Below are 242,235 nucleotides of genomic sequence, written 5' to 3'. Positions count from 1 at the left end.
AAAGAATGAATCGCATCCCTCCACACCCTCTCTCTCGTTTGCCATCTTTAAATAGTTTGGTATTTGAGTGGTAGAAACAGGTGCAAGAGGAAAACCTGCATGTGTAATAGAAAGCTAGACAGAGAGAGTTTCAGATACACCATCTGCCTCTTTGTACCTTTTCCTCTCATTCCTTTCCACTGAGAAAGAGGTCCTAGCAGTCTAGTTTGGCTCTGTGTGTGATTCTGTTTAAATGAAGGGAATAATTAGCCTTTGTTGGATTATATTCTGTGTTTGAATGAGCGTCAGGTTTCCAGTGTCCTAGATACTGCTCAAAAGTAAACTCTGTTTCCCATCACAAAGTCCAAGAACTCAGGTGGGCAGGGTACAGGCAACACAGTGAAATTAAATGGACAATTCCTGTTGGCCTTCTAGCTGTTGGTGTTACGGATTCTAGGAGCTCACTGTCTCCAGTTCTGAGGGTTTGAGGCAGCCATATCATTAAGAAATTAAATGACTGAGTTGCCACTGCATTGCAGCAGCCTGTGGGGAACTGTGTTTATATCAAGCAGAATCTGCTCCTTTTTGATTTTAGGGCTGGCACTTTTCCTTCTGTGTATTTGCCAACAGCAGCACAGTAAGCATAGCTGTCAACAACAACTGCCCTACTTTCTTACTATCCAAAGCCTAAATCTTTCCTAGGACATGCTCAGGTGGATGTGATAAACAACATGAGAACCCTGGTGGGTACTTCCATGATCAATGCTAATTCATGGCATAGCAAAGGAATCCAGTGTGTTACTGGGATTTTAATATCCAGTTGGCATGTTGGAATTACAGATTTTTAATGCATATCTGTATCATCTGAACACTCCAGTGGTTACAGGCTGTTCTCAGGGCTGCTGCTTTGTTTCCATCTGCCAGAACAGCTTCCAAAGGATGCAGAGAGACCATGCACTGAAGTCCCTGGCTTCTCTGAGGGACTGCCGAAGGCTAACCGAGCAGGACTGGCACTTGGTGGAACAAAGCCAGGAGGAGCTTGCAGCTCTCACTGGGTGGAAAGATGGGCTCAGCGAGCTGCGGTGCCTGGCACTGCTTGAAGCCGGAGGAATGCAGGGTGTTCAGCAGCCTCAACAGAGCCCGGCTGGTGCTGGGAAGCGCTCCCGAGGGAGGTGGGGGTGGCTAGAGCTGGAGCCTCGCCTGCTGCGGCAGGGTTTGGTGAGTGGAAGTGCTTCTGGACAGTGGTTTTGTCAGAGGGAACCACTGTACAGGGTCATGTGTGTCTCTGACCTAGAGTTGTGAAGGGGCTAAAGTGTAATTATGGAACCTGGAAAAGTCAAAAAAACCTCCCTTACCCTGCTGTCCCTTAGGATACATCAGGAAGACGCCGTCAGGCAGATCTGGGGGATGCTGAGTAGCCAGCTCAGTCATTACAAAACCGACACAATGTTTCATTTCCTTTTTTTGCTACAGAGTAGTGTTTCTTGTGATTTACGCCTCAGTTTATCTTGGGCACTGAGTGGGGAGGTTGTACAAACCAGTCAGATGATTTATTTTTCACTTGTTACAGTTCTGGGACCGTAGAAGGGTAGGATGTAACAGTGGAGTAGAAGAAAGGGTGCTTCGCAGGGAATCTGAGTGAAGGAAGGAGTGTAGAGCCCATACAAAATAACTGCAGCGAATGAACTCTCTAAGTGTTTGTAACTGGCAGCAGTAAGCTCAACATCAGTGTGACGGTTTGGTGTTCCTCAGTTGAAGGTGAAAAGAATGCAAAGCCCAATAAAGTAGCCTTTAAGAGTGTGCTTCCCCCGCTTGTCGAACCATGCACAGCAGCTCTCGTGACAACCCATCGCCTCGGCGCTCTGGTTCCTGAGATTGTATCGCACCCTTCCTCCGCTTCTTCCAGGGCTTCCTGTGAAGCGCTGCCTGTGACTCCAAGTGTCTTGATCTTCAAAGCTCCCCTTGGCCCTGAGCCTGCCCTGGGAGCCACCTACGTCCCAGATGTACTCCACTGCCAGGGCTTCTGCCCCTAGGACTGCTGAGAGCTGCCTCTGCCTGGAGCAGCCTCTGTCCAAGGCTGAGAGGGATCCAGAGCTCAGCGTGCCGGCTGGTTTTCAATCTAGCCCAGTTTAAACTGCACTCAGGCCCAGCTCTCTCCCCGGGGTGGCAGAGGGTGCTGTCCCGGGAGGCGCCGAGCCCGGGGCCCGGGCGCTTCCGCGGCGTGTGGGGCCCGCCCCCCGACCCCGCCCCGGGAGGCCCCGCCCGGCCCGGGCTGGCGGCGGCGGCGGCGCTGGGAGCGGCCGCCCCGATGTCGGGTCCGCGGGGCGCCCTGCAAGCCTGGTGCCGCCGGCAGTGCGAGGGCTACCGCGGCGTGGAGATCCGCGACCTCAGCACCTCCTTCCGCGACGGGCTGGCCTTCTGCGCCATCCTGCACCGCCACCGGCCCGACCTCCTGTGAGTGAGTGCAGGCCGCGCCGTGCGCGCCGCTCGCACCGGGCAACGCGCGGCCCCGCTGCCGCCCGCGGGCGCTGCTGGCTCGGGGAGCGGGGCCGCGGGGCTTCGGGACCGCTGGGACCCCCTTCCTGCAGGGGCTGGGCTGCCGGTGCCCGGCAGCGGTCACGGGGAGCCCGCAGGGGTTTGGGGGGTTGGAGGCGCCGTGGGCTGGCAGGGAAGCTCCCTGAGCATGGGCATGAGGGGCTCAGACATCGTGTCTCCGTTGTCTCCGGATGTGTCCCGGTTATGCTGATGTGCTGGTAGGGGATGCGCTGAAGAAGATGCTGTCGAGAGGTAGTTGGGTACTGGGAATGATGGATTCCGTAATTCCCAGGCAGTGCTCAAAGCCAGGTTGTATGGGGCTCTGAGCAACTTGGTCTAGTGGAAGGTGTCCCTGCTCATGGCAGCAGGGTTGGAACCAGATGATCTTTCAGGTCCCTTCCAAGCCAAAACACTATCACTCTGTGTTTCAGCAAATGACCTCCTGACCTGGTCCTGCAGACCTGTCAAGGTCAGGTTTAGCAGAAGTCCTGTGATTAAAGGCTGCTGAGAGCATGGAGGTGGACTAGGTCCATTCATCCAAATGAGAGCAGTGCCTACCAGAGAAGAGAAATGGTGTTGGTGTCTGGGTGCGGGGGTGTTTTGCCTCAGGAAGAAGTGAGCTTTCACACTTCAGGAGGCCTGTCCTGTACAGGGACATTCCCAGCTGCCAGAGGCAGACACTCTGAAATGTGTAGAGGCCTGGTTGCTGCATTTGCTTCTAGCTTGTTTTCTATGGATGCACAGTGAAAGCAAATGCCAGTAGGGATATTGATCCTCTCTAGTCTCCCCCCACTTGGGTGTCTCTGAGGGGGAGTGTGAGTTTCAGGAGGCAGACAGTGAATTTGGGATTGCTTGGGGGCACCGTGTCAGGCAGGAGAAACTGGCTGAGCCGCTGGAAGGAATCTGCCCCGACCTGCTGCTGTAACGCTGTGTGCCCCAGCAGTGCTGGGAATCCGGCGCCCATCTGCTCTAACCCTCGGCAGCCCTTGCAGGGCAGGTAGGCATGGCCCCACCCCGCTGTGCCTCCGGCGGCACGGCCCCTCTGCCTGCCGCTGGAGCCGGCAGAGGCGATGCGTCCCCTGTCACCTTCTGCTCTGGGACTGCTGATTCTTCCTCTGAGCTTGCCCATTTTGACCAAGTTATCTTGCCTGAGCTGGTCCTAGGAAAATCTTTTGCCTTGACAGCAACCTCTGTCAAGCGGAGGGTTGACTGTGACACCATTGTGGAGCTGTGGTGTCCATGAGAGGGCAAAACAAGTCCATGTCCTTACAAGACGAAGCTGAGCAGGTAGGCTGGAAACTGAACACCTGCTGTGTTTCAGGTGACTGCCCAAAACCCTCAGGATGGTGTTCTGGGATGACTGAGAGCAAGACATATTGTGTCTTTCCATCACTCTGGGTCTTGAAGGAGTTGTGTGGTCTTGTGTCCTGCTGTTCTGGGATAGTATGGGTCTCTCTGATTAGCTAGAATGGAGCCTCTGAAAGTGCTACCAGTTACAAGGCTGTTGGGTGGGAAGAGGCAAATAAAGGATAGAAACACTTGCAATTATTAATTTTTTTGTAAATGGCACAGTAACTGGGAACTGAAAAGCAGAGGTTCAGTAAAAGCTTGTGATAAACACCACTAAAACCACCTGATGGTTTCCCATTAACCGTATTTACCATCCCATTAAAGCAGAGGCTGCTGCTCTTAAGTTGTCAGTGGGCTTAAATCTGCCCCTGGCAGATGTCCTAACTACATGGTTCACAGGTCCAGTGTACGAGCTGCATTGTAGAGACAAAGCCCAGGCCTTACAAGGACATGGCATGTTGTAGAAGGATTTTCAGACTGCCGTCAGGAGAGTAGCATCATTTCATCTGATTCCAGCTTCTTCAGCCTGTCCCGATTTGGAAGTGGGAAGATTGGATCAGAGGCAGTAAATCTCCTGACGGCAGAGGAAAAGTGGTTGCCCTTCCTTTCTTCTAAAGTGCTTTCAGTCAGCCCAGTAATGGGAGTTGGCAGGGATCTGCCAGTGCTTTTCTGACCTTGAGTGGTCTTTCTTTGTGCGGGGCTCCCCTGGCCTGCAGGAGACAGCTGCACTGCTCCCCAAAGGCTGGAGTTCCTCTGCATGCAGCTGCTCCTCTGCTTCCTGCTGGCTTCCCCTGGGATTGCAGAGGAGAGGAATGGGCACATCCACAGGAGAGATGAACTAAAGCTCTTCTCTACCTGTGTGACATCTCTGCCACCCTGATCCCCTGGGCAATGCTGGTGTGGTGGCTGTCAGATTGTCCAGGTTTACTGACCTTGCCTTGATGCACCCCTGTTGTGCTACTGTGCTGGGGGGACACACTGAGGAAGAGGCTGTCATGAAAGACCAAGTGAGTAAGTGAGACTGAGGACAGTTTTCCAGATGACCCCTGATTTGAACACAACCACCATGGAATAAGGCAAATGGCATTAGAGGGACGCTGCCCTGGAGAGCTTTGGAGCAGCTCCTGCAGAGCTCTTGGAAACACTATGGTTTTGGGCTTTTTGAAAGAAGTAGACTGGGATTCCTCAGTGTTTCCTGAATCCAGCTAAAGGTGTCTTGAAGTGACCAGCAAAAATGAGGTGCATACCTGTAGGACCTGTGTGTTGAACCATGCAGATGAAAATCCCTGACTCTCCTGTTGTAGGCACTTTACTTGGCTTTGTTGCCTTGCTGTCCCAGTCAGGGGAATGGGAAACTTGGATTTAGCCTCTGAATGTGCTGCTGGCTGTGTGATCTGGTGATGAGACATTTAATCTCTTCTCTTCCCTTCTCAGTTAAGCTGGCAACATCCAGACCAACTTGACAGTGGACTGTGAGGATTAATGGGTTTGTTTGCTCAGTGTTCTAGAAATCTGAAGCATGAAATTAGTGTTTACAAGGCATTTGCTACAGCTTAGTGAAGCAAAGAGCATCTTTCAGCATCCCAAGCTGTACAGCCTCCCTGGCGCTCAGGGGAGGATCTTGGCATTCAGGGGTGAGAGAAGAATAAAGGAGTATGGCACATGCCTTTGAAGTGCTGGGAGAAATGGAGGCTTGAGTAAAACAGGAGATGAGAGCTGTTTTAGAAACGCTGTTTTGTGTCCCTGGAGCCGTGGGTTTGGTTACAGGCAGGATCACAAATCTTGTTTGTTCCTTCCCATGTACAGCCTGCATTTCCCTGACAAGACCTGGAAAGCTGAATGGCTTATTATGTGGCACTGCCTTAAAGGGCTCATGATTTATATTTGAGGAATCCAGGAATTTGCTCTGGTTTTAGCTGTACGGCACACCCTTCCCCCTTCCCTGGATCTGCTCTGCTCCCTGGCAGCTGCCCTAAACCCTGGAGTGCTTAGTGGCTGTGCATGTATCTAATTAGGTAAGTGCTTGGGGTGTTATTTGCATAGAAATATTACTCCAGGATATGGTACAACACTGGGGTTTGCTGAGTCAAGACAGTTGTTCAGCTGGGATAGCCAGAGTCTTGCTTGTTCTTACACCCAATCCCTTGAATGGTATTTTGGCAGGAGAGGAGGCTGAGCAGGGCTGGATGAAAGACTGCTGAGATCAGGGCAAGGAAATAATGTGACATGCAGCCACATGTCACAGAATTGTGAGATTGCAAGTTCTAGGCTCTCAGCAGAGGAGACAGTTTATAAAAGGGAAAGGGGTGTGTCTGGAGTGGCTTTTCCCCACGCCTGAGAGGCCATGCTCCTTGCACATTGGCACTGGGAGCTTGCCTGGAGCCACAGGGATGCCACGTGACCAAATGGAATATGGGAGTGCTTGTGTCAGGAGCAATACAGGTCAGTGTGGTCCTGCTTGGCTTATCAGACAGGGAGCTGGAAAATGCAGTGGAGAGGAACTGAATAAACTGATCCCTGGGGCCTTGTACTGATGGACTTCAACGTCTTGGGTAAAGCTGAGACTGCAATCCTACATTAGTGGAAAAGAATATTCTATTCCCTTGCTGCTTGGTAACCCCTTGATGCCTCTTGAGCTTCACATCCTCTCTGCTGGCATCTGCTGTTCCTAATGGAGTTGCCTTGGTTTATTAAAACAGCTTTGGTTTGCTGGGGCAGAGTGGAATGGGCATGATGTTTCGTCTGTCAGAAAATTCTCTCCCAGCCCAGCCCAGCAAGAAGTCTTTGAGCTTCCAGCTACACCACTCCCATATCCTGAAAGTGAAGGCATTCAAAATGAAGGTCGTTAATGTTTAGAGGGCAGTTGATATATAACTTTGCTGTCATTACTTCTCCTGTGTTCCAAGTTGGCATTTTCTTTAAAAGGGAAAAAAAGATACTGCAAGGTTAAAGGACTTCTCTTGGCAAAAACAAAACAAAACTTAGGGAAAAAATATCTCCCAGTGGAGACTAGTTATAATTACAAAAATGGCAGTGGTTCTGACATTAAAGCATAGGCTGCAGCTGAAGCCTTTGCTCACCAGCATGTAGAGAACGAGAAGTTGTATTTTGAGCAGTCTGAGCTCTGTGCATGTATTCCCATGAGCTTTCAGGAAGGTACCAGAGCTGCACATCCAGCCCACCTTTCTGTGTGTCTGCTGCATTTGCTCCCGCAGCAGCGAGCGGCTGCAGCCTGGTTCTGTGAGGAAACAGCACCGGCAGCCTCTTGCTTTTGAACGGAGGAAGTGTGATTTTATGGTGGTGTAGGCAGCTGGGAAAACCTTCCTGAGCTCATCACAGACTTCCTCTGCAGCTTTGGGAAATGATGGGGGATGGAGGAAGGAGGTTTCTGTACCCCTCTCTGGTGCCACCTCTGCTGGATCCTGCACACCACCTTCAGGGTAGGGAATGCATTCCCCCCTCTAGTCGGAATTGTCCTTCTGTGTTGATCTCCCAAGCTTTGGCACCTCTCTGTGATCCATTGGGGTGGTTTGTTGACCCTAAACCTCTGTGGACTGCATCCTCCCATGAATCCAGCTGGCAGGTACAGCAGGCTGCTGCATGAGGGGTGTTTTTGATTACAAAGCTGAGATCTTGGCAGGAAGGAGCTGTAAAAGCAGTGCAGCGTGTTGCTGTTTTCACACATTATACCCACGCAAAAGGCATAACTAACTCCCCCCTGCATTTCCCCCCTCTTTTGAAAGCCTGCAGAGTGCTTTAGCTTTCTGCCCTCTGCTTCCCTGATGAAGGTAGCTAATCAGTCCCTGTGGCCAGGTTGAACCTCCAAAGGACTCCAGGGGAACAAGTGAAATGGTTTGGAACAAATGAATTCCCTGGTTGGAGACTGCTGGGATTCCATGAGCACCTTGCATTCAACTCCAAGGGCTGCATCTGAGGATGGTTTGCTGTACACTGTGAATGTTTGGGAAAATAAAAGGACAGAAGTACAGTTTAAGATCTTCTGTGTCATCCCAAATTTCTTTGAGGTTTGTCCAAGGACCCTCCTAGAGCCACCTGTATCTGTCCCTTCTTTCTCTTGAAGTGAGGGATCTGTATCCCCATCCTTCACTGTTGTGCCAGTGGCCTTGGAAAAGCAAGTTTGGGATCATGTTGTGCACTCTTTGGTGCAGCCATATGCGGTGCTAATTGAAACATGGCCCTGGTATTTCTGCAGCCTTTAATCTCAAGGGCAGAAGTGGGTAACAAGAGACAAGAATTACATTTTAATTTCCTGGTCACCACCCATTTGGGACTCGCTTTCTTTTTTTAATTGCAATTTCCCTTTGGTTTCCTTGTCCTGTTACAACCTGAAATCTGCTTTGCCAAGGTTTTGTTTATTTAGGATCTTATGTGTTGAGTTGCTGTAAGATTGGCTGTCCTGGGAACCTGCATGTGATGGCATAGGGGCATTGTTTTCTCTGCACTTCATGTAGCTATTTTTTGTTTCTCATTTCAGAGACTTTGATTCTCTCTCCAAGGATGACATCTATGAGAATAATCGCTTGGTAAGTCCCAGTTCTGCAGTGCACAGAAGGAAAAAGTGATGTGAGAATGTATTAATGGAGGTCATGTAGTGTGTGAGGAATTTGTGACACTGCTGAAGGTGTAAGAAAAATCTGTGTTTGTAAGTAACAGGCAGGAGCTCCTCTGGAAACAAGGGAATCTGAAACATCAGCTTCCAGCCTGTTTATCCTAATAGTTGCCAGGACAACATCTCAGGTGAAGATTTAAGTGGTGCAACATTTTCTTGACTTCAGTTTTTCCGGATTTTCAGGCAATGGAAGCAGGAAGCTGATTTTACTTCAGGCATCAGCAGGGAGGAAGGTCATGCTAGACCCTGGTCTGCAAATGTTCCCTTCCTGCTTGGGACAGCTGGAGCCATTAGCAGAAACAGGCAGTGTGGAATGGGGAGGTGCCCAACCCCAGGGGCTAGTGATAGGACAGAGCAGCAATAGCCCTGGTTTTTTTAAGTTAGAGAAAGACATAATTGCTGCAGGCTCCCTCTGATAGTCTGTGGAAAGGCACAGCCCATCACCTTCCCGAGATAAGTTTTGCTACATACAAGTATCTCAAGGCTGAGTGTTGAGGATGAGGCCAAGTCTTCAGTGGTGCCCAGCAACAGGAGAAGGGGCAACAGGTACAAACTGAATTACAGGAATTCTTCAGCTGAATATGAGGAAAAACATTTCTTAGTGTGAGGGTGTCAGAGTACTGTCCAGAGAGGAAGTCTCTTGCTTTGGGGATACTTAAATCCCAACTGGATGTGATTTTGTGTCAACTGCTTTAGATGAACCTGCTTTAGCAAAGGTTTGGACTTGATGATGTCTGAGGTTTCTTTCAACCCCAGCCATTCTGTAATTCTGTGATTTGGGATTTAGAGGATTAGGTCTGTCCAGCTGTGTCCTACACCAGTTGGCCTCTTTCAGTCATTAGCAGCTTTTTCCATTCAAGACCCACACAATGGGTATCTTGTCCTAATAGAGACTTCTCAGGTGGGGTCTTTCTTCACTCCTTGCTGCTTGCAGCCTTGTGTTCAGTAAGACTCAGTCCAGACAACTTGAAGCCAGGTTGAGCAGATTAGGATGTCCATGGGGGGCATTTTTACACTGCTAGTTACTGCAAATATCCATTTTCTTTTGTTTCTCCATTCCTTTCCATTATATCTCACACCCTGCACAGCACCTCATGTCCCAGACACTGGGCACCTTCAGTCTTTACCCACACTCAGTATCTTTACCTGTGCACCTGTATCTCACCATTCAGTGCCCAAACCACTCTTATCTCCTCCTGGCTTACTTCTCTTCAGGCCTTGCCATAATCTTGCACCTGTCCCTGGCAGATCAATGTGGCTATGCTGCCCTTGGCTCAGCAGAGGGATGGCCAGTGTAGAGACAGTAGCCCACACACACTGCTAAGTGGGAAACTCTCCAACAGCTTTTTTTCCTCCTGCATTCCTTCCTTTTGGGTAGCCATGTATGCAGTTGGAGGAGATGGGTGCTTCTTGTCACAGTGTCCTTGTTTCTGTGTCTGCTGAGACACAGAAAAGTACTGAAAGTACTGGCATGTGCATGGCAGGGTGCTGGATGTTGAGCCAGGATGGCTCTTTGATTGTGGGAGGGGAAAGTGTGGCACCCTAGAGCATGAAAGGATGGGCAGTCAGTGTTTCTGTGGGGTGAGCATTTGGGGTGGCTGGAGACATTGCCCAGTAGAGCTCAGTGTCACTGACAGTATCTGCCAGCCAAGGCTCTGCCAGGCTCTTGAGTGAGGGCACTGCTGGCTGAGCTGGAAAAACACTGTGTTTGTTTTTTTTTTCAGTGAAAACTGGAAGGGAACCTTGCTTCTGTTGCTACCTTTTTTAGTCAAGCAGCATGTCTGGAAGCTTCTGTCCATAAGGGATGCCACAGGCTCACTATTTAACCTTCCCTGGTGTTCCTCTCAATTTGATATTTCTGTTATTTTTTGTGAAGCATAAATTTTCTTTCCTTAATGCCTGTGTGGTGTTCCTGCAGGCCTTTGAGTTGGCAGAGCGGGAGCTGGGCATCCCAGCCCTGCTGGATCCCAATGATATGGTCTCCATGAAAGTCCCTGACTGCCTCAGCATCATGACCTACGTGTCTCAGTACTACAACCATTTCAACAACCCGAGCCAAGGTGAGTGTCCTCCCACCCCTCAGGCTTCCAGTTTGCCCCTGTTTGAGTACAAGAAAACACAGCAGCACCTTGTGCTTCCTCCTTCTTGTGGCAACTGGGAGCTGTTTGTGGGGAAGAGGAGAGGAGCAGGTGGTACCTGCCTCTCTTGCATCTTGCTGGTGCCCCTGAGGAAGGCCTGGAAGAGAGAGTGCATTGGGGTGAGGTTTCACAAGAGGTGTGAGGTGATGTAACAGCTCAGGCTGTGGAAAAAGAAACGCCTATCTCCTCCCTCTGCAGCTGCATTCCTGCCAACTTGGGTTGGGCCACCACCCCTGGTGCTCACCAGAACCCTTTGTGATCTGCCCTAACCCACTGAAATAGGAGAAATCTAGATAGGACCCCATCTACCACAGCTAATTTTTATCACACAGGAATTTGTAAAGTGACTGGAGGACAGAGAGAGTAGAGCCAGGGTAGAATGCTTCAAATCAGCTCATCTGCCCCTGCAACTGCAGCCTGAGTTGAGTGCTCTGAGACAGGTCTCCTCTGTTTCAGTCTGTAGCCACAACATCAGATAAATCTCTTCCACTTGTATATGCTTCTCCAGGGATGCTGGTCTCCCAGACAAGGAAATCCTGCTGGGGCCTGGTGTGTGAATTCCAGCCCTGACAGCAAGAGATGCTTCACAGACCTGCTGACAGCCTGGAAGCCCTGGGGCCCAGTGGGTCACAACAATACCTCAGCAGCTACCCCAGCTGCCCTGGGCTTTGAGCATTGCTGAGGCAGTCAATTACAAGGGAGCCAAGTAGCATGTGATGAGCAAATAAAATCGCAGTGGGAGGCTGGTATCCCTGGGCCACAGAAGGGGATCCACAGCAGGCCAGGCTCTCTGGCAGCTCACAGCTGACCCATTATTAGACTGTGTTTGTCTCTTCCACCTAAAATAAGCACTGAAGTTTTGGGAGCGGCAGGTCTCATCCTATGTCACAAGGCTGGATGACTTTATTTTTTTTCCCCTCCCCTTCCCGCACATGGGTGGTGTGAGTCACCACTGCTCTCCATGCCTGATCCTCCTTCCCTCTTGCCTCCAGCCAGCGTCCCTCCGCCCATGAAGAGACCAACTGCTGCCTCCTCTCCTCCTCTGCTGTCCCACAAGACGCCCGTGGCTGCAGTTGAGAGTCCTTCAGCACCACAGGTACCAAATTTCTTGATTCAAAGACAGCCTGAGGAAATGTGGGTGAGGAGATGGGAAAAAGCCTGTCACAGAGCCATGGACCTCTGCAGAGGCCTGCCTGCGTATTTTGGGAGTGAGGGGTGTTTGGGATTTTGTTTCTTCGTGGGATCCTGCTGAGAGTCATTCTTTTCTATGAGTCTGTTGACTGTAATTTGTCCATGGCAGGCAAGAAGTTGGGAAGATTGGTGCTGGGTGGTTCCTTGAACCACTCAGGGTGTAGACACCCTCCTTCCTATGTGGGGATAACCCTGTAGATGAGGAAAAAGCAGGAATTTAGGACTAGAAGGGCAGAAAATACATCTTTTATTTCAGATTATAGCAGTTGTATGGGATAGGACTTTTTTTAATATTTTGCAGGACCCTGGTACATGGGGGTATAGATTAGTCCCTTCCACAGCCCTTCAGCTGTAGATAGGACCAAGGCACCTTTTGGAGTGGCCCCTTCTAATTTGGGAAGAGGCAGCCTGCTGTGCTGGGCTCGAGGGCAGCTGTTGCGTGCATTGTCAGCCCCTGAGGTCAGCCCCTGGGCTGTGCCACGAGCCCTCAGTACAGACCTTGCACGGGGAGCAGCTGCTCTGGCGAATCCGTGGTTTGGGGAGCAGCTTGGCCCTCGCTGAGCTGGCTGTGTGCTGTGTCCCAGGAGGATGTCCCCTCGGAGCGCTGGCAGCTCAGCAGCACCTGCGCAGCCTGCCAGCAGCACGTCCACCTGGTGCAGCGCTACCTGGCCGAGGGCAGGCTCTACCACCGCCAGTGCTTCAGGTACGTCAGGCCAGGCTGCTGGGGCACTCTGGGGCCTGCTGCACCCCACCTGCGTCCCTGGGCAGCGTGGAACGTGAGCAGCAGTGCTTGGAGTGACAGTGAAGGGGTTCCATTTGCCTGCCAGCCCCCTGTCCCAGGGATCTGACTAGCTCCTTGTGTTCCTGTGCTCCATTCCTATGCTGCTCCTTGCCTCCCTTTCTGACTTGTGCTTTCCCACTTCACTTCCTTGGAATTCATAGAAAAGGATGCTGTGCTTCTCTACCACCTGCCTACCCAGGACCACCCCCCTTCACCTTCCACTGAGGTCTGAGCCATGACATCATCCTACAGACCTCCTTCCACCTACACTCCACATTTTCAACTGGATATACAGGCTTCCATGCTGCCTGGGTGGTGCTGAGCTCCCAGGGAGCATGTGGAGAGCTGCAGACTGTTAACAAACTGAGGAGTGAGGCTTTACATGTCAGCAGCTCTGTGGTTACTCCCTGAGTGCAGGTCCTTACCTGCAGCACCTGTGAAATCATTTCACTTTGCTTTCCCTGCTGTGATGATGAGGAAATGAGATCTTTCCCATGGGCCACAGGACAAAAGTTGGCATCTGAGAACAGAAAAATCGAGCCACTGGGAAGATGTGGGAGGCCTCATTCACCTGCCTAAGCCAGTTGGGGATGTGCTATAGAAACAGTGTCACAGGAGGGGAGCTGAGCTGGGGCCCATCAGGCTTCCCATCTGCAGCTGGGACAAAAGCAGGAGTTTTGGGATGCAGGTGCAACATTCTCACTGTCCTCATGGGCCAGGAATAGGAGAGGTGCCATGTCTGCCATGGCACAGCTCATGGCCCTTCAGACTGAGCAGGGAGGTCCCTGTAATTGTATCCCAAATGTTTTGTCTCCTGATTCTTTTCTTGTCTATTTTCTGTTTTGTTTTTTTTTTCCCTGTGCTGATTCACAGACAGAAATGTCCTGTGGCAGTGGTTACCGTGAGCTGATGGAGATAAACCCAAAGCAAACCACTTTCTCACCTTGTCTGAGTTTTCCACCTCATTTCATCATACCCCTTCTCTCCAGAGTCCCTATGTCCTCACACTTCTGCTGTCCATTTCAAAGGAAATCCCAGTCAACTGGATGTCCAGAGCAGAATTCCTTGCCAAAATTATCTGCTGGCAGCATAGGGCAGCCAGCTGGTGCAAGCACCAGGTATTCAGACAAGAAGAAACAAGCTTGATTTTCATGGGAGTGCTCCATCAGCCCCTTGCCTTTGGCTGTCTTTCACATATTCTATCCACCTCCCTTCCCAGGTGGAGAAGGACTGACTGGGTTGCCAGTGCTTTGTATCAGGTTTGTGCCTGGAGGGCTTCATTAGGAAGCTTCAGAGGCTCAGTGGGGGAAGAGTGGATGATCCAAGGAGATGTGGCAGACAGCAAAGGACAGGGAAGCTCAACCCAATTTCAACAGGCAAGGCAGAGTGTAAGGATGGCCCTGCTGCATAATGCTCTTATCTTTCCAGCCAAATGCTGTGGCCCAGCTGGATGCCATGGTCAGCATGACTGAGGCTGAGCATGAGACCAGGCCAGGCCTGTATGTTTCTTCTCCTGAATACTCTGGAAGCCTCCAATGCAGTAATTTCCCAAGTTGAAATTAATGTAATGTTATTATTTATTTTTACAAACAAATCTATCTGACAGTTCTTTAACATGCCATGACCCTTGGCCCCCACAAAGCAGCCTGTAGCCTCCCTGTGCCAGTTCTGAACCAGTTGCTCCCTAATTCGAGTTGATATTCACTGTTTCATGTCTGTGAATGGTTGATCCTTCTCCCCATTCCAAGTGTGGAGACCACATCATGTCCCAATACCAATTGTCACCCTTCCACATCTATTGAATCCTTTCTGAGATGAAGGAAGAACTCAAATGCATGCAGTATTTGAGTTGTGAACTTGCCATGGGTTCCTACAGTGGCCCAGTTACATTTCTCTACTTCTTTCCCAAATGACTGCCCCAAGGGCACTCTGGGATTTAATAGCAGGGGTAAGAACTAACTCTGTGTCCCTACAAGGGTCTTCCAGGTGTGTTGCCTTCTGTGAAGGACAGGATAGCATTCCCCATCTCATGGTGCTCTCTCTTTTCATTGGCAGGTGTAAGGAGTGCTCCAGCACACTGCTCCCAGGGTCATACAAGCCTGGGGCAGAGGCAGGGACTTTTGTCTGCACACAGCACCGTGGTAAATTGGCCGTGAGTGGGAAGGCAGAGAGGAGGCACAGCCCAGAGCGACAGTCAGCAGAGCCAAGAACTGAGACTGGGGCTGAGAGCATGGGAGAGAATGCCCTCCAGGCAGCAGCAGAGGTGGGGAAGGATGATGGTGACTCCCAGGACAGTGTGGCAGAGACCCCTGCACCGACAGAGCCCCCTGCACCTGCAGAGAGCCCTGCTGGCCCAGCAGAGAAGGACAGCACAGCCAGCAAAGCAGAGACACCCACAGCCCCTGCTCACGCTGGCAGTGGGGCACCTGTCTCCCAAACTCCCCCCAGGCCTCCACTCCCCAGCAAGCCTGCAGGGCTCGCCCAGGACAAAGGCAGCACGCTGGATGGACGGCTCAGAGACTCACGCCCCACCCCAGCTCCAAGGAGGGCCACCGATGTGTCTGCCCTCTCCCCTCCTCCCTCCCACCCTGTCCCCCGGCCCAGGTCCACGCTGCAGGGCGAGGGCAGCGAGTGTGGGCCCGGCATGGTGAACGGTAAGAGGGCTTGTGGTGGCTGGGGTTACCCTCTACATCCTCAGTGCCCAAGGTGGTTGGCTGAGTTCCCTTCCTTCTCTGCAGCCTGACAGTTCTGCCTCCAGATAAATCTTGGGCTCAGACACCAGGTCTTTGATTGCCAGCAGTTGCCAGCCTTCCCCATAGAAAGGAGAGCAATACTAGTTTTCCTGCCTGTCTGCTCACTCGTTTTTCTCTAGAGCTCTCCAAAGGCAGCAAGCCAGTGTGCAGGGAAAATGGTACAGCTGGAGGAGTTTGCAGGTGTGGGAACAGAGGGGCATGTCAGTTCTCCAGGTGCAGCTCCCGGGGTAAACTGGGGAGAAAAAGAGAAAGGGATGTTTGGGGTTGGCTGGCTCCATCGACTGTGGGAGAAATGCCATGAGGTCTTCAGTGAATGGGAATAGCCAACTTCCTGTGGGAAGATATCTAAGAGGTGCCTCATGTTGATTTAACCTCTTTCTTCATGCCCTTTTGGTGTTGTGACAGTCTGACTCTGTCTTTCTAGGTCGAGCAGCTGAACCCAGCCCCCCAGTCCCAAAACCTCGAGGGAGACCCTGCTCCTCTGATCGGTACGTCCGTCTGTTTGCAGATCACCTGAAAACTCCATAGCTAGGTGGGGCTACGGAGACAGGACAGCTGTGGTCTTCTCTCCCACCTCCATCAGCTCGTGCCCTTAGGAGGATATAGGCTTTGGCCAGGTTTCTTGTCTAATAGGTGCTAGCCCAGCATGGTCAAGCTGTGCTCATCCATACCTCTCGGGGCATTTGTCTCTTGTTTGGAGCTTCAGAAAGGTGTTTCTGTGGCAGATTGCCAAATGCCTTCTGAAATGGCCTTGTTTGTGGGTGCTGAGAAGGGGACATTTGTTTGCCTTGTGGAGGGTTTGTCAGGGAAAAGTGGAAAGACTAGCTATGCCCATAAAGCTGAGCCTTTACCACTGCTTAGCAGGTGGAGGCTGTAATATTCAGACACCAAAAGACTGGGCCCAGCAGGCAAGTCAGGCAGGCTGTGTTTCCCTAGGGCCCATAGGTTTGCCCACAGAGAGTGAGACGTGTCTGGGGAAGCCTGGGGCAAACCTTGGGTGGGAAAGTTGCTTCTGCATGGGAGACATCCTGCTTCATCCTTTCTTTCCTCCAAGAGCTAAGTCCCTCTCCAATGCCTTGCCACCCCATCTTGTCTCTGCTATCTCAATTTCTCTTTCTCTTCTACCAGTGGTGGAGCTGCTGCAAGAGCCAAGGACCCACCTTGGATGGCCTTAGTGCAAGCAGAGCCGAAGAAGAAGCCAGCTCCCCCTCCTCCCCCAGGCAACAATCATGAGACTCCAAGCAGGACTTCAGAGGAGGAGGATGGGGAGGAGCTGGGGAAAGCCAGAAGTGAGGAGAGCAGGTCTGATACAACAGAGCCCAAACCATACAACCCCTTTGAGGAAGAGGATGAGGAGGAAGTGGAAAGTGCTGACACCCAAAAGAGCACACCTGAGCAGGAGCAGAGCGAGACTGCTGCCAAACCTCTCCACCCCTGGTATGGCATCACTCCTACCAGCAGTCCAAAGGCAAAGAAGCGGCCAGCTCCACGAGCCCCCAATGCTTCCCCGCTAGGTGAGCTTCCTCCCATTCCTTTATCCCTCCTCTGCAGCCCCTGTGCATCCCCTTGAAGTCCCCCTTTCCCAGGTGCCTCTGTATCACCCTGGCAGGCCAGGCTTTTATGCACTGATGGTTGCATTAGCTTGCATTAGCCATGTCCTCTCTACCCACTGGAGCACAGCATTTGCAGGCAAGATTTTACGCTGACCCTTGCCTCCAGTGTATGCCACCCTCCCTTTCTGTCCTGGCTGTCCCTTCATTCCTCCCTGAGCTCTCCCTTTGCTTTGCAGTCCACCACCCCGTCTCCAGGCTGTCACACTCTGAGCCATCATCCTCCACCCCGTCTCCAGCCCTCAGCCTCGAGAGCATCAACTCTGAGAGTTCAGCCAAGGTGCTGGGAGACGCCGATGAGGCCTCAGTGCCCAAAAGCTCCTCCGAGCCCACTGTGCACATGCCAACAGCTGCCAAGACTTCCAGCGCGGATGCACCGCTGGCCAGCGTCTCCTCCAGTGAGAGCCCAGCTGTCCCAGCCAGCCTCTCCACCAACTCCTCCTTCTCCTCCTCCAGCGAGCTGGCCAGCCTCAGTGGGGAGACACAGCCCAGCACCCTGCACACCAGCAGGAGCATCTCCACTAGCAGCCTAAAGACCAGCCCCAGCCGGCTGGCCCCCAAGCCTCCAGCTGGGGCTAGCCCTACACCCATCCTCTTGGCTTCAGATGGGGGTGCTGGGAGCCCCAAGACATCTTCCTCACCCAAACCACAGCTGAAGGTGAGATGATGACCTTCTCCCCATACAGATCACAGGGCTCTTCTTCTCCATCCATCATTCTGTCACGGGGGATCTGTGAGTCCAGGCTTGCCCCTTTGATAGGCTTGGTGTGTGACCCCCTGAAAGCAAGCTTCAGGCCTGTGTTAAATGGTGGTTCTGCCTGTACTCTGCCTACCCCATGTGCTAGAGAAGAGGCAGGATATCATGTAGTCTGAGCAATTAGGAAGGAAACCATGAAGGGAAATCTTTCAGCATGCTTGTGAGAGAGAAGCTGGGAAACTGATGTCAAACAGGAGCAGTTATTTTTTTGACTAGGTGCTTGTGGAGATGTGTGTTGTGTTCCTCCTTTAGGAGGCTGTGGGGCAGGACAAACCCTAGCACTACCCTGTCTGCTCATTCCCACCTGTTGGGATCCCTTCCCTTCCCTGGATGCTCATGCTTTTGTCTACCCTTTCCAGTCTTCCTGCAAAGAGAACCCCTTCAATCGGAAACCGTCCCCTGCTGCTTCCCCCTCGGCAAAGAAACCTCCCAAGGGCTCCAAGCCTGTGCGTCCTCCTGCACCAGGCCATGGCTTCCCACTGATCAAACGCAAGGTAAAAGGGCCCTGGGGAGCAAGGAGGGAAAAGCTGGCTCTGTGCTATCCCCCAGGGCTGTAGCAGTCTGCAGGCACCCTGCTGATGCATGTGTGGGCAGGGATTGCAGCAGCTGGCTGTGGCTGGGGGGGAGGGTGTGTAGGATACACCTTCTTCATGAAAGCACCATGATCTTCCTTTGCTACAAGTGGGGTGGAGAGTTTAGATCCACACTCTGGTGGAATATATTGTTGTCCCCCTGCACTTGTTAGTGTTGACCAGCTTCTGAATTACCCTTGGAAACTGGAGTCTGTTGGTAATGAAAGTGTCTGATTTATGGTTTGGCAGGTGCAGACAGATCAGTACATCCCTGAGGAAGATATCTATGGGGAGATGGATGCCATTGAGCATCAACTGGATGAGCTGGAGCACCGTGGGGTGGCCTTGGAGGAAAAACTGCGCAGTGCTGAGAATGGTATGTGGGTTGGGCTGTCTGTGGGTGTGGGGCAGGACAGACCCTAGGGCTGCCCTCTCTCCAGCCTCCAGTGACTTCCTCCCTGCTGATGCTGGGGTTGGAAGAGCACAAGAGGCTGTGCTGGCCTCCAAGATTGTTCACATGGAGATGTCCCTAGAATGGAAACAGGTGGAGAAGAGAAAGGGTCTCTCTGGGCCTCAGAAATAGGCTGAGGTTGGGTTGGCTCTAGCCCAGTGTCCCTCCTCTGGCTTAGCAGAGCCCAGCCTGTTGCAGGGGAATGGGATCCACCAGGGCTGGGAATGGCTCTGAATTGTCCCTTTGCTTGGCAGACAACCCTGAGGACAGCCTGCTTGTGGATTGGTTCAAACTCATCCATGAGAAGCACATGCTGGTGCGCCACGAGTCGGAGCTCATCTACATGTAAGTGAGTGTGCAGGTGTGTGGAGAGGCACTGACTCTCCAGGGGAACCCTTTCTCAGCCCTCCTGAAATGGTGCTTCCAGGGGAGATCCTGATTGAGCCTCCTTGCCTAGGAAAGGGAGGGAGTAAGGGCAAGCACGTCTGTCCAGATGCACTGAGAACTGACCCACAGCATCACTGACCAGAGCCTCTGCAGCATCCACTCCAGGAAGGCTTTGAGCAGCCAGGGCTGGCCCTTACTGGTCCTTGGCTCCCTGGCTATACAGGACAAGATCAGCATCCTGTTTCTTTCCAAGATCACCCTGTACTTTGGGATGATGTTCTGCCTCTCTGGAGCCTTGCAGTGCTCCCCAACATTTCCCCCTTCCTTTGCAGCTTCAAGCAGCAGAACCTGGAGCAGCGACAGTCAGACGTGGAGTATGAACTGCGGTGCCTCCTCAACAAGCCAGGTAAAGCACCACTCTGATGTGCTTACCCCTTGTTTCATAGAATCATAGAATATATTCAGTTGGAAGGGACCCACAAGGATCATTTTTCCCCTGGGCATCATCTCCTCTCTCTCTAGACGGATCTCAGGTGAAGAGAGGCAGATCTGTAGGGATGCCAATGCAATCAGCTGGCTCTAGAGGCTCTGTCCCATCTCAGCATATGTCCCAGCCTTGTGCAAGGACTTGCTCCTCTTGTCCCCAGGGAATGCCACATGCAGGGCTCTGTCCCCACAGCACTGCTAGCCCAACTGGCCCTGCAACATGGCAGGGTAGAAGGGATTGTGTTGGAGATCTCTGCCCTGAAGCTCTGAATTTCAGTGCTCCTTCAGCCATGTAATTGCCTGTCCTTCCCTGGGGTTTGGCTGGGTAGAGAAGGACTGGACCGATGATGACCGAGGGAGGGAGAAGGTGCTGATGCAGGAGCTGGTGACCATCATTGAGCAGAGGAATGCCATTGTGAACTGCCTGGATGAGGACCGGCAGAGGTGAGTGAGGAATGGGGTGGGCTGGGGGAGAAGGGAAAAGCACACCCTGTATGACTCAGTGCCACATGAGTGCCTTGTGGGAGTGTCCCAAGATGTCCATGCTGCTGATGTCTTTCCCAGGCTTTGCAATCCTTGTCTCTTTGATTTGTGTGGGAAAGACAGGACAGCACGTGCAGCATGTGGGATTTGTCCTGCTGGTTGCAAATGCTCACAAGACAGTGATGGATCTGCCCCTCTATGGCTTCTAAGTAGGAGGCTCTCCAGCCTTAAACAATACAGCAGCTGTTTTCATGGTTGAATTCCTGACCTCTTTCCCATTCTTTCTTTCAGAGAAGAGGAGGAGGATAAAATGTTGGAAGCCATGATTAAAAGGAAAGGTAAGAAACAAATGGGAAGCTTTTTGGAGTGATGTTTCACTGCTGACCCCAGTAAGGGGCAGCATGAGCCATTTGTGAAATTGTGTGCAGGAGAGATTGAATCTATTCTGTGTAGAATGGGCAGACTTTCATGTAGGGCCAACAGAGTTAGAGGCACAGTTGTGCTGCACACCCCTGTTATCTGAGGAAGTGTGCATACAGTGGAGGGCTCTGATTCATGACTCTCACCGTTGCCCATTGTCTGTACAACTATTGACATCCCACAGTAACAACCTCCCTTTGCAACCCCAGAGTTTCACAAGGAGACGGAGACCGAGAGCAAGAAGAAAGGCAAATTCAAGCCCATGAAGGTGCTTAAGCTGCTGGGGAACAAGCATGACTCCAAGAGCAAATCACCCAAGGAGAAAAGCTAGAGCAGGGGAAGACCAGCAGTGTGAGGGAACCCTGACTCACCTCTCCCTGGCCCTGGCTCGCCTCTCCCCCTGCTCCCTCCCCAGGCACCAGAGCTGCCACCCCAGGGAGTGGGTAAGAATGACCAAAGCCCTCCCCTTCCTGAGGCTGTGGGGGAGCATGACCATACCCTCCGTGAAGCCTTGTTAACAAGGTGGGGAGAAGATGGATTTGCTTTTCAGATATGTTACCCAATTGTAACATATCTGAATATGTTACATATCTCTTGTCATTAACAGAGAACAAGCAAAGAGTTTCGTGTTTGTGGGAAAACTTGCACTAACTGCACCCCGTCCCTTCTCCCGCTCTAACTGTGACAGTTCCACGTGCCTCTGACTTCTGCCAGGAAGGGACTGGGCCTCCCTGTCCCTCCTTGTCCCTCCCTGTCCCTCCCTGCCTGCCCACTCTTGTCCCTTTTCTGTCCCATTTTTAACTTCAGGAGAAAACTGACATTAGAATCAGGATCCTTTGGGTTTTACTTGCCTAAACTAAAAGGTTAAGAAAATACTTCTGCATCACAAGGCTCTAGAGCCATAGCCAAAAAAACAACTGGTGCCCTATTTATTTTGAGCTGTCCCCTCCCTCGAGTGCCAGGGGTGGGTGGGCTCCGTCCCAAGGCTGAGAGGACCCAAGGGGAGGCACACAGCTGCTAGGATGTAGCTCACGTGCCCTACTCAGGAACCCCACTGCTGCTAAACACTGCTGACTCTGCTGCCTTCCTGGGGAGGGAGGACCTGTTCCTTTCCCAGGCAAAGGCAGAAAAGCTCAAGATTGACTGAGTGCGTGTGAGGGGCACTAAGCTTGTGTCCCTGCTCACCAGTGCCACCCTTGAGCGGCAGGGGAGAGAGGCGTGGTCACAACTGACCTTTACCCAGCTTCATCTGTGTATACTTTAAAAGTGTGCAGATGTGGCTGGTTATTTTTTACACATCCTTTACTAGATGAATTCAAACCTATCCTAAAACTTTAAACCCCTTATTTTATTTGTCATGTGTGTGCGTGTGTGTACATCAGAGGAGGGAATGGGGGGGCAGTGTTCTTCCAACCATCCCTTCTTCCTTACATTTTTGTTTCCTGCCTTCACTTCCAAGATGATGAGTTATTTATTGAATTATTGGATCAGTCTGAATTAGAGTTTCATGGGTGTTTGGTTGGTCAGCTATTCATGCCTCCTCATTAGCAAATTAGACATAACCAGCCCTGAGCCATCTGCTGCAGTCTCTTCTACAAACCCAACAGGCTTTAGCCAAAATGCTCTCAGAGCAGTGCCTTGCAAGGTGGCTGGTGTAGCATTCTGGAGAGGGATCCTCATTTCCCAAAACCAGAGGGACCCAAGCCCCTCCTCAATCCCAGCGTGGCCCCCATGGCTGGGAGCTGGCCAGCTCAGCCCTGCGCTGGTAATGCCATCTCACCCTTGCCATACCCAGCAGGCTGATGAGGAGCAGTGGTAGGGGAGGGGAGATCCCAAAGCACAACTCTTCTCCGAGGAGAAACAAATCTGCTTTAGAGCCTGCTCTCGCATCACTGTTGCCAAAGGCCATTGGGATTGCTGCAGCTGACACCCCTTGGCTGTGTGCCCGGTCAGAAGTTCGATTTGTAAACTATACTGTACTAACTCCATGACTTCCATTCACCTGAACAGAAATAAAAGAAACATTGGATTTAAAAAATTATTGTGGATTAGGTTTCTGATTCCTTTATGCACTCATGCTGTCCCAGGGCCAGGGCATGCTGCCTGGCTTTGGAAAATGGCTGGGTATTGCTAAGAAGCCGAGGATGAGATCTTCAGGAAATTGGAAACTGGACGTTATACTGGGATTTGCACAAGAAAAGCAGGGCATCATGCTTCAGTCTGTTGGAGGACAGAGGTGCAAGTATTTATGAGGACAGCAAACAGCCATTTCCAGTTTGTGGGAAGAGAGTGGCTAGTCTGCATACCATGTTTTCAGGAACCAAAAAATCACAGCAAACCCACAGCAAAGAGTAGCAGGCACTGGGGTGAAATCTCAAATCTCCTGTCCCTGTTGGCACAGATATGTTCCTGAGCCTCTGCCCAGTGTGCTGCCACCAGAGGTTTGCTGATGCTGCAGGTCACAGCCACAGTGACCTGAAGCAATGCCAAGGGCTTGTGATTGTACAAGGCTGTGCAGCTGCATCTTCCTCCAGAGACATTCCTGGAGCCACAGGGCCAGGAGCGAGCAGGTTACAGCTGTGGTGGCAGCGTGTTCTCGTGCTATCACCAGAAACCTCCACTTCTGGGTAGATGGGAAGGAATGACATTTCTGTGGATGGATTGCTGTATTTTGAGGCACTGCACAGGCAAAAGAAGGCTCTGCTTTGTCATGTTTTGGTAGCTGTTGCTATATGTTTTCAGGTCTTTAATATTATTGAGCAAGAAGGGATCCTGTGTGTGGGAAGGATTTTACAACTTCTCTCACTGTTTATGTACAAACTGGTCCTGCCTTCTAGTTTCAGGCAACAGATGGTGCTGCCCCCTCTTTGGAAACAGACACAGATCAGCCTCCAATTCTGAGAGTCTCGGAAGAATAGGTGGGAACAAATTGCACTTGTGTTTTGCCCTTGGCCTAGTCTTGGAGATTGGATCTGTTCCCAATAGGGAAGGCTTTTGTCATGATGTTTCTCATTTCCTCACTTCTCTTCTTGTCAATGGTCTCCATCTCATGCAACTTCTGCAAAGTACAAAGAGGGGAGAGCTGAGCAGGGAGAAAGCTAGCAGCTTTTTTTCCCTTCTTTTGCCAATCTCAAGAACAAAAACTCTATTTCCATGATTAAGTTACATGCAGAGATGGAAAGCAAGCCAAGTTCATGCCTGAGCTGTGCCATGAAGGGAAGCAGCTCTCCGCCCCCTTCCCTGCTCAGGTATGAGAGAAGACTCTGCTTTATGATGTCTGACACATGGGATTCCCTCCATGCACTGTTCAGCCATGGCCCTTGCATACCTGTGAGATTTCACTGAGAATGATCCCTTGATACTTCTTGCCCTGTCCTAGAGCTTCCATCTGTGCCAAGAATTCCCTCCTCTCTTGAATTTCATTCATCACTGGTGAATAAGAGAAAGAACTGTGGAAACAGCATGGAGCTAAAAGGCAAGAAAACAGTTTTCTGTCTAATCTGAACCCCCAATTTCCTAGTTCTGCTTGAGCAGCAGTCCCATCAAGGCAGGGTGATATCTGCTGTAACACTCACCTTGCTGAATATGTCATCACAGTACCTCAGTAGTCCATTACATAATGGGAAATGTCCCCTCTGCCCAACTTCTTACCACTCCCTGACTTCCAGGAACAGTAATTTTCTAGTTTTCTTTATGCAGACAATTCTCTTTTGCTTGTGGGAAATTTAACCAGTCTGGATAGAGACAGAACCTGCTGTTGAGGCTTATTAGTTGACATGCATCACCCAGTGACTGCAATGATCCAAAACCAGGCATGGATCATCAGCTGCTGCTTTGCAGCACAGTCCTGCACCCAGCAGATGCAAATCCTGTCACAGATGTGTCAAGGACAACATTCAGCTTGTGACAAGTGTTGAAGGCTACCAAGCAGGTGTGAAACCAGCTGCACTGGCTCCTTGCAGCAGGGACCAAAGCACCCCTTCTGTACACGTTATTCTAGCATTGCCCATCTTTGTGCTGTCCTGGCTGGCAAAGGGCTTGCAGGGCAGTACACACACTGAAGGTTCAAGCACAGAGAGGTATTAAACAGGGTTTTGCTATCCCAGTGTACTCTGCAGCCCAAGGTCTTTCACTGCTTCAAATTTTGCTCAATATTAAAGCTTTGCTAGTATAACTGCTGTGGTACTGGAATGAAATGGCCCAAATGTGGTCAGGCTGTCAAGTGACCTGGTCTATGTTGAGTCATGCTTGCTGGGAAAAGGACCAACAGAACTTGCTTCCCTGCACATCCCATGGCTATTCCCCTGCCAGCAGGATGCATTGTGTGTGGGCAGCTCAGAGAGCTATCTGCCAGCAAACCTCGGCAGTATAAGCTCTGTGAGGATGACTGGATCTGAGTGTCACAGCAGTGAGTCCTTTCTCTTGGAAACAGGGTTTTGTGGCTCCTCCTGTAATGGGCTTCAGGTTACTGGCAACACAGCCTGCCACCCTAGTCCTAAGAGGGAGCTGGCTTCCCAGGCTTCCTGCCTGCCTCCCTCCTGGGGACACAAAGACGTACATTCCTCAAACCGGTCCGGCTCAGCTATCTCCTCTTCCTTTTTCCAAACAAACACCTTTGCTACCTCATCCTCCACCTCATCCTTCCCTGTTGCTAAGATGTTTTGAAGTCTTCTCTTCTCCTTTTCCAAATCTCCTGTGAATGCCAAAGGACAAAAAAACCCATTATTATCAGCATGCCTCCTCATGGAGAAGCCTGACCATAATGCTTTCCTGCTAACTGTGCCAGAGGAAGGGTTTCATTAACATCAGTCCATCCCTGGACTGTGTGCAAGCACCACACAGGTGTAAAGGGCCCACCAAACCAAAATCAGAGGTGTGGTTCACATTTATGTGCTAGAAAAATGTGTAGTGCTCAGTTCTTACTCAAGGACTGTGCAGGTCCCTATCACCTGTCACGCCCCCCAGCTAGCAGGCACAAGTCAGTGAGCACTTACAGCAGGTGTTCCCTCAGAGATCCATTTCTGAAGCATCTTTGAAGACTGAGAGTGTGAGGACATGGAGTAGTTCAGATACACAATCTCAGCCACTGCTGAGGCAGGGGATGGACAGAAGGGGAAGAGAGGCTCCAGGCATCACTGTGTATTTATTTTTGCTGACTTACGTGTGGGCTGTGGCTTGAATTTCTCTCGGGTGTAAGCATCTCCTGCCCGGCAGACCTTGGCAGGCCGGAGGAGTGGTCTAGCTGGAAGCCTGCGTGGCTGACAGGCTGCTGGGTTGGAAACAGGCACCGGCTCTTTGCTGGACGGGGGGAATCTCTGAAGGGGCAGGGCATCTCCCCCTGGGGGACGAACCAAAAATAACAGCAAATCAGGCAGAGGATGGATGCCTCTGGGCCATTGCCAGCAGGTCTACCTGTTGATCCATAGTAGTATCACAAACAAAGACCTCAGAGCCCCACGTCTCACCCTGGCCATTGGACACGACAGACTGCGGTTCAAGTCACAGCTTTGTTTCCTGGCTGAACCGTGGGGACGGCTCGCCCCGTTTGTCCCCATGTGTCAGCAGCCGCTGTGTTGCTGTTTTAAAGCACTTGCCCGTCCGAGCAGGCTGTGGGCAAATGCCCCGTCTCAAGCCGAGATGCAAAAGCTCCTCACCACAGCACAGCAGCGGGCAGGAGAGCCAGAGGGTCTCACTCACGTTTCACATAGTCCATCAGGTATCGCTTGTGGGAATGCGTCAGGTGCATCTCCTCCATCATCGCTGAAAAACACAACGCGTCCATGAAGAGCAGCAGAGCCGGGCTGGGGAACCCGCCCTGGGGCCACCGCCCCTGACAACTCCAACCCGAGGGGGAAGATGAGGGTTTGGGGCGGCCACACCAGCTACGGGCCCGCCCGGTTTGCCGGCCCGCGGTGGGACGCTCTGCTTTGGGGGCGAGGCACGGTGGGCTCCGCCGTTACCTCTCACTAGCTCCCGCGTGCCCGTGCTGTACCGGGCCGGCCTGCCCGCCGCCGAGCCCCCGCCGCGGCCCGGGGTTCCCGCCGTCTCCATGGCGAAGGGCGGCGACCGGGCGGGACGGGGGGCGCAGGGGCGGGGGAAGCGGCGCTTGTCGCCATGGCAACGGCGCAGCGTGACTTCCGGTAGCGTCACGGCAACGCGCGGAAGCGGCTCCCGGAAGTGCGGATCAGGCGGCGCCGGGCGGGCAACATGTCCGACAACGAGGACAAGTGAGAGCGGGGCGGCCGAGGGCAGCGCGGGGAGGCGGCGCGGGTCGGGCGGGGCGGCCCGGCCCGGCCGCGAGTGCGATACGTGTGTCTCTCCTGCAGCTTTGACGGGGATGACTTCGACGATGTGGAGGAGGATGAGGGCCTGGAGGACCTGGAGAACGCGGAGGAGGTGGGTGCCCCTGGGCCGCAGGCTCTGTGCTTAGGGAGGCCTCAGGGCCTCGGCGGCCGCTGAGGCTGAGGCTGAGCAGCGGCGCGGGTCTGTTTCCACCAGGAGGGACAGGAGAACGTGGAGATTCTGCCCTCGGGAGAGCGGCAGCAGGCAAACCAGAAGCGGATCACCACCCCCTACATGACCAAGTACGAGCGAGCCAGAGTGCTGGGCACTCGTGCTCTCCAGATAGCGTAAGTACTGCTCACTGTGTCCCCAGCATTGCTGCAGCTGTGCCTCCCTTTACACTAATAAATGCTTTTCTCTTCCCTTAAAAAATCCCGGATCTTCTAAATCCTTTGCATGACTGCTGAACTTGTGTGTCACCCTCTGGCCAACAGTGATGCACAGAGCTATGGGGCTCTTAGTTGCACCTGAAGCCTCTCCTTGCCTGAAACTGTGCATAAAGAGGGAGCATTTAGTAGCCACAATGAGTTTTCCTAGGTCACAAACAGAATTACTAAGTAATGGGACAAGACAGTTCTGGTTTCTATCTTTCCTAAGAGAGCCAACATGGACTGGAAAGTTCATAACTGCTTTGTAAGAGGTAATGATGGAGGGAGAGATGCTTCAAAAGAGCTTCAGTTGATAGCACAGAGGTGTTGGAGTTGGAAGTGAAGAAACCAACCTGAAATCCATTTTAAGTGCAACTGCATTGTTGGAAGCTATAAGTTTTTTACAGTATTTGCTATAATAAGGTCTTGCTTATATAACAGACAATAATATTTAGAACTTACTTTAAGTGCTGTCAAGGTTGGCTGTTCTTAATCTGTTTGCCTTTTTAGACATGTTTTACTAATAGATATTAAAAAGTGTTGTGCTTTTTGAAAAACTACCTTTTGAGTGAGATGGTTAGACAGTGGCAAGGGTTTCCTCTTTGGTTATAACCACTTTGAAAATGAGGCTTCTCCTGTCCATGATTTAGAGGCAGCCAAGCTGTTCTTTGCTCAGCCTGTGAAGCTGTTTGGTGCACATTCTTGAAGTTGGTGAAAGGGAAGAAAAATGGGGGGAGATGAGCCTATGCCAGGCCTTTAATCTAAATCTTGGTTTGCTTCACCTGCATCTTCTGCCTTCAGTGCTGAACCCAGACCACCCCCCATGGCCTTACCCACACATAATATGAGCTTTCTGTGCCACCACTGCCCAGTGGATGGGTGTAGTCACAATCCTTTGCAGAACCATTAATTTTTCATCCAAGAGGTTAAAATGTGCTGTAAATCCAGCCCCTCTCTTTCCCTGATCAAGAGCTGGAAGCTGTGAGCAAGTCAGAATAGAAGTGTTGAAGTTGTAGGAGGCTTGCTCATTTTACAGCAATTCCACCTTTTTCATTGGATTAAATTTAGAACCAATCTTTTCTGTTTAAATACAGCAGAGGGTGGCTAGGAGAGTGTGGATTTGACCAGTCCTTGAGCACGAGCTGGTTAGCAGAGCCCTTGGCATGGGACAGGAAGAATATTGAAGTAGAAGTTTGGTTTGTAACCATCTATGGAATTTTCTTCTTGAAGTTCACAGCAGAGCAAATCAGTTTTGCCATGATGGTGTCCCACCCTCCTACTTTATTGGCTGCTGTAAGGGTGACACAGGCAGGTGTTTAGCTGTCCCTCTTCCCTCTCTGTGTTTTTGCTCAAGTGGTTGTTGATGTTCTTCCTAGGATGTGTGCCCCTGTGATGGTGGAGCTGGAAGGAGAGACAGACCCCTTGCTCATTGCCATGAAAGAACTCAAGTAAGTCACGGATTTTGTACTGATTTCTGTAAAGTCAGCTGTGCTCTCCTCATTCCAGCATTTAGCAGTTTGTTCTAAGACAACCTTGTCTTCCCTCAAAAACAGTGAGCACTATAGTTGCCTTTTCCTTTTTTCACCTTGGAGTTTCTCCACAGCTGCTCTCTCCCATCCTAGTTGCTCCTACAAATACTGATGATTAGGAGTGCTCTGGATCTGTTCTATTTCACAGTCCCAGTGTTCTTTATTTCTATGATGGGATCCCAAGGTCCTCATCTTTTGGGAATCAATTCCCCAAATGGAATTGTTTTGAAGAAGCCATGTGAACAGACCTGTGTTCAAATGGAGTGCTGACAAAAATTAAAGTCAGGGTCAGGCTGGTGAGAATGTTTGTTTCCTGCACCCTTGCATACTTGGCTTCTTGTGCTTTCCCCTGCTTACAGAAAGGTAAATAAATCCTTTCTGACTGCAGCAGAGGCAGCTTTTGGATGACCACTTGCAGGCCCACCTTTCCACAGCAGAGCTCCCTGCTGTCCCACAGATTTCCTGCACGATCTAGATCACATGCAGATATCCTTCAAACAGCTGGACTCTGTTACTGAGTAGGGCCCTGTCCTTGAATGAAATTGTCCCCCTGCTTCCCCAGTTTCTCAGTGCACTGAGGCTGCTCTTGCAGATTTTAACTATTGCAGCTCCCTTTACCACTGCTAGAAGCTCATTAGATTATTATACATTATTCCTGTCAGGTCTCCAGGCTCTGACTGAGTTGCTTCTGGTCACTGCCTGTGTGTGAACTCAGGAAAGTAAGTCAGGGTGGTGCATTCTGTTCTGTGCCAAAATTCAGTTGTAATTCTTAGCAGCAGGGAGTTACTTTACTTCTGGAAAAGCAACCTCCCTGGATGTAAAAAAGTTGTGTTACTTTTCAAGCCTGATACAGTTGAAACCTGATGCCCTGACTAGATTCCAGACTGTCTGATTATGCTTTGCAGACTTGAAGTTGTATTTAGCATTTTCTTGCTCTCTGATCGGAAGCACTGTTAGCATGTGCTGTGCTCCACCCCAGCTGTAACAGGTTTTGGTACTTGAATAGTCACTGTTACATGTATCCCTAAAATGTAACTGATGCTCTCAGGATGTAAATTTCTCTGTAAATACCAGTTTTTACTGGAAGTTCTCAGAATTCTGCCACCTTTTTGGTGTCGTGTGAGGAAAAACCTTCCATCAAACAAAAACTGGATTTGTTCTTCAAGTCCCTTGATTTATGTTTTCTCTCTATGTCAGGATATTGTCTCTTAGTGGGTTCAGACTGCAAGGCTCAATTCCTGCAGTATCAGCAGAGGTCTGAAGGTCTTTGGTGTTCATAGTCTGAGAGTGCTGAGTGCTTTGCATCTACAAATGACAGAAGGTTGTTGAGACTTTGCTATATGATATCAAATCACTGGTGCTGCACAGCTCTCAGTTAAATCTGATGAGCTTATTGAAGCTACCAAGCACCTCACTTCTGTTGCCTGCTGAAGTGATACAGTGGAGATTCTGACATTCCTGTTCATCTCTCTCTTCCCTTCAGAGCGCGCAAGATCCCCATAATCATCCGTCGTTACCTTCCAGATGGCAGCTATGAAGACTGGGGTGTGGATGAGTTAATTATCACAGACTGATCAGATTCCAGCCATTGTTTTTGGTTTTGCATTTCCAAGGATGTTTCTAATTTTGGTTAGTGTTTGTGTAAATAAATTCTAAATCTCCCTATTTTAAATTAAATGTATTTGGGAATTTTTGCCCTCTGACTTTCTCTTTTATTTCAGCCCTGAATGTCTGAGAGTTGACTTTCTCAGCTGTCTCTGAAGTTGGGTATTACTTTTTTTCTCTGTGTGTCATGTACTGTATTAAGATTAGATTAGGGGGCCAAGTGCAATGCTGGTTTTTTAGCTTTCTTGCACTGTTGAAGGCCTTTTAGCTAGGCTGAAGTCTGCAGTAACTCCCTCCTCTGCTCCTCCCTGGTTACAGGACTGCTACCCAATTAAACTGCTGTACAGAAATGCTCTAGCAGGTACTTTGGCTTCGGAAAGACTCCAGCCTTCCACCACTGTCCCTTCTTAAAATGGGAGTGCTGAGACACCTCCATTGCTTCCCCCTAGACAGTTGGGCCTTTGTGCCCTGAACAGGTTGCTGTGGAAACCCCCAATTTCCTCTTTGGCCAGTGCTGACTGTGGGGCTTCTCAGGAGTATCGTAGAGCAGCTCTCATCAAGCCACCTATTGTTTCCCTGCTCCCTTGCTGCTTATCAGAAGTGGGGATCCCCTTTCAGTGGCACTGCCCCAGCCGGAAGCGCGGCCGCCACTCGCCGTCCCAGCAGCTCGGCAGGTGTGGGTTGTTGTGGCACTTGCTCCTGGTGCAGCCCTTCTCTGACACACGGTGGAACTGAGGGCCTGGGGATGGAGCAGCCATCTCAGTTGAGCATTCCCTGGTGGTTCTTACAGTGGCACAACTGCAGCTAAATCCTAGAGTTCCTTTGATCTGTGTTCTGGTGAAAGATCAGTCATCTGTCCCCTTCGGGTGCCTGCACTCTCGCCTCTGATGTGCCGGGAGGTAACATGCTTGAGTCAAGACTTGGGTGGATGCCTTACAGTCTGCAAGGGCTTCCAGCCAGCTGCAGATTTTCATTAGTTCACCAAGTTTTTGTTTCTTGGTCTGTGTATTTCAAGGTTCTTTCTCTGCATGTGGAAGATCTGAGCTTGGGCAGAACACAAGAAACCTTTCTCCATTATTTTACTAAAAAGAGATCTCAGCGGTTTTGTTTTCTATTTTTAAAGAGAAAAAGGACTAAGGTGCACCTCACCTATGGTTTCTGCCTTATATTTTTCCTTGCTCTGGTCCAGAAAGAATATTTTTGACTAGTTTGTGTTAAAGCTTGCACTTATATATAAGTGATCATTCTCCATGCTGTATGTGTGGTCGGTGCCTGCATGTGAGTTTATACCCACATCCCTGGGAACTTGGCTCATGTAAACCAGCCATGAATGTCATTCTCATCCTGCTCCCTATAAAGGCACCAGTCTATCCTTCCTCTCTTGGTGTGCACAGGAAGGGCTGGTTTTGGAGGCAATAATGCAAGAGCTGAATGGGTCCCTGGGTGAAACGACAGGTCAAAGGGGATGTGGAGATGTTTGCAGGTGCATGGAAGGCATTGACTGTGAAGAATGCAAATGCTTCCTGGTCCAGGCCATCCTTACCAAGAAAAGGTTAATTTGCAGCACTGTGGCCTTCAGCTTTCTCCCCCCACCCTCCATGGAATCCTTTAATCATGTTGGTGCGGTGAAATTTCAGCCCTGAAATGGTGCCTTTGTGCAATCGTTTTGGCGTCTGCCATGGAGCGCGGGGTCGTTTTCTTGTCCTTTTTTTTATTTTTTTTTAAATGGCTTCTTTGTTCCCTACCGGACTCCCCTCCCCAGCCTTGCATCTGTATCAGATACAATTAAAGGGATGGGGAAGGATGCCGGGCCAGCTCCTGCTAGGCTGCAGGAGGAGTGATTAACCCCTCTGTTACCAGCGGTGTTCTCAGTACTGTCTTACTTGCAACAACACTCCTGTATGAGAAGAGGCATCCCCTTCCACTGGAGAATGGTTGAGGCAGAGCCCATTCACTTTCCTAACTTGCTTCTTGAAGAGCTGGAGAAGAGTGCTTATGTGAGATTAAGAACTTTCTTTTCCCATTCATCCATGCTGTATCACTTCTCTCCCACCCTGTGATCAACTGTCATACCTTGAATTCCACCATGGCTTCCCTTCCTCCCTACCCATGCTCCTGACTCGCTCAGCAGTGCCCTTCTGGGCTCTTCCCACAGTTTTTGATTTGGGGCAGAGGTTTCTCCTCCTCTCCATGAATGGTCAGACCTATTTTGCATGGAACTCTTTAGCTGGCATCACTATTATTAGATTAATTAAGGCATCCTGCTGCGGGTGCTCTTGGCCAGAGCATCCAAACTTCATCCAAATAGTGCTGTGCTTTTTAAAAAGCTTTGAACATGTTCCACGGTTCCTAGATATTGTGCTTATTCTACTCACCCATAAAGTGTTTAGTGAATAGGAACTCACTGCATCTGCCAACATGCACCAGCACTGAAACCCTTTGGAATCAACTTGCAATTATTGTGAGTGTCTGGTAGTTGAGCTCCTACCATTCTGCCATTGAGAGATGTTCTTAAGCAGACTGATACCTGCTATGCATTTTTCTTTCCAGGCAAGTTCAGATACCCTCCCAGAACCTGACTATATACGGAATGTCTTCTTCAGTAAGTAAGGAAGTGTATACATGTGTTCTGGAATATACTCTGTGTGTATGAGTGTTTGTGTTTAGGTTCTTGCTCGTGGAAGGCAAGGGGGTGGGGGGGTTTGAGTTTTTACAGAGAAATTAATGGCTGCTTCCAAAATGCACAATTTTTTCTGTATATGGGAAAGTTGGTTGTTTTTTTTTTTTTTGAAGGTATGCCACCTGCTACCTGGTCATGAGGAACCAAGATGAGAAACCCCACCCTTCTATCCTAGAGAGCATTAGCAATCACCCTAGGAAATTTTTGGATGAAGCACGTGCAAAATAGTACTCTTGATTGCGTGTGCTGTGTCTCAGATGAAGAACAGAAATAAGTGTTAGTCATTTTCTTATGGAAGAAATGACTGGAGGTGAGGTGTAAACAGAAGATGAGCTTCATCTCCACGAAGGAGTCTGGACAGCCAGTCAGAATTGTGCCTGTGTCCCCTTCCTGAGAGGCAGAGGAAGGCTGTGCACAGGATCTGTGTGGTGGTATGTGTGACCTGTCATACATGTACTGGGGGAAAAACAAGAGGGAAGCAGGGAAGAGGTTGAAAAAACCCAGACATGTGAAAATGAAACTTTTTAAGTTTATTATTCCATATGTTTAATGCAGAGTTAATGGTGCTAGGATGGCACAGAGACTGTGGAAAGGGAGGTGGGGGAGGAAGGTGCTACTTGCATAAATAAGGGGACAGGGCTGGAAGAGGTTACATGCTTACAGGGAGCAAACATTCTACATGATCTTTTCAGACACCACAAGGATAAGTCATCTGTAGCTAAGGGAGGCAGGAAGGGCATCTGACAGTCATATCAGCAGAGGGATACAGCAGCACCCATCACAGTCCACATTTGGTTAAAGTCTCTTTCTAGACTGGACTATACATTGGAAAGTCCCACAACATGTCTCTGCAATCAGCTGCCAGGAATCTTTTCCTGTGGCAATTTTTGTGCCAGTTCATTCCCTGGCATGGCAAACCACCCCAGTCCTGGAGGTGACAAAGCAGAAGCAAGCAGACTGTCCTCAGATGCTGGACTGAAAAAAGAGGTTGATCTCTAAGAGTTGGTTGCTTCTAGTTTGAAACACAAAGGCAAAGAAGATTACTTTGCACCTAAACAGGCTTCTTGTCTTTCATCCAAGATGGGGTCTGTATCTACCTTGCTTAAAGCCACAGGAGTATCTTTCCATTCTCAGCATAGGTGGGAGGGAGGTGTTGGCTGACTGGGAGACATGATGAACGAATGAGTTCAGCCTGGGTTTGAGTGGGAGCTCAAAGAGTACTGAAATCAACTCTGGGTGTTGGCAAGTGCATTGCAGCTTTCTTGGTACCTCTTCATTTCATGCAGGCACCGTCAGACACAGAAGAGCAAGGACCAAGTTTGCTCAGAGGTTGTTTGGGGTTCTGAAGAGATTAGAAGAGACTGAGAGGCCAGAAATGCCAGACATAAATGAATGATACAGAGTAATTTAAAAAAGGAGGATTCACCCATAGCACCGTAATGATTCATTGGTCCTTCCCCACCTCTCCTCCACCTTCATACATGAGCACGTGCATCCACACAGGATATGATATGAGTAATGCCAAGACTGACCGTGCTGTTCCCAAATCCCATGTACTGTTCAGGCAAGCCTTCAAATCTCCATGCTGGGAAGAGTGTGGGATTAAACAGACAGGATGGAGGGAGGAGGTGGGGAGAAAAGCTAGGGTGCAGCTGTGGAAATCGGCAGGGAAGCAAGCGTAGGTTGGTCTTCCAAGGGGTTCAAGACTCATGCATGTGTGAATCTCAGGCAGGACTGGTGCATGACGCTGATTGCAAGGAAGCTGCCATGCCATCCTCCCTACTGCTCCTCCCATGGCACATCTGCCAGGCTGAGGGGCCACCCTGCACCCACAGCAGGTGACAAAGCGTTGGCCATTGTGAAGCACTTACAAACTCCCTGGAGCGGTGTGGGAGGGGAAGGAAAGGACAGTCTCTCTCATTGTACAGTCCAGGGTGCACACAACAAAACCCACCACAGACCAGTCACTCCGTGTCTAGAATCCTCCTCATCTAGAAGGCCAATAAGGCATGGCAAGCCAGCCACGTGGCTTGTGTGAAATGGTAAAGGGCGAAAGGACGATAAACCTTCCTCTAGGTGGGTGTGCCAGCGAGAGCTGGGATCAAGAAAGGCACTTCTGTATGCTTGGTGGGTTCTGGTGGCTGGATGGCACTGAGTGACCTTGGAGTTCGGAGGCTCTTCTGCCTGTGCTGATTCTTCGGAGCCTTTCCGTCGCCGCTTCGGTCACTGTTCCCCATTCCCTATGGTCTGGAGAGAGTTGTGTACACGGGCTGTTCCCAATGTGTGGGGCTGTGGGACTGTGGCACGGAGGGTGCAGGGTCAGAGATGGCAGTGTAAAGGGGACGTTGGGAAGGTCCCATATAGGAGAAGGCAGAGTAGAGGCCAGAGGCTTGGGTGGAATGGCTGTAGTAGGGTCCCGAAGGCTGGTGGTCCGGGTAGTCAAACTGTGGCCTGGAGATGGAGGGGAAGGCCGAGCCGTAGTGGGGCAGACTCAGGGATGTGTAAGCAATCTGGGAGGTGGAGGGCTGGTCAGTGTAATGGCCTCCAGGGGCCGACCCCTCCGTTTTCACCTGGGCCTTTGAGTCCACCACCGCTGAGGTGGCGGTGGACAAGGAGACTCCGTGCTGCTTGGAGATCCAGGCAGAGTGTCCGCTGGCCGCAGCCAGGGCGCTCCCCAGGCCGTAGCCAGCAGCGGCTGCTGCCGCGTAGCCCCCGACATGGCCCGGGTGGCCGGCATGTCCGTTGGGCGGCAGGTATTGGTCGAATTCATTGACGTCGAAGGTCTCCATGTTGGACATCACCTCATGGCTGATCTCCCCGATGTCCACATTGCCAAAGTCAATGTGTGGCTTTCCCCCTTCCCCCAGGGAACGCCCTTCTCGCTTGGAATCGGCTTTGCCTGCCTGCATCTCGGTCTTAGGGGTGGTAGGAGGTGTGGGGGGCCCATGGCTCTGACCTGCAATGTGGAGAATATTTTGAGGAGGAAAAAGAGAGGTGAGTTGCAGCTTTATGATTGGCTCTATATACAACCCAGCTCTGTTCTTCCCAGTATGCCAGCAGCTGTCTAGCTGGAGGCTTTGGTGGAGGCAGAAAAAAATAGCCGAAACCAAATCTCTTTATCTCATCTTGTGGAAAAAAGGGGAGATGCAACAATACCTTGCCTGACTAGAGGAACACAAGTGCCTCTGAAACCCTGTGCTGATGACACCAGCAGTCTGCTGGGTCACGAGTAAGGTGTGAGCCCCATCGCTAAGGCTTTCACCATGATGACATCTTTTTTGAGCCTCTGACTTGGCTGTGGTCTGTCAAGAGATTCACTGAGACCCAAGACTCACCTGAAGAGTGTTCTGGATGACCGTCGGACATGGGCGACCCTTCGCCGGGATGCCTGTGATCCAGGTGGGCATTCTTGTAGTGGGCCTGGATGGCAGCAGCCCCACCAGCCTCCCCCTCTACCTGGCCTTCGCCCTCGCCCTGCGTGGCCTTGCCATTTTTCCGCCGGCGGGGCTGGTACTTGTAATCGGGATGGTCCTTCTTGTGCTGCATCCTCAGCCGCTCCGCCTCTTCGATAAAGGGCCGCTTGTCGCTTTCGTTCAACAGCCTGCAGAGACCAAGGCGGTAAAGAAGGGAAGAGGGAAAGCAGTGGGGCAGGTCCATCAGAACAAAACACCCACGCTCAGTATTGTGGGGCAGGGTGCGTAAATCCAACTGCTGGGATGTGCCCCATGGAGGGTACTTCCCAAAACAACAGGAAGAACTTGGAGTGTTTCCATGGAGACAGCAATGCTTTTCCTCTTCTCCTTAGTCATTAAGCCCTGCCACTGTTTGGTGCCAGTGCTGGCTCCCCCTTCTCCACCTGTGTGAAGCTTCTCACCTCAGTAAGTTCAAGTTACCCTCTCTCTTCCATCGCCAAAGGATGAAGCACAGCCTTTTGTTGCTGTGTTAAATAAGATTGGATGAGCTGCTTTAAAAAACTTTGGGCAAATTAAGGGCAGTTGAAATTGTCCTTTGGACAAATGTAGTGTACTGTCTGTAGTGCTGCCTGCCCCATGTCTCTTGCTCTTCCCCAGACTGTATTTGTTCCAGGTTGGCCTCCCCATTTCTATAGGCTCTGCTCCTAGTCTGAGGCTGTATTGAGCACCAATAGAAACAACTGATATTGGCTCCACAGTAACCATGTAAAGCAACCTTTAGTCATCTTGCAGTATTCTGAAAGGGAATTAAATAAAATTTGGAAGGGGCAGAAACAGTGTATTGTACTGTTCCTAGAGCTCCTGCTCACCTCAGACATGGATAATGCAAAAGGCTGAAGCACGAAGGACCAGCCTTCCTTGAAGCTGGTCAAGCAGTTGCAAAAAAATTAGCTGCTATTTTTCTGGGTTTGCAGAAGTAGATGAGCCTTGGTCTCTGGATGAAAGGCACTGCAGAAATGTAAGCTCCCTGTCTGTATTCCTGCCAGATCATGGGCTGCTCTAGTTAAGGCTCTCTGAGGAAATGGTGAAATGCACAGGTAGGGTGCCTCAGAGCACTTGAAGATAAGATCAAACCCATTGCTCAAGCCTTTTGCAGCATTTCAGCTGGAAGCACTTCAATTTCATGTTATGATTTTCCTCCTCATATTCTTGTGACTCAAGGTCATCCTGCCTCCAACCAAAAACCAGTGCCCTCAGAAGGGACCAAGTCTTCTCATGACTGGGAACTGAACTCAAAACAAGTCATTACAAATGGCAGGGCTCACAAACAGAAAAAAAAAAATCCATTTATGTTACATCCCCATCTTTTTCTCCCCAGCAACAGAACTACAGGGGGATGGGACCATGCCAGCACCTTGGCACCCCCAAGGCCCTTAGCACTAAAATGTGACCAATTCTGTTTAGAATGATAGGCCGTAGGCTCTGGGGAAGATACAGAGGCCTGAACTGACTTGAAAAATGGAAGATGAAGAGGACATGGCTCAAGGAATACACAGGTAGATCTGGTGGGTAATCAGATGGGTCACCAGCAAGTAATGGATTGGTTCCCTAAGCTTCCCCCCACTCCTGTGCATCCCCTCTGCTGGTGGACAGAAGGTGTGTGGCACGGTGCTGACCTGGGTTCACTCCAGTCAGCCTGAGCGGGTTGTGGCCACACACCACATTCCTCCACTGCCTTAATCCTGGAGATTAAAGCAACTGAGCCACCATGAATCCAACACCAGCTTTCCTGTCTCCCTCCCGCCACTGTATACCATGCTCACAAGTCCCAGAGGGCTCTAATCCCTCAGCCTGTGCTGCTCCAGACGGCCTCCAAGGGTCAACACTCATAGGCCTTGGAAGCAACCTTGGGATATGGAGAATAGAGGCAAATAGAGGCAAAACCTGCAAAGCTCAGGGTCCAAGATCTGTCTTGTGGATGGTGTGAAAACATCCATTGGAGGCTGGGCGGGTGTCAGATCCCTGCCCTCTGAGCTGTGCTCAAGTGCTTCACCTCCTCTCCCCCTGACAGCAGCCCATGGCTAGTGCCACCAGCAGGACAGAGGCAAGTCCACTGCCCACATCTTTTCATTCTCTCCAAGGCTGCCTGCTCCCTCCTCCCTCCCACTGGGATCAGAATTCAAATCGGCTTTAGCAAAGTGAAACTGGTGCGAGCAGGCAAAGGCCAGGAGATTTGGGGGGATTTGGATTTCACTTGCTTCCTGCCCTCCCCCTCCTGCCCCCCACACTCTCCAGGCCATAATGCAAAGGAATCTCGCACGGGCAGAGAAGTTACGGATCACAGAGCAAAGCCCTTCGTGGGGCTTATCCAAGCCTGACACCAAATGCTCCCCCCCCGAGCCGAGGGGAGAGGGGCAGCATCCAGCGCCGCGCTCTGGGAAGAGAAAGAAGGGCTAAAACCTTCCTGCTCGCCTCCCACAGCCTGGAATTGCACTGCTCATGTGCCAGGCGCCTGGCTCAGCAGCCAGAGGCTGACCCCGGCAGGGGCTCAGCTGCCAGTGAGTCAGTGCGGTGATGGGCTTGGGCACTGGTTCTGATGCAAGGCAAGGGCTGGCTGGGAGCAGAAAGCAGCCCTCCTACATGTCCATGGCCCTAGATTTTGTGGGCATGAACCAATTCCCTGGGTGTTGCCACCCTCGGGCGAAGATCCCTCCATTGGGGCCCCTTGCTCCTCCCTACCAAGCCTTCCTCCCCTTCTTCCCATGCCTCCCTTGTTTTCAGCCCTGGAGGTGGTGCTGGCTGGCATTTTGGCTGGGAGTCATGCCGACATTTTCAGCAGCCAGCCTCCATTTGAAAGCTGCTCCCTGTCCCACCCTAGGAAAGGAAGGCATTCAAGGACAGATTTTGTGACCGTCAAGTACAAAAACCTCTCCCTTCTTTTTTAGTATGTCCCATTTGTTGTCTGCACCCATCACACTCCCTAAGTGGGTGCAGACTAGGGAAGGTGGATGGGGCCATAAGCCCCCTGGCACCGTGTTTGGGGTCAGACAGGTAACATGGCCATCAGGGCATACCCTGCAGCCCCTTCCAGTGAGGGCTGGTGCCTGTGGAGGACATGGTGGTGCAAATTCTAGGCTTAAAAAAAATCCTGAGCTGTTGCATTCTGTTTTGCAGGTGCCTCTCAATATTTCCTAGCCTCTTCCATCCCCACCCAGTGCTGATTGTTGGGGACGTGCTTGGTTTAATGGTGGTGTGCAGGGAGTCCCTGTGGTCACCAGCCTTCACCTCTAACCTGCCCTTTATCTGTATAAGCTCAGAACAGCCAACATTTTCCAAAGCAACAAGCCATGGCAGTAGGGTATTGGTGGCCACCTTTGCAAGGACATTCATCAAAAGTTTGAAGGTAAGTCATCCAGAAAAATCCTGTCTGCTTGCAGCTGTACCCATGTGTAGGAGCTCTACCTGGGGGACAGTGTAGATAAGGCAGTGGCAACCTCAGCAGAGGAAGCCCAGACATACCACGGCTGGAAGGCAAGGCTTTGGGCTACTATCCTGGTAACTTTTGGGCCACCTCCCCTGGAGTTTTGTGGTTATTTCCCCCCAGCTTTACAGAAAGACACAGGCATGTGTCCAGACACGGACTGTACCCATAACCCAGCTTGCTGCGTTGTGTGATCTCCATAGGGGCTGGCACGGCTCGGAGAGGAGATATTCAAGAGAAGCACCCAGGTGGCAAAATCAGCAGCTTACAACCCCAGGTCTGATCCCACATCAGGCTTCTCATCTGAGCCTCCCTCCTGGCTGTATTGTGCCCTAAGAAACACACGGGGACCTTGACCATTGTCTGGCAGCAGTGTCCCACTGCTCTGAGTCCCATGTGGCCAGCAGCGGGAGCCACGTCCAGGAGCAGGGAGGCATTTGGGTGTGTGACTGTGGCCATGGGCTGGGGGCTGTGTCTCCCTGTGCTCTGAATGCAATATTGTGGAGGTTTCACTGCTCTGCTGTATTTTCAAGGAAAATGAAGTGCTTGGAGGGAGACACCATTGCTCTAAAACCTGGTAAAGTTTTGCAGTAAAGGAATGATATCTTGAAATCAACATTTTGGGAACAAAAAGGGTGTGTGTCCCCCCCACACACACCCCTTCTTTTCAACACAGCTTCACAGTCCATAGGTTGGCAGCAGAGTCCCAGGTGAAAGCAAACACTGTGGTAAAGGGAAGGCATAGGGAACCCAGGCAGGAAAGAAGATCAGATGAGACATTTACAATCAATGCTCTGCCTTTGACTCCCAAAGAAATCCCTTTGCTGAGGTTACATTAAACACTCAGGAGTCAGGGTAAACAGGCTGACAGAGCAGAGGGAGAATCTAATGCCCAAGGGGTTGGTTCCTTGTGAGCTAGGTGGTTTGAAGTCAGGAAGGAATAGCTGCTACAGAGAGTGTGTTTTGAAGTTTCTGCTTCAAAAAATATGTTGTGGCTCACCCAAAACTGAAGTCTTCCTCTATGAAATGCTGTCAGAGTGAGAGAATGAGAGGGTTGTTTGCATGAGCCTTGGTTTGTGTTGGTTGGAGTGAGGCAGGGGACAGTGCTGGGGACTTGTGGCAGAAAGTAACAGGTTGATGGGGTTATCAGCAGAGAGTGTCCGATGGGATGGATGCAGGATAGCCAGCCTGACACCTCTGGCTTTGACACAATGGTTCTCTGCACACTCCTGGGCTGGCTGCACTCGATGAGGGCAGCCTATGGATCTGCTGGAGGAAGGAGGGGAGGCTACACAAAGGACCCAGAAACTGCACAAAGTGAAAATAGGCTCACAAACTGGTAGTGCCAAAGGACAAGTGTAGGTTTGGTAGTAAGAAAGGAGGGTGTCACTCTGGGTGCAAAGGAATATGGGGTTCATTTGAGCCAGCATAATCCAAGACAGCCTGCTAAGGCTGGGTCTCTTGCCAGTCTCTTCCTCTCCGCTAAGCCTCAGCCCCATTTCTACCCATGTCTTTCCTCACTACATCTGCATGGCCTGCCAAAACTGGGGCCATCCTGGAAAGGATGGGTGTTGGGCTCTGACTGCTTGTGTCCTTCCCCCTGACTTCCCTCCTCAGCTGTAAATTGGTTTCCCTCTTGCTTTGTGGCATTGCCTGGAAAAGAAACCCCTGTTAGTGCTTGGATCTGAATTCAGACAGGCTTGAGGCAGCCACCTGTGACTTAGCTCTTAAGTCTTAAGCTCAGCCAGTTTACTGCTAGTGCACAACTGAGCCCAACAGGGAGGGTGAGCCAAGAAAACAAGATCTCCCCAGGCAGTCAGGCAGGGAGAACCAGAATGAAAATGTCCTCATGAGGAACAACAGGGAAACATAGTAGGAAACACATGGAAAGGGACGCTGCCCAGGACGGAGGTAAGCTCTGCTGAGGGAGCCTTTGCCACATCCAACCACCACTCTTGTTCCAGTCAACTGTGCCTCCTGTGAGGGGCTCACCCTACAGAAATCCCCTCAAGGGACACCTCTTCCATCCCCTGAGTCTCCATCCTTCCACATGACCCTGCAGTCCTGTAGAGGACACGGCCCTCACACCCCAGGCTCCACCGCTCTCTCTTACCTCCAGAGCTTCCCCAAGGTCTTGCTGAGCTCGGCGTTGTGCAGGTGCGGGTACTGGTCAGCCAATTTCCTCCGGGCAGCCTGTGCCCAGACCATGAAGGCATTCATGGGCCTCTTGACATGGGGCTTGCTCTTGTTACTTCCATTGACCCGGACGGGCATGGGAACCAGGGTCCAGTCGTAGCCGCTCAGCACCTGGCTGACTGCCTCACGGATGCACACCGGGAACTTGTCATCATCCGCCTCCGAGTCTTGCTGCTCCTTCTTCACCTTCCCCATCTCCCCGTTCCCAGAGCCAGTGAGGTGTGGGGAGTTGTCTGATGCCATGGAGGGTCCTGGGGAGAGGCAGTGGTGGTCTTCAGAGCCCACTGGGCTCATCTCCACCTCCGAAAGGTCTTGGTCGTCAGCCATCGTTGCTCTCAAGCCTTCCCTCTTCCTTCTCGCTGTCCTTCTTCTCACTGGGGAGGGAAGGGAGGAAGACAAAAACAAAGGAAAGGAAGGAAAAAAGGGGGGAAAGAGAGAAAAGGAGAAGCAACCACCAAATCTGAAAGGGAATAGAAGGTCTCTGAAGAACTGACCACGAGTCAGGGGCTGCTCAATTAAAGTGCAAGGAACGCAATTGCTGTGCACACCGCAGAACCCGTGATCGATGGGGGTGGGGATGGGTCGGGGCCCCTGATTTATTAGGATATTGCTCCCTATCTCTGCAATTGCGTGGAGCTGATATGTGTGGAAGGGCCTGCAGCAAGAGGGATAAGGAAGGCTGGAGACCTGAAAGGAGAGAGACAAGTACCATTCTGCCTGGGCACAGCACCCCACAGAGGAGCGGAATGTGGAGGAGAGCCACCAAATTTGTGTGGGGAAGTGCCCCTTTACCTTAAAGATGAGCAGTGAAATGTCTGGGGGGAGGCATGGGAGGGGAAGCACCAGCACCATATCTATAAGCCAGAAGAGACTGATCCCCCAGGTACCATGGAACCTGAGCGGGTGGCACCAGCATGCAGGGAGCCAGCCCAGGCCCAGATCCACACCCAGAGACCCTGATCCCAGCTGTGAGAAAGTGCTTCTGTGGGGACTTCTCATCCCTCACTTTCCTCTCATAGCTGATAAACCAAAGGCTTAAAATACATCTACACTATCCACACAAACACTCCAGTATAAGTGCGTGTATACATATGCATACTCACATTTATGTATCTACATCCATATCTTTATCTATATATGTCCAGACAAAAACCAAGTTTAACTTTGAGACAAGCCACAGCTTTGGGTTGCCTGTCCCACACACTCCGCCTTTCTCCTTCTGTCTGCAGTCACCTCTAAAAGTCCCTGCTGCTGTGCAGCAGTTCCCCCCTAAGAGAAAGAAACACACTAAAAATAAAGGCCTCTCTATCCTCCCCATCTAGAAATTAAAAAAAAAAAAAAAAAAAAAAAAAAAAAAAAAAAAAAAAAAAAGTAGTAGAAGAAAAAAAAAAACAGTGATGGAAAAGAGTGCCTCTGGCTTAACTGGGGAAAAAAAAAAAACCAGTGCATAGCAAGAGCTGCTGTCCCTCTAGTTTCAGATGGCAACATAGACTCTGGTTAGGGAAAATGAAAAAAGAGCAGTAGAGGGAAAAAAGCAAAGGAAAGTGCGCGTGTGCAAGTGAGCTCAGGTAGGAAAACTTACATTTGTGGCCGGTGTGCCGGGCAAATCCTGCGAGGGCTGTGATTTGTATCCCAATAGCCCAATAGCCCCCCTGCTCTCTCTGCCAGCCCCGGCGGTGTCGGGGCGCGCAGCACGGGAGGCTCTCAAGCGAGTGCCATTCCTGGAGGGAGGCTTGGTTTTTACTAATACCCCGGCTGGATGTCTCTAGCTGGCTTTGCTGCTTAGCACCGGGGGAGGGAAGGGCGGAAGGTGGAGCCAAGCACTCCTCAGAGCCAGAATACGGTCGGCCAGGGATGGCGGGGAGGGGACACAGGCAGCCCCCCACCCCGTCTCGGCCACCAGTGTGTTCCCTGTTTTCCATGGTGCCAGCTTGTTCGTGAGAATTGCTGGCATTGCTGCTCTCGGTGGCATGGCCACCCCAGAGGTGGTGCTGGAGGATTCAACCCTGCCAGGCTGGGGTGGTGGGTGGTTTGGGGAGAAGGCAGTGCATCCTCAGGGTGGGGGTCGCCTCCTTCCCCCTGATAACATGGTTGTTCCTGAAGGGTTTAGCACTCCCCATGTGCTAAATGAGTCCCTAGTCCTCGTCACAGAGTTGCATGAGGATTCCTCTGTGCTGAAACAAGTTGATCTGGGACCCTGGGGTCAAGGCTCTGTGAAAAGGGCATCATTCAGAACCACATCTGCAAGGTAGGGAAGGGCACGCAGGGGATCAGAGGTGTTCTGATGGTGGAGAATATTGAGTCCAGGGAAAAGGCCATGCTGCTGGACACTTTGAGCCTTCTTAAGATTTTTGCACTCTAGGGATGAGCTCTGTGAGATCTTAAGACAAGCAGGCTCTGCTTCCTCCAGCATACTAAGCTGCTCCTAAAGGCAAACGTGGTCTCACAAGGAAAGTGGGGTTTCCTGATCAGGACTCTCACACTCACTCACCCTCATTCTTGCTGCTGGTGCACTGGGACACGTAATAGATCTCAGCTCTCAATGGTTTAGAATGTTCTCCCTCACATCTTCTGTTTTCCAGCTCACTTTCCTTCCCACATGCCTCTGGAAGTTGGTTTCTTCAATTTCCTTTGTTACCCAGGCTGGTACAGACCAACACCAGCTCTGTAACCATGAGAAGTCACCCACAAAAATTCTGATGATCTCCTCTGGTAGCAATGAGATAAACCGAGCTCTTACCCCAGCTCCCTGCTGGAGACCCAACCTGAAGACATTTCAGTGCTAAGTCAGAAAACACAAAGAGATTAATGCATATGACTCAGGCAAACAGTTTGGAGGGATTTCAAGAACATTTTCAACTCCTATAGCAGATATTCACTCTCCAGAAGCTTTGTGTTAAAGACCCAGAAAACCACTGGCTGGCACCACATGGGCAGTGAGAGAACCAGTCCCAAGGATGGTGCTGAACACCTGAGCTAAAGCCCTCAGAGCAAACCTGTGGGGCTGGATGACAGCTTAGGGTCATTTCCCTGCATGCCTGGTGTTGTCTGGAGTAAATAAAGCTCTGAAACCATAGGGTGACTGCAGGGAAATCTTACTAAAGCCCAGTGAGAAACCCTGACTGATCAGAGCTGGGAGGGGGAAATGCCATTGGGATCAAGTTCTGCTTAAACAGGCTTCTTCCATTCCACAGAAAAAAATAACTGTCAAGGAATCATCTACCTTTCTTCTCTTCAGTATTACCTACTCTGAAAAAAAAAAAAAAAGATGGGTTCAAATACTTTTCTTTACATGATGCCTTTTTCTGTTTGGAAGAGAGGAATGTGAGTGTCCTTTGAATGATAAGAAAACCCAATGGAGAGCCTTGCAAAGCAGCATCGAGGCCCTGCTTCCTTGGCCAAAGCAGCAGCTGGTCAACCTTGAGTCTTGCCATTTGGGATGAGTTCTCTCACCAGGAGACACCCTAGTTGTAGCTGGCACGGGAAAAGGACTCACAGCACATGGGGGCAATTTGTCAGCTCACCCTCTGTCTGGCATGCACCAGCAAAAACAAGTAAGGCAAGGTCAGTTCACACACAGGTGTCTGTGGATGCAGAGGCAGTGATACTGCAGAGCTCATGGCACCTTCCCCCAGCCAGTAAGGGTTATCCTCATTCTACAGGGGCCCTGCATAGGAGTGTGGGATAACTGGAAGTTTGGTCTCCTGCCCCTCAAGAAGGCAGCTTCTGTTGAGAAACACTGCTCTGCTTGTTCCCCTGGCTGCAGCCAACCTCCAACCTGGGGCAGGGAGGGAGAACAACACAGAAAATGGCCAGAAAATGTTTTTTATTTGCTCTTCCTTAAGGTGACTAGTTCCTGTGATTCTACAGGAAAGGGGCAGTGTGGCAGAGATTTCTTGTTTTCCTCTGGAGTAGGGGTACAGGGTGCAGGGCTTGGAGTGGTAGGGAACAAGAGGCCAGGGGTCCTCTAGTGCTTTGCTGGAAAGGATCCCCAGTCATGAGACAAAAAAACAGAGCCCCACAAGGGGCTGAGTGAAGTTTACATCCTGTTCAGCTCATGCCCGGAGTGCAACAGGAAAACTCTGCAGGGAGAACAACTCCCAACTGGGCAAGAAAGGAATCAGGCCCAGAAGGAATTTCAGTAACCCCCAGAGCACTGGACCAGTGTTTTTCCCATTGCTCACCATCCCTGTCAGAGCCTGCTGCCACCAGCCAGCCAGGAGCCAAGTCCAATTTGTGCCTCGTTGCAGACCCATGGGTGGCTCTGCTGCACAGAGGGATGTCCTCAAAGAAGTTTGTGCCAGCCACACAGGCTCTGCAATCTCAGTGTCTCCTTGTATTTAAATGTTGAGGAAGGAGTTTTTCTCCTCCATTCTGCCTTTCTTCAGTTCTTGTATTTTGTCTCCTTTGATCCTGCCTCCACTGTTTGAATTCTCTTTACTTTGCAGTCCGTTTACCTCTTTTATCTACTCCCTCTCAGAGCACTGTTTGTATATCCTTGTCCAAATCTCTTCTGTCCACGTGTCCTGTGTCCATACCACTCCCAAGGATGACAGGAAACCCTGCTCCAGGCTGGCTCAGTGAGCAAGGAGCATCATTGCAGCAGCACCTGCTTGGCAGGGTTTCAGCAAGGGGACCACACTGGTGGGACACCTCCTCCACCAAGGTGGCACCACGGAGGTTTCAGGGGAGGGGTTTTGCTAGATGACACCTATTCCCTGCACCTGTGGCAAGGGAGGAGTCGAAGGGGAGAGCCTGTCCAGAGCAGAGGAGCAGCAGGATCCCAGCAGGAGAGCCAGCTTTTGTCCCCTGCCCAGCTCGGGGGCACAGCACTGGTATTGTCCCAGGACTGCCTGGGAAAATGGGAGGGGTTCCCTGTGAAATCTTTCCATACACTAAACCAGCGTCAGAGCTGGGGAGCAAGGAGGGGACTATACAGACATTTGAAAAAATACACATACACACCCCCCAGGCAAACAATACCCACAGTGTGCTGAGGGAAAGGGAGACCCATGAATTGGGAGTTTGATAAGGATTTTCTCCGGCGCGCGCCTGCTCTCTCAACAGCCCCTTCAGTTTTCCCAACAACCCCCCCCTTCCCTTTCTGGCTTTCTTGTTTGGGCCTTAAACAGTGCACGGTCTTTGTTCGGGATACAGGTGAATGACAATCATGTGATTAACACACACTCGAACACACACACGCACGCACATAAAAAGCTTTTTAAGAGCGTCCAGCTTGCTCCAGACCCAAAGACAGGAGAGGAAGCCCGGGCTAGGAGGAGCTGAGGCGGCGGCAGTGGCCAGGATGGGGACAGCCACTGAGATGGACGAGCAGGCACCACCTCCTCTTTGCAAAATCCCCTTCGTGTGGAGGTGGGCACGTGAGACAATGAGGGGCAGGTGGTTGGGGAGGGGAGGGTGGGGGGTAAGGTCTGGGATTTGTGGGTGCCTTCTTGCCTGTGCCAGGCAGGTTGTTGTGGATTTGCTGTGGCTGTATTCCCCCTGTGATGCTGTGGGAAGGACAGGGAATGGCCATACCAACATCATGTTAGGGATGGAAACTGGATTTCTCACACCAAAGCCAAACCCTTGACCCGCCCTGTCTCCAAAGTGGGATTTGCATCTTTGTTGGTATGAAGCCTGCTGCTGCTGCCTGACATGGCTGGTGGGCATGGCTTGGTGAGGAAGAGGAGGGGGACAGCCCTCCTGCTGGAAAGGGGATCTGTCTTCTTGCCCATGAGGGAGAAAGAGGGAGGCAGAGGACCAGGCAACCTGGACAGTCGTGGGAGCTGACCCACGCTGGAAGTCCTGCTGTGCCAGTCAGAAATAGTATATCCTACATCCTCAGTGAGGGCTGCATGTCCCCTTCGGTGTGAAGATGCCACTGGGCCTTATCACACCTCATCATCATAGCCATGGAGTAGCTGAGAAGCTTGTAATTAGTCCTGGGGGCAAGTGGAAGTTAGTGGCCAGGTGATCATTTGACCCCTCCAGGGAGGAAGTCATGAGAAAATGGGAAAAACTATAAAGGTTTCAAAGCATTACCCTCTTTATTTGATGATTGCATAAGTGTGATGCTCTGAGATAAAGCAGGGAGGAGCAAAGGGAAGACCACTATAATGTGTGGATCTGTGAGTCTGCAGATGGTCTGACTCGTGAGACATCATGGGACATGACTGATAACAGCCTGAGAGAGGTTCGGACCGGGTCGTACCCTTTGTTGGGGCACCCAAGCCCAGCCCCGTCTCCACCACTTCCTCGTGCCCTTCTCCCCACATTCCTCTCCCGTCCAATATCATGACTGCTCTCCCAGGCTCCTAGGGTGAGGGTCATTTTCAAGGCTTGTCCATGAACGAGAGAAGCAGAGGGTCCCCTGAAGGCCACGTTTGTGTCACCCTCCTCAGTTCTGTGTCTGCCACAGTCTCCAAAGAGCCTTTGATTTGCCTTGTGCCATAGGCAGCCTCCCAACAGAGAGCTGGGCACAGAAACCACTGCTGGGGTCTGATCTTCACCACCCCTCACTGTTCTTGGCTGAAGCTTCTGTTGTATATCCTAGACCTCCCAGGTGCTCTGAGCTTCCAGTTGTGGCACTGATGAACTGGTTGTTTGTGATGCGACCTGAGGAGAAGAAGTGGTGTGGGTCAATCAGGAAACGCAAAGAGCTGCCTGCAGCCCTACCTGGGTTTTGGCAGCACCACAGTGTCCATGTGGTTACAGGACATTTGCAGGGACTGTACAGAAAGTTTTGCCATGGAATATCAGGGGAAACATAAGGCAGGCAGTGCCTGGAGTTATTTACTGGTGGTCTGGGCTGTTTGACAACCCAGTGTCCTGTGCAGGCAGCTAAAGAAATGTCACAGTGGCTGCCCTCCTATGAGGATTATCATTCACATGGGCAGCAAAGCCTGGGTGGTGCTGCATTCCCATCACCTCAGGAGAGGGTGGGGATCCTCAGGAACTGGGTCTGGGATGTGGTTGCAGAGTCCTGCCTGGTTCCAGAGCAGGAGTAAAACCTATTCTCTCTCCAAGGGATGGTGTGGGATGCCACAGGTGCAGGATACCACAATGTTGCTTCCACTGTATGGCCTTGATGTGGCCGAGTAGACTTTGCTCAGCTGCATTTTTTTGTTCTAAAGCAGTGGATTATAGTGCCAGCTGCTCCAGAGAGGAGGTGTAGGGAAAACCTTGTGGAAAGTAGCGAGGAAAATCATCTCTGAATGTTGCAAAGACCCCAGGCAGCTTCTGGCCTGTCATCTTGGCCAGTTTCGTGGGCATGGTCAGGACCTGTGATGGCTAAACGGGACAATTTTCCTGCATTACTCAGGTCTGGGAAGATCAAAGAGGAATGGGGCAAGCATGTCTGTCTGCTACCTGCTTTGATAGATGGCACAGAGCCTGCTTGGCTGTTAACCCCTGCATCTCCCACTGGAGAGGACAGGTGTACTTCCAAAAGGCTAACCCCAAAAAGCACGCACTGAAGGGGCAGAGCTGGGGAGAAAGACCAGCTTGCCTGTTCTTGGATGGGGTCTGGCATATCCAGTGTTATGTAAAGGAGGGAGCTGGATGCTCTCAGTCTGCATACCAGATGAGAGATGCCTAGAGGGGAAAAGAAGGCAACTGTACAGGATTGGGCAGAACAAACAGAAAAGGGGATCCTACCAATGGGACCTCTGTCTGTAGCAGTGCTGAGTGACCCCAGTGGGCTCATTCTGTGGTGGCCAAGGTGGCTCCAGGGTGATCTTCACCTCTGCTAGCCCGCTGGATGCAGGGAGGCTCCTGGGGAGCCGGGGGAAGGGTTAAGTCAGGAAGGCTTCAGCCTGCTGCCTTGGCCCCTGTAATTCCTCCAGAGAGTAGGACTGGGAGAACAAGGAGCCCTTTCTGTTCACAGGAATTAATAGCAAAGAGTCATCTGGGGTGTCATTCAAGCCCTGATCAGCTCCCAGAGGAATGTGAGGGAGAGTGAGTGAGGGAGCACGGCCTCAAGGCACCAGAGCTAGGGCAGGAGCAGTTTGGCTGGTAACCAGAGTTACCAGCCAGCATTTGGGCAGTGGGACCATCTTCCTCTTCACCCCAGCCTCCATCTCCCCTCTGCCCCGTGCAGGGGCTCACCCTGACACCCATATTCATATTAGAAGGGCTCCCAAGCTTGTCCCGTGTCACCCATCCCTTCATTCTGGGGAGGGGTGAGATATCCCAGCCCATCAACACAGCCTCCCCTCTGCTGAACCTGGAGGGATGAGCCAGGCAACCAGGGGCCAACACAGCCCCTCTGCTCTCACAGTGGAATTGAACTCCAGCAGGCATATCCTTTCCAGGGCTGTCTCACCACCCCCAGCCTGTGATGGGATTGTTGTCCTCCCAAGCAAGCTTGCCCATGGAGAGGGTCTCCAGGGAACCTTCAAGCACAGCTGGGGATATGGGGCTGTACCTCAGGATTCAAAGTTCAGTGCTGAAGCCTTTGCTGCTGCAATGGCTCAATCAAACTCACCTGGTCACTGTAATTTCAGGAGAAAAAGATCAGTCCAAGGATTTGTTATGCTGCTGTTTCACAGTGTTTCATGGCTATGTAGGCAAGGCTTAAAAATATTGCCTGGTGACACTGCAGTTTTGCCTGTAATGACAACCAGCCCGAGTGAGCTAAGGAGAGATTTTGGGCACATCTCTATTTTCCTGAGAAGGAGGTCTTGGAGTGATCCATCTTCTTCCATGACTTCCTGCCTCCTCTCTGCCTAGCTCCATTGTGGGCAGTCCATGTGACAACACCTGAGTAGCACAGGGTGACTTAAAGCTCTGGTGATGCAAAGTGGTCAACTGTACCATGTGAAGTACAGAGCCTTCAGGTCAGCTCTCAGTGTGTGCATGGCCACAGCATGGACAGCATGGACAGCAGCCTGAGCTCACCACCCTGGCAGCAAGTGTGGGTCGGGCACACGGTGACCTGCACGCTGGTCAAACAGCTTAAACAGAGCTGTGCTGGAGTCATGAGTTGCTTTTGCTGGCCAAAACATACCTCACCAAAACCTCCCTTCCTGCCCCCAGCACCAGGTCAGTGTAAAACCAGGCTCAAGCACCAGGCTGCATTTCAGCATCCTCTGGGAGATGCATGGTGCCACTGGGATGGACTCTGCCCGTGCCTCACTCCCTGTGCCACCGCCACTGCCACAATGAGTGCGCCTTGTCACAGAGGGGTTAATAAATGATGCAAAAAAGAAGCTCTTTAATGCACAGTGACCTTTGGCCTTTCATAAATCACAGTGTTGGGCTGCAAGTACAGGGGGGGCACGAGGCATTGGAGGGAGAAGATGGGAGGGGGTCCATGCAGCTGCGCCACGGAGTTGACATTGTTCCCACCACCACTAAAGTGCAACAAATCCCTCTATTGTGTTCCTGGTTTATCTGGTTCCTCTTGTTTATTAGCAGAGGTTGTTTGGCACTGGCTCCAGCCCTGGGCGGGTGGAAAGAGTGTTGGCACGCACCAGAGAAGGGGAGGGAGGGAGTGGGGGGGGGGGGGATCGGGACTGGAGGACGAGAGCAGTTCATCAATGGCTGTATTGTCCCATCTTTTTTGTTGCTCCTGTAATGATATGTTCGAAAAAAGGGGATTAAAAAAAAAAAAAAAAAAAAAAAAGGCGGGGGTGGTGGTGGGGGGGGGGGGAGATGAGAGAGGGAGAGAAAGACAAACTGCACAGAAGGACTGGATAAGAATGGCAGGTCTGGGCCCACAGCGGATGCTGTTGCAGCTGGGGAGGATGGTCGGACGGAGCCGCGACGGGGCTGCTCTGTGCCTTTATGCTGCTTATTCAGGTCGGGAGTCGGGAGCCTCAGTGGCTCAGGCTGGACCCACCCGTGCCAACTCTATTCATGGCCAGCCCGCACCACGTGCGCGTGGCAGGGAGGAGGGGGCACTGCCAGTGAGGAGCTGGGGAGGAAGGCTCATCCTCACGTCCCTTGAGACTGAACCTTTGTACAGAAGAGGCACTTGGGGGGCACAGCATCTGCCCAAAACACTGTCAGCGTCCTTCATCCTGCTTGGTTGTTGTCCCCACCATTTATAAGAAGTAGTAGGGCCACTTCTCAAATTAGCAGGGATTTTCTTGCACCCAGACTTTGCTTATGCTTGCATTTTTTTTCCCTGGAGCTGGCTATGGGCACATGCCCATGAAGAGCTCCACTGGTTTTCATGGAGATCGGTGGGACAATGCTTCCAGGGATTGATGGAAAATTATAACATTTTTACTTTGCTTGAATGTAATTGCCAACAGAGTAAAGCAGCCATAGGCACAGGGGCTCTGCTTGTCATTACTCTTCCTGTTGCTACCAATGGAGCTGAAGGGATGCAAACATGCCTAAGAGATGGAGGGATGCACATCCCTCCATAAAGAGCCCCATTGAGATCAAAGTGAAATTTATCGATAGAAGAGTGAAATTCTGTCTGGGATGCATAAGGGCATTTTTTAGTTCATTTCTGGTTGGTTTTATCCCAATCACACTGTTTCTGCTCCAGTGCTCCACCACTTCAGAGGTGTCAGGTAGGGCCATGTTGATCTGAACATGCGTAGGAGTTCTAGGGTGACTTTTAATTTTTGTTTCAAATGGCATAACTCAGAGGTTGAAACATTATTCTGAACTTTAAATAGCAAGTTTTATTTCATTGTTTTAGGGTCTTGTGACAGATCTCTCATCTTTAAGCCTGGGTCAAGTTTTAAATGCAAAATGCTGGCTTGAAATAAAATGTCAGAAATTCACTTTGAAAATGTCTATTCACAGCATTTTGGCATTTAGAAAAGAATAATTCAGGACGATTGCCTTGAAATGAAATGTTTTGATATTTTAAAAATCCGTCTCCCACTCTTGCTTTCCAGTCAAAAGAAACTGTTGAATTATGTCTGAATTTGCAACTTCATTCCTTTGACGTCCCATTTCTCAGCAAATTATTTACCAATAAATGCTTCCCTGGTACCAGTCATTCCCACCCAATGATGCCACATCCTTGCCATAAGTGGGAGATCTCAGGGTCTCCACAAAGTGGTGGAGCGTGCTTGGATTCCTGGTTTCCCTGAGTCCCACCTTGGCACAAGTGATCTCAGAACTCACAGCAGCCTGCCTCCAGTCTGTGTCACCCACTCCCTGAAGGTCAGGCATGAAGCCCAGCACTGGCACTGCTGTAGCTTTGTGGCCTTCAAAACTAAGGTTAAGTTCATGGAACATGGTTGCAGAAGTTGGTGTGGTGGCAGCTCAGGGTGTTTCTAGATGAAATATATGAGGAGTGGGAGGGATATGAAGGTCTGAGAGGAGAGAAAAGGACAGATCCCCCTCTCCACAGGGATATATGCCAGAGTATGCAGTAGAACCTCTTTCACCTGAGTGGAAAATGAAGTGTGTCAAAGCCAAGAAGTATTGCTGACTTGATTAAATTGACATTTTTCATCCTCCCTTCTCCCATGTAAACATAAAATGAGAGATTGAATTGGCCACAAAGAAATGTGTAAGGTAGTGCTGACAGGATTATACTAGCTGCCAGCAGCTTCCCAGCACTTCATTCAAAGAGTGGTTCAACTCCCCACCGCCTCCTCTGCTCATCATATCTCTTCAAGAAAAGTTTGATGAGCTCCTCCACTATAGAAAATTCTCAGATTGTATTTTGGCTTCCCTCAGTCAGATCCTGCTCTGTATCCAGCAGTTACTTCCATACCCAGTGTTAAGTAAAGCATCTTCATGAAACCTCTGAAAAGAAAAAGCGAATAGGCAAGATTTAAAGCATGAATAGGCAATTGTCCAAGCAGCTGAACAAGAGGGAATGGGCAGAAACTGATGCACAGGAAGTTCCTCCTGAATATGAGGAAGAATTTCTTTACTGTGCAGGTGACCGTGCACTGGAACTGGCTGCCAAGGGAGCTTGTGGAGTTTCCCTCACATTCCAGATCCACCTGGACACAATCCTGTGCCATGTGCTCTGGGATGACCCTGCTTGAGCAGGGAGGTTGGTCCACATGACCCACTGTGGTCCCTTCCAACCTGACCCGTTCTGTGATTCTATGAATAATTCTCAGCAGCAGTCGATATCACTTCTTGTTCAGATGAATCATCCAGGTCCACTTGTCCTTCCCATCCTCCAGTCCAGTGAGAGGGGACTTTATAGGACTTCTAGATTACAAACCCAAAGAGTTGCAGGGTTTTCCTTAAAAACATTTGGTCATATGATGAGTATAACAGCAACCTGGAAACAGAGTATAGTTTTTCTGGACCAACTTGAACTGGTGGCAACATCAATCCTACATCCGAGCTGGACAGTCATGGAAATGTATTGAAACCAAATCCCATCTGACATTCTCATGTCTCTCTGTTTTCTCATGGGCAGTCTAAGCTTGGCTTAACCTAAGGCTACCTCCCAATCTCACCAGCCCTAATAGCATGTGGCACTGGTGACTTTGAAGGAGAAGTTAGTGTCTGCCCAAAATAGGCCATGACACGTGGCAGAAAACACAGAGCACTGGGACCTGGATTTATGCAGGCAAGTGCACCCCTGAGTGTCCTCAAAGCCTAGCCTGAGCTGCCTCCTCTGCAGGCAGGATCTCAATCACCCTGCAGCATTCAATCAGCAGGAGTGAGGACCAGTGAGGTTAGCTTAAGGCTGTGCCTGCCAAGTGCCATAGTTTGCAGCAGGGACCACTTCTCTTTCCACGTCAGCAGGTAATGAAAGTTAAATAACTACAAGCACATGAAGAGGATGTCTCATCCCAGACTGTGTGGGAGACACTCCCTGGACTCTAAAATCTCATCTGTGCTCAGGGTAGGCCTGACTGCTTTCAGTGGCATCCCTTGGGGCAGGGACAAGACTGTGGCACTCGCCATAAACTTCACAGTCCAAGCGGTCATCAAGAATCTTATCACTAGGTTTTGTTTCCCAAACTCCAGGGAAGTTCAAAGAATCACTTTTCTACCAGGAACGGTCTGGAAGTTTTTTAATGGGTATCAGCATTAAGCTGGAAATTCTTAACAAGCCCAGATCGACTTCCTAATCAAGAGGTACATTTGGGATGTTTCAAACCCAAGTGCCTCCTCTCGGGAAGAGCACAGCGCTGCTCCTCGAAGACAGTCGAACGCTGTGTGCTCTGCTCAGGAGCAGGAGAGGGCTCTCGGCCCCCGGGTGACACGGTGACTAGAGGAGCATGGCACTGCTGGCAGAGCATCCCAGATGGCCCAGCTGAACCTGCGGGGTGGCAGGGCTCCCGGCACCGCCGGCTGCACCGCTGCCTGCTCCCACGCTGCCCACAGCCCAGCTGCCTGTGGCCCCTCTTCTCCCTGCCCCCCAGGAGATGTCGTGGTCCCCTGACCACCAACGTGGCCCCTCTGTCAGGAGTCGCCTGGCTCACTGGTCAGCTCTGTTTGAATGGTGGCATGAGAATCTCTCCCTCAATCGCACAATCATCTCGCCTTGCCCCCCGCCCCCCCAGCCATCAATATCCTCCTTCCCTGCCTCCCTCCTCCTTCCCCGCCGCCTCCCCCTTCTCTCCCTGGAACTTCCCTGCAGCTGCAGAGCTGGCCAGACAATCGGGTGTTTTAGAGAAATACATTTTTGGGCTAATTTGCCATGCATAAGTGTTTCTCTTACCCTTTAAAGGCAGGGAACAAAGAGCACATTCTCTGGGAGCTCTGCCCTGTTGTGAGCAGCCCTGCAGCTGTACAGCACTGTGCTACCCTCCTCTCTCCTGCTCCACTCCCTGCTAGCTGTGTAAGGAGATGGAGCTCTGCTTCTCCCTGGGACCACAACATCTCCTACCCGTCACCACACATTTCTTTCTGCCTTGTTTTTTTAAAAGCAGAGACAGAACAAGTGCAAAGGGAAAGGATTTGGCAGCACTGTGACCTAGACTGACTTGCCAGATCCTCCAGGTAGAATCCTTTATGTTGAGACATCATTTATTTGGAAACAGTCTTAATTTTCCTTTATTTGGGGTTTAATCCTGTGTCAAATATTTTATTCCCTTGATAAGTAACATTGCGGCAATGTCTTACACACAGTATATAAGACTGGATGAACTTTTGTTCTATCAAGGAAACCTAGTCAAAATATAAATCCTGTGAGGGGTTTTCAGATCCTGTTTTTTCACTTCAAACACTGGTTGCCGTCCCTGCCCACCCCTGGAACTCTTTATGGTCAGGTTAAGTGGACTTTGAGCAATTTGGTCTAGTGCATTGCATCCCTGCCCATGGCAGTGGGGTGGAACTAGATGATCTTTAATGTCTCTTCCATACCACACCATTCTGTAATTCCATGATTCTATGCATCCTGGCTAAGGAATTTCTCAGACAGGATGATTTTCCTTTCCAGGGCTAGGAGTGATGAACAGATTTGCCCTGGTGGATCAAACTGGAAGAAGATGCAGATGTTCTGCTATGAATCACTCACAGGTTGTGGAGAAGGAGATAGTCTAGAGCAGCTGGACACTGAGGAACTAAAGATTTTTGTTAGCTTTTTGGGAATCCCATTTTAGCATTTGCTGAATAATCTTTTTCCTATCAATGGAAAATTGGTCCAGCAAACAGCTTGCCAAGTGGGATTACAGGTTCTGGTATAAGAGAAACAGGACTTTTAAACCAGGCATAGTGAAATTACTCACACCAGTTCAGCAGCACTGTATCAAGGCAAACTTTTGCCATTAAGCCCACATCCATCTGCTGTAAATATTAATTCAGCCCAAACCAGTCCCATTTTCAGATCCAGATTCAACACAGCCTAAGGCAGCTAACAGGGAGAAAAAAAAGAGAAGAGAAGAGAAGAGAAGAGAAGAGAAGAGAAGAGAAGAGAAGAGAAGAGAAGAGAAGAGAAGAGAAGAGAAGAGAAGAGAAGAGAAGAGAAGAGAAGAGAAGAGAGAAAGAGAGAAGAGAGAAGAGAGAAGAGAGAAGAGAGAAGAGAGAAGAGAGAAGAGAGAAGAGAGAAGAGAGAAGAGAGAGAAGAGAAGAGAGAGAGAGAAGAGAATAGTAGAGAAGAGAGAAGAGAGAAGAGAGAAGAGAGAAGAGAGAAGAGAGAAGATAGAGAGAGAAAGAGAGAAAGAGAAGAGAGAATAGAGAAGAGAGAAGAGAGAAGAGAGAAGAGAGAAGAGAGAAGAGAAGAGAAGAGAAGAGAAGAGAAAGAGAAAGAAGAGAAGAGAATAGAAGAGAAGAGAAGAGAAGAGAAGAGAAGAGAAGAGAAGAGAAGAGAAGAGAAGAGAAGAGAAGAGAAGAGAAGAGAAGAGAAGAGAGAAGAGAAGAGGCAGAGAGTGCAGCCAGCAGAGGTGCAGTGGGAGGAATGCATAATGCAAGAAAAGGTAAAGGTCTTATGAACTGTGAGCTCAGATCCTGAGCTTCTAAGCTAGGAGAAGCCAGCTTAGAGGAAATGATAGCTAGAGAAACCTATGATAGAAGAAAGTGTAATCAACAACAGCACCCAAGTGCTAGGACAATGGGACAGGTTCAGCCTCACCTGGCACAGCCCAATAAATCCCTCAGTTCCTTCCTGGCTCTGAGTTCCTTGCATTCAGCAAGGTTGGTTGGCATATCCACCTAAGACCTCAGTTACAACGGGAGGCCGTAAGTGGACCCAAGGCTCAAAGACCTGCAGTCATTTACAATGTAGTAGCATTTTTTATTCACAGAACATTGCCAGCTTTTAGCTCAGCTGATGTCTCAATGTTCTGAAACTCCTGCTTTGCTGTGCTACTGTGAATGAATTGTATGAGGCAGCAGTGAAGAACTTCAAGTTTTTTTAGTTTGCAACCTCCAGAATTCTCTTTTCTGACCTTAAAAGTAATTCCAGTAAGTGCCCATCAGGTGTTAAAATCGTACTGCCAAGAAAAAGACAATTTCTGCCAGACTCACCTGCAATAGTAGAAATCCCATTGAGCAATGGATTTAATCATATTTAACATCCCCTCTGGGAAAATGTCCTTCAATCCCTTTAGGAGACTGAATTTGCACATTTCCCTGGCAGGCTTGTAGGGGACATCCCACAGCACAGGTGGTCTGAGTAGCACAGGTAGGTTGAATGCCAACACCATGTGCCAACACAAATACCCCAAAGCCCTGGATGAGGTTAGTGGGAGCAGAATCCAACTCCAGCTTTTGAGGTTACCATCTTAGTAAGACAGAGAGAGAAAGAAAAGGGAGCAAGAAGGTTAGGGAGTGGGGGAGGGCTGGGAGCCTGCAGACTTCTGTTGCCACATGATTTTCCTGGTTTTCAAATTGCTCTAACAGACACGCACGAGTCCCATGTGATGGCTTATTTACGAAAGCACAGTTGTAATGCTGTTTGCATCTCACATCCGCTCGGCAGCCCACCTGACCACGGGCTCCAGGGGCACCCACGGCACCCTCCCCATCTGGGCCGTCAGGGGGATGGGTGACCCATGGCAGGACACTGCTCCTGAGTTGGAGAGATGGTGAAGCAGAGAGGAGAAACGTCTCTCCACTGCTCTTTGCACCCCTTTGCCTGGTGTTGTTGTGTTAGGAGGCTCCAGAGGCAGGGTGCTGTCCCTCCTGCACTGTTCTGAGGAGAAGAAGCTTTCTTTGAGATCTGGCTCACTCCTTTAGAGCACCAGAAGCAAGCTACAGTCAAACTGACGCAGCATATGCCGATATCCCATATTTATCTACAAATAGGTGCAGATTCTCTTACCTTGAGTAGACCTTTTTCTGGTACCATCAGCCCATAGCCTCCTTTCACCCAAAAGTCCACTCAACTAAAGAGGAAAATTACTTATAAATAATGTGGAGGAGACTAAGGAAGAGAGTTCACAATGAATTAAAGATGGTTGTTTCTTTAGAAATGGATGATTTGGCATACTTTCAATTAGTTTAAATTGTTCTTCTCAGTCAAAGAAAGGACGGAGACATGAGCAAGATAGGCACAGTGTGTGAGGAGAGTTTCTGAAGGCCAGCAATAGAACCTGAATTCACAGTGGCTGTGATGGGACAAGATTATGCTGCAGTAAGCCATACATTTTAGAGGTGGTGTCTTCCTTACTCCATATCATCCCTTGGAAAAACATCAATAGAAAAGTCATGACCTCATATGCTGCAAAAACCCCTTCTGGTGATCTCTTCCAAAACAAAAGCTCCAATGAAGAAAGGATATCTGACATTTAAAAACTTCAATATGGTCAAACCACCAACATCATCCCTAGCTCCTCTTCTTGGACAACCAATCGTTGTTTTAAATTGCCCAAGAGCCAAGACCACTATCTTGCTACACAGATTATATCTCCCGTGGCCATGCCTCTTTCCTTCACAATCAGGAAATCGCCTCCATGAAGGGTTAATTCAACCAGGGCCTTTTACTCCAAGTTGTTTTCCAAGTAGCTGAGAGAATAGGTCTCTTGTTACAAACATGGCTTCTGGGCATTTGGTGATGCTTTCCCTTTTCTCTCTCTCAGTACCACAAAAGAATCTTTTGTTCTCGTCTCTCTGTCTCATTACTCTCCCCCACCCTGCTCTCGCCTCTTCCCTCCATTGGCTGCCAAGTGACTAAGGAATGGCAAAAAATGACCATAGCTTGGTCATGGCAAATATTTCTTCACCTATTATCTGATAGAGACCTTGAGCATCTATGTGAAGGCTCCTCTGCTTCCACTGGGCTTCTTAAAGAGATGGGGAAGAATGAGTCAGACACAACAGGGCAGGATGTAAGTTGAATCAGCCCAACATGCTAATGGAAATATCTTGTGAATTGAGTCACGTTGCCTGTTTCAGGAAAATCAGATGATAGGGACCCAGAACTGCCTGGAGTCAAGGGGCAGGTACGATGGATCTAAACTTTTATGGGAACTCAGCATTTTTTAAAAAACACACGGGAGACACAAAAAAAGTCTCTTTCTTCCTCCAAATTTACTGATTCAGTTGGTTGTAAGCTGGAGCTGACACTCTCTGTTGGATGGGTTGTAGCATTGCATAGGTTCCCTGTACTGTTGCTGTAAATCTTCTTGTGCATGATCTCCCACCACAGAAAAGTTGTGGCAAATCCCCATGAGCATCACGTCTTCCCACACCCCATTGAATTATGCTTCAGGCATTCCCACATGCATGCTTCCAGCTATAGTCTCTTTGCACACACTGCTTCACTGAGTCACCTTACACATACGCAGATATGTAAAAGATCACATGATGTCTAAGTCACTGCAACTTCTACAATGACCTTTCTGCAACAGAAACAATTCCTACCTCTCTTCCTTTCATAGCATTTAGGTATATACTTCACTGATACTGTGTTCTGCAACGAAATGAAATTCTTCAGTCTCACCTGATGCCAATCCTTCTGCCTTTCTGCTCACCTTCTTCTCTACTGAACCTCTTCATCCTCTGACCACCCTTTGTCCTGAGTCAATCTCAGTCTGTGTCATGCTTTAGATGAACATGGCATATGCTGCCTGCATCCATCTGCCAAGCTTTCTGCACTCTTCTCCCACTTAGTGCCTTAACTATTTTGGAAGGTCCTGGAAACAATCCTAAATTTCGGCCTTAATCACATCCTGCACACACACATACAAAGCTGTGGATGTAAGGCGTTATGCAGAGCATTTTTACTCCTGTAGAGAGGGGAATGGACTACAGATAAAAGGGCCATTATATTCCCATATTAGAAGGACTTCTTGTCTGGTGGATTTTAACCAAGCTGGTTAAAACATCATGAAAACACTGCACTGACCAACTCTTTATATTCATATGGCTCTGCCCACAATAAGGATTTTTGCTTAGTCAACCATAATGTTTTGAAGCAGCATGCAGGGCAGCTTTCACTGGAAAGCCTTTAACTCATCCAATATGCAACAACAAAGGAATATATAATAATCCTTTTTCCTGACTCCTGGCTTGATAGCTTCTAAATGAATCCCAACAAAGACACAGAGATTCTTCCTGCAACCTCAGCTGTGCTCCACCATGTAGAGGGTGCTTGCTGGGACACTGATCATCTCCATCACAAAAGACAACCAAAGCACCCTGACATGAAGAATTTTGCCCCTGTCAAAAAACAAGTCCCTGGAAGATCCAGAAACTCATTAATTCAAATGTTGTGAATCTAACGCTGCAAATTCAAACCTTCCCACCAAGCATTGCTGGATACTCTTGGAATTCTCCACTAAACAATGGTGAAACTTTAAGGAAAAGGCTGTGCTTCTCCCTGCTTCAATTCTCCATCACATGGTGGGATAGCACACTCCTGATGTGAAGTCTACTGTAATTGAAGGCATTTGACTGTCTAGAGAGCCCCATCAGGGTCATCTTTGCACCCTGTGGAGACCAAGAGGTCAGCTGTTGGAGTCTCTTTGGAAAAAAGAATCTATCACCATCTCTTTCACAAATGAGAAGCCTAAGGATGGATTATGGATTCTTACTTAGATAATTTTGGATGAATCAAGAAAAGAGAGGAGGGATAGCTGGATATCTAAATAAAGCCAATGAGATCACATGTTCCGCCTTTTTATCTGCTTTTTCTGCTTTTGGACAACAAAGCTTCCTTTGATACAGAAGAAGAGGGGGGTAGGGATGGTGGAGAGAGGGGGTGCCAGAGTCACCCCAATGGCCCCCGGTCACTTATCCATGCTCCTTAATGTGATGTTCCCACTGACAGCGACAGAAAAAAACAGTGATCTCATGATTCCAGAAACTATTCATGCAAACAACCCTGGGAGATCAGGGTGAAGGGGACAGGAAAGAGGGATAAAGGATGAGTGAGGAAAAGCAAGAATGGGAGAGGAAAGGGTAGGAGTGATAGGGAGAGTGAACATGGGAAGCAGGACCTTTTGGGGGACAACTGTGAATGGAGGTAGAAACTGAAGGTCAGATTCCAAAAGAGGATGTGTAATAAGAATTGTAGAGAAAAGAAGAAGAAAGAGGAGTCTTGAGACCAAGGGTGACAGGACAGGTGGAAGAAGATTGTGTGTGAGGTGTGACACTGTATGGCAGGACTTCAGAGCAGGGTCAGGGATATGAGTTGGCTGAGTTGTCTATATGTGGAAAAGGGAGGCTGAGCTCAGAGACAGAATGGTGGGATGAGGAACAAGGGCTTGATATGAGGGTGAGAAGGAAAGGAGGCAGAATTACCTATGGGATTAGGAGCAGAAGAGTTAAGACTAGCTGAAACTTGCTTCTTCTGCATATTACTATACAAAACCAGGTCACCAAATCTGCCAAGAGGATAAAACTGGTCTCTCTCAGTCCCAACAGATGCCAGACAGATTTACTACCTGAGGCATCCAGCCATATCCAAAGGAGACAGTGGTTAAGCAGTGGGGCTGAAAACAAGCAGCCTGGTTTGCACTTTTGCTGGGCTGATCTCACTGAAGGAAAACTTCACTCCTGCACAGAGGAGCTCTATCTGTGTATTACACCTCACTTGCCAGCAGCCATTTCATTCAGCCTTCTTTTCCTTCCTTCATGTACTTTCATTAGTCCTTCCCTTCTCCCCTCCCTTCATCCTACCTTGCCACCTTGCCACAGGGAGACAAGAGATTATCACACTTGACAGGAGATATCCCCTCTTCTTCATCCCCCCAGGGGACCTGCCACCCCAACAGCAACTTGTCCTTGGCCACTGAAGCAGCCACAGCCCAGCTGGAGACTTTTTAGCCCACAGGACTCCTGATGGAGCTGGGACAAATAGAGGGATAAAGAACTGGGGAAACAACTAAAAGAAAAAGTGTCTCTCACATCAAGCTGCCATCTCCATGTCTCCCAGCTCTCCCCAACACTGGCCTGTCCCAGGGGCTCATCACATTTCCCCCCTCCTCTGTCTGCTCCATGGCAGCTAATCAGTGACCCACTGACAGTCTCTGTCCATCACTCGTCTCTGCACGCAGTGGGGTAATTAAACCCTGACCCTGGGCTCCTTTTATCCATTTCCTCTGCACAGTCACTCCCCGAAATGGCAGAGGGGAGGGCCTGCTGTGAAGGCAACTGCCCCAGTCTCCAGCTCTAATGAAGATGTGAAGCACAGGAAGGACTCATTGTGAAAAGAAAAATGCTGAGGGGGCAGCCAAGAAGGTATTGACTGGTACAAGGCTTCTTACATGATTGTGCTGAGCTCTGCTGACCTACCTCCACCAGGCAAGGCTTTCTAAACCTTCAGTTCTTAATCATCACACCTACAGGTTGTCCAGCATCCTTCACCTGCCCAAGCATACCTACAGAAAACTCACCGCTCCTCTGCATGTCTTCAGGGCAGTGCCAAGTATAGTGTACAGCTCCAATCTAGCAAAAAAAAACCCCAAAAACACCCCAAAAAAACCCCAAACCTTTCCAGAAGTCTCAATATATCCAGCAGCCCTGAGCTTGTACACCCACAAGATCAACACGAAGTTTCTGCCCTCCCTGGTGTGAACTCATTGCCTCCACTTGAACTAAGCCAAATGCCTCAGGCCTGACACAGGACTTTCCTCATTAAACACCTGCAGAAGGGCAGAGGGAGGTTTCAGTGATGGGGTGAATCCCATGGAGCACAGTGGATGGATGCAGGAGCTGGCTGGGACAAGGTGATGTTGCCGTTGTCTGCACAGAAGGATAATGGAGGATACACCCAGTGACAAACAGGAGTCACAAAATGCCAGGAAGCCTTTTTTTTTAAACTTTCTCTTTCAGCTTCCTGGACTGTGTTGTATTTTTTCTGCAAAATTTATGACACAGATTGATAAAGAGCCAGAAATGATCCTGAGCAATCCAGACTGTGCTTCCTCCTCCTTACCCTGAGTGGGGAAGCTGCCTCCCTCCCACGCATGAGCAAGAAGGGCTGGGGCCACCCGGGGAAGGGCCTGACGGGTAAAGCAGTGCCCCCAAACAATTAAGCACTGTCCCAGGCACTGCACACCCTTGTCCTGGGAACAAAAGAGTCACACACAAGAGACCTGACTGTGAAGCCTCCATCCGCTTTCATCACTGACCCCCAGGGCAGTCAGGGCACAAGGTCAGCCCACTTAAACTCCAAACTGGCCAGAAATAGAGCTGGGAAGTGGGCAAGGGTGGCCAACTGCAGGGGTCCCCAACCATTTGAGGGGTTCTTTGACTGAACCATTTCATTTCATCAAAGACACTTTTTTTTTTTCTGGAAGGAAAATGGAGAGCAGTGGGTGTGAAAGGAGTAAGGGGGAAGTAGGGTGTTCACCATGAATTATGACCACTCTCAACAAGAGTCTTTTACATTGCAGAGGTGAGGAAAGGATGGAATAATTGGGCATGCTAGACCCATGCATAATGAGGGCAAGTATCTGCCTGTTTCCCACCCCTCACTCTGCTACTGCTCATGAGATGTGGTCCCCCACATGCCCTGTCGCTATTCCACTGTGGAACTCAACATCCCAAGGGCCCATCCCAATGTCCACAAGCTTTCATAGTGCCTCTCCAGACCAGTAGTGCCCCTGGGCTGTGCAATAGATTGTAGTCATGCCCCTGGAATGGAAAGGCTGGAAGTTGCCTTACAAATAAAAATGATCAGCCAAGCCAGAGCTCATGCTTTTCACCTGCAGGGTCTCAGAAAATCCATTAGGCTTTAAGTTGCCTTTAAGGATTTTCAAGTTGCAAGTAAAGCTTTCATAGAGGTAACAGCTGCACCAGATGCCCCTGAGACCTATCTCCTTGTCTGGCAGAAGAAATCTGCAGGGACAAAGTCCAGGGGCACTGAAACATGTTTGGTGCACGTGAAAATACAATGCATCTGCCACAGAGCATTGTCCATTTCCACCAGTTTCCCTCTGGATAAACCTCAGAGAATTCTGAATGCAGGAAATTTCAGAGGAAGGACAATGAAAACACCCAGTGAAACGGCCCCCTATTCCACCCCAACAGGGCCATGTCACCCCTGCCCCATATAGAGACTGCTGCAAGTGTTTGCAGCACCCAGCAGAAGTGGGATAGGGACAGGGCAGGCAGGCTGTGCAGTGATGGGCAGGGAATATAATGCCCACACTTGCTCACTGAAAGTTCCCCCAAAAACAGACAGCATGGCTCAAGGGACAGCAGTCAAGGAGGATGTTGGTCCAGAGTTAGTTGTGTTGACACTGAAAACAGTAGCAGAAAAGCAGCCAGAAACATGAGATTCAGCACAGCCCCAGTACACAGAAATACATCTGCGTGCCAAGAAGCTAACCAGTCATGCAACGTGTGATCTGCTAGCAGACTCCTCATTACACGTGATGAAAGACAAGCAGAAAGGAGTTTTGACTCTCAGAGTAAAACTTTTCACAGATTGTGTAGTTGGGGATAGAAAAATCTCTGTATGTGCAAACTAAGCCCTCTTGATTGAAGCCATATTAGCAGACTGTAAGCAGTGAGCCCAATTTTCTAGAGAAAGCTTCATTTCACATTTTTGATACAGTTAATCAGACCTATTCTTGAAAATTAATAGCTTCCTGGGATTTTTAAAAATGCTGGCTAACCGTACTTTTTTGGATTTTAGGCAACCATTTTCATCAGCAATTCACTACTTTTCCCCTTGGGAGGAGGCGATCAGCTGGATTCCTACTATTGAGACAGACATGGCTTTAGGGCACATGCAGATTCATTCTCCATCTCACACAGAGAGAATCCAATCGATCTTGGACGCTTTGGGGCAGCTGTACACAAAAGGCAGGGTCAGTCAGCACACGTGTACAAAGGGAGATGCTTCGGGGATGTACTGAGGAACATGCACAACTTGCACACTTCACTGGAGCAGCACAAAACAAGACTCATCAGACCTACAGGTTTTGGCCTTGCCAGTGTCAGCAGGTCTAGATTTTCACCTCGGGCAGGTTCTGCTTAATGTCGTTCTTTTGAATGGCAGGAGCTGCTAGCAAAGGGAACATTCACTGCTTGTTCATCTCCCTCGCAGTTCTAGTAGCAGAAGTGGTCACCAGGAGAAATGAGGTCCTGCAACTTCTTTTAACCAGACTGATACCCAGTGCATTGATCTGAGCAATCCCCTTAGGTGCAAGCAAATGACTCACGTTACGCAGGTGTTCTCCTATGTGTGTGAAAAACCTCTTTTTCCCCTTTTGCAGTAAAATAGGAGAAAAGCCCTGAATCCAGGCCTCCTCCTGCAGCAGCAGTTCCGGGCAGTGGCCACATGCCGGCGCTCCGCCCTTAGAAATGGAGCCCAGCCGGTGGCCGGGGACGACCCAGCTAAATTGTCACTGTCCCTAGGGATGGATACTCCACCACCACTCCGGGCTGATGAACTGTGCTTACCCACCCTCATAGTGATTTTTTTCCCCCCTTTTGTCACACTGTAATTCCATCCAGCAACTTGCAACCTTTTCCTCTTGTCTGTAGCTGTGCAAAAACCCTCAGCAGAGTCTGGATTCATCTTCTCATCACTCACAGCCACAGTCAAGTGCACTTGCAGTGCCGAGCCCCAGCAAACTGTCGTGCAGAGATCAGGGTCTGGCTCATCAGTTCTGGAGCTTCATGGATGTGTAACTCCTGTCAGTGGCCAGGGTCGGGATGTCAGCCTCTTTTCTTCAGAGAGCTCCCACCTGAAGGAGTGCATTTCTCATTCAGCTTCCCCTCATAAATAAATCACATCTTAGACCAGGACTTCAAAACGATTATTAGCATCACACTCTTGCCCTTGTAGCCCAGCATTGTGGGTGGCTTCAGTCAGTGTTTTGATGCATGCAGACAAGAGGCTCACGGGGCTGCATACCACACACACCAACCACCCTCTCAGCCAGCAAGAGAGGTCATCACCACGGGCCAGTCTTTGTTCCTAGTCACAGAGGAGTTTTCAGTTCAAAGATTACAATGTTGGGTTGGGGATTTTTTGTTTTGTTTTTTTTTTTTCCCCCTAATCTGCGTCAGTAAGTCAGGTTTGGCAGCCTGGTAGTTGTTCAGAAGCCAGGAGCAGCTGGAAAAGATGACACACAAGGCAACAAGGCGATCACATTTCTTTGGGAAATCAAAGCGTTCTCCCAGTGCTGGTGCTGTCATGAGGGAGGCAGGAAAACCCTTTGAACACCCAACCAGTGCCCCCAAACCCATCACAGAGGAGGAGAACAGGAGGAGCCTGGTGATGCTGCTGCACGCATGGCGGTGCCGTGGCTTTGCACACAGCTGTGCTGACTGGATTCCACATCCACTTTCACAGAATTACTGAATTGATTAGGTTGGAGATAACCCCTGAGATTGTGGTAATTGATAAAAGATTCGTGTTAATCAGAAAAGTATTGGGGTTTGTATAAACCAGAATATTTAAGTCTGAAATGAAGCATGACACTAAAGATAGGAAAATATATGATTAAATCATTTTGTTTTAAATCCCCCTGTTATGAATATTATGTTTCTAAAGAAGTTGTATCTACTGACAGCTGGCAAAACAAGGCTTTCACACAGCCCAACAGATCCTGCCAAATCAGGTTTCCTGCTCTTGTGTTATCAATTGCAGCCTATCCCTGAGACCAGGCTGCCTGACTTCTGCCATTTCCTTATCTACCAAGAGCAGAGGGTTATCTATGGGACTTGACAAATTGTCTAGCAATCCCACAGACCACCACTGCTTACCTGACAAAATTATGACAACAAAAAGTAACAATTATTGATGACTACAAGGAAACCATGCTACAAAAGGGACCTGCAAACCAAAGTTCAGTGGAGCATGGAGTGGGCAGTGGCCTCCATGTGTCCCCAGCGCTGCTTGCTCTGTCTATATAAAACAAAGCAATCTAAATTTTGCTGAATATCGAGACTTTTGTTTCTCATTTATAACAAGATCTTGGAGTCCAACAGTATCAACTGCACCATGGCACTGTCACGTCCACACCTCCAGGGACGATGACTCCACCACCTCCCTGGGCAGCCCATCCCAATGCCCAACCACCCTTTCCGTGAAGAAATTCCTCCAAATGTCCAACATAAAGCTCCCCTGGTGCAGTTTGTGACTACGTCCTCTTGTTGCCTGGCAGAAGAGGTGGATCCCCACCTGGCTACAGCTGCTTTCAGAGGGTTGCAGAGCGACCAGGTAAGCCCTGAGCCTCCTTTTCCCCGGCCTAACCAGGCCCCGCTCCCTCAGTCCCCATGGCAACGCGACGGGCGCGCGGGGGGCGGGGCTCGGGCGGGCGCTTCCGGGCGACGCCAGCCGTGACGTCACCGGCGGGAGCTGACGGCGCCGCGCGGCCGCTTCCGGTGAGCCTGGGGGCCCCTCAGGGACGCCCCCCCGCGGCTGCCCCCGGGACGGCCCCGGCCGGGCCCCGCCCTCAGCCCCTGCCGGCACCGCCTCGGGGGCTGCGCTCGCCCCCTGCCCTCAGCCCCTGCCCTCAGCCCCTGCCGGCACCGCCTCGGGGGCTGCGCTCAGCCCCTGCCCTCAGCCCCTGCCGGCACCGCCTCGGGGGCTGCCCTCAGCCCCTGCCCTCAGCCCCTGCCCTCAGCCCCTGCCGGCACCGCCCCGGGGGCTGCAGCACGGCGAGCTGCCGATAAAGCCCTGGTCCCTCAAGTTCCGGTGTGGTGGAGGTGACCACCGTCACAGCGTCACCGCGTTGGGTGGGCGGAACCCAAACTAATGCCAGCTAATTGCTGCCCGAAATTAAATGGAAACGGGGTTTGTGCATGGGGGAATAATGAGGCTTTCGGTGCAAAGGTTGCACGCGGCCTGCCGAGACAGGCGGTGAACGTCAAAAAGTGACGCGACTTGCCGTGAAGTCACGAACGTGGAGAGGTGTGATGGATGTCGGGGGTAAAACCGAGTGTCTTTAGCAGCCGTGGGCCGGGTCAAGCTTTGGGCAGGGACCGCGTTTTGTTCTGTGCTTTGGAAACGCTGCAGGTGTGTCAGTCTTGGGTTTGGAACACGCAGCATTCAAACTCGAGGGCTTTATCCTGTCGCATGCAGAGCAGAGAACCAGGGACACTTGACTCGTTTTTCTTTTGATATAAGAGCAGAGACCACCACGTGGCATTCCAAAAAGAAAGAGGAGATTGCTAAGGGTGACAGGTTGGTTCACTGGTTTTTTTCTATTGCAGTAATTCTTTAGTTTGGTTTATTCTGTTCTTTCTTCCCAGAGAGTTTGGAATAAGAAGCTTCAGACAAACGGACTCCATTGAACCAAAACAATGTTTGCAGATTTGGACTATGATATTGAGGAAGATAAACTGTGAGTATTTCACTTGTCTTTTCCTGGTGTTTCTTACAGTAGAAGAAGACTTTGCAGCCAAGGCCTATTGAGAGTTGATAAATTTACCTGTGTGTGACACTGTGTGCTGAACATCAGACTTCCTGTTCAGTGCTGATTTCTCTGGAGACTGGGGATGTGGCATTGCTTTGCTGGTGAGCAGAGGAGAGCATTTGTGTTGCTCTGCTGTGTCTGCCCTGTGTTTAACATAGAGCACTTGATTTGCATCACATTTATGCTGTGCAAGTTTTCCTGTCACTCCAGCACTAAGTACAGGAGAAACTTAGGCATGATAGTGTTTCTTCAGTGCCTAGTGATGGATGAGGGTATCTCTTCCACCTCTAATCCTTGCCTGCAATCCCAAGAAAAAGACAGCACAGGAGGTCTCCCTGCTGGCCCATGCTGGTAATCTCTGTGGCAGAGGTGAAGGAATGAATTTGGATGTGCAGTGCCCGTGATGTTTTCCATTTGTACTTACTCAGATACTGGAGTTGTCTCATATGCAGGCAGCTCTGCTTAAGTGCAGTTATTCCTTTCTCTTTGTAGTGGCATTCCCACTGTACCTGGGACAGTGACCCTGAAGAAGGACTCTCAGAACCTGATTGGGATCAGCATTGGAGGAGGAGCACAGTACTGCCCCTGCCTCTACATTGTCCAGGTAGGCACCTGGGGAGGAAAAATAAGCCATCTTTTTGAAACAGTGTTGACCTGAGAGATGGGAAGTGTGGAGAGAGACTCCTATACTGTTTGTTCTTCTCAAAGTGGGAGATGACATCTCATTTTTCAGTGAAAAGATTTCCTTCCTCTAGTACCTAGTAGGTGTGGAAGAATTAAGTTAAGACTTCTGGAATTATCCTTCTTCTTGGAGAGCTTGTTAGAATTCACAGGGGAACAGTGTGACACTTCCCAGCATCAGGAAATCCTGTGCTCGAGGAGGTGCATCCTAGGGACAGAAACTTCCTGAGGGAACAAGATGATCAGCCCACTTCTTGGTTTGGAAAGGGGAAAAACTGCAGCTTCACCATGGACAAAGTGAATGAAAAAGGAGGAATGCAGCTGGTTTGTGCTCTGTATCTCTGCATTGACCTGTCTCCAGATTACAGGCTGCCTGTGCTCTGTCCCAGGTGTTTGACAACACTCCTGCAGCCTTAGACGGCACCGTAGCAGCCGGGGATGAAATCACAGGAGTCAACGGGAAATCTGTCAAGGGGAAGACCAAGGTGGAGGTGGCCAAGATGATACAGATGGTAAAGGTGAGAGGTAGGAGGGGGCCACTGGAGCTTCTGGGTCATAGTTGGCAGCTTATTGTCCTTGAGTAAAGGAATCCACTGCTGCCTGCTTCCAGCACAGCAGTTTGGGGTTTGCTCTTTCTGCAGGGAGAAGTGACAATACACTACAACAAGCTTCAGGCTGACCCAAAGCAGGGCAAGTCTTTGGATATTGGTAAGATTGGTTTCTTTCTCCCTAGAGTGTTAAAATGGTGTAGAAGGGTGAAAGATTGATCCCAGCTAAAATCAAAGTAAAATTCTATTTCCTTTCTTGCTCTTAACTCAGTCATTTTTAAATGTCAAAGAGTCACTGTCAAAGACAGTTACAGGTTTAAAAAAATCCTTCCCTGACTTTTTGAAATAGGCTTGAAAGTTAAATCAAGACTTCACTTTTGTTGTAGGAGGCTTGTTTTTCTGTGCTGTGTTTAGCATGGATGATGAATCTCAACTGTGTAATAATTTAATTAGTTTATTTTTAATGCTGACCTGGTTTTCAATGTACACAAAAATATGTCAATTGAAAGGCATTGGTGATTATTTCTAAGGTAGGAGAGCAGTGATGAAATACCTATCTACACTGAGTTTTGTACAAACATAGATTTTATGGGAGACAGGAGAGCCTTTATTGCTCAAAGTCTGGATATGAAATAAGCCTACACAGGTGTCTCCTATATATAATCTGCCTTTCTCACTTTCAGCAAAATGTATCCATTCTCTTTACTCTCATTTCTTTTCCTGGTGATTATGGTGCTAATAAATTGACAGGAGTTCTGGAAAATCATGAATAGTGAGATGGATTTCTGGGAAAACAGAAGTGTGATAAGAATATGGTATTTTCCAGAACACTGTGGCTTCAGCTGCGTTCATGGGATCTGCAGGCAAGTCTGCCTGTAAATAAAGGTGGCTGAGACATCTGGTTCCAAGGAGGGAATAGATGTCTCTAGTAATTTGCAGGGTATGACCACCAAAGGCAGAAATTCCATCAAGAGGTGACAAAAGGGTTTAACTAAGATTTAAAAGGCAAAAGTAAGCAAAGAGACAACACTTGAGCATTAAGTCCTGACTGTCTTTCAGCCTGATCTTCCAACTTCAGCTGAAGTAATACAGAAGGTAGCAGAAGCAAAGTTTAGTTCCAAATATCAAGATAAGAGCTTTGAGTAGAGCAAAGTGATTGATTGGGACAGCCTTCCAAAAGAATTGCTGGAGCTGTACTGATTGAAGTGATTAGGGTGTGAGAACAGAACAGGTAGGCAAGTTAGAAGATGTGTTATGCATGGCTGGACCAGAGTGCTGTTTCTGTTCTCTCTCTGCTTGCTGCCTCCATACTGAGTTAAGTGCAGTTTATCCAGTGCCTGCAAAAACAGTGGTGTGTGCTGGTGAGCTTTTTATGCCCATGGAAGTGATCCTGATGCTGGTTTGTAACTTTGTTTTGGCCTTCAGTATTGAAGAAGGTAAAGCACCGACTGGTAGAGAACATGAGCTCGGGGACAGCAGATGCCCTGGGGTTAAGCCGAGCCATACTTTGCAATGGTAAGTATTGTCCAGGAGGACATTTTCCCAATGGAATACTCACTCTCCTGTGTTTTCCTACTCTTTTATTGTTGCTTGCATGGTCCACATTCTTTTCTTTGGCTCTGCCTCGCTGTTGTGATTGTCTCTGCCCTTCCTGAGTGATATAGCCAGTCCTTGTGGCCACTTAAATGTTGTATCAGGTCAGATTAATTTAAAGCAGGGACCAACTTAGTGAATGCCAATAGATGATGACCCACCACTATAAAATAAGTTTGCAGTAATTTTAGAAGCTTCCCATGTTATATCACAGGACAGGCATAAAGGGGTGAGGGAAATTTGAACCAAATACTTGAAACCGGTATTTTTTCATCTGGTCAGTTCTTAGCCATACCCTGAATGTGACTGGTGTAATTCTGTATTCTGATTCTTGCTTGTATTTAGATGGACTAGTGAAGAGATTAGAGGAGCTGGAGAGGACTGCAGAGTTATACAAAGGTAAACTTGGTATTCCATCATACACTGGCTGGGAGAAAAAGATGCCTTCATGGTTCCAGTGGAGTTACTTACATGTTCTTTCTGGCTTCCATCACAGGCTTGACAGAGCACACCAAGAGTCTTCTCAGAGCTTTCTTTGAACTGTCTCAGACACACAGAGGTAAAGAATCTTGTGAGCAAAGGGAGAACAAATCCTTTACCTTCAGTTCCAGGAATTTTTGTCAGTACATGGATGTGTGGTTCTCTCACTCAAAGAAAACTAAGGCTTGCAGAAATGAGCTGGGATTGGCTGCTCTCCAGCATTACTGGTCATGGTGCTAACACAGGCCCTGTCCTTCACATGGAACATTGGGGAAATGCCCTGCCAAACTGTGGTCTTTAGGGAATATGTAGCATCATCCTCCAGCTAATTGTAAGGTTGTGGGAGGGACTTCTAATATTGGAGATGAGATTTTTCTCAGGGTTCACCTTTGTTTTCATCTGTCTGTGTTTATTCTGCTCTTGCAGCATTTGGAGATGTTTTCTCTGTCATTGGTGTACGGGAACCACAGCCAGCTGCCAGTGAAGCCTTTGTGAAATTTGCTGATGCCCATCGCAATATTGAGAAGTTTGGGATTCACCTTCTGAAAACAATTAAGCCGGTACGAATTCAACCATAGGGTAAAGGGTTTGGAGAAGAGGGGAATCCAGAAGGGCAGAAGCCTGTTTTAGAGGTGTGGTCTTAAAAGTTCATTCCTTGTGGGAAGAAGGATCCTTGTCTGCTTTCCGTCAGGGAATTCTCTTCATAATGAAAAGAACCTGAGGTAACATAATGAATATATCAACCTTGACTCTATGACTTCTGGACATGAGTATATTACTTTCCTTTTCTTCTGGGGATGAGAGAGTAGTCTGATCACTGTAGTACTTGATATTGGTGCCCATAACTGCATTGTATCACTAAAAGAGTTCAGAGGAGCAACCTAGGAACAATGTAAAAATTTCAATTGATATATTTGAGTGAGAGTCTCCAGGGGATCTGTGCACTTAGTTTAGCAAAGAGAGAATTCAGATGTTGATTTGGACACCACTTTCAGTGCTGTGTTGGATGGACATTGCTGGGTTGTGAAACTTTGAATCAGGGAGAGCTGTTTCCAGGACCAGCTGAAAATAAAACAAGTCAAAAGCAGATGAATACAGGCTAGAAGTGAGGAAAGCATTTCTAACACTGGAACCACTTGCCAGTGACAGTAATGGAGGCTCTAACCATTCTGAGCCATGATCAAACATTTTCTTTCAAATATGCTGTAGCTCAAAAAAGAGTTAACTTGGGCAGCCTCATGACCTGTGCTGGGTAGAAGGTTGCACTTGAATTGTAAACATGTTTTTTAGTCTTAATTCAGCAACAGGGTGTTTCTCTTGCAGATGCTCACTGACTTGAATACCTACCTGAATAAAGCCATTCCTGACACAAGGCTGACTATCAAAAAATACCTGGATGTCAAGTTTGAATATTTGGTGAGCTGCTTGCATTTTGTTTTTTGTTTTTTCTTTTAAGTGCTGGTTGAAATTAAGTTTCACAGAATCATCCTGAAAGTCACATCTAGCCTATATGATCACATATCCATCCTTCCATGACCCGTGAGAGAATGCGCTTGTTTTTTCCAGTTCTTTGTTTACTGCCAGATTACTCAGGTTCAGACACCTGTTTTTGACCTAACACTTCTCACTGGTAAGAAAGATCTTACAGTACCCACATGACTTATTTTCTACATGACCAAAATTATTTCCTGATTTATTTCTAAATAGTACCTCTGCAGATTAGGCTCTTGAACTCCTCTAAAGAGCTTCCCAGCCTATATTTTTAGGTAATTTTGTACACTTTCTTTAGCCAAAGTAAACAACTGTCAAGTCATACTTGCTTTAATTTAGACCTTGCCTTTTTCTTTCCTCTTTCATTCCACTCAATCCTTTTTTTCTGTCTGCAGCTGCAGGAATCTATTTCCTTTTATCTGTTGAGAGAAGTACTTGGAGCTGCAGCTCTAAGGCAAGGGAATATCACAGAATCTCTACAGTTAGTCTTTTCCTCCCCCTCTTTATTTATTCCTGTCTCATAGTTTTCTTCTACTGTTTTTTCCCAAAGAGTACATGAACACAGGATTTTTCCCACTGTGCTTTCTTCAGACTCTGTCCACTGAAGGAAGGTTTGGAATGGTACAACCTCATGGGTATGGGTGATGATGAAGTTGTTTCTTATTTTTAACGGTTACTTCTTGTTTTGCTTTTCTTTTTTCTCATCTTTAATTCTACCAAGTCTTACTGCCTGAAAGTCAAAGAGATGGATGATGAAGAATACAGCTGCATTGTGAGTATCAGTACAATTGCAATAATACTCTTGTGCCTGTCAGCACCCAAACTAGTGAATGCATCCTAAGGAATTATGTACATTTGTTCTTAATGTATTAGAAATAGGGGATCCTTAAATGCTACCTGGGAAGCAGTGCAGCTTGTTTGCTCAGTGGTGGCCTTTCTCAGTGTTTAAGTACTATTAGGTTATGTAAGGAGGATTAAGGTGTTATCTTCACAGATTCCATTTGTGTGTAGTGTACAGCTTATCATTAATTCTGTACTTGTTTCTGAGAAATGGAGATTTAGCTTCTCTCCAGCAAAATGCACGTGAAACTGCATTTAGAAGTGAAGAAAATCGATTAAAGGATCTCAGCAGTAGGGGGGTTATAGTTTAGAGCTTATAGGACTTTAATCCTTATCAGCTTTGTTTAAATTAGCTAAAGGTATCCCATAAATTCCAGTTTCCCTGCATAAAAGTATCATCCTTTTTTTTATCCTAGGTGTCAATCTCAGAGCAGGCATTTGATTTTTTGGAATGCCTGGTTCCCAAGTGCCAGGAAGGAATCAAACTCCTAACACAATCTTTCATTACATGTTTCCTTCTAAACAGGAAGTAAAGAATCCCAGTCTTGCCCCACAGAGCAACATCTTTGGGGTTTGGCATGTGCAGTGTGTGCTGGGGAGCTGTAGTCTGTAGCACAGATTTTTCTGTATGTTGTGTTTACAGGTGCAAGGGAAGGATGCTTCATTGCTGACAGACCTAACCCCTTTCCAGACTTTTGCAGGACCATGTATAGGTCCCTTCCTGTTGGTTTCCAGCATTGTCTGGATGGTTGTAGATATCAGAGGGTTCCCAGTGTAGATATGTAATTCATTATGCAGTCCACACAGGGCAAATCTTATAGAGGAGGGCAGAATTTTTGTGTGCTTGATTCAAACTTGTTTGTTCTTAATGCTTGTCTTACTAGTCCAGGTAGGAAGCCATGCCATCTCTCCATGCTGGGCTGAAAGGTGCCTGTCCTTTTGTATTTGCTTAGTAATGATGCTTTTCTGTACCATGGTTGGTGTGTTTGGCCTTCAGAGTGGCCCCACTGAGTGCCAGGTTTTGACACAGCTCAGTGTTCCTCATGGTTCCTGCTTCCTGACAGCAGTTCCCCTGTGCCTGAGAGGTCTGTAATAACCCAAGGCCATTGTGAGTCCACATTGGTAGGCAGGCTGTGTGTAGAAGCACTGTTGTGAGAGTCTCTAAAGTGGTGCCATGTTTTTGGCAGGCTCTGGGTGAGCCTCTCTACCGGGTCAGCACTGGGAACTACGAGTACCGCCTCATCCTGCGCTGCCGTCAGGAGGCTCGCACGCGCTTTGCCAAGATGAGGAAGGATGTGCTAGAGAAAATAGAGCTCCTGGACCAGAAACATGGTGAGTGCCACTGCTGAGTTCAGCAGACATGACTTTGGCCTTGTGTTCCTCCTTTATCTCACTCAGAAGACAGCCCAGTTCTTCTTTGCTGAAGAGCTCCTTTGTGTCTGTACCCAAGACATCACCCCTGAGGGCCAAAAGGGATTAATGTATAGGAGATGGTATCTAACACTGGTAAGGCAGCCTTCACACTGTTGAGGAAGGGAATTTTCACACTTTTTCCCCCATCATGTCTCCACTGCAGTGCAGGACATTGTGTTCCAGCTCCAGCGTTTTGTCTCCACGATGTCCAAGTACTATGACGACTGCTACGCCGTGCTCCGGGATGCAGATGTCTTTCCCATTGAGGTGGACCTTGCCCGCACCACTCTCAGCTATGGGCAGAAGGACACGTACACAGATGGGGCAGAAGAGGAAGGAGAAAGCGAGAGAGAAGGCAGTGGGAGGGAGGATGCAAATGGAGAGAAGCTCATTGATGATGCCTGAGTGTGTCAGCATGGCCAAGGGAGGACTTTACAGACTTACAAAAACATGTATTTCACGTGGCCATTCATCTTCCATGATTTCTCTGTGTCCAGCCTGAGATTCCTCCTCTGCTTTGGGTGGGGTAGCTGGTTGGATTGGGACCAACCTCTGCTTTCCTCTCTTTTACTTTGCTTGTTTGCCTGGATATTCTTTTTTGCTCCTGGAGACTTCTGCTACCCAGCCTGAGTACAGCAGTGTGGGGAGGAAAAGCTGCTCCCACACTGCCATGTGCCCCTGTGCAGGGAGCACGTGGGCAACACCACTCCCCTCTGGCACATGGAAGTGGTTAAGGGTTTGGAGGTGATTACAAATGGTTAGAACTGCCCCCTTCCATCCTCCCCTTGTGCTATGGGGAAGTGTTAGCATCACTGCTTGTTGTCTTCAAGCTCCTTCTGAGGATCCACCTTAGGACCATGATGGAAATATCCCATCTTTAAACTAGAAAGGAGACATAAAGCCTTGTGGAGAGAGGAGGACATGCTCTTTAGGCAGAGACTTTGAAATTTTTTTAGTATCAAGAATGACTAGTGTGCTCTCCTCTCTCCAATACAACTATTTTGTGCTGCCTCTGGGCTGGCCAGCAGCAGTAGTAGCTATCTTCCCATTCCCTAGCACAAGGAAAGGGGGAAAAGGAAAGCTGAGGTAAGTGAGACTGCATCTTTCTTCTTTCCTTTTCTCTTCCCCTCCCTCCATCCCTATGGGCCAATTCCAGATGCAGATGGCACTTTCTCTGTTAGTGGGCAGCACAACTGTGCTTCCTGGGGCAGGGGTTTTGACTTCTGTCATTACATTCTAGTGGTTGTGGGAGAAGTTACTTAAGGGCATTAATTTATGATCAAGATTTTTTTTCTTGGATTTGTGTTTCTCTGATTGTTTTTGGAGCTTCTTTATCTTTGTGGGTGCCTGGAAAAATGCCATCCATGGTCAAGTTGCTCTGGAGAATTGAAACAGACTGATGTAGTGATTATTGTCTGTAATAAAGAAATATGTGACATTTCATTTCATGTCCTTCATGCCTTTCCTATAAGAGATTTGTTTGCTTATCATCCATTGGTTTTAATCTTAAATTATAATCTTGGGGAAGATGGGTGTCATATGCTGGCCATTTTTTTTTCTCATACTGGTGCATAATCTCAATACCAAGCTGTGGTGGTCAGTGCAGTGCAGATTTCCAGAGAAAGAGAGTTATAAATGCTGTGGCAAGGCCAGTTCTCCAGTAATACCAACTTCTCTGCATTTTAGTTTCCCAGGAGACCAACAGCCTTTTAAAGGCCACCACGTGCCTCAGTTGTGCCAAGGTGGCATCCCTGTGCCCCTCCAGGGCCAGCTTCTCCACACAGCTCAGCTGTTGCATCACAAGCTTCAGCTGATGCTTAAGTCCCTGATCCTCTTTCAGAGTTGTTTGTTGTGCCAAGACACGGAGCAGTTGAGAGGAGCTGAAAATGCTTCAGCAGAGTCTGCCTGAGAGCCATTGAGGCAAAGTGTAAGCAGCATGGCTGAGTTTTTCAGGAAGAGGTCTGGGAATCTTGCAGCACTGTCTGTAGTGAGATCTCATACCCTAAGGGCTTCTATTTGCTTTTGTGAAAAAAAAATTGAGAGCGGGAGGGTTAGTGGGAAATGTTGACTTGTGACAAGGAAACAGAGGAGACCTTGTTCTAGTGACCAGCCTGGCTGACAAGGGCAGTTGTTTTCATGCTGTGGACCTTGGACCTCTGGGAAGTTGTGAGCTCCTTCTTGGAGGGCATAGTAGTGAATAAGGGAAACCCAGCCTGGGGTTACTGGGGAAAGAGCTGCAGAGCAACTTGGTCGAGCAGAAACAGGAATCTTACTTTGTGGGGAGGGAAAACAAGCTTTGAGAGCACTGAATGAAGGCCTGCAGGGCCCCAGCACCCTTGCTACTGCTCTCATTCTCCCAGAGCTTTGCATCTGGGGCTTGTGTATGGGATTTAGTCTCATTTGAGATGTTTCTAAGTGAGTTTGAATATGAAACAGCCTGAAGTCACCACTATGACTGGCTTGAAATTGGATCTAACAGTGGTGTTAGCTATGGTAGGACAGAGTACAGTCTCATGGTTTACTTTCTCCCCTCCAATTTCCTGTTCTTCTGTCTCTTCTTAAACTGATATTCAACAGCTTTATTTTGCTCATTGTTTACTGCTGTTCTTATTTGGGAGCACCTAGATTGCCCCCAACAAATGAATTTCTTCACATCCCTGCTCCTCTGCTGTGTTTAAATATGGATCCCACAGACTCTGCCAACTACCCATAAATTTGTAGTCATTCTGGTCTGGAATGAACACAACTTTTGGTGGCCCCACGATCTGCCTTCCCTGTAGCCCTCTGCTTATTTTTTGATCCCTTGTTACAGTCACAGGTTCCCCCAGGGTCTCTGAGGTGAAGCAGTTCAGGAAACCGGAAGAAAGAGCTTTGGCCAGGGGTGTTTATAAAAGATCCAGTCTTAAAGCAGATTAGAAGTGGTTTAAGCATGCCAGGGAAGGTTGTCCTCTCTGAATCTAGAAATCCACCACTGCAGCAGGGGGTGAGGGGGTCAGGCCTGCCTTACCACGTGCTCCAACACCCTCGTTAGCCGCACTCAGGGACTGGGGCTTGTCCTTCTGCCTTACCTTTGATTCCTTTATGTAAGGAGGTTTTCTCTATTTAAGAGGAAAACACAGGCATGTCTGGTGCCATTCCTTCTCAATGGATAATTGCCTGGGACATGGTAATTTACCTGTAATTTAACCCCCACCCCCACAGGGGCCAAGTTGTTTCCTTCACACGTCAACGGGGCACACTTGAGCCTAGATAAAGCTGGCTTGGTGCTATTCCTGTCAGCGAGGCTCTGTACTGTGGCTGCACACCTAATGGCATTAGCCTTTCTTAGGTGTCTTCTTCTTGTACCTCAGCAGCAGTCTCTCCCAGTGCTTCCCTATTTGGGGAAGAAGCATCAGGTGTCACTGCCCCAGCTTTACTGTCCACAAAAGATGTGCTAGGCAGAGGTGGTTGGAGCTGGTGGCCTCCTGGTTTGGCAGTGCCCGAGGGAGGTGCTGCAGAGAGCCTGGTGTCTACCCCCATGCTGGTGGCCCCTGGAGGTGACTGGGTGGTAGCTGTGAGTTACACCACCTCCTAAACGTGCTGCCAGTGAGACTGACACTATCGGGACCGTGGAAGTGGGGTAAAGGAAACACTGACACCAGAACAGAGCGTACCAGATCTGATTACAAAGAGTCTCTAATTGTTTGTGTTCTGTATTGTGACAATGCAGAAGGAAAAGGAGAGTCCTTGGCAGCCTTTTCAGAAGACTTTCTCCAGGGCTGGTTTGAAAGTGAAGAAAGAAGATTATTATTTTTTTCTTTTTGGTGTGTGGGCTGCTGTGAGCCTGTGTTGTACCAGCATGGGTGCAGGATGCAAGTAGACGTAGCACTGGGTAGGTTATGGACATATGTACATAAGGACCAGCTATTCTTATACTTCTCCCTCTTATTTCTTACACCTACCTTTGTCCCAGCTTTCTGCTCCCCACATCCCATCTGCCCTCCCATGCTGAGGTGCTTGCAAACAAGGCCAGTTTTTTACATCCCTGTTCTCTGCCCTGGCTAAAAACTGTCCCTCTCCACCATCTGGTCAGCGTTGCAGCCGTCTCGTGCCAACACCTCCCCATCCCCTGCAGGACAACCACCTCCCTCCCCTCTCTGCTCCTCTGCCACATGGTTGGCCTCCTCGTTGGCCACCACCACGGCGTTGTCGGTGCTGTGGGCTGGCTGGTGGTTGTCACTGCTGTGCTCCTCGGCTTCCTGCACGTCGGACTCTGCTTCCTCGGTGTCGCTCCCGCCTCCCACAGGGGGGTTGTTCTCCGCGGGAGGCTCCTTCTTCCCTCGGTTCAGGCAGCAGTAGCTGGCAACGCCCAGGAAGAGAGCGGAGAGCACGACCTCTGAGCCCGCCAGGTAGAAGATCACCTCATAGTTCTTGAGGGCATCAACCAGGCGGCCTGATGGTTGGAGAAGACACAAGATGGTTGGAGAAGAAATGAGATGGTTGGAGAAGAAATGAGATGGTTAAATTTGTCCTGTGCACTCCTGCGTGGGCAGCCCAGTGCAGGTGGGCAACACCTGCGTTTGGCTGAGGACCCATTTCTCAAGGGAAGAACAAGAAGCCTGAATATGTAAAAATCACCCTGGGAAAGAGCTGTACTTCCAGGGATGTTTTCCCTTGTCCGGACAAGTTTAAATAATTATGACACCCTCATGTTGGGTCCCACTCCATGGTGGGCCATCTTCTACTTGGCAAGGTGGGAAAAGCCTCTCATGATTTGGATCGGCCAGTCTCAGAAAAGAAAGTTTGAGAGGCATTGCTATTTCTTAAGCTATTATGTCAGGAAAACATTCTGAAGGGAAAAACTATTTTCTCCTTGGCAGAGAAATCCCTTTGGTTGGTCCACACCTGATGATTTCTGTGTCAGTGATATTCTCAATATATTTTATAATCCACTGGGGCTGGCAATGGAGGAAGAGTTCCCAGTCCTTGGTGCTGGGGAGCACGAACAGCTGCCTTGCTGCAGCAAGGATGGACCTGCACTCTTCATCCTGGTCTCTTATGCTCCTAAATGTGCATGTGACCCCCATTTCCTGCTGTTCTACAGGGAAACCAGCCCCAGGACACGCAGGGGTGCCTCCCAGAGCAGTCATGGGGGGCACGTGGTGAATTCCTCCGCAGGTGAATGTGCTCCTGTTCAGCCAAGCCGGATGGCGAGCGAGGAGCCTGCGTGTCCAGCGCGCGTGCGCGTGCGTGTGTGTGTGTGCAGCTTATCCTGTGCCAAAACCCCTCGGCCCCACGGAGTGGGAAGCAGCTCAGGAGGATTACACCAAACAAAGCCACTTTGTTCAACCCCCTTCTCTCGGCCGAGCGCTGTTCTCCCTGAGTCTGAGCCATCAGGACTGTCAGAGCACTCGAGCTTCCTGCACCGGGGGGTCCTACAGCCCCCAGCACTCCCGGGTTGCCCCCAACACGGTTCTTTGGTGACCCTGCACTGTCTGTGTGCCACTGTACATGCACACAGCACCAAGGCACAGCTGAACTGAGGCAGGAGGGCTGAGGGATGTCCTTTGTTAGCACCCCACTGGTGTGCCTTGCTCCTTGGGGCAAGGTTCTGTTAAATCCCCCTCTCCCCCAGTGATCTCTCTGCACATCTCCAAGACATACTTCTTGACTCTCCCTGGCCATGGACTGCTGACAGCCCCACAGGTTATAAAGTGAGACATGAATTATTGTTAGCATTTAAGAGGGTCTTCTCTTGGCTGCCAAATTTCACTTGAGAACTGGTTGGAGTTGCTCATAACAGGTGGTTTGTGCTGAGGAAAAGACCATTCACACCAGAGTCTTCAATGATGAGCTTTAGCCCATGTGTTACAGCTGAAGGAAGGGAGTGCAAGAAAAGAAACAATAGAATGATTCCTGCCTGGGGATTTTCCATAGTCTTGTCCCTGACTCTTCCTTGCAAATCAGGAAACTGTACTTTGTTTGGAAATAAGCCTTGGGCATGATTTGGCTTTCTCACATGATCAGACATTTAACATTAATCTACACCAACCTCCATTCAACAGCCTGTTTTTATGGGCTGTTTGTGGCGCATGGGCCTTACCAGGGACTGTGACCTAGACTAGACTGTCTGAAAAGCTGTGAGTGTCCTAATCCTCTTAGAAAAATTACCAGCAAATGCCTCAGGGGACTGTACAAACTGTTGTGACTTGACTGACAGCAAAACACCTGTGCCTTGGAATTGGGATCAGAACAAATTGAGATCACTTCACAGCGCCAATCAAAAGGCCATGGACACCAAGGGGAAATTGAGAGACACTTGCTTTGTCCTATTAAAGACTCTCAAAGGTTTGCCTTCAGCATGTGCCTGACCCTATCCTTAACATGATTCTATGCAACATTCGTAGTGAAGGCAGAGATCAGCTCTCGGCTTCTAGAGCACATTTAAACTTGGGAAATTGGGCCTTTCTTCAGGTGCTGTCTCCATGCCCAATCCCTGCAATACTGTGGAACAGTGGCAGCCAGACAAATCACCTGCAGCAAGACACCTTACCTGCAGAGGGTGGGCCGATGAGCACGGCAAAAGCCTCGATGAGCAGGACCAGCCCGATGGCGCTGGAGAACTTCTGGGAGCCCACGATGGCCATCAGCACCTCGAACTGCAGGGCACCCACCATGCCGTAGGAGATGCCAAAGAAGACGCAGAAGATCACCAGCCCCGTGTAGTTGCTCGCCCTGGCGCTGCAGATGTCTGTCAAGCCGTTGAAGAGCATGGAGAAGCTGAAGAGATACGCCACGTGAGGGCGGACCCACTTCAGCCCTGCCACCATGCCACAGGCGGGGCGGGCAAAGATGTCTATGAAACCAATGATGGAGAGCAAGAACGCGGCCTCTGTGTCCGGCACGCCCGTGTCCTTGGCGTAGTTGACCAGCAATATGGGGGGCACGAACAGACCCAAGACCAGGATGAACTTGGAAATGGTGTAAATGATAAACCCTCGGTTGGAGAAGATACTAAAATCCAGAAGCTTCTTTCCTTTCTTGGGCTTCTTCTTGGCTTTCTTGCCTTTCTTGGTTCCATCAGTGGTGCTGATTCCCTCCTCTGACTTTCCTCCTATGGGCAGCATCTCCTTGGCTTCGTATTTGTCCTGAGCTTTCCCCATCTTCCTCTTCATGCCCATATCCAAGGGTCTCATGACTGCCCCACAAGTGCAGCAGTTAAGCAGAAGGCCCCCCATGATAAGGAACCCTCCTCGCCACCCAAACTTCTCCAGCAGCACTTGCCCCAGTGGGGAGAGCGAGGAAAGGAAGACAGGGCTCCCAGCAGCAGCCAGTCCATTGGCGAGAGGCCGACGCTTGTCAAAGTAGGTGCCCAGCATGATCAGTGAGGGCTGGAAGTTCAATGCCATACCCAGACCTACATGGAAGTGAGAGCCAGGAGGGAGACACAGAGTGCAAGAACATGAGATGTCTTTTGCAATGAGCTGAAAACTCCCCTCAGACTATCCTAGTCCTGAAGTCCCGTGAAGGGATGAATGTATTCCTCACAAGCCTCTGTGCCTTCATGCTGGTGGATTTGCCCTGCAGAGGATTGGCTAAACCAGCCTGTCCACCTGAAGTGGGTTTGGATCAGGTAACTGTGCTCACACTTAGGCACAATTTGAGCCTTACACAGAATTCTGCCTCTTTCCCCTCCCACTGTGTACTGATGTCGCCTCCCACAGTTACCATGATCACTGAGCACCACTTAGGTTTCTTCTGTCTCTGAACCACAGGCCCTGGCTGTTCAGATCCAGCAGATGCACCCCTCGCATGTGCAACATTCAGGACTAGATGCTTCCCATAGTGTGTGCAAATAGGCAATATTTGATACTAGACACAGCATTGCTAAAGGAAAGTACAAGATGGTCTTGGCTCTTCCCCAGGGAAGCCTGTGTTGTCACCAAATCCTGGGGCTCTCACCTGTCAGCACACCAGCTGTCAGATAAAGCTCAATGATATTGGTGGTGAAAGATGCCAGGATCATCCCAGCAGAAGCTAGCAGCCCACCAATGAGCATCACAGGCCGGCAGCCAAACTGGTTCACCATGATGCTGCATACTGGTCCTAGGAGGAAGCAGAGGAGACAGAGTAGGTGACCAGGAGACAGGACAACTGGGAAGGGGAAGGCAGTCCAAGATGGGCTGTCAGGAAAGATCAAGCTGCAAGATGGAGCTCACTACTTGGCTGCTTAGATACAGATCTGTTGGGCCTGGCCAAGGGAGAGAGGCTGGTGGTGTGGAGACTTCTGTTCTGCCCTGCCTTTGGACACCTATTCCTGGCTCTTGGTGTGACAGGAGCAGCACTTCAGCAGTGGGAGCAAACCCTGTATAAATTATCTGGGATGTAGGTAGGGTCTCCTGGGGCAGAGGAAAGAGGGATATGAGATGCAGCACACTTCCAGAAGAGAAGTGGCAGGACAATTGTATTCTGCATGGTGGTTCATGACCAGGCCAGTGAGCATGAGAAGAGTCCATGGGGACATAGACTGCATGGACCATGGCACGGTCTGTGCCCATGGCAGAGTGGGAAAGGTGTAAGTTGAGGAGGGGGAAGTGTGCCCAAGCATCACCTGTCCCATAGAGCATGGCCAGCATGATGGAAGAGATCCAGGCTGTGTCACTGTAGCCCACGTGGAAATCTTTCATGAGCTCCTTGAAGTAGACACTGACGGCTTTTGGGAAGGCATAGGAGAAGCCAGTGATCACAAAGCAGCCAAGGAGCACGATCCAGCCCCAGCCACCATCTGGGGGCTTCACAGGAGCTGGGAGTTGCCCTTCTTCTGGGTCAGGTCTCCCCATCTTCTAACCTAGGAAGGAAAGGCAGGCTGGGAGGAAGTAGGGCAACAGAGAAAGTCTGCTGGTGCTACAGAAAGAGAAAAGCAGAGCAGCAAATGTTCACTACAAGGTTTCTCTCCATGCCCACCATTGCCAAGCTCTGAGAGGCTCATTGGGGAACCACATCTACTCTTTGTACCCTGATCCTGCCAGGCCAGGTGGGATTGCTTTGGGGTGTAAGGTCATGCCTCAGCTGGGCAGAGGTGGGAAGCTCCCCCTGAGATTGGAGTAGCTCCATAACCCCATGCCAAACACAGCTGAGCAGTGTCACAGCTCCCAGCTGAGCCTGGAGTGCTGCATCTGATGCAGCACCAGGACCTGCAGCACCCCTCTTGCTTCATGTCCAGCCTTGCCTACAGATGGTGTGAGGTGAAGACCAGCAATGTGAATTCTTTTAGCTTCCTAAAATCTGCCTTTGAGCCTCTCCCATGCTGGTCTGCTCCAGTGGGGAGCCCTCCAAGACCTGCCCTCCCACAGAAACCTCCAGCAGCAAGGCAAGGAGATCCATTAAGCCCTCTGTGCTTTCCTCTGGGAGGCCCCAGTGCATGGCACTCTCCTTCTCCCTCCCCTCCCCGCCATCAGGGGCCAGATTTCTGAAATAGGTGAAGGGGGAGAGCACAAAAAACTGGTGGTTATTTGCATGCCAGAGAGATTAGGGCTCTGTACATACACGGAGGGGCCGGAACAAAGCCTAAGTGGGGAGAAGGAGGGAATTAGAGGGGATGTCTTGTGAGTTGCTCTCAGGGCTCTTAAGCTGCCCAGGAATTTTGCTCCAGCTGGCTGCTGTGGGTATGTTTTTCATTTCTCCCTTAGGTACCAGGTCTTTGCCTCTTCCAGCACCATCGGCCACAGTTTCTTGGTCAGCCAGGATTATTTTCACACCTCTATGCAAAGCCATCACTGGATCTAGACTACAGATGCTCCCAAGTAGATTAGACAGGCATTCTCCATCCCTGAGCTGGGCTTTTTTGGTCCAGTTTGTCGCCTATCACTGGCTTGCTGGCAGCACACTCCTAACAAGGGTGCTCTCTCCTGCCCAGCTCTCTTGGCTGAAGGACTGAAGGATGGCAGCAGCATCCTCATCTCTTGGCACCAGCAGTTGTGGGAAGTGCCAGGAGTCCCCCACGGACTAGAGAGTGCCAAGGGGACGGGGACTGTCTTATGGATGTGACACACATAGCTAGAACCTGGGAGTTTTGGATCTGGGTGCATTTCTCAAAGAAGCCCCTGTTCTCAATGTCCTTCAAGCAAAGGGGGTGAGTTGATTTCCATAGTTGCTGTTGCTCTGAATGTCAGAGAAGTGCAAATCCTTTAGACAAAAGTGTGGGTGGCACAGGCTGGGGCAGACCCCAGGCAGAGGGCCTTTTCTTGGCAAGAGTGGTCCTACCCCACAGCCACCCTCAACCATACCCCTTCTTCCCTGCTCCAGGGGGCCTTTGCTCCTGAAAACACAGAGTGCAGCACTCAGATGACTGCCACCACCATGGGTCCCTGCAGCAGAGTTCCCCAAACTTTCAGGATGCTGTGAGCCACAAAAGGGAGCTGGATCTGGCTCTGAGCATGGACTGGGACAACTCTTCTGGATGGCTGTTTCCTAGCAACTCTTGGGCTGAACCACTGGGGCCAGTACAGGCTACTCCAAATCTCTCTCTCCAAGTCCAGGTCTCAGGGACTGTGGCAAGGGACAGAGGCATGAACTGAAAACAGGGGGCTATAAAGATATTTTTAAGGCAAGGAATCACTACAAGGAAGAAAAGAATAATGATACACTACCCATCCCTCCCCCATCTCACCCTTACTGGTGTTTTCTGTGTCACAGGCACCCTGAGAGCCAGACTAAATACCCTGGCTGAGTTTCTGCCATTTTGCCCACTGCTCCTGTCCCAGCTCCAGCTGACTGACAAGCTAGATCCAATTGTACAAAAGGTGACCTGCTGCCAAAGCACAGTGATTTCTCAATCAGTGCTGGTCCTCCACCACTGCACTATCTGCTGCACATAGCTACTTCAAGTAACAGCTGCCACCAAACACAGCCTGAGACTTTTTATCCAAGCCCCTCTCCCAGCCTTGTTTTCTTAAGCTCATCCCACACCACAAATTCAATGAATCAATCAAACCACTGAAATTCATCTTTCCATCAACCCTGTCACTCACTGCCAGCACCCTAGCAAGAAAATATTTGTCTTCTGTGACATGCTCTTCAGAGATTTTGTAGCACTGCCTGTCAATGATGAGCCCATGGCATCTGGAGATATCTCCAAGGCCAAAATGCCATAGCACACCTCTGCTGGAGATTTATCCCAGCTGTCAGCCAGTTATCCCAGTTCAGAGCTGCCTTGTTCCTTATTCCATGACACACATGCTTGTCTGCTCACAGCTGGATCACACCATATATCTTGCACCTGCCTTTGCACATTCTACTGCTCACTATCATTTTGTCCCCAGTCAAGGAGCTTTATTCACAGGTATTTATTCACTTACACCGTGTGTAAGTTCACATGCACACAAAAGCTTGTTAGCATGGGCACCTGCCCTTCCCCATGCATCACAGGAAGGTGGGCCAGAGCAGGCACTGCCACAGAACCTGCTTCAGGTGTCTGCAAGAAGACTTGCACCCATACCAGGAAACACAAGCCCAGGCTGGAAGGGTGAAGACCACAGCAGTTCAGCTGTGGCTGCCAGCCCCTGGAGACACAGAGCACAGTGCAGCCAGTGCTGGATAATGCTCAGAAAATCCCCACTGTGCCAGACAAGCTGCAACCAGGAGGGTCCACATAAATGCTCTTAGTGCCTCCACACAATACAAATGGGGTGAGGGGTCTATTTATTGAGTGCAAGGGCCATGATTCCTGTCACCAGCCTCTCCAGCCCACAGACAACCCCCTGGGAAAGCATTTGTTAGAGAATGAAATGAGTGCAGGCCTGGCAGGAACTGTCCTATCAGCTGCTGGAGCAAGGGTGCAAGCATCCCTCCACACCACTGACCTGTGCAATGAAGCGATGACCTCCTGAGCACTAGCTGAGCCTCCAAGCGTTGAACAGATCAGTCAACAGTGCTTCCTTCTCCCACTGGCTGGCACCTCCAGGCTCTGGGTGAGGGTGCCTTGTTAGATGGTCCTGCTGGATCTTTTCTCCATGGTGGGCACAGAACAATGCCTGCAGGAATCTAGCACCTGTTGAGCAGTCTCCTGGGCTCCTTCCTTCGGAGCAGTTGCGTCCTCACAAGACAGCTAATCCCCCTCTCAGCTTGCTTCCCTCCAGCTCCAGTGATGCCCAGCAAAGCTGTCTGTGGCAGATCTGGGGGGGACACCCTGTGTGGGCACCCCCTTGCCTCCTGTGGGTGCAAGTAGTGTCCCACGGCACTCCCAGTGTGGATGTGGGTCAGGAGCTTCTTATGGTTTCAGGTCGGCAGAGACCAGTGGGTGCTGAGCGGGCAGAAAGCACTTCTCCACTTTTAAGAGGCTTTTCCAGCCAATGGGGACGAGGTGGCTGCCTGCCACAGCCCGAATCCCCTGGTAATCCTGCTGCCCAGGGGCTCCTTGCATTTTCCCCAGCGGAGCAGGGCAGGCTGGCAGGGACAGATTCAGTCAGAGGGACCAGGACAAGAGGAAAGCAGGGTGAGGGCCAGGGGCGTTGGGTGCTGGGGATAGCAGGGGTCTGGGGAGGGAGGCAGTGGAGGAGGAGACCATGTGCCTGTGCTTCAGTAAGGGGCAAAACAGGTGAGGTGGCTGCTTTTGGAGCTTCCTCAACTGCCAGCCACGATGGAGAAGCGATGGCACGGTTTTACAGGGCGTTTGCCCAGCAGAGAAGTGAGACAAGGTGTTGCAGCCAAGGAATCACTGCTAGCCATGGCTCAAATTACCAGATCCTGCCCACCCGGGGCAGCTCAATAACTCCCCTAAAAAACAACCTCTCCAGTGGCTGACTCACAGAAGGAGGTCGGGCAGGGACTAACCAGACTGCGGCCACATGTGGGGGAACCCTTTTACTTCCAGGGAGGGGGCTGGGGCTCAGCTCAGGGGGTGTTTTGGGGAGGAAATGGCCTGGGCTGTAAACCCCTGACACCCCTCAGCAGCAGGGGGGCTGCGGGGGCTTGGCCACACTCACAGCCAGGGTTTAATGTCTATTAATAAGGCTAATCAGCTAAGCCCTGGCCATCGCCAGCGCTCCATCCCTCCCTCACGCTGCCTCTCCCGTGAGGGCTCCCCCAGCACTCATAGAGCATTCCCAGATTGATGAGCTCCCATAGACCCTCAGGGAATGCTATTTCCCTGCACTGAGAAGCCCTGGGGTGCCCAGGGCACACATTCCAACAGTGGTTGGGGAGAGGGGGGCCAAAGATTCTTGATGCCCTCCAGCAACAAGACAGGCAGGGAGACTCAGGGAGGCAGCCCTCCTGGTGCCCTCCACATCCACCCCAGGCCCCTGGGTTGGTGGCTGCCCCATCTGGACTCACTGCAGTATCCAACACCACAAGTGGGCAGCCATCATGCCCCCAGTGCTGATGGGGAGTGCCTGTCCTCCTCTCTCTGTGACTGTGGTGACGTCCCAGACACTGAAATGGACACAGAAGATGCATTCTCCATTTTATTTTAAAAAAACCCGTATATTTTACACAGGACAGTACATGAAGGGACAGGGCAGTGGTGCTGGACACTGTCACCTGCCCCTGCCTTGCCCCAGTACTGCCCAGCAAGGTAAGGGGCTGCACCTGGGGTGAGAAGGGGCAGGTGCTGCTGCAAATGGACACAGCTGTCAAAGAGGCCAAGACCAGACCCTGTCAGCTGGACCACATAACCAACAGCCTTCTTGTAGCCTTCTCTTTTGGGGTTCATTCCTCTGGTGGCAAAGGAAGAGTTTAGTGAAATCTCTCTGCCCACAGCATCCCAACAGCACTGCCCTGGCTGCAGGTGCTCTTAGCCAGCCCAACCTCTACCTCCAGCCCCATCCCTTCTCCCAGGACACCAGCACCAGTAACACCAGACTGGTCCCTCCCACTCAAGTACAGTAACACCACAAGGGCAGGGAAGCAGGGATCAATCCAGAAAGGGCAGCAGAGATCTGCTTCTGCCTAAAGCACACCAGACACCCAGGTGAGATGGGTCCCACTGTCCCAGAGGTATGGGAGGGAGGGGAAAAGAGAGTTCACTCCATGGGTGGCAGCACTAGGTTGCTGCCCAGCTGGAGGTCACAGCAGTGTCACTCCTCCTCCTCCTTCTCAGCCGAAATTCTGCAGTGCCCACAGCCCTGTCTCATCGGATGATGGGTGCCGAGCGGTCGTTGGTGACTGTGGGGCGCAGCTTGACCGTGGCAAAGGGGTTGGTCCCTCTGGAGTGGGAAAGGAAACAGGCAACCGTCAGAAAGTCTGCAAATGCCTTCTGTGACCAAGCAAAGGCTACTCAGTCCTGTTGCAGTCACCTCCATGCCAAGGAGGAGAGCATGGTAAAGCTCATCCCTGTGTTTTCTCCATCCTTAACACACCCTGCTGCACATTCCCATGTGGCTCCCCTTGGGCTCTCCTGAGGGCTTCTCACCCTCCCTCTTCCAAAGGATGCAGAAGGAACACCAGCACATGGCTGTCCTTCATGAGAGCACTCTACACTTGTTGAGTGTACACTGACCCTCCAATCAAGGAGTCAGGGAGCAGAAAAAAGCCACAGCACCACACCAGAATCATGGAGACACCAACCCAGCTGCAGGGGAAAGAGAACCAGGCATTTATGGCAAGACTCATCTCCACAGACCTGACTCATCAGAACTCAAAGCCACGTCCTTTTATGCCTCAGCCCTTTCCAAGCAGGCAGAGATGCACAGTCGTGTAGCTCCACACTCAGGCTGAGAGCTGCTATTGTGACCCTTCCAGGATGGATGGGAAGGAACATGTGGGTCTGAATATGTGTTCAGGTCCTACCTCATTTTATCTGAGCCAGGATAGGACCTTCCCAGTCAGCAGAGGCCAGAATAGACCACCTCTGCCTCCTCTCCTGGAAGGTAGGCTGTGCATTGCTTTTCCCCAGACACTTCCTTGTTCCTCCCACATTTGATAATTCAAAAGATTAAATAATAATAGCATTGTAATAATTCTCCCCTCTGTCAAATGATTCCAGAGTGGATTTCCACAACTTACTCACCGTGGGAAGAGTTCAGGGGGCTGATCTACTCCTGATTTCTGCAGTGAAAAGAAAAGCAGCAGTGAGAAATCTGGAGTGGAGAGGAAAGTGGGGCAGGAGACACTGCACACATGGAGGAAGATTTCACAAAACACTGAGGTGAATTAGGAGCCCAAGTCCCCTTAACAGGGCTCTGACTCCTTATTAATTCAAGCTTTTCAAAAGTCCACAAATTCCCCACTGTAGATAATAGCCTGAATTTTGTTGTGGTGGGTTGTCCCTACACCACAGGTTCCTTACTGCCCTAGGACACCTTCCTTTGTTTTGGGGAAGAGAGGAGATGACTCAGATCCCCGAAATACCTGAAGAGCACAGCAAACAGTGACAGTCTGAGCTACATTTCACCCTCCAGCACAGCCAGAGATGCCCCCTCGTGTTGCTCACACACCCTGCCAAAAAGTCTGTTGTCCAGGCCCTCATGCACTTCCAGCATCCATGGGGAACTCCAGAGCTGTATCCACCTGTCCTACACCACATGCCACTTAAAAGGGGGCACATCTGATGGACAAAGTTGGACCTAGGCCCTGTGGCCTTTATTCTTGGCCAGTAGATAGTAAAGGATCAGTGACAGCTGACCTGCTAAGGTGCTGTGGTGACAAACATTAAAGCCACACGTGGCTATCTGGGATCCAATTGGGAAGTCACACCCATTTGTTTGTGGCTCAGCTGGGGGTGTCTTGGGCATACATTCAAAGCAAGGCTGAGTCTTTCCAAATTAGTCTTTCCCTCCTTTCTAGTGAGGTTCCACACTCTGCCATGCTGCTCCAAATGCTGCACACAAGTCATGACTCAATCCCAGGTCTATCCCAATACCCCAGGTCTAGGACAGAATGAAAACCCAGTGCCCCAGAGGGTCAGAAAGGCTGCAGAGGCTGTTCTCCTGTGTTGTGCAGCCTGATGCTATCTAAAACCACAGAGCAGGATATAAAGAGGAAAAAAAGAGTAATTAAATGTTGCAGTTTTCAGTTCTTTGAGACACCCAATTGCTGGCAGCCTTGCACTGCTCTGGAACCAGTGACATGGAAAAGGTTTTCCAGCTCTCTGTGAGACTGAGTGAGTAGTGCATCATGGGCAGCACTGTTCATTCCTCCCCTGGGTCCTCACCTTTAACTTGGTTCTCCCCAATCAATTCCCTGCTGCTGGAAGCAATGGCAAGTAGAGGACTTCCTCCTCAGTTTGCCATCCATAAGCCATGGGTTGGACACAACTTGTTCTAAGGCTCTCAAAAATAGCTGTACCCTCAGCCTTTACCTCCAGCTTTTCCCTACCCAAGCTGTGACTTTAAGCCAACCCTGGTTTGAATTTAAAAGAGAAACCCTATAAAACTCTTCTCCATTCTCTGAAGGGAGAAGAAGGATGGCATCTCTGTTAGCTGGTCACCCCCTCCCAGACCAGCCTGGTCACTCCATGGTCCTACTATTAGCAGAAAGAAGTGCTGCCCTGGAGCCACCAGAAATCAGGCTGGGAAGTCATGGAGAAAAGGACTGAACTGAAGGGTCCCTGGTGAGCAAAAAAAGAGAGAGAGATGAGAAGGGCAGGGGCAGAAAAGCAATTCCCTGGGGGAGCAAAGCCAGGCACCAAGGATCTGCACACAAGAGGAAAACTGGCAGGGGTCATCAGACAAGGTGGCATGTGAACATGGATGAGAAAGACTGGTGCTAACAAGACTCAGGAAAGCAGCAGGTCCCTTCACCAACATCAGAAAGGTGATTTTCTGTCTCTACTGGCCAAAGCAGAAAAGGTGTGCCTTGGAGGATGAAAGTCAGATGTGGCCCACTTCACACCCCTGCACTCACCTTGGAGCCAGAGCTGACTGGGGCTGCCACCCCACCCTGGTGGCTGCTGGCACCCACTGAGAGGGGAGGTGGGTTGGGCAAGCTGGGCTGGGCAGCAGCTGGCCAGTAATTGCTGGAGGAGGGAGTGCTGGGCCGGTCCAGGATGTCATCCATACTGTGACTGCTGCGCAGCGGGAAGGACCTGAGAGGAGAGCACAGTGAGGTGGGGACAAAGAGCAAGGATCAGGGGGCAGCACAGGTGCTAGCACAACATGGGATGTCTCTGGAGGAAACACACGTGTCACAGAATGGCCCAGCTGCAAGAACCTTTGAGATGACATTGCACATGTTATGGGAGCTGCCTAGGGAAGCCTGTGAGATCCCAGGCCACGATGAGGCTCCTGGCAGGGAGCCCTGCAGCTCTCCAAGGGGCACACTCCAAACAATTACCCCACTGGCTTTCGTGGAGTACCAGAAGCTCCTGCCTGGCCAGTTGCCATCCTGTTACCTGGTGTCTGGCTCCTCCATCTCCCTCGAATTCTCCAAAGGCTTGACATAAGCTTCAGGGAACCAGCCACACCTAGGGCACAGGAACAGAGACAAATGAGGTCCAGGTAACCATGGTTGGTGGTTCTTCAGATCCAATTGCCAAACACTTCTGATCTGCACCCATCCCACACATCAATCAAGCCACATTTGCCACTACCATGTGTGACAGGGTTCCTGCACTTCTTTCACCCATAGGTGGGGCACAGGGGTTATTGTGGGACAGACCTTGAGCTTGGAGCAGACTCGCTTATCTCAGGAGCTGTGCAAAACCTGTGCTCCTGGGAGCAATGCTGGTGCAATCCACAAGAGACACTCCAGCCAACCACAACCACAAGGAAGGTGTGGAAAACTCATCCAGGGATTCCACTCCAGAACAGCCTCCCAAAGAAAGGCGCTGCTTTTGCTCATCTCACATGTGTGAGCATTCCTGCAGACCACATCCCATGTGGAACGGGGCAGGTTTTACACACAGATGCTGGCTGGCAGTGCCACAGGGAGTAATTCAGTAAGTGCTGGGTGCAGCAGTTTCCATGCCCTGCCTGTGCTGGAGGCTGTGGCAGCAGCTGCAGCGTGAGCTAAGAAATGCCAGGCCTCTCAGGTAACTCCAGCAGTTCACGGCCCTGAGCTGGATCCCATGACAGGAGTCAGTCATGCAAGCCAGGAGGGGGTCACTTCCCCCAAAGCCCCTGGACAGCCAGTGTCAGCCCCCCAGCATTGTCCCGCTGAGACGGTGGGTGGGACACAGCGCCCAGGCCACACCAGCCGCCGAGCGGGGTGACAATTTTGGGTTAACCCTTCCGGCTCCAGCCCGCACAAGGCTGCATTGGCCCAGTGAGAGCAGCAAAGTGACGTACGTGGAGGAGCCCTCCAGCTTCCCGTAGAGCCAGCCATTCTGCGCCTCGGGCATCAGCACGGCGATGAGGTCCCCGGGCTGGAAGCGCAGCAGGGTGCGGTTGGCGCCCGTCGTGTGGGGCGCGATGGCCTGGACCCTGGTGGTGCCGCTCCTCTTCCTGCCCTCGCCGCCGGCCTCGCCAAAGGAGCCCGAGCGGGACGTGCGGCCCGTGGGCAGCAGGCCTGTGGGGACACATCCCAAGGTCTGGCATCCCCCTGCAAAGCCCACACCGCTCAAAGGGAGCGGTGCTTCCTACTCAAGTGATTACTCCAGTGGAGGAGCAGATGGCCTTGCATGGGGAGAGCAAAGGGTGGCATGGGGAGAGCAGGGAAGCATCCTGCAGGAGACAATCAGCTCTAGCCAAACCCATTTGTTTTGCACTGTGCCCTCTTTGGCCAAATGCCTAGAGCATGACATTGCATGGCCTGGCTGATGCCCTCCCTGCCTGACAGTCCTCTGCCTGACCTGCTGGAGCTGCTGATTATTTGGGTAATTTCTCTCTCTCCCTGTCCTTTTTTTACTTCGTTTAAAAATGTTACACTGAAATTTCTCAGGTAGCAAAATCAGGTGTGCCATGGGTTAAGTGGCTGTTTTTCATAGGGCGAGCTAATACTTAATCTGATAGTATGAGAGAAGGTGCTTTACTCAAATGGGAATTCTAGCAAGAACCAGTTCTTGTAGTTCAAGAAGCCTTGAAAATTGCACATTTGTATGTTTCCCACCTCACACAGCCTGACCTTGCCTTGGATGGACTCTGCCCTGAAGGCTGAACTCACCTTCTGCTTCAGCCTTGCCCTTTACAGCTCCCCTGGGCACTGTCCTCTCACCATGCCCAGGAATGCAGCTGAGGTCTGGTGGTCTGACAGAGTGGTGGTTTCCTCCCAGACCCAACCCTCTTCCCAGAGAGGCCCAACCCCTGCCTCTCCCCACAGCACTGCTCCCAGATTTGGGTCATACTGGCTGCTGATGGTGTCCTCCGCAGGGGCCGCCTGGGAGACTCTGGCTGAGGAGACATTCTCATTTCTGGAGGGTCCGGGGTGAAGATGCTGGATCTACTCCCAGTCATAGAAGAAGCAAAGTCCCCAAGGGGTCTCTGGGGCTGTTGGAAAGAAAAGGGGCTGAAAACACATCCATGAATGCTGTGTTAGGCAGGAGATGCTCTGAGATATGCAGTCCCTCTTGGAAAGCCAGACTCAGCACATTCCTCCACTGCAGCCACACACAGACTACTCTTCCTCTTGGCCAGCAAAGGCTCCTGGAGCTGGACAAGACAGCAAGTACCATGGCTGGCCAAGGACTGACCTTGCCCTGCAGCCTCACCACCAAAGAGCCCTTGAATATTTTGGTTGGAAGGGACAATTAAAAGCAATCTAGTCCAACTGCCTGCAATGAGCAGGGATGTCTTCAATCAGATCAGGTTGCTCACAGCTCAGTTCAACCTGACCTTAAATGTTTCCAGGGACGGGGCATCCACCCCCTCTTTGGGCAACCTGTTCCAATATTCCACCAAACAAGGCTGAGCTGTCTGTGGGCTCTCACCATCTCGAGGTGGGCGGGTGTGTGCCGTGCTGGAGAATATCCCTGGCCATGGGAGGCTGAGAGCAGCCCCTGTGAGTGGCTGTTTGAGGGGTTACGGGTGGCTTCCAGCTGCTCCTTCCACCGCGGTGCCTTGCTCTGGATCATGCCCCGAGCCTGGGGAGAAAGAGAGAACAGGGGGTGATGGACAGGGCAGACCAGCTACAGAGGAAGCCTAGGGCTTATGTGTGCATTAGAGAGTAGGTCCTCCCACAATTAGGCTTGTGGGAATGGCCAAACAGCTCCCCGTAGGCTGGAATTTCTGGGATGGCACCCTCTAGCAGAGATCCCCTGGTCCCAAAGACCCTGCTATAAACACCTACAGCACCCTTCCCTCCTCCATCACTCAAACATCCAACTAACCACCATCCTCAGCTTCAGACATGTTCTCCCAGCCTAGCACAGCTAGCCTGAACTTCACAGCAACAAACAAAATAGTTTGCTGCCCATCCACGCACAGATTCACCCTTCACCTAAGCGATGGCTCAGCCCTGGCTCCCTCCTGCCTGCACACTCCACCCCCAGCCCTGCTGCCTGCTCCCCCAGCCCTCTCCCCAGCACGTCAGGGCTGTACCCTGCTGTAAAACTGGAGGAGAGTGTTGTAGAGCATCTGGTGCTTTTCAGCCAGGAAGCGGTAGCGGCGCTTCTCCTCCAGCTCAGCCTCCCTCTGGCTCTCAGAGACGAACGCCTGCATCTCCGAGCGCAGTCGGATCACATTCTCCTGTGTCACAGGGAAAAGAGAGGAAGGGATCAGTGAAAATCCAGCTGAGTGGACTCAGGGGATGGGTTGGAGGGGGTCATCATGTCTATCAGCTTCCCAGTCCACTTGTAGTGCTGGTGCAGCAGAGAGGAGTGAGAACAGTGCCAGAGATTAAATCTTTGCTTCCTGAGGCTTTATAAATGAGGAAAGGGCTGGGCAGGAGTGAGTATCACAGGTCAGTATCACCCTGTAGAACAGGAGTTTCCTTCTTTCCAGATAAGCCTGCTGCCTTTTGAACATTGGGGCAACCCCTTGGCTAAGACTACTGAGAAATCAGCCCTGGCTTCCGAGAAATCATTCTGTTCTTATTAGCAACTCCCCTTCCTGCAATCACTGCTTACCTTCATCTCCCGAGCATTTTTGTCACGAGCCCTCTCCATTCTCCACAGCTCTGCCATGCACTTATCCAGGTTGGTGGCTCTTCTCTGGTACTCCAGCTCATACTGCTTCTGGCTCTCCTACCAGGGAGGAAACAGGCTCAGTTAGGAACCAGAGACCCAGCCACACTGTGAGGCAGCAAGGGTCCTGCAATGAGGGGTGGCTGGTCGTCTGAGTCCACCTGCAATCAGGCTTCACCTGGACTTCTTATGAAATGTCTCTCTTTGGCTTTATTTTCATTTTAAATGGCCCAAGAGTGCTGATGAACCTCCAGATCTCAGGAGTCGCAGCTGCCCCTTTCTCTGTGACAACTACCCACCAAGCATGGTCAGCTGGGCCATGGCAGCACAGGACCCACAGACAAGCAGAGCCTGTGCTTTGGGGAAGCTGGGAACTCTGGTTTTGGAATGCTGAGTCTCTCAGCCCCACTGAAGCATTTGGCAAAGCCCACTGCACAAAGACCAGCCACCTGCCCTCTTTAGCTCTCCATCATCAGCTGAACAAGGGGAGTTTGTTCCATGATGGGAGAAGGTAAGACCTCCCTTATCTCCTGCTGAGATGAATCATGGAAACACCTCAAGTGTTGAAGCAAAAACCCTTGGGTGAAGGGGAGAGGGAAACAAGGAGAGCTGAGGAGGAGAAGGGAGTTCATAACTTACACTGATAAACTGCACATCCATTTTGCTGTTCTTCTCCATGTGCTGCAGCAGGTCCACATGGAAGGTCTGAGCCTGAAAGCAGTGAAGGAGCCATCACCCTTATCCCTTCACTGTGTGGGATGTGGCACACACTGTGATAAGGGGTGGCTCATAAAATGTGCTGAGCAAGTGACTTGCAGCCAGGCTCTGGCCATGCCAGCCCTGTAACCCTCCTCTGCCACGTGCAGCAGGGAGGCAGGCACCTGCCTGCAGGCATGCTGATGGGGTGAATATGGCAAATGCTGATAAGCTGTATTTAAGGAAATCACTTTATTATCCGCCTCCACCAGCCCTTGGGAAAACCACTCACCACAACTTCCAAATCAGAGCTCAGTAGTCTCTGCGTGTCAGACATCTGCATCAGAATTTCACCTTCAGGGGGAGAAAGACAGGAGAAGATGAAAAGGTCCTCATGTGCCCAAGCTGCACAGCAGCCTGCAGCTCAGGCTGAATGGTACATGGCTGTGAAAGTCCAGGAGATACCACAAAGCCCTGCTCTCTGCTCCCTGGCAGCCTTCCTTCCCAGGCTCTGCCAATGCAGGGCTCCTCCAGGGTTGCATGGTGGTTGGAGCAGTGCTCTGCTGCAGCCCCAGGTGTCAGCAGGCAGCCTCACCTCTGCCATGGGCTTTGGGTGCTGGGTTTCTGCTCTGCTACAGCCCTGCAGCCCCCATTTCTAACCCCAGTGGCTCCCCAGGTGTGATGCACATTTCTGGCTGTCCTATGGGAAGGCAGCTCCAGCACCTCTGATGCTGTACATGGTCCTGCTCCACCAGTGCTGGCATTTGAAACCAGGAAAGGAAGAGACTGATGACAGGGAGCAGAGCTAGCTGGGAGGTGCAGATGACAAAAAAAGTCTGCAGAAGGGGCACATCTGCTGGAAGCTTTTTGCTAAAATGTTTAGCAGTGGAGCAATTCCCTGACCACATTTTCAGCAGTCACCACCACGCTGCAGAGTTATTTACACTGCTGAGTGTGAGCTGCCATTCCAGCAGCTTGCAGGCTCAGGAGGACAAAACTACATCAAAATTTCATCTCTGAGGGCAGGATGCCTCAACAGGGATTAGTTTCTGTGAGAGATCCATCACTGGACCTGAGATCACTTGCTAATCTCAGAGAGATACAGGGAAGAGTGCTGGGACTGAGAAATATTCAAAGTCACACATTTTTGACTGTCACCACCTGGACAGGCCCTGGTACACAGAGACACTATTTAGAGGATCTTTCTTACCCCCCCTACCTGAGAACAGATTAACTAAGGGAAAAGATCAAAAAAAGGTAACTGTGGCTCACCACAGGAGAGAAGATGATGTGCAGGAGAGCCTTACCCAGCATGTGTGAGGTGGAACTCTGCAGTGCTTGCTCCCCAATCTTCTCAATTGCCTTAAAATACACTTCAGCTGCCTTGGATAATGCTGTGGGGTGAGGAGAGGGGTGGTAAGGGTCCAGCCTGACTCCCCACCTTCATCAGCTCCAGCAAGCAGCACACACAACAGCCACCTCCTGGTACTTTGATGGCACCTCATCTCTCCCCATCAGCAGTGGGTCCTGGAGCTGAAGAGTGCTTAAAAACAGCTCAGGACATGTCAGAGGTGGCAGACCAGCAACCTTGTCCTGGGTGAGGGGATGTGGGATACCAGGCTGGATGCAGCACTGTGGTCTGGAGCCCTGGCTGTGTGGGAGGCACACTCACTCACCATGGAAGGCTCTCAGGTAGTTGTTCCCCAGGTACACCAGGTTCTCCAGTGCAGGGTTGAACTGCTCCAGGATACTCTGTGGCCAGGCAGAAACACATTAATGCCATTCTTCCTCGTGCCCAGAGACCTCAGCAGGTCAAGGCCCTTGTGCTGTGGTTTGGCTGGGTGAGAGCCCCCTCTGGAGCACTGGAACCAAGGCAATGTACAGCCAAGCACAGCCAGCCCCCTGCATCAGGGCTGGATAGCAACTTCAGCTGCCCTCAGCCTTCCCAAGCCAGCCAGGAGAGGAGCTGAGCCAGAGGGCAAGGCAGCCCACTGCAGTGACTGCCTAAGGGAAGATGGCTTTTTAAGGGCCCACACCCACTGCAGGCAGGAGAGTAAATGCCAGGGGATCTGAGCAGCTTTTTCCCTCATCCCAGAGTGCCACTGCTTATTACCCAGGTATAAACACAACCCTTTCCTGGCCAGGATGTGGTGCACTGCCAGACTCAGCAGCTTAGTAAGAGAAGGGATGGACAACCAGCTTCTCTGCTTTTATTTGCATTTATCAAAGGTGTCCATTGACTACAGAGAAGACCAGAGACTGGAACAGGCAATTCCCCACTTTGTCAGCTGTCCCCCCCTTGGTTCAGCACTGATGTGTGTAGGGAAGCATTTATGAGATCAGAGACTCTTTCAAAGGAGGGGCAAAACGGCTGATCAAACTTCTTCCTGCCAGCAACCAGGGTGTATCACCCTTCATGCTCCATATCCAAACCACCCTGGCTTCCCAGGTCCTTCCCAAATCTCCCTTTAGGACCCACACCACCCTCTCTTCCTGCTCCCAAACACAGCCCAGAGCCCACAGGAGCTGCTGCAGTTCAGCCTGGGAATGGATTCAGCCCTCAGCTGTCTACCCAAGGAAGCCTTTAACAGAAAACACTCATCTCCCACCCACACATCTCCCATATGCAGCCAGGAGCAGCCTTCGATGCCAACACTCACCTTATAGATGGAGATGGTGGATCTGTAGGACAGATCCATCTCTGGAGCCTATTCACTCTCCCACAGAGAAGGAGCAAGGGAGAGTACAAAGTGCTTTTCTAGCCCAAAGGACTCTGCTTCTGCACAGCCAGCTGGATGGAAAGAGCCTGCCACCAGCAAGGAAGGACAGCAGGAAGACACAGACGTGGTACAAAGGGAGCACTGATGCAGTTTAATAATTCACCAGCCGAGAGGCTGGAACTTGATCTCTGGAAGTAACCAGACTCTGGAGGGGAGAGAGGAACCCTGTGACAGCCAGCAAGGCCATGTGACTGCCTCCTTGCATTATTGATTGCAGCCTGGTGCCCAGCTCTGCCCGTCCTGACACCTGCGGCGCCGGCTGCCTGCCCGAGCCCGGCTCACTGCTCCGGCACTGCCACGCACAGCCCGGCTGTGCCACCTCCAGGGCTTCCTCACACACCCAGGAGATCCCTACCAGCCTCTGAGCACAGGCAGCAGCAGGCAGGAGGAACTCAAGAAAAGTTCCACACAAATTTTAGGCCTGGACAGCTCCAAGAGGATCCTCACATTGCAGCTGGTCCAAAGCCTCTCTACTCTGGTTGCAGCTGCTGTGGGGTAAGCAGCCACTCACACCATCCAGTGTGCTCCCAGAGCTGGCTGCAGGGCAGCTCATTCACCTCTTCAGCCCATACAAAGGGTATAAATCCTGTGTCTCAAGGAACCCCATTTCTGATTTTCTACCAGTAAGAAATCCAGAGTCTGCAAGCCTAGGACCTCTCTGGGAATTCATAGGATGGAGAGAAAGACAAGACTACCATGGACTGCATGACATTGGAACCAAATGCAAATCCTTCTTTATTTTAGGACGTGTTAGTTTCTCACAGAAACAGGCAGCAGCCAGTCCATTCACTCAAAAGAAAATCATTAAAAAGTCAGTTTTTCAGGTTACTCTTTGAAACATCTCCAAATAGATACATAAATTACTTATAAATACACAAAAAGTACTGCAGAAACAAGTGGTGTAGCAATCACAGCAGAACTTCCAGTTGTAATAAAAAAGTAAATCCAAATTGTCACAGCGCTGGCTTCTTTGGTGGGAACCTCTCTACAAAGCCAAGGCTCTTTTCCCTTCCACTGAGCTTGCTGTGAGTAAAGACAGGCTTTCACAACTCAGCCCCTGAGCAAAGTGAAGCACAACAAATCAGTGGCACAATAAAGTCCTGGGTGGGGGAGGCTGCTCCCTCTCCAGGCACAGTGTTGCCAGCCCATCTCAGAGGGGAAAGAAGCTGTTGCAGAAGACAACTGTCTCAGGAAAGGCTTGCCCTTCTCCCAAGGCCAGCTGCAACTTTCTGCATCGTACCAACTGTAAAAAGTTTCAGTATTTCTTGCTCCCCTCCAAACTGGGTGTGTTGAGGGGAAAACAATCCCTTTTCCCATATTATGCACTCTGAAATACCTTGGGCCCAGTGGGCCAAGCAATCCCTGAAGCTTTATCAGGCCTAGGCCCATTCTGTGACATAGGAAGGTGCACGGTGCTTTGTCAGTAGAGGTACTGCACAGACAGGAGACATTCCAGCTGCTACAGCTCAAGACAAGTAGGTGAGGGCTCTGGATTCTGGGTCAGAGAGCAGGGTAGCAAAACCAAGCACAGCAGCAGAGATGGGGTTACAGCACAAAAATAACTGTCAGCATTTCACAGCTATCATACACGTCATACATTCTGTGTCTGGGAATACATGTGTATGTGCACTGTTGTCTATTCAATATTAACTCCTCCCAACTACCAGAAGTCTCTCCCCCACCTCAACACCTTGGCTTGAGGGCAAATCTGAGCCATTTCAGTGTCTGCAGCTCCCTGCCTCCAGAATGCAGAAAGGGAGCTGCAGGTCAGTCACCGGCAGAGATGCCGCACCAGCTGCTCCAGCTGCTCCCGCTGCTGGTAGATGTAGAGCTGGGTGTCCCAGAGAGCGTTCACCAGCACCGCGTCGTTCACCTCGTCCAGCATCACCTCTGTGTGCAGCTGGGGGCTGAGCCTGCAGCAGACAGACAGCATCATCAGCTGGGCAGACAGGGAGGTGAGCAGGCACCAGCCTGCCCAGCAGGAGACTTCCACCATCAGGGTGCTCGCTGGCCCTTGACCTGTCAGGCTTGTTGAGCAGAAGCCTCCCCCTTTGTTGGGCTGATGTGGCCAGAAATGTGTATTCTATCACCATCTGTTGAAGCCAGGTGGGGCAGTGATTCCTTATCTCTGTGGCACATACTATCTGCTAATGGGCCATCTTTAAGACTAGGTGAAGCATCTTTATCTTTTCCACAACCCATCCTCCCTCCAGGAAGATATCATCTGCCCATTGAGTCCCACTGTTTGACTGATAAAATCACATCATCTCACTGGGAGATGCTCTAGCCAGGGGGAGGAGCCAAGCCTTTCCTACCCAGATAAAATACTGAGATTTTGAAGAGCAAATTATTCCATCTTTCCACTGGATTCCAGAGGAAAGTTGAACCTTTCCACATCATCTGTGGACCTTCAAAGGAAAGCTACATTTTTCTACAGGAGCACTGCTTCAGATGAACCACATCTGTCACTGCAGGAGGACTGTAGCCACCATTTAATGGGACTGCTACCAACACCCTGACTGACAGGGTGTCAGATTGTATTCTGACTCTGTCAGGGTTGGGATTGTTCTTTGTAATACTGTATTTCTATTTTAATTTTCCTAGTAAAGAACTGTTATTCCTATTTCCCCTATCTTTGCTTGAGAGCCCCTTAATTTCAAAATTATAATAATAATTTGGAGGGAGGGGGTTTACATTCTCCATTTCAAAGAGAAGCTTCTGCCTTTATTGGCAGACACCTGTCCTTCAAACCAGGACACCCCTCTTTCAAGGCCCAGCCAGGTCTGAGCTATAGTGAAGCGACTGCAGCACACGAGGGCCAAGTCTAAAACAGGCAGTGCAGGGTGGGACAGGGCATGGGACAGGGCAGGATGCACATCCCAAAGGCCCGTGCAAGATAACAGCTCCCAAACCCCTTAACTAGCCCAGAGCAGGCGTGCTGGGTGCCTCAGCTCGTGGGGAGGGCCAGGGCACGCTCCATCCTGCCATCTGCAGGGGATGCCACTTGGCATGACGTGTGCCACAGCCAGGTCTGAGGCCAGAGGGATAAAAATAGGTCTGTGCAAGAGAGTGGGAAGGAAGCTCCTACCGGAAATACGCGACATCCGTCATCTCACACCAGGCCCTGGCACGATCCACAGCTGGGCCATCTGCGTCAGTGCACTGCGGGAGAAACAGGCTGCACTTACTGACACAGCCTGCCCTGCACCAGCCCCAGCTGCACAGGCACCACAGGGGAAACAAAAACCAGGAGCAAGGGCGTCCTGGATGGCACTCCTCGCCACCAAGAGCTGGGTGGCTTTTCTTTATTTTTAGTGCTCTTGATCCTTGGAACACAAGAGTTGCACTCTACAGACCCTTGACACATCAGCACAGAGTGGATTGCCTCAAGGAAACTCCCAGGATGATCTGAATGACAGTCTCCTTGGGATTTCACCTGTATCCATACTGTCCAAACCCTGCACAGCAGAGCCTGTGTTTACTTCAGGCTTACTGGGCTACCCTGGGACAGCTTCCCTGGGAGCCCTGAGATAAAAGACAGGAGAAGCAAAAGGACTCTGGGCATTTTCCCACTTCAGGAAGCTAAAATGGAGATAAAGCAACAGCAGTAAAATCACAGAACTTCAGTTCGGATCTTTCTGGCTTTCATCCTTTTAGTGTTTTCATGAACAAAATGTAATGATCTTCTTCCTGAAGCACACAAGTGCATATGCCAGCTACACATTCCTAACAACAGCTCTCAACTATTGTTTTAAATTAGTGACTCTCTCACTTCTCTAGTATTTACTAATTTCCCCAGTGGGAAAAATTGAGCTTTTCTAAAGAAAAATGAATTGCTGTTTTCTGAGGCATGATAAATTTTTTTTTTCTCAGGTTGCTCAGATGATAAACAATGCTTCCTGTGATACTTAGTTTCACAAACTCACACCTGCAATGTTCCTAAGAGTCACTGACCACCATCCTGTCCTTAGCTCCTTTCAGCTGCAGGAATATCCCTTGGGGATGAGTGTCCCTTTAGGGTGCTCAAAACCCCAAATAATCAGACATGTTTTCAGGCCTGCAGTGCTCCTGCAATTCATGTTACTCACTACATTCACGGTCGGAACAGTTCCAATGAAACAGAATTTACATCCAAAAGGAGGAAGCTGGAAACTGGAAACCTTTTCTCCCTCCCTGCAAGCAGCCCAGGGGTCTTCCACCATCCCCTCCTCCCAGTACTCACACAATCCACCACCATCTTGCCAAGCTCCCTGGCCCCAAAGACGGTCTTGGCCAGTTCCCAAGGGTTTGAGGGGCGGAAAACATCCACAGAGCTCACTGGGACCTGCGGGGGCTTCCCTGTTCCCAGGGACACCACCAACCCCAGCTTTCTCACCTCCTGCTGCCGACCCTGAGGACAAACAAAAATCTGTTTGCAATGGCCAACAATGAAAGTAAAGCATTTTTTCACAGCAGCTTCCTGGGGAAGCTCTGAAAGCCAAGGCAAAAGGCTCAGCAGCCTACTCTTCCCCCATCATCCCCCTGAGTACAGCCTGGTGAGACAGCTGTAACCCACAGACTTGCAAGAGCTGCACTGCTCTGTCCCTTCTCCCCTGACCACACCCAAACCCATGGGACCACTCTGGAGATGAGTCCTAGGATCAGATGACCATGACACAGTCCAACTCTTCAGCCATTTTGACAACACACCTCCACTTTCAGCTACAGGGAGCAATAGCTGCCACTGGTTATTCAACATTTTGAAGAACTAGCCACAACACAGAAGACATCCACTCTTCAGCCTGGAAGAGTACCTTACCCATGTCTTCCCCATTTATTTTTGGGCAGAAAAAGGCCCTGCAGAGCCATGTCAAAGGCCACGTACAACAATCAACTGAATCAACGTCTTTGAAAGAAGCAAGGAGAGGCTGATGAGACTGTCTCTCACACCCTTGTTAGAAGAGGTATCTCACCTGCCAGCCACTACTCCCAACACATACTCCCCTCCAAACTTTCCCTTTTAGGGTGCTGCACTGCTAACTTGTTTATCCACCAAGATGCATCCACCCTCATACTGCTTCTTCAAGAGAGGCTCAGTGGGGCCAAAACCCTCCAGTTACCAGTCAAGGCTAGGATTTCCCTCACCTTTTTGATCAGTGTCTTGTTGTACTCGTGGATGTCAGCCATGGCATCGAGGGTGGGGTTGTTGGCCAGCAGCCCTCCATCCAGGAACCGGCCAATGGGCCGGAAATAAGTGGGAGCTGCACCGCTGCAGCGGGCAGCACGCCACACCAGCTGCTCTGCAAGGCACAGACAGCAAAAGGCCTCTTGCAGCAACTCTGCTGTGCTGCAAGAAAAGCACCCCAGCTCTACCAGCACGAATCAGAATGGCTTGCAATCCCAGGAAACCCTGCTCTACGTGGTTGTGCCTCTTCATCCCAATAGCAGGGCCTCTGCGTGGATGCACAGGATGACTACAGGGCTTTAAAAGATGCTCTTGCCACTTTCTATGTATCCTGGGACAAATTCACTCTCTATCCATTTCCTGGCTGCTATTTTGATAGTGAACTAGTTTTGTGTGCCAGACAAGGCAGCAAGCTGGAGGGGGTTACATGGCTTCTCTGTGTTTTTCTGTGGGAGCCCAGGGAAAGATGCTGATTGTACACAGGACTCCTCTAGCAGACCCCTTTACTCATGAACCTCGCTAGCCAGACTCTGTTCCTGGCACAAGAGAAACCAAGGGAGGAGGAGAGAGGAGAAATGGGAACCATCACTACAGGATCTAGTTACAAGATAAGAGTGGGGATGAGCAATTGCTGATTTTCAGAGCAAGGAGGAAGAACATGAAATCTGTCTGAGGGATGAAACCTCCCCAACCAACCAGCTGGACTCCTGTGTACCATCATTTACCTTCTGGCTGAGTGAATGGCTGGAAAGATGCACTTGTCTTGTATTCAGTGGAGCGCTTTGTCTCTGGTACAGGGTAATTCCGGAAAAGGTGGAGCTCAGCTGGCTGCCGGTCACACAATGTCCCTGTCACCATAACCCTGAAGAATCAGATATGAGAGAGTAAGAGTAAAATGGGGAAAAAAAAAAACTTATGGTTTCAATAGTCCACACATCACACTCCTCCAGATCTGCTCTAAGGAGAGGCTGAGAGGTCAAGAGCACACATGGGACAGCATAAACCAGCACAGCCTGAGGCAGGACTTACTTGGGTTTTCGGACATCTGTCATTTTGGTGTTTTCCCCAAACTCCTTCTTCAAGAACTCATCCAGGGGCTCCGACTCGTAGGGCCGAGAGCCCCGGAACACCACGTCCTTCATGCGGAAGTACAGGCAGCGCATGTAGTCCATGGACTTCCCTGGGATGGGCAACAGTGTTGGCAGGAGCAGGCAGTGAGAGGAAAGGCAGGCAGAACATACAGCACATCAGAGCAAGGGTCTCCCAGGACAAGTGGGAGATGGGAAGCATCGCTCCCAATCCAATCCCCATCCCAAGCTGCTTGGTTCTCATCAGCATGACTGGGAAGGATTACAGAAGAGCAAGCTCAGAGCAGCCTCCCGTTACCAGAATGTATCAATCACTCTGCTCTAAGGTGCCTGTGGAGAGCACAGGAAGCACAGAACATTGAACTCTGCCACCATGCACTCCCCAAAACCCAGAAAGCTGCTCAAAGCCAGCTGACGTGAGAAGCAAGCATGAAGCCAGATAGAGGCTTTCCTTCATTAGGGAACATCCCTTCCCTCCTCTGGCAGGCAGAAAAGATCTGTTGTGACTAGAGAGGCAGCTCCCACCACACATCTGCTCCCCTGAGAGAACACTCAGGCTCACCAGAGTGAGAAGGGACCCATTATGTCCTTACCATGTACAATAGCCAAGGCCAAGATCCCTCCAGTGCTGGTCCCTGCAATCCAGTCAAAAATCTCACGAATGGGACGGCCTGCAGCCTTCTCAATAGCCAGGAGAAGCTGGATGAGCACAAGGCCACGGATGCCCCCTCCATCCAAGCACAGCAGCCGGTCCTGACTGGAGAGAGACAGACACAGATGACTGGGAGTTGTGGGACAGATTACAAATCACAGAACACTCCGTGGGAACATGGCCCTGGGGACAGGAAGCTATGCCAGTAAGAGGATTGCTGCACACAGTGTAATTGGTGAATAAATAAATCCAGCAGTGCCTTCTCAGGTGCAAATAAGATATCCAATAAGCCTTGTCAGTGCTGGTGGAACATCCTTTGCTCTTGCATAGCCATCTCTAACCTTTACACCAGAGAGAAAGTCACCAGTGAAAAACACATCCAAGTCCCTTACTACACAGTAATGGGTATTGTGTCATAAATAAAAAAAGCAGACCGACCTACATCCTACCAGCAGCACTTCAGTGCCAACTCCTCCTCCACTCCACATGTGGCAAGGTGCAAGCACTACCAAGACAGTGCAGAGGAGCTGAGCGAACATCAGGGCAGTGTGTTGAGATGGGGAAACCACAAAGCCAAAACATTCTTGGGTGCCCAATAGAACGGGGCAGGGACAGAGCAGGGTTTCACCTCCTGAGCTCAGGCTCCATTGCAGCTCCAGGCAGGACAGACAGGGGTCATTTATGGAAACAGACATTTCTCAAAAGATGCTGGAAAAACTGCAATGTTGATAGACACAAAATAATGCCAGCTCTAAGGATGCCATCTCCACGAATGCAGAAGGAGAGAATTCACACTCAGATTTCACCTTCAAGTTGCATAGGAGCAGCAGCTGCTCCTCACTTACTTTCTTCTAGCCTCACTGGGCATGTCCACAACATCTGGTGCCTTCAACAACTGCCCGAGTGTTGTGGAAACATACAGAAGGTCCTGGTACCCTAGAGGGCCATGAACATGCAAAAGGAAAAAAATAAATTAGAGATCACCAGTGTGGTAACTGATTTCCACCAGAAACAAAGAGAGAATATCCAGCTCCCTTCCCCATCAAATACAGATCTCTGCAGGAGACACAAGCCATCTTACCCACAGCAAACAGGTACCCCCCCAAATTTAACTCCTCACCAAAGGAGAGTAACACCACCCTTTATAACAGGCAGCTGTAGATGCACTGGAAAAGACAGGACTTGGAGCAGCAGATGATGTGCACGGTGGGTGAGAGAAGGCAGAGGCCAGCAGTGTGCTCACTATGCAGTTTATTGCAAGCTGTTAAGGTAAAACCTACATCTACTCTTCAAAGTAACCTAGGCAGGAGGACTGTGGGGACAGGGTGACTTGCCATTACCCCTCAGCTGATGTTCACCCAGGCCACCCTGGGTGTGGGCACCAATCCAGGCTAGGTGAGAAGCCAGCCTGTGAAACCAAAAGAAGAAAGAACAGGGGGAGAGAAGTTACATACTCCTGCCAGCACCCAGGCCAGAAGGTGGCTATGGACGACAAGGAATTGCAGTGAGGAGTTTCTTCGAGGGCTGCAGTCCATGATAGAAAAAGGTTTTGCTCTGTCACTGCATCAGACCTGAAACTGGACATGGGTTGCCTTCACCAGGCTGTGGTGAGAAGAAAGTCCTGGTGTCAGCAGCCACTGCAATTTTGGTGACACAGACACATTCCAGGATTGTCTTCTAGCCGAAGAGCCTTTGCAAAGAAAATCTCCAGCCTGAGATGGGAAGTGCTCTGCAAGCAGAAGTTAGCTGCTCGCATGCTCTTCTCATGACCCTCCAAGTCAACTCCCCTGCTGCCTAGGCCATAAGCTCTCTTGTTGCCTCTTCCTGAGCTCTGGGGCTCTCTGAAGGCAGAAAGCCTGTCACTTAGAATAAACCCACGGCCTTATTCACACAGTCTGGGCTTCATAGACCACAAGATTCAACACAACCATATGTCCCAAGGTAGACTTTTCCTATAACAAGCCCAATGATCAAGGTTGCTTATCCTCAGGCTTCACCCTTCCTCTCTCCCAGCCGCTGGCCTCCAGAATCTGAGTAAGTAACACTTCTAAATCTCCTTGTGCCCAGCACAGCACTGGGAGGTGCTCAAGGCAGACAAGCAAGCACCTTCCCCTCTACACATGACCCAGTGGATAAAGTACCTGCAGGCTAAGTGACCCCTCTTCCAGGGATATGAGGATATCAGTCTTTCTTTTTACAGAACTACATTGTGTCAGGTCTATAAAACAAATGTTTTGAGTACAAGAGTTTAGAATACACACTGAGGAAAAGAAGAGAAAAGAGATGGGATCCTGCAACAGATGAATGAGGACAGTCACCACAGAGTCACCAGATAGTGAGAGTTTTGACAGTTCCCAGAGCACGGCCCATCTGAAGAAGAGGTCTGAGACAGCACTGTGAAGCAAGAAGAGAGAAGAGCGAGGGAGGGCCAGGGAAGGCTTTACCTAAGCTGTTGAGGTTGCTCCGTGAGGAAGGTTGGCCTTCCAGGAAGGAGGCAGCAGATGGTGCCAGGCCTGGGGAGTCAGGGTTGGGTGGTGGGTGGCAGCGTTCGGTCCCTACAGTTTGCAGCAGGTCTAAGAGCACTTTCCGGTTCGCACCTTAGGTGACCAAGGGGGAGTTACAGATCAGAGAGAGAATCCGTGCACGTGCACACCATGGGGGAACGTGCTCTGCCCAACTCACAGCAGGCCTGACCCTCACAAAGCCTGGGGAGGACCTGGGGAAGGGCAAAACACGTCCCAGGTATCTCTCCCCAAACATCAGGCAGTGCTCTTGTGCACAGCAGGAGAATCCACTGCTGTGCAGCTTCAAGGGTGTGTGCCACACACTTCTTGCCCCTGAAGAATTGCTCGTCTGCCTGTGCCTGGGTGGTTCAGCAGTGCTACATCATCCTGTTGTGAGCCTGCAGTGCCTGACATGGGGACCCAAAAGAAGGGGAGTGCGTGCCAGCTTTTCCTCTTGCATCTCTGTGTCACAGAAGAGAAATTCATCAAGGGCTATTAATACAAAGTGTGTGCTAGGCTAAGCAAAGTAGGTGCCTACTATGCAAGCAACTAGAAGCTGGGAAAGCATGTTGGAGAAGCATCGCCCATGTACGGCTTGTTTTCACTTGTCCCCACGACACTGTTTTGGCCACCAAGGGGAGACAGGATGCTGGGCTCACCCTGTAAGGCTGCTGACATGCTCCCTCACCTTTGCTGCTCCTGGCTGCCAACAATCCCGGTGTCTCCCCAAAATCATTGGGGATCTCAACATCTCCTCCAAAGACGATGATTGCTTTGATCATATCCAGGTGGTCATGCTAGGGGACGAGAGAAAGCTCAGTCAAGAGCGGCTACATGATTTCCCAAATTTTCCCTTTACCAAAGCCATCTCCTCCCAGCAGGCTGTGCAGGGCGCTCACCTTCATGGCCAGGTGCAGCGGCGTGTTGCCGTGGCGGCCGCGGGCGTTGGTGTGGGCGCCGTGGGTCAGCAGCAGCATGGCGCAGTCCAGGCGGCCCCTCTGCACCGCGATGTGCAGCGCCATGTCGGCCGTGCCGCTGCTCGCGTTCACCTCGCTGCCGTACTCCAGCAGCAGCCGCGTCATCTGCGGGCAGCGCCAACAACAGACACGGCAGGCGTGAGGACAACCAGCTGGGCACTCCAACCATCCAGGGCTTATGGCAAGCAAAGCAGAGGAAGAGGAGGGAGCCTGGATACAGTGGCTGGCAGATGCCAGCTGAATTGTGCCAAGCACTGGGGTTTCTCTGTTGTTTTGGGTTGATGTGGCCAAAAATGTGTATTCTATCACCATCTGTTGAAGCTGGGTGGGGCAGAGATTCCTTATCTCTGTGGCACATACTATCTGCTAATGGACCATCTTTAAGACAAGGTGAAGCAATCATCTTTATCTTTTCCACAACCCATCCTCCTTCCAGGAAGATATCATCTCCTGCTGGCCCATCAAGTTCCACTCTAGGATTGATAAAATTACACATCCCACTGGGAGATGCTCCAGCCAAGAGGAAGAGCCAAGCCTTTCCTACTTAGATAAAAGGCTGAGATCTTGAACAGCAAGTTATCCATCTTGCCACTGGATTCCAGAGGAAAGCTGAACCTTTCCACATTATCTGTGGACCTTCAAAGGAAAGCTACACTTTTCTACAGGAGCACTGCTTCAGCTGAACCACATCTGCCACTGCAGGGGGACTGTAGCCACCATTTAATGGGACTGCGACCAACACCCTGTCTGACAGAGTGTCAGGTTGTATTCTGACTCTGTCAGGGTTGGGATTGTTCTTTGTAATACTGTATTTCTATGCCCAAGAGCCATTTAATTTCAAAATTATTATAATTTGGAGGAGGGGGGTTTACATTCTCCATTTCAAAGAGAAGCTTCTGCCTTTATTGGCAGACACCTGTCTTTTACCACAGAACTAGTGGGTGACTGCAGCCTCTGGATCCTTTGGGACTGATACACAACTATAATGAATGGCTGAGATTAATGGAGAAAAAATCAGTTCCTACTCAGGCCAGCATCCTTGCAGACTGAAAGGAAAAGTTTTGCCTTCTGAGCTTTTCTTTATAAGCCAAGCAAATTCGAGTCTGCTCTGAAACTCCACAGGATATTCCAAGAGGAATGGAATACTGCAAAAGGGAAAAGATCCCTGCAATAGCAATGCCCTCTGCCTGCAACAAGTGTAATTCAGTTGCTCCAGCATGGCATATCACTATCCTGCCCAGCCCTGGCAGGACATGGACTTTCCCCCACGTGCCACCACTCTGTGCCTACATCACACTTCCCCTGTAGTTTCTAAGGCATCCATCTGTGTGCTCCCTGGAAACTGGCAGGTAATGAGAAGAGAGCTCCCTCCAGGGGCAACTGTACTTCAGGGACAGTGCTGCAGTTTCTCCAACAAAAGGGAAAAGGGACAAGCTGGCAGATTCACAGCCATGGATGAAATACTAGGGATGAGCCCACCAGTTTATTTCACTGCAAGGCTCTGCTGCTCTATTCCCTGTGATAAACAGCACTGACTTGCACAGTGCAAAGAGAATCAAACACTGGGCTGCCAGCTGTGCTCTGACACTCCCAGGGCTCTGCACATGCACTTGGGAAGGGACAAGCTAGCCACAGAAGGAATTAACTGGGTGCTGAGTATCAGCACAGGCCCTCTTCATCTATTTACCTCTGCCTTCTTTGCCCAGTGCAGTGGAGTGGCATCATAGCGTGGGTCCTTGGAGCAAACCTGGCTGGCATCTGCCTCGAGAATGGCCTGAGCACACCTGGGAAAGACAGTGAAATTACAAGATGAGTGGCTGCTGTCTTGACTCAAGACCTCCACTTAATCACCACCTGCCTTCTGCCCAGAGGAAATCCAGGAAAGCCTACAGCAACACCAGCATCTCTGCAACACCTGCGAGTTCCTCAGCTGCACTTTTGTTTTGTTCTTCACAGAAAGTGTGGACACAACAGGAAGCATACAAGCCAAATGGTGTTGGGAGCAGGAGAATCTCTCCAATTACAAGTTGTGGGGAAACATCTGAGTGTTTCTCTAATACAGGAAATATGGCATTTCTGGAAACTCTCCAAAACTGAGAAGAGAAATTCTTCTCCTCTCTTTCCATGGAAACATGGAGATACAACAATAACAGTTAAATACTTGCTGAAATGAAGAATCTGTGTACTTCCCTATGAGAGAAAAACCACACCTGTTGAGAACAGACCAATGTCTGGTGCCTAGAAAACAGGGTAGGTAGACTTATGAAATTTGGTTATCTTTTCCACAACCACCAAAAAAATCCCGTATAAGAGATGGAGCCCCAGTGCAACCTCAGTGATCTATGCTCATTCTGGGCCTGTGAATGTGTGTCTGATATTGGAAGTACTTTCCAAAATGCTTAAAAATGCCTTGAAAGCCCTTTTTGTAGAGCTTGGACACTCTCCAAACATTAAGCATTATAAAGTATATACAAAAGGAATTGAGTTTCTCCAAAGAAACAGGGAGCAAATATTGTGCCTCTTTTGATTCAGTTCCAGAGTGTGTTATTAAGAGTCAAGAGTATCTCTGGCCTACCGGGGATAGGAAAAACTAGGAAATGAAAGCTTTTTAGGATCAGAGCACTCAAAGACAAAGGTACAGCAATTAATACTATCTAAGTATCTCTCAAGCATCTTCCTACAGCTCATTCTGAGAAAAAGCATTTCTCAAACATACCTTTTTAAATCTGTGCCTTTCTCCTGATGTCTAATACTGAAAATGGTATTAATTCAAGGACAAAAAGCTTTTATTCTGAAAGCATTTCTTTCTTTCCCATACCAGCACTTCCCTGTTCTTTTGCCAGTGACTACACACGAGACTTGTCCCAGTGAGCACTGCCCTGGGTAATGCTGAGCAAGTACACAAGTCCCCAGAGTGGAGGGGACACTCCATACCCCTTGTGGGAGAACTTCAGTGCTGTGTGGATGGGGTAGCCCAGCGTGCCCACGACGCTGCAGCTGGCACGGCACTTCAGCAGGGACCGAACCATGTCCTCCTTGCCCAGCTGGCACGCCAGGTGCAGAGCTGTCAGCCCTTCATGGCTCAGGTGGTTCAAGGTAGCAGTTGGGGTTCTGCCCAGGAGCTGGAAGGAGGAGATAGTAAATAAATAAATAGACAGACATGGAAGAGCACTGTCTCTTCTTGAGCTCTGAGCATAGACTCTGGACCACTGGTCCTCTCCATCCCTGCTCGCTGTAGATTGTACATCTGCTGACTGGTTTGTTGCAGAAAAGTATCCCACTGCCACACTGGAGAAACCCTGCAAGCCCTGATGCACACATGAGAAGTGGGAATTTAGTTTTTCTTTGGTTTAGCAAGGAATCAATACAGAAAACAAACATCAGACATGAGATAGATCAGACAAGAAGCCAAGTCAATGCCAGAGAAATAAAGAAGATGATATCCTTTTAATACACAGTTCCTAACTGCCCACTCCACAGCATGGCAAGCCCTGATCCTCATCCTACCTCACCAACCATTAGGAAACTCCAACACAGACTGGTAGGCAGAGGGAGAGCTGTCACAACAGGTATTAAGCAAACGTGGGGGTTGCAGTAATGGGGAGAGTCAGTCTCAGGCTCACACCAAGCCTTGGGGAGCTGACAGACCTCAGGAATCATGTGCAAGGCCACCCACACCTTACAAACCCCGTCACACTGCCCAGCACTTCTCAGCAATCAAGCACACCTACAACTTCAGACTGTCTCTGCCTTGAGGCTCTGGTCACTGTCCTCCCTGCAAGGCCACTCAGTTCAAAGAGCAAGTCCTACAGCTCAGGAGAGCCCAGGGCATCTCCAAACTGTCCTTCAGCCTGTGGGCAACACATGATCGCCTATGGCAGCCTCAACACACACTTCCCTACAGCAGCACTCTGCCCAAAACCAAACACCCTGCTTGAAGGAGAGAAGAAATGGACAGCAATGGGCCTGAGGAAGAGCAGGATGAAGACCTGATGCAAATAGCAGAGAAGCATTACAAGAGAAAACTTGCCTAACATCCTTGTTTGAGTGCTGGGTGGAATGTGCACTCTGAATATGGGAAACAGCACCAGTAAAGAGGGAATATGACAGGCTGAAATCAGGCTCAAGCAATAACTCAACAGAGGGAGCTGACTTTCTCTTCCCCTGCCTGAAGTTCCCATCTCTGTCACAGCACAGAGAAGACCCGTTCTAGTCCCGCTTCCTCCCAGACTGGGAGCCGCTCCCACCTCAATGACCTGGGGGTTGCTCCCTCGCACGGCGTAGTGGAAAGCGGTCTCGCCGTTCCTGTCGGTGATGTCCAGGCGCGCGTGGCACTCCAGCAGCTCCAGCAGGCACTCCATGTCCCCCCTGCGGCACGCCAGCTGCAGCGGGGTGCAGCCGTCCTCGCTGGCCGTGCTGTTCACACAGCTGCAAGACAGGGCTCAGCCTGAGGCCCAGGAATGGCCACGGGGAGGAGGAGGGCAGGCAGCTGCTCCAGGAGCTGACACACGGGTGCCCTCCACATCTGTCCCATCTGGGGTGAACCACGAGGTTCAGGAAAGCCCAGCCTCTTGCCAGGGAAGGGCCATCAAGCAGCCCTGCCCTGGACTCTCTCCCTGACATGCTGCTCCTTCTCCTGTCCTCCATATGGGATCAGCTCCCTCTGCCCAAAGGAAGACAGAAGACAGTTTACAGTCAGCAACCTGGTGATGGTGCTGCTGTTTGCCCTTCAGTCCCCTAAGTCATCACCAGTCTGCCCTATCCTTAGTAAAACTTGTGCTGGTTTTGGCTCAGGTAGAGTTAACTTTCTTCACTTGCTGGTGTGGGACTATGTTTTGGATTTGTGCTGAACACAGAGTTGACAATATAAAGATGTTTTTGTTATTGCTAAACAGGGTTTACATAGAGCCAAAGTGTTTTATGCTTTTCATACTGACCCACTGGTCATGAAACTGGAGATGCAGGGGAGGGAGGGAAGAAACACAGCCCTGACAGGTAACCCCAATTGACCAGAGGGATTTTCCAGCCCATATGACATCCTGCTTAATATGTAAAGTGCAGAGAGAAGGGGGAACATTTGGAGTGATTGTGCTTGTCAAAATGGGCCCCTGGAGGTGGCTGAACACCTGCTTGCCCATGGGAAGCAGTGATTCAATTGCTTGTTTCACTTTGCTTGTGTACACGGCTTTTGCTTTCCCTATCTTTATCTTAGCTCAGGTTTTCTACCTTTTGCCCTTTCAATTCTCCCCCTACTCCCTCTGGTGGGAGAGTGAGGAGTAGCTGCGTTGGGCTTGGCTGCTGGCTGGGGTTAAATCGCAGCAGAACGTTCCTGTGACTGTTTCCAGACAGTGCTACTGTACCTCCACTCTCATGGTTTACAAAGTGAGCAAAAACCCCCTCCAAAAATCTGCTCTGCAAGGGTTACAACAACCTAACCAGTGCCTGTAGCAGGACACTTCAACCCTTTACTTCAAACACCAGAGCTGCAGCCTCTGCAGCAGCAGGTTGAATGCCACCAATCAGCTTCCACAGCCAAGGAGGGATAGTCGAATACAGCCCAGCCTGCCCTCCCAAGACACCCTACTCCTTGCCTCACGATGTGGTTGTGCCGGAACATCTCCCGGCGGCCGAACTCCACGGCAATGTGCGCAGGGGACCAGCCGGGGTAGCTGCGGACGCAGTCACTGAGCTGCTGCAGCTCCTCCAGGGACAAGGGCTGGCACGAGCTCTCGTAGAAAGGGCGCAGCTGCCGGGCATATTGCTCAAAGTACACCAGGGCGTCTGCTTCGTTGTCCAGCTGGAAGAGTCTGGAAAGGAGTCAAGCACAGGGTTCATCCTGCTCAAAGGAATAACCCCAATCCCATGCGTCTGAGGGAAACGGCAGTGCTGGGAACTTTCCTTCTTCAATCATTGTCATCCTTGTTCAAGGGAAGCAGGGAGACTTCACTGAAGACAGCATCCCTGTTCCTGAACAATGTTACGTTTTGCTTAGAAGTATCATCTAGATGCTTCCAACAGGAACGAGCAGAAATGCATGTGGACCTATGGATACCCTGAACTGTATCACAGCTGCCTGTTGTCCCCATGTTTGGACCTTATCCTGTTTCCACGAGCTGTTTTGCACAGGCACGAGCCTTCCACCCCTCCCAGCCCACCTGCTGCTTCAACACAACACCCCACAGCCGCCGGGCAGCCCCGACACCAGCACTTTGGGGTCTGTGGCTCCGCACGCCAGCAGGGATGGCTAACGGTCTGTCACTCACCGGAACGCGACCTGCGGGCTCTGCGGGTTCACCAGCAAGCAGTCCCAGGAGCGAGAGAGGCTGTTCTTGTAGAGGGCCACCCTGCCCTCCTCCCGCAGGCAGGTGTGACCGGCGTACTCGGCGGCCGGCACCTCCTTCACGCGGTACGGGTTGGAGAATATCTGCGTGACGCTGTTGAAGGTGTCCAACAGCCTCCCAAAAAACTGCATTTTCCCAGAGCTTCAGGCAGCTTCCCCCTGCCCTTCCGCGCACGGTGTGACCGGAGCGACGCCGGGTGCCAGCCCGGGACCGGCAACGGGATGAGGCGAGATCCGGGGATGGCGCCCCGCAAAGCACCACGGGCCCCCAGCGCCCCCCGCGCACCGCCCCCCGCGCGCGCCCCCCGCCTCCCGCCATTCGCCGGCACCGCCCCCCGGGACGGGCCAATCAGCAGCGCCGCTTCCGGGGAGGGGCCACGGAGGGCGGGATTAACGCCGCGCCCGCCGCCTGCCGGGGGAGGAGGGCGGAAGAGCGGGAGGCGCCATCTTTGTGAGGGGAGGGGCGGCAGGGGTGCGGCCGCCCCTCTTAAAGCGGTAGCGGCCCATTTCTGTGGGGCGTTCTGCTCCCGGCAGCGCCGGTGGTCGATCGTGCGTCACCCCTCAATTCGAGTGCAAAGCAGCGCTGTTGGAGCGCGGCCGCATTCACGCCGCGGTGAGCGGCGTGCGCTGGCAGCGTGCGAGGAGAGCTGGCACCGCGGGGCTCTTTGAGGGCAGCGGGCCCTTTAAGGACAGCGGCCGCACCGCGCGGCAGCGGCGGCGAGGGGGCGTGGCGGGGTGACGTCACCGCATGACTGTGTTTTTATGAATGAAAAGAATCCGCGGGTGAGTAATCGCGGGGAGCGAGGTTGGAGGCGCCGCCCGACGCCCCGAGCCGGCAGCGGCCCCGCGGGACCAGCGCAGCCGCCAGGTGAGCGCCGGCCGGAGCGGCCTCTCCGCTCCCGCCTGGGGCGGCCGGGAGAAGGGGGCGGCGGGGTCCCGCACCGGCTGGAGGCCTCAGTGCCGCCGCCGAAGGCGGGGATCGGAACCGGGATTAGGGCTGGGGGAAACGGGACGGGGGGGGCGGCGGCCGGCCGCGCTCGGGCCGGCTGCTCTTCCTTCCCAATTCACGGCCACCGCCCCGGAGGGATCCACCGCCTGTCCTTCGGCTCCGGCGGCGGATCCCCGGCCCGGATTGCATCAGCTTCCAGCCTCCCGGCTCCACCTTTCCCACCGCCCCCCTCCAGCCCCTCATTCCTGTCGGGGCGCTCTCAGCCCCGTCCCGGCCCCCCTCGTCCCTCCGAGGGCTCTCCTGACGGGACCGTGGCTCCCCGAGGCGGGGAGAGGTTGCTGGGCTGCACCGCGGGGTCTCGGACCCCTCCTCGCTCTCCGAACCCAGGGGCGGGGAGGGACCGGCCGTCGGCGAGGGGCAGGCACCGCTTCCGTGACTTTCACCCCTGGCTGCTGAATCACGGGGCGGCCACTTGTCACCCGCCCGCGCTGCGGGGCCGCGACCCTTCGCCCCCGGAGCCTGGGGACACCCGAGCCGTGCCCCGGGACCCGCGGTGCTCCGGCCGGGCGGCGGGGCGGCAGCTCCACACGCATCCCGGCCGGGTGACTTCGCCACGGTGTCACTCGGTGGGGCTGCTGCTTTTACTTTCCCTTCAGCCTGGGGCGGATCTCGCCTGTGTTTCCTCCCCGCGGGGAAGGCTTGGCTTCCAGCAGGCGGCTGGGGCTTTTTGGGTCCCCTAGGCAGAGCAGCATCCCAACCGTCTAGTGATGGGATGAAGGAGGGTGGGAGGTCCATCCTTGCCCCATTATTATTATTATTATTATTGCTTGCAGTCATCATTGCCATTAATATTATTACTATGTACTTTTTAAAGGAGTGGGATGAGTCATGCGGCCGGGGGTGGGGGGGGAAGTGGGCAGCGGGCAGGGGACCAGCAGGGCCGGTGTCCTCTGTTCTGAGGTGAGGAACACGGGGCTGGCAGTAACCAGCTTTTCTCCTGGCTGCTCAACAGGGCCGGAGTGCGGAAAGGATGGCGGCAGACGGGCTCTCCAGCAAGGCTTTGAAGGTGAGCACCAGTGGGAACAGGGGCTTGGGAGTCAGGGGCTGGTTTTGAGGATCTCAGGCAGCCACCCCTCTCTCTGGCAGGTGAAGCGGGAGCTGGGGGAGAACACTCCACTGCTGTCAGATGAGGAGCTGATGGGGCTGTCAGTGCGGGAGCTCAACCACCACCTGCGGGGCCTCTCCAAGGAGGAGGTGGCAAGGCTGAAGCAGCGCCGTCGGACGCTGAAGAACCGGGGTTATGCTGCCAGCTGCCGGGTGAAGCGCGTCTGCCAGAAGGAAGAGCTGCAGAAGCAGAAGATGGAGCTGGAGTGGGAGGTGGACAAGCTGGCCCGGGAGAACGCTGCCATGCGCCTGGAGCTCGACACCCTCCGTGGCAAGTACGAGGCCCTGCAGGGCTTCGCCCGCACCGTGGCCACTCACGGGCCCCCTGCCAAGGTGGCTACTGCCAGCGTCATCACCATTGTCAAGTCCGGCACCAACCAGGCCGCCTACTCCTAGTGCTGGCCTCCGTCCCCCGGCTGGACACAGTCCTCCCCGGGGTGCCTTCCCCATGAATTGCCTCCCAGTCTTTCCCCAGCCTCCTCCCTGTCAGGACCTGTGCCCAAAATCCTCTTTCTCCCATCCCTTGATCTCCAGCTCTCCCAGGTAGGGAGGGCTGCTGCTATGTGGGTTCTGGAGTGAAGGACAGGACCTCACTGGTGACCCTCATAGCTCCCCCCCTTCTTGGGTGTGCAGACAGGAGAGTACCCACACAGGCAGCAGTGGGGAAGCATCCCACAACTCCAAGCTGGTAGGAAAATGCCAGGTGCCTCTTTTTTGTGAGAAGGCATGGGAGAGCTAAATGTGGGCCAGGCAGTCCCAGGAGCATGTGCCAGAGAGGGAAAAGAGGAGAGAGAGGTTTTGCAGTGTAGGGGAAGAAGGCATGATAGAAGGGTATCAGCCTTGGGCAGACAACCTGGACCACAGCTGGAGCAGGGAGGAAGGTGGCAGCATGTCTGAAATCTCTGGGGATGCAGGTGGCAAGGGAAGGTTAGCAGGTCAGAGGAGGAGATGAAGTGGCTGCGTGTTAATGCCTGGTACAGATGAATGGAATGGGAAAGAGCTGTGTCAGTGTGTGGTGCTGGGAAACCCCAGAGCTGACAGTGATTGTGCAGGGGGGAGCTGGGACACGTGAGTGGGTCAGCCCAAGCTGTTGTCCACAAAGGGGAGAAGCAGTGGTGCTGTTTTATCTTTATCATGCACAACCTTCACGCCTCTTCCTGCTGATGGGACACTCAGCCTGGCTGGGTGTCTGAAATGCAGCAGCACCAGCAGGAAGGAAGCAGAGGCAGCTGGAGCAGAGATAAACACTGTTTTGCTCAGTGCAGGCCAGCTTGTATGGCCCCAACAAGTCCTCCCTGGTGCCCTACCGCCTACAATGGAAAGGTACTCCCAGCCCTCAGAGTCAGAGAGAGGGGTGGAGGTGCAGGAGGTGGGAAGTAGGGGCGGAGAGCATCCCTGCTCCTGGGAACTGCCTGGCAGGCAGGAATGCTCCTCCCTTTGGTTTTCCTCCAGCTTGGACCATAGTATAGGACAACCAGCTCTTGAGCAGGCTGAAAGGCTGGAGAAGAGCTGGGTTCACTGAATACAGGCAGTACAGGGGAGGGAGCAGGAGGCAGGTCCATCTCGGGATCTGCTGCTGCAGATGATTGCCCTGCCCCTCTGTTCTGCCCCTGCCTGGGTATTGCTACGCCAGCCACCCTCGGCTGCAGCCTCCGTTCTTCCCTGTAGAGAGGTGCCTGCCACTCCTGGTTGGCATTCCCTACCCCAACTCCTCCTGGGTTTATTTATTGCACGAACATAAGTTATTTTCACGTCCTCTTTGCCATTCCGCTGAAGCAGGGGATTTAAGGGTTAAATAGAATGAAGAGTAGAACATATGGTATCAGTTACTGTGTGCTTATAAGGAAAGGAATGCACGATAAGAGACCCCTGATTTATAGATTGTGCTGGGCTTGCAAAAATGAAGGGGATCCCTCTTCATAAAAGTGCAGAGTCTGCAAAATATCACAACCGAGAGACTACAGCGCATAGAAAGACAAGGTGAGAAATCCAACAGTGAGGAAGACTGCTGTTCTTCATCATTTCCAGCCCACCGACCCAATAAACTACGCAGCCGCAATGAATATGCAACTGATTTCCATACGGAGTGGGGAACAGGCGGGGCAGATAATCAATATGTATAGGTGATTTAGAATATGCATGAACTTCCTAGATAAATAGAAGATTAGAAATCATGTAAGGTACGCAGGATTTGGGAAGATGCTCTCCCCCTGCGTCCAGCGCTGAATAAAATACGTACCTACTCCACAACTTTATAGGTTGTGAAGTTTATTTCCGTGCTTCACCACCTCTCGGCACAGCCAGGATGTTGGTATAGAGCCGTACTTTATATTTTATATATGCAAATCACATTTTATCTTATATAGAGCAAAAAAAAAAAAAAACTTATTTATTTTCTGACTTACAGTATGTGTCCTACCTGACTCCTCTGTATTTTGTAGACTTTAAAATAAAGCAAGTTCTTTTTTTTTTTTTTTTTTCACAGTGAGAGTGTGTTTAGTCATTCTTGAACTTGGGACAGAGTTGTGTCTGAGACCAGGTTTTCTGTCTGCCTCTGGCTTTGCTGCAGGACATGCTCAAGAATGTGCCCAAAAAAGATGGGATAGGGGATAGCTCCCTTATCTCCCATGGGATAGGGGCTTTTTAGGACAAAACCAGATTTATAGTCTTTGAGAGAAAAGGGCTAAAAAAGCACACTTAATGCTGAATACCACCCCCCCCCCCAAATACTTGCTTTTGGAGCAGTGCAGCTGTGCTGAATCAGCTTTTCCTGGGAAAGATGCTTTTCACTACAAAAACTCCCTCCAGGCTGTCCTTGGACCAGGTGCAGGAGAGGCAGGTGCAGGGCATCCGTGCCCACAAACTTCCCTGTTGAGTGAATCACCCTACCTGGGAACAGCAGGGACAGAAGCAGTGAGCTTCTGCCTATGGATGGGCAGGAGAAGGGGAAGAAGTGTGGAAGGCTCCTCAGTGGGAGATAAAGCCAGACCTCCTCTCCCTCTGTGGAAAAACTACCCTTACTCAGAACTGAGTGAAGTGGTGAGAATGTTCCAAATGCCCAGGTAGGCCAGGTCCCCAGCAGGCTGCAGCACTCAGGACGATTTGGGGGTTTGGCATTCCCATTCACTCTGCCACTGCAAATGGCCCCAGCCCCAAACACTGCTCATGGAAGAAAATCCCAAAGCCATTTTTTGCTGGGGCCCTCTCTCTCTCACTGGTGTTTCACAGTGAGCACCTAAGGAAAGATTAATCTCTGCTCCAGGTTTTTTGACACAAGGATTTCACTCCTGCCTTGTGCCAGCAATGGTGTTTTCAGCCCAGGGTGCTGCAGTGATGCTCCTACATAGAGATGTGGAGCCTTCCTTCTGAGAAGACAAGAGATCCTGACCCACCAAGCCTCAGTCCCTGCAAGGATGAAAATCTCAGAGAAGTCACCCAGACAGCACCACACAGAGGCATCTTAAGTACAATCTATATTATCTCTATATTTTTTATTTGTCATCATATTTGCTCATTTCTGCGGAGTATAATGTCACAAAGACCAAAATAGAGAGCGGCTTGTCGCTGAGCTCACATCAGTTAAACACAATAGGTACAAAACTAGGTGACTCTGTCTTATTTATCATACTTTTTTTCAGTCATTTATATACAAAGAACTACTCTATATGGAAAAATAATAAACAAATCCCATGGGTATGTTACATGGTAAACAAAAAAGGAAGGAAAGAAGGAAGGAAAGAAGGAAGGAAAATGGAAGCAGGTAAGGGAGAGCAGCTCCACAGGTCTACTCCTGGAACTGGCACATTTCTTGGGTCCTGGGCTACCATGAGCAGACCTACAAGACCATGGATGCCTTGGCCTTCTTGCTCTCAAGCTCTGGATCTCACATTTGTTCCTCCAACACAAAGCAGCTTCAGAGCCAGTGCTTGCTCTGGCCCTTGCTGGTCACGAGGGAAAGCAGGAAGCTTCGTGATGGGTGATTTTATGTGGTATTAAAAAACATATAAATATAAAAAATTATAAAGTAGGGCAGCTGGCTTTTTGGGTACTAGCTCACCAGGCTCCTCTGAAGGTAGCTGGTGCAAAAAAGTTACACTTGAAACCATTATAGACAGGATACTTTGAAAATAACCAGATCCTCTGCACAGCACATACATATATATAAGTATATATGTATGTGTATATATATATATATATATATATGTCTATATATATATGCAGAAGACATTTCAAAATAAGTTCTAAGAAATCTGAGAAATGCTTATCTAAGCCTGGACCACCTTCATGCTCAATGGGGCAATCACACAGATTTCAGCCACCCAAATGCAACAAAGACTGGGGACAGTCACTAAGTGATACTGGGACATCATCAAGGCCTGCAAATCCAAAGAAAGGGGAGGATGGGATCATGTCCCATGCCCCACTTTCCTAAGAGAGAGGGAGAAACATCATATCTCACATTAAAGGACTATTAATCTAAGCCACAGAAAACAGAAGCAAAGTCTGTTCAATCTTCAGCCCTGCTTTCCAGGGGATTTATGCATGAGGAAATTTTACACCAAGCCCACACAAAGCCTGGCAAAGCGTGTTTGCATGTTTAATTAAGCAGTCACAAACTTAGAAAATAAGTTACCAATAGCATGATGTGTGTGAATGGGAAAATCAAGCAGCAGAGAAGCTGCTGGATACACTGACCCTGCCTCCAGCTCCCTCAGCAGTACTGTTGCTCTCACCTGCTTCACCATCCCCCAGAAACATCAGTACAGGAGGAGGCACTATCCTTAAGCTTTTCCTTATCCTTAGCAGGGAGCAAACCTGCCTCTCTTCAAGCCCTTTTGCCCAGCTTGGGCAGAGGTGCTGAATAAACGAGGTGCTCTTCACTCACTGTTGCTTCTGAGACACTCAGTGAACAAGCAGATGGATTAGGAAACAAATGGAAAGGTCAACTCCAGGCAGCAAACCAGACTCCAGTTCTTCAAGCAGAACAGCAAGGAACAATCCAGAATCACAAGGTCTGCTCTTGGTAGGAGGAGGTGTGAAGCAGGAGAGGAACAGAGAAACTACAGCTGAACACAGTAGCTTGCTCTACTCTCAATTTTGCTTCCTGCTTGCAGGTAGGAGCATCTGAGCTGTAGCACTTGAGTGTGCTACCCACTTCTCTCCTAGATAATTTTAAGCAAGCAAAAGGCATTTCCTAGTCTCTGCATAGATCTACAGAGGAATAATTTTCATTTTGGCTCACTAAGTACGCATGGGTTCGTCCAAAACCCAAAAGAAGCAAGGGAAAGCTTCTCCCACTTCCATAAATGCTGGTTCCACCCTTGGTTGCACTGCAGGTGCAGCAGAGCCTGTGAAATATGCAGCAGCAGCAGCAGCAATTGCTGCCTGGGAAAATAAAAGCGACAAATCTGACCAGCCAGGTCATGTCAGGTTTCAAGTCTGCTTCAGCCTGCCCCAGAACAGCTACAGAGATAAAAAACAAAGGAGTGTGCAACATTCCTTCCTGAATATTCCTGCCTAAGGGTGAAACTTGTGTAGTTCAGGGAAAGTCAGTGATGATGAGCATGGAGAGAGCTACCTGTGAGAGACCAGGACCTGCTCTGGCAGCTACCTCTAACAGGGACAGATGTGATGCTGGGGGACAGGAAACAAGAAGAAAAACTGGTTTTGTGTTTACATATCTTCCCTTCCCAAAGAGGGGTGAAGGGGCCAGAGCTCTACAAACTTCCACCATCTATCATAGTCAGTCCTCAGTCTTGTTAGCAGGACACAGATGCTCCAGGGAAGCTTCCTGCCACAGGAATGCCAGGAAGATGGGAAGCTTGGACACCTGGTGATTAAAAAACTCCACCCTTGTGAAAAAGCAATTATGTCCCCACTGAGCTTCAACAAGATTTTATAGCAATTGGGGATGCAGGGAGCTGTTCTTTTCCTATTCACTCCCTCAAGTGACTCAAGGACTCATAACCAGGTGCTCAGGAAGATGTTCCTTACTTAGCACTAAAGGCAATGGCTATAATAGAAAGACCAGTCTCAGGTCTGGTCCTCAGGAACACTTATGGCTGCATCCCCATTCTATTTCCCAAGGATCACAGAGATGTTAGTACCAGTGAGTTGGGGAGAAAACTGTGACTACATCAACCTTTCAGGAAAAGAAATAGAAAGCAGTAAGGTTGTCCTGCTAGAAAAAAGCCAAAAACATTTTTGGTTACAAACTCTAGGCTCCAGCCAGTCACACCCCACACCAAGCTGGGCAGGTGTGGGAAGCCAGAGCCCCAAACCCTGGAACTTTGCTTGAATCAATTCAACTTGATTGCTGCTGTAAGGAATGAGCTCGAGCACAAAGTCCTGGCCATTCTGCCACCTCTGCATTGCTCATCACGTCCATACCCACAAAAGCTAATGGGAAGTGCCCACTTCTGCAATCTTTACTCTCTAGGAAGTGATATGACTTGTGTGTTTCTGCATTAATAAATTATTTAAAAAAAAAAAAAATAGAAGGAAAATGACAGCATGTGCTGGCAGTTTCCCCTCCTAGAATTCATCATCAGAGCTCAGCAAGAGGGTCTTCTCGTTGTCACGGGCACCGGAGCAGCTGTGGGAGCGCGAGATCACGTGGCTGCCATTGCGCCAGGGGGGACCGTGCTCCAGTGTCGACTGCTGGGTGTACTGCTGGTAGGCTGGAGAGAAGTTGTGGATGGCATCTTGGACAATGTCATGGGGATTCATGGTCTCCTTGAGGCTGCTGGAGATGCTCTTCATGGGAGCACAGCGACCTGTTTGGGTAAGACAGGAAGGGACAAGTAAAGAACACTGCTGCCTTTCCCACACCCCTTAATACAAAGGTAAGTAAACAAGGAACATGCAGTCCTAGATCTTGCAGAAGGTGCCCTACAGACTTTCTTAAGCAGCTGCTGAGGAAATGCCATACAAATAGTGTTGAGTTTTATCAGTGGTGCTCCTAAACCCAGACACTGTGAGCCAAGTGAATCCACCACAGTACCAAATGGGGGACACACCATGAGAACGGGACATACCCACAGTGAAAACCTCCACTACACACTATTGGTGCTGGCCTGGGCGTGCAACGAATACAGTCACATAGGGAGGTGCTCTTCTAAACACTTTCAGAAGACAAAAACTAAGTAAATTCTAAAAATATAGGAGAAAGGGCATTTGCCATTCCACTCTCTGGAAATTAAGAGTGCTAGGTGGTATCAAAGTGCCCATGAGAAAGAGATCATATGAGTAAAAAGGAAAGGAGAGAAACAGGCAGTACTAGAGGCAGAACTACTCCACGTGTCATGATGATACCATGAAGAAAGCAGCAGATGGAGAATGTACCACTCAAGTGCTAAGCACAGAGGGCAGCTGTGTCTCCTTCTAGGACCTGCCATGTTTCATGGATTCTAGGTTCCATTTCCAATGTGGATTTCTGCCTCTGCTCAGCTCTGGGGATGAGCTCCCCAGAGAACCAAAGTATGCTAACCATCTGTGGTAATTATAAAAGTGAAGGGAGGCTGGGGTTAGAGTAGCTCCTTTGAGAGCCTGTGCAACTCTTTGGAGAGAGATTCCCACAGCTCTGACACAAATGTCTAAAGCTCTGCATTAATGCCCATGCAGCCGTTTTACTACTTACAATCCAGACAACCCTAAAGCAGCTGTGTGAGGCAGTGGAGTTACAGACTTGCAAGGATAGGGGAACAAGGGACAGGGCAGGTTGTAGGCAGGCTGGGAATCAGGAGAGAACAGCATCCCAGCTAAAAAACAACTGAGACAAACACACAAAGCATGCTGTACCTACCGTATGGCCCATATGATGGAACAGCTGCATCAGGGACCAGTGGCCAAAGCAAGGGAGAGATAAAAGGAAGGAGAGAAAGACAGAGACAGAGAAAGAGGAAATAACAAGAACTGAACAAGGCCCACCACTGAAACATTCCCCACTGTGCTGACCTGTAGTTTACCCTTTCATCACCCACAGATGTCGTTTCCCCCACTAGAACCACTGTTCTTCCAAAACCTCTGGGGCTGGCTGGGATGGAGGGGTCACTTACACTGACACGGCCTGAGGGCTGCTGTCTTCCAGCACCTCAGCACAGATCTCCCTCAGCAGGAAGGACTCCCTTTATTTGGAAAATACTGACTTGGTAAATAAACCCCTTTTCCCAGAGATAACATCCCTCTTCCTCTTCCCCAAAATAAAAATCTTCCTTATAGCAGCCCAGCCCTCACAAAGTCATTACAGGAAGATCCTCCTCCTCTATGGCAAACATATTGCCAAAGCACAGCCTCATCTTCTCATCAGATTCAAAACAGAGCCTGTTTTAGGCCCTGTACCTCCTGCCTTCAGCCTGTTGCACAATCTGGAGCAATGGAGTTCCCCTTTGGGGAGACAGGAAGAAGGACAAACCCACTCCACCAAAACAATGCAACATCTTACAGCCCTCAGGTCTGCAACAAGTTGTTGTGGGTGACATGCTGGGAAACTGAAAAGGGAACAGTGCAACTCAGTGCAAGGTTTCTGCCCTGGAGAGCTGTTGCACAATAAATCTGTTCAGACACCACGCAGGAGGGGATGTGGCATTTTCCAAGCTATTGGGTTGGGAGTCCTATCAGTGTGCTGGATGCCTGAGGGACCAGTCACCACCCAGTCTCACTACCAAAGAGACAAGCCATATGCACTGGCATACTTCCTACCTTGGGCATCAATTCTCTTGTCCACATACACCTTGTATGTGAAGGCGTGGCGCAGGGCAATGGCTGCAAAGAACATCTCCACACAAATGATGAAGTCTTGATAGCCAGCAGCTACTGTGCCTTCACCCACAGACACATTAGCAGAGTGGATTTTGGGGATGGCACCACACTTTTCCAAAATGGCCAACAGCATCCCTAAACAAAGTAATAAGTTTATGTAAATGTGCAGCAAACATGGTCTCATAGTAACTGCAAAGAATGGAAACAGTTTTTTATATTGTATGTCCTAGACAGAACCCAACTCACCACAGGAGCTACAAATGTGCACCTATGGTCACTCGTGCAACAGAGAAAGGAAGAATAAAGTGAGACAAATACTTTTAGTTCCAACACCGATCCTCTTCTATTCTCAACTAATACATAAACTGTGGAACTAACTGCTGCAGGACTTAAGTCCAAAAGGATAAGAGGAGTCAGATATTTCTGTAAGCAACTCTGTGATCTCAGTATTGTCTCAAAATAGGTTCTTTCACACAGTGTGCAAGAGGTCAATCCACACAAAGAGTTGAGGTATTTGGCTTATTTACAGTTCTGCATAGAAAGGGGTGCTGGCTGGCAAATCCACAAAGCCAGCATGATGACTACTAAAGATTTTTGCTATTTATACATTTTAGCAAACAAAGCTACTAATGTTCCTTGGCTAAAAATTACCTAATTCTCTTTTTAATTAGTATTCTCTTTTCTATTGGTTAATGATCCTCTCACTGCTCATGCTAATTAGTCTGCATGCTCAGTCTTTCTCTCCTTTTGAGTCGGTGGTTTCTTGGGTCAGTGGCCATCATCTCCTCCTGCCAGAATTACCTTTTACTCCATTGAAGCTGATTCAGCACAGCTGCTCTCTTTACTAGTTTCTTCCTTATCTTAGGGGTTCTGCCAAATGTCTCTGTGGCTGTAAATTTTGCATTCTTTGCACTCACTATCTGTGGTACATCCTTCTTCTCAAGCTTTGTTAACCTCCCCTGATGTCACTGAAAAACATTGATCCCTAAACCTTAACAAGGCAATTCTACTGTTGAGCAATTTGTCTAACACCTGGACATCACTTGGAGCTTGTTTGTAAGCTGCTGTCTCACATATTAAACCTCTTTTCTTGTTGATTACACTTGAAAGCACACAAGGATCAAATACCAAAGAACAGCCTTTCTTAAGAATATTTTGATATATTCCACATTTTGCAACATCAGCACTTGCACTAGCTAGAACAAAAGCTGAAGTAACAGAACTTTTCATTTAAGCATATTAGTGTTCTTGACATACCACTGTAAGAAAGATTTCTCCCTGTCCACAGTTTAGTGGCTGAAGAATTTCAGAGAAGACAAAGTGTGTGACCAGATGCCTCAAGATGATAAACTAGACAGTCTATTAGCTTGTCTGTAAACAGGGAGGCTATACTCCAACAGTCTGAATTCCACCTCAGTTTCTACTCAATTAGTCTTTGAAGTGCAACTCAGTAAACCTAAGTAGGGCATTGAACAGGGAAATGCTTAGAGCCAATTAGTCAGAAGCACTAAGCTTAGGTGGAATTTCAACTTTCCGACTGTGCCTCTGCTTCCTGTGTATGAATTCTTAACGTCCTTCTCCTGTCAGTGGTTCTGTGGCAGCACACATTGCATCCAGCCAGCTTGCTGCTTCATATACATCACAGATATACCATTAAAATTTTATTTATAGAGTACTAAAAGAAGCACTAAAATTTTTTATATGTGCCACTTTAATCAATAAAATGGCAGCATGCAGATAAAACGTTGGCAACTTGTGCTTTATGATTGTTTCAGGAATGCAGAGGGCTCTTCACCCTATCAGCTGCCAGGTACATATTCTTGTGAACACACGCACACACACACAGGGATAATAAGGATTCAGGAGCATATAAACAAAAATTAAACTGAGCAAAACAGGTTTCCCAGTGAAAAGCAATAAATGACTATAAACCAAATGGAATACAGAAAAAACATTCTGTCTATTAATCAATATCTGCTCTATCATCTCCTGTGTCTGAGCCCCTGCAGAGAGCTCTTTGTGCCTACCCAGGGAAGGGAAAAGCAGCTCACCTTGCCAGAAGGACAGGAAGATGACAGACTTCACCATGAAGAACTTGAGGACTGGGCTATAGGGACTGAGCAGCTCACGTGTGGCAAAGTAGAAAAGGAAGAGGGCATACAGTGCCAGGCTGACAGAGATGTTGTAGATGATCGTCACATAGAGGTAGCCGCTGGTTACACTGAAAAGAGAAGATATATATGAATGCCTGAAACTTCAACATGATGTTTTCCCTTGTCACTGTCAATAGAGAGCCCATTTCCTTCCTGCCTCCTGGTTCCATTCCCACCCTCAAACCAAGGTAGAAGAAACACGAAACTAAGAGAAGTCTGCCTTCTTTTCTCGCACATCAACCCATGTACTCCCATCTTTTCCCAGCACACATGAAAAAGAAGAAAAGCCAGGCAGAGAAGGGGCAGCCAAATCATGCATGCTAAATAAATAAACTTACTCAAAGTCACCATCCTGGTACTTGCCAAAGGCCTGAAGGATGACTGTGCTGATCGCCATAAGGGGCTTCACCACACAGAACTGCAGGGTAGCCTACAGGAAAAAAACAGGAGGAATGAGAAGGCAGGTGGTGCAAGAGGACAAGCTGCCAAACCAGAATCACAATGGACTGTCCACTGAGACCACTCAGTAAGATAACACAATCCAGCCCCAACAAGAAGTCTGACCCTGTCACTTGCTAATTAATTGTGCTTGAGGACTGCAGCACCCAAAAGGAAATGGAGTTTTAGAAGATGTACATGTGTTATCTACTTGTCCAGAATGGGAAGAAAAACCTCTCTGTAGGGTTGTTCTAGAAGCTGCTCAGTCCCACTCTTCCAGAGATGCTTTTCACAGGCTGTGCTGCAGCCCATTTAGGAGCTGCAACAATATGAAAAACAAAAAAACCCACACTGTGCTATGGCACAGACACAGCAAGTTTAACAGAGACATACTGGGGAAGGAAAGCAAACTCCAGTCCATAGTTGTCACAAAGTTAGGAAAGAAGGTCCCCTGGATCAGAGGGGAATCCCGCTGTCAAGGAGGAACTTTTGACAACTGCCACAATATTCAGGCATTTTGTAAACACAGCAATGTGTGTTGCCACACACAAGAGTTAGTCTGTTATCATCCACATGACCTTTACTGAATCTCCCCAAAGATTCCATGACACTTAGGATCAGCTCTATCAATTCTGCCTGTATAAACTACTGCTCCTACTGGGACTGAGTGCTCCCTCTCAAAACCACCGCATTCTTCAACTTTCTGCAGATGTTCAACTTTAAAGTCCTAAAAAAGGGAATCCTAAAAAAGGTCCTAAAAATGTCTCCCTGAAGAGATGTGACACCTGTGTCTCCCTGAAAGTGGCTGGAAGAGCCTGGGTAGGTGCTGACCTCTGTGTGTGTGGGGAGGGCTATGTAAGGAAAGAAGGTAAAACCAAACAGTAATAATTGCTTTGGATACGATGCAATTTGTTAGTGGTCATAAGACTTCAAGGAGATTAAAAACCCCAGCACATGCCAGTTGGTGAGTCACTTTAAATATGTGAACTGGAAAAGGTCAAGCTAATTGGTAAACAACTCCATCCTCTGAGCTTCCCCTCCTTCCAATCTGGGGACAGTTTAACCATTTCCCTGCAATCCAAACCACCACACACTATTTTTAGCTGCTTCCCTAGAAGATGCTATAGCATATGGGAAGCACATGGATGGTGTGTGACCCATGTGTGAGGGTCACCAGACAGAGACCCAGCAAAGAATCTTAATCAAGACATCTTTAAGGAAACAAGCTGTTGGGATTTTGCACCACAGACACCAGCACACCACCACACTGCTGGAGACCTGCAGGCAACACAGGCAGACAGACTGACCCACAACAGGCACCTGCCTGAGAAAAGCTGGGAGGAAGATGGCATGAAGATGGTAAGAAAAAAATATTTATAACACACAGATCCCTTCAGAATGAAAGGAACTAGAAAGAGCAGAAAATGTTGGTGATGGGAGGCAACAGAAATGCCAGGGACACTAAGAACAGGGCTAAAAAGGGCAAGGTGTTCCTTTCAGCACATTCCTCTTCCTGATCATCACAATGGTGGATACTGCACAGATCAGCAATGACATTTGTTCTGTTGCCCTTTCACACCAGCGTTCTCAGGAATTCGTCTTGAAAGGTCTTCCCCAAAAATCCTGGAAGTCTAGAAGTACTAGAAAGTGAACCTTGGCATCAACAATTTCTCACCAAGGCAGTATTTAAGTTCAAGCCAAGAAGGATGGAAGTATTTAAGCATCTCTTTGCAATACACCTCCCTCACAGCCTCCACAGCAGACTTAGCAGTTAGCAAAGGGCAGGCATGAGTAGAAAAATTGCTGCCAGATACCAGCAAAAGAAAAGCAAAATATCTACCAAAGACAAAGCTACCAAACAAGCTGAGATTTGTGGAGGCCAGCATAAAAAACACACCTTCCCCATTCCCTAAGGTGTGCTTCTAGTCTTTACTGTTGTGAACAAACTTTCCAAACACAGACACGTGCAAGCCAGGTGGTGATAACTGCAAGAGGCTGTGGGCCATGAGAAGCAAGAAGTCTAAGGGAAATTATTTCTCCAGCATTCATGGGTGTTACATCTGCTTAAAATATATTTAAAAGGTAAAAGTCAACATTAGGAGCAATAAGAACAGGTAATGCAGTGAATCAACCAAAAGGTGTCCAGATTGAACCCATGAGAAACAGTTGAAGGAGTTGAACAGTTGAAGTATGTCTGAACATACTGGGTTCAGACTAGAAAAGTATCAGGCAAGAAAACAGAAAAGATGTAAGGACAAAGTATGGGGCAGGGACAAATAAACAGATATGCAAAAGAAGTGGTCCTTTGAAATTGGCCATTTGTGCAGCACTGCTTAACACCAGATATTAACATGAGGCTACACTGTACTTTTGATGCTCCTGCATATTGCTAAAACACAGAAGATGGGCCATGATGTTCAGGAGAAGCCAGGCAGATATCTAAACCTGCTGACTGAAATTACAATGACCTGAGCCCTTCCAAAGAAGCAGACATGCTTCACACTGCCTCCACAGAAACCTCTTGTGTTCATTTCAGCAAGTGAGCAAAGCCTTGAAATTCACCTGCTGTTTCCTGCCAGCCAGATGTGACTGACCTGCAATGAGCAGACAAGGGCTGTATAGGGGTTTAGGTCTCCCCTACTCCACTGCCCTCCACGAACCCAGTTCAGCACAGACACACACACATGGTGAGCAATACTCGGTTCCTCCTACAATCCAATGTGTCATGCTTAACCTCCACCCCCTCCTCAGCTCCAAACCTCAATAGCAGCACTGGGAATTCAGGAGGCTGTTACACAACTGCGGGGTGTCTGCGACACAACACAGACATCCATTTCTTACAGTTGGGACCTCTGTAATCCAGAAAGGAAAAGAGTTTCTTCCTAGGATTAACATCAGTTCAGGAGATAACTTGTGTCTTAAACTAAAGCCTTCCTGATGTGGGGTTGAGTAGAAAGATCTCAGAAATTCAGCAGCAAAAGGCACCACTGCCACCCCCACAAACCTAATTTCTGCAGTCCCTCCAGCCCATACCTGTTTGCAGAATCTCAGGAATCCAATTGAATATGTCTTTCCCCACAGGCAGCAAGTCCCATACACACAGCTGGACCTGAAAGAGCCAACACAAGATGACAGAGTTCACAAGCAAGATTTGGGCAAGAGTGCAAGATTCCTACCCTCTTTATCTACTTCTCTGTAGCAAAGTTGCAGGACTGGTGCCTTCTCTAACAATGACTGCAATTATGGCCATATCCTCTTTTGGAGAAATGTCTAAAACAACATCCTGACTGCACACTGCAGTTTTTTTTTTTTCCTGTCACTGAATGGCATGGGGAAAAACATAGATCCTAGAGGAGACAAACACAATCAACTGAAGACAGAAAAGAATTAAAGCAGGAGAAGGGAGTAAGAAAATAAGCAAAGGAATAGCAGGTGGCAGGTGCCCAGAAAAACTGTGAATCAGTCCAGCTTGCCTAAGAGGATGTGATCAGCCTGATCTGTCTCACAGCAAGGTACTGGTAAATCATCATCATCATCATCATCCACACTGCCCAGTTCTAGCAGACATTTGCCACCTGACACAGTTTTTCAGGACAGGGATAGAGAAATAGTAGATGGGCACAGAAGGAGGACAGCATCATGCTGTAAGCACAATAAATACTCACTCAATTGGTTTCCCTCTGATCTCAGACATGATGGAGCTCTCCCCTCCCAAGTACTCATAGCAGAGGCTGAGAAAGTTGTATATTACAAAGGCTGCAAAGACATCAATCACAGTAAAATGACAACCAACTTCAAAACAGGTGCAAGGACCAAGAGTACAAGCAACAGACCAAACATTAGCAGGGACTGCTTATGCAGCACCTTTCCCTCCCCAGCACTCCAGATTTTCACTGCATTTATTATCCTACCTCAGCACTCACAAGACCATCTGAATGGGACTTTGGCCAAGGTCCAAGGCCAGTTCCATGACTCATGCCAAAAAGGTCCCAGAACCATTTAAAACTGTGGTCAGTCTCTCCTATTTGGCATCTGTAAGATACCAGTCTTTACAGGGTTCCTGTGCATTATTCCAGGATATCACACTGGTACTAAATAATCTGGAAGAGGTATCTGTGATCCATCAGCCATATGTTATCACCTGTATTTAACCTTTTAGCTGATGAACACTGTCTCTGACAGGTAACCACACCACAGATGTAAGAGTTGGAGAAACATTTTATAACTATCAGTGAAATTCTGCTTTCACATCTTGTGGGGACTTCTGTAAAACAGACTCTGAGTTTCATTTTCTCAAAAAAAAGAAATTTCTTGTTTGCTGAATAAACTTTTCCTTAGGCCACCTCTTTTCCACCTTCCCCAGCAACCTGGTACAGATGATGAACAGACTGAGTACTTTGCCCCATTTCAGTTCCCCATAACTACAGGTGTATCTCCTTTTCATGGGATCCATCCACACTTAAATGTGAATGAAGTGAGCCTGATACACCCTGTCTGCCACTTGTTATAATTTTTGTTGGACCTCAAAGTTGTGATACTTTTTTAGGGCAAGGACTGTATTTCTGCATTTGTCACAGATAGCCCTGGGGCAAAAATGACAGACCATATGATCCTTCTTGCAACATTATATTCTATGGTCACCTGTGTCTGGACATTCCCTGGAATGACAACACCCAAATCCTGCTTTTTGCCCCAAATAACTGGGATACAAACAGCAGTTTCAAGGAATTTTAAGATAAGAACAGAAACCTAATAATGTACAACACTGAGAAGCTCATCTCCCCAAGCAGCCAGTTATTAGACCTGAACTCAGTTTTTCCACATGAATGATCTTCCAAATTCACATAAATTCTTCTATAAGCATCCAAACTATGCTCTGGCAAAGAGATACTCCATGCTCCCCTAAACACAGTCTCAAAACATTGTATTTATGGCTTATAAACATGTCTAGCTGGCAAGACTGCTATGGCACATAAAAACCAGTGGTATACATGCTTCTATGCATGTAATTGGGATATTGTTATTCCATTGGTAATCCTTAATATTGAACGATGTTCACACAGTAATGATTTTGCTAAAGCTTTAATTAGGACAGAAAACACCAACCACTGAAAACTTATTTAAATAACTGTTGTAACCCCTTCTGCCTTCAATTTTCCTGCAACTTAGCTGACAGCTCCCAGCACCCAGAGAAAGAAAGGCTGAGCTTTTCCTATTGTCCTCCAGTGACCCCTGCCCTCTGATGTGGTCATTACAATACCAGCTGCCCATTCCCCAAGCTCTAGGGAAGAGATGACATCAGAGGAAGAAAACAAAACAAAACAAAAGGGAGAAACATCTGCTCATTCATCCCCAAAAGAAGTGCTAACTAGCAAAGCTCATCACACCAGCAAAAACTCATCTCCCATTCCCGATCTACATCCATCATGGTATTCATGATATCAACACAACAAAAAAAACGCCCAAACAAATCCTATTTGTGTCAGTGTTTCTCACACCCTGGTTTGTACAGTCACATGGAAGAGTAACACAGGCACAGGCTCCTCCTAACACACACTACAAAATACAGTCCATAAATGGCTTAAGACAGCTTCCAAAATTTATTAGTAAGGTCTTTTTCCACCATTCCTTACCAGCCCACTTTGCAATGCAAAAAATAAAGAAGGTGGATGGCAAGAGAGGGAAGAGGACTAAAAGGCTGTGATTGCTTTGAAGCAATCCCCAGAAAAAGTGAGGGAGAGAACCTGCTTTCCAAAGGTATTTTCACTTCCACTTGTAGTTTTCTCACACAGGCCAACATGCTGAGGTGAACTCTGGAGCACAAGCAGCCTCCTGAGTAGATGCTCAAATGTTTGCAAACTCCCAGAGCAAGAGAGGCAGAGGGATAGTGGCTGTTGCTAGGAGAGCAGCAGGCTTCCTTCTAGACCTATCCGCATGGACAGGGCAGGGAAAGAAAAAAACCCAGGCCCAAACAAAGATGCTTTCTTGCACCACGTGTGTGCATTTGGCATCTGCTGCTGCACCCAGAGCATTGTGTGGATGTGAAGGAAGGAAGGCCTGCTGCTCCCTTCAGCTGATTAACTTGTTCACATGGCCAGGGGCAACTCTCCGCAATGCAGATCTCACCAAAACAACTGCACCTATGACTTAGGATTTAATGTGGGTATGGTGATAAATTGTCCTCAAAAAGACATTGCTGGAGTGTAGGATCCCCCACTGAGTGGGTACAGGCTTCTTTTAGGATGAGACCAGGAGGGAAGTCACAATAGCATTTACAGGAAAGTAACCATTTCCCTCACATACAGTGCTAGTGGTATTACATCACTGCAAAAGATTACCAAAACCAAGCAGGTGCTCATCCTGAACATGGCACCCTCTCTTCTACAGGATTCCAAAGCACTTTATGCTTCACCAGCCACAGCATATGGTCACTGTGCTACTCTGTGCAAGCAGACAAGTGACCACAGGATGGGACCAGAAGAACACATTGCTAACAAGCTGCACCAGGAACACAGGACAAAGCAAGTGTCTGGATGCTAAGTGCTGTTAAAAGAGACAGGAGCTAAGTAATACCTCTTTCTAACACACAGATAACCACCAGATTTTTTGGCTTTACCAAAAGCTTTCACCTTCCTGAAGCAAAGGATCTCAGAAAACCATAAACTTAGTCTCTACAGAACCCTGGAGGGAAGACTCATGCTCAGAGGCCAGTGAGGGAAAGGGTCAAGCTGGGCAGGGCTTTGAGCAACCTGATCGAGTGAAAGATGTCCCAGCCCATGGCAGTGGTGCTGCACTAGATGACCTTTAAAGGTTCATCCTGAAACAAACCATGCCATCATTCTATGATTTTCAATCACTAAGCAAGCCATGGTCATCCAGTTAGGCACAACATTCAGCAGCTCTCTCCACGTTCTCAACCAGAAATAAAACTCTCTCAGAGCAGACACTTCCCACCCCCACATTTTCTGTCTGACCCCTCCTTACCTTCGTAGCAGTCCCGCACTGTGCCAAAGTAAACATAGTACTGGTCATTGGTGAAGAACAGGAGACTGAGCCATGAGTCAAAGGCATAGATGGGCACGATGAAGAGGATCCGAACGATGTAGCGCTGCTCATTTGGGCAGCTGTAGCAGCGCAGATGCATGTAGATCTGAGAGAAGGAGAGGGGAGACCGGGATCAGCGGTATATGGAGCAGAGAGGAGAAAGCACAACTGCAGAGTCAATTGGGCCAGGAAAAACAGACTCAGTACATCACCTCTCCAGCAGCCTCAACGTGATGAACATAAAAGATAAACGGTATTGATATAGCAACCCTTAGTTTGCAGAGACAGGGAAGGAGAGGGAAGAGAAAACACAGGCATTTCTAATCTGGTTTCTTAGAGGGAATTGATATATTTTTACATCACCTTGCCCACATTCTTTTTGTTGATACTTTTTTTCCCAGTCATCAGTCCTATATTCCTTCTAGCCTCTTTTAAGTACCTAGGATTCATAACACTGCAGGCTGCTTTCCTCTGAAAAGGGAAGGTGCACACACTTAAGTGCACGCTGGTTGTGAATATTCACTCTTTAGTTGTTTTGGATGCTTTCAAAACTTTCACCTGAAACAACCTAAGAGAGTCCTTTACAGCACATCCCAAAGCTGATAAGCCAGAGCCCATCTGCTCAAAAGGTGTCATTCTGCACGTGGGTGACAGCACAGCCACAAAGGGTCAGCCATCAAGGGAGCACTGAGCTCATGTAGCGTGCTCAAAGGAACCACAGTTTGTTCTGTCTGACTGCACACATGCCAATCCCTCTAACTCACTGGCTGGGGGGAGCACAGCATCCCCACCCTACCTGCTCCCACCACTCACAGTTCCTTAGCCATCATTAAATCCCACACCTAAGACACTTTTTTACAGAATACCCACCTCCCAGAAAAGGTATTGACCACAAGCACACCCTGAAGATGAGCACAACCCCTTGTAATGCCTTAATAACACAGGCAGAGCTTCAGCACGATTTGTGGGTACACTTTCTTGACCATGGAGTCAGGAGAGGCAAGGCCTCTGCACAGCAATTCTCACTTAGCTGCTGTCCCAGATGCTGGAATTAGTAACAGCCAGCTGATTACATATGTGCCTTACCACTGACTAATTCTGCTGCCTGAAGAGGTACAAGCATTTGTTTGAAACTTCACCCTGCATCTTGGGGTGTTGTGAGGATTCTCCAGAGACTGAAAAAACCGTACGCTGACAATCTCCTCCTTCCACTGTAAGGCAGAGGGGCTTGTGTCTCCCCAGCTGTTTGTGGCTTGTCCCTCCCTGGTCAAAATTGACTGAAAGGCTCAAAAATACTTCAGCTTCCTTTCCCTATTAATGGCTCAAAAATACTTCCAATTCCTCTTGTTAAGAAGAAACCGATGAGGAGCTCACAAAAAGCTCATTTCCTGAGAACAGGTTGAAAAGAAGCTAACAAACCTCAGAGATATTTTTGCCTTGCGACAATCCCAGTGACACATCTCATCCAGCACAGAGACAGCTGACACCAGAGTTCAGATGACTCCAAGCTTTGCCCTTGGGATGTCAAAAGAGCCCTGTGATCTGTGTGCCTAGGAGAGCACAGGAACTGCTGCTGTGCAAGAGAACAACAGCGCGTTTCAATCAACAGTGTCTCTCTGGCACTGACCTCCATTGGTTTCTTCACAGGACATTAATGCCTAACTGTGCAATGTTATACTGCAGAAGAAAATTTCTTCCTACCCTCAGCAGGTGATCAATTTGACAGGAGGATCCATGGCACTTGTAATTGTTACCCAAGCTGGTGAAACTGCAGGTGTTACTCTTATTCATCTGTGACTAATCCATTTTTTACCTCCACTGGCCCCAGTATTCCATCAATAGGCTGTACTTTTCTAGATTCTAGTCATCACTCTGGAATCTACAATCCAACAGGTACAAAACATGGGTTGATAAATAACAGGGCTTGTGCTTCCCCACTGTATTTCTCAGTTCACATGATAACTGCATGAAAGAGGTACAGAACAGGATGCAGGGTTTGACTTATTCTGGCTCCCAGGACACCTGCCCCAGAGAGAGGGGAGGGGAAAAAAATTAAAATGAAACATTGCCTGCTACTCCTTTCCGCAGCAGAGTTCAGCCTGTGGAATCCACTGGCACAGGAGATCAAAGGAGCAATGTCAAACAACAGGTGACTAGGATCTTTAAGCTAACAGGTGACACAATAAAAAAATGGTAAGATTCAGCTAAAGACCTGTGAAAGGACGGGCTGAGATAACACACCTTTCTGCAAACCTTCAAGAGATGGCCAAATGTTTACAACTGCTGCTTTTAAAGAGTGTGCTTCCTCTCCATTCTCACTACAGAAATGGTCTGTTCCTTCATACAGGGAAAAGGAAAGGATGAGAAGTACAAGTGACAGGGTTTTACCTGATGGCAGGTGATGAGCAAAGCTGTCCATACAAAGAAACCTGAGATAGCCTGAGCAGCAGTGGTCATGAGGAATATTGGCTGCTCCACAGCCGTGGGGCTGCCATCCTCTGGCATCCAAGAGAAGTTAGGAGCCACAGCTGGAGTGGTGGCAGCTGACCCCAATCTGGGGGCTGCAGTGACATCAGTCATCATAATCATGTTGCCTTTTGGTGTGAGGTTCCAGTCGGGATTGCTAAAGAGCTGCCCAGGAGCCAAGACCTGTCAGGGAAGAGAACCACAAAACAATTGAACCCAGTAGAAAGGAGTCAGGAATGTAATAGAACTTTGCATCTCTCACATGCTTTTCACCAGGCTGCTCACATGTTTTGTGAACAGGACCTGGATAAGTCTGCCACTGCCACCCCTCATGATATAACAGATCACGTGGTACTCTCAATTTAAAGCTGTTTCCCTTAGTCCTATCACTACATACCCTTGTAAAAAGATCAGAAGGAAGTATCTAAATGATCCATATTGAAAGATTACAAGCACACCTAAGTTAACAGCTCTACTTTCCATAAAAGTATGGGCTGTTCTACTGTCCTGATGTCAAAGTTAGCCTGCCAAGATACAACAAGAACATGTGCCACAGTGTCCCTGTGCAGGAAGGGGGCAGGGGGAAGAATATCCTAATACCTACAGCAAGCAGGGCCCACATGTCCTACAGTCATGGTGAAAACCACACTCAGCCCAAAGCACTCTCTTTGAAGGATATGCACTGAAAGCTGTTCTCACATTGACAGTGGAAATCGCATGTAAGTTGTGCTTTCACCAAACTTTGTACGGCATGGTACATTTAGCCAGCCTGTCACTAATTTTACTAACTTTGCATTGTTTTCTACATTATGTGAATTTAATCTCATTGGCTTTTAAAAGCCAGCTGACATATAGAAACACATGCTGAACACAATATGCAAGATTTCAAAGCAGCATGACCCTTGGCCATTTCCTGGATAAAAAGCTATCTTTTTTCAATGGAACAAATTCTTGAAGGTCTAAGATCTAAAGTAGCTATTATTTTCAATTTGGTCATAAGAAGGCTCTAGGGTGACCTCTGGATTGTAGAAGGATAATCCACTTAAACCAAGATCACAGGCAGCCATTGGTTCTACCCATTAGAAGAGCTGCTTCTGATGCAGCTATCAAAGGGAACAGCATAATATTGCCTCCTTCTGATAACCTCCTAAAATTGTTCAGAATAGCACTTCTATAGAAGCTCAAGACATTGTTCTTACACAGGCCTTTATGATCAGTGGATAGAAAGGGCTTCAGAAAGGCCAATGATCCATTGCCACAGTTTACAGCTGCACCAGGGAAGGACACATCTGTCATCTACTGATAGGTTGTTACAGAATACAAAAGATATTAACAGAGGAACTGCCCCAGTCCTGCTTCACCTGAAGCCACAGCACAAACTAGGGAACAGGTACTCAGCAAAAGCAGAGTGCCAGTAGCAAGTCCTTTCCACATGCACACTAAGGCATGAAAATGGACCCTTTAGTACAGGTTTTTCCAAAACATGCACTCGTATCACTGGTGTGCAGCAGTCTGACATTACCTTATGCCACACTCCACCTTTTTTCTGCTTTCTTCCATGGGGGAAAAAGAAAAGTCCTGGGAAATACCCAAATTTGTTTAAGCATGCATCATCTTACTACAGGTGGAACTGTATAAGTGTAGTGCCTTAATTTACAAACTATTCCTCAAACTTGGCTTTTCCTTGTTCTTTTCAGTTGTTTTACCAAAACATCCCTGCTCTGAGTTACAGCTTTCTATAACTGTATGTACTGTAGGGTAATTCCTTTCCAGTCCTCATCAGTACAGGAAATGTAAGTTTTGAGCTTCTAAGCACACACACATTTCATTATCTGTACTATATCTAAAAATGTGGAGAGATGGAGGCTGGGTGGAGATACCACAAGTTAACAATGTTTTTATTGCTTTGAGAATGCATTTCTACTCAAATAATTTCTGAAGCAACTGAATATGCACAGTGCTGAGAGGGCTTCCACAAAACTCAAAAAGGGTACATCTAAAATGAAATCAGAGCAGATGCACCTGTGGTTAACCTAGCTCTAAATAAAGTCCAGCCAGCTGCAGTCCTGCACATTTCAGTGCACTTTGGGAGCTATGCAAGACAGGAAGTTGCTAAGCCCTTCCAAAAGTTCATGGGGGAGAGGATCTGTACAGCAGACCACAGGTGGCAGGAGAAACAGGACCTGGACCTCCACACTCCAACTAATCAAACCACATCAGCAGCACAGACCCAAATGCAGCAGTAGTAATATCAACAGGACTGAGGAACTGAAAGGGAATTCTTCTGTCTCTGCACTCATTTCAAAATAAATGGAAACAGCAAAATGTGACCAACAAGCATTTTGTCATGACAGGGGTTATGCATTCACAAGCAAGGTCAGTCATAAATTTAAGTTGTGTATGTAATCTTAACACTGCCCCCTTGTGATTATACATCAACAGCCATTAATTACAGGATTGTGCATAATTCTTCACTTAATCCCTTTCAATTCACACCATCATTGAAATTAATAACTTTTTCCACCACTGTGTTCTGGAAGATAATATACAAACTCACTTACAAAACAGGGCTTACATCTCCTACCCAAACCACCTCAATCATGAGCACTCATGGCTGCCCCTGAGAACAGCTTATTATTTCCTTGAGACCTTTTATTGGATCTATGCATCAGTTTGCAGTTCATTCTCCTTGCTAGTGAAACATGAAAGAATGTTGTACTCCAAAATCTACAAAATTAACATAAACCTCCCAAATTATCCCTTCTAATCTCCTCAAGTCCCACACATCACAGCTACAGTGACAGGTATGAGCAGTGTGCAAAGCTGTTATGAAATTCTACTGTATGCAAGAAGCTCAAGCTGTAAGAGCAATTCCAGTCTACGCTTAAGAAACAGGTGATAGCACAGATGACTGCAGTCATCCAGGAAAATGGATTTCAGCTCATTCACTACCACCAGCTCAGTCTGCTAGCTCCTCTTCTGCCCTGTTGAAAAGAGAATTGTGAGGGTGGGCTGTGGCAACTCTCTCAACAGACCTTGCCTTTGAGATGCCTCTTCCCACCGTGCAACAGGAGACAAGCCCAGTAAAGGTGGTGTCTGGGAACATGTCACAACAAAAATATTGCCTTGATAAGCTACCAATTCAGTGAATTGTGAATGTGTTTTGACACTTATTTCTTTGACACTCACCTCCATCACAGCCCAAGTCAGTGACACAACACACTTTCCTGCTTACTCTCATGCCTGGGTAAAAAGGTACTTTCCAACAGCGATAAAGCTATTCCCTATTCACCTCCATCAGCTCCTGCTATGATTTCCTTCCTGGTGCTCCTCCCAGCTGGCTGTATTTCTCTGTTGTTTCTTGTGCATTTTAAGCTCCATGGGACAACCATCTTTTTGTTCTCTGTCCATACAGTTCCCAGCACTGCAAGGTACCAAACCACGAGGAAAGCGCTTGACATTACCATATGTCAAATCAGGGGCATTGGAAACCCAAATTACCAATCAAATACAAACCAATCTAATGCATAATAAAATTTGAATCATTTCTTAGTCGCTATACCCTGTTTTCTCCACCCACCTGTTTAATCTCTACCTCATTGCCTTCAGTTCAAGGGAGAGTAAAGTACCTTGCTCACTTACTCTCCCTCTCTGGAGAGCTCTCCTAAATATATCAAATGAAAATATTTCAACACTTCTAAATTTCACTCTTGGAGCTTTCCCCATCTCCAAGTGACTACCTTGCTCCCCCCGGAGGTAACCTGCAACATAACAGGACCAGAACAAGCACAGATAAAAGTACATACACGTAAACATACAGGGCTTTTCTATCAAGATCCTGATAAAAGCCCAGAGATGCAGAACACTGTTACTAATATTCTTGCTAGAGAAGAAGCTCCAAATGGCATGGAGAACAGCTCTCTTAATGACACCACACAGATGTAAAGTGGAGGCATGTGTCCACATGGCCTGCATCCACAGGAAAAAAAGCACACTAATCCTCCATCAGGAGCAGATTGTCAGTCCTGTATCTTTTGGAAACAGAGACCTCCTGTCTCCAACATTAACATGGCAGCTTCTTTTGTTGAAAACAAACTCAAAACAGAAAACAGACAGGATGTGGCAAAAGTGAAAACAAAAAACTTCATTTCTGGCTTGCATAAAAGCATGGAAAATGTTACCACTGAGGAGCAGCTATTTCTACATAAACAAACACAAATACGAAAACCTCACTTCTGGCGCAACAGAAGTGGTGTAAGAGGAGGGAAGAAAGGTTCAGGCATAGTCCTTCAGTTCCATGGGAGACATTTAACCACAATCTAGCAAAGGAGGAGGTGCTTGCCTGCTCTGAGCAAGACCTAGCCCAGTGCCAATAGGAAAAGAACCCCAAATGACAGGACTCGGAAGATGTTCTTTCCCATCTGCAAACACAATCTGTGTTTTTAAAATAGATCACCTCATCCAAGGCTGAAAGTATTTAATTTCTAAACTGCTGAGTGAGCAAAGAATGATTCACAAAGCTATCTCATGAAAGAGTCTTAACAGCTAAGCCTGCTTCTGCTGCACAAGACACAAACCAAAAAAACACACGACCTGGCTGCAAGGTTCTCCTGGAGAGCTACAAGACAAGACAATGTTCTTCCTTAAAACCTACTCCACACTTGCTTTGCTTTAAATGTCCATCATAGTGAACTTTGTTAAAATACTACAAAAACATTTTCCATTCCGCTCAAATTCTTATTCTTATTCTAGACTTACAAGGAATACAAAAACACAGGACAAAATGATTCAAAGTTTATTTTAGACTATTTTAATTATAACAATACCGAAAATTGTCAACCGGGACCAGCTCTTTGTATTATGCTGGGTATATATGATAAATAATTAATCTAAGGTATTTTCAACAACCAAAGGGATGGCATATCATCAGCTGAAATCAGAGGAAAAAGAGCAGGTAGGAAGGACAAAACAGCACTACACAGTAAGAGAGTCACTGGCACAGCTGAAGTCAGTGATAGCAATCCAAGAAAAATCAAATGCTTTTACATTTGTTACTTCTTAAATTGCTTTTGCTCTCTGGGGTAGCATCTAGTTTATTTAGCTATGAGACATGAAAAGGTCCCAACAGTGCATTTTTAAGCTCTCCAGCAGCACTCCCAAAACAATCAGAGTTAAGTATGTGACCCAGCATGCAATTTTAACTAGTACAACTCATTTACATTTTACTGCTCATGCTGGGCAAAGCTTTCTCAACTTCAAGTCAGTGGAAGCCACCCCACAGCACACACCTGCCACAGGGGCAACTCTGAACACACTTGAGCAATGCTGTGCTCAGTCACACACAGGGGCACACACCAGACTTACAAACACACACAGTGCTTGCATCTGCAGATCCAAACGCAGTTCTCAGTGTTATTTCTTTAGAGGAGATGTCTCAGTCACAATTTCACAGCTGTTGGTACAGTCAGTAAAACAATGGGAAAGTGTCACTGGGACAGAAGACCAGTAGGGTCAGGAAGAGGGAAGCAGGGAGCCATTAGCTGAGAAGTAGAAGGCAGAGGAGTCAGGCACCTAAGGAAGACCAAACCACAGGGCAAGGTGCACACCCACTAAGCCATACTCAAGAGATGATCCAATGCCTACATACATATAAGACCACATTGTACACACAAACAATTTAACCTTCAACAAGGTCACACCCCTATGTTTCTAATTTTAGGGAAATTAAAATCTAAGAATACCACAAAAATCTTCACTTGCAGCTCATACATTCCCTACCCATTTTGCAAGCCCATAGTCATCCTAAGAGAAGCTTCCCCTCCCCATGCACCCATTAAAATACTCAGAATCGACAACAAAACCCTTTTACCCTGAGCCATGCACTCTTCTTTCCAGAGTTTTTTTCTGCTCTATTAATTTCTGTTGTCTCACTGTATTTGCACAGCTCTCCTCCCCCCATCCTCCTCCTTTTTTTTTTTTTCCCTGTGGACTGACCCACATTGTGATAGGTCAACATGCAACATCCAGTCCCTTTTTTGGAAGGGGACAGGAAAAAGAAAGAAAGGGGGAGGGAGAAGAGGAGATGTTCCCCAATCTTCCAACCTCTTCTTTGAGAACAGGATCAAACACACTTGGGCCATGCACTGCATCCCTTTCCCATACTCCCAGCAGCCTCACTCCACACAAACCAGGCAAGCCCTCTGCTCCCAGGGGAGAAACACAGAAACACTATAAAGATATTCTGCAATTGGTAGAGGGGAAAGAGGCAAGAAGAAAAAAGGACGTGTTGTAAACAGTTGTGTCCCACATGACAGAGATGTTTGCATTTCATTTTCCAAACTCTCAGGAACAAAGTGAAATCAGAACTTATTCCACCACCATCACTTACATTCATTGTTTCTCACCTCTAAGTGCCAAGATCGGGCAGACAAGAGTTTTAAAGTTACCACAGGATATAGAGTTTCTTTAAGAATCAGAACTCAAACCCTACAGCAGCATGGAAAAGTATTGAACTTGTGGCAGACACACACAAAGGAAGTTTTTCCAATGCACTGGAGTATACTTTTCCACACAGAAAATGACATACAGAATCTATCAGATCAGATCCATACTTCAATTTAGCAAGTAAATGAGCTGAAAGAATCCAGACATCTTATGACAGGTCTAGGCAACTGTGCAGTGGTGCATATGAGGGCACATCTGACTTCCCCAGCAATCACCCTCTGATGCAGACCTGTAGCAATGATGAGCACTGCAGAAGTAAAATCAGTGATTCTCAACAAAGCACCCAAGGCCACACTCACTATAAAGTGATTTCATTATTGCTGCAATAATAACTGATTGGCTTATTTTTGGTTGGAGTTTGTTGCTCATCTTTTCCTATTTTATTTTATTTTTTTTTTAATTTAAGTCTCCAGACATAAGACACAAACACCCTTCCTAATTCCCCAAAATCAAGAACTTCTAATTTGATTGCTCCTATCTAATATCAGCCTTCCCTCCTGCCCTGTAACTTCAACAAGAAAAACTTAAATCCAACAAAGGCAAAGTTCTGAAAGCAGAATTAGGGCCTTTGTATTCCTGGACTTATGGGAGTCTCTCTATCCCAAAAACCACCAGCAGCAATGAATTTTCTCTATACAGTAAAAAAACCCACCAAACATCAACCTGGGACGATGCATACTTATAAAAAAGACAAAACTTTAACTCAATGTTTCCAGAACCCTTGACACTAAATTATCCAGTCACATGAAGTTACCTGAAAGGGAATTTCTATGAATGACTTTTGGCTTAAGACTCTTGTAAAATTAGTGCCATCACAAAGCCATTGGGAGGGGACAGGAAGTCTGTAAGTCAGGAGAGTTTGCAGAAGGAGAGAAGTTACTCCCAGCTGACAGGACAAATAGCTTCACCCACCACTAACCAGTTTTTCATAGCAAAACCAGCAAGGAAGAGACAAGATATAGTGAGCCACGAAGAGAAATTCACTCACTTCTAACCTGCCTCTTGAGGTGACTGACTTGTCCATGTTCATTTCAAGTAACCTGGACAGAGGCACAGCTACATTACTGCTGCTGAGGGTGTATCTGTGTTGGAGAGAACCAGGCAGCTGCAGGCTCCCAAGCAATCAGCTCAGCAGCCTCCATGTCATGTTCTACAGCCTGAGGAGGGAACACTGGGTCGGCAAGGTCAGCTTTTAAGGTATTATTTCATCTCATCTCCTTCTTGAAGCCTCACTGCTGCACTACATAACACGTTGCAGTCATTTTCTTTGCTGAATCAGAGGGACCTTTTTTTTACTAGTGAGTTCATTGGGGGCCACAAGTACAAAATACCCAGGCAGGGATGGATGCTCTGGGGCTAGACACAAAAAATGTGAGGCCATGACACCAACTCTCTATGCTCTTGGTCACTCTTCATTATACAGCATCCTCAAATAGCTGATCCTTTCAGTACCATCAGACTCCCAGGCACTGTGGCTGCAATATAATAAGAGCAACATTCCCATCCTTTCAATACAGAAACAGACTTGAGAGTGGGGAGACAAATATCCAGGTGCTGTATGGGTTAATACAGTAGGTAGAATGTCAGTTATTTCCCTTTTCAGGTTTCCTGTGAATTATATCCCTCAGGGGCTATAAAGACCTGGACAAACCCAGGTACAGCACAGCTTGCCTACACACTGCATTTTCCCTGGACACATCTTGCTCTGTTGCCTTCCCAGACATGTTACTTACACCATCAGAAACAAAACCCATCGAGGTTGACCTGATTTTTAAAGAGAGAGAGCCTGGCTATGAGCAAGTACTCCAGCTTCCACTTGTTCTTAGAAGAGAGAGCCTCTGAGGTGAGACTCCTGGCAGAGTGCAACTCACTGCTTTAGCTGGCAGAATTTCACTTCCAAAACCTTCCTGGGGAACTGCTGCTCTGAAAACAAGTCCAGGTGCTCTCCCCAGAAGTAGTCTAAAAAGGGAAAAAAACCCAAAAAACAAAAAACCAAACAAACCAGAAAAAAACAGGGGAGGAAAAAAAAATACCCCCAAACCTCTTACTACAAGGGTGTTTTCAGCTCAAGCATTATAACATTTTATATTTGTTTTAACTAAGTGTTTCAGTCCATCTTATCACAGTGTCAAACTGCTTTCACAGTCCCAGGCATTCTGATAGGGTGTAATGCCTTGACAGGAAATGGTGCTTCCACCACAAGAAAGCAAACCCCAATGAATCTGGGAAGAAGTGAGAACAGCACACAACAGACACAGCACTCCAAGCAAACAGCTGGGCAAGCCAGCACACAAAACTCCAGCCCAGTGCTATGCTCAACAACACCTCAAATTTCCAGGGCCTGGGTAAGCACAATCAATCACAAACTCTAAAGCAGAGAAGAGCTTCTGCCCCCAGCCAGGGCTGTTCAATAGCACTCAACTGCTTTGTTACACGGACAGCCAGTGGCAGGCCTGTACTGGAAAACTTGACTGTATAAAGGTTAAATGCAATTTCTCTCTGAGGTTGTGCTATCCTCTTCATACTGTAGACAGACCAACCTGTACATTCACTGCTGCTTTCATCGGTTTCCTCAACTTTAGGGTGGAAACAATGAGAAAATGAGTCATAGCAGTGGCAGTTCAGAATCAGCAAGTCTGATTTGAAACTTTGTCCCTTCCTCTAACATCATTCAATACAACACTGGGCTCTTGAAGCAGCTAGGACCAAACAACAAACACCTCCCGAGAAATTCACTGTTTCCATCAGACACTGCTGCAAGAGCTCCTTAAAGATATCCTTGGAGCTGCTGGAAAATGAACAGGCACTTCTGCTAGAAGCAGCAGGTTACAGTTTATCTCCCTTAATACAAACATAAGCCAATTAAAAACGAAACCAAAACAGGAAGGGTAAGCTCCTCGCGTGGAAATTAAAAGGTTGTCATCTCACACCAAAACATGATTATTAGATGCTTTAGTTAATTCAGCAGCAGAACTGGATAGAAAAAGGGACAACCTTTTTTGAAGGGGAAGGAAGTGTTTTAAAAGTTATTTTGTGCTGGGAAAAAAACCCCACCCACCCTTCCTTTATCCATGAGAAGAAAAGAGCCCTAATCCCACAATTGTAAAAGCTCACCTCCCAGCCTCCTACAGCTAACAGGCAAAGAAGCTGACAGATAACAAGGCAGATTTCTAGCTGGTTTCTGTCAAATGATTAGACAGCTCAGGATGCTTTTGTTATGCCAAACCAGCTAGTCACACTGAACTTCATTTTCTGACCAGTTCATCTAAGAACCTTCTCCTTTTGACTGCCATGTGTCATAAGGAGACAGACAAACTAAAGTCCAAAAGGTGCCCAGAGGTTGGGAGGTGCTCATCTCCTTGCCCCACATCTCCAAAACACAACCCATTCAGTGCTCTGAACTGACTGTAGGGACCTGAGTGGAACACAAGGAAAAACATCTGCCCACACCACCGAGCTGGTCAGAAACGCTGACTTCAGTAACAAAGCTTCCCAAGCATTTTGCAGCAAGACCAAATCGCTCCAGATGTAGAGGCACCCACCTGCTGCTCCCATGCCACCTAGGGTTTACAGCACAATTGTAATGATCAGTGTATTAGGGGACCTAAAAATCTGCTCCCTAGACCAGATCAGCTTTGAAGCCCATTTTCTTGGGATAATAGTGAAAAGCAAGCCTGAAGTAGGCCTTTCTGGGATACCTTCACCATAAGAAAAGCTCTCCCAAAACCCCTATTGTTTAGTACTTAGCCAACATCCTAAAAGCATGAGTTTTTTTTTGCCAACAGTATCACACAAATACAAACCTTTAGTATTAGAAACCTGAATAACATGAACATTTCTACAGAAATCTGTGTCCCTTTTAGGGAGGCTGCTAAGCTCTTAGGCCAAAGGGTAACATCCAGCAACACAAGTTCAAAGGCACAGTTAACTGCTGTACTAACACAGCCAAGTCTTTGTTAGTGGGATGTATGCTCTATTACGTTTTCATCAACTGCTTTCTTTTTTTTTTTTTTTTGCAGGATAGGAAAGCCATTTCTATTCACCCTATTAGCCTTTGCTCTATTATTGATCATTGTCTTCTATTTTTATCTTTAACAGAGGTAAACAGTCTTCTCTCTGGGGAAACCTGTCCTTATGTCTTCAATAATTACTCCTGTTCAAGCTCTTTACATGGCAAGAGCAATTTCTAACTTTCTGTAAGCAGGAGCCATCTTCACTATTTCCTCTAGATTTCCCACTCCTCCTCCTCCGCCCTCTCTTGACAGCTTCAGTGTTCCAGGCAGCTTTCACAGAGCTGTCCCTGAAATCACTCTAGTCCCTTTCCACAATTTATCAGAACTCAGTCACGCACACATTCTTTCAAAGCCCTCCTTCCACTACACGCTGCAGCTGCCAAGGCTGAATTTAGCCCTCACAGAGCAATTGAGATTTCAAGACACCACGAGCATCCAAACAAGACCCACCACAACTCACCTGCGGTGCAAGAGAACACAGGCACAGTAACAGCTCCTCACACACCTCCACCGGCACATGCACAAGGGGTCTGTCAGCCCATCCATTCTGAACCAAAGGAACCCCAGCAAACACAAACCTGGTGCCCACCACGTTACTGCAGTCTACTGAGCTGCCAGCCCACCCAAGACCAGACGCACCGGTGCACACAGTGACACCCACCCAACGCCACCACAGAGCGCGACAGCACTGGGGAAGCAGGGACCGGGAGAGTGGAACACGGATAGTAAGGACAGGTTGCGGGGAAGGAGCTGGGTGGGCTGCAGCGGGGCTGGGGGCGAGGCGGCGGGGGCTGCACGGGCAGGCTGCGGGTAGACGCGGGGGCGGGCGGTGCGTGTGTTGGTATGGAGGCCATGCGGGAGGAATGTGCGCGGAGAGGGAACGGCGGGGGCAGCCCTGAGGAGAAAGGGGCGCACACCGCGGGGGGACGGGGGGAGTTGTGAGGGCCACGCCGGGGAACGGGAGGAGGAACTAGGGGGGAGCGGGAAGCGCGAACACACCGGGGCAAGGCGAGTTCGTGGGCGCCTCAACGAGCCGCCCCTGCGCCAGCGCGGCCCCTCCAGCCCGGCCCGCCCCGCAGCCGCCCCCGCCACGTCTTACCATGCAGCGGGCGGGCGGGCGCGGCCCAGCCCGGTGGGGCGAGGAGGGGTCGGGTCGGGCCCTGCCCGCTGCCCCGCGGGCGGCGCCGGCACCGGCGCGGGGGCGCGGAGGCCTCAGGAGCCCATGGCGACGCCGGGCCCGGGCCGGCCCTCCCTCCGCGCCTGCGCACGGCACCGCGCGCGCCGCCCACTGCCTGCGAGGGCGGGGGGACAGGGTGACGTCACCGCGCCTCTCTTAAAGGGGCAGCGCCCCCAGGCCGGGGGACGCGGGGTGTTTCCGCAGCGCCGGGCGGAGCCGTGCGCTTCCCGGAGCCGGGATCCCGGGCGATCCAGCGGCTCCTCTCGCCCGCCAGGCCGGCTAAAGCACTGCTGGCCTCAGGAAGAGCCTCTCCCGCGGCAGATTTCCACCCGACCTCAGCGCCGATTATTTCCGCCAACCCCCAAGTGAAATAAACAACACCTCTGCGTATGAAAACCAAAGCCGTGTCTCTACTCAAGTCTGAACTTTTTTTTTTTTGAGTCTAAAAAAAAAAAAAAAAATAGCCAAACAGAGAAAGGAAGCAAACGCACTACGCCCTAGAACGTTTAATACGACTGTGTCAGCAAAAGGAGGTGATATCCTACCCAAGATAGGGTTGATGGTTTTCTCCTTTTCTCCTGCTGCATTAGAAATCCACTTGCCCATCTTGAAACAGATAGGGAGCTGCTATCACACATGCCCCAAAACAGCAGCACATCCCCGTTCTGTCCCAGACCAGAACTCCGAGCCCAAACAGCCCCCGTGCTCCTGGACCCTGCCAGCCCACGGCTCTGCTGCCTCCACCACACTGCAGGGATGGCGGTGTTGTCTTACAGAGGAAAGGTTCTCCTTCCTCACAGAAAACAGGATTTACAACGGATAGAGACCAGTTTCATTCTGATCCAGCAAAAGCTGGAGGCAGGGCAAATGCAGGAGAAATGTACCCCACAGCCCTGGAACTGCCTTCCTCTTCTCGTCCTCCTACTCTCATCCCTGGAGCTGGAAGAGCCATGCAGCAGGGAAACAAAGGAACAGCTCTTCCTGGCCAGCTGGCAGGGAACAGGCTTGGAAAGAATTTGCAAAGTCACCAAGATCCATCATTTATTCCCAGCAGGTGTTCCTGAAAATAAGTTTCAAGGGTTTGACAAAGCCTGAAAGAAACAGGCCTCTCATCAGGATAATGCAGGGATGCAGAACTATAGGAGCAGCAATTTAGAAATAAATCAGTATTAAAACGTAGTATTTTACTGCCAGACAGGTCAGACAACCAAAGGAGGAGAAACCCAAACAAACCACACCACTGCAGACACCAAAGCAGCAGGGGCACTTCACAGGGAGTTCAGCCTGTCTGCATCAGGCACTGTGCTGTTGTCGAGTGCTCTACACCCTTCTCCTTCAAGACTTAGGTTTGAAGAAAGAAAAAACACAAAATCCAGGGTCCACGTCTGTCAAAGCCAGCACACACCCAAAGGCAACGGCGTGGAAAGGCCCATCCCTCTCTCCTCCTCAAGGCCAGACACATGGGACACCAGAGGCTCAGATCCAGGAACCAAGAGATCCTGAATCAGATTTCACATAACTCTCGCCTGTTCCAAGGCTGCAACTGCAGAGATCAGCTCAGGTTTATTTTTAGGCACTCCAGTCCTGTGCCTTTTTTTCCAGTAATTCTGATCAAACTTGTTCCTGGAATTCAGAAACAGGTTCAGCTGCAAGACCATGCTCCCTGTACGTAAGATGTGACTCCCAGCAAAGATGCCAGGGCCATTAAAGGAAGAAATGACAGATGCTGGCGTCACTTTATCATTTTCTACTTTATTACTTCAAATTAACAACCACGATAAAGCTCAAAAAAGTCCAATATTTACACAGGAAAAAAGTACAAAATCCCCCCCAAAGTTCTTCAGGTTTTTTTTTGTTTTTTTAAATTACAAAGTAATAAAAAGTTTGCTCTTTAATTAAAAAAAAGAGAGAGACAGTAAGAGGGGTAAATAAATTAGGAAAAAAACAGGGAGGAAAAATAAAAGTGTTAAATAGAAAGGGTAAAAACAAACAAAACAAAGACTAACCCCACCCTCCCCGCCCTTGCCAACAACCCATCGGCTCCACACTACAGTGACAGTGTGTCTGCTACAGGCCATAGGTCGCAGTGGTGATCATTGTGTTTCAAAGCCCCAAGTGCCACAAAGCAGCTTGAGTATTCCTAAATTATATTTAAAAACAACTAAAGTGGGGGGGAAAGGGGGGGGGAGACGGGTGGGAGAGGGCAGGAGGGGATTGTGCATGTATTGGTGGATCTTACTTGGGGTTGCATGAGGAAAGGAGAGAGCAAGAACCATCGCTCTGAAAGAACTCCAAACTCCAGTTTCTGTGCGCCCCTCTCTTCTCCTCAAGTCCCACACTCTCTCCGCAGGAATCAAAACAAGTTTGAATTAAAAAATAAAAATAGAAAAACACGCACAGCCAGACGAAAAAAAAAAGACCCCGCTGCAGGGATGAGAAGTATATTTCTCCCTGTATGTCAGCTCCAACAATCCCATCCTCCATGGGACCAGGTGCCTCTCCAAAGAGATCCCTCGGCGTGTGAGGACCGCTTGGATCAGGGAAGGCTGGCACTTCTCCCAGCAGCCAGAAATGAAACCGCAGAGAAGCCACCCAAGGAAAGGAAGCCCGAGTCAATGATTAGGCTGTTGCCACAATTCCCCTCACAGCTTAAGATGTGATAATGCTTGAGAAAATAAATTCTGTTATAATAATAAAAATCAGACTTCTACCATCAAGTGTGGCTAGAATCTGATTCCCTCCTGGCCCACAAGGCTCCTGAAAAGGACAAAACAAAAACAAAGACCAAAAAAAATACCTTACCCACCCACCACCAACTCCTGCCCTCAGAAAAAAAGGAGAGCAAAGTTAAAATTTATATGGCTAGAAACCATATGATTTGAAAACAATATTAAAAAAAAATGTAAGCAGAAGATATCCGAGAAGAAGGAAAAAAAGAAAACAGAGAGTGAGAAATCAAAACCAGGAGCAGAGAGTCAGGAGAGGGAACTGAGGGTAGCCAGTGGGGGCAGCAGTAGGGGCTGGGGGGCAGCACGGGTGTTCCCACACAGCTCCCACGTCGGCAGCTCCTCGGAGGCGCTCACGCCGGGGACAGGTGGCCCTCTGGAAACGGCTCACACCAGCGCGGGGGCACAGCTCGACTCCTCATCGTTGGCAAAAAGAAATTCTGTTGGGTTTTTTTGTTTGGTTTTTTTTTTTGTCTTTTTTTTTTTTTTTAGGTTTTTGTTTGTTTTTTGGGTTTTTTGTTTTTTAAAAGAAAAATACAGTGAAGACACTAAAAAGAGAATTCAAAAGAGAGAAAAAGGCAAGAGATGTTAGGAGTAAAGGCTCTTCCCAGCACTTCCATTGCCAGTTGGAGCGTAACAAATCAAATCAGATCAGCCCTTTCTTCTACACTCCTGCCTCCCCTCAGAGTTACCTTATCCAGCTACTGTCATTTCCTTTACAACAGGCACTCAGTAGCTGTACAAAGTCTTGCACACCTGAATACCTACTCAGCACCCTCCACCCCAACACTGTCACACTGCCAGAAAAGCATTCATGAGGAACTAATGAAATGGCTCCCCAGCTCAGCACCTTCTCCACCCTTCCTATCGTCCTGGAGAAATGGAAGCTACCTTTACACCTAAGACAATCTGTCCCCTCAAGGTTTTGGCAGCCAACCTTACTCTTCCCTCTGAAGCCAAAAACCATCTCAAAGTAAGATGAAAGGAAAGGAAATACACCAATTCCCCATAACAACATGAAGTCTTAACTTGAGGCTTTTTATTCCCAGCAATTCCCTCCTTGGGGGTTCCCAGGCATGAGTACGGGCTCACCTAAGCAAACACTGGTCCAGTGGCAACTGCTCCTCACTTCCCAAGGTGATCAAATGGCACACTTGTCTACAAAAAAAAACAAAAAAAGGAAGAGTTGCTAAGGGCTGGAGAAGAAGCAAAAAGGAAAAAAGGCACCAAAACAGAAAGGCTGCATGTTTCTCTCAGGACACCCTCCCTCTCAGGAGCTTACTGCTTTGCTTTTCCAATCTACTGTGGTCTGGAAGACAAGGTGAAGACTTACTCCAAGCAAAGCAGAGAGCTAAAATGGCAGCACTAAGCATGGCCTCCAGAAAATACACAACAGAAGAACAAGGATGTAACTTGGTACCGCTCTCCTCACCACGCCAGAAGCTTCCAGCTCATGTCAGCTCCAGCAAATCAGGCAAAAACTGCTCTGGGGCCTGTAGACCTTGTGGGATATCCAGGCCAAGGCCAGGAACACTGCAGCAGAAACTCACCTGTGATGCTGAAATCCGTGACACTTCTTGCCGCCCTGTGAGGTCAGATGAGGAGACGTTGGCAGGAGCTCCTCGGTGTAACCTCATGCTGACCTTCCGCTCCCTGTCCACTCTTGAGATTGCTCTGGGGGACGTGTTGCCTGTTGGGGCAGAGAAATGTCGAGACAAGAATATCGGTCAATAGTTTTGGTTTCCAGCCAACAGCAGGGGTGGCAGCCTCCCCCAGCTCCCCCAGCCTGCTCACCGGACTGCTGGATTCGGGAGGTGGGGGTGGAGGCCATGGGCTCGGTGACATTGCGAAGACGGTTGGCAGTGGCTCCAGCAGGCGGGCCAGGGGGCAGCGCTCGCGTGGTTGACCCTCGGAGCTGCCCCATCCTCTCCTCTCGCTCGTGCTCTCGCCGCTCCCGATCCATATCCTCAGGGTTCCGGGCTGCTCCCTGAGAAGAGAAACCACACACGGCTGTCAGGCAGGAGAGACAGAAACACACGGTGCTCTATTGCACCAAGGAAGTTAAGCTCCACCCCCAAAACCCCACACACCGTCTTCCACTGCACCAAGAAAGGACCTCATTCTATTCCAAAACAAAACAGATAAGAAAGCATATGAACTACAGCTGTTATTGCAATCCACATCTGTGTCCCAACTCCAAATACAGTTCTTCCCTGAAATATTATCTCTAGCTACCTCTAGCTATAGATCTACAGGCACATATGCTCCATCAGACACACTCACTAATACAACAGCAGCTATAACCCAGTTAGTTATACACCAAACAACTCTGCCTCTTCTTCACTCTATCTGGTCCCTTTGCTCAAGCTGTTCACCAGGGCTAAGCACAGACAGCAGGCAGCTTCTAACCTTCTTCCCCCATCTCCATGATACAAACCAACCCTTTTGCCAAACACACTCACAAATTTAAGCATGTTCCAGTCAAAGACGTAGTCGTAGGAGAAGCCTTGGCGGTGGAAGAGGTTGCGGAAGAGTTGCCGCAGGTACGAGTAGTCGGGTTTATCATCAAACCTCAGTGAACGGCAGAAGTTGAGGTATGTCGAGAACTCAGCTGGAGAGAGCAGAGAACAGCTGATGGCTGCTGCTGGCCATCCAACCTCCCTGGTCCCACCATGAAGCCGCAGCAGCCTCTCCACAGTGGCTTGCTGGACCAGGACAGCACAAACACAGAGCTCTGTAACACAAACTGAGCCTGCTGGTGGCAGCGCTTTGACCACCAAAAGGACCCCATCTCTCTTTTTACCAGGGAAAGCGTTATCCATCTCTTTCTGTCAGCTTCTCCGAGCAAGACCTAGCAAGTCACAGTGCCTGCTGAAGGACAGGAGGAATGCAGGCCTAAAGAAGACCTGGAGATGAGCTTTGGGAAGTTCAACTCGGAACAGAAATGCTGCTAGCTCAGTAGCTTGTCATAAGCAGTGCCCAGAAGTAGATGAGAGAAGAAAGAATGGGGCAGGCGTGTCTGACACTTCCACTGACATTAGCCCAGCACCTACTTTCAGCTCCAGGAACTTCCTGATCTGGATGTAGTTCCTAACTATTTAGTAATCCTCACAGGATCTCTCTTCCACGTACTTGTCCCATCTCTCCTCGAACTCCTGTAAAGATTTAAGTATCCTCAACATCTTCTGAGAAGGAGTTCCACGGGTCTACTACTGGCAGTATGAAGAACCACATCCTTTTGTTTTGAAGCTGGCAGAAACCAGCATGTTTCTCTTCCAATATAAAAACTGGGGCAACCAAATAATCAGCCCTATCCAAACTTCTGTAGCTATAGCCAGAGAGTAGACTTCTATCATCTCTCTGCCCACCTCTTTTTCCAGCAAACTGGTTACTTGGGCAGAAATCAAGTTACCTCTGGTCACCCTTTTGGCTCATTCCTGGGCCTTTTCTCAGTAATACCATATCCTTTGTGAAGCAGTGGGATGGACCAGACCTACACAGTACATGCAAGGTGCAAGTGGGCCACGGGTTTAAGTACACTGTTTGAGTTATCCTAGCAATTCCTAATGCTCCCTTTCCTCAGCGGCCACTGAGCACAAAGTTGATGTTTACACAAAACCATAAACTGTAATTGCAACAGCTCATTGGTGAGTGGCACTGGTCAGCAAGAGCAGAGCCTACTACTGTGCACATGACATGAGGACCAAGTCCTCTCTGTTCTCACATACATTACTCCATGTTTACCTACAAAGAACTGCATTTGCCACTTTATCACCTGGTTACACCTGGGACTCCTCATTAACCAGTAAAAATTCAACATCACCAGCATACCTTCTCAGTTCAATGCCCACCCCCCCTTTAAAATGCTCACAAAGTCCTAAAGATCCCTCCTCTCAGCACTCTCATGCCTTTAATAACATAAAGTCTAACTGTCCACAAAAACACATTTCCCACTTCTGAACTCAAACTGTACCACAACTGCTCTGTTATCCTTCTCATCACCGGTGTCAGCAGCACATCCTGGTCTGGTGTATTGGACACTGCCCTTTAGGATTCAGGATTCCAGGGGGTTTCAGCAGGTGAACAAGCCAAGCAGCAGACAAAGACAGCCATCAAGATGAGAGCACTTACAAGGGTACCCTTTGCAGAGCACCTCGATGGGCGTTGACATCTTTTTCTCGCTGATCCTCTCGTACTTTTGGCGCTTGGTGGCAGCCTTGAGGCCCTGCCAGGGCAGCGAGCCCAGGTTGAAATACATGAGCACATAACCCAGGCTCTCCAGGTCATCACGGCGACTTTGTTCTGTGAGAAGTTACAAAGGGGGAAGGAGTGAGCAGCAACCAAAACTGCTTTGGCAATCACATAGCTTTGGAGGTGAACACTGAACAGAACAACCAACCCTCTCTCTTTCCTGGTAGATTTCTATAGATAGTTAAACTTGTAGAGGACATTCCAGAGCAAATTCCTGTGATGATGGTCATGCTACAAGAGTTAAGGTGCTCCTCTCCCCATACAGCCCAACCCACTTCATAACTAATGACTCTGACTACCTCCTCACTTGGACAAGCCTTAATTCACACAAGAATTTCACATCTCAAGAACTGCTGCAGCAACCCTGCCTACTTTGCTCTTCCCAGTCCCAGAGGAAGGGCACTTAGACTTCCCCACCCAGAACGATTCTTCAATTCAGGGATTAGTCATGACAGAGGTAGTCATAGATAGACAAAGGTAACAGACATAAATCCAACACAGCACTTTCAAACACATCTTCTAATTAAACTGCTGACAGTCTTTTAAGCAGGGCAGAAACAAGGAACTAGGGACCCTCTCTTGTAGTAAACAACTTGGCTGATACTTTGTTGATAGCAGAAGCCTAACATGTAATGTGCAAAGATGTCTTTCCAGCTTGGTAACATTTTTCAAGCTGTGGAGGAATGGTACATACTTTGAAGAAAAAATTCCCCTCCAAATGGGGAGTGACTGTGTAACTGGCATCACTACCAACTCTACTCAGACCAAGGGTCACCCTTAAGATGCCATTGGAAGGACCCGTCTTTAGATGCTTACTTATGAAACAAAAGAAACCAGCTCACAGAAACCCCCCCTAACATTTCACATTGGCCTTGTTCTCTAGAATCTCCAAGCCATTTAAAATTTCAAGCTAGCTCAAGAAGGACTTTGTGTGCAATCGCAACAACTGCAAATATTGCCTGGTTAACTCCTCCAAATTCCTCCAACATTGCTTGCAAATTCTTCTATAAATCTTGCCAAGATTGTCTTGTTCTTGTTTCCCTCCCAAATAAAATAAATGTTTGGAGAAAGTACTTTACATCTCCAGAAGAAAAACTGACACAGGCAGGCAAAATATAGCTTAAGGGAGAGCACAGGGATAGAGGAAAGACTAAAGAGCTTCATCTGTTAGATTAATTTACTACAGCACATTTTGCTGAATTCAGTGCCACATCCTGGAAGATGCTGCAGATTATGTACTAGTCTGTGGGCTGTCAATATCAGATACATGCTACCACCTGCCCCATTCAAAGGCCAGTAGGTCACTACAGCTATCCCTTTTTCTGTTAGCTGAGCTTAATAATGAGAAAAGATTAGCTGTAGCAGGTCACAGATACACATATCTACATGAAACAACACAAGCTGTGGATCACAAGGCTCTATTCCTCGTGAATCTCTCATAACCTCCTAGTAGTTTTGAGAGCTGAGGGCTTGGCAAGTTAAAACTGTTGAGGGGGGAAAAAAGTACTGTAGTTGTAGAAGAAAACGAGGGTCATCACTCCATTACTGATAGGAGAGATCATTTGGGTCAACAGCACACGAAACAACCCAAAAATGCCACATTCCAAGACAGCAGAGGAGAGAGAAGCCCTGCAGATTCTCAAAGTGTCTTACTTTGAGCATGCAGAAATTACAGCATTTTTTGACCTCACTAACTTACTGTCTCAAGTTGCCCACTTTAAAGGGGCTAATGCTTCCTAATCTTATCAGGCTACTGCCAAAGATAATTACATGACTGTCTGGGAAATACTTGGGTGCTATGACAGGAGCAGAGAAAAGAAACCCAGTTTTGCATTTAGCCTAAGGTTGGGATACGTGTACTGTCAGAGGGCTGTGATTACTCACCAGCATATCAAATAAACAAAACTAAATAATATTGGCTAATGACCTACATCCTTAGACAGGAGGCATGTGGAAATGGAGTCAGAACACACACCCAGGGCATGAAAGCACAGGAGACAAGGATAACCTCAGTCCTGCAGTCTTGCCAGCCCTTGACTTATCCATGCTGTTGCTTTAACACCTCTAGCTGTGGCTTCTTGACTACAGCGTGGTGGTTCCCCTCAGAGGAGTAGGGAAAGGCAGGGCAGGAACCAGAGAAACCTACTGAACAAGCAAATCAGCCTTTCAGGAATAAATCAGGATGTCGCCTCCAAAATCTGGCTTGAACTCTAAACTGTTTAGGGCAGGCTGAATAATACACCTCCACTTGTGTGAAGCACAGAACTTTTAAGCACAGCCACCAATCCCATCCAGGACAGGATATATTCTGCAAACATATGCCTGGGCATGGTCCTAGCACTTTAGGGAAGGCCAGAATTAGAGACTTGAGATTAGGGAGCCTGAAGTCAGTGGGGGATGCTATAAGCCCTCACAGAAGGCAATGAGAGGAGTTAAAAACCAAATTGGGAAGCTAACTAGCATCCATTACGTGCATGCAAACACACCTTAACTGTGTCTTAACACAGCAATATGATCAAGGAAAAACAACTGCAAGCACAACACCTAATTATTAAAATGCTGAATGATAAGTGTTTGACTGCACTGCACTCCCAATGTTTAGCACCTCACGTACATGTGGTCATTGTAGCCCACTTAAGCAACTTCAGTGGGATTCAAACCTGTGATGAGCCTGCAGCACTCACACGATGGGTCACAGTTGGTAGCTACCTCGAAACCTTGTAGCAGTCTGTTACCTATAATCCTATGTACAAGATCCTGAATTTAAACTTAAGAGGAGGGTAAAGGACAATAGTTTCTAAATCCTGTTTCTTTGTTTCATCTTCAGTTACTATTACACACCTCCTATCATTCAATTACTTTTTTCTATGGGTCTCATATGACATCCTCAGGATACCAGATAACATTAAACAGCAAAGTTAGAAATAAAAGTTTACCTCTACACACCAAGGAAACATTATTTAGGGTTACTACTTTCCACTTTTAGAAACCTGACAATCAGTGACTAACTCTCACAGAGTCCCTGGGCTGCAGGGGGTAAAAAAAAAAAATAAAAAAGTCTCACTTCAGAGTTTGTAAAGAGAAAAAAAAAAATACAAGTGACGTGAATGCATCTACTGAGCAAGTCAGTCCAGAAGCAGGATTATAGTCATGACCTGTGATACTACACCACACTTCCTCTCCATTTTATCTCTGCTCTCCTACAATGGGGGGGTTGGGGGGGCAGGGTTTGAAAGCCAATTTTATGAAAAATGTCTTTTTCATAAGACACTCATCTTTTACTTCCTCCTTCCCAAAAGCCTTCCAATAGAAAACACAAGGTCGCCTGCCCACACAGCGCAACATGACCTCTCAAACCCAACCCACTCTGCAAGCAATCTCCTGCCAGTTCCCACCCACCCCACAGAGAGGTTCCCAGCCAGCTCACACCTTCACTCCCTCCCCAAAGCAGGGTCCTCATAAGCCAAGTCAGGGTTGAGCAGCAGGACAGGACAAGACATGCTTGGGCAAAGACCAAAGACTGAGGACTGGTTGCCTTGGACACAAAGTTCATGACAAAACATGTTTCTTTGCAGCCTAAACTGTCTCCTGGTCCCCCTATCCAAAGATCCTGCCAAAGTGATGCTGCTCCCATGCAGAACTCCTTAGAAATCAGCTGTCTTCCCTGGAGCCAGCCCAGCTGCAGGCAGGCTTAACCAAGTAATGTTTTCCTGATTACATACTCAGATCTGATCTTGCACATACCGGACTAGAGTTCCCCTTTCTCTCCCCACTGCATGGCGACAGCCTTTAAAAACACACAAGAATCTGGAATGGGTGACAGAGAGCAGGATGAGCAGGAGCACTTAGGATCTGCAGAGCCTACACGGACACCATCTAGGACGTTCATTGGGAAGGCACTGCCCCCCGTCCCCTCTGACACCCAGACAGAGACCATCAGGCTTCTTCCAAGCCTGTCTCCTGGCACACCAGGCATCTATTTCAGACGCTACAGGCTACAGTGGGTGCAAGGGACTCTCATCTCTAGAGCATGTGAAAATTGACTGGAATGCGTGAACCAAAGCCTGCACAGTCCAATGACTCCCCCAACGGCAAATCTCCAGCTGCGGAACCCTCCCCAGTTTCGCCTCCTACTTTTTTCCCCAGTCACTGGGTAAAGAATGTGTTTCCTCCAGACATCAGAATGCCCAAGCCTTAGCTTGCAAATTCAAATAAAGGCATTTATTCATTTGCTATTCCTGTCACACAAATACCCCGGCACCTGGTTCCTTCCCTCTCCCTAGACCACGTTAACGTAATATTAGGACAGAGAATTTAGTCTCTGAAAAGTCCAAAAATTCAGAGCGATGGTTCCCATGGCAATGCTGCTAGCTCACAAATATCTCTGTTATATACCCTGTGGCAAGGTCTTGAGAAACAGGAACTCCAGCTGAAACCCAAACACCCCCACCCCCTTTCCTCCAGGCAAGTCATGTAACCCTTATGCCGTTCAGGGCAACTATCTGCAACGTGGAGATAATACACCCGAGACCTGTTGCGCAGAGTAACTCACACCCAGACTTTCCCGAATCAAAGGGCACGGAGAGAGCGGCGGCTGCACTCAGACTGATGGCATATGCAATTTGCCCTTGGATTACTGTTTAGACATTGTTTGTTCATCCTGACACACAAGCCAAGCACCAGTAGTAAAGGGCTAAGTTGGGGTGGAATGAATAATGAAGTCGTTCAAAAGCCACAACCAGACATTTAGCCTCTCGTGATCAGTTCAAGCAGAGCAGGCACACACAAAAGAATCGACAGACATAGTAGTGAGAATTATTTTGTGCATGTCTCCTTGTGGCAGTTACCATGGCTGTGGAAATCTTGACTGAGAATTCAATGGAGAGTCAGTTATATATATGCAGGTCAAGCCAAAATACAGAAGGCCAACTCAGAAAGCTCTATGATAACTATTTTTATAACATGGAAGAGGTCAGGAGATTACAGCCCACTCTCAACAAACAACACTCCTCATTTTGATATAAATAAAGCATTCTCCATCTAAAGTTATATAGTATTAAGCAAAGAAAACAGTGGGAAAAACTTTTTTATTTTCTGCAGGCCAATATTGACTTCAGATTTCAGAGAATTATCTGCAAGAGGGGAGAATGCAGAAGGAATGAGGATGTGAAATCCTGTAAAAGCTGTTAGTTTTAAATGTTTCAATGCCTTGCTCTGATTTTCAAATTCCCAGGTTAGGACATACACTTCAGAAGAAGGGCCTCCCAGATATATAAACAATCTGCAAGCACAGCAGATACTTCCCTGGGTCCAACAGGCAAGACAGTTTCTGCTTCTTAGAGTTGCCAGTCAATAGCAGAACCAAGTCAGCCTGCTCAAAATGGATCCTACAGTACCTAAGGAAGCCTCACACTGTGAGCAAAGTTTAGCTAAAACTTAGAAGAAAGGAGGTCAAATGCTGGAAAGAAGTTTTTGGGCAGAGAACAGAAGAGAAAACTGCAAGAGGTTTTCCGCTATGTTCCTCACAGTCACCAGGGGCTGACTCCCAGGACAACAGTTTGGGTGACTTCAGGAGGTTTAAGTGCAGTGGGTACTAACCTGCACAACGTTTTTACAAAACCTGGGATGATGGTCATCACCAGTGTAAGACCTGGCTGAACACTCTTATCCAGCCTAGGTTCATCCCTTCAGTATTAATAACACACATTAAGGGCAGAACCCTATTTCCCTGAAGTTGCATTACTGGGTTTGTGCAATTCACAGACACATCTGAATTTTTAAGGTCTGTGACAGCCAAGCCTCTGTCACAAAATAGGGGTGTCCAGGCAGCTGGAAGCCTCCCCTCATTCCAGCTTCTAGTATGTTTCCAGCACATCCCCATCCTCAGTGGTGGGTAACACCATATTGCAGTAGGCCTGTATCTTCCAGCTCTGACAGCTACAGAACAATCACTAACAAGGGCACTCAGGAGTCAAAAAGACAAGTTTCAACTGCACATATTCCTAAAGGCTCAGTGCCTGCGAATGTCTCCTTTACACACCTAATCAGCCTGAAAAAATTGTGCAAAGGCAGATTTAGTAGAAGCAGAGTTGGGGAGGTCACAGTCTTGATGCTCAACAGGGCTGCCTGCACTAGGCAGTGCACACAGACCAGGAGGCGATTTCTGTCATCAGGAGCTCAGAGTGCCTCCACAGCAGCAGAAGTAACACAGGTGTAGCATTTAAGTTATTAGCCCAACATCTCAAGGCAGGTCAGCAGCGCAGTCATGCAAAGAACACAACCCCCTCATTCTGGGGACATCCAACCTCCCCTGGAAAGCCCCACCAAGAGGCAACAGCAAGCAGTCTCTCACCAATTCCCAGGTGGGTGTTGATAGAGGCATAACGGGCTGTGCCAGTCAGATTCTTGTTTTCCCGATAAGGGATGTGCTGGTGGGTTCGGGCATCCCGGTATTTCTTGGCCAAACCAAAATCAATGATGTATACTAGGTTGCCCTTTTTGCCAAGGCCCATAAGGAAGTTGTCTGGCTTCACATCCCGATGGATGAAGTTCTTGGAATGAATGTACTCAATACGGCTGATCTGGAGGAGGGATAGATAAATAAATAAATTAACAGTGAGCCAAGCAAGGAATAAACTTATTTTAACTGCATCTGTTAAAAATAGTACCCTGTCCAAGACACTGGGCTGTCAGAGCAAGAAAAGGACACTTTGCATTGAATATCAGCAATGACAGCTAAGGAAAAGACACCCTCTGCATGCTGCAGGATCTGGAGATGGAATTTAAACTTGTACACCAGCCCAGTCCTCACTCTGGGAAGGTCACCATTAACATCACAAGGAAGGATGGGAAGCAAGTCTATAGGGACTAAAACTTTGAGTTTCAGCATTGACAGCTGTCAACTTCTGAACTTAGCTGGGCCAGGAAAGGAACAGGTCTGTCCAGAAGAGCTAAGGGTCTTAAACCAGAGCATAAGCAGTGGACAGGTGACAGTAATTCATTATGCAGGCAAAAGTATCTATGTGTGCAACACTAACACCAGGCGAGCAGCAGGCAAAGGAAGGAGGGATGGAGATAAGGAAGTGCCACCAGTGTCTAGGTTCCAGGCTTCATCAAGAAATAGAAAGCTGGCAGCCACTTGTGCTAAATGAATAAAGGCTGAGATACAGCAGTTCTCAAGCAGAGGGGATGGGAGGGGAGTGTGTGGGGGGAAAAGGCATGGAAAAGGAGAGTAGGCACAAATGCTTCCGAGGAAACTTACCATCTGGTCTGCCAGCAGCAGAACTGTCTTGAGACTAAATTTGCGGGAACAGAAGTTGAAGAGATCTTCCAGGCTGGGCCCCAAGAGTTCCATCACCATCACATTGTAGTCCCCCTCTGCTCCACACCATTTAATGGAGGGGATACCCACTGGGGAAAGAAAAAGATTAAGCCCAGGGAACAGAGAGAATAGATGTTGAATCCGCTGCTGAGAAGATCATGTGTAACACCAAATAATTTCTTCTCTAAAGCCCTCCAGAATAATTTCCTTTTCCAACCACTCCCCCGGCCCCATCCTTTCCCCCCCATCTCACCTCCTCCCTGCATCATCTTGTAGAACTTGCTTTCAATGTGGAGCTGGGGATGCTTGGTTTTGACACATTCCAGTTTGATGGCCACCTCTTCACCAGTTGCAATATTGGCTCCTGCATAGGAATGAGAGTGAAATGAAGATTGCACAAGCTTCTACTGAAGTTAAACACTTTTAACAAGGCCTGTAAAGATGACAAAACCTGAAGATTTGCCCTGAAATTTATTCTCTATGACAGAAATGAGATTCAGCCACTTCAACTTCACGCAGTTTCCAGCAGTGCCATTTGTAAATGCAAGCCCAGAGAGAGGCACATGAGGAAACCAGGTCTGATTCTGAAGTCAGTTTAGAACAACAATCCTACACGTGAACTGCCTTGTTATCTCAGAAAGTGTCAGACTTTGGAAGGTCAATCTGCACGTATCAACAGTACATAAACCCAGTGGAAGTTGTAGCTCCCTCGGATCATGAACCTACCCCCTGAACCCAAGCAGCCCTTCAGGCAGTGATACTGAGTATCTCTTCCCCAGCAAAATTATTGGTTACTCAGTTACATCGATTCAACACAGCTAATTAGTTCAGGAGGAGACATTACTAACACACCAGCTCTTTCTGTTTTCTCCACAGTGCTGACCTGCTCAATACAGACAATTTCCAAATCCCCAGCTTCTCCCTCTCCTGAGGGTTTTAATAATACCTTTATCTTTTGCCAACACAGAAACATTTGCTATATCACAAATTAGAAGCATGAAGAAATAAGCAGAATCCTGTCCTGAATTAGGCTGCCTGGACACCCTTGTTGAAGGTATTGCTAGATACTTTGCAAGGATACTAAACTACCACCCCACACGCTTTTCTCTGAAAACAACTGAGCTGCCAGCTGTAAAAGCCAGCACTCTGGTCCCAAAGTGCACTGTCAAAGAAGGAACAGGCTGCTCTTTTTCTTGTACTAGCTGAAAGGATTCCAGATGTTTCACATCAATCCTAAAATGGAAAGAAGGAATATCTGTACACGGGTCACGGGAATGACACTCAAGGCTTGCTTCTCTCCTCCCCAGCCATGCCTGCTTCACACACTCTGACCAGCCCTTCCTCATATCTGGAACTATTAGAAACTGCACTTAAACACAAATCAGAGAGCAGCCCTGATCACTAACAGCTTATGAACACCATCATAAAATAAATTATTCCAAAAACATGTGTGCCAAACATGAGTTGGAGTCAAAGGTGATGTTTTGCAGATATCCCATAGCTAGTTTTGGTAGGTCTGGCTAATTTGTGCCTCCTGAACTCCATTATAAGATTTTAAGAGTCCAGAAGGACAAACTGCAGATAAATCTCTTCATTTATCCTCTTTCACACACCACCTCCAGAGCCAGAGACCAAAGAAAAGAAGGAAATTTTCACAAAACTGGATTGCTTCTCCCCATGGATCCTAAAGAGATCCATCTCCAATTGAACAGTTCTGGCTTGTACACAAAGTTAGCCAAGAGCTGCCTGCTAGCAAAAACACATGATTTAGATACTGCAGTGCTGGGTTGAGACAGACAAGCTGCTAGGAATTTGTAAGAGAGCAACAAAAATGATCGGGGCCTAGAGGGATTGATTTACTAAGGAAGATTAAAAGAGCTAAATATGTAACATAGACAAGAGATACAACTAAGGGTGGGGAGGAAGAATGGGACATGACAACAGTCTACAAATATTTGAAGGCTGTAAACACTAAGGAGGGAGAGGAATTATTTAGGGTGCTCTGAGGGAGGAGAAGGAGGAGCAATGGGATCAATTTAATACAGATTTTAATGCAGGATCCAGGAGAAAGGAAAGGGAAAAGGCCATCCTGAAGGGTAGAAACATTTGTCCAATGCTTGCTTTTGAAAAGAAGCTGCATTTTCCACTTAAAAACTGGTGGCCAGAAAAACAAGTCTGTACATTCCCTTCACTCCACTACAGGATCCTTCTTAAAAGCACCAGTGAATGCAAGGAGGAAAAGAGCAGGAAAAGGGACTGGTATCTGTCCATCTTTTAAATTAGTGTTCAACCACTGGCCCTCATTCAGCATGGAAACACCCAGGACATTCAAAAAACATATGAGCACTTCTTTCCCTTGTCTCTTTCCCTTTGTGAAGACTTCCCTCCAAATCCTCTGAAGCAGCTCCCTTGTCTGTTCCCCAGGGAGAATCTTTCCCTCTCTCAATACATTTTGACACACAAGCAATGATGAGTCTCTCTGACTTCTTGCAGCATTAGCATTTTGAATGAACCCAATTCCCAGAACACAAACAGTGGAAACATATACGAGTTCTCATCTCCACATTACCCTGGATGTTCAGAAACATGAAGATGCAGAAGATGCATCCACCTACTAGGCTGTCTGCAGGTAGGGAATGTTATCTGTGGGCACATAAAGCTGGAAAAGGGAAAGCAGGGGTAGACATCAGGTAGACTCAGATTCTTCAAAATGTGATTATGCAATTCAAATGCTCGGATTCTCACACTCCCCAAAGCCCAAACATCGATGTTACTTAGAGAAAGAAGAAACAACCCTGTGGCCTAGAAGAGCACAGGTAGACTCAGAGAATGGTTTGGGTCAGAAGGGACCTTGAAGATCACCTAATTTCAACACCTCTGCCATGAGGGACACCTTTCTCTAGACCAGGTTGCTCAGAGCCCCATCCAAGCCAGCCTTGAACACTTCTAGGGGTGGGGACCCACAACTTCTCTGGGGTACCTTTTCCAGTCTCTCACCACCCTCATAGCAAAGAGCTTCTTCTTAATATCTAATCTAAACCTTTTACAATTTTAACTCATTTTCCTTGTCCTGTCACTTTGTGCCCTTGCAAAAAAGTCTCTCTCAGTCTTTCTTGCAGACTTCTATCAGAGAGGGAAGGCTGGAACTAGGTCATCCCAAAACCTTCTCTTCTCCAAGCCCGAACAATCTCAATTCTCTCAGCCCTTCCTCATAACAGAGGTGCTTCATCCCTCTAATCTTTATTGTGATCCTTCTCTGGACCAATCTGACCTATTCTTTGCTGAGAGGGTCACTGTCTGAACTCCTCAGGCTTGTTCCCTCTCCAAACCTCACCATGCCTACAAGTTGCTCCCTGTACAATTTCTTGGCTAGACATCCACCCTGATTGAGACCACCACTGGCAAGGAGGGAATTTAAGGGCAGGAGTCTTTCTCATCCTTTGTTCCATGCTTTGGCCACCATCTTTTTTAAAGCTACAAGTACAAAAGCAACAGTTCTGAGCTCTCTTTACAGACTAGAAAGCACCGTGCTTCAGACAAATACAGCAGAGCCTGCTAGCTTCAGCCACTCGAGAGACTGAATGTAGGATGGGGGATAATTCCTAACATCCTCCCCCAGTCTGGCTCTGCTGTGGGGGCTGCACAAATTCAACTCATTCATCACAAGCTCTTTGAAACGGGGCCCCGGGGACAGAGGATGTCACCGGCTGAACAGGATCTTTTCAGAGTGGAATCCTGACTGCATGTCTGATACAATAAACACCGCCCTCCTTGAGCATCGGGGGCAACAGGCAGAGGCCCTGCACTCCCCACCGCCTGTGCCCCTCTCCACAGCCTGCCGAGGGAAGAATGAAGGGCTGGGAACAGATGGATGAAGGCAGATAGGGCGAGAGAGAGTTAACAAGCCAGGAAACAAAGGGAAGGCACTCCCCTCCCAGCAAGGGAGGAGCCTGCCACCAGGAACTGTCCCCAGCCAGCTCAGGTCCCAGCATGCTTTGTCTGCCCAGCTCCTCTCCACCACCAGTGCTTGTCGTGGCCAAACGATTCCTACACGTCCAGCAACCCTGCCCTGCCTCTTGGCCAGCACCTCTGATAAAGCACCTCCCCCTCCAGCGGCCCAAAGTCTAGGCAATTCCTCTGCAAACTGGGTTTTGCTCCCCTGAATGAGCAATTTTAGAAGTAAAGAGGCCTATGGGCAGCCTGATCTCATCTCCCACCCTCTCAAACCAATAAGGGGAGAATACTCCACCTAGCACATCTATCCCTAAAAGTAGGGCACGGAAGGAATGTGCTTCAGTATCCAGCTAAGGATTAACACAGTCCATCCTTTGTGTCTACCCATGCAGAAATCCAAGTTTCCTTCTGACAGATAAAAAACCTAAAACAAACCCCAAAGAGGACAGCACACAGCACTCACTGGTTACAGAGCAGGTGAAGGTAGTAACACTCTGAAAAACAGAAGCTGAGGATAAACCATATAGCCCTTGCTAATCCTCAGAGACACACAAGCCCTGCTCTGTGTTGTCCACACCATTATCAAAGAAGAGAACTGTGAGGTGAACCTGGTGCAGGAGAGAAGTCCTCGTGAATGAGTCCTTCTGTCTGCAGAGCAGGCTGTGAGAGCACAGTGTGAGCACAAGCGTCCTCCAGACACACCACCACAGACTACATGCCCAATCCCTCCAGGCTGGGGAGTCACCCAGGCTCCATGAAGTCTCACTATCACTGCTTCAAAACATGCTGGCTTGCACCTCAAGGAACATCACAAGGGCTTTGATACTGCATTCAAGTAACTTGGTTGAATCCTGCTGTGCTCACCACACTGGGGCACTGGGTTTCCTGTGTTTGGTGACAGGCAAATCAGGCACAACCCCCTCACTAGGGGCTATTTTCCATCCCTGATTTGCACAGGTGGGTGACCTGTTACATGATACAGAGCAATACAGGATCAGGCCTTTCCTTTCTATCCCCACATGTACCCCAGATGTTTTGCAAAATCCTGACAATTTGTAATGTCCTAGAGAGGGTCTGGAATGCTTTGAGCCCTAGCATAGGTGGAAAATGCTGTGTCCAAGAATCTGAATCCTAGAACCTGGGAATTAAAAACACTGTCACCCAAGACACTGGTTGGACAACTGGCCGGAGGGTCACAGAGGAGAAGCATACAGGAGCAGGCTGCAGTAAAGGCAACACACAGTAGAACTGGCATCCCAGATCCATTATTTATCATCTTTGTTCATGTTCTGGATAAAGGTGGCAACAAAGCCTGTTACTGATGATTCCCAGGGGACACTTAATCAAGAAGGGCTGCCAACACCAATCAAGAGAGAATAATAAAGCAAGAGGGAACCAGAGATAAAAACCAGAGGTTGAAAACAGACAGTGATTTACAATCACGGGGAAAAAGTAATCTGAACTAGATGTATTCAATGAAAGGCATTTGGGGAGGGATGGGAAGATGTTGGAGATCCTAGAAGAGCTCTCCTGCAATACAGCTGACAGTGCATTAAGGCCAATTCTGCAACCTGATAGTGTTGGTGATGGGGAAAGCCAAGGAGACCCAAAGCAGCCTGTGCAGATCACAAAGTATCACATTACAGATCACTCGAGGGTAGTCCTCCACTGCCAGGCACTAAAAATGCCACACCTCAAATGCAGTGTTGGCTCCCAGCTGCTCAGCAGATGAAGAAACTAGGAAAAATTGAAGGACCAGCAAAATGAGGAGTGGTGGATGTACTGGGAAGCAAAATACAACTCAACTGTACAAATTAACAGTCAAGGAGCACATGATGACCGCCTGCAAGCACCCAAAGGGTGCAAACACCAAAGCAGAGGACAGCCCTCCTGCTGGCCTGCAGGACCACAAGGAGTGGTGAGAACAAGAGACAGGTAACGCCAGCCCGCATGGAGGGATCGAGCAGGCTGCTGGGTAGTCTCACCACTCTGGCCCCACACGGTTTGAGCCAATAAAAACATGAGCAGGCAAAGCATCAGGGAACATATCTACACATCTGCACACTGGTTTGGAAGAACTTCTACCCAGGTGACCTGCTGTGGTAACAGGAAACCCAGCACTTCATGGGCTCTGTTCACTGAGCTTCCAGCTCAGGTCATTCCAGACATTAATTCTAAATCCCATTACATATCTAACAGATCTGAGCCTCAGGACTTCAACCAGGCCAGGCTCTCTGACCTGTTCTACACCTTCTAGTCTCAGACCTTTTCTCTTACAGATTCTGGACCACCTCTTCCACTACCAGTCTTCCCAAAACTGTATTCCTTCTATCCTTGAAGGAATACCTACATCCTCCTTTCCAGCATGCACTCTGTGAACAGAGTTTATACCCACACACACCCTAGCTCAAGAAAAGGAAGTGAGAATGCTGGAATAGGGTGTATGACAAATATGCCCCAAACAGTCCAAATCTAAATCAGTCTGATCAACCACCACTGAGTCTCCAGTATGTGGTAAAGCAGAGCTAAGCTCATCCCCCTTTCTTTGCCATGAGGAGGCCAGAAGCCACTAGCAGTATTCCATTAGCTTTTTCTCTTCTCCACCCCTTCCAACCTTACATGGTGCCTACAAATACCAACAGGCAAGAAAAACAACCCCAAAACAATGATGCAATTGAGAAAACCAACCTTGAGACAGACTCTCACACTCACCTAGGTAAATGTCTCCAAACGAACCACTGCCAATCTTTCTGCCCAGCCGGTATTTGTTTCCTACTCGAAGCTCCATGGTTCAGTCGGACTGAGAAAAGAAGCACAGAAACAACAGTGTCAGAGCAGAAACAGGAAGTGAATCATGTAGGACTACAGAAGAGACCTCCCCATTTCACCCAGAGGCTGAGTAGTTTTAAATCTTAAAATACTTCACTTTCTACATGATTTGTATCACCTCTTCTGATCTCCTGAACTTCCAAGGACAGCACGAGCAAGAAACACTGCAGGAACAGATCACTCTCAAGCATGTTTTACCCATGTTCCCATTATTGGAATGAAGCATGATTGAACAAGACTCTTCCCCACCATTTTGCTCAGACTGGGGAGGGGTTCAGGAAAGCCCTCCTAAGAAGGTTGCAGCACGTGATCATGCCACATGACTGTATAGAGGTACTGCTTCAGGTACCTCACAGTACCTGGCACTGGGACAGGTACAGCCCTGTGAGACACCAGAAGCGTCAGGCATAATAAACCTGTGAGGAGTTTCTCTCTGACCCAGCCCTACTCCAAGGGGAGTAGCACCCTACACCGAGGGCTGGTGGTGAAGCACAGGACCCAAGGGCTGTGAGAGACAGACAGACAGACTGCCAGGAGCAAGCAACTGCATCACTGCTAGGCAGGGGCCGGCACAGGGGACAGGGAGGAGACATCTCACTGAACTGAACCCTGCCAGGCACACACTGACTAAAAACAATACTTGCTCATCTCCACACGCTTCTGCTGATGGGATCACCACCTCCTTTGGTCTACCTGAGCCTCTCCATCTCTCTTGCCTACCTAGGTGTGCCAGCTGTTTGTTTTTAGCAGCTCAGGCCTTTCCTCATCCCTTTACCTGAGATGATTAGCTAACCCTTTGACCTGATATACCCCATCAACGTGCCCAGGCTCAGCTTACTCACCTTCCACAGAAAACCAACTAGGTGGAAGGGCCACAGCCACAGTTTGTTCTCTCTGCCAACCTCAACTTCTGCTGCAAACACCTTGGCCAAACACAGCTCCAGCAATTCCCTTCTTAACAGCTCTCTTTCCCTTGCCTCTTCTATGGCTACCAACTTATTCTAAGAACCACATTTCTTCCCAAGACAGTCAGTGTGTCTCCTTTTAGAAGGATTTGCCACAGTCCCAATTTATGCAATGCCACATTATTAGCGTACAAAATGCAGACACAGAGCCTGTTGGGGACAGGAAGGGTGAGGAATGATTCATGTTTTCACAAGTGGGTGCGAGGAACTTTCCCTTGCTGGAGCTTGGGGGAAAGGAAGCATCACTGAAGGGAAGAAGAGAGAAATGGCCTTGTGAGACAGAAGTACAAAAAAAATAATCCCAGCTACAGGATTCTGGGCATACTATAAACCCAGAGCTGCTTCTCCTGCCCCAGGAGACGGGATTACAGAAAGAAGAATGGACGGGCTGCGGAGATGTACAGGGAAATAATCCTATCAAGGCATTCAGGGGACATTGTGAACCCTGAAAGCAGAGCTCCAGTCACCAGAAACCACACACAAAACACTCAGAGGTGGAGTCCCCTTACCTAGTATTTGCTTATGCATGTGGGTTGCTGTGCATATAATGTCTACAAAACCCTGTGGCTATTTCTGACTTTCTTACTACAAGGAATGTAGGCAGAGCCTTGGGAACCAGAAGGCAGGCGTACCTGGGTGAGGGCGCAGCAAACAGACATGATTTTTATCCGCTGCCTGCTGTTCTGTAGAGCCACATTAACATACATCTGACTTGCTTACACTCCTACTCCAATGAACGATCAAAGGTCTCTGTCCCCAGGAACCCGTCACACCACTGTCAAGAAGACAGCTCTCAATCCTCCTTCCTTCATGGAGTGTTTACTCAGGCCTGTGAACCCCAAACACTTCCACTGGAATCCAATTCCCAGCTGGGGAGAGCACAGCCGAGCACACAGCAAGACCAGGCAAGAGGTCTGGTGGGGTCTGCAACGCACCGGGACACAGCAGGTACTGCCCTGTAACACCACAGTCCCAAACCTAAATTCAGACCCACCCTTCTAGGACTGGCAGGAGCCAGGTTAAGAAGGGTTTCTCACAAGGCAGCAGCTCTTGTAGTTGATTAAGCAACAGGCTCCAAAGGGGAATCTAAAAAATGCTCTGGGGCGCGGGGGTGGAAGCGGGAAGCAGGATAATGGAGTAAAAAAAAAATCATGGTCTCGCACAGCTGTCATTTTGCCTTATCTCCCCCCCAACACACACACATACATACACAAGTGTGAGTAGAAAACCTGGGCAGAGGATAGCCAGAGAGCAAGAGCCTGGATTCCTGGTAAGAGAGCAGGACACACACATCCCACCCCCTCAACAACTGCTCCAGGAGTTCAAACATCTATCCCATTTGCTTCTACTTCACACTTGTACTGCCCCCACCATCTACAGCTTCCGCCCTTTATCTTCTGATCTTCAGGTCTACCGTTACAAGAAGAAAGAAAATTGTACCTATAAAATATATATTCTTACATATGAAATTTATATCACCCCTCTATATATTATTTATACATGTAATATTTAAAAAGTCATCCTTTCTTCCCACCCCCCCCCAACAGGCTTAACCTCCCCAGCCCTGCCACCCTTCCTGCACTCTACAGCCAAGGCAACATTCCCAGGGGCTGCAGGGCAATCATTTAGTTAAACCATTTAGTTTTCCATAAGGGATTAACACACATACAACCTCAGAGCGAGAGTGTGCTCTGCATGAGCGTTTGCATACGTGAATATCCAATACTACACAGCCACAAAAAAAAATAATAATACTATCCAGCCGCCAGCGCTGCTTCCCCACACACACCATTTTGCACCAGCCCCTTTTATATAATATAAAATACCCACGTACAGGCACAAAGGCCATTATATAAACACACGATAAGAGTTGATACCACATTGCTGTGCCAGCAACGATGGCGACCAAAGATGCAGGGATCATCTGGGGGGGTGGAGGGGGGGGGGCCCAAGAGAGGCTGGGGGACAGCAGGGACACATCTATCCCACCCGAGGGGGTCGGGAATGAGAAGATACCCTGTCTAGCAAAAGCCATACAAAAATCAAACCCACGGCTCCATAATGGAGGCTGCCGATCCCAGCACCGCTCCAGCTTTCAGAGGAAGTGTGGGGAGTGGGGGCTGCTTTACCCATAGATCATTAAGGCTTTACACGGCCTTTTTCTTTTTTTTTTTTTTAGGGGGGGTGGTATTTGAAGGGAAAAAATGATGAGGCTGGGAAAACAGTAAATTGAACTGGCTTAAAAATGTGAAGGAAAAAAGAAAAAAAACACATTTTGATTGAAATGCAAAATAGCAATCCCCTCCAGACCCTCAGATACTTACAGAAAGAAGACCAACAAATAAGATGGGGGAGAGAAAAGAAACCCCAAGCATAAAGCATTTGAACTACATTTGATGAAGAAATAGCCACAACAGAAAAACAGGGAAGGGGGGGACACACAAAAAAATGTAATAATAAATATGTCCCTTACACCCCCACCCCCTACAGGCAAACACTACGCGAAGACAGCCGTACCCGGGCTGTTATTTTTCCGGGTAGGTAACAAAAAGCTGCCACCCCCGGGAACGGCGCTGAACTTCTCCTCGTCCCCGCACTCGCACCCGGCCGCGGCCATGGACCCCCGCCCCTACCGCCCCCCGCGAGAGGAAACACCGACCGCACAGCCCCCCCAAAGGCAGACACCCCTTCTCCCCTGAGAGAGGCGACGAGGGGGGCCGGGGAGGGAGACCGGGAGCATCAGTGAACGGAAGGGTTGGGGGGCTGCCCCCCGGGGGGCTGCCCCCCGCCGGGACCCCCGCAGACCCCCGCCGACAACACACGGCACCCCCCTCCCCGCCCGGCCCCGCCGGCAGCCAGGCAGGGCCCCGGCAGGCGGAGAAACGGGAGAAGGGGGAACCCTCCCCCCAAAAATCTGCCGGTGGCGGAGGGGGGGACCCCCTCCCCGCGCCCCCACAAAGGGGCTTTTGTCCCCCGCGCCCCCCCGGGCCGGCGCATCGCGCCCTGCCCTCCCCTCCCCCGCCCCCTCCCCCTCCCTCCGCGCACACAAAGAGCCGGAGGGGCCGCCTTTCCCCCGGGGTTTGCGCCCCAAGATGCGGGCGGGCGCCCCCCATACCCACCCTGACGGGAAGGGGGCCGTGTGGGGATGCTGCTCCGCCGGCTGTCAGGGGGCCAGGCGGCCGCGGCGGGGAGGATGACGGAGGATTGGGGAGGGCTGGTGGCGGCCGTGCCCGGCGCGTCCCTCCTTCGCTCGGCTCGGCGCGGCGCGGCGCTGCCTGCCGCCTCCCGCCCGCTCGCCGTCCCCTCCAGCCGGCGTGTGCTCGGCACAGCCCGGCGCTCACCCAGTTTCCATTGAGCCCCGGAGCCAAACCCACTGATGTCACCCAGCGCAGCCCCGGCCCTCCTCCTCCTCCGCCTCCTCCTCCGCCCGCCGTTAAAGGCGCAACCGCCGCCGCTCCCGACGCCTTCCCAGTCCTCAGCTCCGGCGAGCGGGCCAGCACACGGGCTCGGGTGTGAGGACCGGGATCCTGCTGAAGGTTCCTCCTCAGCGTGGAGCGACAGCCCACCCATGGCAGCCCCCAGAGCAGGGTGACCCCTCATGGGGATGGTCAAACGAGGGTCCCAAAGCGCTGGCAGCGGGGGTCGAGCGGGGGTCCCTCAGGAAGGCCTAGAAGGCCCCACAGTGTTCAGGGCTCCTCAGCCCGTACCCCTCAGGAGTGGGGATGCCCCTTGGGTGAGGCATCTACAAATCCACATGAGTAACGAAGCACACACATAAACCAACAGATGGGTGCAAAGCTGGGGCTACCCCCAGACCCCGGGGTGTTTGGGGGCCAGGCGGACACAGCAAGTACCAGAGCACCTCCAAAAGCCAGCTGAGTCGGGGGAGCAGCCGGGATGTGTCAGACCTATATGGAGGTGTAGGAGCAAAGCCCAGGCTGGGGAACAGTTTGGGGTGTTCTGGGAGATTGAGGCTGGATGTGCAAAGGAAGGTGGAAGTGCTGTTGAAAGCTCTGGGAGCAGGACTGCAGGAAAGACTGGAGGCCAGTGTAGTATGAGCTGGAAGGGACAGAGGGTCCTGTGGAGCAAGAGCCAGATGCTGCCCAGCTTTGGAGGCACCAGGATACTTTGTCAAGGTCCAGGAGCTGCTCTGGCACAGCCATCCCAAAGTCAGGAGCCCAGTTCCTGCAGCTGGAGATAAGTGTGATGGAGCCCCCACACCAGAAGAGCCCTTAGGTGCTTCTAAGCCAGGCCCCTGATGCCAGCTTCCAAATACATGATGTAAGCACGGGCTGTTGGTGCCAAGAGGCCCAAGCTGCAGCCGTGCTGGCACTGTGTGCTGCACAGAGCAGTCGTGGCTCCAAGTTATACCAGGATGGGGGGCTGCAACCTTCTGAATATCACTGGCAGACAGTGCCCACACTGACTCGACAGTCCATTGAGACCTGGGAATTGTTCCTCATTTGTACAAGCCTTTGGGAACCAGTACTGCTACCCTCTCTCACTGCTGGGCCTGCTTTGCTACAGAACTTGGCCTGCACTTGGAGAATTTAAAATTTAATTGAGTTTTTCATAGTAATGACATTTCCTTACACATGCTCCACTCAGCCTCTGTTTTTTCACAGCTTATGTAACAGTGAGCAGATGGGAAGGCAGGTAACAGTATGCAGCCACTGCTGGATCCAGCCGAGGGTTGCTCTCCTTCCCTGGGTGGCTGCACATCAGCAGAAAAGGGATTTCCCACAGCCCAGCATCACTCGTGACTTTGCTGCAAGTGGTAGGCTCATGAAGGCACTGAGAGAGGTGGGCTTTGATACAGAGCTGGGAAGGATGGGTCTGAATCAGCATCCAGGAAAAGCAGCTCTCAGCATGCCTCGTGGGAGCAGAGTTTAGGGTGACACTGCTTGGCAGGCAGGTGCAAGGTCTAGGAGGACAGTGGCCATACCAACTCTCCACCTGTTGCTGACTGAGGCAGAGGGAGGGAATTTGAAGAAATCCCCAACGTAGGTGCAGCCCTTGGGGATGAAATTGGAGTGTGTACGGACATTTCAGCTACCTTTATTTTAATCATTGACAGCTTAAAATAAGAACTCTTTAATTAGAAACATTCCCCTAATTGAATTGTAATCAAGCTTTTAGTGCTGGCTAGCCATGTGATCTATTAACACCTACCTCTCTCCAAGCATTGCCTAGTTACACCTCTTCTTATGGAGTAATTTCTATTAGGGAGCCTGGGCCAGGGGCTGCTGATTTTGGCTATGCATGTAGCAGTCAGTACTGCAGGGAGCCTATCTCCATCAGGTGTGCCAGTGCTCCAGAATTGCAGCAGGTAACTTCTGCCCCGGTGTCTGAAAAATGAAGTTGTTATATATGACACAAGCAGCAGGATTCCAACTAGAGAGAGGCCAGCTGGGGTTGGGTTGGACAGGGAATAAATCTGAGGTACAAGCAGAATCTGTGCTGTTTGCATCTCCATTCCTCCCAGTGATCAAAGTGGTGGGCAGCTGCAGCACCTTTTTTCCTCTCTGCACCTCTCCAAAGGGTAACACCCCCTCAGGTTAGCACTGTATTAGGCACCAACCAAGGTACACTAAGACTCTGTTAAGACTACAGCACCTGGAATGCTGATTAACCCCCCAAACCCAGCAGTGAGACACAGCTCACACACTCAAGACATTCCCAGATGAGGCCCCAGGAGACCTCACCTTGTTCTGTCTCCCTGATTTGCCTGGAAAGGATCTTTGGGTGCAAGAGCATGGAAGGGAGTCCAAGACCCTCAGCTCAGCAACCAGGGGCCCTGCACCTGGGACACCTCCTGTCTACCTTTCCTAGGATTCAGACATGGTCAAAGCAGTCCTAGATGGTACAGGGAGTGCTGCTGCTGAAGGCAGGCAAACAAAAGATGGGCAAGCAAAAGATGGGCTACATTTGGCTACTGTCTGTCCTGGTTTGAAGGACAGGTGTCTGCCAATAAAGGCAGAAGCTTCTCTTTGAAATGGAGAATGTAAACCGCCTTCCTCCAAATTATTATTATAATTTTGAAATTAAGGGGCTCTCAGGCAAAGATACAGGACTTAGGAATAACAGTTCTTTACTAGGAAAATTAAAATAGAAATACAATATTACAAAGAACAATCCTAACCCTGACAGAGTCAGCATACAACCTGACACCCTGTCAGTCAGGGTGTTGGTAGCAGTCCCATTAAATGGTGGCTGCAGTCCTCCTGCAGTGGCAGATGTGGTTCAGCTGAAGCAGTGCTCCTGTAGAAGGGTGCAGTTTTCCTCTGAAGGTCCAGGGATGATATGGAAAAGGTCCGGTTTTCCTCTGGAATCCAGTGGGAAGAAGGTAACTTGCTGTCCAAAATCTCAGTATTTTATCTGGGTAGGAAAGGCTTGGCTCCTCCCCCTGGCTGGAGCATCTCCCAATGGGATGATGTAATTTTATCACTCATACAATGGGACTCAGTGGGCAGATGATCTTCCTGGAAGGAGAGTGGGTTGTGGAAAAGATAAAGATGATTGCTTCACCTATTCTTAAAGATGGCCCATTAGCAGATAGTATGTGCCACAGAGATAAGGAATCACTGCCCCACCTGGCTTCAACAGATGGCTTCAACACATTTCTGGCCACATCAACCCAACACACTGTCCCACTCATATGTGAAGTCCTTGGGCTGCTCCCAGTGCTCTCATTGCAGCGCTGCAGAGAGAACCCACAGCAACGTGTCTTGAGCTGAATCTTGTGGGATGGTGTACCCAAGGGGGCTATACCTCACTGGGCACTCAGCCAAGCTCTCCACTGCCCACCATGTCATTCCACAGGTAGGAAAAGAGAAGAAGGGCTAGAGTTGTGCTGTTTATTCACAGTGTCACGGCTGGGTGGGTGGCCTTCCAGAGTCACAGTATATGATATTCATAGCACCTAGTAAAACTCATGGGAAAGCTGAGCTCCAGTAACCTAGCAGACCTCAGAGAGCTGCCAGGTCACATTTGGCAGCTCTGCCTGATCAACAAAGAGCAGAATCCCATTTCACCCACTCTCTGGAGAAGGACAAATCACTTTGAAGACCAAGGTCAGTTTGCCACAGAGATAGTTGCGTGTACTAGGGAAGTGTGAGCAATCAGGGGAAGAGCAGACAAAACACTGACACCGGGCTGAAGTTCTGCTTATCCAAGGCCAGTGAAAGTAAGGAGAGATGAGAAGCAAGAGGAAACACATTGCCACCTGCAATTCAACAGCAAAGGTACCTGAGGAGGAAGGTGCCTGTGGCTTGACACATCCAACAGGGCTGACAGGGTTCTTCAAAGCATTGACTCACAGCTCATTCAGAACATGCAGGCCCCACTCCAAAAACAGTGATCGATGTTCATAGGGTCTCTTTTACACAACATGCACCTAGTTTGTCAGAACTTTACAAATAATAATAGATTTGCCTTTTCAATACTCATACTGAGCAATACAGCAGCATTTTAGAGAATATCCAGCATTCCTGAAGGGGAGGTCAAATTCAGCCTGCAAGGTGGGGATGCTGATCTGAGCACTTTACCAGAGCGCTCTGCAGTTTAAAGCGTTTTCTAGAGTCAGGTGCAAGTCCCCCTTCACTTGCAGCAGGGAGCAATAAATACTCCTGCAAATGAGACATCAGGATCCCAGGATAGTACAAGGCTAAAAACAAAGCAAAATGCCAAAATAAATAAAACATAGCTAATAGCTACCTCTGAAAAGATTGCTGTGAGTGACTCGCTCAGCATCAGGTAGGAAATCCGCAGCAGGGGCAAGGATCCAGGCCAGCACACCACTGCCTCAGCAATGAGTCACTCCTTTGTCTTCACACTTTTGGGGAAAAAAAAAAACAACAAAAAACCAACACAACAACAGAGAGATGATGCTGAGTCTCTGCAAAGAGCCATCTTCGTGACACAGCCCAGACTCATCCAGAACACCATCTAACCTGTGTGCTGCAGGTGTCCTGTGGAAAATAAATCTGTGGCCACATAATTAAAGACTCAACAATAATTCATATGCATGAGGACATTGAAGGGCAGTTTTACAGCCAGCCTTGGTGCTGACATTTCTCAGTGATGAGAAATGTGTATTTGATATAACAGCGAGTAGCAATTGCCTGTTGTCCTCCACAAGGAGCAGGACTAGCAAGAGGTGACCTGTGCTGTTGGGTGGCATTTGGGATAACAGCAGAGGAACAATAAGAGTTGGGAGGAAGGCTTGGGAGAAGACCCTTGTTCAGACCCTGGAGAATCTCCAGTCCTAGAAACACAGGCTGGTATGCCTGTCCCCCCTCATTCCCTTGTCCCCTCCATGATTTCCCACTTTTGATTTCTCTTCTTGTCAGGAAGCCCTGTGCTCTGGTCTCAGCCACAACCCTCTTTCAGGTCCACCTCACTTGCCCTTCCCTGTTTCTTCTCCCACTGTATTCCCAGGTCCAGTATCCTACCCAGACAGTACCAGGCTGTCTCAGCTGCAAGTCAACCCCAGCCTTCCCACCACATGCTGTCCTGCTCCACACAAGCTGCCCCTATTGCTAGTACAAGCCTTCCTTTACAGTTGGATGGATGATAGGAGCTCCCCTCCATCACGTCACTAGAAACTCTCACCACCCAGGCAGACGGGCTGAGTTCCTCTGATCGCATCTCCCCATCCCACTGTCAATCACCCCTCCTCTTCCTGTTCCCCATCTGTAATCACCACACCATTCTCTTCCTATTCCTCATCTCACTGCTCCAGCCAGGCCTGCTTTCTGCTTCCAATCTCCTGCTCAGCTGTCCCAAGTCACTACAGCAGCCATCAAGCAATAGGCCCTTTCCCTAACAGACCCAGTATTTCCCTGCAGCCTGTGGTCTCATCTGCCTCCCAGTCTCATTTGCTGTTCCCCAGATTTTTGGTTCTCTCCCTTGAGTTTTGTTCCTTCTTTACTCAAATCAGGGACTTTTCTCCACCCAGAAGGCAAAAGGGAAGTGGCCAGAGGCACAGGGCAGAGGAAAACATTGAGAGATGCAAACAGTGCATGACGCATAACAGCAACTCTAGTAGGGAGAACCCTCCCAGTTTCCTCCTGCAGTGCTCCACCCTGGGAAAACCCATATACTGTCATGACAGCCTCAGAAACCAGAAGGGTTGGGCAGGCTAGCAAAGGTTGAAAAGTTTGGAGGTGTGAAGCTGTGACAAGTCTTTCCATGTTTAGCAAAACCATGTAATTTGTCTGTGCTGGTGGGAGAGAATAGTAGTGTTGCAAGGAGCTGGCAAAACACAGCCTCCCTGACACAAAAACTGATATCCTGCCCAAGGCCAAGCCCATAAGTTCCACAGGTTTTGTCCCCTGGGCTATATATATAAACATAGTCTAGCCCAGGAAAACTAGTGGTGGGTCCACATTTTCAGAAAGAACTGAATAAATGTGCCAAATTCCAGCTGAGACAATCACTTTCTATAGAAAATGTCTGCTCCAGTAGTGAAACTTTGACAAAGTTATAAGCAAGTGAAAACAGGGTCTTGAAAGGGGAAGTGTTGGCAAACTTAATAACAGGAGCTGTTCCTGGCCACACCTGTAATTAAACACATTTATTGCTTTTTTCCATATAGCCTTGCCTTTTTTTATCCACGTGGTACTCTCAGCCTCTGTCAGCTTGCAACTCTCTTTATTACACCCCTGCTGGCTTGCTTTGGTGGGAGAAAAAAAAAAAAAAAAAAAAAAAAGGAAGGCAGATCTAATTGGGAAAAGAAACAAACAAACAGGAATATTTAGGTGCACTCTCAGAGCTGTGTCAGGCCAGGGCAGATGTATCAGAGAACCACAAGACAGGGCCAAGGTTCCTTGGGAGGAGCTGGACTCAGGGCTGAATCAGCAGGATCTTGCATGAAGATGTGTAACCTCATCCTGCTCTCCTGCATGTTGAGTGCTCTCTGGGCACCAAGGCAGCTGGGTGCCCATGGGCTGGTGGAAGAGCCTGGCCCAGCAGTCTGGACAAGGTGAAGGGCCACAGGGGAGGCAACATGTTTGCCTGAAGAACCTGATCAACTTCTTTGATAAAAAGACTGGATTTGTGGGTGAAAGGAGAGTGCTGAAAATAATTTATTTCCAATTCAGCCAGGTTTTCAATGCTGTCTCCCAGTGTCCTGATAGCCAAGTAAAGGTGGTGCTGTCTCAATAGATGGACAAGCAGATGGACACAAAAAATATTTGTCTGGTCAGGCACAGGGAGTAGTTAATGGGTTGTACTCTACCTAGAGGCTGGTACCAAGTGGGATGCCTCAGGGGGCTGGGACCTCTCTTGTTAAATGTGGTTATTGATGACCTGGAGAAGGTGATGGGGTGCACTTTCAGCAAGCTTTCAGGTGACAGTTGGAGGGGAAACAAGTCGACATTCCTGAGGGGACATCAGAGGGGCATAAGCAGGCTGGAGGGAGGGGCCTGCAGGAGCACTGGGAGTTCAGCAAGGGCAAATGCACAGCCTTGAACCTGGCAAGGAAGAGGCTCTGGCAACAATGTGGGCTGGGGATAGATGCAGAACAGCTGTGTGGGAAAGAGCCTGTGAGTCTTGGTAAAATACAGAGCCAGACTCTTCACAGTGGTGCTTGGTGGGAGGATGAGAGACAAGGAACATAAGTTTAAAGAAGAGAGGTCCAACTTGAATACAAAGAAGACCTTTCTGTCCTCAAAGGCAGTCAAGTGTGGGAAAAAGTTGCCCAGAGAGGCTGTACAGTCTCCGTCCTAGTAGTTTATAAGATCAAATAAAGCTCCAAGCAACCTCATTTGACCTCTTTGCTGACCCTGCTCTGAGCAAGAAGTCAGACTAGAGCTGTCCTGGGGTCTCTTTCAAACTGAATTACCCTTCAACGCTATGATGCCCAGATCCCTATTTGTGGGTAGCATGTGTCTGGAAAGTGCCAGGTGAGTATGTGCTACACACACATGTGTCCGTGGCAGAGCTGAGCTGCAAGACTGAATGAATCCCATGTGAAGGGTGAGGTTCAAGGGAGACAGAGTATCCTGTGACAGCTGTGCCAGTTTTGTGCACCCCAAGGAGCTCGCTGAGCACCACAGGAGCAAAATGAGCTGGCAGGGAGCCTGTGGTGTCCCTGAGGTGGGGCTGTGTGTGTGTGTGTGTGCCAGAGGAGTGGACATGTAGCTGTAGCAGTGAAATGCATGTGCAGCACAGGCAGCAGGCACTGCAGACAGCAGGGAGTGGTGTCTGTGTGCTCTTGCTGCCCCACAGCAGCACAAACCAGCCCTGGCTAAAAAGCCTCCCATGTATGAGCCTCTCCCAGGCAGGCTCTGGGGCTGAGGGGACGGGACAGAACGGTGTGTTCTGCATAGCAGGAGGCTGTGAAAGCAGCTGGCCCACTCAGAGTAATTCACGTGCTGCTGTGGAAGGAACGGGAGAGATAAACAATGCACTGGAAGGCGGGACGGCAGGGAGAATGGCTTAAAATGCGTCTTCCCGACATGCCCTGGTGGATTAGTTCAGCATCTCAGCCCAGCTCGTCTTTAATTCTTATGCAAGGGGTTTCTCTGGAAGGGACAGTGTGTCCTCGCCAGCTGAACACCAGGCACAGGGCACCGATTAACAAAAGGCCATCTCACCACCCGTCCCACACAGCGAAGGACGAGAGGCAGCTGGGATCATTCCCTAGGAGGACTGAGGTTGTGTATTTTTATTTCTGCCTCACATCATGCTGTTGCTCATCAGGGACTGCAAGACTTGCTCATCTGAGCCTCCCGTGGCCTCCTATTCACTTCTAGAAGGTGCTGATCGGTATCTGCAAGGCCCCTTATATGCTATTATTGTGGAAGCTCTGAGACCCAATAGCTCCCAGTTCCTACATCTGGATGTTTAGAGACTGGGGATGTCTGAGTTGGGAATATGCACAGCACCTGGTCTGTCAGAGCTACTGCTTGGTGTTGTAGGCAGTGGTACAAAGGTGATAGGTGTAGTATGTGTACCTAGGGAAGTGCAGTGTCCTGGCAACAGCTTTGCTGCAGCTGTGGACACAGGATAGGCAGGGAAAGTCTAGGAACTGCTCCTGGTTCATTTATCACTTGCAATGTCCTTCTTTAGCTGTGCAGGGAGGTGACAGGTTAAACCCACAGTGGAAGGTTAAATCTATCCTTTGGCCACTGACTGCTTCATGATCTTGGGAAAGTCACTTTGCCTTGCTGTCAGTTGCTTCTGTCCCCCTGTGCTTGGTTTCTCCATGAGAACAGAAGCTGTCCCTTCTCTGGTGACTGCAGCAACAAGCAAAATGGAGCCACAGAGAACATGAGGACTCTAGAGGCTTTTCCATGGGACAAATCATCAAATATTTATAAGGAGTCAGAAAATCCCACTATTTTCACAAATGGCTCTTGCATTTTAACAGTTAACAATGCATTTTGAGTTCACAAGACCATCTGATCGCTGCAGGAGAGCTGTCTCAGAGCAGCAGAGAACATGCAGCTTCATCTGGCCAGTACAGCTCTACCAACACACCTTGTACCTCCTCTGCAGCAACCCCAGCTGCTCTCACCCTGACTTTCTTCCTCTACTGACCTCACACTGCTTTGTCCCATTGGCACCCACTGGCTTGCTGATCACTGCTGGCTCCTTGGACATTCCAGGTCAACCTATTATTTATCCCTGCCACCCTGCAGGCAGTCACCCCATGTCTGCAGCTCTGCTCCAGGGCTGATTTACACTGCAGCCCTTCCCTGCTCTTCCTACAGCCTCACACAACTGTGGAGGGGTCACATAAGTTTCTCTGTTCAAAGCAGCCTCATTCCTACTGAGCACGACACTGTATCCCAGAAAACAAAAGACACATGGTGTAACCGAGCAGCCTGAAGCTAAATGATGGCTCCACTCTGCTTTACATTTAATCAGCTCATTCTGTGTGGTACCAGCTGTTTTGCTATGGGTCTGCATTGGCTGTCATGTGCTTGCACCCACTCTCCTACTGATTCATTGTCTTATCCCTGAGAGTAGCATGTGGAGTCTTCAGGTCATGTCATAAACACATTCAAAGTCTTCTCTGGAGTTTCTGCATCAGCTCGTCCTCCTCTCTTCAGTATCCCAGAAATGGTGTACAAGCCTGTGCTGGGCCTCTGGTAGACACACAGAGGCTGTTGCTGGGTAAGCACCTAATCACCTCTCAGGAGCAATTTCAAGCTCCTTATTCTCTTGCTCATACAGCTTCTGTAACGAGGCTTTGTGCTCTACAGCACACTTTCAGTGTTTGTACTGCCAGGACATTCAAACAACTCTATCAATGCACTATAGCCAGGGACCCAAATATTGCCAGCTCCCAGGTTTCAAGACTTCCTGTTTCAAATCTGGGGTCATCACTGAAATAATCCTGCTGATTTCAGAGACCAAAAAAAAAAACTTTCAAAGCTCAAATATCTTGTGTCACATAGACTATTTCAGGATAATGCCTATGTCCACCCTGAATTTCTTCACAGGCATCAGAGCAGTGGAATCACATTGCTGCTCTTTACCTCTTTCCAGGCTGACCTGATATGGACAGTGAGTCACTTGGGGTCCACATGTCCAGGCTGACCAGAAAGCAGAGGCATTACTCACATCAAATGCTCCCTTTTGGAGGGAATGTGGTCAAAGGTAAGCAGTATACTGGCAGCCCACTGTCTGCTTTGCTGGTGTTGCTTTCCTTGGGACCTGGAAGAAGCCCAGGACCAGAGTCTTCCTACAGTTAGCAAGCCAGGCTGTTGTTATCTATTGTCTCAAGGGGATACAAAATGATTGGTTGCCTGAAGAGCTCTCAGGGAATTGCAAGCCTTCTACCTGACAAGGACATCACTTCCATGCAACTTCACTGCCCCTCCCACCATCAGGGCATGCTGGCCTCCCACCTGGGCCATGGGAGAGGCAGCTGCACCATGATACAGCTGTAGTTTGGATGTGTCCCATCAAGGAACAAAAACAGAAAAAAAAGGGAGCAAATTTCATACATTGAGCACATGCAACCAGGCAGCGCTGAGAAACTAGTGAAGGACAAGCAGATGGCAAGGCAGCACCAGAGGATGTGACTCTGAACAAAGGTCATCTCTCCCTAACTTCCCCAGAGCTGGCATGGCTTTGCCCCCATTTGTCCCCAACAAGAAATCAAAGTGGTAGCACATATCTGAGTGTTTTCAGTGTTTTCACAGTCAGTGTCCACTCTGTGAAAGTTGTGGCCTGGCTGTCAGGAGGGCAGACCTTTATTGCAGCATTGGTGGTGTGGGTGCTGGTCCTGTCACAGGTTTCTTTCACTCGAGATCAAACATTTCCTCCCCTGAAGCTCACCTGTGCCCCATGGCACTGCCTGGAGGGTCAGCCTCAGTCCCAGCCCAGCCCCACAGTGCCCACCAGCACTGGGGCCAGAAACAGCACTGGGTGAGCCTGGGCACTCAGGAGCTGCAAGGATGCTGGGATCAGTGGGGATGAGCACAAGTCTTATGGGGAGCATCTGAGGGAGTCAGAGTTGTTTAGCCTGGAGAAAAAGAGGTTCTGGGATGACCTTATCACTCTCTACAGCTACCTGAAAGCAGGTTGTAGCAAAGGTATTAACCTTTTCTCCCAAATAACAATCAATAGGACAAGAGGAAATGGCCTCAAGTTGCACCAGGGAAGGTTTAGTTGGATATCAGGAAAATTTTCTTCACTGAAAGTTCTGTCAAGCACCGGAGCAGGCTTTTCAGGGAAGTGGAGAGGCCACCATCCCCAGAAGAGTTTAAAATATGTGCAGATACAGTGCTTAGAGACGCTCAGTAGTGGACATGGTAGTGCTGGGTTAAGGGCTGCACTCGGTGACCCCAGAGGCGTTTTCCAGGCTAAGAGATGCTGCGCTTGTGCGGCGCCGGGGCCCGGGGGATGCCAGCCTTGCTCTCATCCCTAGGTGGTGCTCTGAGGCCGGCAATAGCCGGGCTGGCCCAGCCCAGCCCCGCCGCTCCGCTCATCCTCACTGCGCCGCGTCCCGCCGGGGAGCGCACCGGGCTGGGGCGGGCAGGACCCGCACCCTGCCGACCTGGCAGGAGGAGAAGCCCGTGCAGCCCTTCCCAGAGCTGGCTGCCATCTCAGCTCCTGCTGCTGTGCCATTCCCGGCCGCGGGATGCCAGCCAGACACCGCTTCCCTGCCTGCCCATCCCTCCGCTGTGCCCTCTGTCTGCCAGCGGGGCTGCCCCGGCTGCGCTACCCCTCCGCACGTCTGCAGCATCCCAGGCTGCATTCCCTCCTCTCTCCCTCCTGCGCACGCAGCACCAGCCCATCCCAGCTCTGCGGATTTAGCACAGCGCCGGGCCCTGCGGGGTTTTCCGATAGAGATGCTCCATTAGGGCCCAGCTCTGCTCTTACCACGAGCAATGCCAAAGTCCCATTGACTTGGCGGGGGCAAGCCCTTAATGGCCTGGGAAGATAAGACTTTTTTTCCTGATTGCCTTTTTTTTTTTTTTTGTGACATATAAAACCATAGCCACTTAGTATTGCCTGTCCTAAAGCTGCTCAAGCCCTCCTGCAGAGGCAAATAAGAGCTGCTAAAGCCCAAATAACACTCTTGCAGAGGTCATGAGCCTGTGCACAGCTGCTGTGGCAGTGCCATGTGCCCTATCCACTCCTGGGCAAAACTTGGACAGAACCAGGCTGTTTGAAATCTAACATATTTGTTCAGAAGCACAGACATTTCCAGCACCATTTCCTAATAATGGAAATCCAAACCTATTTTCTCCTCAATTGAGATTATTGTTGCATTTCTTCAAAATATTTTTAGTTGCAGCGTGTATCAAAATGTTTTGCTGAGCAAGTTTTGTGTGAGTTGAAAGGTGCCAACGACGATTTCTTTTCAAAAGGGTTGTCCAAAAGTGTCACCAAAAATAAAACATGAAACAAGTTTCTCAAGTGTCATTTCAAACAACAACATTCATTTGGGAATTGGCAAGAGTGGCATCAACGTGGTTAGTTGTCATGGGATAGAGGATCTGAACTGGTGCCTGGATCTTATTCATAGGGAAAAAGTCCTTCCTCTCCCCATTTTCTTCCTGGTATTGAATAGCTTTCAATAAAGAGCCAAGTAACATGTTCAGAAGTAAGACAGGAAAGAAATATAGATTGTGGTTGAATAAACAAAGAAGCAGTGTCTTCCTCCTGAAAAGCAAGCTGCCAGTCCCTCAGGATTAGAGACAGGTCTTAGGGAAGCAGTCCTTCCATCAGATCCTAGAGGAGGGAAGGATGCCAGGGACATGCCCTCATTAAAGGTGTCTTCTCTGGAGAGCACAGGACAAGGAGGTGTCACCTACCTGATGCTCCACACACTGTGTGCAAAAGGTAAAATGCTTGGTGTGTTTACAGTTATAAATGGCCTGGACAGCTGATTTGCAGAATCCTTAAAAATGTCAAGTCTTCTCTGTAGCAAACAGTTTTCCAGGATGGATTTTCCCAGTGGCTTTCCACAGGGTGTGTAGAGGAGTCTCCATCATACGGCCAGAGAGACACTTGTTGAGACACTTGTTGAGACACTTGCTGTTGTGTGGCACTTTCGTGATTAGGTGTTTATGGGATGAAGTTGTGGTGTAGGATGGATTATGCCCCCACATGTGGTACACCCATATAGGCACCTGCAGTGTGTACAATTGCTCTGGGATTCCAGTGTGCAGGTGCAGAAGCACCTGTCAGAAGGAAGTCCTGCTGCTGTGTATCAGCAGAGCCTGTGGGCACGTGTGCAGCTTGCAGGAACAGAGCCTGGAATGGCTGCACCATGTTGCTGGAGGGGCTGTGTGTGGCACCAGCAGCACAGCTGCACAGGGAGTGTCTGATAAGCAGAAATTTACTCATCATCTCTGTTTTCCTGCACTGGCTGTTCCTCTCCTTCCCTCTGCCCCCTCCCCTCAACCCCCTTCTCTGTCCCCTCTCTAATGATCTGACAGCACTGAAAGCTTTCTTGCAATTTTATTATGAACAGCAGGGGTTTAGCTGGGTATTCTTCGGTGCTTCACTGTCTTCTCCATCGTGATGCCAAACACGACATGAAAACATCCAGCAGGTTGAGACACATGGAGGGGGCTGGAACCAGGATGGCTGAATGATTCCTGTTCCCTCAGATTTCTTGCAGTCTTGTCCCATTTTTCCCACAAGAGCCCTGCCATGTGAAGGGAGGGGTGGCAGTGTGCTGTTCCAACCACTCCAGCTGTGCATGCCCTGGCCCTGGTGCACCATCCTTGCCTGGCATCTCTGCACGCTCACTCCTTGGTGATCAATGAGTGTCCCACACCTCATCCCCACCAAGCACTGCCACCTGTCCCCAAAGGATGCTGTAAGTCAGTGAGGGGGTGCCCAGCCATGAGGGGTCCCCCTCTCCTGGAGGCCACCACCCCAGCCTGTGTCCTGAATGCCCGTGTCCTCGCACGCAAAGTCCTTCTCTCTCGGTCCATTAGCTTGTTTCCATGGCCAGTGGCAGGCACACGACTCTGAAAGCTGTATTAAAAGCCAGGTCAATACCAGCCCCTGCTTATTCCCTCAGGGGAAAATAAGTAAATAATGAAAGGAGGGGGTGACTTTATTTCCTAAGCCAGAAAACTCTTGAATTTAGTGCTGAGAGATGCGCCCCAATTCCCAAGTGGGGGAGCATTGGAGATCTGAGGAGAGGCAGCTCTGCCTCAGCACCAGCAGAACCAGGAGGGATAGGGTCACTCAAAATCCAGTGAATCCATCATTTCAGTGAAGGCTTTGAGGCAAACTGCTCTGGCAGATGGGCTCTGGAGCTGAGGATCACTACAGGAGGGAGGTAGAAGCTAAGGTACTTAATACCTTCTTTGCCTCAGTCTTTAATAGTGAGACCACTTGTCCTCAAGGTACTCAGTCCCCTAAGCTGGAAGACAGGGACAGGGAATACAACAAAGCCCCACAATACAGGAGGGAATGTTCAGTGACCTCCTGCATCACTTAGACACTCCCAAGTCTGTGAGGCTGGATGGGACCCACCCAAGAACACTGAGAAAGCTGGTGGAAGAGCTCACCAAGCCACTCTCCATATTTTATCAGCAGTTCTGGCTAGCCACAGATGTCCCAGGTGACTGGAGGTTAGCCAGTGTGACACCCATCTAAAAAAAGGGCTGGAAGGAGGATCTGGGGAACTACAGCCCTGTCAGCCTGACCTCAGTGCCACGAAAAGTCATGGAGCAATTCACCTTGCCATCATACAGAACATGTAGCACAACTTGGGAATCAGGCCCAGCCAGCATGGGTTTAGGAAAGGCTGGTCCTGCTTGAGCAACCTGATCTCCTTCTGTGACAAAGTGACCTGCTTTGAGGATGAGGGCAAGGCTGTGGATGGTATCCACCTGTAATTCTGTAAAGCCTTTGACACTGTCCCCCAAAGCATTTGTCCTGGAGAAACTGAAGGGGTGCATTGTCCATCAAGTAGAAAACCAGTTCAATGGCTGGGGCCAGAGAGTGTTGGGGAATGGAATTATTCTGGTGAATGGAATTATTGCAGTAAATGGAGCAAACCCAGGCAGGACAGCTGTTCCCCCACAAAACTTACATCCCAGGATAAGAAATGACCATGTCTGAGCCTAGACACATCTCGTGAGTCTATTTGTGCTCTTTCTCAAATACACTTCCATATAACCTTGCTTTCTATTCCTCTTTTCCCCTTCCTTCTCTACCATCTGCCTGCTGTCTCTGCTTCCTCATCTCAGATCTGTTGTTTCCTCCCTTGCCCTTCTTTTTCTTCCCCTCTTCCTTTGCTTCTTGAATCAATTCCAAATTGATTTGAGATGGTTTTTTCTGCTTTGTAGATCAGGGATTAGGTAGGACATAACTTCTTCAGCCATTCCCCACCACAGCACAGACCCTGGGTGCCCGGAGCAGCTTCCTGAGCTCCGTTTGTTTTTCTGTCCTCATCTCATCTGCAGTTTTGAATGGGTGATTCTACTGCTCCCAAAGGAAGATGCTCATCAAGTTTTCACCTCTTTTGTGAAATGACAACAAAGTGATGTTAGAAGTCTAGCTTTGGTTGATGTCCTCCCTTATAATCCCTCCACTTGCCTCTGACAAAAAGAAAGGCTTTGGGGTTTTTTTGAGAGTTTTTGTATACAAAGCAATGTCTTGCACATCTCTGTGTCTTCACCAAGTATATCTATGGCAAAACTCTTGCTACCTGCAAAGCAAACAGTATTACTTGGCTGATCCTACTGCTAATTTTAATGCAGATTATTCCCTCCATACACATGTATGACCTTCTCCCTGAGCAAATTATCTGAGCCTCTTGTTATAGATCTTTACCCAGAGCATCAGAGCCCTTGTGGTGGACCTTTCAGGGTCATACAAATCTGCCATAAAAATAGCAAACACCAGCCCTAATAACTCTCATCAGTCTCTACACAAGGCTGCAGCCTTGGAATCTGTCCTTTGCTTCCAAACCTCCCCTTGGGATATTAGACTTTATTAAAAATAAATAGTTACAAATTCTGTTTTACAGCTGATGGCATCAGGGGGAAGAGTGGAGGAGGCAAAAGGAGCAAGTGGAGGGTCTGCTGTCCAGTCAGGTCACCTGTCTGTCATCCTGGCTGTGCTGTGCCAGGGAGCAGTCTGGCTGTGGTCAGCACAGGGCCCTGCCTCCTCTGCCAGGTATCTCAGGAGAGGAGCAGGACATGTTTCTCAAGAGGACTGGGAGAACTGGATCTGAGTCCGTGGAGCCAAGCTGCTTCTGGAGGTGACAGACACCAAAAGCCAAGGAGAGTGCAGAGCAGCCTGTGTAGAGTGTCCTCGTCTCCTAGCTTGGTGTTTGCATGGAAGAATATCGATTTCAGTTCTCCTTCTCTTTTATATACAGAATCGTGTGCAACAAACAACAAACATGCAAGTAAACTCCTCCCTTGAGATCCTTCCCCACTCCCTCCAGGAGTCCCAAACTCTCCCTTCTATCCTCATCTGGTCAGTGTTTAGTGCCACTCCTCTCCCACTGACAGTGATGATCCTTGGCAGCTGTGGGCCCTACCCGTAGTGATAGGGGACAGAAAGTCTGCTGTTGCCTCAGCAGCAGAAACACTTTCTGTGGGTCCCAATCTGTCCACTGAAGGCAGGGACTCCTGTCACTTCTCCAGAGACAAGAAACAGGCCTGCTGCTCTCCTGTCTCTGGGCAGGAAAAGGGTTCTAGCCCAAGCTGTATACCCAGAAAGAGTAGTGTATCCTCACTCCTCTTCCAGGCAGTATGACCTCATGAGAAAGGGAGTGTATCAGAGCAGCTCCAGGCCTTGGTGTGCTCGGGGGCTGAGAGGCAATCATGGGAGGCATAATTTGGTGGTGAAGGGATTTATCCAGTGTATGGGTACGGAACAAAGAAGACTGTGGGCAATGGGTGCGGAACGGGGAGGCTGGAGGAGTCAGATGGCTGACTCCCTGCGGTATGAGATTGTATCTAGAGGCAGAGTTGCCTGGAGCCGCTCCAGGTCCAGGTGGCTTCCAAAATCCATCATCTGGATGATCCCTCCCTCCTCCTTGGTGTTGCCCGCTAACACCACACCCATTTCATCATCATCTTCATCTTCATCTTGACTGACGAGTGCCAGCTCATTCTCGTAGCAGAAGGCACTGGGAGGTGGTGGAGAAGGTAGGATGGTCATCTTGCTTTCTTGCAGCTCCCGGGCTGAGCAGCAAGGTGTGCCAGCCACCTCGTACGTCTTGTGAAAGCGCGAGTAATCCACTTTGTAGTGGTTCTTCTCCTCAAACACAACCGGTTCAAAGCGGTGGCCCCAAAGGATTTCACTGGCAAGGTAAGAGCTGCGTGCCTGTGTGGTCATGGCTGTGGCTTCCACCATCCCCTCCAGAATAACCACAATCTCAAAATTCTCCGTCTCCAGCTCTTCCTTGCCAATCCCATAGAGGGGGCTCTCCTCATCAATCTCATGAACGATAATAATAGGTGAGACCAAAAATATACGATCAAGGCCCACATCGTAGCCCACATTTAGGTCCCGCTGGTCCAGGGGGAGGTATTCCCCTTCCTCTGTCATGTAGGGCTTGATGAGCTGGGCTCGGACATGGGCCTCCACAATGTGACTCCTCCTCAGGTTGCCCACCCTCCACATGAGACACAGTTTGCCATCCCTCACGGAGATGACGGCATGGTGGCTGAAGAGGAGGGTCTGGGCCCGCTTCTTGGGCCTTGCCATCTTGGCCATGATAGTGCCAATCATGAAGGAGTCGATCACGCAGCCCACGATGGACTGCACCACCACTGCCATGATAGCCAGCGGGCACTCCTCAGTCACACAGCGGAATCCGTACCCGATGGTTGTCTGTGTCTCCACCGAGAAAAGGAAAGCCCCCAGGAAGCTGTTCACGTGCATGATGCAGGGCTTGAGGAGAGAGGGGCCGCCCGCCACCGCCGGTGCATTGAGGTCGCCGTGGAAGAAAGCGATGCACCAGAAGAGGAAGCCGAAGAAGAGCCAGGAGACCAGGAAGGCGGCGGAGAAGATCATCAGCATGTAGCGCCAGCGCGTGTCCACGCAGGTGGTGAAGATGTCGGCCATGTAGCGCTGGGATTTGTTGCTCAGGTTGGCAAAGTAAACGTTGCACTGGCCGTTCTTCTTCACGAAACGGTTGCGGTGCTTCCTGCGGGGAGCGTGGCCCTTCCCGTTGTGGCTGTGCCCGTTCATGCTGCCCAGTGCTGAGACCTTGTGGCCATCCTCTTCGGTTGAGACAATGCTGTACCTGGAAGAGGAGGAACAGGCACTTCCATCAGGAATGCGTGAAGGGCAACAGCAAGCACTGAGGCAGCCAGGGCAGGAGATGTGGGTGGCTCACAGGGTGTGTTGGGTTGATGTGGCCAGAAATGTGCATTCTATCACCATCTGTTAAAACCAGGTGGGGCAGTGATTCCTTATCTCTGTGGCACATACTATCTGCTAATGGGCCATCTTTAAGACAAGATGGGGCAGTCATCTTTATCTTTACTCAACTCATCCTCCCTCCTGGAAGATATCAACTGCTGCTGGCCCATTAAGTCCCACTGTATGGGACTGTGTGTATATCCCATTGGGAGATGCTCCAGCCAGGGAGATGAGCCAAGCCTTTCCTATTTAGATAAAAAAATGAGATTTTGGACAGCAAGTTACCTTCTTCCCACTGGATTCCAGAGCCAAACCTTTCCACATCATCTCTGGACCTACAGAGGAAAACTGCACCCTTCTACAGGAGCACTGCTTCAGCTGAACCACACCTGCCACTGCAGGAGGACTGCAGCCACCATTTAATGGGACTGCTACCAACACCCCGACTGACAGGGTGTCAGGTTGTATTCTGAATCTGTCAGTGGTTGGGATTGTTCTTTGTAATCCTGTATTTCTATTTTAATTTTCCTAGTAAAGAACTGTTATTCCTAAGTCCTGTATCTTTGCCTGAGAGCCCCTTAATTTCAAAATTATAATAATAATTTGGTGGGGGGGGGGTTATAGCCTCCATTTCAAAGAGAAGCTTCTGCTTTTATTGGCAGACACCTGTCCTTCAAACCAAGACACAGGGCTACAGTGCCTCCCTGCTGGATCTCACAGCAGCACATTTCAGTGGTTACTGCACCTTTGTGCCAACCTGAACAAGCTGGAGGAGATCAGCTGCAATGTTCACTGAGTGCTGCTGCCAGGAGGTTGCATCTAGCAAAGTCCTGACAGGGCATCAAAGCAGCTTGTAGCTCTGTGGTCCCTTCCAGCCCTTATGGTGAGGAGGGATACAAGGCTTTGAAGCCAGACAGCAGGTGGCACAGCCAGGAAGCCTGGGAGCAAGCACCCACAGCCTGACCACATTTTGGGCCTCATATAATACAAGGCTGGGAGCTTCTATTTTCTCTGCTCTGCTCATTGATTTCACGGTGTGTGGTGACAATGTTTATACACTTCCTGCACTCAGGACAATTCTGTTGCCACAGCAACATGTGTGTCTTGCAGCATCCCTTATCCAAAGCCAAAGGTGTAATTTGGAAATCAACAGCCGAAGCACTGGCAGTTTCCTTGGCAGAAGCTACACACACACTTTCTGGGAGACCTTTGCCCCTCTGGCTCCCCTCCCTCAGAGTCAGCTCTGACACTTCCCGCCATGTGATCCTGTGACACTTGCAGATGCTCCTTAAAGATGGAATGGCAGAAGGTGCTCTGACCACTGAGGAAGTCAGGAGAGTGCACTGAAGCACAAAGAGTGCTCTGTCCTCCTGCCTGACCAGCTGCAGCCTCACAGGACCCTGGCAGTGTCTCCCTCCCACCCCACAGTGTTGACACATCAGCTGGAGTCCTCCAGCATGGGCCTCCATCCACATCTCACAGCAAGGACAGTACTGGTGACTGGAGCTGTGGCTCCTGGGAACATGTGGCTTCTGCAGTGCTGCTGGAATCTGTGATTTCTGGTCCAGCACCATGTAGTGCTTTGCTTCTCCTCCATAGTATTCCTCCAACCAATACCCTTAGATACGGCACGCTTTGGATTGGAGAAGGACAGAGGAGTCATTTCTTGGAACAGGAAATATAGTGACAGGTAATTTTAAATGAAGGCAGACTGAAGTTAGGGTCTGAGAGGCCAGGTGAGGAGGACCAGGTCACTCAGAGCAGCAGCAGGTCTCGAGAGGAGGGTTACTCACCGATTGACTCGGACACTGCCCATGGCTCGCTCTGTCATCAGATGTCAGGGGGCCGTGGGAGCTGGCAGGGCGTGGGAACTCATGCAGCAGCACTCACAGGGACTGGGCAGCTCCAGGTTTCACCTCTGGCGAGCTGGGACCAGCACTGCCATTGCAATCACTGCTGGGCACGCGCCTGGCAGAGAAGGACAAAGCAAAACCCAGTCAGATCCCCCCAACAGCACCCATCCCAGTCCAGAGCAGCAGGCACAGGGCTCCCAGCCTTTACAGGCTGTGCTGGGAGGTCTCCCTGGGGCACCTGCTGCAGCCTGGCTCAGGCAGGTGAGGAGATGGTGGATGCAGCCCTGCAGGAGAATGGACACCACTCTCCTGACCAAGGGCACAGCAGCTGAGCAGCTCACAGGGCCCTCACCCTGAGCCATTATATTAATATCAGAGCTTACATCGGAGGAGAGCTCAGCCAGGCTAAATACCTCTCACACAAGGACTAACAAAACACAGAAATGCACAGCAACCCCTGGGGATCCCAATGAGTCCAGCCTAACCCTCAGGGGATTTTTTCCAGGGTGTGCAGAACATCCCCCCCTGTTTCAAATCAAAGAAGGAAAGCAATGAGTAGAGCCCAAAAGACCTGACAAAAAGGAAGGTCTCAGGAGGAGCCAAGTTAGAGGAAACAAACCTTGTGGCATGCCCTGTGTACAGCATCCAAGGAGCAGCTCAGCAGTGGAGTCCTGGTCCAGCAGATGTCCCAACCCAGTCCTCCCAAACAGAATGGGGAAGCCAAAGACTCAAGAGCCAACCTATTCCACCTGCCCAGAGCTGCTGGGAAGTGAAATGCACTGAGGGAGTAATGACTCACAGATTAGGAAGGGCTTTGTACACCCATGCTAATCCTGCATTGTAGCCTTTGGATTACAGCAGCCAGTGCAGAGTGCAGATGCAGACAGAGCCAGCTAGTTTGCTCCCTCCCAGCCTCACCAGCCACTGGTTGTCACATATGGGAAAAAACACAAGGATTTCGGGATCAAATATAAGGCTTAGAGCTGCTTGCAAGTGGTTGTGCAAGGACAGGGGAGAGGAACAGCAAATGATGTTGCCTAGGATGGAAAAGCTGGAGAACCATCCTTGTCTCATCATCAGTGCTGCAGAATGGGGCTGCACATGGCAAGGGGTGCCCACCAGCTTTACCCACAGACTGGAAAGCAGCAAGAAGGCAGCTCCAGACATCACCTCTGATGGGATGAAGATTACTCTGTTACTGAGGCAGTTAAAGCTCTGCAGCAACACAAACATGGTTGTTCAGACCAAGGGTATTATGAGACCAGGAGAAGAAAATAACCTTGTACTCCACAATTCACCATATAGAGACAAAATGAACAGTTGCCCAAAAATCCCCATCAGGAAAAAGCACTTTGACACTGAACTCTGCCAGCTCCCACCAACTCACTGCCCTACAACATACAAGTCTTTCTGAAGGAAAATTTTTGCTGGGCAGCTGGCTAAATCTATAGCAGACCCTGGAGCTGGCAACCTAAGTTAATCAGAAATGTTCATGTGATGGAGAGGTCACTTCATACAGATGCTCCTGCTGGGATGAAACTAACTAGAGTGATAATTTGAGTTCAGACAACAGAGTTCCACATGATTTTGGGAGGTGGCAAAGGTGGAAAGTTTAGGTACACCACTCTGCCAGCCCCAGCCAGGGAAGGGAATCCTTTTCAGCTGTCATCATTGTCATCCAGCCTGGGTATGCCAAGCTCATCCTTAGCCAGCATTGACCCCAATAACAGAGAAGGTACTGTCACAGCTCACACATATGAGTAATTCACAATTTCCTGAAAGTTTCTACAACCAGCAATTCTCTTTCTCCAGCTGCAGAAACAGGTGCATCATTCCTAGAGATTTTGGAATTCTGGCCCAGGCAGCAGCCAGCTCCAAAAGAAAGGAAGGAGGACTTAAGGAGCTTTGTGAAACCATGTGCAGCAACACCTGGATCTCTGCTCCTCACCTTTCCCCCCTTCCCAAGAAGGAGCAAAGGAAGCAGATTAAATTTGAGGGCTTTGCTCAGCTCCAGTTCAAGCTGTGGTGCTGTGCATCCTCCTGGCTCCCACATGGGTGCTCAGGTCAGTCAGAGCTGTGACAGAGCCTCTTGTGCAGAGTCCACCACAGCTGGACAGTGCAGCTCAGAGCCTGGGCTGCCTTTGCTGCTGACTCCACAGTGCCCAAGCAGAGTATCAGCAGCTAAAGACACATCACAACCTGCAGCTGGTACTTAATACAAGGAAAGTATCTCCACAAAGGATAAAGGCTACCAGTCTGAGCACACACATTTGAGAATGGGAAAGGAAATGCTTTAATTTGCAGTAAATGGTTGCAAATAAGAGACTGATGGCCTTGGACCTTGCACGGACCCATGGAACTCACACAGAATTGCACTCACAGATATTTCTCTGCTTAAAATTTGAGAATTTTTCTGGTAGACTCAAGGACCTCAGCAACAACGGGCAGCACTCTTGAGGCAGGAGCTGCCTGAGGGAGCCATCTTTGCCCATTATGAGCTTGTGGGGGTTTTTCTTGGTGATGCCTAAGTTCTGCTTCGCTGCTTCCAGGCCAGTCTGTCCTCAGGTTTTCATTCTCCAGCTTGCATCTCTCCAGTTGTCCTTGGAGGATGAAGATCTTCTGCTTCAGCCTCTCCACGTTCGTTTCGGCATCCAGAGCCCTCTGGTTCATCAGCTGAAGGCGACTCTCAGCCTGGTGGACTAAGGACTGGGACTCTCTGGCTTCCCTCTCTCGCTCAGCCTGGCTGGCCTTCAGCTGCTCCTGCAGGCAGGACACCAAGCTCACCTCTCTCTTCAGGTTGCTCTGGAAGGTGTAAAACATCCTCCTGACCTCGGCATTGTCCTTCCTGAGCTCGTCATTCTCATCCTCCAGCCTGTCACACTGTTTCCTGAGCACGCTGTACTCCTGCCTGAGCATGGCTTCCTTCTCCCTGAACACAGGGTTGTTCTCCTTGAGCTCTCTGAACACCTGCCTGAACGCAAAGTTCTCTGACATAAGCACCAGGTTCACGTTCTTGAGCGTTTCGTTCTCCAGCCTGAGGCTGCTGTTCTCCTGCCACAGCAAGTCGTAGGTGGACTGCAGGGATGGGGACTCGCTGTCCTTGCTGTCCCCTCCATGCAGCCTGTGGGGATCTGTTCCTGTGGTGCTCTCTGGGTGTCCCACATAATGGTCACTGGCACGGGCCTGTCTGGCAGCAGCCTCTGTCCCCAGGTGCTGGCCTGAGCTGTGCTGGAAAGGGTTGTGGAAGCCTCTTGGTGCTGTGCCAGGCTTTTGGAGAGCAGGCAACCTCTGATGCCCAGGAAGGTGATAGGTCTGGCTGGGCTTCTCATCTCCAGCAGAGTTGTCAGACATTCCCATGTCTTTGTAAAATGGCTCCTGAAATTCCTGATCTTCCTCCTCAAGCTCCAGCGCACACTTGGCCAACCCCACTGGTTTATTTTTTACCGTGTGAGACTGAGCAGGCTTCAGGGGAAACGGGGTGGGTTCTCCCAGATCCTCTGTCTGATTGTCATCTATGCTGTCACTGCTCTTGCACCAGGGTGAAGAAAGCTCAGAGTGGTAGGAGTTTCCTGACTCTTCAGCCTCATCATCATCACCATCATTGTCATCATTATCTTGCAAGCCTTGAGATTCTGGGTAGACCATCATCATTAGCCCAAACATATGAAATGGCTGTGACATTTTTCAGGATACTCTGGGCAGCAGCAAGCAGGACAATCCAAATTGTCCTCCTAGAGTGCAGGCAATGCAGGCTGTTGACACTGACAAGCAGTGTGCCACCTTCTGCAGCCTCAGCAGTGCTAGTTGTGGCCACCAAAATCCCCCTGTTTAGAACACCAGGTTGTTCAGAAGAGAGAGGAGAACCACATACCTCTGCAGCTTGGCTCTAGGGACAACCAGAACCACCAACACTCCAAGGTCTGTGATGTCATTGAGTTCCACGTGTGCTGAGTTGACAAAAGCTGGGGAGGGGGAGGAAGCAATCAACTGCTGCCCTGATTCTCTCTAGGGCTGCATTAATTTTCTTCATAGTAGCCAGCACAGTGTTGGATTTAGTGTGAGAATAACACTGATAACACAGACATGTTGGAGTTGTTGTTAAGTACGGCTTGCTCCAAGCCAAGGCCTTTTCTGTTGCCCATGTTCTGCCACTGAGGAGCTGCACATGAATCCAGGAGGGAGCATAGCCAGAACAGCTGGTCCAAACTAGCCAAAGGGATATTCCATGCCACAGAACATCATGCCCAGTATGTAAGTGGAGGAGTTAACTGGAAGGGGCAGCCATTGGGTGGTAATTGGGTTGTGCACCACTTGTTTCTCTTGGGTCCTGGTATTCTCTCTGTGCTTATTACTGCTATTACTACCATTATTATTATTGTTGATAATATTAATATGATTAACATTTAATGTTGTTATATTTTGTTTTGATTATTAAATTGCTCTTATCTCAACCCATAAAGTTTACCTTTTCTTTTTGATTCCCCTCTCCAGTGGGGCTGGGGGCAGTGAGAGGGAGAGAAGGGCTGAGTGATGCTTAAGTTGCTGCTGGAGTTTAACCACAACAAGTGCAAAAGGTGTTTCTGGCAGGAAAAGGATAAGCTGTCCTCCTGGCTGCAGAGCCAGCATCCAGTTGGGGATGCTGCCAGCGAGCAGAGAGCAGCTCATGAAGCTGCCTGAGACCTCCAGTGCAGAGGAGGGACAGGGATGATCCAGCCCAGGCAGGCAGCAGGGTCAGAGGAAACAACCCTGTCCCACAGGGCACTGAGGCACCCCCACCAGCCAGGTCAAGCCATGGGTGCTTGTTGGGGACTCACCCCGGACAGGGCCAGGAGACACCACCAGCACTTTGGCCACAGGCATCACTGTGAGCTGGAGGGCCAGTGAAGGGTCCACGCTGTGGTGCTGCCAATCTGATTCATCCCCTGCTGCCAGCTGGCACAGGGAAGTGTTAGTAATACCGAGTGCCACAAACTCAGAGCGGCACGAGCCAGGAGACGAACAAAAATAAACACATTTCCCACTTCCACCCCAACACACCCCCACAGCGCGTGGTGCCACCATGGGAAGGACAGACAGGCAAGCAAGGAACGCCTGGGCTGGGGACTGCCACCACACTGGGTCACTGTCCCTCCCCAGCAGCTGGTGGACCAGGGCCACCACTGACACCCCTGCTGGCAAAATCAATGCCACCAGCTTGGCAAGGCCAGGGGGCTTACCAGCAGCCCAAATCCTATGCCAACATAGTTCAAATGGCTGTGAAAAGGTCCCATTGCAACTTGGAAACCTGAAACACAGATGGAATGAAAGGGGAAGGATCAGAGATGTCTCCAGCAGAAGGGGATTATATTCATATCCTGAACAGGCAGCTGCCTGTCACATGGACAAGGGGGAGGAAAGCCTGGCTGAGGACAGAGACACGAATCCAGAGCAAGCCTGAGGACATTTATTGGAGCTTGCTCTGCCTCCTGAGACTCACATGCGAAGGCAGAAGCTGCAGAGTCAGTGGCTACTTCTATGGAATGGTATGAAACCAAGCTGGTGGGTGCAGCAAGGAGAGATGCTAGGCAGGAGGCTGCAGCCTGGACAGATTCCTTCCCATCCCTCTGCTGCCTGTCCTCGGTGTGCATGAACACCCAAGTGTTTCATGGCCTGCAGAAGCCCCCCAACACCTCTGAGGCTTTGGGGCTGCCTCCAGCTCCAAAACATGTGCTACCCTTCCCTCTCTCCCAGCCACTTTCCCCCTCCTGTGCCTTAGATCGAGCCATGCCGGGGACATCACCACGGTGCTGCAGTCATCTCCTCCTTCCCGTGTGACACCGTGCTCCAGCAGCACAAGCCATCACACCAGCCCACGCTGCCACCCCAGTTCTGCTCTGGCCCTGAGCAGGCACGTGGGGCTGAGCTGCTGCCGTCCCTTTCCAAGGGATCTGCAGGATAATAAGGTCAAGGTGCTTGGTGCCACAGCAATCCCTCCATTGCTCCGTCCCCTGTACACAGTGCAGCGCCTCACACGTCCCTGTCTTTCTCCAGCCCCTGCCAGAGTAGATCATATATTGTCAATCCTTCCTTAAATTTGCAATGGAAGAGTCTCATGAAACAGAACAGAAAAGTCCACGCTGAAGCACTCCCCCACTTCTCTTTTTATAACAACCGTATCTGGTGCTCTGGGACATACACTGTGAACGACAACGATGGAAAAATCCCAGGGTATTTTTACACTCTTAGTCTTTGCTTTATCTGGAGTTGTCTGGCAAATGCTTCTCTCCTGTCTGTGGTCACTGCCACAGCCGCTGGTCGCGCTCTGCTCTGTGCCTTTGTCCCTCTTACTGGCTGCAAGGCTGGCTTGGGATCAGCATCCACAGCCCCATCCTGCCAGCTCGGGCACGGTGACAACACGGCAGACGAACTTCTCGCCTCCTGGGGAGCCAGGGCGGAAACACCCGCAGCTGAGGAGGGACCTCTGCCTTTCTGCAGAGCCTTGCAGACCCGCGTGTGTCCTCTCCATCCTCTCTGTAACTCTAGCTCTTCTCCTCCTGAATATTCCCAGGGTTCATGCTGGGGCTCATAGGGCAGCTCGGGGTCGTGGGGGGCTGTCCTGCCACAGGAGTCAGTGGCTGAGCTCTGGCTGCTCCGTGCCTGCAGGGCAGGCTGCCAGGCGCTGCACGAAGGCACAGTCACTGTGCAGGAGAGTTTTACCATATTAAAAAGGCAACTGACATATGGAAGGTGAGGGGAGGAAGCTGTAATCAACTCTATACCATTTTTACATACACACTTCTGCCTTTTCGTTCAATAATTATAAATAGATTAAGTGCCAACAATCCCCATCTGCCCCTCAAGGCGTGATCCGCTGACCAGTTTCCCTCTCCAAGAGAGGATTTTTATTCATGTGCCTCTGCCCGGTTTATATTTTGGAGTGGAGTGAGAAGGGGGGATATTTTTTCCCCCGTGAAGCTCTGGAGCCTGAGGATGGGTAATATGAAAACAAAACAAAATGATTTGAAGTTAAACCATCTCAGTGTGTGACTCAGAGCTATTCATAGCTCCCTGAAGCCAGCTGCAGCAACGGAGCCAGAAGGATTCTGCCCGTATTATTATTCCAATTACCATCTGAATTAAAAGTTTGAGCAGTGATCAGCCCACATGCTGAAGGGAGGGGGAGAGAAGAAAGCGAAGAGAGAAGGAGAGAAAGAGTGAGAGGGAGAAAAAAACAGATAAAAATGGGAACCACACAAAGGTGCCCAGGATGACAAAGTCAGGAAGAGGCACAGAAAGGTGACAGCATCACCTCCTGCCTGCTCCCACACCGCCCCAGCGATCCCTGCTGCAGCTGCACCGTCCGGACAACGGCGCTGCAAGAACAGCTGCCTGCTCCCCAGGACCTCAGACCACCCAAGGTGGGGTTGGGGAGACTGGCACCGGCATTCACCACTCCTCTCTGGCCAAAATGGGGCTGGGGGTACAAGGCACAGGAGCTGGGGGTTGACGGAGCAGGATTGTGAGGAGACAATACTGCTGGAGTGGCAGCTGGGGAGAAGTCCCTGTTTTTTCTTGCTGAGTGAGGAAGGTGGGTGTTATTCTTAGGAGCTGGCATCACAGGAAAAATTAAATGTTCTGAAGGTCCCTGGTCTTCCCTGGGTGGTATTCTTGGTCAAAAAGGAACCGAACTTCTGCAGCAGCCGGGGTGCAGACCACATCCCACCTGCTCCCAAGGAAACACAGGGGCTGACACCCCCAGCACCCCGACTGCCAAAACCATGGACTAGACCCCAAAGGGTTGATGCAAAACCTGCAAGACCTGGAAAACTGAAGGCTCAGGGCTGTCCCTGAGGTCCTCATATCCCAAGCAGATGAAATGCACTCAGGTCACCTGCTCCAGCTTCTCAGCACAACTGCACAGTGCTAAGGGTGTCTTCACTAGTCTCCACATCCCTGGAACTCCCTTCACTGGGCATCCTGCCCTGTGGGAGCTCTGAAGTAAGGCCATTCCCAGCAGCATCCCTGTGCTTCAGCATCTCTTCAGCACAAAGTGCCTGGCCATTTGGGATGTCTTGATGGCTTTTGGCTAGTCAAGGGATAAGGATGATTATCGGTGTGCGGGAAAACGGGAGCAAGGGTGTCTCACATCATCTGCCTGCCGGCTGCAGTTGTGCTCTTGACAGGGCAAGGATGGACTGCTGGTGGCTCTGCCAAGCACCCGGCAAGGCAGGTGCCTGCAAATAGTTTCTGAATGATAATAACAACAGTGACAGCAGCAAGGGCAAAGCCTGCTCTATGCCAAGCCCCTGCTTGAGAGAGGCTGCAGCCGCTTCTCTGCACGCAGCTGCTGCACAACAGCTGAGTTCCCAGCCTGGCCTGGCTGCTAAGCACCAACCCATCAGTGACAGAGGAAAAATCTCCCTTCACCCCCACGGTCCCAGCGCTAACAGGGAGCCAAGCAAGCCACGAGCATCCTGAAAGGGCCCCAGCTTCTCCCCTTTCAGCCATGCCTGCCAGGCACCAGAAACAGAGTAGAGGGAGCATCCCAGGTAAGCTGCAGAACCGCATTCCCGCAGAGAGCGGATCAACTATTTCACCAGAGTTTTGCTAACTTGTGTTGCTGCGGCTTGATCCGTCAGGTTTAACAAGCACATCTGGAAGGTGCCAAGCCGAAATACTGCTCAGCTCAGGCAGTACGAGGGCCATTGCCCCCTCCTTCCCCTGCCCCCAGCTCTCCGGCAGGGAGGCGCTGCCACGGCGGGCAGGGTCGGGCTGGAGGAGAGCAGTGCGAAACGGGACACGGCGACTGAACCCGCAGGCTGTCCGGACTGCCAAATCCCTCCCGGCATCACCACGGGCTGCTGCCATACCCCTGCTGCTCCGGGCTGCGACAGCCGCTCCCGCTGGCACCCTGCCTGCTCACCTCCTGCTGGCACCCGCAACTTCTGCCGGCTCACCTCCACCCAGACACGAGCTGCTCCTTGGTGCTGGGAGCAACGGGAACGGGAGAGGAGAGGACTTCTGGGGCCGCTGTGTCTGGTCCCGAGGCAGGCACCGCCTCTTCGCAATGCCATCGAGCTGTTCAGAGGGATGCAGCGCCTGTCTGCCCAGCCTCTGGGATCCCCGGTGCCCTTCAGCCCCCGCACTCACCGCGCTGCTGGCGGGGCCGATCTATACAGCTCTCCCGGGGCTTCACCCTCCTCTACAGCACAGGCACTTTCCACATCCACTTGCTCTAAGACTCCTTTCAGCTGGTCAGTCTGCGCGGGTTCTTTAGCAGGCTGCCAGCAGAAAGGGAGCCGGCGAGAGGAGAGGGGAGAGCAAAGCTGAAGGCAGGGGAAAGAACAGGCAGCTGAGAGGCAGCTGGGACAAGGCCAGCAGCTCTTTGTACCAATGCTGGTAACGCTTGCCAGGGAGGGAAGGAGGTGGGGAGAGGTGTCAGGGTCGTTTCTCTGAGCCTTTTGCAGGGGATAAGAAAGGGGGACGCTGCTTCACTCATTATCCAACACCACCAGGCTCCCTCTGAAGTGTTTCAAGAGAAATGTTGCCATAGAAATAAGACAGCCGTCCAGATTGTGAGGGGCAGACCCACTGCCATGGAGCGTGGGCAGAGTGGCGGCAGCTGCCCCTGGCTGGCGGCGTGGGGAGGTGCCGGGCTGGAGAGTGTCTTGTTCCCCACCCTCCACTCCCTAATTTCCAGTGAGAGCAGCAGCGGTGCTGCTGTGCCAGCATGGCTGGTGCCAGGAGATGGTGGACATCTCCTCCCCAGATAAACCAGTGGGTGAATGTCAAAACTGTCCCTGAAGCAAGCTGCCAGGCTCTCGGGAGGACAGGCGTGGAGTGCATGGGGACAGGGTCACATCGCAGCCAACTCCCATCCCTCAGCAGCCTGCGCCATAGCACCACCTTCACTGCTGGAGAACGAGCCTCAGAGGGCAAGAACCAGCCCAAAAACAGGCCTTGCCTGTCCCAAGCTCCCCACTGCCAGAGAATCAGCATCTCTCCCAAGAAAGGGCTCCAATCCCAGCCATCTCCATTGAAACCACCTCGTCAGGCGAGGAAAGCCGTGCCGATGCCTCTGGTGGTTCCCTGTGGGGCATCTCCGCCCTGGTAAGGGGCACAGGAGCAGTGACGTCAAGGAGCAGGAATTCAGCCTGACTCAGTTTCGCAAGCGCAGACGGCTTCACTCAGCCCGTGCCATTCACAGAAAAGCGAGCGCCAGCGGGAGGCTGGGAGCCGCGTGGATGAGTAAGGGATCGATTGCTAAGACGCCAGCATCCATCTATCGATCCCTGGCCGCACTGCCGGGTTAAGCCAACCCGGTGCAATAACGAGAAGCGGGATAGCGGGACTCGCTGGGGGCAGAGGGCCATTAAGCGCTCCGCTCTGCGTCCGGCTGATGTCAGTGAGCGGCGGGCGCAGGTATCCATCACCGTCCTTGCTGGCACCCTCCTGCCGCTGACACCACCCCAGGGATGCAGCTGCTTCCCGGGCGTGGCCGAGGGGCAGGAGGGGTCAGTGCGGACCGGTCCTGCCAAGCGACTCCATCCCTCCCCAGTCACCTCCTCACTTTCTGGTTTCCCTTGCAAACCGTGGTGGGGGGCGGGCAAGGAGTACTGCCCACCCCCTGCCAGCACCACACGTCGGGGCACTTGATCTTAGCACCCAACCAGGGGAAAAGATGGAAAGAGAAAAAGGTGGAGGAGATGGAGCCCACTTCCCTCCAGATCATCCCTATCCAGCTTGTCCTCTCTGTGGCCATCCTCACCATTTGTCCTCTTCCCACCACTCCCTGTCCCCACCAGATTCATGCATCCCTCTGAGGCACATATTTTCCCTGTATTTATTATTCTTTTCAGTGGCTGCAAACAGGACTGGCCACACACTGCCGGGGTGCCTCAGGCTTTTGTGGGTGCCAATTCTGGTGGTGAATAGAGAATGGACACATTCCTGTATATATGTCAAGATGCATTCCCCATGCACCTGCCTGATCCTTCCCAGGCTCCGGGTAACCCCAAGCCCTGGGCTCATCTCCACACCTCCCACCTGCTGTGGATGACTCCTCCCAAGAAGCCAAGGAGAGCACAGAGCAGGGGTTGAGGGTGGCCTTGGAGCAACGTCACCTCTGCCACACGTTCCCGTGTGCACTGTCACTGTCTGCCCTTCACTGCACACCCCACAAGGGGAGGAAGGGGAGAAGGGAGAGGCCCCAGAGCTGCTGCTTGCTTTGCCATCCATGGAATCAGGGCTGGGGAGCAGGGATAGGAAACTCCAGGCTCTTGACAGAAGGTTTTGGATGACGCCAGGCAGTTTTCCCAGGAGCCTGAAGGGCCAGGGATGTCCGAGGTGACCTGGCAGCACCATGCAAACCTGCCTGCCCACTCCTGCACCAGTGGGGAAGCCAACCTTGTCAACAGGGAGCAAAGGCAGAGTTTCTCTGGTAGATTGCTCATGGCTTCCTCCAGAGCTCCTTCACCCAAACCCATGATGTAGAAGAGCCTTTGCACTGTGCCTATCTGGGGGGTGTTGGATCAGCACCGGCAGGATCAGCCATGCTGGGGCTAGGAGAGGGGGAAGGCAAGGGAGAGGGGGCAGGTCTGGAGCTAAAAAAGCTCTACAGGCAGCAGGAGAACAAACACATCCACTTTGGCCCCATTTGCACCCGGGAGCTTGGAGAGCAGGTCTCCAGCTGCCTTTTTCTCTGTGAACTGGCCGGGGCCAGCACAGAGAAGAATCTACAGAGCAGGAGAAGCAAAAGGTGAGCAAGACCCAGCGCAGGGCGAGAAGATTCTAAGAAAATGTGGGGAACTGAAAAAAAACCGAAGAAGTTACCTGCAAAGCGACAGAAGTCAGGGTGGCAAGGGGGCGGGGAGGGAAGTTGGGGAGGTTTAGAGGCAGGAGCCCACCCCTGCCCCTCGGCCCGCGGTGGCTGTGCGTGCATACGCCATGCACACAAGGCAACTTTATTATTCACTGGCACGCTCACACGAAGCCACGCATCTCTCCCTAAGTTATATTTATAGCTGCTCCTCGGAGCGAACGCAAATGAAACAATCCATTATTTTCTTAAGGGAGAAAAGCCCTTCCCGCTCTCATGCCGGTGAGGAGAGCAGCGCGCCCCGGCACCGCCTCTTACCCGGGTCCTGCCGCCTGCTCCAGCCGTGCCGAGCCAGCATCAGAGGAAGGGAAAAGCGGCCGCTCTCTCCATCTCACCATCAAATGCCTCAGCCGGACCGGAGGAATCGGGGAAGTCTCTCTGCAGCCCTCGCTCGCCTCCAGCCTAGGTCTATTTTTTTCCCCCTCCGAAGAGCTACTTCTCCGCTGCGACCTGCTCCTCTCCTAACTCTGCCCTGCCCACGCCAGCGCTCTCCTTCTGCCTCTGCCTCTCAGAATTTTTTGCTCCCAGGAGCGTCCATCCCACGGAGTGCTGATGTGCCTTCGTGGCTCAGCGACGGGTTTAGGTCTCCCCCTCCTGCCTGGCTCCCTCCTTCTCTGGCGCTATTTGCCCGTGCCCCTTGCTGCCCCCCTGCTCCAGTCCCCAGATCCCCCCTCTCGCTGACACTCTGCCTCCCTTCGCGCTCCGCTCCCTTTCCCTGGCTGCCTCTCCCCCTCGCTGATTGCTATGCAGTCTGTAGCTGAGAAGTCAGTAACTCTGTGGTAGGATCCAACAGCTTTCCGCTACTTTAGCCCATCCTCGCATGTGAGCTCAGAGCTGCGGAGCCGCCATGGGGGAGACAGAGCAACCATCGGCGGAGGGAAAGGGGTGGTGGGGCCGCCAGACGCCCCCAAGGAGGTGAATCCTCCTCTTGGGCTGCTGCACAGAGATTAAATAACCAATCTCTCGTCAGAGGGTTTTTTTCCCACCTGGATTTGGGGTGCTGGGCTGACACCTCGCCCTGAGGAAGGACCAGGCTCTCCCAGCTGATGCAGGGTGTTTGCTGTGGGGCATTGCCTCCCCACTCCACAGAGCTGGTGATTTCCTGCCGGGATGATAATGCTGGGACAGGAGCACGGACACGGAGGGAGCAGCCCTCAGGGCTCCGGGATAATGCACAGCCATCCTGCCGGGAAACCTCTCCAAGAAACCTCTTTTGGGTCTCCAAGGCCAGCAGCATCTCAGAGGCTTTAAAAAGGTGACAGAAGGCAAGGGACTCTGCTGCAACAAATCCAGAGGCTGAAGAGACCCCTGAGCACACAGGGTTGTAGGCACAGGGTTCTGGGGACAGCCCTGCTCCAGGATGCCATTTTACAGGGCATGGTTTCTGTCTTGGTGTCTCATCTGCTGTCCCCATAGTTAAGGTGTGTGCTGAAAAGTCAAAAAATATTTTTAAAAAACATGTTTTGAGTCTCCTCTGGGCCTCAATCCTGCAGGGATCATGACCCTGCTTCCCAAAATCCTCCCAGGGTGTTTCATATGGGATGACCTCTGCACAATATGCCGTGGCACTGAACACCAGCGTGGTGAGCACAGCCTGCTCCCACCAGGCAAGGCCACTGCCAGGGCAGCAGAGGGGGGTTTAGTAGCTCCATGCAGACAGCAATCCAGCTCCACAGCACCTGCAAACCAGGAGCACATCAGCCTCCTGGATGGTCAGTTCACCCCAGGGCACCCTGGCCACTCCCCACTGCTCCTGGGGAGCTGCTGTGCCTGGATGGAGCAGGGCCAGCTGTGCATCCCCTCTGCTGCCATCCCTATGAGGACCTCAATCAGTTTCAGCGGGGTATTTACTTTCCCAAAAGCTCTGCCTCTAGGGCCTGTGGGGGTTGTTTCCCAAGAGCTGCTAACCACTATCTGCCCAGCTGCTCTTTGGCAAAGTGTTCCATCCCTCTGGCACCATGACAGGCCTCTCCTCTTCATGTGGTGAAGGGATGAAGATGGGAGTGAGGCATCTTGCTCCTTCCCACAATGGGCAAAGCCACCAAGTGCAGCCCAGTGGCCACCTCAGCTTCAGGTTGGGTTTCACCCTCTCTACCTTTCACTCCTCATTGCTGGCTGCTCTCGAGACCTCACCACATTTCCCTCTGCCTTTGCAACAGGAGGACGGATAGCTGCACCTTGTGCATGGTGCGGCAGCCAAGACACAGGTGGCACTTCCAGGAGCCATTGAGAGGGACATGGGGATGCCATGCTGAAGATGTCACCAGCCCCTTGCTGTCCCAGGCCCCCCAAGTGCCACGCCCTGACCGCCCCATGGCCGCCGGCCCCAGCAGCGGGGTGGCTCACACTCGCCACCCCCGCCCGTCTCCACCAGCACCGTCTTTAATAAGAAGTGTGGAATATTTTAGCACCTATGTAAAAGCCACCACAGACGGTGGTGGCAGCCGTTGCCAGGGAGACGCTCCCAAAAATAGCCCCACTCCGCCAACCTTTCCCAGTGCCGCTGTGGGGACTGAGGGAGGCAGAGGGATGGAGGGATGGAGGGATGAAAGGGTGGGACGAGGGCTGGGTAAAGGGATGGATGAAAGGAGGGAAAGAGAGCCATGGAGATGGACAGAGGAATCTTTGGAGGAATCAATGGAGAGGTGAATGGAGAGAGGAGGAGTGAGTGGTGGTTGAGAAGATGAAGGGAAGAATGGATAGAGAGAGAGGGAGAGAGGCATGACTGGAGATGGATGGAGAGATGGGTGCATTGAAAAGCAAGAGCTCCTGGGGAGGGGACCAAATGCTGCCTGCCCCTTCTCCTGCCTGGGCATGAAGAGAAGAGCTACCTCGATGCCAGCAGCCCCTGCTTGGACACCCATGGTCCTGCATTCCTGTGACACCAGCTAAGCCAGCACAAACCCTCAAGCTCTCTCTGCACTGAGCAGGTCTGACTTTGGGTGTTTAAACCAAAGTTTTGGACTTCTTTGTACCTGCCATGCTCCCTCTGAGATCTTCCTCCAACCATGCCATCTCTGTTCTGTTCCAGAACTGCCCAGCCAACCAGACCTGGTCATGGGGACAGAGATGGTGAGGCACAGAGGTGCCCATGGTGCTCAACCCCACCTTGTTCCCCAGCCCCTATGGGAATGCAGAATCATTTCCTTCTCTTAGACAAATCACTGAGGTTGCCCTCTCTCCCAGGAGGTCTGGATGCAGCCTGAGTGACATTCTGCAGCAGTGATGGAGGGAGACACCTGGAGCACCACTAGGGGCAAAAGCACGGAAGCCTTCCTGATAGAAGTAAACAAATGTTTCAGTGATAAGGAAATGCCCTTTTGTCCCTCTTCTCATCCCACAGCCATCACCTCACAGGAACAGGCAGAGGTGGAGAAGGGCCCTGGATGAAGCTGCTGCTGCCTGGCCCAGGGACTCTGCAGGAGAAGCCTTCCAGACCAACAGAGGCAGAGAGGGAAACCCCAAAAATAGAAGTAAAGGAGGAGGGGTTGTGCGGGGGGAGTGGGGAAGGGGGGGGGAAGAGAAAAATAAACCCAACAACCCCAAAATCTCATTTTTAATATCAAATCCCAGCTCACTTGCCTCCTTGTCACCCTGGCGACATTCTTTGTGGTCACCATGGAAACGGGAGGCATGGAGAGAGCATCACCGTGCGGGGTGGTGGCAGCACCCGGCATTATTTTGGGAGGCAGGGAGACACCCGGCGCAAGGCACTTTGCATTGTGGCAGGGCGGGAGGAGGGAAGGGTTATTTTTACTTGGTTCCACTCCATGTGCCCATTTTCTCTTCTCTAAGAGCCTGGGTGTCCCTTGCCCTGCAACAGCTTTCCTGTGGCCCTCATGTGCCACACAGGGATGTCCCACAGGGACACCCCAACCCTACCACCCTGTTCCAGCTTGATTGGCTGCTCCCATGAAATCCTTCTAATGGTCACCTCAGCTGGTGGTTCCTGGTGTCACACTGGGAGATAATGCTGGGATTTGGAGTCCATCAGTTCCTCTTGGGAAGGTGCAAGATGAGAATAAACCTTTGCCACCCCTCTGCAGGGGGCTTCTTCCCTTGGGTGGGACAAGAAGATGAAAAGAGGAGTGCAGGGAGAAGAGAAAGACAAGGGCTCTTTCCATGGGCACACCAGGGGATTGGAAGGGGATGTCTTGGAAGAGATGACCCCAAATCTGTTCCTTCCCCTTCAGCTTTCCATGCTCCATGGGTCAAAACTCTTTGCACACCTCCAAAGAACCTGGGATACCAGGGACCAGCAGGGCCATCAGTGCTTGGCTTTCACCAGCACCCATTCATTGGCCTTGGGCATCCCTGCTGAAATCCCAGGCAGCTCCACTCTGATGTGTGGAAAGCAGATCAGGCAGTCCCTACCCTTTGCCAATTGTCTCCTTTGCTCCAAGCCACCCTTGTCCCACCACACCAACCCCTGTCTCAGTGCCTTGGCTGGGAGCAGGCAGGGATGTCTCCAGTTTCATGGGACAGAGCAGGTGTTTTCCAGCCCAGCCTGTGAATCCATCTGGAAAAGCCCTCTGATGCAGGTGCTGGAGCGTCAGAGAGGGAAAACACAACCGCCAACCTAATGGGCAGGGAGGAAATGTATGCAAATATATTCAGAAAGGGATCTGGTGATGCTAATAGGCTTGTTAATCCTCTCAGAAAGCACCAGGAATAATATCTTTACACTTTGGTTGTTAAGGATTTTACTCCAAGCAAGCCCATAAGGACAGAGAGAGATGTGTAGGGGATGGCCACAGGTCATGGCTGGGGACAGGGAGGCAGCAGCCAGAGTCATCTTTGGGACAGGAGCAGCCAGGATCACAAAATCCAAGAGTAACCAAATTAGACCCACACCAGGCCAGATGTGACTTGCTCAGGGACAAGGAGACAAAACTTCCATTTGGTTGTACTAAAGCAGCTTTAAAGTAGTGATTAGATATTGACTATCTAATTGCTGGGTCTTGATGCAGAGGTCCCTGTGCTGCTGCCATAAGATCTGCCTGTGTAAGTGCTGCTCTAAGGACAAGGTTCATCCCAAACAAGCTGGTCCCCTAGCTTAATATATTTTCAAATATATTAAAACTTTCTAATAGTCACTACCGAGCTCCTTTCCATGAAATCTATAAAACCAGCAGCAACCACGGGCTCCTTTCACTCAGCACATTCCCTCCATTATTTGCAACACTTGCAGGAATCCAGGATTAGTACTTTCTGTGAAGTTTGTTTCAAACCAGCCCTTAGGAAGATCTTCTGTTTTCTCCGGGGCTGTGCTCAGGGATCCACGCTGCTCCAGATAGGGCACCTGAAGGAAGGACTGCCTGGTGGGGCATGGCTGTGTGTGAATAGCTGTGGAAGAGCCACAATGGCTTGATAATTCAAGTATCTCTCCACTTCTTTGGCTCCAGGAGACAAGGCAGAGCGCTGGTGAGAAGATGCTGGAGGTGGGATGGGGCTGGGAAGGGCAGAGAGCAGAAGGCTGCGGCTGGAAGCAGGACAGAGGTTGCTGCACCCATGGCGAATATTCCTGGAAAGCCTGGCCCTCGCAGAGGGTGTGTCCTCGAGGCCAGAGGATGGGAGTCCTGCTCCCTCTGCCTTTTCCCCTTTGACCACACTTCCGTGTGTAACTTGAGACAAGCAGGGGAAGAAAAAAGAGGAAGGGAAAAAAAGGAAAAGGGGAAAATCGCGCAGTTATTCCCGCCTCTGCCTCCTCCTCTCTCTCCTCCCCGGCCATCCAGGAGCCACGTCACCGTCACCCAGCACTGGCTGCGGGGCTGCTCTGCCTGGAGAGCTCTCCGGGACACAAACTCCAAACTTTCAGCCCAAAGCAGGGAGAGGAAGGCCCTGGGCTAGGAGAGGGAGAAATCCACCTCGGTGGAAAAGTAAACAAGGGAGACATCCAGCCTGGCAGGGAAAGGCATCTGCAGCCGCGGGAGAGGGGAGACTGAACTTTGCGCTGCAAGAAGGGCTCCGTGCTCAGGGAAAAAGGAAAACTGAACCGAAGGAGGCCGTTCATTCAGTCGAGGCTCGGTGGACAAAAACTCCCCGCCCTCGCCTTCCCTGCCTGCAGAGAGAGCCTCACTCCCTTCACCCCAGAGGAGTCCCCACGGCACCATGAACATCTTCCGCATCCTGGGGGATGTCTCCCATTTGCTGGCCATCATTATTCTCCTGCTGAAGATCGTGAAGTCCAAGTCCTGTGCTGGTGAGTGCTCCCATGTCCCAGGGAAGGAGGGTGTCCTTTCTCGGGGGGCAGTTCGGTGAAGGGTACAACAGAACGGGAGCTGGAAAGGCCAGTGATAGCCTATAGGAGCTGGCAGCCCTCCCCGCGGGCTCTTTGAGGGAAGTCATCCTCTTCCTCTGGTAGGTCTCCCTGCCTGGAGAGGGCTGTGTTGGAAGGATGTGATGTGGCAAGGCACACAGCCTCAGGCGGGTGCTGGTCTCAGGGTGGCAGGGCTGCAGGGAGGTGGAGAACGAGAGTAAGAGGTTGTGGTAGCACCAACACCAACCTGGAGAGGAAACTGCTTTGGGTTGGAGGTTCTGCCAGTGGTGGATAGGTGCCAGAGGCTGCCCCATCCCAGGGTGAGGAAATCAGGACAGCAGAAGAGTTTTGCTCACAGTTCACTCCTCATCAGATTTTGGGGCTGGGTTGCTGTGGCCATTGTCACAGGTGCAGGAGTGGATGGGCGTGACTGCATCTCTCTGCCAGCAATGGCCAAGTTCCATCAGTGCCCCGGGGCTGGTCCTGCGGCTCTTCCCTCCTGTGGCAGATGTCACATCACACAGTCCCTGGTGAGGTGGGCAGGCAAAGGGGCAGGGGAGGGAAAGGCCTTCTGACGACAGCAAGGGCTGAACAAAGTGATGAACGTGCCCACTGAGCACCAGTGCCTACAGGCTGCATGAATGCATCAGCAGGAACTGGTCCTGTTACTTGGGAGACCCTGGTGACTCCAGGGTAGAGCTACCTCTGTACCCAGACACCAGCCCTGGCTCACAAAAAAAAAAAAAAAAAACAACCACTTAAAAATGCTTCCAAAGAAGGTGTAAGGGGAAACCAACATCCCACAGACCCCTCCCTTCATCTGCTTTACTTTCTTTTCATCTCCCTGCCATGCAGGAATCTCTGGGAAGAGTCAGATACTTTTTGCCCTTGTCTTCACAACCCGCTACCTGGACCTGTTCACGAATTTCATCTCTGTCTATAACACTGTGATGAAGGTAAGGAGAGGGCAGTGCAGCAGGAGAGGTTCCCTCAGCTCGCTGTGGTCTCAGGCAGGTGAGGGAACACTGAGTTTTTCGGCCAGGAAGGGTGCATAAAGATGCTTCCTTTGGCGCCACTGTCCCTCCATTGACCAGGAAAACCCCTTGCCATAGCCAGTAAGTGAGCTGAGCCATACTGAGTGCCACTAAAAATAGAGCAAAACACTATGAACCAAGTCTGGGTGTCCTTGTGCAGCAGGAGCATTAACATAAAGCTGTCATCAAGCCAACCTCTTCACAGAGTGCCCCAGAGGGACTCAAGTGTGAGATTGCCATAGTGCACCAAGCTTTACCTGACCATGGGAGTATCTCCAGCAGAAGTCAATCTGTAAGGCAACACAGGCAAAGCATTCACCACTCCTGACTTTTGGGAAAGCCAGACTCTCTTTAAGCACGGAAAGTGCAGTTGCAGGTAAGGTCTTGCCATCTCCCTTCTCTCCCACAGGTCATTTTTTTGATTTGTGCCTACGTCACCGTGTATATGATCTACGTGAAATTCCGGAAAACGTTTGACAGCGAGAACGACTCCTTCCGCCTCGAGTTCCTGCTGGTCCCTGTCACAGGCCTGTCATTTCTGGAGAACCACAGCTTCACCCCCTTGGAGGTAAGGAAAAGCTGAGGCAGGAAAAGGGAAGGGAAGCAGCAGCAGCTTGACACCAGGCAGCAGAGTGAGCAGCATGTTGAATAGCTGCGATTTTTAACAGCAAAAGCAGGCAGGAAAGGCGAAGTTGGCAGGCCTTGAAGACAGTACCATCTATAGAGCAGCTCAGCACTGTCTCCTCTCACTCCCAGCACAGCGAGCTCATTTTCCCCAAATTCAGAAGCACTACTCATCCCCCTCACACATCAGTGATTTGCCAAACACAAAGCTTTGGGTCTTAACACATACTAACCAGCACTGGCTCCCCACTGCCTTCATTTTGCACCTCACAGATCCTCTGGACCTTCTCCATCTACCTGGAGTCCGTGGCTATCCTTCCTCAGCTCTTCATGATCAGCAAGACAGGGGAGGCAGAGACCATCACCACACACTACCTGTTCTTCCTGGGCCTCTACCGTGCTCTCTACATTGCCAACTGGGTCTGGCGCTACCACACAGAGAATTTCTATGACCAGATCGCTGTCGTTTCTGGGGTGGTGCAAACCATCTTCTACTGTGACTTCTTCTATCTCTACGTCACCAAAGGTAGGGAAACAGCTCGCTGTAATATTGAAAAGTTCATTCAATATTCTTGCAGTATAGGGTGGAGCTGGAGCTTGCCATGTGTTAATCCTTATATGACTTTATTTTTTTGCTGTTTGTGATGCACCTAAAGTCCAGTTTATAAAACATATCTATTGATTGAGAGTGGGCATTGCTGCTTGAAGGTTCTGGATGTGTGTGTGAAACACAGCAAGAATTAAACCACAGTTAAGCCTTGTTTAACCTCACCTCGGGAAGTTAACAGCTGAGGTACATTCAATTCTACATATATTTTGAAAGATTATGAATCACACACACAAAAAAATATAGAACCAAAAAACTCTGAGGGGGAAAAAATAGCTGCAGGCAGACAATGTACCTGAGAAAGCAACCGCAGACATATGGAGATATTATTAAACCTTCTTTTCCTTTGATAGAGAAGATCAAGTTCTTGATTGTCAAGAACTTATTCTGTAGGAAGATGGACATCTGCACAGGCAAGACACTCCTGTTTTCCAAAATCAGACGCCTCTTCCATTTCAGTGCCATGCTTTGGTAAACGGCTACCAGAGCTTAAAAGTGCACCAAGGGCATAAATCCTGATAGAACACACTGTGGTTTGCTGAGGCTGAAGGACACTTTAAAACACCCTTCTGTTGAGGAGGATGGAATTAGCTGAAATTAGCCAAGTGGACAACTATTTTCCTCCTTCTTCACTTTCCCCAACAAGCCTGCCAAAAGCAGTAATGACAGCTCACGTTTGAAGTTTCAAGAGATGGATTTTTGGGCACTTCATGCAATATACCTGCTGATAGAGAGGTGACAGGAGCACCGAGCAGGTGGCTGGCCTTGGCAGATTAAGACTTCCTTCTGTCATTAAATATTTTTGTAGCCAGAAAAATACTTTCTAAAACTGCCATCAAGGTGCTCCACGTCAATTCATTCTTTTTTTTTTCCCTTTTCTAAACGAATTCCCATTTTAGCTCCGCTCAGTTCATGCATCCTGTGTCCTTCTGTATTTTGTGAGAAATCCATACCCTTTGTAGTTGTGATGGTGGAACAAAAGGGGGAAAAAACCACAACTGCTGGTTTCCAATCTCACACTGCTAGTGACAGAGGTGCAAAATTTAGATGATACAGGAGGCAGAAGAAAAAAAAGAAAACATTTGTAGATGGAACATCACAGCAGGAAGAGAATTGCTTTCTTTTTTCTTTTTCACAAATGTTCTGGATCATGGGAGAGAAGTGGTGTCTGAAGACATGCAAATACTTTGCAATCATTTATGAGAGCTGGCAATATTATAGCAGGTTGCATCTCTTACATTCTTTCAAAAAACCAAACTTTTCAAAACATTTCTAACACTGAAGAGCTCAGAAAAAGGGCAGTGATGCTGAAAAAAGAAAGCAAAAATATGTTATATAAAGAAATTTATTAAATAAGACTTCTGAGCCTATACCAAAGCACTGCAAAGGGATTTTTATAGAATGCTACTTCTTTTTATCTTGTTTTCAAAACTAGATGAGCTCCCTTCTGTTTAACACAAGGACATGAAAGATATCCTGAGGAAGCTTTCAGCTCCAGAAGCTTCTATTTCACAGAATGGCCAGGGGTGTGGGCAGCCAGTGTGGAGAGGGGAAAATCATCTAATCCATGCCCCTGCTCATATTTTTCAAGGTCCTGTCCAGTAAGGTTTTGACTATCTCCAGGGTGAAGCCTCTCTGGGCTATCTGTGCCACTGTCTGACCACCCTCAATATAAAATACTATTTTCAGACATTTAAGTGGAATTTCCCAGTCCCTTGCCCTGTCACTGGGCTCCACTCAGCAGAGTGTGGGTCTGTCTCCACTGCTCCCATCCAGCACCTGTGCTCAGGGGTAAGGTGCCTGCTGAACAGTCTCAGGTTGCAGCCTGTGCTCCTACATCAAGATGCTCTTGCATCCTTCTAAATTCCCCATCTCTTTTTCTGGGAGCACAGGGCTGAGCCCACCACTCCAGCTGTGGCCTCCCAAGGCTGAGTGGAGAGGAAGAGCTCCCTGCTGGCAATGCAGCTCCAGATTGCTTCAGCACGAGGGCACACTGATGGCTCGTGTTCAGCTTGGTGTTCACCAGCACACCTCAGGCCTTTTCTGCCAAGCTGCTTTCCAGCTGGGCAGCCTCCAGCACATACTGGTGCCTGGGGCTGTTCCACCCCAGGGCAGATGTGCATTTGGCTCTGCTGACCTTCACAAGGCCTCCATTTCTCCAGCCTGGCACAGTCCCTCCCATGTGGTGCACACTCAGCACATCACCAGACACAGTGCCCACCCCAGTACCACCCCATCCCAGGAACAGCCACTCTGCACCTCTGACCACTGCACATCCAGGACAGTCCCTGCTCCAGCCACCCCATCTAAGCCTATGGACCTCTGGCATCTCCCAGAGGCATCCCTGCCATCCCAAGGTTCAGCTCAGATGGGCTGGGAGGGGCTCTTGCCACAGACATCGATTCAGGCCATGCTCTGCATCAAAAGGAGGGAATAGGACATCATCAAGAAAAATAATTAAAATGGTCCAGCCACGAGAACAAGTAACCATAGAACCTTTTCCTTTAGTATAAAGGAAGATAAATAGGTGTGCTTTTCCCTCTTAGCAGCATTTAATAGTGGTTGTCTCCTACTTGCAGTTTGCAAACCTGGCACCCCACTATCTGGAACTTGAAATTGCAAGTTAGAAAACATAAAATTATTGAAACAATAAAACAGTTGAATTCCACTATATTTATTCATTACCTTGTCTTTCTCTTTGCAGTCCTAAAAGGAAAGAAGCTAAGTCTTCCCATGCCTGTTTGAAGACGTCCCACAGGCAGCTGAAGAAATTCCAAAGATGAAGCCGTTTAAGATCACAGCTTTCCTTCCCTGGCCCTTTTTTGACTAACGGGTGGCTCAGCTGAGTTTCAACCCAGTGCCAGGAAGACAAAGCTTGGAAAACTGAAATGCTTTCAATCCATCAGACTCTTCCCCTCCAATTTTTTATTTCTTCTCACTTGAATTTGGTGCTAGTGCTGGCCAATACTGAAGTAGTGCAATTTTCTTCTCTCCCAGCTCTTCCCAGCATCTACACCCCAAACACGCCTCCCCCCTGACCCTGAGGCAGCACAAGGGAAAATGTCACTCCCTTTAGTCCTTCAGCAAGTGCCCATAGTAAAGGGAATGTGTGCTAATCAAGTCTGTTAACTGACCCATTTCACAGGTGGCCATGTCTGACACAGCAGATGCCACAAACTGTTACTTTTAACTCTGTATGAACTAACACCCTCTTGAAAATTCTGCCTGACCCTCTGTCTATTAAGGCCCTGTAACATCAGAGAAAACCACACTGCCCTTTAAGTAACATTCCCCAAGTATTCAAACATCCTCCCCGCTCGTTTATTTTCAGTTTCCTTGTATTCTACACAAGGGACTATTTCAATTAAAATTCAGAGGGCTGCCAAGAAGTATTTCCATCTCCTTGAATTTGACTTTTGAGAACTGGGAAGAACAGGGGCAAAGACAGCTTTATATTCCAAAAATAAAGACAAAGTTCACAATTTATTGACAACAGTGTTTTTATTTATACCTACAAAAGAAAACAAGATGGTATCAAAAGGACAATTTACAAACTAAGAATAGTAACATAGCTCTTAGTATCCTGTGTCTGAACACCACAGATCTATGAATCTCTCAATTCAAGTCTTCGTTAATACAACAGGAATGTGTTCAGAGACCAGCAGGTGTGTGAAACAAGATGCTGATCCCACACAAAGCTAGTAACCCTTCCATTGTTCAAAGAAATCTAAACAGCAAATTGCTTCAGGAAGTGGGAGGGGAGGAGACACCCAGTTCAGATATCTGACACTCCCACAAACTTTTTACAGATCGAAAACAATGCAAACAACACTAGAGGTTAATGCTTCATCAACAAGGGCCCTCCAGCTGGTACATGGAGGAGAGCACCAGGTGGGACAGGGGCAGCACATGCAACAGTGCATTCAGCAGTCTGGTTGACACTCTGAACAGAGCCCCTGGACTTCAGCTGACCTCAATGACAATAAAGCACTAGCAAGACTTGGCATCGATGTTTAAACATGCACAAGTCACCCCCAAAAGTGAAAGCTGTACAGACTCTAAGGCAGCTTTGGCAGTCCAGAGGCCCTTTTTTTAAGCCAGTGAGATGTTCTACTCCCACATCCCTCAAACGCATTTCTGCATTCTACTCTCACATTTAAAACAAAAAAAAACCCAAAAACAACCCAACTCTGCATTTGCTTGCAAGGGAGGCCAAAGACCTATCAGTCACTGCCTGAATAAACAAAATGTTTCTGACTTTCACTTAACACAAGCAAAGGAACTTCCTGCCCATGCACTGGAAATATAAAATGGAACCAGGGAACTAAGGTTCTGGAAGGAATCTCCCTTCTCCCTGTCAGCAACCTACCTGTGTACTGCACAAAGGAAAAAAAAAAAAAAAAGAAAAAGAAAAAAAGCGCATCCAACCCCCAAAACTTTACTCTGGGAAGAAAGTAAATTTTTAAAGAAATAATTTCTGTATAAGCAAGCTTATTTCCAGGGCTATAAGAAGTTCCACTCTGCTACAGAAGGAGTGGGCTGCCTTGTTCATCCATATGCAAGAACGCCAACAGAAAAAACCCACAACCCCCTTGCACTCTCCTAATGCAAAGAGCGTGCCTCAAACCAGGAGATGTATCCAGCCTTTTGTCATCTTATCAGACCAAGAGCAGCCAACTCCTGTTATCTTCTACTGTCTCTGAACCGTATGCTATTAGAAATAACAAGTCAACAACATGCTTTACTAAAGGGGGAAACCCCCCTCACACCCACCTTAGCCTGTAAAATAAACAAGTTTTATTTACGTATGTACTAAAATGTCACTCTTCTCTAACATTTTCTAAAATACTACCTACCTGCAAGAGTTCAGCTCAAAGGGACCAATGGAGCAGGGAAATGCACTCAAAAGCCAGAGAAAGCAATAGTCAGTGCAAGGTACAAAAGAAACAAAGCTTCAGAATCAAGATGAACTAACCAGCTCACTGCTTACCTCATGAAAAAGAGACCCCAGGCAATCTCCTCCTGCCTTCCTCCCTCCCACCCTCCCCCCAGCCCACCATATTCAAACCTCTTAAATTTAAGTGTGGAAAAGTCCGTCCCATTTTATCGAGCGTAGCGGCATTCAGAACATGCCCCATGGCAAAAGGGAGCTTGTTTGTGAAGGACAAACAAGATAATGCTGTTCATCATTTCAATTCTGCATAATTTCCAGGCTTTCAAGGAAGACTTCTTTCAATAAACCAATCAGAAATTTGAGAGCAGTAACCAATTTAATGATAATTAGGCTCCACGCATTTGCGATGCTGCAATTTAACAATTGAAGGAAAGAACTTACTTAGCTGAAGATTTCAGCAGTGGTACCCACAGCAACTATCTGGTTTTCAGGTAGTGAATGCAAGACAGGTTTGGTCTCTGACACACAGTTTTAAACTCAAGCTCCCTATTGCAGGCTGTTACAGGTAGCAGAAAATGGGGCTTCCAGAACTTGAGAAACTGCCAACAATATATCCAAGGCTTTACTCTCAACACCGCCCAGCTCAAACAAATGAACGGAGTTTTCCTACGGTAAATCACCTACAGTGAGATTATAAGCACTAATAGTGAGCTATTAGGAAAAAAAAAAAAATTAGGAGAAGTGAACATTGCTCCCTTGCATTTTAAATGAAGTGCTTTTAGGCTTCCCCAGAGTTTCCCATCTCTCTCTATACTTCCTGAAATTAAGTTAACGTGTTACAGAATAGAAACTTCTTTCCCTCAAAAGCAAATTTTCACACAAACCTTAGACACCAAGATGATCCAGGTGGGACCTATCTGCCTTATACCCTTCTCTTTTAGAAAAAATAAAATTTCCAAATTCCTCAACATGCAAGACAAAAATAATAAATTTTCCAGTCAACTATACATATATCTTAAAAAAAAAAAGAAAAGAAAAAAAAGAGGACAGGATCATTAATGTCAACTGGGGGCCATTTCTGATGGGCTCAAGGGATTTGGATAGTGAATTCTAAGTCTAACCTGCATGAGAGACATCACAATGGGAAAGAAGAGAAAGAAAAGGTTCCTTTAAATGCAAGAGGTCTACACTGGTCACCAGCAAGTGGTCTCATTTGCGGGAGGGGGGTGGGGGTGGGGGAGGGGGCGGGTACTGGTAGGTGGCAGTCTGTCCCATATAGCCCATCACATTAGTGGCAGGGGGCTGTGGAAACTGTTGTGACATGAGCGGCTGTGGCTGCTGGCCCGAGCGCCCCACCATCCCTGCATACTGCTGTTGGGTAGTGCTCTGTGAGGTTCTCCCAGCCGTGGCAGCTGTGGTGCTGGCACCATAGCCACTAGCACTGTACTCTGCAGTGCCATAGCCACTCGTGCCATAGGCAGCTGCTCCATAGCTCCCTTGAGTGTAACCATACTGGCTCTGTGCTGCCCCAAAAGCAGAATTTGGGCTCCCGTAGGCACTGCCATAGGTCTTGTTGGCTCCGTTGGCAAAACTTTCACCACGCTCACGGTCTCTGAAGCCACCTGAGTCTCTCCGGCCCTCTTTCACTCCCCGGAGCCTCCTGTCACACTCTTCCTGGTACATCAGGTTAGGGTTGTTTACTGAACTGCTCGTTCGGTAACGAGAACGACCTCCTGGCGATGGATACATCAGAATTTAGTACCATGAACAAGTCTTAAACAATGATCTCTGGTACACTTAGGCCACCCTTTCTCCCCCTTCTACATCCCCTATTTTGCTCCCAAGGAGCACCTTCTTCTGTCTGACTGCAACTTCTCTGCATGGCTCTGCATACGCCTCTTCATTTTGTTCAAGGTGTAAACATGAAGTTCAACAGGGGTTCTTTATGTATGTGCTTGGAGACAAGAAACAGAAGGAATTCAGGACTAATTTGGAAGTATAAGGAAGCTTGTTATTCCTTCAGGGAATTGGAAAAAAAAAGTCTGTCCATTCCTGAAACTCAGTATATCCCTTTACTGATTTCAATTTTGCACATTCACCTTGTTGCCTGTCCTTAGTAAGAGCTGTGAGAAAGTAATTATTTCAAGCAAAATCGTCTCCCTGAGGACCTAATGAGAGAGAAAAGAATTCTACATCTAAGGTAAAACAGGGGACTGCCTCTGCCTCGGGACAGAAGTACCACATCTACGTCTGCTATTGGGACCTCAAATATAGAAAAGCTTTATCACTAATGTATTAGACCTGTACTTACTATTTCCCTACCCTCTCAACATTCCCTCCCTCAAAACGGGGAACGCATCCCCATGTGGCCCTTCGCCCTTGTGCCTTTACCTCCACCGCCACCTCCTCCTCCTCTGTGGTCCACAAGCTGCATCAGCTTTGGATTGATGGCTTGATTGGCTTCTTCCAAGACTTTGATAAGCTCCCTGGCTTGTTTCAGATTTCCCGGCGTGAAGAAGGTGTAGGCAGTACCTTTGTTGGTACTGCGCGCGGTACGGCCGATACGGTGCACGTAATCTTCGGAGCTGTTCGGATAGTCGTAGTTTATCACAAATTTAACATCTTCCACGTCTTGTGAAGTGCCCAGGAGCGAAGCACAGTGAAAGGGTGGGGTTGAGGAAAGGGGAGAAGAAGAGAGGACGTGCCAACGAAAGGTGGGGAGCACGAATGCAGGTGACAGTAATAAGAAAGAAAAATACAAAGTTAGTAATTGCATGGAATAAATACAAGACAGACTCATCCCAAAAGAGTAGAAGACTGGAATTTAAGATCATCAGGAACAAAGGTCAGCATCCTGAAAAAGAACGGCATTTTTAAAGCAGCTTTGCCCTGCACTCAAAAGTCGTCCTCCCCGGAATGCATTTCTCTGCCTTCCTGTGTCAAAGACATTGATATTTTTAAGCAAATTGAATTTCTTTTTCTTTTTTCATTTTTTTTTAGTGTGATCTGTAAAGTGAAAATATCACCGTCAGACAGAGCAAACTGGGGTGGAGGAAGGGCAGAACTACCATGGTAAAGCTTTTACTCTGTTGGGAGAAGTCTAACAAAAAATAACAGTAATGAGATCACTTACCTTTCCCTCGGTAACATGAAATAAAAGGCAATCTTAAAAATATTTACTTTTACATTACTAATAAAATACAGTGAACTAATTCCCCTAGCCTAAAGCTTTAGGCATTCTAATTACATTAGTTTTATTCAGCCAACTCATTAAAAATTATTCAGACCTAAAGTATCTTAACTCAGCTTTGTAGTTATCACTCAAATGCATTGCACTAACATTTCTGTGCTGTTCTGTCCAGTTCTGACAAGCTTGAGTAATTTGGAGAATCCTGAATTCCGTAAGCAATTCCCTACTTCCGGTGTCAGATGGAAGAAGGAAATAAAATTACCAAAATGGTTCTGTATGCAAGTTTTAAAATTTAGGAGATCAGAATTGTGTGTTTTAAGACAAGACTTACGGGACAGAAACCAAGTAAATGTTAGTGCAACGCTTCAGTGAAAGCATCTTAAGTACCAAAAGCACCTACTTCCTATATTATATAATATTTTCAAATGCACCGTTCTACATTAAATGCCCTAACAGCTCGTAAAAAAAAATTTAAAATCTGCATTTTAACAAGAATATTCTGAAAATATCCAAGATAAAACACAGATTTTGGTGATTTCCTTTCCTCTTTTTTGTTTTGTTTTAAAGAGAGAAACATTCTCTGTTTGTTACCAGACCGATGCACACTCCCTCCTCCTGTGGGAAACCGCTGCAGCCGATCCCGTCTCTTTGCCTTTTATTTTTGGCGGCCTCCTTTCGAAAACTCCGCCCTCTGACACGGGACCACTGGAGCGCGGGGAGCATGCATCAAGGGTCCGTGGCAGCGAGAAGTCCCCACACACGCTCGCTCTGTGAACTGGCTTAGATGCTTCTCTGTAGCCCCATTTGGTTGTGAAGCGCCGGAGAACCTGGGCTCAGGTAAAAGTTTCAGGTCCTCCAACGCTTTTTGTCCCCTATTTGGGGCTCTTAGGGGCAATTGTCAAAAAAATGAAGATACAAAAATTATATCCAAAGGGTCAGACTGCATCTATTGCCCAGACTGCATCAATTTCAAAGGGGACGTAGGAAAAATAAAAACATTGAGGGTTGTTGTGACAAGAGGGGGACTTTATGTCTGTTTCTTATTACAGCAAAGGGGGGGCTCCTCAGTCTTTGCTGACTCCAAAGTCCTGAATCACACCAAAAAAAGGGAGTGAGAAGGCAGGTTTCACAGGGGGCTGCGCGAGTCTCCAGCTAGGGTCCTTGATGCAACAGTTTTTTTAAAGGGAAAGTGAAGTATAGAGAGGAGTACATGTGACAGATTGCATCTTCACAGCCAGGGTGTAGCTAGACTGACAAACTCCAGGCTACATGGTCCTCAGCCAGTCCCGTTTTGCACATCCAGTAGCAAGTGACTTGAATTACCAGAGGACACAAGGATGTGCTTTCCTGTCAGAAAGCACAAGGAATTGTAGCTACCAATGCAGACAGAACTGACTTGACTGGGGAGGTGTAGAAAGAATAGGAAGGCAGGAAGAGGAAGATGCAAGGGTGTTTTCCAGACTAGAAAGTGGTCCTGGTAGAGCATGCAGCTCGCTGAAGACCAGAGCGTGTACAAGACTCAGCTTCTCCAGTCTAGCGTGCTTCAAAGTGTTTGCGCACACCCGCAATCCTCCTGCACTTTCAGAAGATAATGTAGCAGGATCAAGAATTGAGACTGTAAATAATTTTTGACAGCTACTGGGAAACATTCCCTTTGTCAGACCATCAGAACACTCTATGGCACAGTCTCCAATTATTAAACGGGACAGATATAAACTAGCAAACATGCTAGTCTAGAGAGCTGTTTAGACCATCATCGTAGATGTACCCCCACCCCTGCACTGAGAATTATCTGCAGCTGATATGAAAGCTTCTGTTATATAAAACAAAACAAATTCAATGTTTTTTGTTTAATAGACTGAACAAAAAAAAAAAAAAAAAAAAAGAAAAAGAAAAAAAATCAGTGCAGAGAGAGGACCTCACTCCAGGGAATTATCACAAAGAAGTCATTACGGGACTCAGAACTTACCTGAAAGAAGCTTTTTTGAAACCAATGTTCCATTAGGAAGAGGGAAAGCCCTGGTGACTCAGCCAAAAGGCGCGCGCCCCTGTTTTATGTTATTTAGGTAGAAGCCTTCACTTTCCAGGATCTTGGAGGAAGTCGTCCAGAAGTTTGCCAGTTAAGTGACTTACTTTAAGCAGCAAACTCAGGGCCCCAAAACAAGCAGAGATGTTGTTCAGTAACAAGAAACAGACTCTGATACCTTTCCCCCTTAGCTTGGGTGAAGTGGACGATGGGAAGTGGGGAGACTGTTTTCTGAAGTGTTATCCAATTGAGTCATTTTGGGGAAGAGTGTTGGTTTTTGTTGGTTTGGATTTTTGGTTTTGAGGGGTTGAGGCTGTTTTAAATGTCTAGGCAAGATGCACAAAGAAGCTACCAGCACACAGCAAGCCTGTTTAAAAAATGCTGCTAGAGAAAGCAGCTCTCTTTCATACAAACTGGTTTCAGGCCTCAGTCCCTTCTCCCAACAGGCCCAAGTTCTAACTGCACAGGTCCAGACATGACCCTAGAGGGCAGAGACTGAAGTCCATATAATCACTTCCTGAGGAAGTGTTGGACATTTTTTGAGGGGGGAGGGGAAGGAGGGGTGAAGGTTGTGTGAACAAAGGCTGCCAAGTCTGTTAATGGTCTGCCTGAATTAAAGTGACCATATGATGCACAGCACAGCCACCCTTTCAGCATACAAAGAGCTCAGATAACTGAGGCTTTTAATAAACTAGATTCTCTGAGTTAAATCTCCACCAAGTTGCAGTAATTTTGCCTAGAATTTACTACAATGAGACACTGACACCCAAGTAGTTTATCATCTGTGAAACTCAGGGTGGGCAGAGTATTCAATGTCTGTTATTAAACTCAGAGCACTTCAGCAGCCATCCTCCTCTTCTAGGGTGGGCAGATGCATAAGGAAGGCACCCAGTACATGGTGTTTCACAACATAAATACGCTTATTATAAAAGGGGGCACAGCTGATGCATCCAGACAGATCATTTTTGTACCACCAGAACAGAGCTGTGTGATTTTGATTCAATTACACATCTGGGTAACAAGATGTTAAAGGCCACATATCATCTCAGTGGTCCTGCCTAGAAGGAGCACAGAGGAGGAGGGAAGGTTACACGTCAAGAGCAAAGATCTGGAGCAGTGCTTTCTCAGATGTGAATACATCTGCAGGGTAAACATGCGTGTACACTGGGGTTGGTATGTTCAAATCTGTGGTGTGTCATACAGGGAGAATATTCGCTATTTGCTGTCAAAATGCTCTCCCACAACTTCCTACTTGAACTTTATCTGACACGCTCTGAACTGAGAGCAATCCATCCCTAGCATCCAGCAACAAAAGCTGGATTTGGGGAAGAAGTGAGTGTGGTGGAAGGGTTGGGTTGCATAATTGGACGTCTCTTCTCCCTCTTGGCGATCGATTGGTCATGCCTAGGCCTTGCTGCAGACCAAAGCCTGTTCATTAGGAGCAGGAAGAGACTTTGAATATGAAAGAAAAAAAAAAGATTAATGTTAAAAAACGTATTTCACATGTGGGGGAAAATCACGCTTTGAATTTTTTTTTTTTTTTTTTTTTAAGAAACATTTTTCAGTCCAAAGAAGAAAAATATGCAGCAGTAGGCAAGAGTGGTCTATGTGTACAAACCTAGCCCACGAGATGCAACGTCGGTAGCAATGAGGATAGGAGCCTTTCCAGAACGAAACTCTGTAAAATAAAGCATTCTATGAAGTAAGATTTTTCAAAAAGATAAAGTTACCTGAATTTGATTTACATTAAATGCTCATTTTCCAGAAGCTAGATAAGGTGGGTTAATTCCAGAAACCCCAAGTCAGGATATAAAGCCTCAACGATTTTCCAAAATCCAGCTGTGTTAAGCAATTTTCCCACTTTATTTTATCAAAACAAACAAAAAAGGCACAAATACTGAGATTTAGATTACAAAAGCAAGAGAAGTCCTTTTACATGCGTCTATTTGGGCTAGAGATTAAAAAACAACAACTAAAAAAAACCAGACCAGAGTAAAACTTGTCTAGGTAAATTAGGTACAGCAGCCCAAGATATTCTGTCAGCGATGGACTCACCATTAAGCACCCAATCTCTTTCTGGCTGACTCTTGTCTCCATGGATACACATGGCTGGCCAACTGCCAAACAGAGATGGACATTAGTATAGATAAAAAGTACATATATTAAAGGAAACAGGAACCTTGATTTGCATTTTGTTTAAAAGGAAAAAACTGTAAGATTTAAGAAATATTTTATTCTCTGGTTTCTAGGTGCCCACTACGTGTACTGTAAACCCACCATCTACATGAATAACCATTTCAGCCAAATCACTTTTTTGCTATATTGATAACAGTCCCCATCAGCATATCAGGATTCTGATACACTAAAAAAGCTGCACTGCTTATAAACACTCTCTCTTGTACTAGTACTTTGATGGAGTGTAATCTTCTGGGAAACAATGACTGAATTCAGCCAAGAAAATAATGGATAAGTTGTTCTGAACAATAGCATCAGGAACATTTAAACCTTACTGCTTTTGGTTACAATTTTTGTCTCCCACTAGAAAAAAAGGGGAGGAAGGGGAGAAGCTAATCACCCATCTCTGCGCATCCTTCGAGTGAGATCATCACATCGCCTCTTTGTCTCCACAAAGATGATAGTCTTGTTTTCCTTCTCTGCCATGATTTCTTCCATCAGTTGTATCAGTCTAAAAGAGACATGAGAGCCAAGATATAGAGCCACACATACCAGAATATAGGATCTCTCTCCCAATGGACACTGAAAACATATACCAATCCATGTAAGTAAGTATCACACAGAATTTCTCCTGGTTGTACAAAGGTATGATCAAAATATACACGAGATTAGTTAATTACAGGATTGACTTACTTTGAAACACTCAAAAGATTAAATAGCAGTACAAGTAACTTCCCTGTTTAGAATTCCTAGTAGGCTTACAATGCATTGCAGAGTTTGAAGTACAACCAAAGAAAGTGAAATGGTGGGAACATCAGCTTACTTGTGGTCTTTCTCGCTTTCCATGCATACATCCACTATCTGCAGGATATTGTGGTTGGCACTTAGCTCCAAGTTGCCCACATTGATCTGAACATAGTCCTGCAGGAAGTCCTCAGCAAGCTGGCGCACTTCTTTTGGCCAGGTGGCACTCCACATCAGAGTCTGGCGGTCAGGCTAAGGAAAAGGGAAAACAGATTTGTTCACGGTACTAGATTTCAAACTGGAAAACAAAGGAGGTTGTCCTGCTAAAAGGATCACATACCCTTATCTGGTCAACAATTTTACGAATTTGTGGTTCAAATCCCATGTCCAACATTCTGTCAGCTTCATCCAGCACCAGGTACGTACACCGACGAAGGTTGGTCTTTCCAGCCTCAAGGAAGTCAATCAAGCGACCTGGTGTAGCAATGCAGATCTCCACACCTTCAGAACAGAATAAGGAAAAAGAGTAAGGCTCTTCATTTGAATGTCAACTGCTATTTTTAGTCAGAATGAATCACCTTCCAGAGCAAAATTGTTTAAAAAAAAAAAAAAAGCAACACCCTCATTCGTACCCAAGACTGAATCACTTCAGTAGAAGCCCTAGTTCTGTTTAATATTTTTTCCATTCTGAAATTACAGTTACAGTGCCATTACAATAACAAATGCAGTACAGAAACTAAAAGGTTACTGCCAAAGAACACTTGTGAAGAGTTATCCAAAAATCAGAAATAAAGTAAGCTTCTACTCAAGCCTGAACCACCTTCATCCAGAATTATGCAGTCTAGAGAGGTGTCATTTTCATACATGAAGTGTTCCTCTTGCTACATGCATTAAATTACTTTCACTTTTTTAATATATAAAGCCAAAGCATAGGCTTTAATAGTGAGCAATTGAGCATCAACAGTGAGAAACAACCATCCTACCAACGTTTGTGGGGATAAGGAGAGAATTCAAAGATTCCTAAATAACAATAGGCTAGGCAATTTACACATTCCTTAAAAGGAAGATCTGTTTTCTGCCAATTCCCAAATTTTACAGGTGGGTATTTCAGCATCAATGAAGTGTCCACAGAAGGTAAGTTTCAAGAAAAAGGGGCATGAAAACGATTTATTCTTAAGCAGAATATCTATTTTATAGCACTCCAGAAAGGTGTGCAAAAACTCAGCAAGCTGATTGTCCCAAGGACTCTTCAGGGAACCTTGGACTCTTCCAATGAAGATGCCAGTTTGAATAGGAAAGTACTGTTTTCTTGAAGAGAGATATCCCACACACTTCTACCATGCATGCCTTTATCCCACTGCTGAAGTCTGCAATATGGACCCTGCAAACTGCAGTGGTAACCTAAATTTTCTGATTTCTTGAATAGACCTGTATGAATGTCTGCCTTGATAATAATTCTTACATCTTTTCATATAATTCCATTACATTTTTTATCTGGAGAAGATGAATGCCATCAGCACACTCCTGCATTTGAAATGATACATCAGTTAAGCACTACCATGTTACAGTGGCTGCTTACATAGTGTTTAGTGCTTAAGAACAGTTTTAAAAAAACCCAAAAACTACAAAAAGACTTCTACCAAAGAAAAACCACACACTGCTCCTGCTGTCCAAAAGGTGTTTATATATATTTAGAACAAAGTTTGATTATTTGAATGAACATAGGCAGAAAACCTAAAATCTACCTTAAGAAATTTCCTTCCTTAAATATGCTGGTACTGCATTTCCTTAAAATAACCTGTTAATCTATCTGTGAAGTTTTCTCCTTTCTACACCTGGATAATCTTCACAAGTGGAATGTTCAAACAGCAAACAGAAAGAAAATCTAATATCCAAGTCACTATACAGCAAAGAAGAGAAATACCTCATGAACTATCATTGCAACTGGAAAATGAGACATTCACTCACCCTCACCCCCTCCCAGACAGGTTTGGTATGTTTTATTTTTACAGAGAATTTTTCCTCCAGAAACTGGAAGCACCCATTTTAAAATTACCTCTTTCTAAATCTCTGATCTGGGGACCTTTGGGTGCTCCTCCATATATGCAGGTACTCTTCAGTCTTGAACATTTGCCATAATCATCAGCCACCTGCTGTACTTGTTGGGCCAACTCTCTAGTAGGTGCCAGAACCAGACACTGCAAAGGAAATGATTCAGGAAGAGTCAAGCTGCATAAACACCCCTAACATAAAACCATAAGCAAAGTTGGACCATCTGCTCTTTATTAGCTAAAACATTTACGTATCTTTAGACTATGCCAGCAATTGCACAGAATTTCAACTGAGTGGGATACTCATACTGTGATAGTAAAAATTCCCATTCTGATAGGAATAGGACAGGAAAACCTACTATTCTGATACATCCATTAAATAAAACACCATCTCACTAAAAATGTCATGCCACACATATAAAAAGGAAGAGAACCAACAAGCACTTACAATTGGGCCATCCCCTCTCTCCAAATATGGCTGGTGGTTGATGTGAACAATTGCAGGCAGCAAGTACTAAAACAGAACAAAACAATACTCTATAACATACACAAATCATGACTGCAAAACAAGATACCTGCATCTGTCAAACAGAACAGATTTTCAGAGCTGCTGACCAACTGCATCCACTTGGGCATGAGCACAAAAATTGGTTGCTCACCACCTCTGAAAGGAAGGACCACTGATATTTGGAGTGTAAGTTAGCAGAACTGAGTAATCATTACCTTAGCCAATGTTTTTAATAAAGGATACAAATTATTTTTAACACTACAATTAAAATTAATGCCTATGCTGAAATTCAACCAGTTTTTATTTTAACCTGTGTAGTTTATAAAAGAGGTGTGCTAAAGAAAACATCCAGGTTTTTAAACCACAATGTAAGCCTAGACCAAAGAGAACTGACTAAGCATCCAAACAGGAAGACGCACAAAATACACACCTGTGAATAAGACAGGCTTGTAGTTGAGCTGAAACTCAAGTGTCCCCCATGATGCAATACAAGAAGCTTTAAATACGTAATCACCCCACTGCTAGCACTGGCAAGCCCAAAAACTAACCCACAGGTAATTTTTGCCAGGTGACCAGGGAAGCTAGGTGAAGAAATAAAAGGAAAGAATACGCACTGCTAGTGTCTTCCCAGAGCCGGTCTGCGCAATGCCCACCATGTCACGACCGCTGAGGGCCAGTGGAAAGCCTTGGCACTGAATCGGAGTGGGCTCTGTAAAGTTCTGGTCCATCAAGGCATCCATCACATACTCTGCAGAATTTAAGAAAAGAATACATTTCTTAGAGGATAACTCAGGTTTTAGGGAACCTTCTAGAGAACAGAACCAGTAACTGTTCAGGTATTTTCTGAGCAATCTTCATGATCTTAAAGAATGGCAAAAATACTTACGTGGAAAGCTACACTGGTGGAAGGCAAACACCGGCTTGGGGCAGCCCTCCATTCCCCGAATTGTTATCTCCTTCTTCCTTCGCAATTCTTCAACTTCATACTATTTATACAGAAAGGGAAAAAAAAGTGCCAAACATCAGCAGGGACTTAAAATGTGTGTTTCTTACTACTAACTCTCTTCTCACCTCTGGGTAACAGCTTTGTTAGAGAAATAAATTAAAGCAGATCTAGAAAAGACATCTTCCCTAAAAACTTTATTTTAAGACTGAGTTATTGTACAGCTTCTCTGATATTCAGAGTTATGAACTCTCTACATAGCCTAGAAAGACAAATGTCAAACTCTTCTTACAACCAGCCCTTTCAAATTAAAAGTATGTTAAAGAATATTTTTAGGAATTACACTTTTTCTAGAAGCCAGAAACGAGCAACAACTTGAAAAGTGATTAGAAACAAGGTAAGAAACATGCTTTATGTGACAGTGATAAGAATTAAACAAACTAAATAGGTCCTAATGTACCATGAACAGAAGGCAGGGCAGTGCTTCTCCTTCAATTAATACATTCCAGAGGTAGATAAATACAGAGTTCTTGCTGGATAACTTGCAACTCTAATGCTGCTTGGAATTGTTTCAGAGAATGAAAGAAGCTCTGACAACATCATAATGATACCCTAGGACCTCACAATTTTTTAAAGGAACTTGTAGTATTTCTGAAATGTGTAGCCACATAAGCACAATTTCAGGATTAGATCACGCTTTTTGTCTAGATTATTTTGCAAGTCCAACTGCCCTTTGTAACATGTTTTGACAATTCATGACCTTAATGTAATGCTTATTCAAAATCAATAGAGACACATCGACACCAAATACACGCTTTATCCAAAGCAACAGATTCAGTATTTCTGAGAATACCCTGAGCTTGAATTCAAAGGTAAAAAAAGAAAATTACTTCCAGGGAAAATGTGAAAATCCTTTTGGCTGGCTAAGCCAAAGGCAGCTATAGAGCTCATGCAAACCATGCTTCAGTAGCTCAAGATGTGGTACCTTTAAGAAGTCAATATCCCCTTCAATCCTTTATGCCATATGCATATTTCACATAAGTAAATGTGTAAGTCTATGCTATCAGAAAATGACATTGTTGGTTGCCTCGTGTTAAGAACAAAATCTCTTAATTTCTAATTATAAAAATACATTGCAAGAGAAAATGAAGACTAGACTCAAGTTCAGTAGGAAAGGAAGATTACTGTATCTACAGAGTAAACACCTGGTTTTGACCCCCTGTGTGAGAAGGACATGGTTTTAAATAAGGCATGTCCAATCATGAAGGAAAGCTGGAAGCTGCAGTACAGGCCATATGGAGACACACTGGGAGCACTGGATTTGTTTAACTTGGGGAAGACTGGGCTAACAGTGACCTTTAACAGCTACTTTAAACTATTTGATGGGTCACTATTGGTAAGATGTTCAAAATCCCATGAGAAACATTAAGCCCTGAGAAAGCCACCCAGCGAGGATGTAAATTCTCCTCATCTCTGGGGATATTCAAACTCAAAAGGACAAGGCACTAACAGTTCTACTGTTAGTGCTGCTCTAAGCAGAGGATTAGAGATGTCCCCCAAGGCCTCTTTCAGCCCAAATTACTCTCATGACAAAACACTACTTCCAAAACTTTCTCATGGATTTCTGTCACTTTTAGTTCATTACCTTAGATTTTTCCAAGGCTTCTCCAATACTGTAACTCTCTAAGTTTTATCTCCTCTGACAAATCACTAGACCAGACAAGCACTATAAAGATGCATCACAAATGAAAAAATAAAAAAAATATCTCACATAAAAATAACCAAGAAGAGAAACATATCCTTTGCTAGTGCTAAACAGTACAGGCAACTAGAATTAGTATCCAGCAGAGTACACATGCCAAACAAGCTTAATTAAGAGTCAGCTCTATTTTACATGCTGTCTCACACTTTCAAGGACAAGCTTTTCAACTTGTGACATTTTCTGTTGTAGACAACACAGCACTTACTGGAGTAAGCCTGGCCACTTCTGGATGTTCCACATAAAAATTCTTCTCAAACTTGGGTAGCTCATTTAAATCCCATTTTTTCTTACGTAAACGTTCCCCTGGATTACCAAATTTCTTTGGAGGAAGAGGACCTCCACGACTTGCTCCAAACCTGTAAATGTGAATGTTAGTTATTTCAAAAAATACTACCAGTACTCAAAAACTATTCTAGAATTACTCTGTAATTTTCTTAACAATTTTCTATTGTGTTTTCCCCAAGCTGACATATGAGCACAACATTCTAGAAAGTCACCTCCCTCCAATGACTATGATGGTATAAAACTTCTTGAAACAACATAAACCTGCTTTGTGTTGGTTGTGAACCTAAAACCATGCTATTGTAAATCATCCCTTTAAAGCTCCTGTCTCTAGGACATGGCTGCAAGTACACTATAACATTTGTCTTGAAACTGGCAGTGCACTTAGAACATGGTTACATAAAAGAGATGAGAAAAATCTCTCCTTGCAAGTTCCTTCTCTGTCTCTCAAGGTTAGTTTTACACTAAACAGCTGTTTCACTATCTCCCCTTTTCTATCTTCTCTCCCTTCTTATCAAGAAGTATGCCTCAAATGAAAAACAGCAGACTGAAGAACAGAAAGTAAACAAGCACAGCCAAGCCTGGACTTTTTTTTGTAATCAACAAAATTTTTAAAAAATCCTTATTTTTAAAACACAGCCTAACAGGGAAAAAAAAGCCCCCCCAAAAACAAAAAAAAACAACCTGGGAAAAATCATATCCTCTCTCAAATGCATTGTGATGAAGACTGAAGAAAGTAAGAATCTCATGTTCACAAAAAAAAAAAAAAAAAATTCTAACTAGCAGAACAATTCAAATGTTATTGATCTTTCTTTCTAAGATTTCTTTATCCAGTTAATTATATATATTTCAGAAAGTAAGAACTGTAATGACTGGCTAATGCAATTGCCAAAACATGAGCTTCTGGCAGTAAGCTGTAAGATTAACTAAAAACCCAGTGGCACGAAATGGTTATTTACTGTAAATATCATTAATTGTATTTAAGTAACACACACCAAAAAAAAAAAAAAATAGTCACTGTACTTTCATCAATATTGTACAAATTCAACAGAAAGAACTTTCCAAAATGCTATCAACTCCACTTTTGTCCTAAAGGTACAGCTTTGTGCAAAACACGAATTCATGAGACAGGCCCCTTTCAAACAACTTTCAGTCAGCAAAACCAAAGTGTCTGCACCTTACCCAGGTAGTCCACTGCTAAATAAAAAACTGGTAATGAAATTAACTGAAAGCAACAAAAATCTCTAAGCAACATTCTTACAGGAGTAACTCATGGATGAAAGAGGGGACGGAAGAGTTACCAAAAAATAAACAAGAGCTGATTCTGAATTATCTGAAGTACAGGACTACCTGCTCAAACATTGAGTACATTTGTTCTGTAAATCAATTCCCAATGGAAACTATAAATTATAGTGACTAAGAGACCAAAGAAACAGAACTCAAATCAACATTCTTAACATTCTAAGGAAGAAGTGGTTAAATTGTTGGAAAGACCAAGTATGGTAGATATAATTTAACTTAAAAACTGCTAAGTTAGTTTTAAAATGTCTGCTGTGTTGCAACTGTGCATTAGGCTTCTTCCCTTTCCTATAAATATCCCTTATTTTCTCATTTGTGTGTCTATCAGATCCCCCAGAGAGCCTGCACAGTCATCAAGTTTTCTCTCATGAAAGACTGTGAAACCCAACTTCAAAAATGCACTTAAGCATTATATTTGCTTTTAGAACAAAGGAAAAAAAATGCACAGACTTTCATTTAGAGGGACATTCACCTTTGGTGATGATGTTTGTTACTAATCATGCTAAACTGAAGTCAAAATGTCAACAATTTCAGTAGCCTAGCAGCTTCTACAAAACCCATAACCTCACTCATGTCCTCGGGAGGTTCAAAGTTCCCTTAGAAAAGGAAACATATGATAAGGGCTGCTTGCAAGCCTGGACACTGCAACAGTTGGATACTATGAATACTTTCTCCTCAGTTATCCACGGGGAAAAAAAAATGATATATTCTACACCAAAGGCACATCGTTTCAGTTCTCCAATCTTACACACAATATGCCTGGATCCTGACCTGAAAGGAAGGAGCCCTACAGAAGCCCTTGAACGCTGCCTCTGTGGAGGGTCATTTGCTAAACTGGCAGTAATTGACACATCACATTCTGACTCCAACTAAAATGAGATTCCAACTCCAATTAAACTGATTTAAATCTAGTATTTCTCTGGTTTGCCAACAGCTCTCTTTTAATATGTAAATCCAGGCTGGTTCAAAACATTCTTCCCTAATATTACTGGTGCAATCACTTCTGGGACAGAACTGAGTAAATGTGACACATTCCAGAGCAAAGTGTAACTATTTTCCATCCCAAGAAGTCACCTACAGCTCGTTCCTGATAAGAGAAAACTAGAAACCTTGCATGTGATTAGACTACAAAAGAAGTGATGATAAACTTTCAAATGGTGCAGAACCAGCACACTGGGTGGTCCACCAATTTATACACATTATTTATGAAGGTAGTTGTTAGTGGTTACAACCTTAAGAGGATGCATACAATAAATTTCATCCTAATGCATTAAAACTTCCTGGATAACATGCAAAAAAAAAAAAAAATCATGCAAATGTCCACAAACTTTACAAAGAAGCACGTAGGCACTTCTTTTACTCATCCAAAACCCCTGATCTAAAAGAGAAGCATCCACTTTAATTAAAGACTTCACAGAAAATGAAATTGCACTAATTTTAAGGCACATCAAATGCTGTGGCAACGCTTTGGGCCAGTGTTCTTTTAAGTAACTGTATATAAATCTGCGTACTCAAACTCACTCACTAAACTCCAAAAACAGCTGTGGTCTGATCTATCTCAGACTTGCCAAAGTGCTCACTCCAATGTCCTTGTGTTAAACTGAGCTGGAAATCTCTTAGCAGAATAACACCAGAACCCTCCTCTCTGTGAAAAAAAATAAACGAAAGTTTTAATTTCAGAATGTTAAATGTGGGTGTAAGATAAAGCAATAATATAACTATCTCCCTCCACAGACGAGAAACTGAATGTCAAAGTGCATTGCAATGTATAGCAAAATATTCTTTCATCTCCCAGAAGCAAGGGAAAACAAGAAAAGGAAATGCGGGAGAAAAAAAGGAGAGAAGACTCATTAATGAGATCTAGCTTACCATACAGAAGAACCCACATTGTATGTTTTTTGCTAATCCTTGAGAACTATTCATGATCTGAAAATGCAACTCTCAGAAATCAGTTCTAACTTTCTCTTTAAAAAGGCCGGGGACCAATGCCTTATTACCTTCAACCCTTAAAAACCTCGAGACTCAATCTAGTTACTTAGTGTAACGCCACTGTATTTATCGCTGTCATTGTCGAAAGAAAAAAAAAGACATCAAATCCAACCTACAAAAGCCTTTTGCAAGCCAAACCTCCTTTAAACAACAGATTCAAGAGTTCCAAGCACTAGGCCTTTAGAGAACCACACAATCAATTTCTGTAGCTCTGTGCAAGCTTGGCAAGTGTGGTCCAGCACCACGGTTCACCGAAATCCCCCTCCCGAGTACCCAAGTCCCGCATGGCAGCGTTTCCAATCCCATTTCCTATCACGGTAAGGCTGGGAGCGCAGCTGAGAGATCTTCCCCCCACTGCCATCTTCCCAGTAAGTCCAGAAGGAGCAATGACAAGCAGAAGGGCAGACAGAAGGACAATCAGTCCTGCCAGGGCCACCGAGACCTTCCTGGCTGCGGGAGGGAGGCTGCCACGGCTCTCGCGGGGCAAATAAGGGGACTGGCAGAAAATAATTAAGAGGGCAGGGTGAACTCAGGCCTTAAAATTGCGAGCATGGGTAAGAATCAGTAAGACATGAAGGGTGGAAAAGCTAAATTTAAAAAAAAATCAAAAAACCCACAAAACACTCAAAACCCACCACACCGCCTTGGGGACACGTAAGTCTCCAACTACCCCCGCCCACACATGAGAATCTACGGGGGGGAAATCTCCACAAACGGGATTGTGCCTCCCCCAGTGCCGCCACTCCAACCCCGCGGCCTCCCCGCCGCCCCCCAACGCAGGCGTTCGGCTTCCCCCACCGCCCCCCCCGCCATGCCGACTCCCCCCTTACCCGCCGCGGTCTCGGTCGCGGCCCCGGTCCCCGAAGCCTCTCATCGCCCCCGGAGGGGTGGGTGAGAGGCAGCGGAACGCCGGCCGTGGGGACGGCGAGGGGCTGGGGGTACGGGGAGAGGGTCCAGCCAGGGGCGGCTGCGCCTCGGAGGCCTCGCTTTGCGCCACCTCGCCTCTTTGGTGGGACACAAAAGGAGAAGAGGTGGTCTGTGGGTCCGAGACCCGCTGGGCGTCAGCGGCCGGAACGGCGGGGCTCTCGGTCGGCTCCAGGGCCCGGGCAGTGTGGAGACACCAGCGTCTTCTTCCTCCGCGCTCCCGGCACAAAATGGCCGCCGCCGCCTCGGCCCGCTCCGTTTACGTTACGGGCGGCCGGGCGCTGCGCAAACTGCCTCCGAAACACCTACGCCTATTCACGGAACCCAACTACGCACTAAGCGCGCTCGGAGAAACACCGCCCCGTGCAGTAGCAGGCGGGCTACGAAAGGTGCGTAACGTTCTTTACTTAGAGCCAGGGACCCGCGTGAAGAAGGCGAAGAGGAGCAGTAACGCTATTCTCCAACGTCAGCTGCGCAAAAAGCGCACTCCCTAACGCCTTCTGCAGAGCAGGCAACACCTGGGCCCAGGCGCACGTTACGTAAGTGCACGGCGTACGCAAGGTGCGTAACTCAGGCTAGCGTAGGGCGGGAAGAGCCGTGTACGTTTGGCGTAACATTCTTACGCGGACCGTGTAGGCCGAGCTGGAGGGTTACGCTGATTTCGCAGAGGGTTTTAAGAATACGGCCCGTCGCCCACGGGCTCCGCCGAGGTGGCGGCGGAGTTGATGACACAATGATGGGACAATGGCGGAACAATAACAGGACACTGGGCGACGGGGTGGGAGCGGCCCTTTGGACCTCTGTGGCGGCTCCGGCGGGCCGAGGTTATTCCCTGTCAGATTAGCAGGGGGATCTTGGGGCGGCGCTGAGGCAGGAGCAGAGTGACAGCGGCCATTGTATTTGCTGTCGCCTGAACTCCGACAGGCCGGGAGAGAATTCCCTAGACGAGCCAGAGACTCCTCGCTGAAAGACAGAATAATCCACGAGGCGATTACGTGGCAGAGCCCATAAATCCCTTTGTGCTGCGTGCGTGCTATCGCCGAGTCAGCGTGTCCAATGCACGGTGGGGTTACAGCGGCCACAGCCAGCCCCGGGCCACGCTGCGTTATCGCTGTCTGCAGAGCTTTCCGGGCTGCCGGCTTATCAAAAACTGGCTACACTGGAGAAGGCA

At 49.1% G+C, this 242,235-nt stretch overlaps 15 protein-coding genes and 1 long non-coding RNA gene across 29 annotated transcripts; 5 read left to right on the top strand and 11 right to left on the bottom strand.

The window, feature by feature from the left end:
- The first annotated feature begins 2,210 nt into the window (after positions 1-2,210).
- On the top strand, positions 2,211-22,564 carry MICALL1 (MICAL like 1). 3 transcript variants are annotated; one of them, XM_079303881.1, is made up of 16 exons: positions 2,211-2,433; positions 8,360-8,408; positions 10,413-10,554; positions 11,625-11,728; positions 12,408-12,526; positions 14,660-15,258; positions 15,782-15,845; positions 16,486-16,871; positions 17,147-17,625; positions 18,084-18,218; positions 18,546-18,672; positions 19,002-19,092; positions 19,467-19,540; positions 19,950-20,064; positions 20,395-20,441; positions 20,733-22,564. In XM_079303881.1, the coding sequence occupies exons 1-16, from the start codon at positions 2,288-2,290 to the stop codon at positions 20,852-20,854; spliced, it is 2,799 nt and encodes a 932-aa protein (XP_079160007.1). In that variant the 5' UTR covers positions 2,211-2,287; the 3' UTR covers positions 20,855-22,564. The 3 variants fall into 3 exon arrangements, with proteins under 3 accessions (XP_079160007.1, XP_079160008.1, XP_079160009.1); XM_079303882.1 differs by having other exon boundaries at positions 20,708-22,564; XM_079303883.1 differs by lacking the exon at positions 2,211-2,433 and adding an exon at positions 5,851-5,879.
- LOC306801151 (UPF0193 protein EVG1) lies at positions 22,548-26,609 on the bottom strand. Its single transcript, XM_079303905.1, has 6 exons — positions 26,484-26,609; positions 26,221-26,283; positions 25,685-25,861; positions 25,082-25,216; positions 23,852-23,952; positions 22,548-23,581 (listed from the first exon to the last, which is right to left on the bottom strand). The coding sequence occupies exons 1-6, from the start codon at positions 26,572-26,574 to the stop codon at positions 23,477-23,479; spliced, it is 672 nt and encodes a 223-aa protein (XP_079160031.1). The 5' UTR covers positions 26,575-26,609; the 3' UTR covers positions 22,548-23,476.
- Positions 26,610-26,618: 9 nt separating this feature from the next.
- On the top strand, positions 26,619-30,465 carry POLR2F (RNA polymerase II, I and III subunit F). The gene is made up of 5 exons (XM_079303904.1): positions 26,619-26,750; positions 26,850-26,919; positions 27,022-27,152; positions 28,610-28,681; positions 30,246-30,465. Exons 1-5 carry the CDS (start codon positions 26,731-26,733, stop codon positions 30,334-30,336), a joined length of 384 nt encoding a protein of 127 aa, XP_079160030.1. The 5' UTR covers positions 26,619-26,730; the 3' UTR covers positions 30,337-30,465.
- Positions 30,466-33,557: 3,092 nt separating this feature from the next.
- SOX10 (SRY-box transcription factor 10) lies at positions 33,558-43,966 on the bottom strand. 2 transcript variants are annotated; one of them, XM_079304173.1, is made up of 4 exons: positions 43,720-43,966; positions 42,055-42,511; positions 36,383-36,648; positions 33,558-36,003 (listed from the first exon to the last, which is right to left on the bottom strand). In XM_079304173.1, the coding sequence occupies exons 2-4, from the start codon at positions 42,462-42,464 to the stop codon at positions 35,288-35,290; spliced, it is 1,392 nt and encodes a 463-aa protein (XP_079160299.1). In that variant the 5' UTR covers positions 42,465-42,511; positions 43,720-43,966; the 3' UTR covers positions 33,558-35,287. The 2 variants fall into 2 exon arrangements, with proteins under 2 accessions (XP_079160299.1, XP_079160300.1); XM_079304174.1 differs by lacking the exon at positions 43,720-43,966 and having other exon boundaries at positions 42,055-42,485.
- A 4,097-nt stretch (positions 43,967-48,063) lies between these two features.
- Positions 48,064-68,174, bottom strand: LOC306801152. 2 transcript variants are annotated; one of them, XR_013773998.1, is made up of 3 exons: positions 65,537-66,121; positions 63,293-63,359; positions 48,064-48,755 (listed from the first exon to the last, which is right to left on the bottom strand). It is a non-coding gene; the product is annotated as an uncharacterized lncRNA (long non-coding RNA). The 2 variants fall into 2 exon arrangements; XR_013773997.1 differs by lacking the exon at positions 65,537-66,121 and adding an exon at positions 68,056-68,174 and having other exon boundaries at positions 48,065-48,755.
- Positions 68,175-68,192: 18 nt separating this feature from the next.
- PICK1 (protein interacting with PRKCA 1) lies at positions 68,193-77,781 on the top strand. Of its 2 annotated transcripts, none has more exons than XM_079303879.1 (13): positions 68,193-68,258; positions 69,129-69,220; positions 69,785-69,896; positions 70,363-70,491; positions 70,615-70,681; positions 71,947-72,036; positions 72,460-72,513; positions 72,611-72,673; positions 73,021-73,154; positions 73,918-74,010; positions 74,807-74,857; positions 76,113-76,257; positions 76,502-77,781. In XM_079303879.1, the coding sequence occupies exons 2-13, from the start codon at positions 69,180-69,182 to the stop codon at positions 76,741-76,743; spliced, it is 1,221 nt and encodes a 406-aa protein (XP_079160005.1). In that variant the 5' UTR covers positions 68,193-68,258; positions 69,129-69,179; the 3' UTR covers positions 76,744-77,781. The 2 variants fall into 2 exon arrangements, with proteins under 2 accessions (XP_079160005.1, XP_079160006.1); XM_079303880.1 differs by lacking the exon at positions 68,193-68,258 and adding an exon at positions 68,489-68,787.
- A 2,597-nt stretch (positions 77,782-80,378) lies between these two features.
- Positions 80,379-85,157, bottom strand: SLC16A8 (solute carrier family 16 member 8; the record flags this gene model as incomplete). Its single annotated transcript, XM_079305183.1, has 4 exons — positions 80,379-80,770; positions 82,871-83,734; positions 84,280-84,423; positions 84,929-85,157. 4 exons carry the CDS (start codon positions 85,155-85,157, stop codon positions 80,379-80,381), a joined length of 1,629 nt encoding a protein of 542 aa, XP_079161309.1.
- Positions 85,158-89,767: 4,610 nt separating this feature from the next.
- BAIAP2L2 (BAR/IMD domain containing adaptor protein 2 like 2) lies at positions 89,768-100,986 on the bottom strand. Its single transcript, XM_079305174.1, has 14 exons — positions 100,669-100,986; positions 99,685-99,760; positions 99,316-99,402; positions 98,301-98,362; positions 97,952-98,023; positions 97,256-97,372; positions 96,729-96,875; positions 96,119-96,271; positions 95,537-95,678; positions 94,542-94,761; positions 93,647-93,718; positions 93,160-93,340; positions 91,325-91,362; positions 89,768-90,521 (listed from the first exon to the last, which is right to left on the bottom strand). The coding sequence occupies exons 1-14, from the start codon at positions 100,705-100,707 to the stop codon at positions 90,446-90,448; spliced, it is 1,482 nt and encodes a 493-aa protein (XP_079161300.1). The 5' UTR covers positions 100,708-100,986; the 3' UTR covers positions 89,768-90,445.
- A 508-nt stretch (positions 100,987-101,494) lies between these two features.
- PLA2G6 (phospholipase A2 group VI) lies at positions 101,495-117,849 on the bottom strand. Of its 2 annotated transcripts, XM_079304138.1 has the most exons (16): positions 117,437-117,849; positions 116,765-116,980; positions 115,421-115,601; positions 114,108-114,295; positions 112,861-112,957; positions 111,096-111,278; positions 110,885-110,993; positions 110,137-110,289; positions 108,538-108,628; positions 107,634-107,797; positions 106,982-107,132; positions 106,678-106,814; positions 105,913-106,067; positions 105,011-105,178; positions 103,877-103,950; positions 101,495-102,701 (listed from the first exon to the last, which is right to left on the bottom strand). In XM_079304138.1, exons 1-16 carry the CDS (start codon positions 117,643-117,645, stop codon positions 102,560-102,562), a joined length of 2,418 nt encoding a protein of 805 aa, XP_079160264.1. In that variant the 5' UTR covers positions 117,646-117,849; the 3' UTR covers positions 101,495-102,559. The 2 variants fall into 2 exon arrangements, with proteins under 2 accessions (XP_079160264.1, XP_079160265.1); XM_079304139.1 differs by lacking the exon at positions 110,137-110,289.
- A 192-nt stretch (positions 117,850-118,041) lies between these two features.
- MAFF (MAF bZIP transcription factor F) lies at positions 118,042-121,391 on the top strand. Its single transcript, XM_079304151.1, has 3 exons — positions 118,042-118,381; positions 119,475-119,528; positions 119,609-121,391. Exons 2-3 carry the CDS (start codon positions 119,493-119,495, stop codon positions 120,020-120,022), a joined length of 450 nt encoding a protein of 149 aa, XP_079160277.1. The 5' UTR covers positions 118,042-118,381; positions 119,475-119,492; the 3' UTR covers positions 120,023-121,391.
- Positions 121,392-123,091: 1,700 nt separating this feature from the next.
- TMEM184B (transmembrane protein 184B) lies at positions 123,092-152,291 on the bottom strand (the record flags this gene model as incomplete). 5 transcript variants are annotated; one of them, XM_079304143.1, is made up of 11 exons in its annotated part: positions 123,092-126,402; positions 127,431-127,454; positions 128,327-128,521; positions 130,438-130,607; positions 130,878-130,969; positions 134,011-134,086; positions 134,643-134,733; positions 137,962-138,127; positions 140,410-140,670; positions 148,778-148,950; positions 152,104-152,291. In XM_079304143.1, 9 exons carry the CDS (start codon positions 140,608-140,610, stop codon positions 126,161-126,163), a joined length of 1,257 nt encoding a protein of 418 aa, XP_079160269.1. In that variant the 3' UTR covers positions 123,092-126,160. The 5 variants fall into 5 exon arrangements, with proteins under 5 accessions (XP_079160269.1, XP_079160270.1, XP_079160266.1 ...); XM_079304144.1 differs by lacking the exon at positions 148,778-148,950 and having other exon boundaries at positions 152,104-152,290; XM_079304140.1 differs by lacking the exons at positions 148,778-148,950; positions 152,104-152,291 and adding an exon at positions 146,357-146,448.
- A 1,622-nt stretch (positions 152,292-153,913) lies between these two features.
- Positions 153,914-177,627, bottom strand: CSNK1E (casein kinase 1 epsilon). 4 transcript variants are annotated; one of them, XM_079304145.1, is made up of 11 exons: positions 177,347-177,624; positions 173,146-173,233; positions 166,733-166,843; positions 166,420-166,568; positions 165,511-165,739; positions 159,039-159,209; positions 157,370-157,518; positions 156,702-156,894; positions 156,458-156,597; positions 156,000-156,065; positions 153,914-155,455 (listed from the first exon to the last, which is right to left on the bottom strand). In XM_079304145.1, exons 2-10 carry the CDS (start codon positions 173,219-173,221, stop codon positions 156,033-156,035), a joined length of 1,251 nt encoding a protein of 416 aa, XP_079160271.1. In that variant the 5' UTR covers positions 173,222-173,233; positions 177,347-177,624; the 3' UTR covers positions 153,914-155,455; positions 156,000-156,032. The 4 variants fall into 4 exon arrangements, with proteins under 4 accessions (XP_079160271.1, XP_079160272.1, XP_079160273.1 ...); XM_079304146.1 differs by having other exon boundaries at positions 153,914-155,347; XM_079304147.1 differs by having other exon boundaries at positions 153,914-155,324.
- A 13,513-nt stretch (positions 177,628-191,140) lies between these two features.
- On the bottom strand, positions 191,141-211,388 carry KCNJ4 (potassium inwardly rectifying channel subfamily J member 4). The gene is made up of 3 exons (XM_079305187.1): positions 210,012-211,388; positions 197,837-198,011; positions 191,141-195,924 (listed from the first exon to the last, which is right to left on the bottom strand). Exons 2-3 carry the CDS (start codon positions 197,872-197,874, stop codon positions 194,595-194,597), a joined length of 1,368 nt encoding a protein of 455 aa, XP_079161313.1. The 5' UTR covers positions 197,875-198,011; positions 210,012-211,388; the 3' UTR covers positions 191,141-194,594.
- On the bottom strand, positions 200,166-201,827 carry ENTR1 (endosome associated trafficking regulator 1). Its single transcript, XM_079305188.1, has one exon. The coding sequence runs from the start codon at positions 201,575-201,577 to the stop codon at positions 200,291-200,293; it is 1,287 nt and encodes a 428-aa protein (XP_079161314.1). The 5' UTR covers positions 201,578-201,827; the 3' UTR covers positions 200,166-200,290.
- A 3,651-nt stretch (positions 211,389-215,039) lies between the features above and the next one.
- Positions 215,040-222,801, top strand: KDELR3 (KDEL endoplasmic reticulum protein retention receptor 3). The gene is made up of 5 exons (XM_079305197.1): positions 215,040-215,955; positions 216,868-216,968; positions 217,456-217,614; positions 217,944-218,196; positions 220,982-222,801. Exons 1-5 carry the CDS (start codon positions 215,865-215,867, stop codon positions 221,020-221,022), a joined length of 645 nt encoding a protein of 214 aa, XP_079161323.1. The 5' UTR covers positions 215,040-215,864; the 3' UTR covers positions 221,023-222,801.
- On the bottom strand, positions 221,760-241,575 carry DDX17 (DEAD-box helicase 17). Its single transcript, XM_079305186.1, has 13 exons — positions 240,971-241,575; positions 236,776-236,926; positions 234,752-234,851; positions 234,480-234,613; positions 233,806-233,871; positions 233,363-233,504; positions 231,647-231,807; positions 231,386-231,558; positions 230,963-231,073; positions 230,443-230,504; positions 230,006-230,065; positions 225,563-225,802; positions 221,760-224,904 (listed from the first exon to the last, which is right to left on the bottom strand). Exons 1-13 carry the CDS (start codon positions 241,012-241,014, stop codon positions 224,381-224,383), a joined length of 1,968 nt encoding a protein of 655 aa, XP_079161312.1. The 5' UTR covers positions 241,015-241,575; the 3' UTR covers positions 221,760-224,380.
- Positions 241,576-242,235: the final 660 nt, after the last annotated feature.

The sequence above is a fragment of the Erithacus rubecula genome (genome assembly GCF_903797595.1).
Source record: "Erithacus rubecula genome assembly, chromosome: 4".
NCBI classification, from domain to species: Eukaryota; Metazoa; Chordata; class Aves; order Passeriformes; family Muscicapidae; genus Erithacus; species Erithacus rubecula.
This window is presented reverse-complemented; position numbering and strand designations above follow the sequence as displayed.

What these genes read in the sequence shown, in the direction of transcription:
- ENTR1 (XM_079305188.1), bottom strand. Translation starts at nt 201,577, where the DNA reads ATGTCACAGCCATTTCATATGTTTGGGCTAATGATGATGGTCTACCCA.
- PLA2G6 (XM_079304138.1), bottom strand. Translation starts at nt 117,645, where the DNA reads ATGCAGTTTTTTGGGAGGCTGTTGGACACCTTCAACAGCGTCACGCAG. An exon ending in AGCCCGCAGGTCGCGTTCCG is followed by an intron (nt 116,981 to 117,436) that starts GTGAGTGACAGA and finishes ACTCCTTTCCAG; the next exon opens with ACTCTTCCAGCTGGACAACG. An exon ending in GCCATTCACTCAGCCAGAAG is followed by an intron (nt 106,068 to 106,677) that starts GTAAATGATGGT and finishes TGTGCCTTGCAG; the next exon opens with AGCAGCTGGTGTGGCGTGCT.
- PICK1 (XM_079303879.1), top strand. Translation starts at nt 69,180, where the DNA reads ATGTTTGCAGATTTGGACTATGATATTGAGGAAGATAAACT. An exon ending in GACTGCAGAGTTATACAAAG is followed by an intron (nt 72,514 to 72,610) that starts GTAAACTTGGTA and finishes CTTCCATCACAG; the next exon opens with GCTTGACAGAGCACACCAAG. An exon ending in ATGAAGAATACAGCTGCATT is followed by an intron (nt 74,858 to 76,112) that starts GTGAGTATCAGT and finishes TGTTTTTGGCAG; the next exon opens with GCTCTGGGTGAGCCTCTCTA.
- SOX10 (XM_079304173.1), bottom strand. Translation starts at nt 42,464, where the DNA reads ATGGCTGACGACCAAGACCTTTCGGAGGTGGAGATGAGCCCAGTGGGC. An exon ending in ACCTTGGGGAAGCTCTGGAG is followed by an intron (nt 36,649 to 42,054) that starts GTAAGAGAGAGC and finishes TGGTCTCTGCAG; the next exon opens with GCTGTTGAACGAAAGCGACA. An exon ending in TCATCCAGAACACTCTTCAG is followed by an intron (nt 36,004 to 36,382) that starts GTGAGTCTTGGG and finishes TCCACATTGCAG; the next exon opens with GTCAGAGCCATGGGCCCCCC.
- KCNJ4 (XM_079305187.1), bottom strand. Translation starts at nt 197,874, where the DNA reads ATGACAGAGCGAGCCATGGGCAGTGTCCGAGTCAATCG. An exon ending in GGCAGTGTCCGAGTCAATCG is followed by an intron (nt 195,925 to 197,836) that starts GTGAGTAACCCT and finishes CTCCTCTTCCAG; the next exon opens with GTACAGCATTGTCTCAACCG.
- MICALL1 (XM_079303881.1), top strand. Translation starts at nt 2,288, where the DNA reads ATGTCGGGTCCGCGGGGCGCCCTGCAAGCCTGGTGCCGCCGGCAGTGC. An exon ending in AGAGTCCTTCAGCACCACAG is followed by an intron (nt 11,729 to 12,407) that starts GTACCAAATTTC and finishes GCTGTGTCCCAG; the next exon opens with GAGGATGTCCCCTCGGAGCG. An exon ending in AGCCATGATTAAAAGGAAAG is followed by an intron (nt 20,442 to 20,732) that starts GTAAGAAACAAA and finishes TTGCAACCCCAG; the next exon opens with AGTTTCACAAGGAGACGGAG.
- POLR2F (XM_079303904.1), top strand. Translation starts at nt 26,731, where the DNA reads ATGTCCGACAACGAGGACAA. An exon ending in ATGTCCGACAACGAGGACAA is followed by an intron (nt 26,751 to 26,849) that starts GTGAGAGCGGGG and finishes TCTCTCCTGCAG; the next exon opens with CTTTGACGGGGATGACTTCG. An exon ending in ACTCGTGCTCTCCAGATAGC is followed by an intron (nt 27,153 to 28,609) that starts GTAAGTACTGCT and finishes TGTTCTTCCTAG; the next exon opens with GATGTGTGCCCCTGTGATGG.
- CSNK1E (XM_079304145.1), bottom strand. Translation starts at nt 173,221, where the DNA reads ATGGAGCTTCGAGTAGGAAACAAATACCGGCTGGGCAGAAAGATTGGC. An exon ending in TGCTGCTGGCAGACCAGATG is followed by an intron (nt 165,740 to 166,419) that starts GTAAGTTTCCTC and finishes TCCCTCCTCCAG; the next exon opens with ATCAGCCGTATTGAGTACAT. An exon ending in CAACACCCACCTGGGAATTG is followed by an intron (nt 159,210 to 165,510) that starts GTGAGAGACTGC and finishes AACTTCTCACAG; the next exon opens with AACAAAGTCGCCGTGATGAC.
- DDX17 (XM_079305186.1), bottom strand. Translation starts at nt 241,014, where the DNA reads ATGAGAGGCTTCGGGGACCGGGGCCGCGACCGAGACCGCGGCGG. An exon ending in AGAGAGGGGATGGCCCAATT is followed by an intron (nt 233,505 to 233,805) that starts GTAAGTGCTTGT and finishes TTTCCTTTGCAG; the next exon opens with TGTCTGGTTCTGGCACCTAC. An exon ending in AGGAGGAGGTGGCGGTGGAG is followed by an intron (nt 224,905 to 225,562) that starts GTAAAGGCACAA and finishes ATCCATCGCCAG; the next exon opens with GAGGTCGTTCTCGTTACCGA.
- BAIAP2L2 (XM_079305174.1), bottom strand. Translation starts at nt 100,707, where the DNA reads ATGGATCTGTCCTACAGATCCACCATCTCCATCTATAAG. An exon ending in TGGATGTGCAGTTTATCAGT is followed by an intron (nt 97,373 to 97,951) that starts GTAAGTTATGAA and finishes CCTCCCTGGTAG; the next exon opens with GAGAGCCAGAAGCAGTATGA. An exon ending in CACCCGCCCACCTCGAGATG is followed by an intron (nt 95,679 to 96,118) that starts GTGAGAGCCCAC and finishes TCTTTCCAACAG; the next exon opens with CCCCAGAGACCCCTTGGGGA.
- MAFF (XM_079304151.1), top strand. Translation starts at nt 119,493, where the DNA reads ATGGCGGCAGACGGGCTCTCCAGCAAGGCTTTGAAG. An exon ending in TCTCCAGCAAGGCTTTGAAG is followed by an intron (nt 119,529 to 119,608) that starts GTGAGCACCAGT and finishes TCTCTCTGGCAG; the next exon opens with GTGAAGCGGGAGCTGGGGGA.
- KDELR3 (XM_079305197.1), top strand. Translation starts at nt 215,865, where the DNA reads ATGAACATCTTCCGCATCCTGGGGGATGTCTCCCATTTGCTGGCCATC. An exon ending in GAAGTCCAAGTCCTGTGCTG is followed by an intron (nt 215,956 to 216,867) that starts GTGAGTGCTCCC and finishes CCTGCCATGCAG; the next exon opens with GAATCTCTGGGAAGAGTCAG. An exon ending in TCTATAACACTGTGATGAAG is followed by an intron (nt 216,969 to 217,455) that starts GTAAGGAGAGGG and finishes TCTCTCCCACAG; the next exon opens with GTCATTTTTTTGATTTGTGC.
- LOC306801151 (XM_079303905.1), bottom strand. Translation starts at nt 26,574, where the DNA reads ATGGAGACGGCGGGAACCCCGGGCCGCGGCGGGGGCTCGGCGGCGGGC. An exon ending in CACGCGGGAGCTAGTGAGAG is followed by an intron (nt 26,284 to 26,483) that starts GTAACGGCGGAG and finishes TGTGTTTTTCAG; the next exon opens with CGATGATGGAGGAGATGCAC. An exon ending in TTCTCAGTGAAATCTCACAG is followed by an intron (nt 23,582 to 23,851) that starts GTATGCAAGGGC and finishes TGTACTTTGCAG; the next exon opens with AAGTTGCATGAGATGGAGAC.